Source organism: Zootermopsis nevadensis, unplaced genomic scaffold (genome assembly GCF_977971745.1).
Source record: "Zootermopsis nevadensis isolate Lab colony 2312 unplaced genomic scaffold, Znev_1.0 Znev_ptg000006l, whole genome shotgun sequence".
NCBI classification, from domain to species: domain Eukaryota; kingdom Metazoa; phylum Arthropoda; class Insecta; order Blattodea; family Termopsidae; genus Zootermopsis; species Zootermopsis nevadensis.
Genome location: NW_028259138.1, coordinates 2,051,855 through 2,308,759, shown reverse-complemented (window position 1 = coordinate 2,308,759; position 256,905 = coordinate 2,051,855). Strand labels below are relative to the sequence as shown.

At 36.7% G+C, this 256,905-nt stretch overlaps 10 protein-coding genes and 2 long non-coding RNA genes across 34 annotated transcripts; 6 read left to right on the top strand and 6 right to left on the bottom strand.

Annotated features, from left to right (window-relative positions):
• Positions 1-974: 974 nt before the first annotated feature.
• LOC110832346 (neuralized-like protein 2) lies at positions 975-3,374 on the top strand. Its single transcript, XM_022069260.2, has 2 exons — positions 975-2,283; positions 2,601-3,374. The coding sequence occupies exons 1-2, from the start codon at positions 1,587-1,589 to the stop codon at positions 2,714-2,716; spliced, it is 813 nt and encodes a 270-aa protein (XP_021924952.1). The 5' UTR covers positions 975-1,586; the 3' UTR covers positions 2,717-3,374.
• Positions 3,375-3,928: 554 nt separating this feature from the next.
• On the bottom strand, positions 3,929-14,101 carry LOC110832347 (uncharacterized). 2 transcript variants are annotated; one of them, XR_002543897.2, is made up of 3 exons: positions 13,065-14,101; positions 5,535-5,588; positions 3,929-4,337 (listed from the first exon to the last, which is right to left on the bottom strand). It is a non-coding gene; the product is annotated as an uncharacterized LOC110832347 (long non-coding RNA). The 2 variants fall into 2 exon arrangements; XR_015533794.1 differs by having other exon boundaries at positions 3,929-4,332.
• LOC110832344 (zinc finger TRAF-type-containing protein 1 homolog) lies at positions 6,302-17,290 on the top strand. The gene is made up of 6 exons (XM_022069257.2): positions 6,302-7,034; positions 11,217-11,455; positions 11,795-12,006; positions 12,907-13,067; positions 14,100-14,302; positions 15,937-17,290. The coding sequence occupies exons 1-6, from the start codon at positions 6,828-6,830 to the stop codon at positions 15,962-15,964; spliced, it is 1,050 nt and encodes a 349-aa protein (XP_021924949.1). The 5' UTR covers positions 6,302-6,827; the 3' UTR covers positions 15,965-17,290.
• LOC110832345 (WD repeat-containing protein 89) lies at positions 15,840-31,519 on the bottom strand. 2 transcript variants are annotated; one of them, XM_087343541.1, is made up of 13 exons: positions 31,350-31,519; positions 29,142-29,217; positions 26,967-27,123; positions 26,212-26,331; positions 25,324-25,427; positions 24,103-24,284; positions 22,906-23,037; positions 21,701-21,844; positions 20,465-20,559; positions 20,020-20,122; positions 18,681-18,773; positions 17,452-17,516; positions 15,840-16,135 (listed from the first exon to the last, which is right to left on the bottom strand). In XM_087343541.1, exons 2-12 carry the CDS (start codon positions 29,203-29,205, stop codon positions 17,478-17,480), a joined length of 1,233 nt encoding a protein of 410 aa, XP_087199667.1. In that variant the 5' UTR covers positions 29,206-29,217; positions 31,350-31,519; the 3' UTR covers positions 15,840-16,135; positions 17,452-17,477. The 2 variants fall into 2 exon arrangements, with proteins under 2 accessions (XP_087199667.1, XP_021924951.1); XM_022069259.2 differs by having other exon boundaries at positions 17,452-17,519; positions 31,350-31,518.
• A 2,180-nt stretch (positions 31,520-33,699) lies between these two features.
• Positions 33,700-38,884, bottom strand: LOC110832373 (uncharacterized). Of its 8 annotated transcripts, none has more exons than XM_022069310.2 (3): positions 38,244-38,881; positions 36,221-36,421; positions 33,700-35,433 (listed from the first exon to the last, which is right to left on the bottom strand). In XM_022069310.2, exon 3 carries the CDS (start codon positions 35,427-35,429, stop codon positions 34,347-34,349), a length of 1,083 nt encoding a protein of 360 aa, XP_021925002.1. In that variant the 5' UTR covers positions 35,430-35,433; positions 36,221-36,421; positions 38,244-38,881; the 3' UTR covers positions 33,700-34,346. The 8 variants fall into 8 exon arrangements, with proteins under 8 accessions (XP_021925002.1, XP_021924999.1, XP_021925000.1 ...); XM_022069307.2 differs by having other exon boundaries at positions 38,263-38,881; XM_022069308.2 differs by having other exon boundaries at positions 38,422-38,881.
• Positions 38,885-41,441: 2,557 nt separating this feature from the next.
• Positions 41,442-83,275, bottom strand: LOC110832360 (E3 ubiquitin-protein ligase AMFR). The gene is made up of 9 exons (XM_022069275.2): positions 82,711-83,275; positions 58,614-58,871; positions 57,289-57,441; positions 52,182-52,504; positions 51,109-51,219; positions 49,618-49,805; positions 46,944-47,062; positions 46,030-46,262; positions 41,442-43,485 (listed from the first exon to the last, which is right to left on the bottom strand). The coding sequence occupies exons 1-9, from the start codon at positions 82,990-82,992 to the stop codon at positions 43,284-43,286; spliced, it is 1,869 nt and encodes a 622-aa protein (XP_021924967.1). The 5' UTR covers positions 82,993-83,275; the 3' UTR covers positions 41,442-43,283.
• A 10,886-nt stretch (positions 83,276-94,161) lies between these two features.
• On the bottom strand, positions 94,162-215,321 carry Psf3 (DNA replication complex GINS protein Psf3). Of its 5 annotated transcripts, XR_015533792.1 has the most exons (8): positions 215,084-215,321; positions 213,625-213,769; positions 211,706-211,835; positions 209,904-210,137; positions 182,374-182,614; positions 170,481-170,679; positions 94,779-94,932; positions 94,162-94,462 (listed from the first exon to the last, which is right to left on the bottom strand). XR_015533792.1 is itself a non-coding variant. In XM_022069271.2 (5 exons), exons 1-4 carry the CDS (start codon positions 215,181-215,183, stop codon positions 209,910-209,912), a joined length of 603 nt encoding a protein of 200 aa, XP_021924963.1. In that variant the 5' UTR covers positions 215,184-215,321; the 3' UTR covers positions 183,556-183,973; positions 209,904-209,909. The 5 variants fall into 5 exon arrangements, 3 of the variants coding, with proteins under 3 accessions (XP_021924963.1, XP_021924962.1, XP_021924960.1); XR_015533793.1 differs by lacking the exons at positions 94,162-94,462; positions 94,779-94,932 and adding an exon at positions 167,100-168,390; XM_022069271.2 differs by lacking the exons at positions 94,162-94,462; positions 94,779-94,932; positions 170,481-170,679; positions 182,374-182,614 and adding an exon at positions 183,556-183,973.
• Hnf4 (Hepatocyte nuclear factor 4) lies at positions 94,221-207,229 on the top strand. 7 transcript variants are annotated; one of them, XM_087343530.1, is made up of 10 exons: positions 94,221-94,362; positions 182,395-182,587; positions 184,670-184,764; positions 188,351-188,484; positions 189,337-189,486; positions 190,062-190,182; positions 190,491-190,628; positions 192,471-192,707; positions 193,733-193,932; positions 196,507-207,229. In XM_087343530.1, the coding sequence occupies exons 1-10, from the start codon at positions 94,254-94,256 to the stop codon at positions 196,633-196,635; spliced, it is 1,506 nt and encodes a 501-aa protein (XP_087199656.1). In that variant the 5' UTR covers positions 94,221-94,253; the 3' UTR covers positions 196,636-207,229. The 7 variants fall into 7 exon arrangements, with proteins under 7 accessions (XP_087199656.1, XP_087199657.1, XP_087199662.1 ...); XM_087343531.1 differs by having other exon boundaries at positions 94,222-94,362; positions 182,398-182,587; XM_087343536.1 differs by lacking the exon at positions 94,221-94,362 and adding an exon at positions 137,570-138,250 and having other exon boundaries at positions 182,398-182,587.
• LOC110832357 (uncharacterized) lies at positions 116,690-120,005 on the top strand. Its single transcript, XR_002543901.2, has 2 exons — positions 116,690-117,830; positions 119,818-120,005. It is a non-coding gene; the product is annotated as an uncharacterized LOC110832357 (long non-coding RNA).
• Positions 157,434-161,397, top strand: LOC147874708 (uncharacterized). Its single transcript, XM_087343540.1, has 2 exons — positions 157,434-160,289; positions 161,116-161,397. The coding sequence occupies exon 1, from the start codon at positions 158,884-158,886 to the stop codon at positions 159,421-159,423; it is 540 nt and encodes a 179-aa protein (XP_087199666.1). The 5' UTR covers positions 157,434-158,883; the 3' UTR covers positions 159,424-160,289; positions 161,116-161,397.
• Positions 215,322-215,730: 409 nt separating the features above from the next.
• On the top strand, positions 215,731-223,084 carry LOC110832352 (deoxyribonuclease TATDN1). 2 transcript variants are annotated; one of them, XM_022069266.2, is made up of 6 exons: positions 215,731-215,946; positions 216,756-216,935; positions 218,765-218,954; positions 221,380-221,583; positions 222,611-222,814; positions 222,892-223,084. In XM_022069266.2, exons 1-6 carry the CDS (start codon positions 215,922-215,924, stop codon positions 222,995-222,997), a joined length of 909 nt encoding a protein of 302 aa, XP_021924958.2. In that variant the 5' UTR covers positions 215,731-215,921; the 3' UTR covers positions 222,998-223,084. The 2 variants fall into 2 exon arrangements, with proteins under 2 accessions (XP_021924958.2, XP_087199664.1); XM_087343538.1 differs by lacking the exon at positions 216,756-216,935.
• Positions 223,085-223,862: 778 nt separating this feature from the next.
• Tmem214 (Transmembrane protein 214) lies at positions 223,863-256,531 on the bottom strand. 3 transcript variants are annotated; one of them, XM_022069264.2, is made up of 13 exons: positions 256,176-256,531; positions 255,314-255,504; positions 253,922-254,198; positions 252,886-253,077; positions 251,767-251,978; positions 251,289-251,390; positions 249,411-249,522; positions 245,864-246,006; positions 232,937-233,057; positions 225,947-226,043; positions 225,196-225,364; positions 224,541-224,692; positions 223,863-224,300 (listed from the first exon to the last, which is right to left on the bottom strand). In XM_022069264.2, exons 1-13 carry the CDS (start codon positions 256,246-256,248, stop codon positions 224,174-224,176), a joined length of 1,968 nt encoding a protein of 655 aa, XP_021924956.1. In that variant the 5' UTR covers positions 256,249-256,531; the 3' UTR covers positions 223,863-224,173. The 3 variants fall into 3 exon arrangements, with proteins under 3 accessions (XP_021924956.1, XP_021924955.1, XP_021924957.1); XM_022069263.2 differs by having other exon boundaries at positions 256,225-256,530; XM_022069265.2 differs by lacking the exon at positions 256,176-256,531 and adding an exon at positions 255,673-255,700.
• Positions 256,532-256,905: the final 374 nt, after the last annotated feature.

Sequence of the window (256,905 nt, the reverse complement as noted above, 5' to 3'; positions counted from 1 at the left end):
AGTGCACATAGCTCTTTTTCCAGAAATCGCTTACTCACAGCACTTTTGCTACAAATCGCGAGGGGGTATCGTACTGTATTTGTGCTATGACACATTCTACATCTTTGCCTTGAGCCATTTAAGGATCTATGGAATGTAAACATATTTTATTGTATTCTATCGATATGGAAATCTTGTCATTTCAATATCCCGTCATTCGGAGATTAGTCTTTGTACGTAGCAGTTTAAACAAAGAGACCAATATTACACCTCCGACTGCAAGTGGTAGATATCCTCTTTTTTAGTACATGGATTAAAACCACCATCATCCCAGACTGCTAAAATAGAGCACATCCGCTGAAGAGGACATTGAATACGGAATTTACACACGAGTGTGCTTTTCACCAGTTACATATATACCAATGTTCCATCACATAATGAACAGACACAGTTCGCTTCTGGGGTGTGAAGGTATCCTTTCTTGTAGGGTAGTTCCTCGGAGCTGGGAACTATCCACTCCTTCACTAGTCAGCGAAATCTTGTTCTCTTTATTGTAATTTGTAGTGGATAACACAGAACAGTTTCAAAAAACTTGGATACCCACAATATAAGTACAAGATATAGATATAACTTTCATATGCCAAACATTAAACCCAGTAAATATTGAAAAGGAGTTTACTATACTGGAGTTGTTATTCCGTAATCTCACCCACTAAAAAAATTCTGAATCCCGATAAAAGGAAGTTAATGCCTAAACTAAAAGAGTGTTTCTTATCTCTTTCCTTCTTCTCCATTAAAAAATTTACCTGAACAAAATAATCTCAGCTATGTATGTGTGCTGGTGATACTTTCTTGTATAATTATTTTTGAATTCCAAGCAGGTATTGTATTTGTGCCATGACATGTTCTACATCGTTGGTTTAAGCCTATGAAGGATCAACGGAACGTAAATTTCTCTTAATTTCTTCAGTGACTTGTGCCAGAAGAAATGAGCCGTAAGAGAGTAAGCACAACTTTGATCTCGTTTACCAGAGAGCCAAGACATCGGAACTAAATGATGAATGATACCTGGCCGTTCAGTGGAACATATAGATCGTGAAGTAATTTTATTCAAGTGCTAGTCGCAGCTAACTGTCTGCTGTCTTGGGGACATGTGCAACGTATCACATCTTGTGAACTTACCGAATTATGTCGATTATAATTTGTTTCCACAGAGTTACATTCCTGATAGTGTCTGAACAGGACACTCTGTGGAAAGCGTCTACCATCGTCCGATAATCCGTGACCAGAAGGATGTAACATAGATGATAAAAATATACTTTAGCAAAGGCAATAAAAGTCTATCGTACAGCTGTTAGGTGGTTATTGGTTAGAAACCCCAATGCTGTTTTGCGGAGTATGGTTGTTGGTGTATGCCTGTGCTAATGTATGCTGCGATATTTAGGAATTTCTTGGATAGAATATGATGTTCCCATACTTAATAGAGAAGAAAATGTTGACATGTACTTGACTGAAATATTGTTCAAAGTACTGATGGACGAAGTGTCTGTGTAAACAGGCCTAATTACTGGAAGTGTTATTTCCATTGTAGACAGGAAGCTTTCACAATGGGCGAGAAAACTGTTCGTAAAATGATAACGCGATTCCATCCTTATCATGGTGGGAACATAATTTTGTACGACGATAATACAGTAGCGTATCGGAAAGCAAGTTTTGCTAATGCTCTTACTTTTAGTGAGAAGCCTTTGCTTCCAGGAGAGATTTTTCTGTTGGAAATTGAAAAGAATGAAAGGGGTTGGAGTGGACATATGCGTTTGGGTTTGACTCAGATAGATCCTCAGGCAGCTGCTGCTGGTATGCGTGGTTTACCTCAGTATGCATTACCAGACCTTGCTAACATGGGTACATCATGGATCTTTGCTATCACAAAGTCTCATAATAATGTCTGTGAATGCAGAGCTATAACAGAAAGCTCAAGGAATGAAGAGGCATATCGGAGGGTCCTGGGTGATGGTCATAATGTGCGTACTTCACGGGGCTCCATACCCCGCAGTCTTCTACGTCCTTCACCATCTAGCCCTGCTGAAGACATTCTTCCAACAGATGTTGGTAGTCGAATAGGTGTTGTTTATGTTCCAAGCTCTAATCATGGTGAAGGAGACTATGCTGAAATGCACTTTATCATTAATGGTGAGGATCAGGGGCCTTGCACCAAGGATATACCTTATAAGGAAGGTCCTTTACATGCAGTAATTGATGTGTATGGCACAACAAAGCAAGTGAGAATAGTGCAGCTTTATGGAGGTAATTTATTTCAGTTTGCAACATAAACTTCCCTTTGAATATATGATATAGTTAGACTGAATGCTGTTAGATTTCCTTTGAACATGACTGCCAGATTGCTGTTGGATGTAACATAAATTTTAAATTGTTGGTCAGTGAAGTCATGCAAAATGAAATTAGTTAATGTTTTTATCATCTGGAATTATTTATTCAGAACTGTACTCTTTGAATGTTATTCCAAAAATGTTTGTTTCCGAATCATTGGTAACCTACCTATATCTTTCATGCATATAAATACTGTTGTTTGGAATTTTATATTATTTCATGTTTAATTTCAGTGGCAACATTACAGAGTGCTTGTCGTGATGCTATCCTGCAACATATCACCAAGACAGCTGTTTCATCTCTGCCCCTACCCAAGATGCTCAAGGAATATCTTTTGTACCAGTCTTGAATTGTAGAATTTCACCTTGCTTTGTGTGAATCAAGTTAATTTGTGTACAAAGTGAATTCTGTTCTTTGCATTTCATTTTTCACCTTGCAAAAAGACATGTAAAAGGAAGTGAAACTAGTCATTGGACAGTTAGATTGGCAGTGATAAGGCCTAAATGGAAGATAGTAGACTGGCTGAAAGCTAGTGTTATTGCTTGTTTTGAAGTCATGAAATAATACTCATCTTGTGACATGCATTATCTCAAAATGTTGAGCATGGCAGAATTCAGAATTACAAAATGTGAATTTATATGAGTCTCTACATTTCTGTTGGGAGTTCCATCACATGATTCCATAATTATTTAAATACAAGTATTGCCCAATACAACATTTTTGGTGATAAAATAGCAAAATCATGAACTTTGTTATACTAAGAACTGATGTGAATGGAAGTGTGTATTGCCCGCAGTAAGAATTTCTGCAGGATTTTCAATTTAAACCCTAATCCAATTTTTTTTCATTACAGTGTGTGTATGTTACCTACACACATTCTCCTTCAGTCTTGTTACCATACAAAATTGTTTCCTTTTTTCAGTGTTTAGAGTTGGGTGACTTTCCTGATTGTGATCAGTGATTTGTATCACCAATTTTCACTAGTAAACTTTGTGTTGAAAATATAATGACTGAAGTTGTAAATTTATTTTGTGAATTTAAAAGGAATAATGCTGGTGACACAGTTACTCTAAAAAATGGCATGTTCCAGATTTAGCTGTGTTGTGACACAACACTGGAACCAAATTCTGTAAGTATTCCTTACTCATCACTGCTCAAATTACCACTTGTCTTTGTTGAACTAGTGTATGGCATAGTTAAAAGGGCTGAATATAAAGTAATGATATATCCACATTCAGGGTGTACAAAATAATTATAATGTTAAAGCAAACTCTAAATCTGAACCAATATTAATAATATAGTTCAGCTATTTTATTTAATTTTTAATTATGACACCCGACAGGAACAATTTCTTGAAGAACTGTGTGAGCTGTTTCTTACTGACTGAAGTACTGTTTCGTGTTACTGAAGGAAAAATATATCAATTCAGCAAATATACATAGTGTTTTACAACCAATCTGCCATATATGGGGGTAATTTTGAGTACAATAATGTTAATTGGTCCTATTTCTAGCCATTATGATGCCGTGGTGGTTTGAACATGTGTACAAGGAAAAATAAATGAGTATTAGATTAATTTATTGCTATATTTTATGAGACAGCTTATAGTTCAGAATGTCTTCTACAGTTATTGATTGACAGTCTTTCTCATTTACTTATGATTGAATGTGTTTTTGTATGTAAGCAGCAGCATCCATAATCCAATGCAGGAGTTCCTATCTTGTGTGTATTTTGGTCCTGGAGGTTATATCTTTCATTAGGCCCCATAAAAATAAATCAAGTACAGTTAAGTCTGGAGATATGGTCAGCCAAGGTATTGGGCCAGGATGACCAATCCAACGATTTTTGTAATTCTCACGTAATCCATAATTTGGTGACCAAAAGGTGCCCCATCATGCTGAAAGAAGATGCTGACTCTTGCCTCCAGTGGCACTTAGGCCTTTCATCATGATTGGTCCAATCACACTGTACTGAAAATCCAGAGTATCAGAATTAAAATGTTATTTCAGCAGTACCATGAGGATTATCATCAGAACATTAGTGGGAATTTTCTGGCACATGTTAAGCAGTTTTGTCTCAAAATCTTTTTGTCCCAGCCAAGTTCACTCCATGATTTCTAACATGTGGTTTTTGACTTGTTTGAATGTACAGAAACTTATTAAAAAATATATATAACCACTGAAGAAACATGGGCCTATGGTTATGACTTGAAAACTTTGTAGCATGTGTTACAATGAAAATCTGCTTCCTTACCACAGCAAAACCAAAAAGGATGTTCAGGATTTTTATTGTTTTCAGTTACAAGCATTATTTGCAACATAACTATACTTCACAAAGTCAGACTATTAATCAACAATTGTATTTATAAATGTTGAGACATTTCCACAATTGGAGTACATCAAAAACAGTGCCGAGGTCAAGAAAGAGAGGAGCTACACCTCCACTCACCCCAAGTGACTGTATGGCACATAGCCGGACAAACTTACTTACTTATTTAATGTACATAAGCAGTAGTTTATCACCTGCACAAATATTGTGTCGCTACTGGACTTTAGCAAGTAAGGAGGCATAAACTGCATTCTGAAAACATCCTCAGCCTAATGAATGTTAGCACACAAACCAATACTATTCTTATGATAAATAGTTGAAGTTTGTGCAGAATTTGTATTTTCCTTCTGGTCTCTAATTTCCCTTTCTCTCATTTTAATGGTCATCACCTGCAGGTGTATGACAATTCTACTTAAAATCCCATTTGTGTGAGACCAGCAGGCAATATGTTTATTATAAAATTATGGGTTAACATTTTTTTGTGTTTATGTGTACTTGAGGAAAAACTAACTTAAAAACGTGTGTGGCTTATACATGCACACAGCTTATAATCATGTAGATACAATATATTAAAAATACTTGTCAATGAAATATCATATTCTTAATATACTTGTGAAAATTGTTAGCAAGAATTTTGCTTATCCCAGTCTGTTTTTGCAATAGCAAATAATCTACAATTAGAAATAAAAACTTTTGCTTCCCGTGCGCTTAGATCAGAAGCCAGCACAAACAATTTGCCAAATATAATATGCACTTTCTATGACAATGTCTGAAGGAGGATGCATTATAATTTGTAAAGATATTATTTTTGGACTCTGTCCATCTTCTAAATTACTCACAGCTAGGGTTTCTGTCCTTTCATGTTCATCAAAAGATGGAAGAAGATCCAGCTTCTGAAATATTAAGTGATGACAAAAATGAAGTTTGGGTTGGAAAAATGTGCCACAACTTCTTTAAAAAATTGCACTGTTCATGAAAAACAGCACATAGAAACAATAGAAAATGAAATTATAGAAATTACAGAACTGATGAAAACATAAGTATCTAGGTATAGAAGAGAACCATAATAGAGAACATAAAAATGAGAAAGAAGAGTTGAAGGACTAAGGAGACTGATACTAAACACAGAGCTGTGTAAAAAAGTAATAATAAGAAATAAAATATAACCAAATGCAACATTGGTAGTACCAATACTAAGATATGCCTTTAGCATTCTGTACCGGCATAAAAAAACAAACAAACAAACCCACCACCAACAACAAAAAAAACAAACAAACAACACACACACACACACACACACACACACACACACACACACACACTATAGATGCACAGCATCACAGAGCTGACAGTAATAGCTTATATAGTAACAGAAAACAATGAGGAAGAAGACTGATGCAAGTGAAAGGAAACTACATCACAGAAACCATTTAATTGTGGCTCCAGTGACCATCACTATGATGCAAATTCGCTGAATTAGAAATTCAGTGAATGTGACACTGAAACTGTAAAAAATTAAGAACTGAAAACAATACCAGTAAAGTATCCAAGATATTCTCTAAAAGACCTGCCGTAATAGAAACATCAAATGTTAGTGCTACAATGAGAAAACTGAGGCCTGAGTGGTGTTCAAGGGGCAAAAGTACAAGGAAAGAACTGTGTAATAAGTTTTATCTGACAATAAAATCGCAACATCTTAACCACGCCAATTAAAACTACTGTTGTCGGTACTTAAAAATGCAGACACCTGCGATGAATAATGAAACATTACAGCAAGAAAATCACGCAGTTTTCGATCCACAGCAGCTAAAACTGACTGAAGATCGTGTACATTGGGTTCTAAATTATTCCATGAGCGAGTACATCGGGGGAAGAAGAAGAAAAAAGAAGAGAAAGAAAGAGAGAGAGGAAGAAGAAGTCAGTCAAAATGTAACAGCAATGGGCATACGCCCTAACTTTCATAAATCCATTAATGTCCCGCAAACATCCAACGTGCTTAAAAGTCCACAGGCACAACTATTATTGGACTTCTCAGCTGTTCTACACGTGTACTCCCTCACACCCTAGGAAACATTTTGTATCACGTGATTTCGCTTTGTCTGGAAACTGCGCAGCAAACCATAATAAACAAGATGGCCGACCCTGAGGCTGCGTCGTCGAGTGGAGAACAAACAGATATTCAAGAAAATGAGAAAGCTGAAGAGTTTATTGAACCTGAAAAAAAGCGACAAAAATTTTGCAAAATAACTGATGTAAAATCGGATAAACTTGAACAAAGGTTGGGTGGAATATTGTGTTGCGCTGTGTGTTTGGATCTTCCCAGGGCTGCAGTCTATCAGGTTCGTTCTTTCAGTCAGCTGATTGAAACAGTTACTATGATTGACAGACGTGATTTAACAATTAATACACATCTATTGAACTTACTACCTGCTAAAATTTATTATTGGCTGTCTGTTCGTATCTTATGAAATAACTTCCTACTAGTACTTAGTTTTTCTTGAACTCTTCTTTTTCTTCAGAGAAAGCGTTATCTTTTTCATTCCTGAGAGTTTTCTTACACGTGCTTAAATTTTGCCCTGCTTTTGGATAACATAAAAAATCTGAACTGCTTAATACAATGCAGTTAAATTTTTATATATAGTTGATATTAGAACACACTTGTATTCTTGGTGTTGTTTCATAATTGTTATTAACTCAGTGTTAAACACTCAGAGCATATTTATGGGTGTTGTGTGATTTTCAGAGTCATAAATAATTATCTCTTTAAGTAACATTAACCAGTTGGATTTTGTGTTGTAGGTGCATTTTCGTTTATTTAAAATGGGAACTGAATTTAAGTATTATTTAGATGACAAAGGGTTAATGCAGCAAAAAATATTTGACATTCAAAAGAAAACCATCAGAATAATGGCAGGCAGTAAAAGGAGAGCCTCAAGTAGGGAATTGTTTAAAAAAAAATTAACATTCTCCCACAAGCCTGTGAAATCTTGCTATCATTATCATCATTTGTAGTGCACAACATAGAATAATTTCAAACAAACTTGGATATCCACAATATAAATACAAGATACAGATATAACCTTCATATGCCAAACACTAAACTCAGTAAATATCAAAAAGGAGTTTATTATACTGGAATTAAGCTATTCTGTAACCTTCCCCCACTATAAAAAGTCTGAATCCTGATATAAAGAAGTACTAAAAGAGTGCCTCTTCTCTCCTACTCTGTTGAAGAATTTACCCAAGCCAAAAATTATCAGCTATTATAAATATATGTACAGTTGAAATCATTTATAATGAGCACAGTTATAATGAGATCTCAGCTATTGTGAGCAAACAAAGAAGAGTCGGTTGGAAATGATGTATTTTGTGAGCAACATTTTGCGGTTAAAGCGATTACAGTAGTTGAGAGCTTCATGGGTATAACGAGCAAATCTTTAAGTGGTGAGTGTCTAGTTAACATAGTGTCGAGCGCAGAGGCACAGACTGCTTTAAAAACTCTGAATTATGAAACCAATGACATCGATCTCAAATTTTGATTTTATCTCAGTAAAATGAAAGATATTGCTCATAAATTTCACGTTAAAAGAAATTTGAAATTAACGACATTGGAAGACTTTTTAAAAAATACAAATAATGCATTCTATCAAGGCTTTGTGCTAAGACATGTTCTACGTTCTTGGCTTAAGGCCATGAAGGATCTGTGGAATGTAAATAAATTCTATTCTTTTGTATTCTGAGGACACAATTTGTCAGAATCATTAATTTCTGTCATGGCACACTACTGCTTCTTTGTGTATATGCATCAGCTGGTTTGTAAGTTTCTCTTACTGTTATAGAAAAAAATGAATGTAGAATGTGTCATATGCCCATTCATTAAGAATATTATTTTACACTTCATATAAATATTCAGTAGGGACAACATTAGTATTTATTCAAGCTTGCATACTAACAATTCAGTTTTAACTGATAAGTGGAAACATTAGTTTGGCATATTTTTGATCTATCGTGAAACTAATGCCCATGGAGTGGAGTACATTATAAAAAACTGATAATCTCACAAGTAGTCAAGAAATTCCCAATTTTCATAGAACCCAAGTGTTCATCACTGTATTCATAATTGCCTGGTACCAATCCCTATCTTCAAACAGATGAATCCAGTCCATGCCTTATTTTCCTAAGATCCATTAGTATTATCTTCCCATCTATACCCAGGTCTTCCAAGTGGTATCTTCCCTTCAGGCTTTCCAACTGAGGTTCTGTACACATTTTTTACCTCCCTTTGTACATGCTATATGCCCTGTCCATCTTAACCTTGATTTGAGTATCCTAACAATATTTTGTGAAGAGTATAAATTATGTAGGTTATTTTTCCTCTAGCTTCTGCATCCAGACCAGTTCTGGGGCCCACCCAACCCCCTATCCAATGGGTACTGGGGCCCTTTCCCGGGGGTAAAGCATGGCCGGGGCGTGATGCTGACCACTCACCCCATCTGGTGCTGAGGTCAAGAATGAGTAGGAGCTATACCGGTTCTTCCCCCAAGCGCCAACATGGCGTATAGTGGGACAGATTTTTTTTTATTGTTATGCAGTTTTCTCCAGCCTGCTATCACTACATCCTTACAAGATCCAATATTCTCCTAAGCACCCAGTTCTCAAATATCCTAAACCTGTGTTATATCCTCAACATTAGAGACCAAGTTTCAACCCTATACAGAAATGAAGCAAAGTATAATTCTACCTGTGTTATATCCTCAACGTTAGAGACCAAGTTTCAATCCTATACAGAAATGAAGCAAAGTATAATTCTGGTTATTCTAATCTTCAGAGTTCTAGATAGCATACAGCAAGGCAAAATACTGAATTATTAATACAGTGATAAAATTCTGAAAAGAATGTTAAGAACCACTGAACCAACAAATCCTTACATTTAGACTTAACAGAACATTGGAAGATTATGATACAATTCAGACATAATTCAACTACTTTCATCTCCTCTTGGTTTGTAATCCTTTAACAATGAAAAAGCACTTGCATGTTTTTAATTTGTATTTTGTTGTGTAAATAATAAAGGTAAATTCAGAAGTGATCAGTTTTTGCCTGGTATACAAGCTGAGAGATGGTGACAGCCACATAATTACACTTCAGCACACTCCACATACTCCCCACTGAGTTAATACACCACTACCATCTTTCTGATGGATGCAGCAAACAGGCTTTCAGGATAGTACACACTGACTTGGAGACACCATTCTGAAAGTTGTTGTCATTAGGGAACCAGCTGCTGCGCAATGGATTTTTCATCTTGTCCTACAGAGGAAGCCACTCCATCATCAGAAGAATTCCCTCTGCGTATCAGAAGACTGACCATCTGCTTACTAGCAAGCAGGTGGCCAGTCATCTGGGACATGGTGGGCATTCTTCTGATGATGGAGTGGCTTTCTCTGTTTGACAAGATGAAGGATCCACTGTGCTGTAGCCAGTTACCTACAGTGAAAACTTTCACAAGTGTCTGTGAGTCAGTGCATAACTATCCTGAAAAACTTTGTTGCATCCATAAAGTAGTTACCATAGAGATAGCAATGGTCCACTGACATCAGGAGGGAGTATGTGGAATGTTCTGAAGTGTGATTGTGGTGCTGTCACCATCTCTTCTCAGCCTGTTTCAGGTGTGTCCCAATAATTTCTGAATGACCTTCATACAAATGGACCCTACCACACAACCCCTGGTCTTTGATCCCACTGGTATTTGAACCATAACCCATAGACAGTCTCTTTATTAACAAAGCTCCCAAACATAACTGAACACTTGCAGGTAAAAGTGATATTTGATGTTTTTATCCTCATTTCATTGCATAATTTATTTTCTATAATGTTTGAGAACTTTATGTTGATTGAAGCTGTTGGAAGGCCCAAAGTTAGCAGATTCTCACATAACCCATGTACAAGCGCTCATCCCACTGCATGGCAAGTCATACTCAGTTTGTCAAAATCATTAAAAAAAACTTTCTTTTGAAATGGAAGGTGATGGTGGACTCATCAAGTTCAGTAAATTCTGCCTGTCTGGAGAGTAGCTTATGATATGTATTTAAATTCAGATTTACACAGGATGAGATTTAAGTGTAATTATATAAAATGAAAAAAGGCAAACACTATATTTATGTTTTAATTTCCATTACAAGGTATATAATAAAGTACTACAGTCTGCTGTAGTTTTGTGAAGTGTAGTATTATAGGTGATTACCTACCTACATGACGGTATGGTGTGGCATAGTGTCACAAACTAGACTAAAACTGACAATTACAAATTTATTTACTTGTGTTAGTGTAGCAGTTATCAAAGAACTCTCTGAGTATAATTTTTAATTTATTCTAAATGAAATTCCCGATAAAAGAAATACCTATATGACAGTCTATTGATTTTTAACCTATTTCATATCTGCTGAACCTGCCAGCTGCTGAAAAGAGTAAAGTCTCAGACTTCTAGTTTATGCATGTAGCAAATTAAATTTGTGTTGCAGTGCACCAATGGGCACCTGATGTGTGCTGGATGCTTTACTCATGTACTGGCGGATGCAAGATTGAGAGATGAGATTGCTACATGTCCAAACTGCAGAATTGAAATTAGCAAAACATCTGCATCTCGGAACTTGGCTGTAGAAAAAGCTGTGAATGAATTGCCTTCAGAGTGCCAGTTCTGTGGGAAAGATTTTCCACGGATTACTTTAGAGAGACATGAGGAGATGCTCTGTGATGAGAGGTGAGGAATGTCAGCTAGATGTGAGACAATACAATTAGGAAGATGTAAGTGGGAATATGGAAGGAGGGCAGGGTAGGTTTTAAGTTATAATAAAGTCGATGTAGAAACAGAAGTGCCACTAGAGATAGTTATATTACGGCTCTGGTTTGTAAAAGCCTGTTGTTGGACAGACTTCTGTGTAGATAACTCAACTCAGTGAATGTATGATTGAATAAATGGCTTTGTTGGAATGATAAATGTTCCCTATAAAAATCTCCACCAGAAATTCATCACAGTTATTTGAAGGTTATCTTAAAGTACCCTTTTTTAATTCTGTAATGATTTTGCTGTACTTTATAGGATTACAAATTGCAAATATAGTCGTATTGGATGCCCATGGCGTGGACCATTTCATGAGGCAACAGAACATGAATATGTATGTGTTCATCCCCACCGCTCTGGAGCAGATGTGATGGAAGCTTTGCAGGTCATTGACCTTAAGTGTGAAGAAGAGAAGAGGTTATATAACTGTATATTTGACTTGTTGTCATATGAGAAGATAACATTCAATGGTATGTCACACCATTACCTTATTTCAAGACATTAAGTTTAACTTGTATGTCACTTGATTATGCTTAACCAACTGAAAAAGTTAAGCTATACCACATACTGAAAATATTGATGTCCTAGATTTGAAATTATGGGAGGGATTATGGCCAATATTACAGTAACATCTTGGCATTCACTTTGAAGGATTTGTAAAAGGTTAGATAATATTGAGCTTGGTTGTATAGTCGTTCTATCAGCTATTGGATTATGTAGCTTGGCTGTTATTGATCTTTCTGCACATCTACTTCCCTAGGCTTATATGCTATAGCTGACTACCTACCAGAGTTACTTAGGATGGACCAGTCTTGATATGCAACAAAGTTATGCCTGAATGGTACCATACCTTTATGCTTGTTGTTCCCTCTAATAGCTTTTGAAATATTATTTGCATTTTCAAGGAACTTGGTATCTACATCACTACTTTTGTACATGTGTTTTAGTTTTATACCAGAAAGATAGTTGTGTCAACTTCTGATGGAGGAGGAACACTATTGCAACTTATGCAGGGTCTTGAAATTTTGAGCAATAAAAGATCGTCAAAAAGAAAATTAAAGTCTTAATTTTTTTTTTTTTGTAAAATCTAAAACAAATGGTGGTTGGGAAGAAATCCACATTTAGCTTCCAACTAATGGACTTCTGGAGAGACAAGCACATGAAACTTTATATTGATAGAGTTAAAAACATGGTGTCATGCCATAACATAAGATCTGTACTAGTGAAAACTAGGCACAGAAATGGATTATATAATATAATTATTATAGCGTTCATTATCTTCACAGTGCAGATTGAAATATTTTAAGGAAAGTAACAGTCTTGTAATTTTTTCTCATAACTTCTTTTAACAGTATAATTTTTCTTTTTAGATTTGCAGATAAAGCCGTATCGCACAGATGAGTTTGTGCACAAGCTCTTCTATGAGACGAGCCGATTCACCGCTTTCAACAATCAGTGGGTGATGAAGGCGCGCATTAACGATAGCCAGAGAGATCCAACACAGAGCTCCGAGCGGAACATGACTTACCAGGTAAAGTGGAAGTAGGGCTGCAACATAGCGCAGCATCAGACTTCATGACTCGAGGTAAGTCTGGGGGTTTAAAGTGTCCTTAATCCGATGTCCTTGCACCCCTCAATCCCACAGTTAGGTTCAGCATCACAGAAGATAGTGCTGCACATCATCCAGATTGGTGTCGTTCGTCAAACAAACACTTCTGTAGTGTTTGGAAGAAGTGGAACAGCTGCAGTGGTCATGGCTGACAGATTGCTGCAAATGTTACCACTCATTATTCCATTCCAGGGTTAAATTTTTCTTTCCTGACAGCTTAATACAGGTTAAGAAGAAACAGACATTACATGCTGAATAAAGATCAAGAATATTGAAAGAAGAATATAGACTGACAAAATGAAGATAGAGAGTTAGAGGTAGAGAGCTGGTGATAAAAGAAGACATAAGACTAGAGTGAGACTACATACTCTTACTGGGCAGTTGATTCTTGCCTCTCAGCTCCACCTGTTCCGTTAATGAACACGGGGTACATAATGACAACTGCGGGTATGTATATGTGAAGAATAAGTAAATGTAAATTTTAAAACAAGTGAAAGGGGACAGCCTGCACACGTGCATACTTGTTGAGAAGATGGCAGAAACATGGGGAATTTGTGCACAGAATTGAGCAAGTTGGTGTTGACTTCCCCGTGTTTTCTGCCAGCTTTACAATGGGTAAGTTCTTGCTGGCATCCCTCAAGAATTTTGGTCTCTCATTCAACCATTTACAACTTTTGTTTTATTTTTGCTTTCTGAGAGGAACTGCTTGATTACTGAATTTCAGTTGTATGAACCTAGTCATGTATAACACACGGTAAATACATTGTATTTTAAATTTAATATGAACTTTACATTTTCTTTAACCCAAGTAAATTGCCATAAACTTATATGGTTTCAATTTGAACATTTTTAAGTGTGTTAATGTCATTTGTTTCCATTTGTATAATGACAGTGCAGTTACCTATCCACCGCCCTCTTTCTCTTTTATGGGTCTTATATATTGTTAAACTGCAGTTGATCCTGAAAACCAAGACAACGTACCCTCTGGCACTCCACTACTTGATATTACGTGGTCCTTTTGGGGATATGAAGGTCAACGCAAAGATTCACAAGTTTGAGTTTACGGACCAAGAGAACGAGAGTCCTTATGTGCACCTCCCTCTTCTTGATACAGATGAATGTAATCGCCTACTGGCAGCGAAAGTCATCAACTTCCGGTACGTTGATTCTTAGTAGTAATTTGGCACTTTTATAATTTCACATAGTTTTCAACAGTGATTTCATATGTTGTCTTCACCACTTATGAATATCCATTTCCTTTCAACTTCCATAGGCATGCCTTCAGCATTAATTTACATTTTATTTCTTTAAGCTTGTATTTTTACATTTTGCCTTGTATTATGTTTTGATAAGCTAGTTTTACTGGTGAGGAAATGGTATACAGTAGAAAGACTAAAGTTTTAAATGTTTTATAGAAAAGTAATTATGATAAAATCTCACAATGTATTTTCGTGAGGGACACTAGACTGAGGATATGTGAGCCATACACCAGCTTTTTGGATGATTCTTATTTTTCCAATTAAAGTCAGTCATTCAAAAGAATTAATGTGTAATAAAGAAATCTTGTAGAGTAATAACTTTACCCCTATCTTATTGCTGTCAAAATTATTGTTTAGAATACAAAATAAATCACTTTTCCAACAATTTATGTCCACTAGCACTGATTTTCATTCAGTGTTTCAGCCAGGTCTGAATAATTCATACTCAAAATACAGATCACATATGTGGAAGCTAACATTTCTTGATGCTCATTTTGTCACATCAAACTTAACTTCATGAGCTTGGGTTTCATCATCATATTCAGTAATAACGTGGCCAGTAATTTCTGATGTTTCACTGTGAACAGTTCTTGAAATAAAACTCACCACAGAAATTAAAACTGGAATAAATGTAAACAAGAGACAACAGATAAGTACACACTGGCTGACAAAATATATCCCCTGAATAACTCAAACTCATGTATACTGAAGTTCATTGTGTTCCTGAATGTACAGTATAATAGTAAAGTTTGGCAATTTTTTCTCACTTGCCTCACCTTTTCATGAGAGAAAAGCAGTGTATTTGCCTGGATATAATGTGAGCATTTTCCCCCCCAAATAACTCCTGAAGCAGAATACTTCATGTGAAGCAAAGTCGCTCAGTCAAGAAATTCGCTGCCTTTCATGGAACCCAAAGGTTCATTACCTTGTTCACAAGGGTGCACTATTGGACACTATCCTGAGCTACACAAATCCCATCCACACTCCGAAAGTCTATTTAAGATTGATTTTATACTATCCTCCCATTTTCACCTAGTTCTCTTGAGTTGTCTTTTTCCCTTCTCGTTTTCCAGCCCATATCCTTTATGCATTTCTCATCTCTTCCATACATGTTACATATTGTACCTATATCGGTGCCATTAATTTGATTACCTTTATTATAATTGGTGAAGAGTACAAATTATGAAGGTGCTCTGCAGTTTTCTCTAGCCTCCTGTTACTTCGTATCTCAGGTCCAGATATTCTCAGCACCATTCTCAATCACCCTCAGTCCATGTTCTTCCCTTTTGGTGAGAGATAATGTTTTTCACATATACAAAACAATGGGTAATTTCCTGCAATTACAACCTAAAATTTTTTTGTGCACTGTTTGGTATGAAGCACAATCAATCCATTCTTGGAGGTAATCGGAAGGGAAAATTATATCAGCCTAATGTAGTATTAAGTTGTATATGCTGTAAAGGGTAATTTTTATTTTTGCTAGCATTTTTAAATTAACTATGTTTGACAGAATTTTCTTTCATTTTTTTCAGGCTTATCATGTTTCTGTCATCAAAGTAGATGACAACATGCCATCTATAAATTGCTTGTGACCAGAAGGGATTGTAGTAGTTTTCTTGCTTAGACTGTGTGGCTTTAAGTAGTTGTAAATACTTAACTGTAGACAAATAATAGTTCTTAGTACAAATAAATTTGTTTCAGAAGCTTTAAAGAAATCCCAGTTCATGTTCTCTGTAAACAAACAAACAAACCATGATAAAACAAATTATACTTCTGAATCTCTCAAGTTTTCTAGACAAATAAAAGTGACATTTTATTAACAATTACCTAAAAAATAAACCTTCCAATAGTTTAATTAAAAACATGTCTTTATTTAACCATCAGCTTTGGCAGACTAAGTTATAAGTATGTCTGGCTGATTTAAAGTACAGATGTGGATAGTGTCTAAGTGTTATGTCAATGTATTATGTGGTTATATACCTACATGTTTTTCTTTGAACATGATTATGTATAATCTTGAATAAGTTGTGTTTTTAAGCCGGACTTAGAGAAAATGCCTTATGATGGAAATAGTTGTTCTTTATTTACATCTGTTATATCACAGTAAAAGATATATATTTATTTATACACATTTAAGAAGTTACTCAATTTGAGTAAGCATAAAAGCTACATTATATCTCTGTTTCCTACTATGAAATAGTTATATTGCACTACTATATATTTAAGAATTAATACTGTACTAGTAAGTAATTTTGTAATACTGTAATTATAATAATTTTGACTATAGTATTTTTGTTTTGTATGATCAGTAAAGCTTGATTCTACCTTCTTTTGAGATTAACTATAATCTCCAAGTGATATACTGTTTCTGTGAAAGCTAATAATACATGCCTTAGAGTCCATTATTTTTTTATTTATTAGTATTGTTATTACCCCCCTCTTTTTTCATTTGCCATACTGATAGCACAACATATTACTCACATCCTAAACCAACATCTTGTTGCCTGAGGCCATAAGATTTTGTTTATGACATGTTGCTTATGACACCTTAAGTATGGTGATTTTGTAACTCATTTGTAATATTTATTTCACCTCAAACTGATGCACAATATCAATATAGCAATGGTAAATACATGTTATTACATGCATGGTGAACATTATGACCAAAAATTCCTCTGAAATATCAGTAGTACTTTGATCAACCTGAATTTATGTGCTGTAAAAACTCTTATCTTGTGATAGGATTTTTATTTATATAAAATTATATATGGAGATTTGTAAATAAAATCTGCCAACCAGATCTGAAGTAAGCATTTCACTAGTTCAGAATTGTTACTGTATAATTGTCATCAAAGTAATTTAATAAATACACTGGTGTGTTGGGCACACTGTAATTTAATTTATGCCTATTACACCACTCTTTTCTCATTATATTTTAAGTGTAAAAAACATCGCATATAGAAGTGACACCTGTTGACATTCTGTAGAATTTATGGCTATTTAAATTGTAAAAAAAATGCCAGTAATACTTATTTGCAGATTCTTACTGTGGTCAAAGGAAGTCCAGTTCTATTTAATATGGTTTCTTTTGGTGCTGCTTTAACTTCTGCTGCTTCTGGAATAAAAAAGAGTCTTATTTATGAAGTAATTTTCATAAAATGTTGGTGCAAACATATAGTACAGTCATATCCTTTGAAATAGGAGCATTAATTTAAACAGTACTACAAGCTATGCAAATAATTTTGATGTTGGGGATGGAGAGGGATTGCAGCAACACTATATTCAGGAAGACTGAATTTTATATCCTGAAGTCATTCAATTTCAGAATGAACTCAGAAAATATTAAAATTAAACAACTAATAATAATTACACTATCTGGTAGCAGCAGTGAAACACTCAACACTACCAAAGTCTGTTACTTGACATGACCAAGAGCAAATTTTATCTACCTCCCAGTCATCTATCTAAATTTCTGAATTTTCCTGGTCTTCCAAGTGGCCATGTTCTTGGGTTTTTTTTACTGAAATTCTATCTTCCAAGCTAACCCACAAAGGATGTGAATTAAAAATTGCATTGTTTCATGTGATATAAACTGCCTTCAAATTTTCTTCACCACTTCCTTGATTTTCAGATCTTACGTCAAGGTAAATGACCATGTTTCACAACTACACAAAATAAATGGAAATATTATTAAAAACTGTGCTAGTAGAACATAAACATTAACTAACTCCCAGATAGCAGAATCTGCAGGGCCAACATCAGTCTGCCACTGGACATCCCACATTCCTAAGATCCATCTTGATATTATCTTCCAGTCTCCTCCTTGGTCTGCCCAGTGGTTGTTTTCCATGATTTACCAAAACATTTGGTATACAACCCTTGCCTTCACTATGTATGGTTTCTATAATTTAATGTACTCTATATATTGAACCAAATATGTGGATGCGTATCCACTGATGAAGTTGAAAAATGTTCAGCAGGTACAGAAATAAAGAGCCAATATAAATGTGGTTAAAGTGGTTGGTTTATTTAACTTTTGTATTATACTACTACACAAGATGAAGGGTTTAAAGGTAATTATCACCTATGCTTTTGATAATCAACAGTGCCAATGTAACACTGGAACTTCACAAAATGTTTATCAATGACTTTTATACAAGAATGTTGAATGCAATCCAGAATGTTCGGACTCATCAGTGCAGTTACTTGTCAGATCTCATGTAGGGGCTTTGGAGATGAACACTAATTATAAAGTCAGAATTTTATGGCATGTTACCTTCAAATGTGTATCAAAGTCAGTCTCAGATTCAGTTCTGGGTTTCCACAGGGATAATAGTCCACCCTCACCTCCAGTCAAAAGTAATTCACTCTGTAAATTAATGCAGTGCAATTTAAATCAATATTATTTTCCATACATTTACTTCTCAAGAAGTTGTAAATAGTCTGCTGCTAATGACTAAAACATTTCACTAGTGCTCTTATCACTACTAAGTACTATCACTATCAAAGCAGTTATTTGTATCCAGACAAAAATCACTATCTACAAGCAAGTCCTAATTTAATTTGAAAATGCACAAGCAAACTTGTTTTTCTACCATCTTTTTGGTGATATTTGGCATGCTCTAAATTTAATTCTGTGATCTTACATACCATCTAATGGGAAATTTTGGCACTATTGAAGTCCATGGCATATACAACTGATACAGTAGGATTATTTTTTTATAAAATAAAGCAAAGAAAAAATTAAACATACAGAAGAAGTACTTCTGTGACAGTGATCTCAAGGGAAAGATAATGAGGATATTTTTATTCAGTGATGACACCTGAAGTATTAACAAATACAAATCTAGTTCCCTTTGTGGGTAAATGTGCTGAAATAAAAGCCTTCAGAACACAACCAAATCATTAACAGTAATCAACTAATCAATTTTCACATTACGGAGAGTCGCTTACTGTTCCATATAACAGAATACAATAATGTGCATAACAAAATAATACAAAGTAAAGAAATGACACTAAACATAAATCAGGCAATCTTGAATCATCATAATCATAATTGTAAACTCAGCTGGATACAATTAACATTAAATGTACACAATTTCATGACACGAATCTAATAAAAACAATGAGCCCAATTAATTAAAGTTGGTCTCTTAAAATATTACGATGAGTACAATTTGGATTTTCAAGATACTGGCAATGAATCAGGTGTAAAGAACTCAATTGAAACTAGTAGAAATAAATTTTTGGAGGCATTTAAGTCATGAGGCAAAGTCAGGTGAAAAATCAGAGAGTTGGAAAAAGGATGTAAAAGAAAACCATGAAAATAAGATGTTGCAGTAGCAATGAGATATAGAAAGAATGGAAGGAGACAGACAACCAAAATAATTAGTTCATTGGACAGGAACATGGGAAAAACAAACACAAAGTGGTTAAAATAAACTGATAAACCAAAAGAAAGAAACAATTCAACAAAAGGGGGCTGGGATGAGTTTATAAAATAAGGAATTGGGAAATACATGAAAATTCAAAGAAAAATAGGTGAGGAGGAGGAAGAAGGAAAGGAGCAGAAGACACTAAAAGATGAAATCAACAATAATACCAACAAGACTTACATTCCTGTCATAGCAACTTGCCCGGACAATCTGCTTATTACCAGCAAGATTTGACTGTGGTTTCAGCTTCTGCTTATGCACTGTAAGTGTCCTCAGACACTCTCTGAAACAGAATATTCATATACAAATATTTATGCACTATTATCATTTCCTATTGACCTCAAAGATACCATTTTACATTACTTGCTCATATAAACTATGCAATGCACACAATAATCTGTAACTATTTTATTTAGCATCAAGATATTCTAACACTGGCTTGCTTTGCTATCTTTGGTTCTTTTGTGATTCATGCAGACTGGGATTGAGAAATATTAGGGATATTTTAATGATGAGATATAGTCCTAATGATTCAAACCAGATACCTCTCTAACACCCATGAGTTTTAAATTCTATGATACAACTTTTAGTTCCACCTAAAAGATAAATGTGCAGTAGAACATACCCTCGTCCAGCTGTTGAGGAAGTCAGCAGCAATATCTCTCCAGGTTTATTAGTCTGATGTGCATCAACTATGAAGCAGCTTTCAACACATTTCCGCTGGAAAAGAACAGTACTTAACTATGCTAAATATTTATTTATTCATTCTTAGGTTATTTAATGCCATTATTTGAACTATACAGATTATACAGAATGCAGGAAATGTGGCAGTACTAAACCTCAAAACAAAATGAAAATGTAAAAGTAAGAATTCTCTAGAAGAAATTTTTTACATAACCATAAAATGGGTTAAGCACATTGATCAAGCTGTGGGAGGACCACAGGATGTAATGTACAGCACACAGTTAGGAGTTTTACTGTTGTACTAAGCAGTTGTTATGTGGAAGTAACACATGAGTAAGATGGGAATGAATTTCGTGTTGCATGAATAATTTGATATGTATTTCAACTTTGGTGTTTGTGGTAACCAGGCCTACATTACAGCTATGGCTTATGGGGGAAGAAAAAGAGAAAGAAAGAAAAAACAGCATGCTGCCATCCACACAGTAATGTGTTTTGCCAGCTGGACAAGAGAATGAGGGAGATTGTCAATGTCCTACCTACACCATCACTTGTTAGGGATTAACTGTGCACACACTGAATGCCAGCACTCAGAGAGATGGTTCTGGATATGGTGGCACAGAATCTATGAGGAAATGTGGTATCAAATATCCTGTCCATTTAATCCTCTAGGATGAAGACCTGCATGCATACCTCTACAGATTCAAGGTCTCTTCTCCTATAATTATGACTTTTATGGGAACATGAACGTGATACAAATTTTAAGGAGCACATCTTATGGTCAGACAATGCAGCATTCACATGTGAAGGTGTCTTAAAGATGGCTGTCTTAACCTCAAATTCTGTATGTCTTAGAGAATCACAACAGCCATTTGCAGACACATCATAATCTGCATGTGACATGCAAGTGGGGCCATCAAGATTGCTGGAACATTAATGTGTAGGCTGGTATCATTGGCAACTGTGTGGTTAGGTAATATCTACTAACCAACAGCCTCAATGGCCCTGCTTATTGTATGTTCCTGCAGAAACACACAAAGTGCTGAAACGTGTGACATGTTTTTGATAGGTGTGCCACCTGGTACAGAATTCATGAGTTACGTATTTAAAAAATACCAGCAACTGTCTCTAAACTACTTTTGATATTGAGGGACAGGATTAATTTCAATGGTAATGTTACCTGCATTGCATGACATATCTTATCCCTGGAAAATTGAAGGAATGGATATGCCCCATCACTTGTCCACAGCTGCAGATTTTCAGTATGTGTTATACAAGACAACATGTCACTACTGTTTTCCTGAACAAACCAACCAATTTTTTCCTGAAAGAAAAAAGACAACAAAGCTAATACTGTACCTAGAAAATTAATATAGTTTACACTACTTATAAACACATGAATACTTTTCAAATTACATCTTTAAGACAACTTAAACACTATGCTCAATGTCAGAATATTTCCAACTGTCAAAAGATCTGGTGTCTAGTTATGTAATAATCACATACTTTAAGCTGATTTTTCAGTGTAAAGATGTAGAAGTGCCTATCATAAGTACATTTCAAGATTGTGTTTTAGAAGTCGTGCATATTTCATATATGCTCCAATAAATTTGATAGCTTCCTATTTGTCAGCACAAAATTTCACACTTACAGAATATAACTTGATGAAGACCATTAAAAACCATTTAAATTACTCATGCAATAAAGAAATGTTGCATTTAAATTCAACACTCATAACATAATTATGAGACAAGAATTTCATATAAATAATGGAGTTAATGTGCTGGATAACATTCTAATAGCAATCTTCTTTCTAAGATATTTCTACTTTATGTGGGTACTATGTGATAACAATAATATTCTTCAATAATTACTAGGAAGTTTATCACATTTTTATAAATAGGTACACCTGTGTAACAAAAACCAAGTGCTTGAAATGTTCTAAGTCCCAAACCAGAAGTGATTTTTGTTAGACAGAGTGTACAATAATAGATTGCTTCCAGGGATGTAGGAATACTTCCTTATTCCAAGTAAAATTAACAACTTTGTGATTTTCAGAACATAATACATTATCTCCTGTTTGGATAATTCTGCTGGAATTAAGCAATTCATACCTTTTCAACATTACAAAGGCAATTTGAACGTCAAAAGGATCATGCTCATGTAGTGATGGCTCCACTGTATTTCTATTTGCATCATTGACCCAATGCACATTCAATAGGAAACAGAAGTAGTTCTTCCCTCAAAAGTCAACATAAAAATATATATGGTTTCAGTTTTATTTAATTAAAGTCCAGTAGGTAAAGACCAAAATCACAGTTTAATTAATTTAATGTCACCATCATATGATAATTAGAAAAGTACAGTACAAATCTGAAAACTTACCACTGAAGATTCTGTATTCAGACTTTGCTGAAGGGCATCTTCTTCATGTGATTTACTGAGATCAAAAATGTTGATCAAACCATCTGTTGATCCTGAAGCAAGCATGTCTTGTTTTGTTGGATGAAAACACACCTGGACTCATAAACATTACTAAACACTATCACACTAATACCAAGACAGAGAATACATATAAAATGTATAAATAGAAATGGAAATTCAACAAAGCAATATCTCTTAAGTTCAATATTCAAATGAAGAAAAATGTAATTTATCAGTTTGTGCAACCATTCACATTACATGAACACTCACATTTGACCAATGTAATGACATTATCACATTTCAAACACCATTCATATTCTACCTTCTACATATCAAGATGTTACTGTACAAGAAGGATAACTCATATGAGATCAGTTTCACAATTAAATAAAGCAATAAGAAGTTTCTTATAAAAAAGCATACCAATAATATCCAATAAATGTATATGAGCAATCAATCAATCCATCGTACTAACTGTCTCTCTGACGAAGGTCCAACATTGCTAATGCTGAAGCCCAACACTAGATGCAGTCCTGAGCCAGTTCAACCCACCTCTCATCCTCACAGTCCATTTCATGAAGATCAACATAATGTTCCTTAAAGTAGCTGCTTTACAAGCAATTTCCTCACCAAAATTCTGCAAAATTTCTTCCTACCTCTTCCAAGCTTAATGCCCAGTCTGTCACGACCTCCTATACTTCACAACCAACAAACTCTGAGCTGAAGATAATATTAGTATCATTAAAAAATAATCTTATATGCAGGAACAGGTGCTAACCTCAATAATGTTATGCGAATAGCTGTGATAAGCCAATGCATCCAAGTAAGCCTATTGCATACTTGGCTGAAGTTGGGTGGCTCCAAGATGTGGTAATTGAAAGATAACTTTAGACCAATTGCACTTTCTGTGCAGTCTGACTGAACTAGTGAGCAATTTTAAGCTACAGCATGGTGCAGGAAGGATAATCAATTAATGAACAGAATGGGATGCAGTATGAAAGTACAATGGCAAGAAGGTTAAGAGTGCTGAAAATCTGCTAAAAATTCCCCAAGGTCGACCCTGAAAGTTATTTAATGATTTACAATGTTGGATAACTTTACCAACCGCAAAAAATGTATCTCACAATAAATAGATGCCATACAGTGTAAATCACCAACCTGTGTAATGTCATCAGTATGGGACTCCCAATATCCACCAAGAAGAGTTGTTGAACGTAGATCCCAGAAGAGAAGAAATGCATCATCATCTATGAGCTCTGTTCCACCACATATAAAATGGCTGTTGGAAGCAACATCAAAATCTGACAGTGGTTTCAAATTTTCAGAACCCTCTGTATCATCTGAAATCATTAATATAATATTTGAATAATTATCAAACAGGACATAAAAAACAGTAATATTATACAGGTAGCCCGATTCAGAATAACGCCGATTTTGAAACCAGCAAGTCAAAAAGTGAAAAAAATATATTTTACTATTATTTATAACGTTTTACAATGTGTCTCGCACTGATTCTTATACTAAATCGTAATTCTTACATCACTAATTTTAAATAAAAATTATAAATACAGTCATCTCTGAAATTACGTATGTTTCGTTAACTCGAACTTGCTCCAATGAGATCGATGAATCAGTAAAATCTGTTTGTGAAATGCAAACTTTTGCATATGCAAGTTTGCTCTTATGCAATTTCATTCCTGGCGCTTTAAACTTTCAAAGGACTAATTTAATCTCTGCGGAGGTAACGGTTATTTTTACTACGCGATTTTCTATAGGTTGGCATCTTACATGAATGAAAACTATCGCATAACAGCAGAGATGACTGCACACATCAATCACATGAAAGAATCGCAGTCAATCGCGGGGACCAACGAATTGCCGATTGTAAGTGTATAAAGTATATTTTATAAATTCCCTTCATTTTATTTATGTTATTTCAGAGCTTTAAATGTAATACCATTATATTACTCGTCAATGTTTGAGTGCTGGGAACGCATGTCATTGACTTCCCATTGATTTACATTATAAAAGAGTTTCTATTTACGCCGATTCTGTTTACGCCGGTTTGTCCAGGAACGCATCCCCAGCGTAAATCGAGGGCTACCTGAATTTTCATATAACAGCTTCGACTTTCACCAAGTGTGTATGTACCTAATTTCCAATACAGAAAATCAGAGAAAGACAAACTTATACAACAGAAAAGGTAAGAAGCAAAATAAAAGAGGCAAAGATAGGGTAATAGACACATGGAACAGGTACTGACATATGACAAACCTGACATACGTTAAAAGGTAAAAAGATGATAATTATGAAGACAAAACTACAAATGATGTACCACTTTCTTTGACATTAGTAAATCATATAAAATAATAACGGTACCTTTGAATTCTTTAACAGTTTGATTTCCTATCCTCAAATCCCACAATTTGATTGTGCCATCAGCAGAAGCAGAATATACCAAATGTACATCATTTGGACTGAATCTGAAACATTAATTCTAATGTAAGAATATGTTGAAACAAAGAATTACATTTTACTATTTTGTAATAGACAGGAGTTTATAATATTAACACATCTATGCCTCTGCCCTCACCCCAGTAATGTTAGAACTGACAGACATATTTTCATGACTTCATATGAACACTGTACCATTAGAAAGCAACCCGTCTTTACAATAACAATTTCCTAGCACAATTTAATGCCAAGTCCTAAAATCTGGCATGGAAAATTATCTTTGAAAAATATGTAACCTTTGTTAATTACAATAAAGAATGTAAAACATGGCAGCCAAGCCAATTTCCATATTTAAGATTCAGTTTGATAATAATAATAATAATTAATTGATCATTATGCAAGATTTTATATTATGATAAATCAAGAACATGCCTACCAATTTTTTTGTAACATTCTTGTAAATTTAAAATTACAAACACAGCAAACACTTGATGACACTCCTATGAAAACTGTAATTATATAATATAAATTTGTAGAATGAATTATCTACTGTATGCAATGGGTGGATTTCTTTGTTACATTTCAGTACTTTACTCTTTACAACAGTATGAATTGGTGGGCATCTACCAGACTACACAGCACAACTTAGAAGACAGCAATCTCCAGTATGAATTGTAGTTGAAAATATGTAATTAATTATCTCATTGTCTCTCAGGCCCAGTTCTTCCCAAGAACACTCATACTGGGAATCAAATTAATCAGAAAGCCTTGACCTGAACTGCTATAATTTCTTCTTGTCCTTACAATACTTACTTGATGTTCACTACTGGCCCCTTGTGTCCACATAATGATTCCACTTTGGTCAACTGATTAACATCATAAATGACACTTGACTGATCTGATAGTGCAACAGCCACTCTTGGATTTGACGTTCTGAGGAGAGAAAACAAAATTGAAACAACTGTAAAAAAATCTCCATGTAGTACACAGAACAGCAAGGGAAACCTAACTGAAAACAATGGTTAGCACTAAATTAACTATAAATTGTTACATTTAGACATTTGCCTAATTTTATCTAAGGATGAGTCTGTATGAAATGAACAAAAAGAGTATGGCTAACAAAGAAGCAAACCCAAAATATATGTTGTAGACTATATAAACTACAGGAAACAAGCAGACTTGGAACACCACTCTATGACTTACTTAAGAAAGGAATGGAAAGGTATACTCCAGTAAGTTAACATATTTACCAGTGTTCTTTGAAATTATGCTTTCCTAAGTTGTTTTATGCTAATTATTGCAGATAAAAATAAATTTCATTATTTTTGTCTTATCCATCAAATGCTGAATTCTTGTTGCTAAAATATAACTGACACAAACTACGAATTTTTAAATTTCCTACCTTTAAAATAATGAAAACATTTTATTTCATTCATGAAGCAAGCAACATAAAAAGTCAATTTTCATTTCTTATTTTGTTTTTCAATAAAAATGTCCTGAAATGACTATTGTTGCATACCACCAGAAAAATAACTAATTAAAATAATTATAAATTAAATGTTACTCACAAGCTCACATTCATATGCAGGATGTAGATTTTGTGTGTGGCTACAGCAACTTCATTATGAAAACTATATGGAACCACAAACTGCTCATGAAGTTCATCAGCATCACTCACATCTCCATCATCATCACTTTCAATTTCTAATTCATACATTCTAGATCCTGAAATAACACGTAATCCGGGCAACTGAAGAAACAAATAATACACATTACACATTTTGCTAGCAAATCTCAAATTGTATTATCATTGCTGTGATTTAGTATTATTTATTTTATTTAGAATTATTAAATTGAATTATATTACTTAGGTATCATATTTAGTCCATTTATTTGTAAAATATGATTCAATAAGTGAATCAAATTATTATTATTATTATTAATATGGTACATTTATATATTTAGTTTCATTTGTTTGTTTTACTTTTATTATTATTGAAATAAATTAATTACTTATTATATTTTATCCTGTACTCTGGTTTAGTGAGCTGGGATAGCTCAGCCAGTATAGTGACTAGCTACGAGCTGGACGACCGGGGTTCGATCCCCGACGGGGGCAGAGGATTTTTCCTCTAGCCTCTGTGTCCAGACCGGCTCTGGGGCCCACCCAGCCTCCTCTACAATGGGTACCGGGGTCCTTTCCTGGGGGTAAAGTCGGCCGGGGGCGTGATGCTGACCACTCACCCCCATCTAGTGCCGAGGTCAAGGAAGAGAGGAGCTATACCTCCACTCACCCCAAACACCTACATGACGTATAGTGGGACAAACTTTACTTTACTCTGGTTTAGTGCTTGGCTGTTATTGGCCTTTTTGGCTGTTGTCAAGCACTTAAATAAATTAATTGAATTTTATACAGTTAAACAGCCATCTTTCACTGCACAATACATAATTCAGTTTCAGTCCTCATTCACCCAATGCCTAATCTGACAGACATGAGACATCCCTTGTCTGGGTGAAAATCGAAGTGTGTTACCTATTACCTGATAATACTTTTCTTTTCTGGAACATAAATTTATTCCTTAGGCTACATAATCATTCATTTTACTGCCTGCAACATCCTTCAGCTACTTTCCATGTAATCACTGCCATACAGCACTGTGATATTACTTTTTTTAAAATGCTCTTTATTCCTACTACTGGTTATAAGTGAATGTGTACTTATATTTATTCATTATTTATGAACATATGTTTTAAAGTAACACCTATATGATTTTTGAAGCACTGATTTCATTATAAATCTCTCTTCTACATGTCATATCAACTAGTATATTCCTGATCCTACCTTTCAATCTCTTAATACTGGTCTAAATCATGCAGATGCAAAAATGTTACTGGAACAAATTCTTCCCTTACTTCAATGTAAAACCAATTTTCTGAAGCATCCGTAATCTATTTCGACCCAGTCATCCACACAGTCTTTTACATTAACCTTTTATTATACTTTCCAAAGTGGAACATACTGAAAGCAAATATCCTCTGCCTTGTGTTATGTACTAATCTGTAGTGTATACAGTGAATATATTAACTGACCTCATTATGTTATGATATTGTGATTTCAAATTGTGCAGAAAAGGATTAGTTGTATCACACTGGTCTTATCAAGGGATCCACTAATGGCCCTTCCCTCTATCGACAATTTTGGATACTGACATTCTCCTACACCTTTTACATTATTTTCCTGACCTGGTCATGAGAAGAGAAAACATGTTTGTTCTCAACCACTTCTGCCAGTAATATCAGTATTTTATTTCTAAAACATGTAGTGTGCATTTAAACTAATGTATACAATTATTCTTATTCATTTATCCATAATATAGTGTTCAATAAATATAAAATTCCTGAACAACTTAGAACCCAATTATTTCTAACAGATATTTTAAACATTTTCCTAACAGTATAAGGTTTAAATATCAAGAAGGTTTATAGTTTCAGAAAACTTTGAATAAAATGTGAATATAGTATGAAAAAGCTGCAGAAGTAATATCAAAATATGGCTGAAGAGATACACACTACAAGTTTAAGTAGAATAATAGATGGTTTGATAATACTTTAAACTTACAGACCAAAAGAGTAAGCCTGAACTTAAATAACTGCAAGATCCACACGAATGCAAATGTGTACCATAACCCAAAATATGAAAATAATATATGGTCATAAAATAGTAAAGCAGACTGAAATCCTACCAGTATCAAATATCTGATCTCCAGAAATGATGGCCATCTTCATGTCTGCTCCATCATCCTTCATATTGGCTGTTTTCTTTAAAATAAATTTTAAATGCATTGCAATGTATTGTGTACCATTCTGAGACTACTCTGTGTCTAAGAGTAAAATAAAATGTGAACAATAATCTGTATTTGTAAAATTCAGTATGTGTACCTGCTTTGAAGCATGGTTTTTTTATACTCACATTGGCCTAAAAGTTCTCTGTAATGACACTAGATGACAAAATGTTCTATTTAAAAGTACTGCTACACTAGAAAAATTTTTGAACAAAAATCTGTGGCAAAATTCATATGGGTAAATATTTATTTGACTAATTTTCCATCAAGAATGGTCTAAAACAATGAAATGCTTTGCCTCAGAATACGCCATCAGGAAAGTCCAAGATAGGCAGGGCGGTTTGCAACTGAATGGGACACATCAGCTATAGGCACATGCTGATGATGTTAATTTATTGGGTAACGATATAAATACAATAAAGAAGAACACAAGTTTTACTAGAGGCTAGCAGACAGGTGGGGCTAGAAGTAAATTCAGAAAAAACCAAGTACATATTATTATCCCATCAGCAGACAGGAGGGCAAAATCATAATAGGGTGGCTAATAAATCCTTCAAAAATGTGACAAAGTTAAAATATTTGGGAACAACAATAACAAATCAAAATTATATTCACGAGGAAATTGGGAGACTAAATTCCAGAAATGCTTGCTACTTCTCAGTTCAAACTATTCTGTCTTACCATCTGATTTCTAAGAACTTACAAGATTAAAATAATAGTTTTGCCCGTTGTTTCATATGGGTGTGAAACACTGTCTCTCACTCTCAGGGAAGAACACAGATTACAGGTGTTTGAGAATAGGGTGTTAAGGAGGATATTTGGGCCTAGGAGAGAGGAGGATGGGGTATGGAGAAAAGTGCATAATGATGAGCTTAACAATTTATACTCCTCACCAAATATTGTCATGGTGATGAGGTCAAGAAGTATGAGAAGGCTAGGGCATGTGGCGCACACAGATGGGGCAAGAGGTGTGCACCAGGTATTTGTCAGGAAGCATGACTGGAAGAGACCTAGAAGTAGATGGGAGGATAATATCGAGCAGGTTCTATGGGAGATAGGGGTTGAAGGCGACTGAATTTTGCTGGCGCAGGACTGGACCAGTGGATGGGTTTTGTAAATTCTGTGATGAACCTTTGGGTTCCCTAAGCCATCTAGTTAGGTATTTCCCAAAGTATAGTATGTGTACCACCAGTGGTATATGAAGGGATTTCAAGGAATAAGAGGCAAAAATAAATTATTAAAAATTGTTCCAGAGTTCTATCTGCTGTCAAAAAAACTTATAAAGAACATTAAACAAATTTGTTACTTAGGATTTGAGGTTTTCATGGTGGTGAGTCTGAAGATGGCCGTGTAGTCTGGATGCTGATAAACTCATAAGTTTTTTAGCATACCCCACAGATGTTTTCTTTTAGTTAATACCTAAAGTTTTATCATAGTGTGGTTCCACCACTTACAAGTTAACTGATTATGATATAATTGGGAGAGGGGGTTCAGAGATAAGGCCATGATTCTGAAAGGATTCGCAAATATTTCTGAAGTTTGTAAAGCTTTTTTAGAAGTACTAATAATACAGGCTAAGAATTAGAACAGTGTAGTATGAAGCATAGCTGATATTTTCCATTGTTATTCTAAGTTGAAAGACATTGAAAGAAATGTAGAAGAAAGGAGGGCCAATGGCATGAAACGAACAGAACAAAATGGGGGGGAGGGGGTAAAGTTTGAAAAAATAATTCTCCATTGGAAGTAAGCAGTAATGGTAAATGTTTAAAATATATAATATACAGACAAGGAGTGCCGATAGCCTAAATATGGCTGAACAGTTACATTCTCGAAAAAGTCTTTAAATGCACTGTCTTTCAGTTTTTATACCAGAAGTTCAACGTACAACTTCGAGACTTTGGGGGGAAAGCCTCATCTAATGTTGAAAGTCGTCCAAAGTTACAGCAAACATCGCAGTTGCTACCTTCTAGGTGACAATGTATTGGCAAACGGTTTTGGAGACTTGTATTGCAAGCAGTAGCCGAAATTGTGCGTTTTAAGGAAGTATCACATACATCGTTGGTGAACAAAAAGTCACCAATCATAATGTATGACAACTGCTGTTCTTACCACAAAGTTAAGATCGGTTGACCAATATTGCACTTCAGAATGTACGTTCAAGTATATCCACACATACACAACCTCAAACCTCCTTTTACCACGCTGCTTCACAAATTCGGCGCACAATGTATTTGGCCTTATGCAAGTGTTAAAAGCGGGCAGAGGGGAAAGGGGAAGAAGAAAACAGACAGAGAGAGAGAGAAAGAGTTATGTGTTCGCGACATCTATCCGCGATGGACAAGAGTTACTTAAATAAAGACTACGCTAATCACAGACGATTTCGCTAGGTACCGCGTACCTGGCTTGTCGAAACAAATATATGATCAGGACGCAGGATGGTTTTTTCAATGGTCTTCTTCCTTTATCAGTTTCAAAAGCGACATGTCCTTTAGAATCAGCTGACAGGTCCCATAGTCTATCCCAACAATGTCGCACAAGTCGTTGATGGTACGACGTCGATCTTCGTGAATGGCCTGCCGAATCTTCGTAACATTTTCGGGCGTTGTGCTCGAAGATGGTCGTCCAGAACGCTCGTCATCTTCGACAGAGGTTCGGCCATTTTTAAAACGTCAATGCCACACAAAAGTTTGTGCACGACCCATTGCGGACTCCCCAAATGCTTGCTTTAGCATTTCATAGGTTTCCGTAGCCCTTTTGGCGAGTCTTTGGCAAAATTTGATTTGTTCATGAAAATCCGCCATTCCGAAATCGCAGGAGGGTCGGTGTAATGCACTACCAAAACGCCCGTAACTAAGAAACAAATGCTAATTCGATGATGCCGGCTGGCACACTGATTCACTATGAATGTAGGCCGCACCCCCTAGCGGCAGAAGCTCGTACTACATCCGGTTCGCCCTCTATTGACACAGTCTTGAAACTTTCCGATCGCACCTCGTATATGTCCTTCGCCGAGATCGCGGACGACTTTGTACTGGGACTAGATGTCTTGCGGGCCTATGATACGCCGGTGGACTTGGAGCACCACATGCTACGACTGGGAAGAGAAGAAGTGGAGACACCGTGCACAGCCGCGATCATCGAGGTTCACTCTGGCCAGTGACGAGATGATTCCTGCTAGATGTGAGACAGCGCGGTTAGAGAATCACTCGGAGGCGACGAATAGCCTCGTGGAACCCGAACTGAGGACTTAAAAAAATGGACTGCACATGGCCAGGACACTGGTTCGAGTTCGACAGATAAAACCAGTCCGTCTTATGATATGAGCGATAAAGGCCAACATCGCCAAAACAGCTTACCCAACTCATTGAAGACAAGTGGAATTACATTGGTCCGCGGATGCAGACGCCGTTTAGTGAGCCCTAAAGAAGGTTCAATGTGTGGCACCTATCCCAGAGTATCCGCGGTACATGAAGGCCAAGACTCTCCAAGACTGAGAGGAATTACTGAGTCACTCAGAGGGAGTTACTGAATATTTTGAAGATAGTGGAACATCTCCATAAATACCTCTACGGCGAAGGGTTCCATCTGCCCACCGACTGCTACCTAGCTCCTGAGTTTCAAGAATATGGAAGGACAAACATCCCGCATGGCTCATCGTCTCCAAGATTACAATTTTACATCGCCAGGGGCGCAAGCACACCAAAACGGATGAACTCTCAAGGAGACCATGCCAGAAGATAGAACGTCTGGCAGATAGTCTTAGAGTGCAAGCCATTTCTGCTAACGCTGCGAGTAGTTGGGACCACATCACCGTAAGGAGGGAGCATCTAAACCACCACGACGCGAGGCAGATCCTACAGGAGGTGGAGGCTGGGCAACGTCCTGAATGGAAATACATTGCTAACTGGAGCCCAATCCAAAAAAGCCACTGCGCTCAGTAGAAATCTCTGGTCGTGAGAGACGGCGTGCTAGAGCGTCACTGGGAGTTGACGGATGGAAGAACGAATACAGCACAAATAGTCCTTAATTCGAGTAAAGTGAAGGAGATGAGGCGGAACTCCACGGAGGACCTTCGGGCGACACCTTGGAGTTAACAATACACTTGACTATGTAAGACGGCGGTACTGCTGGCTGCACTCGAGAAGCACAGCAGACTGACATACCAGATCAAGGAGCCGGGGCATGAGGCACCAACACATCATCAGCACCTTTCGAAAGGATCACCATCCACATCACAGGACCCATCGCGGAGGGTGGGAGAGGGAACAAATACCTCCTGATTGCTATGGCTTCATGCGTTGTCTATTTTAGCTCAACCATTTGGAGGCTGGACAGCCCCTAGAGGTGATCTGGATGTGGCAGTGGGGGGGGGGGGGGGGGGGGGGGCAGAGAGAGAGAGAGTGTATGCTGGAAATTAAACTTATATTGAAATATTTGGTATATAAAATGCAATAAATAATTCCATTTCTTTAAAATATAATCCACAAAATAGTAACAAACACTGTCCTTTTAAAATATGTATGAATTCTTTAATAAAGTGGGACATATAACAGTGTGCAAAATCAATAAGACTCCACCACAAGCTTTAAAAACTTTCACAAACTATCAGTACACATATACAGGAAAAAAATTAATAAGAAATTCTAAATTTATCCATAAAAATATATATGTATAGACATCATATTAACCATTTTTAAGAACATTATATAATAAAGAAACCTCTTCTTACATCCATACAATTTGTGACCTTACATCTGACAGTGTGACTTAATCTAAATGCAAAAAAAGAGTATTACGATTCTTATAACTTGAGCTACTATATTTCTTTAAAGACCTGTATCACTTCATTGTTTATCAATTCAGCCAAAATGATGGACGTCAGATATACTTCCTGTTCTGTATAAAATCCCTGATTATTTTCCTTCTTTTTCCATAGTTCCAAGCTTTAAAAATTTCTAACATTCACAAAATATCAGAGTATATATATATATATGAAGTACCAACTCCAATTTATATGTAAACCTATCATATTAGCTGCTTCTTAGAATATTATAATAAGAGGAATCTCCTATTACAATCATACAATGTGTGACCTTAGATTCAACCTTAGCTTGATTTCACCCAGTTATACAAAACAGTACTCAAGTTGTTATATATTGAGCTGTTATATTTTTTGAAAGGGCCTGTGTCACTGCTGTTGTTTTTCAGTTTAGTCAACATAATGTCAGATATACTCCAAATTTTGTCTGAAGTATAAAATCCTTTAAAATTTTCCTTTTGTTTCCAAAGTTCTTGTTTTTGATATATATGAAGTGCAGCATAAACGGCAGCAGCAGCCAGCAAGGAGGGGCATTTTGTAGAAAAATTAATATCCGCGTACACAATATCAAGCAAGTAATTACATGTATAGTACACCTTATCACTTTTAACTGACAGTATGTTAAGATAATATGACACAAAAGTCAGCGGATTGACAATATGGAGATTGAAATCTGAAGTAATCAACAAGGTTATCTCCATATCATACATATCAAACTTACAGAAACTAAATTCAGAAAGACTGCAGAAACTAGAAACGCTTGGAACCTTATTTTTCTGATTGCACTTTGCTGCAATCCATAATGCAGTACAAGCAATCAGCTGCAGTTCATGTGACTGGATGTCCTTCACATAAATGGCTCTATCCAATAAATTCACTGCAGTGTGTAACGTCCATCCCGGCAGAGCAAGTCTGTGCTGAACACGGGTCAGCCAGTTTACTACAATAACGTGATTTGCGGAATACTTACTTCGTATACTTTGAGGAATATGCTTTTCTTTTTCTAATTTTTGCAGGTATTCAATTATGTCACTGCTGTATTCAGAAACATATAGAAACTCCTCAGGCAATGTCTCAGTTTCTGTTTTAGATGTAACAATGCCAGATATACTTGCTTTACTCTTTTTAAAATTTCCTGCTTTATTTTTTACATTTAAATTCTTCAATAACGATCCTTTGTAGCGTGAAACATGTTCAGTGGCCCGGTTTTCCTTCCCACATGCCGTTGATGCATAACTCTGTTTTGCACATATTGGTATGTTCTTGTCCCGAATTGCAAGTCTGGATTCAGTTTCGTGTGGTTGTAACATACATTTCACTGATACGCTTTGGCCAGTATCCTTGCAGAAAGAGGCCTTAAGCTGCTCCATATTTCTGTGGGTGAAAATGAGACTACATATTAAAACAAAAGAAAATCACATCACTACCTGTAATGTGGTAATGTCCAATTTAATGTTTGTGAAGGCTGCTACGGCAAACTTTTGCTTGAGCACTGCTGCCTTGATTCATATTATACCTTTCAGATCACTGAAATCTCCATATATTATAGACCAAATAACCACACCCACAACTCTGGTAAATTATTTTCTACACTAACCAGCTCTTCCCTTTACTTCTACTATCCAATGTCACAAAACATGTTACACAGGTTCAAAAGCCCATACCTACACAACCACAATTTAAAATTACCATAGTACAAATGTATCAAATACTTACATATCAATAATTAGCGATACGTTATACAACACTGAACGAGAGAATGATTATAAATTAAGCAGAAGAAAATGGTTATGGTCTAAAGTAAGATTCTACACCAGAATGTTTAGGTATAACTGAGAAAAACTATGCAAAACCTGTCAGAATAGGTCTCTAAGACAAGAATAAAATTCAGGAGTAGAAAAAATCCTAAATTCAGGAGTGCGCACAACTTCTTGCACCTGTATATACAGATGTGGAAGAAAATGGTTACATGGAAGATCATTCAAAAACAGCAGACAGGATATGTCAGCTTATGGAAGTAAGAAGCAAGCAGAATGATCTGCACTGCATGAAACATATCAACTACGAGGTTAAACTTGCAGACATGTAATTTTGCGATTGTGACAGAAATATATTTCCTTGAAGGATAAGATTTCTGTTGACAACATATAGAAGCTTTTACCTGCATTAAACATAATTTGTCCTGTACCATGTCGCAAGATATGCGTCTGTTTTTCAAGTTCTGCCAGCTTGTAGGCAGTGTCGTTATATTTTTAAGTGGTGTCCATGGTTTCTTTTTAGATGCAGATTGCAGAAGATGACATTAGTTTACTCTTATTTTTAGATCCTGGATCTTAGGCTGAATGTAAGATTGATAAGTAATCTAAAAGATAAAATAAGATTAAGAAGAGATTTTTAAATTTATTTACACAGGTAAGGCATTTTATACTAACAAAAATTACACATTTAAAGAAGAAGAAAGGTATAAAAATATGATCATCAAAAGTTATTTATAAGCAATTTTGTTTAAAATTTGTGGAGAAAATGAAGGATAATTTGTAAACATATTGGCAATCTTGTCTAAGCTTTCACACACAGTATTTCTAGAAAATGCTCGTACAGCATCTTAAAGCAGACCAAGACATATTTGCGACTAAAATCTATGTAGTTGACACTATTATAAAATAAAATGAAAAAACAAGTCTGCTTGAAACCTGCAATAGTAAGTCACATATTTTAGCACTCCATCTTGATCTTTTCTTTAGTATTTCATGAAATACAAACCACTGTAGACAATATTTTTTGTTGTCTTCGATCTTCACCTCGAAGATTCATTTTACCAATTTATAATTACACACATACATGACAACTTTAGAATATGGTAACTGTAAATGAAACAGAACAGATATCTAGTATCTAGTAACAGAGAACTTCCCCTTCCTCCCACCTCAATCTTTCTACTTGCTTTGAATGTTCCTTTTCCATTTTCCATTCCTTTTTGTGTTCTGTCTTTGTAGCTTAATTTCTTAAATCCTTCCATTTTAAAAAAATCTTGATAACTCCTTCCAGCTGAAGTGATATGTATCTTTGCCAAATATTACACTAAATGATGCTATATGTTACCACAGGTCAAAATGTGAAAATGTAAGTTAAAACAAAATTGAAAAAATGAAATGACAATGAAAGAACTGCATAAAACATTACAACACTCAAAACCATCATGCATTTACAACCCATGAAAATAAAACTACACAACCATCATAATCACATTATGCCAGCAGTACAAATATTCTGTGTTAAAATGCAATGATAATTATTATTTCAGAATCATCTTCAACCACAACTACCACAAGATGCAACAAAGAACGAACTATATTAAAATACTTATATAACACAAAAATTTGACTATTATGCTCATAAAACTATCTGATATTACAAAGGTGACAAACATTTGAACTATATGCTGGTACTTTATTGTGCGAACACACAGTACCTGCTGCGACAATTTACTGTGTAGGCCTAAATAGTTCAATTTGCAAATTTTTGTATAAATGTTGTATTTTAAAATATTTTTGCCTTGGTCATGTTACACATTTCAATGTCTTCATTAAAATATTTCACGCCAAACCTCTTTTTTTTGGTTCATATGATGTAACTGGCTAAATATCTAGTAAAGTCCATCAAACAGACAAAAATGGCTTCACTGGCATAGTTTGCACTCATTTCTGAACTTCTTTGGAATAAAAAGTATATTTAATATATACATAAACACCAGAAATGTCATCTAAGTATCAAATTAAAAACTGATATGATGATAAGAATCACAGAGCAATATAAAAGAATTAAATAATCCTAAAAAAGACTGTCAGTAATTACTGGAAAAATTCAAGTATCTGGGTACAGCAAGGTTCATGGTTAAATTATGAACAAAATTATGGGAATGCTTGTTACTACTCAGTTCAAAATGTTACTGCCCTGTCTGCTTGTCAAATGTTAAAGAAGCCACATGAAACAATAATTATGTCAGAAAATTTGAATGGCTGTACAAAGTGGTATCTTAATTTTGAGGAAGAATACAAATTGCAAGAGTATGAAACCAAAGACGTTAAGAGAACATAAAGCAAAGAGGATTAAAATAAATGGTCAACTTAGTGCAATGATGATCTGGACATGTAATTTTGATGACACAAGCATGCTGTACATACATAATTTTGATGGCAATACCTCTTCAAAGATTGAAGAAATGTTTAGAGGATAACAGCTGAGATATCTTAGGGAGATGACTTGTGAGATTGAAGGGTGATGGAACTGCTTCAGTGTTGTGTCCCATAGCAGCATTTTTTTTACTACGCACACTTACATATAAACTAAAAATGTACTTACAAAGGCGGTAGCACAAAACTATATAACTTAATATTTTGAAATAAGAAAAACGTTAAAATGACTCGGAATGGCTGGTTCCTCATGCTTCGTTACTCACTTGATGCAACGTAACCTTCATAACTGACACATTCATACTGATAAATGTGAAACTGTAATTCACGCTAAAAATTCACCGACAAAATTAGGAGCAAAACAGACAGTAAGAATACGCAACTTGCACAGGTTCTGCAACACAAAATGACCTTTAGTGAGAAACCTTCACTCTGAGATTGATATCATTTGTGGAAAATTAATCTTTCACGGACAAAACGCGATAATTAATACTTCATTAACCGAAACAGAAATTTAGGAAACATGATCCCATCTAACCAGCCACTGATGCCATAATGATGGCCTATAACGCTTAGTAAGTTTCTCATCAACAAACTGTTATCATGAATTAACGCCAGGGGTCCTCTTTGTATAAATAGTAAGCTGTATTTATAAAAGAAACAGGAGTCACGTGATTAACTCGGGCATAGATTTTAGGTGTAGTCTTTTGAGTGACACGCCGCCTCTGTCACCACATTACGGTATCTGTTATCTGTTATATATATATAAAATGGGGCAGTGCTCACTGAACTAACATACGTAATTCAAAGTTACACTTATCAACCGGAAGTTCTGTCATGCCATAAATATGAATGGAACAGGCAAACGAATATATGTCATTTCTATTCCAGTTGGTTTTATCCGCTTCCGCGGGCATTATACTTACAGCAAAATGATTCAACAATGAAGGGTGACCCCGAATTCAACATGTTTTGTGTGTCTCCTTGTAAAACATGTTTGTACAACCATACTAGTAATGCGCATAGTAATATAATCTTTTGAGAATTCGACATAAACTACTTTATGGATCACAGTCCTTCATTAGAAGTTAACAGTATACTCTGTCAACAAATTACCTTCTTATATAGAACCCAAAGTTTCATTACTGTGTTCGCAACAGTCCACCACCAGTCAATATCCTTAACCACATTAATCCAATCCATGCCCTCGATTTCCCGAAGACCAATTTTAACCATTAAATCCGAGGCTCTCATAAATATTATTTAATAATTAAGTCAGTAGCACAAAGAAAACAGCACACTTCATTACAAATATCAATTTGTTAATGCTATTTGAGGAAATCATCCCTGTTTATGCTGACAATCATCAGAAATACAAATGCAGACTTATTGATTGTTATGGCAGTTGGAGTATACAGTTATCACTAGGCCTTAAGGGATTAACATTAATTTCCCAACTTTGTAATGGCCCATTTCCTTTAGGTTTTCCAACCAAAATTTGTACTCATTTATCTCCCCATGCATGCTTCATGCCCCAACCACATCATCATCTGATTTTGTCATCCTAATAGAAAAAAGGTGAAAAGTACAAATGGTGCATCACATCACAGCCAGATAAAATGTCATGTTATACTTGTCACAAAGATATCTCTGAGCTTTGTTGACTGTTATAAATACATGAGCTAATCACTCAACAGTGACATGTGGTATCATGTTACCCAATTCTTGTACCCTTATATTTACTAATTGTGGTTTTCTGAGTTGACATAAAGATGAAGGTGGTATGTTCCTCCAAATTGCTGGTAACTACCTACAAGTCTACATGGCATCACAACACAAAATATCAGAATTAAGAACTTCACTGCTGTGAGAACCTCAAATCTTGCATTTGCTTGATATTAATGAGTGACTGAACATTTATGTAGTAACAATGATCAAAGACCTGTATCAAGCAGGTACCTACACTCAATCTTAGTTAAGTTACTGGTTATGTACCAATTCTTAATGGTTTTCCAATGTGTATGTATACGCTGCCTATTTTATGTTGGGACCTGCGGCACACCTTGCCCCAGGACCGGTCTAGACACAGAGAGTAGAGTAAAAATTCTTTGCCCTTCTGGGATCGAACCCTGGTTGTCCAGTCCATAGTCAGTCACTATACTGACTGAACTATCTGGTATCACATTCCCACCTCAATTTTTGCTATATACCATCTGCAGGTAGGACAGAGTCATTAAACAATCTAAGAATCAGTCAGCATGGTGGATGGCTGAACCAAATTTCATTCAAATAGAATACACAACTTTAACTTCAGTTCAACATAAGCAAATGACCTCCTGCATAAAGTGCTAGTCCTTCCTGCAGCACACTTCTACAGAAATTACAATTGCATAATTCATCATCAAAACACAAGCCATTGAACCAGTGTGTCCACAATGAAATACTGTTGGCCTCTCCACCTCATTTTAATTCCTCCCATGTTTTTTAGTTCTTGGTAATCATCTAAATATCCCCAATGGTTCTAGCTAAAGTCTTGTACTGAACCTGTTTTGCCACTTTCCTTAAAACTTTGTGTTGAGGATAACATACAGAAAAGTTTATTTCTGAGAGAACATGAATAGCAGGAAAGAAATGACCACACAATCCCACTTCTGAGCATGATTTTTTTGCATAGTTTTTCCAATATCAACCTCAACAATGTTTAAATAAGTGACAGAAATGCTTCGTGTCTCGAACTACTCCTACAAGAGCTTTAATTCTCATAATCCATGGCACAGAGACCCGTTTTAATTATAAAACTGTCTGATAAACAAAATCTTTACGTAAATAATACTCGAGTTAATTCATGGACATTTGTATACATCTCATCTCCCTTTCATTATGCACTGACAAATTCTTTTCGGTGCTAAGGCCTGATTTAAGCCTCAGTCTCCTCTATAAGACAGGCTTCCAAAACTTACAATAAAACTAGCGGTATGATTCCTTGTAGAGAGGATCAGATCACAACACAAAAACACATACAAACCTTAGTGCTCCAAGGCAGATTCAAACCTGCATCTCAGTGTTCAAGTGGCCTCAGAATGTGAACACTTTGGAGTCTATTGTCACTGAGATAACTTGGGAAAGGTAAATATTCCATGTAATGTATAAGCCTATCAAAGGAAATCTGAAATAAATCGAACACTGATGCCCAATGCTTTACGACACCTTTATTAAATGCAATTTCCACTCTGAACTATTCAATCTCACATTATCGATACAAAATTCAATTTCTTTGCACTAACAATAACAACAACAAAATTTACTTCATATCATAATAATGAAGATTTAATTCACTTTTCTCAGTGCTCTGAAAGCCTCATTAAGAATTAACCTTTTCAAGGGTTAAAAAGGGAAATATCAACTTAGTTCTTTTCTGTATGTGAAATATGCACTGGAATAAAAAAAAGCAATGAACACCAATGTGAATTTACATACATATGGTACATTTTTCATCACATAAAGGATGCAGCTATTTGAAGGATATTTCATAAGCAGTAAACCAATCTCTGTGGTCGGAATGTACTTCCTTGCAACTGTTTAAGCTCTTGCATTGAACTGACTTAAACTACTTAGAAAATGATATTTACAATACTACATCTACAGTCAGATGGGAGATCTGTTATATGATTCCAGTGACAAAAATGTTTATGTGTCGCACCTTGGATTTAAACCAAACTAATTCTAGTTGGTTAGTATTCCTTAAGCTTCCCCTATGAAAACAGTGCAAAATTTCAACTTCCTACACTCCTATGTGCTTTGAGATCTGGAGTTGTTAAAAATCAACACCAAAGTTTGACAGTAAAATATGAAATACCCATTTCATTTTTCATCAGCACATAACAGCACTCGGACATTAATTTGTATGTCTCATAACTTTCTTCAGAATCTAAATTTTGAATTTACTGATTTATATCCTTGCCTGCATGTATCTTACAACACAAGAAGCTGTATTACTTTTAATTCACTGCTGAGAGGATTCAGTCTTATTTAAACATAATCTAAGCAAATATGTTAAATATTATTTTCTGTAAGTTCTAGGAATATAGATACATATTTACATCACATTTTGAGGCGTATTCTCTGCCAATGCTAGTATGTAATAGTTATTTCTGGCAAGTGCAATCTGATTAAGTTGTATTTCCTAACTACAGACATGTAACTGTAGCTGGAACATACTACTATGATGTTCATCTGGCAGCTATTATGATTTACAAGCTAAACATATGCATCTGCTGCACTGCTGCTACATTCAAGCTATAGATATATCTGTTCATTCAGGAAGACCACACTATCTATCATGTGCAAGTTTTATGTCCCATCATTCATTATACTACAACATATATGACTTTGGTAGCAGGAGTATGACCAATGATTAGCAAATGTATGTCTAATGCAATGAAGAGAAACCCTTCATTGACTCATTTCAACATGAAGACATAAAATTAACTATGTACTACAGTAAAAGAAATTCATGGGACTTGACCTAGCCACAACCACTACCAAAGTACTCTCCTTGAGTTGTATATAAAATATTGCCCAGAGTGGCCATGTCTAAGCTGAGTCCAGAATTTTTTGTTACTGTACTACGTATAAAACACATCACAGGTAAAACTACAGCAATTTCAACAATTATTAATACAGAAAAAAGTTAAATATTAAAATAACTGGTGTTGGTAGGGCAGAGACAACCACATCAGCAAAAATGTAAATATTTTCATCTCAGAATGTTTGGCATCCACCAACTTTTTTAAAGGTTAAAAATTATTTTTCACTTCAGATTTCAAAAGAGGGTTGCAACTTTCTAATGGACATGTCATAAACATACTGACACAAAATACGTGCCACTTCTCATTGAAACTTGGCAACTAATTTCCTACATTTGGTACCAATGACCATGTATGAAACATGGTGGATGGAAGGAGTGGCCACCTTACCAATTGATACAACACTGGCATACTGACAAGCCGACAAGTTACCTATGCTGATCATTCAACTGTCAGCATGCCTGTGTCTGACTCTGGTTGTCCCATGCTTATGTGTTACGTCTCTTTGTGCAACCCCTGATTTGTGGCGTTCCATGTACCGCCGTCTTGCTAACATAAGCAGCTGCTCCTTGCGCAGTTGTAAGATACGCTCTCGTTCTGTTGAAGACTTTGAAAATCGGCAACCAAGATTTATGGAGGCTTCATTACTAAAACACGATAACATTGACATAATTCATTAGTAATACAGTGAAGAGTAACATTTTGAAGTTTCAAACAATGAGTTTTATACAGTGGAATTTAAGATACACTTTGAAAATATATTGTGTATGAATTATAACTACTTACTTTGTCTTCTCAACTGCATACACATTTTAAATCAAGTTCCAAGAAGGTACATATTATGAAATTTTTAACAGTTATGTAAGCAGATTAAATCTAAACAATATTAAATGTTTCCTGGACATTCTCCTCTGTTCCAGTCTTTATATTATTTGTGTATGTGGTGTAGTTTACAAATAAAGATTAATTTTTCTAAATTGTTGTTTAACTTAAAAGTAGCAAGGAGGCAAGATGTGGGACGGACAAAAAACTAGCTGCTCCTCATGTTAAGTTGGTACAACAAATTTTTTTTAACTACTGTGAGAATTCTTCCATATTCTAAACAAAAAACATATATCTATACACTGAATGTAAATGTTCTATTTACAATGAACTAAATTTTATGTTCTCATAAATTAGTTTAACTACATCAAATGTTATAACATGTGGATGAAAATGGAACAGTGAACAGGGGCACATGAAAATTGATTCTTGGTTTATTTAATAATGGTTTTCAAATGTAACTGTGTATACAGGGTGAGTCAGAAGTATGTTTACAAACTTTGTGTGCATGTTCCAGGATAAAAAAAAATGTTCCTATGAACACGGGGTCCCAAATGTTTCAATTTCAATATAATAGCCAAAAATAATGTTCAATGTATGCCTTTATTGCCAAGTATAAAGACAGGGATGTTTCTTTATAACAGATGCTCAAAGGTTGTTCCTCCATTCTCCACACATGCAAGAGTACGACGTACACAAGACTGACGAATTCGTTCGTACACATCAGGGTTTCCTCGAATCATCTGGCATGCTTTCTGCACACATTCCCATAGATCGTCATCATTGTTTATGGGTGTTGCATAAACAACAGACTTCAAGTGACCCCATAGATAAAAGTCCAATGGAGTCAGGTCCGGTGACCTCGGTGGCCATGCTACTGGGCCACCACGCCCAATCCATCGCTGAGGATACTGTTCATTGAGATGATATCTGACGCGATGGGAGAAGTGTGCCGGGACTCTGTCATGCATAAACCACATTTGTCTTCTTGTATTCAGTGGTAAATCTTCAAGGAGACGTGGCAAGTGTCTCCTTAAGGATCACCAATATGAAGGTCCTCTTAGACTCGATGGAAGCATGTGTGGACCAATAAGCACGTCGCCAACAATTCCTGCCCAAACGTTAATTGAAAATCTTTGCTGGAAGCTGGATTCACTTCGATAAAGTGAATTCATTGAAACTTATTTTTGGCTATTATTTGAAAAATGAAACATTTGCGACCCCCATGTTCATAGGAACATATTTTCTTATTTTTGATCCTGGAACACACACAGGAAGCTTGTAAACATACTTCTGACTCACCCTGTATATGTAGTACTGAATAATAGGATGATTCATGAATACTGAATTTGAAAGAACATGAAAGGAAATACTCATACCCTAATTTAATGTGCTATCTTGGCATGTGCGTGGAAGGTCTGTCAAGATTTGAATCAAGGACCTACAGAGTATGAAGCAGGAACCCTAAGAATCTGTTCAAATCTTTGTGCTGACTGCAAATTCATAACTCCCCCAAAATATTCACATACCTCCAAATTAATATCAAAGATATTACTGGACATTTATTATTAGGGCTGTAGCATTTCTCAAATGAAAATATTCAAGATTCAATTACAGAGAGAATCTGCAGAGCCAGAAAATTGTTCCAGATGTTAGAAGATATAATCTGAAGCTGAAAAATTTAAGAGAAAATGAGGCCATGGTCATACGTAAATAATTTTACACTTGAACAAATTTAAACAGCATATTTCTTGGATTATAAGTGTACACTGCCTGCAACATCACAATGTGAGAGAACTTACTCACAGATAAGCAATGGTGAGATACTCATTTCTGACATTTGTTAAAACTTTATCTCTTTTCTCAAGTACTCTTCAACAAGGAAGCTCAACTCCTTCCTTGATTATCCTGAGACATCTCAAGTTGGTGTTTTTTTTACATGGGCTGGGCCAGATGGTAGTGAAAGTTAATTTGGGTTGTGAAGAAAATACATGTCAGTAAATGATAAACTGCTGTATTTTCATAAGCTAGATTTCATACTTCTGTAGCACGTGTCACAAGATCCTGTGAAACCGCGACATTATAAATCATCTGAATAGTATAAAGAAAGCTGGCAATAATCAGGGAATGTGTGCCATGCATGGATGACAATAACATTCTCTTGAAAGCATCAAAAACAGAATATATTAATAAATGACTACTGGAGAGCCCAAGGAAAGCCATACAAATTGCAGTATGGAGAGAACAAACACACATATAAGAAAGCATTTATGGGAGACATACGAAAATAGTAACATTTACCACAAAGCAACTTATCTTGGTGAAAAAAATCAATGGATAATAATGATAATACTGGTTTGTATACCGACCTGTCAGCGTCATGATTTTCTGAAAGATCTTCCCAGTTTGGTGCTGGTATGTCAACTAGTCCTGAAGAATACTCCAGTTCTGGAAGTGGAGGTTCTGTATCCCTCTGAAACATGGGAGGAGGCGCCACTACTTGGCCATCCAGTACATTTTCTATTGTAAGTTCCATAGAGCGAGTAACTCGTAGATCTTCTACCACAGTTGCCACAGTCAGATGAGGAAACAGCTGTTGTATCTGTGTGGTATTACAAACATAACTTAGAATTGCTATTGTATTTATTATGTAGTCAGCAAGTAAGTTTACAAGATCTTTGCTATGGAAATTACACCATTATATTATACTTGAGTTTTCTATCCCTTGTCAACAAAATCCAGTGTCCTGTTAAATTGCAAAAAGGAAATGTCAATCTCAGAAGTTACAGTTGTTAACCAAGAAACAAAGAAAAACTTCCTATGATTATGACCCTGTTCCCTGCACCCCTTCCAATTATAACTTCTATAAATCTCCAATTTAAGTCCATTAATTAACCAGCAGAAGCATTTTTCATAAATTCCAATATAGGGAATATAAATTATATTTATTTAATGCAAGTTTTTTATTTAATGCCAACACATCTGTACATTTAAATATATCTCTTCCATCTTAATGACATGCTATTTAACATATAAATAACAAAGATCTTAATCACCAAACTGACCTACCAATTAAAAAGTCTATACAGGAAAACAATCCTCATTTTTAACTCAGGGCCTGTGGGAAAGTTTTTGATTTATACATTTTTTTTGTTATGTGGTAAATTACATTAATGCAACTACACTGCACATGAGGATACATCAATAATCTGAAATAAAAAGTTTTCCTTATACTTCATTCTCAGATCATGTGAGCACATAAATATGGAAAAATCTTGCTAACCTGTCTAGCCATTGCATCCAGCTGTGACGTTTGGGCTGACTGAGGTTGATCAGAACGCAGTAACTGTGTATGAGTCACTTCAACTGAAAAGCTTGGGAGCCATGACACATAGCGAGAACCTGAAATTAAAAAATACAGTTAAAATCGTACATCACAGAGCACAAATTTATTTCCAGCAAAAGACCACATATTAAATTATAAAGTTTTTTAAACATGTAAAGTGTCATAATGATATTAAAAAGGTCTATAATAATTTATACTGTTATATATGAGCCGGGACAGCTCAGTCAGTATAGTGACTAGCTATGGGTTGGACGACCGGGGTTCGATCCCCGACGGGGGCAGAGGATTTTTCCTCTAGCCTCTGTGTCCAGACTGGCTCTGGAGCCCACCCAGCCTCCTCTACACTGGGTACTGGGGGTCCTTTCCCGGGAGTAAAGCCGGCCGGGGCGTGATGTTGACCACTCACCCCCATGTAGTGCTGAGGTCAAGAAAGAGAGGAGCTATACCTCCACTCACCCCAAGCGCCTGTATGGCACGTAGCAGGACAAACTTTATTTTACTTATGCTCTGATATTTTTCCAAGTTATTGTCATTACATTACCAATATAAGGTATTTCATCAGATTTTTATCATCTGGTATTTCACACATTAATTCAATACATAACTATTAATTGATCATGTTTTCTGTTAAATGTGCTGGATTTTAATGTCAATAAAACTGTTTTTATTCTCTCTCGTCATTTTTTTCACTATACAGTACATGTTATACTTGTCAATTTCTTCTTAGAGAACTCATAGCACTTATATTTTACTGTTACCTAAGGTCTTAGCCTGTACACTGCAGTTAGAACATATCATACTAAAAGTGGGAGCTGAAAACACTTGAAAAGAAGAACTCTCAAGGACGATCATGCCATTGTCACTGAGGTATTATAGTCTTCTGGTTTAGCTTTCCATAGTTTTGTTATCTGAAGTTTAGTTTGTAGACTATAATAAACAGAAATACTATGAATTCCCAGTGGAGAAATTAACACTGCAATTGATATATAAGGAAGGCAATGCCTTTAAAGTCACTTTTATAGGCAGATAATTTTATAGGTATGTAAACATAGAAGGGGAAATTAAAACTTTTCACTCAGAAATAAACCCAGTCACCTTCATCATCTCTATTTATTCTTGCTCTTTCCTATCCAGCAGCTAACTGAAGAGTGTGCATCAATTTCACATAATAAATTAATTAGCAATTTTTACATTACAAAATGAAATTATGCCAAGTGTACAACTTATAACAACTGCTATATCAAATCACATTATCACAATTACTATGAAATGGGGATGCTGGACTATCATGGCACTGTCAGCTTTGACATCTAAGGTTGGCAGGCTAGCTGATTCTTTCCAGGGAAATAGCCATTCATCCATACATCTCACTGGCTTAGACCAATGCAGTCATTCTTGAAACAATAGATATGTCTATGCATGTTGTAAAGCAGTGCTTCCCAAACCTGGGTAAATTACCCAAAAGTTGGTAAAAGTGGTTTTTCTTTGGGTAACAACACACCCATTTCTGTGTGACTTGACTGAAATCCCCGATAGTGTTAATGGTTTTGCAGAGCAAATGATGGAGCTTAGGTCAAGCAGTCAGTGCTCGTTAGCTGGGACATGGGTCATGAAATATTCATGGTGAATAATTACCAAATTTTTTGTGGCTACTAAAATGTTTAAAATAAAGACATTGCATCAAACATTGTTTGCTTTCTATTTTTTACCGATCTCTCTTCACTTGTCATATGTTTTCTGTGCAGTTAGTGTTTTACCTACATTGGGTAAAAAGGACTTTCTGATAAGCAGTTTTGGGTAATGAAGGAAAAAGTTTGGACAGCAGAGTTGTAAAGTAACATGAAATACAACCTTGAACAAATACTATACTTTTTAAAGCATGTTTACAAGGAAACGTAAAGAAAAGTTTCACAGAAAATTCCCTTAAAGTGTAATGCCTTCAAAAGCAAAAATTTACAGAATAGTGGCAAAGTTTCATGGAACAGCTAATAATTGTATAAATGCGTTAGCTGACGTTTTTGGAGAATAAGTCAAGGATTGTGACCTGCCTGTTAATATGGTATGTTATTAAATCCTTGTGACATTTATTTATAGGGCAATCTAAAGGGTAGGGTATGTGCATAATTCTCATTCACTATGAGAATTGAAAGAAAATAATCAGCAGGAGTTTTCCATTACTCCAAGACAACAATTTTGCAGTGTGTCTAGAAACATTTTTTTCAAGATGTGAAGTCAGCATACAGGCAGAAGGTAGGCACTTTGAGATATTACTCTGAAATAATGTAGGGCATAAATTAGGGTAAAAATGGGCAACAATCAACTTCTCCTACTATGCCATATAGGAACCTTTTCACAGCCCTGTACGGGACCTGGACTCTGACAAAGTAAACAGATAGTAAGAAATGGAATTTCAACAGAAAGATGTTGCTGTGCAACCTGTTTATTAGCCAGAGGCTCCAGGACGTCCACAGGATAGATAACCAGTCGTCACTTTCATATTATAATAAAGGTTTTAAAACAATCACTTTCATACCAACAATTGACCAATTCCTACTATAAAATACAAACAGTTAAAATAGGGCAAGGTTGAATGTTCTGCTATAAAACTTACCATCAAAATGGAAAAAATGATTAAGTGGTCTACGGTTCGTTGCCTGATTGTTAACCTGGTTCTCTCCAGCCAGAAGATTACGCTCTAGATGATTTGCAGCCAAAAAACCTGCTGGACTTCGAACACTTAAAACCATTCTACAAGTGGGACATGATGTGTCTTGCTCCAACCAGGACTGCAAACATGAACTGGAAGAATAATTATCACCATTAATAGACCTAAAACATAAAAATATACTCTGTAATTCTGCCTGTTGTTTTGGGCATGAATGGAAGAGGAGAGATTAAGGTGTCTGTAAACAAAATACTTCAGAAGAGATCTAAGCTTTTGAGAGAATTACACAATAAAGACCTAAAAATATTAAACTTTGTCTATTAGTATAATTATTTTTAAAAAATCTGACTTGTGATGGGTTAGAAATTGGCGCTGGTGTGATAGTAGGCATTTGGTTTATTCCCATAAGCATCTGGATTCCAAGAAAACAGAAGTTAAAAATATCACCATCTTCCCAGCAGAAAAAACAAAATTTTATATTAGTTCATTCTTTTGTGTGTCAGTTTCATAGTGCACTGATTTGTTTAGGAAATTAATACTTTTCATAAATACTTGCTGTCTCCATTATCAGGGTGGCAAAAAGCATATTTAAAATTATGGCAAACTTATACCACACCAGACTACATTGCACATCCCAGATGACAGTCATACTCCCCATCATAAAATCCTGAAATATCACCTATAGAAATATAGTTTAAAAGCTTCCAATGCACTTTATGGGACCAGTGCTTTTGAGAAGCTGAATGTTGGTAGGCCTGTAAGAACTGTCAACATTTTGTAATGCCAGTCACACTGTCCTCCCAACCTTGGCCTCCCTGCTCTTCAGCACACTTCAGTTTCCTCAAGGTCTAAATTTATCACAGTAGAAACATCAGAATAACAAGCATCTACCTCATTACCACTGTCACAATTACGTACTTGCCACTAGATTATTTCAAACTATCTATTTTCATATAATGTAATGCACTACGCAGTGCTAAGATTTTCAAAAATGTCACAAAATGAACAGAGTATTTTTCCTTTATTATAATTTTTAATTCCAGCAGAATCAGAGATTACAACTGACTGTAATTTTAATTCCAAAACACAATGAATTATGTACTGGGGAAGAGTATTACATCACAGCTGTAACTAATTTTGTTGCTAGGCAGGCTAAGTACACATTGTCCTATATTTCAACTCTCTCCCAGGTTGGATGAAAGGCGACACTCTTAGTCAAGAACCACTACAGTTCCATTTCCTGTCACAAACTTCTTTCCCTTTGGAAACCCTTATACCTGTTAAACTAGAGTTCTGAAACCCAACTATTTTTTCAAATTCACAGGCAGGTTACAAGTATGCATATGAAATATTACAAAATGTTACCTAAATTATAATTAAAATCATGAAAAATTTATATAAAAAGGGGCTGAGTTTGCACCAAGCTTTATTACATACTTGTGAAATAGATGATTACATGGCAATTTTCTAGCTGTTTCCATCTTCTCCCAACAGATGGCACAGTTGTCAGAATTTTTTGAAAGTTCTTCAGCAGAAGCCATTGGATAACTGAAATACAAAATGCATTTCTTGAATATTTTTGCTAATATTTCTGGTCATATTTGGCATGGGTAGCAAAAGGAATCACCGACCTTTCTTGTATAAAGAATATAACACAAGGGAAATTTGGATAGATAACTGGAAGGTAGATACAAGAGCCAAATCAAAGATAAAAAATGGAAATAACACAATTGCAAAATCACTGCAGACTTTTTATGTAAGAACTAACATTAGGCATATCATAAGGAAAATGTATCTGCTTTAATTTGGACTTGGAATGGCATATGGTAAGTAAAATGAAAACAGAAGAACATACTCTCTTCAGATGCAAGAGTGAAATAAAGATTGCCAGAATATACACTGAAAGTAGTTTTAAAATGTACGTGTGATTCAATTACTGAAACATGCCTGTCAAACTGCTGGTAACGTCACCACTCTAAACAGGAATCAATTAAATCTAGCATGAAGTGGAAAAATTCAGTCACCATGACATAAAAAAAACTTCAAGGCCAAACACTTGACAGGAAATTAATGCTTACTTTCTTCTTCAATCATTTGGGATTCCTACTTGTGTGATAGTCACATCTCTAGGTCTCTGGAAAAGGTGCTTAAAGAATGAAGAGAATCTAGTTTAATGCTGAAGTGCTGCAGACTTGCGCAATTGTTTCTACCAGCGGTATACATAACTCTATGAGAAAGTCATTCAGTGTTTGCCGATTTGTGGGATATTATATATGTCTCAATGCTTTCAGTAGCAAACCAGATCTCTGAAAATTATCCTCTAGTAAGTTGCTATTGAATCACCTTTACAAAATAATTAATAAAACTGGCCCAACTAATTCACTGAAGACAACATGCCAATGGCGCCATATATTGGATATATTCAGGCTGGAGGAAGGTGGTAAGTCTATGTGTTTACCCAGTTCCAATAGTTTGGTAAACAGGAGATTTTCTTAAACCAAAAAACTTACTTTTGCTCCATATGGTTGACAACCCAGAGGTATGTGCGATGCTTCTTGATTCGTCGCTGAATCTCATGGAATAGAAATCTGAGTTGCATGCAAATTACTAAGGATGCCATAGAAAGGAATATATTGCTCCACAAAAGCATATGTAGATGGTGGATCAGGTCAATGAGAAGTGCTGCCAACTCAAAAGTCAGCTCTGTATAGTAGGCAACTGGTCCTCTCTTCTCCCACACTCGGCTTCCACTCCCACCACCATGTCGCATATCATACAAGTGCAGTGCGTAACGAAGGATCACATGAAGCGTCTGCACACTCAGCTGTATGCACTGTAACAATAGCACATTGTTAGCTTCTCATTCCTCAAGTGTTGCATATCTGGAATGCTTGTTTAAACATCACATTTTCCATCAAGCACTAATTCCACCAATCACTGAGGAGAACTTACTGATGCAGGGTCTTTCTTGAAAAGTTCAAATTCCCTTAAAAATTGCTTTATCAAAACCAAAGATAATTGCCATGTTAATATAATCCGACTACTGACCCAAATTCTAAGCCATTTCAACCCAGTCCACTTGTTCACACACACTTTATCAGAGATCCACTACTTGAAAGATCTGGGATAAATGGGAAGAAAACATTAAAATGGATCTCACAGATACAGATTGGGAATGTGAGGACTGAATTAATGTGGCTCAGGATTAGGGACTAGTGGGCTCCAATTAACCTGTTGTAATGAACCTTCATGTTCCATAAACGGCAGTGTATTTGACTAGCTGTGTAATTACTAGCTTCTCAAGGACTTTACATAGTATTAGTTTTTTCTCTAAGACTCAGTTCAATATTTTCCTTTCATCTATACCTATGTCCTCTTGAGTGATTTCTTCTCTTGAGATTTTTTTTACCTGTCTCATCATGCCCTGCCCACCTCATCCTCCTTCAAATTGATCACCTTAATAATATATCAAAAGTATTAAGATGATTACAACTGGCTACATTTAATGCACCAGAGCAGTTACAACAAAGAAGTAACTTGGTACAAGTACAAAAACACTTGAAGTTTTGTTTACATGTGTTCAGTATGTGCCACAAGTTTCAAGACAAATGTCTAGGCCAGGGATGTGGAAACTACAGCCTGCAGGTCAAATGCGGCCAGCGTGTCCAATCTGGCATGCAAACGTTTATTGGGGGGATATATATATAAAGTAAAGCAAAGCAGTCCCACTACATGCCATGTAGGTCGCTTGGTGGGAAAGATGGTATAGCTCCTACCCATTCTTGAGCACAGCACTAGATGGGGGTGAGTGGTCAGCATCACACCTCGGCCATGCTTTACCCCCAGGAAAGGCCCCGGTACTCACTGGATAGAAAGCTGGGTGGGCCCCAGAGCTGGTCTAGATGCAGAGGCTACAGAAAAAATCCTCAAGATGAAACCCCAGTCATCCAGCCCGTAGCTAGTCACTATACCGACTGAGCTATGCCAGCTGTCTGTCTGTCTGTCTCTGTCCCTCACACACACATGCAAATTTATTTATTTATACTTAAACCTCAGAACCATTTTAAAAAAAACGTGAAGATAATTTACATGCCAGTTTCCAGTCTAATAGGTTTGATTCTGGAAAGCAGAATTACAGTCCAAATTTGACCAATATCACTTTATAAAAACAACTAGTAGAGTGACTGCAGTGTTAAAGCAGGGAAATAAGACAAATGCTTACAGATGCTTAACGTCATTCTTTGTTACCAAGCTACAGAAAACATCTTCACCACAGATCAACCCCAGGATAGATTTCGTGGTTGTTTCCTTTCTCGTAAACTCTGTTCTTGTACACTCCCCACTAAACACAACTTCAGTTTTGGCACCAGTCTTCTATCATGGCTAGTTTCCAAACTACAGAAGCCACCTTCACTGGCACTCGAGCCCAAGAACAATTCCAAAGTTTTTGTGAGTTTCTTAAATTCTTACTGGGACAGAACGCTTAAATAGGCAACGACAGTTCCCTGCCATATCTTTACCTAATCGCCACTCACGATAATTTGTCTGTCTCGTTCGACACAAAAGAAACTAAGGAACTTCCAACAGTAATCGATAAGAAATACGTGGGCCATGACAAGTGTTGACTAGAACCAATAGTAAGGTCATTAATGCATATCATAAGCCGGAGAATCCCTAACAGCGTTACCACGTCAACGGTTATAATTATTTACGTACAACTGTAACGAAAAGCTGCTATTAATATGAGTATACATAATCTCATTCGTTTACAGTTCACTGCTGAAAACGATCGCTAAAAGTATAGGAATAACAAATAGGCTAAAAGGTCAACAGAACATTATAAAAACAAAGTAGTAATCAGAAAGCATTTGCAAAAGGAGGTCATTTTGTGGCTTACAAAAATGCAAAATCTAACAGAGAATTATTCGTCGATGAGTTCAATGTATGATATTCTTTGTCCCGACAAAAAAGGGGTCTTTGAAGCCATAAGTTTATCTTGTTAAACTATCACATCTTGAATTAAAAGTATCAACAATTACTAAACAACTCAGCTGACACAAAGAACTGTAAAATTAAAATTCTTCTCGATAAAATGGCCGAAAGCAAGGCCATAAATGATACGGCTCAGTTACTTATACTCGTGAATAACGATTTCAACACCACCGAAGAACCGGCTTGTTCACGCCCTATGAATGGAACTACAAGTGAAGATTTATTTTCTGGCTTCAGGCATCAATAAATTTAACTATCACTAAACTGTGCAACTTTACACCTGACATATCTTCAAATAAGGCTGGGTTTCTACCATTGCGTAATTCACCAAAACATGAAACATGCACTGGACATGGCTGTAAAGCTTGAGAACATGCTCGTATCTTGCGCTACACAGGCAATTCTAGCACTCCATTCGGTCTGTGAAAGCTTGTGCTTCATAAAACGAAAGTAAGATGGTCGAGTACCGGAATATTTTCTAACATGTCTGGTAATTGTATAAGAAAAGTAATCGAGTTTATCCGCGATTTTGGGAAAAATTTGAAGAATTTGAATATGCAAGTAAGAATAAATTCTTTGATGACCTTGGAGGCATCTGAAGGCATGCAAGATAAAACTATCTTTATTTTCGAATTAGATACCAAAAAGCAATTTTTCATATTTTACAAAAGTGCCTCAAGGGAAATTTCAACCATACAAAAGCCAATTAAAGAAGATGCAAGAAGAATTTGAAAGGTGGTTTCAGTATTTCAAGAATGTTGAGACTGACTTAAACATTCTTGCTACATTCTTCAACATGAAGTGCAAAGAAATTAATCCGAACTAACCGAATTCCAGTGTAATTCACAACTGAAGAATTCTTTTAATGTCTCCAAATTATAATTTTACAAAGCTCTTAATAAAATCGGAATTTCCTAATTTAACTGTTCATGTCCAGAAAATTGTGGCTATGCTCAGATCCTCATATTTGTGCAAACAAATTTTCTCAAAACGAAGTTTAGGAAAAATTGCCTTTGAAACAGAATGATGGATGAGCATCTACAATCATTTCTGCGGATATCTTCTTCCAGAAATGAACTAGATTTCAAAACTCTTCTTGACCAGCAGTCCCAGTTTCACTTACCTTCAAGCACCAAGTAACAGGTAAGACATCAGCAATGATCAACAATTTGTTTATCAACTATATGGTGTTATGCATCAACTAACCAAGTACCTATTTTTAAATTCGGCATCATCTGGTAGCTGAGTGTATAAACTTGCTATAAAGACACCAGCCTCGTTCAGTTTGACAGGAAGCTGATTTGTAGCAAGCCAATGGATGGACTTCGCCTGAGCTGGTCATGGAAGTCCCCCATTCACTCTCTCCGAGGGCTCCGGAAGAATCCCAGAGAGCATTGCTTGTCCCACCTGGGCCACTAACCACTACTCTGCCCTTTTCTGGCCGTGGTCAGTGCCCCTTCCACTCTCCTGCGTTCCCCCACATTTTAACTGCCCAACTTCCATATGTCCAGTGTCCCACCTGAAGGACTCCCTAAGGCCCTCAAAAGGGCTGTTTCTCGGACCTCTCACACACATGCTATGACATGCCCACACACTCCTACTGGTTCCCACCCCCTCACCTCATTCTCACACTAGTTCCCACTGGTTACTATCCAGCCCCATAACTCTAGTGCTTTCCGCTCACATGGCTTATTAATCACCCTGATGATGGAGGCAACATGGACCCCTCAAACGTTGGTGGACATCTGCCTGACTACACGGAACAACAATCCAGAAGACAGCAATCTTCATACACAGAATTACTGTGAACATTTTCCTCACAGGACGTGTCTCTGCATACAAAATTTATTTTAAACATTACACGTACCCTCGATTTGCGCCGATTCAGAATAATGCCTATTTTGAAACCAGCAAGTCAAACAGTGAAAAACATATATTCTACTATTATTTACAACGTTTTACAATGTATCTCGTACTGATCCTTATACTAAATCGCAATTCTTACATCGCTGATTTTGAATAAATATTAAAAATACAGTCACCTCTGCAATAACGTGTGTTTCGTTAATGCGAATTTGCTCCAATGAGATCGATGAATCGGTAAAAGCTGTTTGTGAAATGCAAACTTTTGCATATGCGAGTTTGCTCTCATGCAATTTCATTCCTGGCGCTTTAAACTCTCAAAGGACTAATTTAATCTCTGCGGAGGTACCGGGGTTATTTTTAATACGCGATTAGCTATAGGTCGGCGTCTTACATGAATGCAACTATCGCATAACAGCAGAGATGACTGTACACATTAATCACATGAAAGAATCGCAGTCAATCGCGGGGACCAACGAATTGTCGATTGTAAGTGTACAAAACATATTTTTTAAATTCCATTTATTTTATTTACGTTACTTCAGAGCTTTAAATGTAATGTCATTATATTACTCGTCAATGTTTGGGTGCTGGGAACGCATGTCATTGACTTCCCTTTGATTTACATTATAAAAGAGTTTCAATTTACGCTCGTTTGTCCAGGAACGCATCCGTAAATCGAGGGCTACCTGTAAATGGACTTCATGAAATATGCACTGTATTTTACAAACCTTATTCATGATTGAAATATAAAGAACGTACCTCAGCAACCATAAAGGCAAATGTATTGAGGCCTCCAAAGAAGCCAACAGCAACACAGATGAGGAACATGAAGCCTGAGAGCATTAGGATGCTGGCCAGGAGACCCAACAATCGAATGTGGCTCCATCCAGGGGTGGTGGGTGAGAATGACAACTATTAAGACACACGAAAATTGCGAAAAATTAAGTGTGACATTTAATTTCCTTCACAGGTCAGAAGCTGATATCACTACCGGAGTTTCAAATTTCATACACTATTACAAATCTAACATGGATCACAGATGAGTCCTAATAAAAAAGTATGAAGACAGAAAATTAATATATCGTACTCACAACAATAAGAGTTTATTATTTCCCGCAGAGCAGGCTTCTTCAGTATGTATTCACTTGTTTCACTGTTTCTGCATGTACTGGAAACAACTCTCAAAAACTGAATTTTTGTGATGGCTAAAAACTGTTTTTTGTCGTTTCAACATCATCAACACTTTTTATTTAAAAGCTTTTATTTTTAAAGTTCAGGAAACAATAAAGTTGCAATGAGCAATATCAGGTAGTAGTGATACTACCTCACTCCTGGAATACTGTGTTTAGCTTCAACAAACTTGGCTAAGTTAGCAGGTGAATTTGTCACTTACTGGGTTCCTTCTTTTGCACCTGTTTACAATGCACTGCATCATTAACAGATTAACAGAAATTAATCAACATTTGTATAAACAAAAATGCTGATTAATAATTTGAACTAGGAATATAGTAATGGAGCACCACACCCTCATCAGCGAAGATAAAAACAATCAGCATTACTTTTGGTTTTGCCGTGCGATGTAGGTCACAGCAAGGAACAGGATTTCCATGGTGATGATTTATGCTAAATTTTACAGTCATAATTGTACATGCATGTTTCATCACTTATCATGATACACATTAAGAAGTTTTCACTGACTTATGCACACTTACATGAAACAAGTATGCATGACAATTAAATTTGCTTGACAACTTTTAGTGTAAAAGAGTAATAAAGCAATAATATAAATCTGATTATGTTCATATGAAAGCAGGGGCACTACAAAAACTAGTTTGCCTGACATTAGACAGTTTTTCTTTTCATTTTTCTGAGGTTCTGCAGAACACAGTTTAAGAAACACTGATCTAAAGGAATAAATTACGTTATAACTGAGGCAATTTAAAACATGTCTAAATATGTGCACTATTGATTGCTTTAACTGTCTTATAAAATGTATGTTACATTACAATGCAGTGGTGGAAAACAGTAACAGCCCATATGTCAACACAAGCTATTGTTAACGCTGATTGCACCATATTACTCACGTATTCAAAGCGATCCTTGCAGAGTTGGGCTAGAAGGTGAAGAAACCCCAGTACTGAGAACCACGAACACCACAACACCACTTCGTCCATGTACTGCACATTTATGACTCCAAACACAAAGATGAACTTGTAAAAGACAAAGTTCCAAAACTTGTCTTTGATGTGCTGCTGTTCAGACACTCTGAGTTCCCCAAACACAAGCCTCTGGATGAACTTGCCAAGCAGGATGAGACAGCAGTACGCCATATTGATCAGAGTCTAAAAACAACAAACCACAGCTGCTTTTATCCATTGCAGGGTTGTTATGATGAAACCAAAGCAGGTGGGATGGACATACTTGGAAGAGATAACTATGTTCCAAACTTTAGTCAGAAAGCCTTGAGGGAAGACACTATTTAGAAGGGGAATATTAAAATATATCTTAAACAAATACAGTATGCACTAGATTCAAAATGGTTTAGGACAGGGTCAACTGGTAGGTTCCACACTTTTCACAAAAGCAGGGCATTTCACGATCATCTCGGCAACTATTAACTTTCTTACAAAGACTACACCATGAAATTTGTTCGTTAGTTAGCACATAAATTTTGTCAATTTAAGCATGGAGTGGGCAAATTGCTGCCATCAAACAATTCTATCTGATATTACTAACAATATGTGCTTTACTAAATTTTAATGTAATGTGATGGCAAAAATAAGTACAGTACAATGGATCTGAGATTTTGGAACAAATGAAAGTTCTTGGTCTCCCTAACACATATACTTGTCATTTTTATTTACCGCATCTATATCAGGGTACAATAAAGATGAGCAGCACTCTCTACATATTTGGTATAATTATTGTGTATCATAATGTCTTCAAAACATCAAACACAGTTTCAGGTATCATGCTATAACATTAATTATAACGTAATATCTAAGTCTTTGCTATGTTTTCATAAAATATGTTCAGTCAGTGCGAATAATTTAAAGCTGTTCAGTAATTATTGAACTACAGATTATGTCTCACAAGGCTTTCTGGTCAGCAATCAGTCAAAATATCTCCATCAAGCACCTGCGTTAATGCAGTTCTTATCCTGCTTTAAACATAACACAAATTTATTTGTACATTTATATAATTACATACATATGCACATAAAACTTCAGTCAAAGACATGTACTGAAGAACCCCCTTAAGGGACCTACACAAGGATGGTAGGGCAATAATAATATTGTGAGTTTGAGGTTCTCACAGCTACATATCAGTATATTTTCCCCTAGTCTGCCCTTCGCCTGACTACATACAAACTCTCCACTTCTCAGTACTACAACCACTTGAGTCCTGAAGATGGAGACAATATGTTTCTCCAAAATGCTGGTATCTACCTACAAATCTACATACCATCATAACCCAGTAACATCATCAATATTAAGATTGATTTTATGTATAGTATAAGAGGTTGTGGCCTACATTCAGATTGCTCAGGTAGGACATTACAGTGGCCTCTTGGAAATATGGCAATAAATCTTTGGATTCTATAAAAGACATTTCTTAAGCAGCAAAGCAACTATTACCTTTTGAATGACTCTGCTCTATGGAGTTAGCTAGCCAGTAATCCACATACTTAAAAAAAAGGCTGTCCTGCTATAAGCTATGTGGGTATTTGGGGGGGGGGGGGGGAGGTACAGCTCCTACTCATGCTTAAACCTCTGCACTAGATGGGGTGAGTGGTCAGTGTCACACCCTGGCAGCACTTTACCCCCAGGGAAAGGATGCTGGTACCCACTGGAGAGGAGGATGGGTGGGCCCCAGGGCCAATCTAGACGCAGAGGCTAGAAAAAAGTCCTCAGCCACATGAGTTAAGTCCAGGAAATTACAGAGATCAAAGCAAATTAAGAACATGCAAAAAAGTATTCTGAAGCCAACATCATAAACTGGTGGCTGTGCTAGAGTTCAGGTGGCTGGATGCTAGCTTCTCACAATGGAAACCAGAGTTTAATCCCAGGTGACTTCAGGCAAGATTCATAAGTGGCACTAGAGCAAGTTTTTCTCCGAGTTAATTACCATTTGACCATTGCTCCATTCTCATCTACAAGTATTATCACCACCCCACAAGGTGTGTAATAGCCCTGACAAAGCTACAAAATATCATGCCCTCAGTCATTCTGACCTGGCAATTGGTTGGTCTTGGAGTAAAGGCACATTTCTTTTCAGGAATTACAATAGATCATGCTGTTTCTCTGGAATGGTCTGGTTCCCTAAATTAAACAATACACTTGTCTTTGTCATTAGATGATTTATTTATATATTAAATTACACTTCAATAGCTGTAATTATATAATGCCAAGTTAGATGTGAATTGAATTTTTCGAGGATTAAAGAATGAAAAAAAGGTCATTCCGTAATGTGCCGTTTTTCTTGCCTACTATACCTACACCCATACACACCTATCTGATCTGACTACGCCAATCAGAGGAGTATATCGTGCCCTTTCATACGTATATTTTGACCTTCCTTCAATATAACGTGTTTGCCCCCCAAAAATTAGTTGCCATGACTTTTGAAGTAACCCTCGTATACACCATGAAAGAAAACAAATAATCATGTTAAACGCTAGTAACGAAACTGGCCTTGAAGTAAACATGGAGAAGCTCCCCTATCATTAGTCATAATTTATAAACGCCCTGTATACAGGGTGAGTCAGAAGTATGATAACATACTTCGTGTGTGAATGTGTTCCAGGTTCAAAAATAGGAAAAAATGTTCCTATGAACATGGGGTCGCAAATGTTTCATTTTCGAAATAATAGTCAAAAATAAGTTTCAGTGAATTCACTTTATATCAAAGTGAATCCAGCTTCCAGCAAAGAGTTTCAATTAACGTTTGGGCAGGAACTGTTGGCGACATGCTTATTGGTCCACACATGCTTCCATCGCGTCTAACAGGACCTTCGTATTGGTGATTCTTAAGGAGACACTTGCCACGTCTCCTTGAAGATACACCACTGAATACAAGAAGACAAATGTGGTTTATGCATGACAGAGCCCCAGCACACTTCTCCCATCGCGTCAGATACCATCTCAATGAACGGTACCCTCAGCGATGGATTGGGCGTGGTGGCCCAGTAGCATGGCCACCGAGGTCACCGGACCTGACTCCATTGGACTTTTATCTGTGGGGTCCGTCGTTTATGCAACACCCATAAACAATGATGACGACCTATGGGAATGTGTGCAGAAAGCATGCCAGATGATTCGAGGAAACCCTGGTGTGTACCAACGAATTCGTCGTACTCGTGCATGTGTGGAGAATGGAGGAACAACCTTTGAGCATGTTATAAAGAAACATCCCTATCCTTATACTTGTCAATAAAGGCATACATCCTGTATGATAATAGAAACCTTTGTCCAACGTGTAAATTTACCAGCAGTGGTTCCACACTTAGTTTGTCACCACTGTCGATTAAAATTTGTGTCCACAAGTTCTGGATAGCTCTAATTAAGTGTAGTGGTAAACCAATTTTGTACAAAATATTCCAAAGTGTGTTTCTGTTTACTTTATCAAAGGCTTTTAAATAATAAATAATGGCTGCACATTAGGATAAGATATTCCTTTCTTTTCTAAAAGAAATGCATCGTTGCAAAAATACAATTACTACTGAGATTTCTGTAAAACATGCTCAGTTAATGTAATAATACCATTAGTTACAATCTTAGCCTAAATTCAGCAACACTTATTCAATAGATCTTGTCCACGTTTTTATAAACAGATATGGGAAAATGCACAAGAATATGCATAATGTTATGTATATAATAAGCTATTTTATCTATATTTACATGTTTGTGTCACATCCCTTAAATAACGTTATTACAACTAATAATTTTCATTCTTTAAATATGCCGTCTTCCAACACATACATGACTAATAAACGAGCATGTGATATAGTAGGTGTACATTCAACTTTTAAACTGACCCAAGAGAATTTTTACTTTTAAATTGCTTTAATACAGTCAAGTATCCCTGTACTGTTATTTAATTAACATTTTCATAATTGTTAGCTAAGTATAAATCTTATTCTTCCTCAGTGGTCCAGACATTTAAATAAGTGTTCGCATTCTCATGCGGAGAACAGGTTAATTACTACTTTATTATATTTATTACAATGTAGACTTTATCTTGTTTGCTTTGAAAGTACTGTTCTAATTCCACTACATATCACATGGCTGTCAACTAAACTTCCTTCCTTCCGTCTTTACACGTGCACAATTATAATCCAATCAATTTATAATAGTTCTCGTATTTAAACATCAAGTATATGCCTGTTTATTTAATTTTCATCATTTCATAGTCTTAATTTGTTACCTTTATGTTTCTTTTCATATATTTCTTGCTGTTATCTCTGATTCTTTAATAATTTATTTTAGTACACCCATTCTTCACCAACCTCTCTATTCATTGATACTCTTACTTATTTAATCATGTTTTGCAAATGCACGCAGTGCTTATCTGGCAAGATATGCATTTTTTTAGTTATTTCCAATTTTCTCCATCTCGCAGGCTATTCCATAAAATTATCCAAATCCACATTGCTCCTCGACAGATCCGTTGTATCTTGCTCTACGATACAATTTTCTTATTAGTAAAATGTGTGTGTGTGGATGTTACAGCACACTCTGAGCATTGGCCTTTCTGAAGAAAATTTCTCCCATACCGACAAACCTTCTTTTCGACATTTTGCAGGACTCCTCAAAGTTTGGCATCGTCGCCCCCAAGATCACAACGTAACTTTTACAGGAAGGTCATTTGGCAACTGTGACGCTAGGACTAGGAAACACAGCAACCAAGACGCAGTGACAGGGCATAGAGAAAAAAGACCGGACGTGCCGCCAAATATCCTTCCTGTACAAACATGTTCCATACAAAATCTGTGGACATGTGTTTATGGTTTATCTAAGTAAGGTTTCGAACTCCTGCCTTAAACAGTTTATTAATCTTCGCCATCAAACTCAAAGCTAAATACAGATTTCCTGCGGAACTCGTACTGTTCTTTTTTACATTCCACGTAAAAAGTTTCACAAAAGTTGCACATTTTTAAGTACTTCAGAATCTTATTTTAAATGACAACGGTGTCATTGGTGATAGGTAATTAAAAACTGGTCAAAACGTTAGTTACCTTGAAAAGAAAAGCCTGGCGGACATCATAAAAATAGTCAAGCCCGCCTTTTGTTATAAAATAATGAAAGTAAATTAAAATAAATAAACTGGACTTCGCAATAAATTTCGCACAAGCAAGCAAATGATCTGTCGTTAGTGAGTTTTCGAAGGCTTGGTTTTAGTCAGGCGAAAGACGAAGCTGCCGGCCCCTGTGTCTGGCCAGCAATCAACAAGCTATTTTAATGATCTACGCATCCAAATATATCTTAAATTTGTTGTATGTTGGTGGCTTGGAATAGAGAAGGTTCGTGACGCTTTTTATAGCACAGTAGGTCGACTGGTGGTGATGCCATAGCTATTAGATGTAAGCTGCATTATAAGTCACTACTGCTGAGGCCATGGCCCATTCCGTTAAGGGGGCGAGACGTTTCACTTTCTAGATCCTAGTGCCAAGATTAACCACGATAAAAAGAGCGCAAGTTGGTTACTTTGTAACGCTATACCAACAACAGCTGAGGTTATTATTTCACATTCAAACCACCTAACTGCGCAAATCTGATGTAGGGGCACAGCTTCGGCACGATCCGGCCCAGTGAATGAGTAACAAAAGAAGAAACTAGGAAAATCAGAAGGTCTCTCGGCCAAGACCTGTCAATACTAAAACTACAGTCAAGACATGCTCTGCTTAAGGCCGTTAGTTCTCAGCCTTCCAGCTCAGTTAAAAAAAACACGCACACAGGCCTGGTCACATTATATCCGACTCGTTCTCAAGAACACGGTTAAAAATGGAGAAAATAAAATGATTTTGTTCTGACCGACCTTGTGTGGTTTTCCAAATCACACTAAATTGATTCGATACGTATTTTTAAGATTTGTTAATAAAAATATTTCCAAAACAGAATTGATAATTATCGTTTTGGTGGCGGTAATGTAACCACGAACGTCTGACGACTCAATTAAATCGCAGATGTACTAAAGCTCCATCGGCCGTGCATTAATACACAACCAATCTAATGGTACTACGCTACATTCGGTAATACGGGTAGCATCATCACCCAATTTGCATCCTTCTACATGTGAGTTTACGTTATCTTAATTCTTCTGAACATCCATTAACTTAGGAGTCCCTACATACACGAGGTGCCTTACCAGAAAAGGAGGAGGACGATGCTAATTACAACAAAAACTCTCTTAAATTCAAAAATTTGCTTACAGCTGCAGGCCAGTAATTAGAAGATAATTTTTTTCCCGTTTTCTTAATTTCACCCTTGGTTTTAGTCTGATTTATGTACTGTTTGGCAAAAACTAATTGAATTCTACGTCATCCAATTAAAACTGTATAACTCTTCAACCTCCTAATGATCATCAGTGGCTTCAGTGGCGCGTACTGAAAGGCTTTTATAACCAATAAATACAATTTCTAATACAAACTCGATATTTATTGCAAAGTTTAATATAGTATGTTTGAAAGGATTTAGGTTTGCTGACTAAAATTTTGCAAGCATTCGACTTCTCTCCCATGCTACGTACGTGTCCTGCCCTTCACGTCCTACGGGCAAATACTTTTATGAACATGCTCGGATTAACACCTACATGACAGAGGTCACCAAAAGCTTGCCTGCCCAGATGTCGACATCAGTCAGACTGCGAAGTGTCGTGTTGCAAAACACAAGTCTCCCCCTCCCCACTGCATTTGGTCACAGGCATGCGTTTTTTATAGGTAAGGTCAAACCGCGTTCCTATCGAACGTATGATCCACTCGAACACTGCCAATCTTTGTATTCAAACCTAGTTACAGCGTGGATTTACGAGGAGTGAAATAAACTGGTTCAGAACCGTGTGCATTTCTTAAGCTAAGTACTATCTATTCAAGAAAGTGCATAAACCATGGTTAGGATTTTGCAGATTCAATCTGACGGTAGCGAATAATTAATGTCGATTACAAACTAATTAATGAATAACACACGGTATCCCCTTAAAATACGACGTGGAAAATAATTACGTTCAACCCTGGTTATAACTCGGGATAGGATCCCCGTATCTATGGAAACAGCCGTGTAACACACTGTCCTATGGGTCAGAACGTCAGAAGAACGGCAACGACACCTAAATCCGAGTCGCAAATCAATAAGTGCCTAAGTGAAATTTTGCAATACAGCATATTCCGGTTAATTGGGCCATTGGTTAATCGGGGGAGTTGTTTATTTGGGACAAATCTTAAAGAACAAAACTTTTTAACTCTTTACGTGGAACTTGGCATAATTGAGGCAGCCGCTTAATTGGGCCAAAATGTTCTAGTCCCGATGTGCCCACTGTACGCTCCGTCAAATATGTTTAATTGATGAACGAACGAGGGGCGCCCCATTAACACTGCGACCACAACCATCTTCGATCTACTGTGCAAGCCGTTCTGTGTTCTAGTCCTCTTGCAGTCCTGACCTCAGGCTCAAGTGCAGCATTTTGCATAGTGGGACCTTTGACAGGCACTTGGTTTCATAAAACGTAGGCCTCTTCTGAAGACGGTTTCTGCGTGCCAGTCGGCTGCACATCACACGAAGGCCTACTAAATACATTCACAGCTCGGATGTCCTTTAGGACACTGTGATCCAACTGGAGGAACGCAGATCACATTCGGCCAGAGTCATCTTGAAACCAGACCCGCGAAATTATTTTCTGATTTGTTACTGGTTACTTTCAGTTCATTTATTTCCTTTACTTTGAAGGACATGAAAATATCGTTACTCTTATCTCGTCTGCTGCTACATGTACAAGTGCCACACATGCTACTGACTTTAAAACCTACTATTAAACAAGTTTTCCCAGCAAAACTTGTGTCAGATACAAGCTGTTGCAGCAGAAATTTTAAACAATATTACTATTGTAATACGTGCACATTTAAATTTGAGTAAGCCTGTATGCTACGAAATGTCGTAATTTCTGAATAACTATTGTCAAAAATAACGAAAATTGGCAATTAGTTTTCAAAAATAGTGCCAAGAGGAGTATCTCGGCCTTTGGGTCCAACGGGCAAACTATTCTTGGTCCGAGGAGAGAAAAAAGTTAGACAACCCTGTTCTAGAGTAACGACACCACAGAGGCAGCTGCTGGAACACAATGGGATCGCGGGCTCAAATCCCACTAGAAGTATGGATGTTTTCACGTGTCATGCGATGTGTCCTGCGACCAAATGTTTAAAAATGTTCTAAAAGCTGGTAGAAAATTCTCCACAAAGGCCAAGGTTCATAGGGAGTTACAGTGCATATGCAGTAGCGTAACTTATTAACTAGATGAAGAAGATTGTCTTCTGAGATGTTATGCCGTGTAGTCAGTAAACGCATATAAAACGTCGACCAGTTTCTTTCTACGAGACTATACGGCCCAAATTCCCATCTTCATAACCGCTTTCGTGAGAACCTGAAACATCGCCTATTAACTATATAACTAACCAACTAATTCCATTGTGCAGTGTCTTCCAAAAAATTGTGAAACTCAAAGGTTCATCACCGGGTTCACAAAACCCACCATTCAATCCTGTGCTAAGACACTTAAATCCAGTTTATGCATGCCCTATTTCTTAAAGACGCAATAACATTGTATTCCCGTCTGTGCTAATATCTTGCCAATGGCTTCTTTCCATAAAGGTATGGGCTAAATTTAATACGTAATTCGCTCTTCCCTCCATGTGCACTACACGTGGGCTACTTGCTATACTTCTCGCAGCATCCTCCTAGAATTTATTGTCCCAGCAATATCTAGTCGGAGAAAAAATTATGAAGCTCTTCGTTATTCAATTTCTCGTAACGTGGTACTTCCTTGATAAATCACTTCCGTTGTATTCTTTAAAAACAAATTGCTAAGACAGGAATTCAAGTAGCCGCTTGACCTAAGACGTGTTCGCTCCTATCCACACTGGAATCGTGGGTCCCAACCCCATGGAGGCATCTGTACCTTGCACTTTACTGTGTAGGTAAAGGAACGCAATGGGCTGAGTCTACATCCAAAGAGTCCTACTAAATGTCAAAGGAATTAATATTTATGATTTGAGGTTTTCACAGCGGTGAGTATGAAGATTTCTGTCTTCTCGGTTGTTGCGCTTTGTAATCTGGTAAATGTTTACCAACGTTTCAGAGGTCATATTGCCTCCTGATGACGGAGGCAGTATGGCCTCTGAAACGTTGGTAAACATCTACCAGACTACACAGCGCAACAACCCAGAAGACAGAAATCTTCGAATTAATATTTTCATCGTTAATCCTGGACCGGAACAAAGCAGATGACTTACAATAGAAATTGTAGGTCCATAATTATATCTTCCTACTCTCCCTTCCTAGAAGCCCATCAAGTCTACAAGCCTGTGCTTTCTTTTTCAAGGGAAAAGTACCGCATCTCAGTCAACGAAGACTGTAGGTGAATGACCCTTAAATGAACTTCGAGAGTGGAAGAGAACCAGTTAAAGCTCAAACACAACCAACGACAAGCATCAAGACAGAAGGTAAATAGTCAACAACGTAAACGTCACTCCGCCATACGCAAGACAGATTCGCTTTTCCTACAGCAAACAGAATAGAAACTTTAATACAATTACGACCTGTCTGTTCTCTATTTGTATACCGTTAATGTAACGTTAAAGGAGATGTAATGTAGTAACTGTGAAGCTATGAAGAAGTAAAGGGGGAGGCAGGTTAAGTTAGTTAAGAATGATGGACTGAGCTCAGGACCCATCCCGGGAATAAGACAAAATCCTGATCCTACCGATATCAAACCTCGGTCGTCCAGCTCGTAGCTCGTTGGCCCACGGTTGATACACAGTGCGTTTATCTCCATACTATATTTTAACTTCCCATGTGGTCCCAACGGTTAATTAATTATCGCCATCAAATTGTAAAGTGAATGTGAAGTGAAGATGGCTGTCTTCTGAGTTGATGCGCCGTGTAGTCTGGTGGATGTTTACCGACGTTTCAGATATATTTGTTACCTCCATCATGAGGGCGATGAGTCGGTAAACTTATACCAGTCTACATAATGCAACAACCCAGACGGCATCCATCTTCATACGAACCGCCGTGAGAACCTCAAATATCAACGTCCGTCAATTTGTTCAGATGTTATTAGAGCCATCTATCTATCTATCTATCTATCTATCTATCATTCCTTGTACAAAAAAAGGCGAAAACATAAAATGTAACGGAGAAATATTTCTGAATTGTGCAAACAACCTCACAGTACGACATTTCGAGATTTTAAATAAATCCCTTGATTTACGAACGTAATTCGTTACATGATAACTGTTCGCAAAGTGAAAATTCGTAAATTTAAAATGAAATTCCCATCCATTCCAACGTAAAAAATTCTGACTGGTTCTCTACACCTAGAAAATCATCCAATGTTTTCCCCGGATATGTTAGAATGCTATACAGTCATAAAAATAACAGCAGCATTAATGTTTTATTATATTTACTAGCTACTGTACAGCAGTCATTGTAGTTGCAGTACAAACATCAGAACTTACGTAAACAAAGAAGAAGCAGTCTTCTTTATCACAGCCTTAATCACTGAACGCATAATAAGGGAAGTGAGTCCGCGTCGCGTTTTTCATGCGCTACGTAGCGCCGTGTTCCTTAACATTCGTTAATTTCGAAGCGGATGCCCGGCCCTCGGACAAAGGCTGGTTTTTCATTTAGTGAAAATGTTCGTAAATCGACAAATAGGTAGCATATATATTTACATGGTTCGTTGTAGCAAAAATTCGTAAATAGGGTGAGAAGTGTAAAAACAAACACTTTCAGTAAGGCAACTAAAGTAAACGACTGCAAACCGCATACCAACCTTCCGAATGCTGTTTTACTGACAAACTTACGTACTCCCTGAAGCAGAGTCCTACCTGAGAAGCCAACAGTCGCTCAGCCACTCAAGAAATTCCCAACATTTTATGGAACCCGAAGGTTTATTGCCGTATTCACAAGAGCCAGCCACCGGTCCCCGTCCTGAGCCAATCCAGTCCATACCACCCCATCCTATTTCTTTAAGATCCATTTTAATATTATCCTCCCAACTACAACTAGGTCTTCCCAGTGGCCTCTTTCCATCTAGTTTGCCCGCCAAAACTCTGTATGCATTCCCCTTCTCTCCCATGCCATACCCATCTCACCCTCCTTGACTTTATCAAATTATATTTGGCGAGCAGTACACTTACTAAGCTCATCACGCAACTTTCTCCAGCCTCCTAGTAATTCATCCCTTTTAGGTCCAAATATTCTCCTCAACACCCTGTTCTCAAACACCCTGTCTACGTTCCTCCCTTAGTGTCAGAGAGAAAGTTTCACACCTATACAAAATTACAGGCAAAATTACAGTTTTGTATATTTTAATCTTTACGTTTTTAGACAGCAGGCGAAAAGACAAAAGGTTCTGAACAGAACGGTAGTAAGCATTACCCGAATTTCATCTGCTCATAATTTCTTCATGTATCAAATCTTGATCTGTTACTGTCACTCCCAAATATCTTAACTTTGTCAATTTTCAAAGAATTAGCCACATTTATGTTAACGTTTGGCCCGCATTCTGGTGACCAACCTCATTCCTAGCGTCAACTGGGGCTTCTGTATTTCTCTTTATGGTATTTATATTATCCCCCAATAAATTTACATCATCAGCATAGACCACTACAAACAATAAAAACGACTCACGCAGGATTCGATCGCACAACGGTCTACATCGGAGTCCAGGCACAAGCTAAACGGCATTTCAACGCTGGATTAAATTTACGTCACCTAAACATGGCATCAATAACATGATTGGCAAGACTGCAATAGAAAAGTAGGTTTTAATGAGTTATACCCGGAAATCCTTGTTTTATTATTTGGTGAGTTTTAATGCCATACAGAGGTCATCACACAAGGATGTCACAGAGACGTTAGACATTGCTCACACAGGTTCAAAGCAAACATTTGTTTCAAATATTATCCTGCAGTATTGCAAGCTTCATTTGGTATGTTACAAGCATTACTTGCTCAACGAGAAAAGAAGAGTAGATATTTTTTATCCTCTCTTTATTTACCTTCCTTCCTCTCCCCACTTTTTTCCTTATTTACTTCCCTCCCCGATTCTTTCTCCCTGACATCCTTTCTATTTGCAAGAACAATTAAATTTCGTTAAGATTTACTGCGTTACATCTAAAACAAAAATGATTATCAGCCACAGAAACAAAAGTAGCCAAATTTGGTAAAAGACCGGTATTGTCAACGCCCACATTTATTAGCAATGCAAAAAACTGTAGCAACGCTTTAAATTTCCTTCCGAGTCCCTGTGACACACTTTCATTAATGTGAAATGATCTGGTTACATGTCAGTCTTCCAGATTAACTGCCGTGTCCTGCCTCATTAACACACAATCCATTTAGTATTTTATTTAAACTAGATCTACACGCGTACGAATATGCCCAGGCACAGCGTGGTTTCATACAGGCTCTTCGAAAAGTCATGCAACCCAAGTTAAAATATTTAAATATGGTTGCAAGTCAATATAAATCGACTGGATTAACAAACACAATATCACTGTGACTATATAAGGACCACACAATTTAACCTGATCGTAATAGTCTGTTAGCTGCTTTCAAATTGTCGAAGTGAAATAATTCCGCACCCCCCTCCCCAAAGTGCAACGAGTGTTCTTTGTCGAACACTACCAGCCATCTTGTTTTTGTCAGAATTAGTTTGGGGATACACTTCCCGGTTCTCCTGTGCCAAACAAATCTAAAGTATCTCAAATGATGAAACGTGTCTGTGATACAAAAAGAGTACAGGATATTTCCAACATTTCACATGACTTTTTTTTTTTTTTTTTTTTTTTTGGTTTCAATGTAACTTATTTCTGATTTTATATTAATGACAAACAGAACGTGTGACAAGAATGGGTTTCGTGACTTTCCGAACAACCTGTACAACGGTGCATTAATGTATGGCGTTACGTAACACAGAACGGTATAGACTAACGGGATATCATTAGCTGGGAAGAATCTGGAAATAAGTGGACTAAACCTATTTTAACCGGTCTCTGGATTTTTGCTAACATACTCCAGCTTTGCCATCATTCAGACGACACAAGAACGTGGCATTATGATTAATTAGGAACAGAAGATGGCTGTCTTCTGGGTTGTTGCGCCGTGTAGTCTGGTAGAAGTTTACCGACGTTTCAGAGGTCCTTGTTGCCTTCATCATCAGGCCGTGAAAACCTCAAATCCTACCAATTAGAAACAGACTGAGACGAACACAGCAGAGTTGTAACATTACGCTTTTACAATGCATTATTATTAGTTACAATTTAGGAAGTCACACTTCCTGGAATGTTAGCTGCTTACAATGTTCATCATGAAAAACTCAGCGTAAAGAACCGGCATTTATGAACAACACACTGATGGTAAGGTTTTTCGAAAAAAAAAGTCGTTCCACAGTCTCACACATATGCCCACAAACCTACGACCCCTACCCATTTTTAGTTATAACATATCTTTGCTTTTTGAACTTTTCTGACACGTGTGGAAAGATAAACTCTAAACAGGGCACACGAATTTCCCAAATGCGTGTTTGCGAATTTTACGTACCTCACTGGCCACTGTTTAGTTCCCACACACATCTTGTTTTCGGAACAACAACAAATATCTCCATATCATAAGAATCAATTTTCTTTTTATTCCCTTTTCTTTACTATATAACGCATCCATCCATACAACTTATTTAAATAGTGAATTAATACTGCGTACATATTACTTCGTATCATATTTTAGTATTAGTTTAATGTTTGCTTTGATCTTTGTTTGGCTGCCCTCACAGAGGCCAAAACGTTCTCAGTAATGACGCTAGATGGAAAAATATTATATTCTACAAGTGTTGCTGTTACCATTAGGCAGCCTTCATAAGTACTTCCAATGTGGGCGACAAGTACGTTGAGACGTGTTTTATGGTTGTTCGAAGCTGAAAGGGGTGGAAAATATGGGAAAAAGGAATAAGATAAAACTACGAAAGGGAAGAAGGAAAGAGAGAAATGAGGAAAGAGATTAAGACACGAAGAAAATCATTTCCAGTTCAATTTCAACACGTTTTCCCCACTTACTTACTTCAATTATCAATTACCAGTAATTCATGACACAGCTATCATAATCTACTTGTAACTATTTCTCCGACAACAAACAAAGGAACGCAGTAGTTTGTTCTGTTAGGTAACAGAAACGAATATATTATTGCAATACCATTCATAATACAATGAAACTACATTCTTCTGTATTTAGTTCAACATTCACTGCACAGAGAAAAAGGTTTCGAAACAAAATTGTGGATTTAAACGGTATCTATACATCTCACAAATTATTTGTACGATGAGTCGTTTAGAAAACAATAAAATTGCGATGTAAATGGCAACTTTTGAAGCAGATTCAAATACCAAATTTAAGATAAATCCGTTAAATAGTTTTGAGACTGACAGGCACATTCCAGTATGTGTTCATTCCGTGTACTGTGTGAAAAGAACGTATAAAAATCAATTACACAAAAGATAGTTCTTTTGGAAACTAGATATTGTATATGAATGATTCCCTATGTATGTACAAATGCATACAGCATATGTTATGAGATCTAAATACAAATGCAGGAACACAGGATACATATGCCTTCGTATTTTCCAAATACAACTAACTGTCCTTATGGACATTTATTGTATATTCAAATCTACTGTTGTGAAGCTACTGCACTTAAGATATCACACTATACAGAAGTCAGATATTATTTCCCCTTGCCAATAATTAAATATTCAATACAATAATGTTTCAGATAAAAGGTTATAGATGTCATCTATGCACAATCTTTATACTACGGGTATTTTTTATAAAACTAAATAAATTAAATTTGAGCTTAGTGTAAAGCACGAGTTACACCAATTGATAAAAGTAAAGTAAAGCTGTCCCACTATACACCATGTAGGCGCTTGGGGGGAGTGGAGGTATAGCTCCTACTCATTCTTGACCTCGGCACTAGATGGGGGTGAGTGGTCAGCATCACGCCCCCGGCCAACTTTACCCCCGGGAAAGGACCCCGGTACCCATTGTAGAGGAGGCTGGGTGGGCCCCAGAGCCGGTCTGGACGCAGAGGCTAGAGGAAAAATCCTCTGCCCCCGTCGGGGATCGGACCCCGGTCGTCCAGCCCGTAGCCAGTCACTATACCGACTGAGCTACGCCGGCTCTCCCACCAATTGATACAATCCAAAATTAAATTTTCCTAACCAACTTTTCTCACAAACACTCTACACCAAACTTCAGAACCCATTTAGTGGGTTTGGAGATGAAACACACAAGATAGATAAATATACACAACCTCATATTAAGCATTCACTTCATATTCATGCAAATAAGGCATAGTAAATATTATAAGCATTATATGAGAGACATTTCATCTAAACCAAGACAAAGTGACAAAGTAACAAAGCACAGGACTTTTCATCCCCCAACAGATAATTTTAATGGGCAGTAATAAAGAAGGTAGTTACCAATGTAATGAATGTCTTCACATCAGATGCACAAAACACTAATAAAATTAACAAAGTTATTTTTCATCCATTATTATTTCTTTTGTTACTTTTCAGCACCACAAAAAAGAGTCAGTATAATAATTACACTATGGGCCAGATGACTGAGGTCTGAGCCCCGGCAATCAGGTATTCTTTTCTTCATCGCCATCCCCAGACTGATTACTTGGACCACCAAGGTGAAAATCCAATGGCCAGAAGGGGATCCACAGTGTTGTTGTTAAGAATATGTGGAGATGTACTTCCACTTCCCCATACATTGTTATGGCATGGTGCTTAAATAAGTAGCAGGAATGTTACCTTTCACTATATTATAAATGCATTAATGTCAAGATGGGCATGGCATGGAAGAGATGAGAAATGCATACAATGGTCAGAAAACTTAAAGCAAAGAAACCACATGCAAATCTAGGCAGAGTGGATGACAGAATTAATATGCCTCATAAAAAGAAAGGATGGAAGGTCACAAACTTGATTTATTGACTGTGAATAAGGATAAGTGGTGGTCTCTTATGAATACAGAAACAAACTTTTGGATTACATAAAAATGACTAGCAGCTTCTTACGGAAGACTCTGCTCTACAGAGTCATTTGCTATATTACCATATAAAAGTTGTAGCAATTACATAACTTTAATCTTAAGAACAATTGGTCAAAACTGTTATTATTACTCAAAACAGGTTTACAGGATCCTATCCAATGGACACTAAGGTCTCTGTCCTTCATAGTGAAACAGCAGAGCTCAACGCTGACCACTCTCCTACAGGCCAGTGCCAAAATTAAGAATATACCTTCATAAAGCAGTTCTTACTGAGCTTTACCTTCACAGAAAGTACCACATATTTCTTGAAACTTGTATTCGGCTACTATTGATATTATACAAACATTTGTTTCTTAGTGCTACAATAGTAAAATCCTTCATGCTACAGTCTTTGCCCAACTCAGTTCAATATACTTTCTAGATCATTTAAAACAGACTACAGAGTGAACATAAACATGTGCCAAGCTGGTAGTATCAACATTTTGGTCTCCTATTGGCCATGAAGCAAAGAAATTCCTGAAAACTGGTTCAAACTCTGTTTCCGTTGTTTCTTGAAGCAGAAACACAAACTAAGGAAAGCAATTAAATAATTAAGTATAGAGTACAGTAATAAATGTTAATATATTTTAGTGGCGGTTACTTATAAAACATGAGTTCAGAAATTCGTCAATCTCTGCTACAAATGTCAGCTCATTGTGAACCAGGCTTTCCACTTTGTGTGTGTATGTGTGCGTGCACGTGCACACACACACACAATGCTTCTTCTGTGTTTATACCAACCCCATGTAAATACATCCACATCATAAGCACCGAAAAGTGGTTCAAATTAGCTCTAGCTTTCCACCACTTCTACACATGACGACAGCGTGTGACACTAAGGTTCACGAAAATTATACTATGAATATAGAAAATGCAAGTTTTATAATCTTGTTTTCAATTAATCACTACAATAAGTAGTTTCACAGTACAAGAGTCAATGATCACTTTATAAGAAATATTCCCAACAAATATAACATTCTGACAAACCATCAGGAAGAAGGAACATTGGACGACCGAAAAATGTTGGAAAGACCAGCTGTGATTCACCCGAGATGCAACAGGCCCAACAGCCTAATCTGTAAAGTTATTGATAATGATGATTATGATGATGATTTTATTCTGATAACATTGGTGCACAGACAAAACATAAAGCATACAAAAGAACACTTCTTGAGAAGCTCAGCTAGTCAAGAAATTCTCTACTTTTCATGAAAACTGAAGATTCATTACACCATTCACAAGAGCTCACAACCAGTTCCTGTTCTGAGTCAGATGAATTGATTCTACACATCACACCCAACCACTCTCATTAATTTTAATGTCAATATTATGCTCCCATCTATACCTAGGTCTTCCAAGTAGTCAATTCCTTTCAAGCTTCTGAACCAAAAATTTGTAGTAACTTATCATCTCCCCATGCATGTTGGGAGTTCCATAAAGTTTTAAGTTAAAATGTGACAATCAAATATAACTTTGTTTAAGACAAAGATTTTCACTACTACAACTTGTACACATATTTTAAAACATTTTAATTTATATGGTAATGAAATTACATGACTCCAGTAATGGAATGACAATAGTTCATTGGTTTCTAGAGATGTTGTCCTACACTTTCAGGAACACAAAACCAATTAAATGTGTGTTGGCTATCCTAGTATACAAGAAAGGAGGGAAAATGCATTATTCATTGTTCACAGTCATCTGAAATGTTAAGCACTGAATTTTCATAAGAGAGAAAGCAAAGAGTAAAAACTAATTTAATTCATTGTAATAAAACAGTGATTTCAAACCAATTAAATGTGTGTGTTGGCAAAACTAGTATAAAAGAAAGGAGGGAAAAGTAACTACTCATTGTATATCAGGGCACTAGACAGTTTGCAGCCATCTGAAATATCAAGCATTGAAGGAAAATTTACATTCAGTTTTCAAATAAGGAATAAGGCAAAAAATAAAAAATAATTTTATTTATTAGTTTGACACTGAAAGTACAGCCTGCAGTGGAATGTGGAAAGAAAGCATCACCCCTTCATAGCAGATGATGATGAATCTCACTTTTTATTTCCAGTTGTTTCTATCTTAGTTAGGAAGCAACAAAGCAGCTGCAATTCTGAAAAAGACTTATATTGAAAGGTTCGTCTGAGGAAATATCAAAGAAGACAAGGAGAGGAAGAACAAGAAGATTCAGAGTTTCAGGCTCAAAAAGAAAAAATGAATCAGAGATATTGTACAAACATGTCAAGAACCATATATGAAAATCATAAAATACAAAACCTAGTTTTAAGAAAACAAACCACCCTTACAAATCACCAACCATATTAAAGAAAGCAGTTAAATGGGTGGCAACTCATCTCCCTAAAAGCACAAGAAAATGTTGCAAATTTGTCACAAAATTTGTCATTGCTCATTGAATTTCAGTCCAGAGTGCACCAAATAATGAAAGCAAAGCATCATGTAAGATGAAATATAGAGGAACCTGTTATTGAGAGGATAACTCGTGGCAAGCTCCTAGTCTGAAAAGTTTTGTGACTGTAGGGCACTACATGCTTCATGGCCATAATTTGTGCACAGTGTCCAATAAACACCACACAATGTATGCCTTTGTCATTGTCATGAGAATGTGAAGCTACTTCTGAAGGTAATAAACATGCATGTTCCAGAAGCAAGTACATTTCTTGACTTTAATCACTCTACTGTGTGTGATCTGGAAAGGGAAAACTGTATGTTACCAAAATGCAAAAATTGTGGAAATGTGTATTTGAGGGAAAAGTACTCTGAATGATGTGATGTGCTGTGGAAAATAAGGATGACATGGAAGCAGTGACATACAGAGAACTAACAAGTTGTTCTTTAAGCAGTTGATAGAATTGTAGGAGTCTTGACACTCTTTCTAAATTGCCGCATGAATTATTAAACTATACATTCACCAGATCAAAACAAACAAACAAATTCTTTTAAGAGAAAAATAAATCAGCTAATCCTAAGAACATTATTGTGCTAGTAGGCTTTGCTAAAAATTGTACAATCCAGCTACAGAATGAAGCTCAAAGTGCACACTGGTCCAAGTCACAAATCACTGTCTACACAGCTTTCATCTGGAATGGAGAAAACAAAGGATATTCTCGTGCAGTTATTAGTGATGAACTTGATCACAAGAAATGTTCTGTGCACACATTTCTTGACAAACTTATATGAGATATTATCTTTGTAAATCCAGCAGTGATTGTGCTACCAGTTGATTAAAATGTTTTCTAACTGCAAATTCAATGTTTTTCAAGGAGCACTATAAAGTAGCAATTTCATGACACTTCCTTGCCACATAACATGGTGAAGGTGTTGATGATTTGGTGGAACTATCAAAAGAGAAAAATGGACAACTTGCAAAGCGAATCAACATGCACTGAGTAATGCTGAAGTATTTGCAAGAACTGAATAAGGACCATGCCAAGCACTCCTGAGCATTTCACTAATCTTCTATCACTGGCTATTGGTCAGTAGAATCATGAGGTCCTCTCATGGGATACTGGGATGCATTTAACGTGACACATTCTTGGTAAAGTTACTTATAAAAGAACCTTATTGAAATCTTTAGTAATACACATCAGCACTGAAATGTGACTGCTCTTGATCAGGAATTGACCGTTAATGATGCCAACAGTTTATGACGTGCGGCGGGGCAAACCAAAACACCTTCAACGGAAATCCCCACTAAGCTGAGCAGCCAGCACATTGTTCTTTGAAAAATTCAAGTTTTTAAACTAACTTCCTTTAAAAAATGTCTGGCTACACACGGCATAAAAGTTTTCTACATTTCTGCCTTTCAAATAGCAAAACATCTGGAAGTACTGGACCAAATATGGAATGGAATAGTTTCAGTAGCAGAGACCAACAGCATTCTTGGCATTATGCCTATTGGTCCATTTATTACTGATTACCAGTATTACTCATTTTTAGCGCGTGTGCACGCACACACACACAAAAGAAAAAAGTGCATACATTTAAAAAGAAAACTAATAAAAGGCAAAGTTCATAGAAACGTGAAAACTGTTCTAACTTACTACAGGGTGATTTTGCCTTGGTGTACAATGCTTTAAAAAGTAGTAACAGTTTCTTTGTGAGCCAGGTAAATGATGTTCATGTAATATGTTATGAAAAAACATTCCTGAGAAAGTGATGCATTACCCTTAAAGAAGATAAATAATGGGTAGAAGAAGACAGACTACAGAGCAATTACGAGTACCTACTACCGATTAAAGGAACAAGTACCACGTCTGTGATCTTACCATAAAGGCAGAATGATTTTGTTGTGGACTGCAAAACACTAGTGAAATCAGACAGTCATTCCATTACCTAAATATGTCATTCCGTTACTTTAAAATGATAATATTTTTAAACTATTCATATTAATTAAAACATTAAATTATATATCATATAGATTCTCATAATTTTGTACTCATAAATTATATGTAGATAAGCTGAACCATTCCTTCAATGTATATGAGAATAAACAGCTTGTCCAAATGTCAATGCATTAACAGTTCCTATTTTTACATACAACTGTATTAATACTGTACAAAATAAATTATGAAAGTTATAAAAACACAGTTAATTTGGTTCTGACACAAATACAAAAGGAAATGTTGCCCATACACTTACTGTCATTCCATTATTCATGGAATTTGTCCACTACATGTCAACATCATAATAAATTATTCTCAGGCTACCAACTGTGTCAGGTGGTTGATCAGTGAAAACACCAACGTTTCGAGAACCATCTTCGTCCTCAGGGTACTGATGGTACTTCACCTGACATGTTGGCAGCCTGAGAAAAATTAATTATACTTAGTCACTGTGAAATCTTCAGATCTTACATGTCAACATTATCTCATAACACATTACATACTGTTATAGGTACTTTAAACAGTGAGCAAAAATAGCTTTGTTGCAATTATTAAGTCTACATGGCCTAAAAATTATTACAATAGCTGAAATATGTATAGTGTAAAACAAGACATAACAGCGCATTAAGTGTGACAACACTATTATCAATCTTAGTGATTCCTGCTCATAATAATTATTAAAACAAGCTTGCATTTTTAACAGCTTTATTGAGTTACCCTCTAGAATAAAGTATGGTGAAAGAATGCTTTAAATTCATAAAATACAGAATACAATGCAACGGGTGTAGCTTTCAAACAAATAAAGGAAGTGTAAAACAAAAAATAAAATCTTGTTGAATGAAATTAAAAAAATATTTAAATTATATGGAAAATTAGATGGAAACAAGTAGTAAAAAGAAAAAGATATATGAGATTTGGGTAAAGATCTAAATAAATCAAAGCATATTTTTATTGGATACACTTTGTGATGGATGAAACTAATCTACTTGTGGATTCCCAGGGTATTCTGGACAGACAGAAAAATTATTTTAGTGAGCCACAAAACATCCACAATGCTGCTGATGATGTAGTTAACCTGAAATACATACTGCTGAACCACTAGTCCCAGAACCAAGTATGGATGAAGTTTGAACTACCACTGATAAAACTGAAACACAAGCCTTTAGATATCCATTTAGTTCTAAATGAATAAACTGCTGCTGCTGCTGCTGCTGCTGGCAAGTCACTTCATTAAAAGTTTTGTAACTTACAGTTTATATTACGAATAAGAATTATGACAGCAATTATGAGCCAAGGTAGCTTAGCAGAATGACTGGTTATCAGACAGATGGCCAGAGTTTGACTCTTAGCACAGGCAGGGATTTTTCTGTCGCTATGTCCAATGGGTATCTGGGATTCATTCCCTCATGGGAAAACCAGTCACAATGTGAAGATGAGCACTCATCACCATCTAGTGTCAAGGTTAAAAATGCATAAAGCTGTACATCCATGTTTCCTTCATTAGTAGTGTATAAGCACAAGAAAACTTTAACTTACAATATCATGACAAAGAAAAAAATTTTAATGTCGTAAATACTAATAAAAGTGGAGACAGAACTGACTGACTGCTGAGGAGTTTATTTTTTCTTAATTTCAGATAAAATATTACCAGTATCTCTTATGGCTTGGTATTGTCATTTGCGAATAAAATTACTGGCAAACTTCAATGTAAACTCCAAAGTAATAAATTGTTGATTTTTTTCAATGCGAGTAATTTGTAGATTTCTGACAAGACATGAATCCAAAGAACAAAGCACTTGTTTCATGGATGCAATAAAATTAAAAATTTCTGTCTACTTTCATTTAAATATCAATCAGTGAAGCTAGAAGGACTTCTACAACTGGTTTCATACATCCTGACATTGTCAATAATGTTCAGTTATGTAAGGATATTATATGTTACTTTAGTTCACATCCAGTAATGTGAATAACCAACAGCCTAGTCTAACATAAATTAATGATTATATAATTCAGTGGCTCATCTTCATGCAAAATCTTTGCTAATGTTGGTTTCCAATATCTGAAAGCTGTCAGATATAACTTTAAAGATATGAACCATAAACATAAACAAGCTCCAGATGCACAACTTATATTTACTATGTAACTTACTTCATAAAATGCAGCTACTCACAGAACTGCTCATGTGAATAATTTTATAAGTGATATTTAATAACTCACCTTAAATGTTTCACACTAAGATTGGGGACAAAAGTAATTCACACTTTTCCCTGTTTTCCATAACTTGCACACATAATACATAACTTCAATAGACCTTTTAATACAGTTAAGATTGAGGCAAAAATGTTCTTGTCACCAGCCTCTGTTACGGCGTCTCTAGAAAGTAGAACGCTTATATTTGGAGCCATGATATAGATGTTTGTAACTTTACCATATAAGAAAATTATAAAAAAAACATTTGTTGATATGTTTTTCAACTCAACACACCAAATTTCATATGCCTATCTACAATGGTTTTCAAAAGGAAAAGCAGAAACATATTTCACAAGAACCATGTTATTCATCATCATCATCATCACGGGTTCTACAGCCTATTACAGGCCTTGACCGCCCCAGAACCATGTTATTACATTTGCATATAAAACTTGTTACTATGTATTCTACATAAACAAAATTTCTAGACATCATAGTCAAGATACTAATGTCTCTCTCCGTACAGAACTTTTTCTGACCACCATATTTGTACTGTTAGTAAAATAGAATTAAAAAAATATGAAATGAGTGGTTTCCAATTCCTTTTGCCTATGCTAAATTTAATGAGAATTCTTCAAAATATGCCAAATCATGGAGTAAAAGGGGTTATGGACATGGTGATTACACACAAGCTGATGAAATGCTAAAGAGATTGATACAGAAGTGTCTGTGTGAGTATCCAAGAAAACTTTTAAAATTGTTATTTATGAAACAGCTGTTGCACTTTTCAGAATTAGAGGACAATTTCAGATAATCTCTAACTATAAATGAGAAACAGCATGCTCCTAATTCTGGTCTTGCATCACAATGCAAGTAAAAAAAGTTTATAATTGTTTGACTAAACAAGCTAATGAAGTCAACATTTCAGAAAATGTCAAAGACATACAAAAGAAGTTGTAGTCTATGTGTGATTGAATTACTTACAAAAAAAAGTGTTAACAGTGAATGTTTACAATACAGTAACAACTGTATTAAGTCAGAATGGTTGTGTACTAAAAATTTAACTTAAAAAATTCAACTGGCAGTTTAATTGGATTGGGTACGTCTGAATAATTCTCGAGAAGCAAAAAACACCTCAAATTCAGAAAGAGATATACATGGTCACTATATTGCAAGGCCTTTTTGTATCACCTACATACACAAGCAGATTTACAAGAACTTACCCATATACAAAGTGGTTCTTGAATCACAAATGTCACCAACTGACTGAAGTGATGACCCAAAGATTTATGTTGGAAATTGGCTCCAGTTGATGATACACTTTCATCCGACTTATTTTCATTCGTGTTCAAATTTGGTCCTGACGCAGTTGAATTCACTTTCCAATTTGGATCACTGGTTATTTGTACAGCATAATAAACTGAACATGACAGCAACACTACACTAATGACGGTGTATGCCCGTAAACTCGGCAATGGTAATCTATCAAGAAGAATGACTGGCATGTTGATCTGTTTGTTACTACCAGAATACAAAAAAGAGGTATCGTTTCATATCAATGTTATAACATACAGCACGCAATTGCGAAAAATTAGTACCGTCCACCGGTAATTCTATTCCTAATACGACCTCTCAGAAAACTTGACATGTCCTCCGATTCGAACATGGTTACCAACATCTACAACAAATACTACCAAGTTACCGCGCCAATGTTTTCCCAGATGTGAAATTTAAAACAATGTGCTAAATGCATATGTCAAAAGAATATGATTCACTTTTAAAACATGGGCTTTACATTAAACACCGAGAACTCAACATGCCTAAACAATGTGTTTATTGTTAAAACTAAAATAGCTTATAGTTGACAATGATATATGATTTGTTTCGGAAAATGGTTCATATAATACACAAATTCAAGAATAACTGCGATACTAAGAAAAATTAAGATTATTAAAATAATTTAAATAATATTGGACGCAAACATAACTACTTCGTCACTTAACACGTTAACGTTAACATAATATAAATATTTATTACGCCATCTGACGGTCACATGCACAATTGTTTTACGAGGATAGCGCACAATTATCCACGGTCTTAATTGTAGTCAATCAAAGATCATTCTATATTCGCAGACTAGGAGGCAATTTATTTACCGGTGTCAATCATATGCTCCCACAAAAGTGATGTAATCAACAGGCACATTCATATCCTGGGAAATAAAAATTTCCAGTGTTGCAGAGCTTGTCATGCCAAGCACTGTAAATCTTGTGACAGTGTGTCGTCGCTCGTAATTTACATCTGTGCAGTTTTGTGTGTCTAGTCGTATAAATTCCCTACTTTCCCTCAAAGATGTCGCATTTGGGCTACTATACTGTTACAAGGCTCAGTAGATGGCAGCAGGGGGTTATTCTCTGTGTACTCCCTGCACTAGGATGCATCTCCATGACGTAACTCAGACGCAGTGCATTGTATTTCGAAATTATACCTAGGGGCCAGTAAATATAGAAATATTAGTTAAAACATTTTTCGCTTACGCAATGAAGGGTAGCCGCGTAACACAAATAAGCATCTTTTTAGTTTATTTTCGTATTGTTTAACGTAATTTTGAAAAAGTAGTGCAATGTAATCAATTTGGATTGTCTCCCAAGTGGTATGTTGCGAATGAAATGAAGTGGACGTAACATGTGTTGCGACAGAAGTTTTTGGACTGGCGTAAAAAATAATGACAACCAACAGGGAGATAAAGCCTATAACGTTTAAAGGACATTCAAATCTTCGCATCTTTTTTACATGCTAACTCTACATTGTCAATTGTAATTACATAAGGCAATTTCATCTACATGTACTCTCATATTCTTTCTGGTTCCAATTTGATGGAAGTCACAGAATAACACGTAGGCATATTCGGTTGGCTTTGCATCATCATCATATCTGGTTCCTTTGAAATTCAAGTCAATTGAAATGTTTCACTTTTGAGTTAAATTAATATTACCATGTAACAAAGTTTATTACTGGACACACTAACGTAGTTAAAATTGGCAGAAATAAAACGTTATTGTGCTGAAGAGTAATACAGTTAATTGCAGTACTATCTTTGCATATCACATAGAAAGTACGAAATTTGTAAAATTCCTTTTTGCTTCAAAAAGGAATTTTATAAATTTAAATAACGTGAAAACATCTTCTCGGTGACTGACTACAGATTCTACGAAACACTCCAACATAAAACCGACCGCCTGACTCCAGATTCACGCCAAATTCAAACGCTGCCAGATTCCACCATAGGCACCATCATAACCTCATTTGCATTTCTTGCTTCCAGAGTCGCCACCATCAAAATTTAATTTCAAATTTATCCGCATCACACAAACGACTCACTAGTCAAGCGTGTCAGACATTGGCTGCTACATATGGAATAGATTCTATTGATATAAAGTATTATGCATAAGAATCCAAATCCAAACACTAACCACAAAACAGCATGACATAATTGTTATAAACAACCAAAGTAAACCAAATTCACTCAACAAAACATTTTCCTTGCAAACAACATAAATTTCTAATTAATTATCTTACTTCATGGAGCAGAGTCCTCAACTAGTCATGAAATTCTCCGTCTTTATTGAACCAGAAGGTTCATCACATCAATGGACATGTATTTAATAAGTCGGCCCAAATAATTGCCTTTGCAGATGATGTAGACATAGTAGCCAGATCAAAAGCAGCTTCAATAGAAGTCTTTGCAGCACTTGAAAAATCAGCCAAGAAAATGGGGTCAGAAAATTAATCAGGAGAAGACAATATTTATGCTAGTAACCCCCAAAAACCGAGGAAGGAAAGCACCAGCTCTCCACCTCCAAAGGTTGGAGAATATCTGTTCGAACAAGTAGTCTTTCACATACCTTGGAACAACAGTAAACACCTGGAAAACCTTTAGGGAGGAGATAAAAACTAGAATTATGGGTGCAAATAGGAGTTATTTTGGCTCGCAAAAGCACCTTCTAATCTCAGTTATTATCAAGAACAACAAAAGTTCAACTATATAAAATCCTTATTAGACCAGTTATCATGTACAGGTCAGAGTGCTGGACACTCCCAATGTGACCAGCAAATGCTGGATGGGTTTGAGAGGAAGGTCCTACGAAGAATTTATGGCCCAGTGCAGGGCAAAGGCTCCTGGAGAAATAGGTGTAATGATGAATTATAAATGTTTTTAAAAGAACCAGGGTTGACAACAGCCATAAGACTAGCAAGACTCCGCTGGGCTGGTCACGTATAACAGTGGTATTCAACCTTTTTTGTTCGCGTACCCCAGATATAATTTCTCTTCAACTTTGTACCCCCAAAGTTTTTGGTGTATAATTAAAGTTATACATAGTATATAATCTACATCTAAAATAAAGTAAATAAATTACATTACTGATTATTCGGTGTTTATCATAAAATAATATATATATTTTTAAATTTCACGTACCCCCGGGGGTACACGTAATCCAGGTTGAATACCACTGACGTATAACGTATGGGATATGATCAGATGCCCAAGCGACTCCTGTATATAAAGGTAGGAGGAAAAAGGTATATTGGAAGACCAAGGGCAAGGTGGCTCGATGAAGTCAGTGACGCCAGGAAGATAGGGATTAGAAGGTGATGGGCTAGAGCTCTGGATAGAGAAGAGTGACGGAAGCTCTTAAAGGAAGCCAAGACTCTTAAGAGAGTTTTAGCGCTATTGACGATGATGATGATGATGATGACGAGGAGATTCATCACAGTTTTAATAAAAAATCCGCCACCAGTCCCTATCTTCAACAATATAACTCCAATCCACACCCACCAAATCAATGTCCCGAAGATCCATTTTAATATTATCCTGAAATAATATATCCATTAAAATTCAGCTTCAGCATACAAGACGGAGACTTGGCCAGTTGGGTTGCATTTAAAATCCTATACTTCAAGCAGTTTCTAAGAATGCTTATCAAATATTATTGTGACCACTATAAAAACATCTAAATGCTTGAAAAAGGAAATACTCCAACTGTTGGTCAATTACTTTATAAATCGCCTTCAAATGTTCACAGACTCCTGTGCGTACCAAACAATATTAGCTACAACGCGGCGCAGCAAATTCTGAGCTGCTACTGTGTAGATCATTCCGCTGCGTATTTTTCATTGCATTATAACACTGAAGTGAATGTGAAGGTCTCTTAAAAAAATTTAGTGTTCATTTCTGGCACAAGAACGTGCCAAAAGTTGGAGGTCAGAAACAAATTAATAAGTAAACAAACAAAGAGACAAAAATATACACCAATTTTGTTTCATCGTCATATTTTTACCTCATAGAAAATCGTCGCGATCTAAAATGTTACTTGTTCCCGATTACTTCGTCCTGCACTTATTACTAAATACTCATAACAGAACAAATAACCGTATGGTCAAAAATATAAGCCTATGACTCAAAATAACAATTAGATTAAATATAAAATATACTTATCATGCAATTGCTGAGTTCAATTTAACAAAGCTGCCGATGTATTTCCTTTGACAGTTGCAATCGAGTTAGTCCCAGAACAGAGGTTTTCAACTTCCCAAAATCTGGAGCCACATTTCCCTTTCTTATCGACTCGTGGGCCGCCGGGTTAAAAATAATGGCAGTTTATTGAAACGTCTTGGCAATTCATTACAAATGCCACTAACCTGCGACTGAAAACATTTTCACAGCGGCGGGTCTGAAGATTGCTGTCTTCTGGGTTGTTGTGCGATTCATCGCCCTGATGACGGAGGCATCGAGGGTCTCTGAAACGTTGGTGGACATCTACCAGACTACACGGCACAACAACCCAGAAGACAGTAATCTTCAGACCCGCCGCTGTGGAAACCTAAAATCATACATTACCCAGTTCTTCTCTCCAACAAAACTAGTCATTAATGAAATACCTGGAAACTTTTGTTGCTTTATCAGTTTTCAACATTGATACAGTTTATGCACTTCGATACGTAGTTAGCCCTGAACGTGTATAGCAATTAGGCACGTTCTAGTCTTTGATATTCCTAATGAAGTTCAGTTGTTGCTCACGCTGGTAGGTCCCGATCTATCAAATACTGATGGCATCAACTAAACGCGTGTTCTTGTATCAGATAACTATTTTTCACCATACTGGGAGAAAAATATTACATAAACACAAACAGCACAACCCGAGTCACAGAAGATTCTGAAGTTTTTGTTGCGCAGGCGTAAAGCCTCTGTTCTTTGTACAAAGTACGTAAAACAAACGCATGAGGAAAGGCTATGTCTGTCTACAGATTCAATTTCCGAAAGTAGCTATTGAACCGATTTTTTTTAAACTGGTAGGCTAGTGACACTCAAAGTATCAGATTGTCAGGCAAATTTGATTTTGATCCTTACCGGTGCACCACGTCCAGACCGGCTCTGTGGACCATTCGCCGCATATCCAATGGGTCCCGGCTTTTTCTTCACGGGGGTAAAGCGGTCGAAGCGTGGATCTGACGACAGAGCTTAAGAATGCGTAGAGCTAAACCTCTAATCCCCCACAAGTCTTCATGTCGTGGTGCTTAATTAAGCATCAAGGACAAATTCATCCTTACATTATCTGTTCAGTACAATCTCCAATTTATACTAAGCCTAAATCCATCTGATTAACTTCATAAGATACTAATCAATGTGTAGAAACATAGATCTCAATGACGCATATAACGATTATTTAAGATTATTTGGATGTAGTGTTTTTATCTTGATATGTGTGTGCGCGCATAAATTTTAGCATTTAAACCACCAATATAAGCGGCTGTTCAATTCATTGGTTACTCCACGCGGTCTGGAGCGTGGGTCTTGCACAATTAAATACTATGGTCGCGTGTTCGAAAACAGTTCAGTGCAGGGATGTTTGTTGCCGTCTTTTTGTGCTGCGCTTTCCTGTGTGGGCAGAGGCCTTGCTAACGGGATGATCACTCGTCGGAGTACTGCCAAATGTCTAAACTGATTTATAATTTCAGAACTGATTCTGAATTAGAACAGGCCACAAGGCTTAATCCGCAACAGTTGGTCATGGTTATGTATTTATGTTTCAGTATACAAATTATAATTATAAATTACGTAACAACAGAAATGTTCCTGACACACTGACAGCTAATTTTATTTATCGAGACGTAAACCGCTGTTCCGTTTCCTATTTTCTACATATCGTGAATATGGATACCCCTACCAACGTAAGTGGAGGCTGTAACTAAATACGAGGCCCGTATCGTCAAATAAAATAACAAAGCTGCCTTTTGATCATGGTGATCTTTTGGGAGAACATGCTGTCTCCATCTTCAGCCCTGAAGATGATATCGATATTTATTTTTATTTAAGAAACCGTCACTTCCCAAAAATTTGTGTTGCTGATTCGTTGGATCTCAGAGGGGTAACGAAGCGTTTGCCACTCAATAAATTAGGCCCTACTTCAAACAGATGAAGAAAGGTATGAAACAAACAATATTTACTTTTTGTTGTGTCATACAGCGATTGATCATTTTTATCTCGACTACTTTCATTTACTTAACATATATCTCCTTCGGATGTATGTATGACCTGAGTAAAATCAATAAATGCTGATGTGTAAGTTTCGTGAGTAAACTGGAGTCACAATCACGTTCTTATTTATTCCGCTTTTATTTATAAGAAATAAGCTATTTTTAAGTTTAACTTATTCGTATGGCAGTGTAAGACATTATTACTGAAGGACATAAAACGGTCAATGAGTTTTTACGGGATGACAACAAAAACACATTTTTAATTATCTATCTACTACATGACAAATATTAATTACATTCCTCATAAATCAGAACAGTCGTTTGAGCACACAACAAAACAACGAACATTTTTCGTGAAAATATTTTACCAGACTGCAAATGTTACTCTTGTTCAGCGTAAATTTCGAGTAACATTTCTATGCAGGAAAGTTGCAAATAGCAAGAAGCCGAAAAGTCAAGTCTGAAGCGACTGTGACAGTGGTAGACAACGTTAAATGAGCACAGTCGCAACTCCATAAGATCTTACACACGTTTGAAAATAGTCACACAGAACCCGAAAATTGTCTTTCTCAGCAACTTGATTCCTCGAAAACCACCAGCAGGCAGAATTATTCAAAAAGTCGTGAAATATTTTTCGCATAAAATTCAAACGCAGCATCATTTAGTGATGGCGATAAAGACGAGAATTTTGTGGTTCATTTTTGCGGCTCCAGAGAAAACCTCTGCAGCTGATTTACAGACGAGGTTTACTTTCATCTGAATGGACACGTAAACAAGCAGGACATGCATTAATGGGCCACAGAAACCCGCGTAAAATACACCTCCTAAAATGAACTTGTGCGGTGCGCTGTTTAGGGTCCTGATATTTTTTTATGGGTCAGTTCCTCACGAAGAAACGGTGAATGCTGACCGTTATCTACAAGTCCTCGAAGATTAATTTCTCACGTTCCTTCAAGATACTAGTGTCAACTTCGAGGAAAAAGTTGTCAGTGGAACCACGGTTCCGGAGAATTTGACGTAAATACGTCTATACGGAAAGGAAGTTTATATATTGGCTTTATTGTAAATATTTCCTTTATACATGCTTTACAATTGAGTAAAGTTTGATTAAGATATTGCTTATTTAACTTGAATTAGCAAGGCTTCAGATGGGTCTGTGGTAGATGAATGTAATGTAAGGTAAGGTAATGTAATGTAATGTAAGGTAAGGTAAGGTAAGGTAAGGTAAGGTAAGGTAAGGTAAGGTAATATAATGTAAGGTAAGGTAATGTAATGTAAGGTAAGGTAATGTAATGTAATGTAATGTAAGGTAAGGTAAGGTAATATAATGTAAGGTAAGGTAATGTAATGTAAGGTAAGGTAAGATAAGGTAATGTAAGGTAAGGTAATATAATGTAAGGTAAGGTAATTTAAGGTAAGGTAAGGTAATGTAAGGTAAGGTAAGGTAATGTAATGTAAGGTAAGGTAAGGTAAGGTAAGGTAAGGTAAGGTAAGGTAAGGTAAGGTAAGGTAAGGTAAGGTAAGGTAAGGTAAGGTAAGGTAATGTAATGAAATGTAAGGTAAGGTAAGGTAATGTAATGTAAGGTAAGGTAAGGTAAGGTAAGGTAAGGTAAGGTAAGGTAAGGTAACTATGTAGGTAACCATTGTTGTTTATTTGTTGATACACAGATGACGTTTCCAAGGTAACATAACAATGAAGTTACACTTTTTCGTTTCCCAGGTAACATAACAATGAAGTTTGACGTTTCCTAGGTAACATAACAATGAAGTTACACTTTTTCGTTTCCCTTTTTCGTATCACTATTTCGTAACACTTTTTCGTTACATTTTTGCCGAATGACACTGACCCTAACATATAGACGTATTTACGTCAAAACTATTTCAGCAGGACGGGACTCGACCGCATGCCGGAAATGCAGTGCTGGATGTTCCCAACCAATATTTTCACGAGGGAGTTTTGTCTGATTAATTTCCTGCACGTTTCGATAAGTTCTTGAAAGTAATTGTATAGAGGATTTTATATCGTGAAAGTACTATGTAGTTTTGTTAGAATTTCCAGTTTGACTTATCCTAACTCCTATGTGAACATTATAAATAAAGAAAAAGTATATGCCGATATTTGCAGCACGTATTTTCAAAAGCCTATTTGGATATCTGTGCTGGTTCACTTGAAACATTAATAAATTACGTCTTTGCGAAATTCACAAATTTCCATCGATTAACAGACATTTAGAATCGTATGCATTCTTTTTCTTGCTTGTTCTGCAAGAACAGTTACCAGACACACACTCGTGTTAATTCATGTGATACAGTTCAAAATGCAGGACCAAGATTACAGGAAAATGGCTTCTATTTCGTAGAACACAGTCTCGCCGTATCTTAGTTTTTCAGCAGCTGATTATCAGTTGCTGACAGGATGTCTCTTTGATGGAAAGAACTGTGAGAAGAATTGCAATGAAGATGGCTGTCTTGTGGGTTGTAGCACCGTGTAGTATGGTAGAAGTTTACGGTAAATCTTCAGACTCACCACCGTAAGAACCTCAAATCCTACAAGAATTACAATATAATACAATGGCCGATGTCAGTCATACTTGTTTCTACTGTTACTATCAGTTTTCTTCGATCTTATGGTACAATGATTACAGGATTATAAGCGTCTGTTATACTGTTTCCATTGTAATTTTGTTAAGGAATTCTCGATCTTATGCAAATGTTCTGTAAGAAAATTATTTCCATGCCGTGTGAATCACTAACAGGTTATCTGATGCCAGATACATATTTATGGCCATATACTGGTTCGTAATCCCTTTTTGTGAGGAGAAATTTTGTGGTGTGCCGTCGTGTTTCTGACAAATTTGAATGTACCACGCGTGAAGAAAATTTGCAGAACAATAACCTAGTTGTAGTGTTAATACTATCCTGATTAAGGTTTTGCATAATTTCCTTCAGTTTCTCCAGTTGTATACTGGAAGAGCATATTAAGAAAAGCCTCAACCGCCTCCTTTCAAATGCTTACCCATATGCAATTCATAATCTTATTCGCATCTTTTACTCTAAACAGGTCTAACATTTGCATCTGGAAGAGGACCTCCGTCTAACCAGTCTTACCAAATATCTAAAGAGTTTCGAAAAGCTGGCAGGAAATGTTCCATAAATCCCAAGCTCAGTGTAGGTGACAGTACGATAATAGTAAAATATGGGGTAAAGGGATGGAAAGAGTGGAGTTGGGAGGAACTGGTTAGTAACTTCTGTTTTTGACCTGTATTGGGAAGACAAAAGCTGTTCGAGCCCCAGGCCGATTACCTACTAACCTGAGAAATTTGCGGTTTTCCTTAGCCTTTTCAAGCACATTCCTGAGCATTGTTTTCAAAGAAACCAGGAGCTGTTTCCAAATCCTTATCTACTCATCATCCATTAAGTAAAGTAAAGTTTTTCCCACTATACGCCATGTAGGCGCTTGGGGGTGAGAGGAGGTATAGCTCCTCTCTTTCTTGACCTCGGTACTAGATGGGGATGAGTGGTCAGCATCACGCCCCGGCCGGCTTTACCCCCGGTACCCATTGTAGAGGAGGCTGGGTAGGCCCCAGAGCCGGTCTGGACACAGAGGCTAGAGGAAAAATCCTCTGCCCCGTCGGGGATCGAACCCCGGTCGTCCAGTCCGTAGCTAGTCACTATACTGACTGAGCTATCCCGGCTCATACTCATCATCCATTACCATCTTCATATTCATTAGGGGTACATGACATTCTGTTGAAACACTGTCGTAAAATAACTTCAAAACGAATAAATTAATTAAAAGTGTAAAACACCCAACCCAGCATCCGCGAGGCTTAAGCTGTGCACTTATGTTGAATGAGCCCTTTGATTGCGTGTTCGGATCCCGCGCATGGTATCGAGGTTCGTGTGGTACTTTCTTTACCACAATTCGTCCGAATTGAAATTCTGATGAATTCTAAGACGTGATTATTGGTATTCAAAGAATCTGAGAAGTATAAAAGGACCCCTGATTCTTAACCTATGGGGCGCGAAACAATTCTAATCACAATTGGTAGGAAGTGCTAGTGGCCAAGCGTTAGCATAAAAAGCAGTGACAATTATCATATTAACAATGTAAAACCGAACGTCGTGGTCCAGTGGTTAACACTCCTACTTCGTATTCGGGAGGTCTCGGGTTCAAATTTCGGCCCGGGCACCGGCTATCCTGACTGGGGTTTTTCGTGGATTTCCTCAGTCCTTCTACGCAAATTCCGGGATAGTGACTTAATTTAGGACAGGACCACTTCCTTCCACATCCTTTCCCTCCTCATTCACCGCTATATAATCTGAGCTACCGAAAAAGCGTCGTTAAATAAACCACAAATAAATATTAACAATGTAAAATTATAATTTAAAAATTGTTACGTTTTAGTTCTTAATAATTGATGTTAAGAATACTCATTGCCTCAAGAGTGTCAATTTTCTCATTTTCCTATTTGTGTAATAGTGTATTTAATGACATTGTGAATCATTAGTATTTGTATATTTGAATAAAATGTTGTATCTTTTCCTGTTTATCGTACAGCTCAAGTGAATCGCGTTTAATGTAAACATTTAGTACTGACCTCGTTTAAATAAATAAACATTTTTTTAAAAAATGTGAAAACGTGGGGTCGTGAGGATTATAGTAGATCCGAAAGTAATATCAAGACAGAAAATAAGAAACGCTGACACAGACACTCATTTCGCAGAGGATGATATGCATATCAGAGCCACGTGTGCACACACTAATGGAAGCACCAGGACTTCCTTTTTTTCATTAAAGATTGCTAACAAACACTCTCGCTGCTTTTATTTGACAAGTGACTTGCAAAATTTGAACTTACGAAGAGGTTTTACTTCCACACATCAGGACTCAGGCAAAAGTGGCTGTTTCCATCAGACGCGTTCTCATATTCGCATTCATATCTATGCACCATCGAAGAAAAATCGACATTGTTACACTGAATACGAAATAATAACATTCAAAACAGAAGATGTTTTGTGGTTATCTTACCCGTCTCAATTCTAAGTGATTCCTGATAAGAGAGTGCGCGCGCATAAGACGCTAGTAATACGATAATAAGCTAGGTGTCTCCTCCGTCGAGACAGTATTCTTGCTCTTTGTCCGAGCAATTGGTTGGATGAGGCAAGCGACGAACTGCATGTGGCGGCAAGGTTTGGAAGAGGCAACTAGCAGGTGACCTTTGACCTGATGAATGAGCAAGAGCAGGTGATGCTGTCTAGTGTAGTGGTGTCTCCTGGGCAACTGCAGGGAGCATCGGTCATCGTTCAGAATGCAGCAGCAGCAGTTACGGTGCAAGGTAAGACTGCAACAATCAGTTGTTACATGGAATCTTCGCGCAGTCACTATGGCGTCTCGCGACACGACTTCTTCAACTATCATATCAATCCCAAGACTAGCTGAAATGTTGAAACGAAACAGATACAACAAAGAGGCGATTTTATGCGTTAAACAAATGTCAAAAACATAAAGCGACTATTTAATATTTATAAATTACCACAATTTTATGAAACATCAACAAGACTATTACATGTACAATTTATTACACATCATTTTCTGTGATTTAATTTCATTAATGAAAACCATATTTATATATGTTCACATTACAAGTGTTCATATTATTGGATTTTGTGGTACATTTAGTATAATATATATGCATTCCACAGATCTGAATATTTTCTTAAGAAGTTTATTTGGCATTGTTATCAAACGTACCATCTCTTGTTAACATTTGCTGGGATAAAGGAATGTCAACCCTCCGAACATGTCGAGTGACACTGAAACCTCATCGCTACTCTTGCACTAGTCTCTCCTTTGCCACATACAAGAACAAACAGCTGCATGTATATCGTAAGTGCAATCACCGACTCTGGAAATTGAAGCACACGTGATTATGTGACACAAGAAACACAGATGCAGAATTTTAATGAGCATCAATACCATGTAAAGCGGAAAAAATAGTTTTATGCACGTAGTTAATGAAAAAAATTCCCTGTTGCCTTCGAGCGAAGCCAGAATAGAGAAACGAGATTTCTCACAACGCAGTACTACACTTTTGATAAACGTGGACACGTGATGGACGGATGATGCAGAAATAAGTCGACTTTTAAACAAGAATGGAAAGGCGTTCTCTTATGGCATATGTATACTGAACGCGTTCTTCTGACTTTATTGCTAGCCTTCATATTAATTTATTGTAGATATAAACCTATTGTTGCAAAACAAATCACGTTACAAATATTACAGTAAAGAGCCAGTAATTCTTTGCCTTGCACTTTGTTAAATATTCACCGTACAGAAAAATGCCTTAGATAAAAATTGTATGAATATATTTCATTGAAGTCTGTCTTGTGTCTTTATAATGATGGTGTTGGTTGCTTTCATCGTGATAATTTTTTAATCGGTATTTGACTGTAGGGAGTGTAAAAACACAAGCGATTCTATTCAGCCTAAGATTTATTCATTCACTCTTACCTGCCTGTTCTTATTAACAAAACAAGTATAATGTACATACTTTCCCCAAGTTTAGCCGAAATACATTATTTTCTTTTTTCTATGTTGATTCAAATGTTTATCAGAAACTGACTGTTGACAGAACAACATAGATTCCGAGGGCCTTGACTTTGTATTACAAACTGATAAAGTAATGCACCGTACAGCCTACGATATGTGCTGAAATATGTGTTAAATCTTCGGAAATAATTTCTTAAAATCAGTATTTGCACTACATTAAATCGTATTATATTATTTAATTAATGATTTTAATTTTTACATGCTGCTTTTTAGACTCAACAAAAATGTCTTTTAAGTACTATTTATATTTTCCTGTCATCTTGACGGGTAATTTTCTAGTATTTTATGTTACGTAACAGGCTGTAATCCAGTGAATTCAGATTTGAGTTTTGCATTAAGAGGATGTTATATTGGGTCTGTTCGAACCAAGACAAAATTTGTCCGATAAATTTTAATGTAGACTGCCAATACTAAATGTAGTCGAAATCCGTTCATAAGATTCATAGACGAAACGTAAGAGCGGAGAGACAGACAGACACGACTCTCCAATTTTAGTCACTTTTGTGTGCACTACGTGCAAATGACGCTTATAGCTGATAGTATAATACAGGACGATCTTCAGAAGTTACTTGTTTTATGCAATGAAGATTTGACGAATAATTATCATTATATGACAGTGGTTGCAAGGTGTTTCTCCCAACCCATATTTCTGAATGCCCCATTCCTGAGTTCTTTAGCGAGTGATTGCTGGATTTTAGTCGATTACAATATACTCATTGCAGTTTACATGTTAAAAAACTAAACAAACATATTTACTTAAATTCCGAATTTCCTTGACATTTCTTCTGTAACTTTGTCAACAGCTGTTCTAAGCATATTATATTATAGTAGTTGCGCCCTAAACTTTTATTCGGGAGCTACCCGGTTTGAATATCGTTGTGTTTCCAACAATCTCACTTCTCCCCCAACACTGTCAGGGTGATTAAGTCAAGAAAAATGAGATGGCCGGGGCATGTAGCGCGCATGGATGGGACAAGAGGTGTGCGCCGGTTATTGGTTGGGAAGCCTGAGGGGAAGAGACCGCTGGGGAGACCTAGACGTAGATGGGAGGATAATGTCAGGTGGGATCTATGGGAGATGGGATTTGAAGGAGACTGGATTTTGTTGGCCCAGGACAGGGTCCGGTGGAGGGCCTTTGTTAATTCGGTGATGAACCTTCGGGTTCGGTAAGCCATCTAGTTAGTTAGTTCCAACTATCTCAATCGAGATTTTTCTATTTTCCCCAGACACTTCATGAATAACAGTCTCCTTTCAAATTTTGACCTACTACGCATTTACGACCATTTTACAATCTTATTAAACCGTATAAAACCCGTGCAGTTGAAACAGTTTCGTCAAGTATCCTAAGCATCAATCAGTCTGTCACTGTTTCTTTTCTGCTTTTATTTTCCTTTATGTCTTTAGCTGGTCTACACACTGATAAGGTCGGAAACCCCCAAAAGGGCAACAAGTTCACTGCCTACGTGGTGGATAGCGCGCAGCCGAAACTGCTTTTCAGATGTTTCTGTTGGTTATGTTGTCGTAAATGCCAGAAAGATGCCATGGTGCCCTCTAACGTCTATGAGTAAAGTAGAGGCTACTTCAGCCGTCGACACAATGACCAAGATGAACAAATTACATCACACAGTATTCTAAAACCATATATGAAAACTACATTTCTTTCAAAGAATCTTCAAGTTACCAGCCAACTAAGTAAGTGACTTGCTGGCTATCTGACTGATTGGCTACCTGTTCCTGGCTGAGGATGATTGTCTTCTGGAATATTGCGCCGTACAGTGAGGTGGAAACTACTTCGTTCAGTGTTCTTCCTCCATTACTGCAAACTCTTTAACCTAAAACACCGAAATTTATACCTTCGTATAGATATCTTTAAGGTACATGATTATGTCGTAATGTCATCCACCAATCTATGCGCCAGTAGTGCCATTTTAGCGGCTTCGAAAGGTAAACACTTCCAGGCATTGGATTAAACCGGCACTAGGACGGTAAATAACACGAATATTGGTCAATAACGCTGACATAATAAATAAGACATAACTTTGGTCATTATAGTTTATTTTAAGATAAAAATTTAGCGAGAACTATCACTTTCGCTAGTACTATTGTAAAAACAATTTAAATTTGTCACTTGAAATTTGTCACATTTTCAGAGAATTTAGTAACTACAATTTTATTATGCATTGTTACGTATAATGCACGACTGTTTCGAATCTAAGACACAGTTGCTGTATTCGAATTCTATTCTATGTTATTAAACATGGTCATGCCTTCTTATGTCAACACTCCAACAGGTTTAGGCGTGGGTTACTCGAAGAAAGAACTCCTAAGACATAATAAAATACCGGAAACATTCATCTGTTAATGCAGTAGATCGATGTAGGCTACTGGTCTCCGATATGAGAACCGTCGAAGGCGCTGTAGAGACTTCCGAATGCCTTTCTCTTGTCACTTGTAGCAAAGCAAACAGTGAATGTTTTCGTTTCCAACACGTTTCGGATGTCAAGTTGAGCCGTAGGTTCACTCTGCTGGCCATCACCTTTGTTGTCACTATAATCACAGATTAACCTAAATATGACCTTACTCAAGAAGTAGAGTTAAAAAAGAGAAACATACATTAGAGTTGTTAAACACATGCACTGGCTTATGCATACAACAATTCACTGGTGTAGTTATTTTCAAAGATATTTTACATTTCGAAATGGTTTTAATTTGCACGCCTTTTTGTACAAATGCGTGAAATTGGGGTGTTAAACATCATGTTTTACTTCCCAAAGTACTTGATGTATTTTTAAGAGGACTGCATAAAATAACTACATAGATAGATTGATTCTTAAGTTATTTAGCCTGTCTTTCAACTGCAGAGATTGTATAGCGTTATACAAAATGGTAGCGTGATCATAAAAATTCTGAAATAGTCAGTCATGTCCTATTGGAAGTACTATTTATATTTTCGTGAAGAGACTGGGGAAACCCACGTAATAAAACACAATTCCCAACCAAGATCGAAATACTGTATGTCTCTAATACTAGTCTATAGCATAGCCGCTACTCTACTGTAATCTGTAGTAAATAATTATTTCAATTTAATCAAAAAACAGATTGAAGTATAGGTGCCTCATGTTAAGTTTTTTATTTGATTCATGTTCATGCTAACAGTCCTCACAATATTGGTCTACAATATGAGAACCATACAGAAGACATTAACTGTTTTGAACTAAAGGTTATATAACTTAGCTGTGTATCTAAAAACTACACCTGATAATACAGACTCCAAATACCAATACTTCTTATTTTGTAAACAGTCTGAAAAGCCTGCGACATTGCGAAATGTTCGTAATTTTCAAGACACACAGTTAGTTCCGTATAACATTTCTAGACGTGTTAATAACCTTTCTAAGTAAATCTCAGGTAATAGAACCAGAAGGTTTAACATCACCAATGCCAAAGCCCGACACTGGACACGATCCTCAGTCAGACCCAGCCACTGGGTTAGTACACTATACCAGATCCATCCAGTAGACCTACATAATAACATGCACCTACATTATCAAAACCTACTTATATAAGATACCTTTTAATATTACTCTTACATTTCTTCGGTTTTCCAAGTAGCCATTTCCAAGATTTTTCCATACAGAAAAATGTGCATTGTTTTCGTAATGTTCTGTCACCTTACACTATTTTATAGACCCTGTTACAGTAATTGTTTTATCCCCAGTAGCAATGATTATATGTGTCCGAATGGAAGAATGATTGATGTGTATGATGAATCGAAAAGGATGTGAAAGGAAAAGGTCGTGGCCACTTGCCTAACTCGTTTCTCAGTTTCGGTTATGGTTATGAACATGGAGAAGAAATTATATTTCGTTCTACTGCAATGTTGGTATTTTTAATTTTTAACTGCAATAACGTACAATATAATGAATTTAAGATATTTTAGAATGCATCACTGGAATACACATATATGTTTTTGGTAATCTGCTTGCATTATTAGGCTTGATGTTCATTTATTGCAGATAAAATCTCACTGCCGCAAAGATAATCACAATGTATAGAGCCATAAAATATTTTCCCCTTCTACCTCGTTAAATATTCGCCATGTGTTAAAGGTTCTGAATGAAGTTTTCTCCGATAAGATCAGTATTCTATATTACGCTTCGATTATTTGTGTAAGTAATTTATGAGAAAATGTTTAAATTTTTATTTGAGATTCATGCCAAGGAAAGGCTACATTGAACAAACACGAATCAAAATTACGAAACCTCTGGTAACATTTGTTATATGCGGACGAACATACAGACAAGTTCTCTGCAATGTCCGTTTACTAAATGAACTTCGTGCAAAAGACGTCTATATAAATATGGCCCGAGGGCGAAGTATTTTCCTCTTACCCACTGCCTAAATCATCCAGTTGATGGAAACTTTATTAAGCCATGATACCATAATGATGAAAAACTTATTTCCAGTTCACCGTATACTATCACCTTATCCTCATTTTAAACTAAACCTCTATAATTGATACGGCGTTGTTAAAAACGTAAGAATCAGAAAGATAAGTACACTAAGTGTAATATATCTTGTGTACAGTGCTATAATATTTTAATGCACGATGCTTAATAAAATCTGAAATGGATTTCCCTAAAATGTTCTTAACTGATTTTGCTTTATGACAGTTTACTTTCTTATTGTAACATGTCAGTCGCTGTAGATTAATTCTGTATATAACTAATCGTAAAATCTTGTGTTTATTATCAAGTAGACGTAGAGACCACAATCTTCCCACACGGACAGCTTACAGGCAAGGTCTCTGGTGTCAGAGGAGTGACTCGAATGGAGATGTTTAATCAGCATTTATCAAAACGTGCCTCATGTGCGTATGAAGATGTCTTCCTTAATACCTGGTGAAGGACAAGAACCCAAAACCATCTGCACGTGTTATTTCAAAATGCGATGTGTTTCCACAAATTGCGGTTGACATAGAAATGCAAATTTTTTTGGACAAACCAGTAGAGGCTACATAGCTATTTAGAAAATTACAGGTTATATCATCATCATAATACAGCTTGGTGTGATAGAGGTTCTCACAGCGGCGAGTATGTAGATGAATGTCTTCTGGGGTGTTGCTCTGTGTAGTCTGGTTTACCGACGTTTCAGAGGTGCTCGCTGCCTCACCATCACACGAGCCGTACAGATGAGTGAAAGTTTTGCTAATTCCATTAAATATGAACACGCCTTTTTTTTCTCTTTTTTACTTCTCTCCTATTACTTTCTTTTCTCCTTCCTGGCTTCCTTCATTTTATATTAGTTTCTTTTTCTATTTCCATCTCTATGTATTCATTTTATTTTATTCCTTCTCGTCTATTTCTAATGGTATCTTTGTGTCTTAATTTATCTTAGTACCCACCCAGCCTCCTCTACAATGGGTACCGGGATCCTTTCCCGGGGGTAAAGCCGGCCGGGGCGTGATGCTGACCACTCACCCCCCCCCCCATCTAGTGCTGAGGTCAAGGAAGAGAGGAGCTATACCTCCACTCACCCCAAACGCCTACATGGCGTATAGTGGGACAAACTTTACCTTTTTTACTCAATAAAATGGGTTATGTACATGACAGGCAACTGTCTTTTGGGATGTTGCGCCGAGTACTTTGATACACGTTTACCGACGTTTCAGAGGTGCTTGCTGCCTCCATAATCGCCGTATAAATAATGGAGTTAAAGGTTTTTCAGGACGGTTTGATACAACGTCTATAATTATTCTGTTTAACTTTAGGTATAGTCTAAGTGTTGTTTTTAAACTAAACTACGAATTCGCGAAGTTGGTTCTACCTCCTTCTTCAGGTGGGCGGACTGAGGAACGAAATCGACTCTGGACCAACAGGATAGGTTTTTGTCCCTCACTCCGTTCACCTGAAAACGGAAGTAGAACCAACTTCCGAAACGTTAGATGATGAATAAAGTCCAAGTTACACATAGGGTCTGTAAAGATCCAATTTTTTTTATAATTTAATTTACTGTCATAACTGTCAAGATTTTTACGCAATTAGTATCGACGTGCAATGTCCGAGCACACTGACGTTCTCAGTAGTAACCTATCCGATTCATGTTTTAATATTGCATAGTACGAACAAATCTAATTATCGCACTTGTTTGTAAGTCTCAAAGCTAATGTGTCCAATGGATGTGATAACCCCAAGATCAGTAACACTCGAAATACTGCTAATTTTTTACCTGTTTCAACACTTGACTAATATAATTACTATTTTATAAAAGTGTTGAAAGGTGTACTCCATATTGGATTACAGATATTTATCAGATGCGTTCTCTGCAATATTGTAGAACTCGTTGACTCTGATATTAATTTATTATTGAAACAAATATTAGGCCAATAACATACAAGAATACTGTATTGCATTTTATCATATCTCTGGGGTCCACCCAGACTCCTATCCAATGGGTACCGAGGTCCTTTCTAGGCGGTAAAGCGTGGCCGGGGCGTGATTTTGACCACCACTCCCCCATCTAGTGCCAAGGTCAAAAATTAGTAGGAGCTATACCTCCTCTACCCCCAAGCGACCTACATGGCGTGTAGCTGGACTGCTTTATTTTACTTTATTTTATCATATAAGTTACACTTACATTGAATTGGCATGATAGTTTTTAGTGTTCGTGGGTGCTGGTATTGCGGGTGATAATGCCCTGTGGAATTATAGGTAGATATTAACATTTAAAGTAAACTTAATCTATCACCATCTTCAGGACCATTGTAACTTAGTTTCAGACGGTGAGGGGTTGTTAGCCTCACGCGTAAAAACCAAGCCTCGGGCCACCCGTTGTCAGATATTCGCGACCGCTTATACTCCAGCTGCTCTCCACACATGGAGATCGACTCCTTCATCAACAAAGTGAGGATGAGCCAATTTGTATATTTTATATGTAATTTATTTAACGACGTGTCAGTATCTCAGAGTTTTTTTGCGTCGAGTGATATGGCGATTAATGAATAATATATAGGAAAGGATATTGAAGGAAGCGTTCGTGGCCTAGTTTGAGGTACTATCCCAAATCCCAAGAGAATGTTAGTTGGGATAGCCGACAAGTCCACACGGAGTTAGGCGTTATAACCCTGAAAAACAACATGAACACCGGCACCAATGTGAGGGCCACAAGATCTCACATGCACAGAAAATGGACAATTATAAATTATTATACAATTCTAGCAATGCCATTCATTTAGAAATATAAATATTTGAAGCGGAACGAAACAATTCTGATCAGTATGCCGTAAAGCTGATGGTGAAATGTAATTGTCGATACCGGCCATCAGCACAGTAGGATAGACCTTTAGTAGGCCTATTTGAATTCCACTTCGGGCATTGCTTTCCTGTGTTGTCCTGTTAAGATAGAGAGGCGTTATGATAGGCTAATCCTGCATCGGAGTGCTGCAGTCTACGTAAACAGGTTTTGGATAAGAGTGGAAAGCCATAATCCAGTGGGAAAATTGAGACGATGTATCTTATTGGCTTTGATGTTCATGTACTGCAAACATAGATATGTGTAACTTATTACTGCAAAGCTAATCGCACTGCCGATACACTGCACAGAACCAGCAACTACATTTTTCTTTGTATTTCTTAAATCCTCAACATATCGAAAACTATAATATTGCAGATCGTAATTATATTTAGATAGGGCTACAAACTTCCTGGAAGATTTGCCGTTTCTAAGGACAATCGATAACTTCAATTTGAGCATCGGAAAAGTGCAACTTATATTGGACCAAAACGAACCATTATTCATCTCACTCGACAATTTCTGTTGTAAGTCCCCAGTACCAAACTTAAAGGAAATCTGTTCAGTAGTTTCGAAGATATCACTAATACTAGGGGTGCATGTAGTGTATGAATAAATCCATTAGATACTGAAGTCCAGTAGTGTACTTTTGATGGGTAGTTGAACCTGACACGTCAAGATATTCGTTTCAGAATGACATTCGATCATGACGCTTACTCCATTCTATAAGCATGTTAGAGTCTGGAACTGAATTACAATTTATGTGCCTAATCAGAACTCTGCTTGTACAGTACAAGAAACGTTTCTGTAGACAATTTGTAGAGTAGGTGTTTCTAGATGCTTGCCTGTTATTATAATTAGGCAAAAAATATCACGACGTTTTTTCAGAAACTTAAACCAGTACGTATAAATTCTGTGATGTCATAATTGGTATGGGAATATTTTTATTTTCAGTGCTTACGAACCATAAATAAACCTCAGTAAGCAATAAATCCGTTATAGGAAATTTGCATATTACGAGTGGAAAAACTATGTTCTGTGTCATTTGATACTGTTGTCTTCATTATATTCATTAAGTGGCCTTGTTACAAACTCATAAAAATGTGCCCACGACTGATTCTATCAGTGTGAGCAAAACATACTTACAGTCTTATTACATACTCCTTGAAAAGGCCCTAGGCATTTCGTTTTTTGTATCGTGCATTACTTTCAGTTGACTGTGGCCATGGAGCTGCTATTTTCCTTTCCTGCTTATTTATTCTTTAGATGTAACCTACGTCTAAAAGATGCCTAATGGTAACAGAACATGTAAAGTAAAACTCACTGCCATCTAGTCTCACTACTGATAATTTGGACAGTAATGTATAACACACAACATAAACAGTATCATGTTACACCAGGATGGATCCAGGTGATATATTACCTCGATCAGTGATGGGTAAAGAATTGTGTGTTTGGTAGAATAAGTGGCAGAATAAATTAATTAATTATAAGAAAATATAAACAAAGCAGCTTTTTGTATCAGGTATACATAGGAACGATTAATATGGAGGACATGTCTGTCCGTCTTCTTTTTCGTCCGTAATTCTAAGCATTTAATCTCTGAAACTGGGTGACAATTGAGAAAAAATTGGTAATATAAGTATGTACTGTGATTTGTTTGGTGATTTTAAGCTTGGTGCTACTGGTCAGTTATAGCCCCACTTTCCATGAAATCCAGATTTATCTTTATGACACATTTCTCAAAAACAATTTTATGTAAAATAAGCGGTGCCCGACATAGGATTGAGATTTAAAACTTATATACGAAGCGTTTAAGCTTATACCAAATATTTATTGAAACACAAAGAATGGGATACCTGTATTAAAATTATATTTTCAGCAATGGGTATGTATCTGCAAATATGTGAACATTAAATGCAGCACAGCAAAAAAAGCTTTTATAAAGTACGTGAACTCCATGGCAGAATACCTCTTCACTTTTCATCTCAAATCTATCTTCACACACTCTCAATTGTTGCATGGTATAAGAGACAGGTGATTTCTCTCTCCTTGTTCCTCATTAATTTCTTAGCAGAACCAAATTTCTTTTACGTTTAACAACAAAAATGAACTACAATAAAGAAATAATCGCATACACAAATAAACATGGAACAGTAACAAAAAGGAAATCTGAAAACTTATAATGAATATTCTAACAGCTGTGCAGTGTAAGTTCTTTCTAGAAAAGTTTATATATACTTAGCCTGTTATTTGATTCCTCATTTTTATGGAGCGCGAAGAGTTTTTACGGTGTTCAAAAAAGCTCCCCATTGCATTCTATTCTGAGTCAGATTAATCCCGTCAACACCCTTAGTCTATTTCCCATATAATGCTCCCGTCTACGCCTAGGTCTTACAAATTGTACCTTCCCTTGAGGTTTTCCAACAACAATTTTGCATGTATTTAGGTTCTCGTCTTCCTCAGCCATGCTACATGTCTGACCCATAGTCTCTATTTTATCATCATAACAAAATTAGGCGAAGAGTTCAAATTATTAAGCTCCTTATTATGTAATTGTCTCCGTCATGTTTCTCCTCCTTCTTAGTTCTAAACAATCTCCTCAGCACTTTCTGAGCACCATCAATCTATGTACTATCTTAGAGTGAAGGACGAAGTTTTACACCAATCATAATGCATAATAAATGCACGACTTTCAGTCTGAAGTGTTTACGAAACACCAATTAAAACAAATATTTATCATACTTAAAGTAGGTAGGTGTTATATTACACCATGGTTTATAAGTATCAATGAAACGAGCCCTGCAGGAATGCAGTCCCTTTCGATGGTACATTATTAAATATGATGCCCTCTAAAGACCTTCCTTTATTTATCACGCATTCATGTTAACACAGTTCAGACTGTAGTTGGTAGAGGGCACGCATGTGGAGTCAAGGCTTGACCTGTTAATGTCATAACCATCCATCCTCTTTCTGTAATCATACGAACATATCACATTGGTAGCCATTTTTGTTTTAGAGGACAGAAGATCAGAATATATCTCCAGAGAATGATTTTAAAACTGATTCCATTCCTAATTAGGATGAGCTTCAAACAACTTCAGTCTATATTATGTAACTCGCTGATTGGACTGATATATTCTTATGATGAATGCATATCATTTTTTTCGCTATCCTTTAAATAATTTATTTCATTTGAAATATGGGGAGAGAAATATCGGGTTCTCACGTGAATAGGAAGATAGCTGTCTTCTGGGTTGTTGCTTCATGTAGTCTGGTAGATGGAGGATGTCTGATGATGGAGTCAGCAAGTACCTCTGAAAAATCAGCAAAATCCTGCCAGATTACACGGCGTAACAACCCAGAAGACAGCCATCTTCATGAGACAAGAAAACTGGCTGACCAGTCGTTTGTGTGTGTGTATGCATGCGCGCACGCACATACATGCACTTGGTGACTGATGAACGCACCACAGAAAGCATACATCACCGTCAGCGAAGCCGGACTGTCGCTGTTACAATCGCGATAACGCTATTCGTGAAGGTACCCGGTTCGAAACTTGGTCGTGGTACTTCCTATTGTCACTGAAGTTTTCATAGCTTACTTAAGCGAATATAGTATCTCTAATGCCGTCTCCTTTCATATCCTTACTTATTTACCACTGATGATCACTTCCTCACGTCATCCGACTCTTAACACCTACAGTTGAAACAACGTCGCTGTAGAATCTAAGGATATATAAACAACTTTTTTGTACAAAAAATAAACTTAAACGAATTTTTCGAGTAATATATAGGGATATTTAAAGACACGAAGAGTGTTTGATGTTTTGGCTGTTGTTTTTAACGATACCCTGTCAACTAATTATGTGATATGGCGTTAAACAGAAATTATACGATGGTTACAACTGTTAATTTTGGAACGATTTAGGAAGAGGTGCTCGTAATCCCTTCACAGTTCATTACCACATAGACGTAGAAGTGTATGTGTTACCACTTTTTAGCATTATACTCCGGCCCGCGAATACACTGAAGCTGAAAGAAGATGAAACAAACATTTTTATGCGTTAATTGTTCAGGAAACAACAATTATCTAAGAGTCTACTTATTACTTGGGTCAAACAAAATAAAGATACGTTCCCGTAGGTTGCCTTGTGGGACTGAGAAATACTATGAAAACATTCAAAAGTCACTAAATGCATATTCGAACCCCAAACTCCTATAAAATGATGCAGGAGTAGCAACAACTAACTACATCACGACATTCGGTTTGTGATGAAGATTTTGCCCCACTGCTTCATTAGTCAGTAACTGGCTGTTAAGATGATACAACAAATTCAGACAGAAAACTTTGACTTTGTGTTTACCTACCTAGAAAATATTCAATAAATAAAATATATACAACACTAGACAATTTCCGGCCAAGAATAACGGGGAATCTATAGTAGTGCTTACAAAAAAGTTACATTAAAAAAATTATTATTGTTACTGTAATTTATTTTGGGGTATAGTTTATTACCTAAGTACAATTCCTGTCCAGGTTGAAATTACGGTGGACTTAACCTCAAAGATCCGTACCGTCGCCGTGCGTAAATTGTTAACTTATACACCATATATTTATAAAAATTTGTAGGTATGTCCATACCAAACTTCGCAAGCGTAGATACAATGGTTCATTAGTTATCGCCATCCAATCGAAAGATAAATATAGATTTCATGCAGCCGTTATGATGTTCTTGGATTTGTTATCACACAACATTTCAGAATCCTATATTAAGAAGCGGTGGTATCACTCCGACCTCATAAGTCGTGCTGTTATTGCCGGTTATAGAAATCTGTAAAACCGAAGCTGGTGTGGCGTCCAGTTCACAGGCCTATAGTCGGCGCAGTAGTTTTTGGCCGGTGGAATTTTCAAGGGGAAGGCTAGGAGCGAGTCATTTGTGCGATGACTGCACCGAGGAGCTTATCGGACTGAACGCCCAAACAAAAGAAATACACTGATCGTACCACCTCAGATACACAGAGTAGGCCCGTCCGCCAGCTCCGCTAGCTTCTCCACCGGCCAAAAACTACTGCGCCGACTATACCAATTTTCGTCAATTTGTTAGACAGTTGGGGTGAAGCGGAGCACAGGCACAGACAGCATGAAGATCTCGTACACCTACTGTTTATAGGTGTTCTTCACGCTTTGGCCTGAGTGAAGTCCGTCCATGTCGGCCTCTCGTGTCTCTCTTAAGATCTTGGCAACCAGCATGACCCGGGTCAGTTGTTGGAAAACATTGTTTCAACAGTGGGAACCGAGGCTATTTTTGGAACACATTGTTGCGTTTCGCTGTTACGTTACGACAGAATAAGTAGGTGTAGGCCCGGCATAAGGTAAAATAAGAACATGGTGGCCGCGCGAAATCTATTTAACTCTCGGATTCACTCTTACTAAATTTATAATAATAGTGTGTATTTGTAAGAAACAGTAGACCGTAAAATCAGGTGTTAAACGGTGATCTGTCTTACGCCAGCTTTATTTATAAATAAACCAAACTCGGATAAATTGAACTGAATTGTGTGGTAATAAACCCACTACAGCTAAGCATGTGTAATTTTGTAAACATGAATATGAATTCTTTACGACATTTTGTGTGTGTGGAACACGGTAACGAATCATAGAGTTTCATAAAAGAATGGCATTTCTTGACAAATTGAGCGACTATGCGTTTCTTTTACCAGCTAGCCTCAGCATTCGAAGGAAAGCCGGCATTACGTGTTCCTCCCAGACCCCCCAGACTTACTCGATGCTATTCGAGACAGCTACGCCACGATTTCCAGTTTCCAGTTGAAACCACTGATGACTTCTGCAATGACGAGTGAGACGAGGACAGATGACACAATGTGGTGTCCCCTCCCCAGATAAGAATTCGACCCGGGGGCACACACTGCTTCCCTTCGACACTTTTTATCTTTGCAGTGTTACTCATACAGCAGCCACTTGTTATCGCTCGCTGTCTGCTACAGAAGTGAGCAGCAGAACGAACACCTGAGGATCGGAAGCGGTCCTCGAGAAAAAATAAAACCGATGATCATTTGTTACCAATAAGAACTCTTTTTAGCGTTTACATTCCCGTACGTAATGGAGACAAACTTTTGCACAACAGTGACGAAGCGTTCATGTTAACCCGGCTAAAGCTTTGCAAAATTAAAAGGAAAAAACCCTGATTTACTTTTGTGGTTCAGTGATCCTCCGTACACTGAAATACAGCAGAAAAGATCAAATAAAATGCATCGTTAGCCAGCTAGTTGAGGCTTATGATTGACGTGAGCGGGTGACCGTAGCTGGATAACGACGCATTTTATCTGATCTTTTCTGCTGTATTTCAGTGTATGGAGGATCACTGAACCACAAAAGTAAGACAAAAAACTTTTTATTTTCCGTTTTTCAAAGTGTTAGCTGGGTTAACGCAGTTAACATGAACGCTTCCGTAAGATTTTAGGTTTTCACAGCGGTGAGTATGAATATTTATCTCTTGTTGCGTTGTGTAGTATGGTAAATGTTTACCAACGTTTCGGAGGTCATACAACCTCCGTCGTCAGGGCGATGAATCGTATGACCTCAGAAACGTTGGTAAACATCTACCATAATACACGGTGCAACAACCCAGAAGACAGAAATCTTCATGAATGCTTCCTTTTGTACAATAACGCATACGTAATTGTTGTGATTTTGATGGAAACAGGAGAGCGTACACGCATGTGTTTGATATTCAACACTTTCAATTTATTATCTTAAATACAGAGGTCTCTTTTTCAAGTGTTATTTCACGTGTATATAATTTTTACACAAAGCGCTTAAATAAGATACCATGCTTGTGGGCCTACATCTCCCGAAACTAATGAAAGACGTATAATGAAATTTGGCGAAGAAATGTATTCTAATAAGCTTACTAAAAGTTATTACCCGAATTTAATTTTTTGTTCGTATCCGTTGGATATAGCCCTTACTTTACACGAATCACAAATTAAACGTTATAAATGTTCTTAAGAACAGCTCGTCGATGTCATAATATTGTTACACAACAAAATATAGGCTTATATATTCCATCGAGAATTACAATTTTTATTTTAAACATTATTCAAGGCCGTAAGCTTTTTAAGGACATTTAATTTCCGGCTGTATGTAACGTAACAAAGCATGCCTGTACTATGATTAACTTTGCATCAATGGGTTTATATCTGCAATATATAAGTAGCAATAAGTATTAAAAGGGTCGCTTCATGAAAGAACGTAAATAAAAGTCTATGAGAATATTTTGCATCCCTTGGCCAAAGTCGATGTACGATATTTCGGTTATAATTTAAAGTTCTTTTCACTCTGCCAAGTATTCTAGTAAGAGAAAATGTTTTCAATAACAGAAGCAGGCTTTAATACAAAACATAACTTGCCTATTCCGTATTTATAGAAACTTAGCTAAAGTATCCGTTTTTCGCCGGAATTTGTTAAAATTATTTGCACTGAAATAATTAAATCATTTACTTCTTATAACACATCTGTAATAAATTCTTGTTTAATGCTTCCAACTATGCGTATAATGGATTAATCTTACATGTTAATTTTAATATGTTTCATAAACGATGAAGACAGAACTGGGACACTTAACATCTTATCTGACATATGAATGTTAGTGCACAGAAAGAAAAATTGAGTTATTCTTATTTATTCTTAAAGCACGTTATAAAAATAAAAGGATATGAATCGACACATCTTTACAACGTGACAGATCGCGTTAGGCAATAATACGTTAGTCTTTACCCAGCAGCAAAACATGTAGCACGCATGGGAAAGATGAGAAAGGATTATAAATCTTTGTTCGCAAAACCGAAAAGGAAAAGATCTCTTGAAAAAATTAAGGTAATTTTAGAGGCATACGGTGGAAGAGTGTGATCTTGGTCCATCTGACTCAGGGTAGGGATGTGACGAGCTTTTGTAAACACGAGAATGAACATTCGGGCTCCATAAGAAACGACTATTAACTTCTCAAGACGGATTCAGATCTATGGCCGCTCACTGTGGATATAAATAATTGTATGCAGTGTACCATATATAACGCCCCAGAAACAGACGGAAGGAAAACGGAACAATTTTATATTACATATGTTCATAACTTTAACGGATATTTCTAGACTTATTTTAATTTGGTTCTAAGTTTAGGACGGCATTTGGAGAAGAAAATATACGCACTGTGTTTGTCGTTCTGATATATTTTTCTAACTATATTCCACGTGGAAATGTATGAGAAATACTAACAAAGCAATGTCTGGACAGACCAAGTGTCACCTTGAAGTGTGAGATGGGCCCTTTTTCCTGCAAACCCGTGCGGCTGCATCATGTTCGCAGCAAAACATCAAACTGCCGCTGACTTGCATACAATATGTTGGATGCGTCGGTGTTTCAGTGCTTCAGGGCCTTTAATGACTTGACTGAAAGTGTGTGTACATTGTCTACTGAAACTTTCTTTGCTTTTCGAGAGAGCTTTAAAATCTATTAGCACTGTGATATCAAAAGGATTAGGATAAAACGACATACCAGGAAACATTAATTGTATTTAATAATATCATTAATATCTGACTGTGAATTATTCTACAATTTTATTGACATGAATGATGATTGTATGCATTCGTAAAATGCAAACAATGAATGATAAATGTTTTGCTTTGCACGTGTTTCTAATATGAGTACAGTCAATTGTGAAGTTGTTCTTGTGCCTTGGAACTGTCTTATCTGGAATGGGTCGCGAATATATGTATGCATAGTGCTTACATTATACATTCTGTACCTGCCATGTTGCAACACTACATTTTACGACATATCTAGGGTTTAGTTTTGCTAGGGTTTAAGGTCCTTAAAATTAACTAACAAAAGTTGAACTGTATAGAATATAGGCCTATTCACAAAAACCAGCCATGTTCTGTATCAGAAATGTCGGATCTATCATTACTACAGTAAAGGGTGCATTCCATTCGCATAATTTATTTGATTTACAGATAGAATATATGTTAGGTATCGTCATATATCTGTGTGTATTCGTCTATTCCAGTGCATATTTTTAATCAGTTCACAGATTTGTCATTAAATTTGCTATTAATATCAATATGGTTTTAAATTCCGTTCTTTAAACAATACAAACATGGCGTCTATGCAGACTTTTGTGTTGAAAACGATTCTAACACTTTTTATGGGGTACTAAATTCTGAATAGTAATATCTTAAAATAGATACAGAACTTTTGTTGCGGAAATATTTTTCAGATTCTAAAATAATGATAATGTCAGCTGCTAAATTCTGTTTCAATTTAAATTTTATAGCAACAAGTAATGAAACATTTCGTATGGAGATAGCAAACAAACCTACAAATTCTTCATAAACATTTCACAGTATGCTAAACATAAAAAGGTAAGAATTCAAGTTCTCACGACGGCGAGTAAAAATATGACTGTCTTCTGGCGCCGTTTATTCTCGTAGAAATTGACCGACATTTCAAAAGGTGCTTACTGTATCCATCAACTTGGCGACCTGATGAAGGCATTTCTGAAACTCCAGACAGTTTCTACGAGGCTACATGGCGCAGCATCCCAAAAGACAGTCATCTTAATTGTAAACATGGCTACGCATGAGAAGTTCAAATTAACAGGAATCGGTATTAATATAAATTATACGTAGACAGAACATTTCACTAACATGTCAGTCGCATTTTTACAGATTTTTAATTCCTTAGCTTCCCAGTGTACGTAGGGACTCATTTGAAGAAAAGTAGGAATTAATATTTATTTAGGGAAATCTTTGTGCAACTAAATGATGTTACAAAAAGGTTCTTTGTGGTGGTATTATAGACATTCCAGATTATGTAGTGAGTTGAACCACACTATAAATACGTCCTTAATCCTTTAAAGCCCACTCGTAACTGTTAAGTATTTGTATTTATGTGCGGTATGAACTGAATTCTTATATATTGTTTAGACGAATTTCGACTTCAGAGAGTTAATACATAAACTGAATTATATTATAGAAAGAGTATAGTGAAGTAGGATGTTGATTAAATTTTAACGAAGCAGACGGTGTCCCACAAATGCACGTATCTTAGTCTTCTGGGAAATATTTGTTCTTCCCGTGTTCTGTCCACAGCCCAAATCCTTTCTCCGTATCACATGTTCTATTAAAACTTAATTATGGGCTACTAAAATTTAGTACAATATGATTGATTCGAAAATGTAATGTTTTCCAAAGATCAAAAGAAACTGCCAGCTAATAAGCAGTTCAAAGTCATCCACACTTAAAACTAATTACAGTGTTTATATAAACAAATTTGCCTTGCCACGAGATTTATAAAGATGGACAATTATAAATTTGTAACATTGCTACAGTAACTGTGATTAGGATTGCCAACTCTCCTGTTTTGAGCCCAACTCCGCTTGGACTTGTTCATCGTTGGAATCTCTGAAATAACGGCGAACTTCTACCAGACTTAAATATTTAAATATTTAAAAATAACCGTCAATCACAATAAAATTAAAAGATTAAAAGATTAAAATATCATATTATGTTCCCTATCGACTACTCGATTTACATATGAAACTTACACAACATGTTTCGGCTATATGTAGCCATCATCTGGTGTATTATATATAAACTTTTCACTGAAACATGTTGTGTAAGTTCCATATGTAAATCGAGTACTCGATAGGGAACATAATATGATATTTTAATCTTTTAATCTTTTAATTTTATTGTGATTGACGGTTATTTTTAAATATTTAAATATTTTAATACTATTAATTCACAATATGACGCATCTACAATACCTTCTACCAGACTATAAGGCGCAATAACCCAGAAGACAGCCATCTTCATCATCCGTCTGCTTTTCAACAAATTTGGTCCTGCGTTGCATAAGTATGTGTATGCCTTCAGAGAAAAATATTTTCGGTCGCGTGGCAAGCCTGGTATGAACTACCTCCATCAAGACATGGACGCTGACAGAAAGATGGCCTCTTACGACCTGCAGGATGGAACACACGGCCTACATACATACAAGTAGCTGCAAATATACTGAATAAACTGTCGCGGAAAGCCGATAAGGGATGGTCCTCCACATGGGGGTCAGGCGGGGAGCAATACTTCCGTACTGTAAAAGAAAGGATGCACAGGACCTGTAGACGTCTTTTGAAATGCCAAAGGAAGTCAGGGAAGATGATATGTATAGCGTATGTAGCATGAAGGGGATATGTAAGAGTTCAGCAAAATATTGCTCACAGAAACTGAAAGGAAGAGCTCATTTGAAAGAACTACGCATGGAAGGAAGAATACTATTAAAACGGATCTCTAGGAAACGAGGGTTGACCAGACTTAGAATAAGGAGCACTGGAGAGCTTTTATGAACAGGATATGAACATTCAAGTTCAAGAAGAGCTGTGATGCATGGAGTTAGCTAGATAAGCAAGATTATAAAACACAAACGTTTAAGTACGTGAGAGAAGTCGATAATACAACAACATGCGTACAAGAAGAACTGAAAAGTCCATGCAGACAGAAAACAGGTACTTGAATCTAACGCGGAATTGTACGCATAAAATAAGAGGCGAAAAATAAGAGGAAGACTAGTGACTGGAAAGAGGATTCTGAAGCCGTTACAGGCATTAAGTTGCCTAATTAGTAAAGACAAGAAGAATATATAAAGTGTACTTGCTGTGTCACGTGTTAGGGACAAGCAAGGTCTGTCATTAAGAGTACTTGCTTTTAAAATGTTTGCTGTGCTGTTAGCGAAGTTTCGGCCATCTATCTATATGTAAGCGGCAGTGATACGACAAAACAAGTGGACTCACTCTTACGAGATTGTGACAAATAACTTATTAAGTTTTAAAATTCAGTCCCTCGTGAAGAGAGACTTTGTGCAACAAAGGACAAACGGGTGGGTAGGAACCATAATGTGCCGATTTGTGGGGCAGAATTTAATGGTAGGTGTGCAATACATTTCTCAGCTAACCGATTACGTAATTATACTTTGTTCACGATGGCATGGAATAAATGTAAACACACGCTGGACAAGTAACTATAAATAGCTGTTCCTTTACCGTACGCTTTTTGGGTAACCTCTTTTTTGGTGTACCAAGTGGCTATTTTCCAAAATTTTGACGTCCTTTGGCTCCCCCCACCACCCAGTCTGCCTCGCAGTCTCTTTTTCGTTATCCCAGTATTATTAATTGACATTATTGTGCAGAATCCTAAACTTCCTAAATTATTTAATCTCCCTTAGGCTTCTGTGACGCTTCGGTACAAATCAGAACACAAGTAACATTGGTACACTTTGCAAACTGGAATTCCCCCTTTTCGAAAATTCTACGTATGGAATATAAAATGATATGAACCTTTGTTTAATATATTTGTGCAATCTCTAGCAGAATTTATCAGTTTGTCAAACACATTTCTTTAGATTTTATACAAAGCTGATAAGAATCCGTATCAGGTCTTACAGCGATTTCTACACATAGAATGGAAGGTTGATATTTTATAGCCTTCAAAAACTATTACCACGTGACATCATCATCATCAGCTGCTAGCAGCGTCATGTGTGTGCAGCCCGAGTTACGCCATTTGTCTAAATAGGTTCAATACTACAGATAAACAAAACTGGTTTAGTTCGTAGGGTGGCTTTATCATTCATGTTAGAGGCAAATAAAATTGACTGTATTAAGTAACATTTTCCTGTTTTGACACTTCTCAACAAAACGACACCGGGCTGTAGGTTTTCGCAACGTAAGTGCATACACCCTAAGAAGCAATAGGGGACAAGCATTGTCACAAAAGTATCTATCACGGTACTTAAATGTGGAGTTAAATTTCTCATGTCGCCTGAATGAGATGACCTCAAGAATACTGATGTAGTAATGAAAATCAGACAAACTGTAAAATCAGTAATAATTATTGTCCTAAGGTTTTCGCGGCTAGAGTTCGATGTAAATTTTCGACTTTTTGTGATCATTCACGTCGAATGTCGAAAATTATCCAACGTTTAAGCAAACTGCAGTTGTACCTTTGGGGTTGAATATGTTGGTTGGGCGTTTTTTGGAAGCCTTATAGGTATATATCAGGCAGTAGGCAGCCGCCATCACAGTCACCATGAAGATGGCAACTGCAGTGTCTACCGAAACGTTGTATAACTTTCAATATTCGACTCGTCTCGTCCCCGAAAGCCAAAGTTTTACACATCAGTAAGATAAATCCTGCACATCTTGGTACATAATAAAAATTATAATTTAAGAAATTGCTTCTTGCCATACATAATGTAATTCTGCTGGATACAGGAAATATCACAAGAGCTCCAATGCATTTTTGACAAAGTTATAAACACACGTAGGATCTATAGTAAAAGCCAGTTTAGATCTGACATGATGAAAAAACTAATACCAACAATACCAAAACATTGCTGGGGCTAAATACATACATATGACAATAGCAAAATAAATATTTCATGAACTGGCCTACATATGGGTCAGTTATAGGACTACGAACCACTCTACAAATATTTGCCACATACTTTAATGGAACATAGAAATTATGAATCACTGAAACTAAAGTAATTAATTAATTAATGTTGATAATAAACAAAACAACACTAATTTCATAGAGCAGAATCCTCCACGAAAAGCTTAGCGTTTCTCATCTGGTCAAGAAATTCATCACCTCTTATGGAACACGGAGATCCATTACCATGTTCACAATGACGCACCACTGGACTCTATTCCGAGCCAGTGGACGCCTGTCCAAACATATTTTCTCTTCCCTTCGGTTTTCCAGACAAGAACTTTATACGCATTCTCATACCCCGTGTATGCTACATGTTCCGCCATTTCTCATCTTGATCTAATCATCCTAACCGTGTTATATGAAGAGTACAGATAACGATGTTCCTCATTTCTCCACCTGTTACTTTCCCATTCTTACATCCAAATATTCTCTTCAACTCATGAAGGAGAGAGTAACCTCCTCCGAAAAATCGGTAAATATTTATCAGAATACACGACCCAACATTTTCGAAGACATCCATATTAGTGTTCTTAATGTCATAAATAATATAATTGTGATCAGTTACCTCTGTTTTTAAATATATTAATAGCAAACGCAAGTACTAAAATTGTGAAACATAAGAATATTTATAGATGGTGGCTGTCTTCAGAGTTGTTGCGCCGTGTAGTCTGGTAGAAGTTTACCGACGTTTCAGAGGTCCTTGCTGCCTCCATCATCAGGGCTCCCTTCATCATCAGGGCCATCTTCAGACTCACCGCCGTGAAAACTTCAAATTCTACAGAGAAAATTTATAGTTAACACTTTCCTTCTCCACTTGTACCACAGTTGTCTCTTTATCAGTACTCATATCCCTTATCACACTCAATAAACAGAAGCCTAAAGCTGAGACGAAATGTAGCCATTATCTTCTGTTAGACACATTCCAAGCTGTTTTCGCTGATAATTTGCCATAACGGTTCAACTTCTTCGTTCATGTACAGCCAGAGAAAATCTAAGAGCACGAGAGAAAACTCAGACTCTTTTCGCCTGACGTCAAGCAATCATCACAATATGATATATAAGCCATTATTTATGCATTCTGTTCACAAGTGTGGAGCAGCGTGATCAAACTGGCGGCCCGCGGGACACATCCGGCCTTAGACATCTTGTAACCAGCACCGCGAAATAATTGTTTAATTTGTTACTAGTTACTACAGGCTAATTTACTAAAAAAGCCTCCAAAATTAAAAAATCATTATTCGTATCTTGTCTGCTGCTTGTCGGACATAAGGCACACATGGTACCGACTTCAAACCCCTACCGTAAAACGCAAGCTTTCCAGGCAGAAATGTGTCAGGTACAAGTTGTTGCAGGAGCACACTTAAAATATGTTACTCTACACTATTTTGTGCACATTTAAATAATATTTATATTTGAATATATACTGTGATAATTTACCATTTCTGAATAAGCATTGTTAATGATATTGAAAGTTGGCTATTTTTTTTTTTTTCAAAAGTAGTGCCGAAAGGAGTTTATGTAGCATTTGGGTCCAACGGGAAAACTGTTCTTGGCCTTGAGGTAATTAAAACGTCGGATCACCCTGGTGTAGACTAACGAAATGTGCTGGGAAGAACTAATGACGCTGTTATAATTCTTCAGTGTAAGCCTGTATGTTGTGGGTTACAGTAATAATCGATTAATAATTACAACATTTGGTAGTCCAATTCTGTATAATATTTTTAATGATAATACTGAAAATTCCGATATGTCAAATCTTCTATATACAACTTCACGGTTTCGCATCGTTGCCATATTTTTAATTTATAACTAGCTTATGGCGCAGAATTCTTATCTGAGTAGCCGATAATTACTCAGATGGTCAAGAAATTCTCAATTTTATATGGAACGCGAATGTCAATTACCGTGTTGAAAGGAGACGGCCACTGAACCCTACCCTGAGCCAGATGAACTTCGTCCGCAACTTCAGACTACACGTTTCAAAGATCCACTTCGCTATTAAAGTCGCATCTGCGGCTAGATCTCTCAACTGACTCCTTACTTTCAGGTTTTCACAAACAATGCGAAAATTGTGTGTGTGTGTGTATGTATGCGTTCACATTTACATGTTCGTACTCAAAATACTCAACGGATTTGATTAGATTTGGTATTATGATTCAGCAGTAAGACGTAAGGCGAATATAATTTTGGTCCGTATAGGCCTAGTAAAACCCCTATTTCATATGAAGGTGAAACACAATTTAATTTTTCAAAAATTGTTCATATAAAATATATGCATATATTACAGCAGATAATCACTGAACATCAAGAGTTTTGATTGGTTAAATAGTTATCAATTGTCTGCAAGGACTAAACATACTTAATAATTTTACCAGACGATATGTATAACATCATTAATTGGGATACAATGTCTGAAATTCTATTTGTTGTTCTCAGAGTGATGGGGCATGCATTAAACCGAATGTAAAGTTTGCCTCTTCTGATCTACTCGTATGATACTCATTTGTAGGTACAGCAAATACCGGGTCTACAATTTATGAGGCTGCGGTCGTGCTTGCATTGCGTGGTCGGCCGGCACTCTGTTGAAGTGGGAGGGAGTTGTGCGCGTTCTTCCGGTGGGTGACCGGTGAATTAGTTTCAGTGCCGCTAGTAACAGTGAACTACGAATATTTCTCGTGACTAATACATGTTATTACATTAATTGTTCTTACTTTAAATCGCAAAATATGTTCAAAGTGACTTACTTGTGCTTGCAGACAACTTCACATCTCGTTAACATGTTTCTAAATACTCGACGAAGCTCTTCTTGGGAAATTGCCGAATATTTTCTTTAAGTGCTTCTGCAGTGTGCGGATTGTTTACATAAACTTTGTTTTTCAGCATGCCCCACAGGAAAAATCGCACGGGTTTAAGTCTGGGGAACGCGGAGGCCACTGATCGATAACTTGTTCACCAAGCACTTCTCAATGCTAACATCGACCGGTCAGCTGTGTGAGCCTTAGCATTGTCTTGCATGAAGAAACTGTAAGTCTTTTCTTCATCGGTCATTTCTTGGGAAAAGAGTCTAACTATTAAATTTACGTAACGTTCACAATTTATCCGCACACTGCAGAAGCACTTAAAGAAAATATTCGGCAATTTCCCAAGAAGAGCTTCTTCGAGTATTTCGATTAACGAGATGTAAAGCTTGCCTGCAAGCACAAGGAAGTCACTTAGAACATATTTTGTGATTTAAGGTAAGAATAATTACTGTAATAACATGTATTAGTGACGAGTAATATTCGTAGTTCGCTGTTACTAGCGGCACTGAAACTCATTCGCAGGTCACCCACCGGAAGAACGCGCACAACTCCCGCCCACATCAACAGAGTGCCGGCCGACCACGCAATGCAAGCACGACCGCAGCCTCATAAAATGCAGACCCGGTACTTATACTTGGAGCAATGATTTATTTTGTATTAAATGACTCTGTATATGATGTGTACGCGAAAATAAAATGGATTAAACTCTGTATTAGTAATTATGAACAAATATTGACGTAAGCAGTTTCATACCCGCGGACTTGACTGAAAGCGATTTTCTCAGAAGTGATCTTTCCAAATTTTATATGGCGGGCCCGCTTCATCTTTGGTTTTCACTAATCTTATCTAAGGAATTTTATTTTGCCGTATTTCTCTTTCACAGGATGTAGCCTGAGAAGTTTGGCCGACTGTCATTAAGTACGATGGCAAATAGCCGTTTAATTATTTTACATTATTTCATTTATATAACGAGACAGTCCTCAGAAACCTCATTTTAGTTGTTGTTTCAGCGTTATTATGTTGCTGTTCAGTTAACAGTCGAGCTATCATCATCAGAAGACGAGTTACGCTATCGATAGCTCAAATATAAAAAAGAAAACGCGGATTTCTACTAAGATCCGTCTCCTACCTTCAACATGTAGACCTATATATGAACTAACGAAACAGCAAAATACCGAACAAAACAACTGAGTTGGTTAACATTCCTAGTTGGTAATTGGGAAGCCATGGTTTCTAATTTCGTTCAGCAAACTGGCTATCTAACATAACATTATTGTGTTCTTTTCAGTATGTTCATGTAGATGATCAGATATTAAGCTAAGAATATGCCGCAATCTACTCGACGCTGCATTAACCATACATCATAAAACGCGTCTTAGAGTAGCCCAAGAATCATATAATGTGCATGATTTGAGGTTTTCACAGCGGTGAGTATGAAGATTTCTGTCTTCTGGGTTGTTGCGCTGTGTAGTATGGTAGATGTTTACCAACGTTTCAGAAGACAGAAATCTTCTTAATCATTTAATACTGGGCGATCGCTAGCGTCAGTTTTGAGCGGCCCATCTCCTGAGAAGATTTTGTAACCCAAGGATCAAGCAATGAAAAGCGAAACACGTTTCAAACGACGCCTGGATGGGACCTGCTGGTTAGCTCTTCCCATGGCCACCGCCTTCTCACGGATCTCGACACAGTAACCAGAACACCTGAATATGAAACAGCGTGAAAAGGACACCTAATTATTAACGATAGGAGTGGAGTGAGGCTTAGTCCATTTGTACCACATACCTCAACACTGAATATCTGGGACTGAACTCATGTCTTCGCGGTATGAAGCTGGTGACTAACCTCATGAGCTATAACACGGCCCAAGATCGCACATGTGACTCTCAGGCTGAAACCAGATCACAGTCCCCAATGGCAATGCAGTGGCGGAATAGTGCCCCGGACGCATCTGAATACAGAATACAGATGCGGGCACCGAGTTCTTGCGTGCCAGCCGCATGCCAGACTGACCTCTCGCGGGTCAGATCGTCCAGGCGATTCTGGCGTGATCTTATCGACTTGGCAGAAATACAAACGTTATGCACTTTTTTCTCGTTTTAGAATATAAATTGACATGATCACACTCTTCAAGAATATTTTGTTTTATCATAAGTTGTAATATACAAGCGTGAGCTTTGTTGTATAATCTGTTCCACTGGTTTTAACTGGATAAAATTAACAATTTTGTAGACTTGAAATGGAATGACGGAATTATTCCTATAAATGTAATGAGTTGTTTAAAAAACATTGAGCAACAACGCGTGTTGACAAACATATCATGAAGGACAGGAGACATGCCACTTCCCTACATGACAAACTTCAGAATTATTATAATTTCATCTAAACCGATACTAATTCCATAACGACAATTATTAGTGCAGACCTAGCAAACTTCACCGAAACTCGGTTAACATTTTTGAGATAAAATATGTGAACAGACAGCAAGAATAGATACCACCTCCTTATTACGGCCTGGAATGTATTTATTTATTTGTAGTTTCATTGTCGACGCTGTCAGTAGCTTAGAGTGCCCATGAGTAGGACGCTGGGTCTGGGTGAGTCCCAGAGTTGGTCTGGACAAAGTCCTTGTTCCTGCAATGAATCAAACCTAAGTCCTCCCATCCGTAGCCACTCACTTTGCTGTCGTATTTCGGCCCCAAAATGCAAGGACCCCTGATGTCAGGGTCGCTTCTGCCTCAGAGGTTCTCACAGTCGCCATGTTATTAGTGACGGTAAGGAGTTTAAAAGTTCGAAGTTAAGGCGTATTTTAGTGAGTTATGTTCACACAGAGATTCATAAAAATTTGTAAACTGGAAACAAATTTATTATAATTACCGCAATAGAGAATGCAGGAGTCAAAGATCATCGTGTATGCATGTAGTTGCCATGCCATGACCATCGTGTTCAGAATGAGCGAAGGTCACAAATGCCAAGCTTTCCCAATCTATTGTAAAGCTCGGATAAACCCACAAATACATGATAAGTATCAAGAGATTACATTTAGGTATAAGTATCTTCAGCTTCCCTTCCCAAGTTGACTCATTCTTGCTGCTCTTATCTAATTCGAGCTCAGTGGACCGCGGACGTCTGACACACCATCAGTTTGTGCCGGACCCTGGCAACACGGGAATATACTGCATCTTTTCCTTACTCCAGGTCTGAATGGTCCAGAAACAATTCTGTTATTTGACGTTTTGAACCGGACCACGGCATCAGACAAATGGAAATAGACTATCCCAAGGACGGAATTCATGTAAACCGCGTTATGAATGATGTGATTAACTGTGATTGGTGTAATTAACTTACATCAGTTACTTATTTATTTAACTTAAATTTTAATACAATTCAGTTAATACTAGCAATAAAATCGAGGCAGATAGGTCAAGGGTCTATGCATAATAATTTTATAACTTTATTCGAAATTATAATAATGATGTATGAAAAAATTATTGCAGTTTTCAGAAAGTCTGTCAACACTTTTATATTACAATATGGCTGCCAAATGAGACAGCATCGCTAGCCGCACGTTTTACAGTTCTGCTCATCCACCACCCCCGAAACACTGGATTATAAATCAAACAGATCAGACCACCACTTCAAATTTCTGAACTCATCGCCGTTTATGATTAGGCCTACCTTATTTGATGCTACAAAACTTTTCTAGTTTTCAGAGCGTCGGTATTTATCTTAAGATTCTGTTGCAATTCACTTCACTCCTAGCAACAAGGTATTTTTTTTTAAAATGTCAGTCGGTTAGCTGGTCAAGAAATTCCCCGTTTTATGGAAACCGAATATTCGTCATTGTGCTCAATTGCACCTTAACCTGAGCCACTTGAATACAGTCCCGACCGTCACACCGCATTTCTCTAAAATCGGTCCAGCTCCGTTGCCTCTTGTCACATGTTAATTTCTATGCTTGGGGTGGTCAACCCCACGCGCAACCCCAAAGCTGCATGACCACTCCTTGAATGCTGACTGCCACTTAATTCGACAGACAGCATGCCCCAAAAAGATGTATTCACACAATTAACGAATGACTCAATCGACCCTCCGCCATTTTGCGTATCTGAATCATGGACAAAGATATTGCGGTGCCATCTGTTATGTGTAGACCACACTAGGTTCCCCTTGTAAACACAGCACAAGGATATCGATAGCAAGGTTAATATTGTGTATGTGCATACATCTTTTTGGGACATTCTGCATTCGCAGACATCCTTCATAATTGAAAGCTGTGTCCTCTATCGGAATCACGCAAATTTTACAAAATACTCAAACACAGACCAAATATTAGAACAACCCTGGAAAAGATGCATCACCCATGCAGATCCATTAAAACCTAAAAGACATCATCTTGAAGGATCAAGTTAACAATTCTGTATTCATCATCAAAAAGAGGGTCTTTTTCGATTTGTTTCCATGCTCTAATTGGAGCATGCAGATAGTGATTAGTATCAAGCTGACAGATTTTAAATTATTGGTTATAATCTAAGTTGCGTGCTTGATTTATCTCTATCAAATATCAATATGTTGATTGCTGTGGCTTTCTATCGCAGTTTCTCAACTTTCTCCACGTGACGGCACAATAAAATGCTCGCCTCATACCAATCATACATAATACTATAAGGCGTGAAGACGACTATCTTTTGGGATATTCCGCCGCGTAATCTGGTAAACATGTACCAACATTTTAGAGGCAGCAAACACATCTGAATCGTCGGTAAATTTCTACCTAACTACACGGCGCAATATCCCAGAAGACAGTCCATGTGCATATTCGCTCTAAGAACCTGAAATCGCTGTAATGTGTATTCATGTCTGAATATAAAAAGCATACATAAAGTATAATCATAGTTGATCTTCATACTTATTTATATATTATTCTGTTTATATAGTTCGTTTCAAAGAGTATCACAGTTCATACAAGTGAAACAAATTAACATTTTAGAAATTACAGTGCTTACTTAATGACATGATATGACACGAGTAACAGAAAGATAAAATAAATAGATAAAAATGGTTAATGTGGAAAAGGGATAAAGTATAAACGCAGCAAGAAATTAACAGACAACACAAACCGATGATATGAACCAGATCTTACTCCTATCACTATTATTAAATGTATACAAAAAGTTATCTGAATTCAGCCCGACAAAAACACTTGAGATGCTATGGGAGGTTATTATCAAAACTGGCAGCAGAACCATTCAAATGAAGACTGTTGTCGCGATTCAAATGATAAGGGAAGCTAATTGCAAATACAAAGCGTGTTACCTCTGTAAACATATCCTTATAAACACCTCAAGACAGACACAGCTCCATCTAGGAGTGGCTCCGAGATTGTGGATCGCTGACCTTTCTGCGTTACATTAAGTTATTTAACAATTTTTGTTCAAAATACAAAGCGCTAAACCAAATGAGTACATAAAAGTAGGCGTGTCCACGCATTGTTAACCTCGGCACGAGATGAAGGTGACTCTACTTCACGCCCCGGTCGGTTTACTTTAGAGGACAACCCTTTCTAGCCACTGCACAGCCGGTCAGGAAATGGAGGTACATGTAACGAATCGACAGTCCGATTTTACAAGCAAATTAATACTGCATAATGCAATGATATTCGCCATATTTTTCTGTTTGTTTTGCAGTTTTTTTTCAGTCTGATAACTGATATGTTCTTTTTAGTTTTCTTTCGATGTCTGTTACAATTCGAAAACATTTTAGGTCTGAGGATTATGGACCAGGAAAAGAGAATAATACGAAGGAGACAGAAAGTAAAGTCAAGGACAAATTGTCAGGTAAAATAGATTTCACAACATGTATTGCGTATTATGACTTGTTAAGAAAGGATTTCATGGCAAAGAAAACACACATTAAAGTAGACTGACACTCTCCTCGTTGAGTAATTTCCTCGAATCCGTTGATCCTTCATCTTTCTTACGTTCAAATATCTTTCTCAGCCGCAGAGAAAGTGTACAGAACCCTCGACGTTACTCTGATTTAACTTCACTTGTCTTCTACCCACCTGTGGAATCGCCTGAAGGACTCGGTATACGGTACAAAACCAGCAACACTCCAAGAACTACAACATGAAACTGAACCATGTTACGCAGCCGTCCCAGCAGAAATCTTAGTGAACGTGTGTCAATCAGCTGTTCGGTGCTTTTAACAGTGCCTAGAACTTACCTGTAGCCAATCTCAACGTCCGCGATAGTTCCCCACGTGCCTAGACCATTACTTCTGCACATACCAAACAATGCATAACGAGGAGCTGCGTGTATTGTACGGGTCACCTAGCACAGTGAGGATAATGAAATCTAGGGGACTCCGATGCGCTGGACATGTAGCACGCATGGGGGCGGCGGCAAGGGGTGCATACAGGATTTTTGTAGGGAATCCTTCTGGAAAACGACCACTGGGTAGACCAAGAAGGAGATGGGAGGATAACATCAAGATGGATCTAGGGAGGTGGGATGGAGTTGGCTCAGGATCGTGGCCGCAGGCGGGCTTTGGTTTTGTCGGTGTTGAACCTGCGGGTTCTGCTACCATGGAGTTAGTTATATGTATGATCTGAGGTTTTCACAGCTGTGAGTATGAAGCTTTCTTTCTTCTGGGTTGTTGCGCTGTGTAATATGGTAGATGTTTACCACACTACACAGCGCAACAACCCAGAAGACAGAAATCTGCGAGTTAGTTATAGATTTTTAAGCAGCCTGTATAACTACAGCGAAGGATTTGTGGTTTTAAACCACATTCTAATTTTAAAAAATAGACTTTAAATTAAGAAATGTTATATTTACAACAGACCCAATAATAGTACTCACCAGAACTGTTTCTGAATATTTACAAATGGGCTGATATCTACGCCAATAAGTAATGGCAACAAACATCCGTGAAGGGGAGCAAGATGTCTTGCTTCCGGAATGTTCCGTGTGAGGTGCGGGGAGCGGAGCAACATGCCAAAAATGTAATTCTGAGCTAGTTGAACTAATCTGCCTGGATTCATTGGAAATTTTATGTTGTCCCGTGAACAAAACATAAAAATTAACGTAGAGGTACCGCTAATAAACGGAAAGTTTTCACACTGATTCCGATAAGACAATGTTTTAACGAAAAATAGTTTATAATTACGTATTTATTGCTTTGTTGACGTGATTTTGTTCCGACCTGGACTTATGTGAGAATGAACATTCCTGTAAAATATGTGAATGAATTAAACTCGACCTTCGAGAAATATAAGTTATGCACAATAAACTTTACTATTCGAAAAAGTGAAATTAACAACGGGAGAAAGGAAAAAGTTGCCCCACTATACGCCATGTAGGTTACTTGGGGGGAGAGAGGTATAGCTCCTACTCATTCTTGACCTCGGCACCAGATGGGGGTGAGTGGTCAGCATCAGGCCCCAGCCGCGATTTACCCCCGGGAAAGGACTCCGGTATCCATTGGATAGGAGGCTGGGAGGGCCCCAGAATCGGTCTGGACGCAGAGGCTAGAGGGAAAATCCTCTGCCCCCGTCAGGGATCGAATCCCGGTCGTCCAGTCCGTAGCCAATCACCATATTGACTGAGCTACGCAAGTTCACACGGGAGAAAGGGAAGTGGGATAGACAAAACGTTGTACTGTTCAGTAACAATGCATATGCAACATCATTTTGTGAATTTGATAAATTACACCGGTTCTACCGTACAATGACATTTTATTCAAAGTCTTTACTGTAGATTCCGTTATAAGAGCATTTTCAGGTTCTCTTACTGGCGAGTATGTCTGCCTTATGGGTTGTTGCGCCGTGTAGTCTGGTAGAAGTTTACTTACGTGTCAGAGGTACTTTCTGCCTCATCATCCTCGTGATGGGGGCAGAACGTACCTCTAAACAATCGGTAAACTTCTACCAGACTACACGGTGCTACAATCCAGAAGACAGACATCCCCGTCATAAGTACGTTTAAGTACATTATGATTTTATTTTGCTTCCAGAAACTAGCCTTGGCCAATATGCACAAATGATTAGAAGAATATTACTTTCTCTGAGGTGAATTAGAAGTTCCAAGCACAGTAGGTCGACATTAAGTCCGTATCTAATTTCCTGTTTGTTCCTTTTCCAGGATAAAGGTTGTGTGTTCTGTAAAGACGTATTTTGGTGATAGATATTAGTTGGCTATGATGACGGTTCCCCTCCCGGTCAACGGTCAGTCCTTAGCGAATACAAATATTGCATCAACTTCAACCATTACAATGGATATAATAGCTGTCGAAATGTCGCCAGGTACTTGGTGACCTCATCTCTCAGCCCCCTAGAAGCCTCGCGGGCAATGCAAACAGAATGCGTCACGCGTCCTTGTGAACACGGCCTTCTGCATGCGTTGAAAAAAAGATGAATATCCATTTGTAACCTATTGACATTATTTTTTGTATTTATTAATATGAATTACACTGCTGTATAACCCGAAGGCTCAGATCGTTAATTTAAGCCAACAGAAATTATTCCGAGCCGGTTACATCCTCACAACCCACAGCACGAACATTTAACTTAATGTTTTCCACCAACCTTCCAACTAAACTAAAAGCACTGTTTGTTGTGAAAATTCAAAGGGAGAGAATGTTAAATTGTATTTAGTCTTAAATGAAAGCTTGCTGCGCCTTTTTCATACAGAAAACTCATGCCATAATTCATATCTCTGACGAAACAAAGAAAAATCAACTAAGATGGCTGTCTTCTGGTATGTTGCGCCGTGTGGTCTGGTAGAAGTTTACCGACGTTTCACAATCAAATCCTGTTTTCAACAGTCGTTTCGCCGTCTGTGAGAGCCAAGAGAGGTTTTTGCACCTTCATAATGTGGGGGCACACCAAAATACAATTCAGTATCTCATGACACATGACACAACAATCGAGGCATTATTGAAAATTTGTATGCAACAAAAAGAAGCAGCACATGCCAGTAAGATGAATTGCACCGAAAAAGATTAAGAAACTGCAAAAACCAATTTGAATTCAAAATGTCACGGAATATTAGTTGAAAAACTTTGTAGCGGAACTTATTTTTTCCTTTTCATTAATTTTGGAGATCGTACCTTTATCCCCTTGTCTTATACCTACAAAAAATATCAATCCTTTCTTTGAGGAGTCATGCATGGCAAAAACAAATTCAACCAAATCACGTCAGCGTTCAAAGCTTAAAATTCACGGTTTGTGAAAAGAAAATCGCCCGACCTGAGCAATGAAATAAAAGTCGATTGTTTTCCTATTCCTTATCTTTACGCAAAAGGCAGCTACCTGTACCGGTTTTGACGATCAATTCCAGCGTCTTTTCTTTTATAACTGCAGGCTCTTTACTCTGTCTACATCAGTCGTCCCCAACTTTTTCTGATGCAAGGACCACTAAACAAGACTGGGTTTTCCGAGAATCCTATTCTGTCCCACATTGTACAGTATAAACATCACAGGCCTACTTACTAATACCTTAGAGCAGTGGTATTGAACCTTTTTTGTTCACGTACCCCCAGGTATAATTTCTCTTCAACTTTGTACCCCCAAAGTTGTTGGTGTATAATTCAAGTTGTACATAGTATATAATCTACATCTAAAATAAATTAAATAAATTACATTACTGATTATTCAGTGTATATCATAATTTTTTTTTTTTTTTTAAATATCACGTACCCCCTAAGATGTCTTCGCGTACCCCCGGGGCTACGCGTACCCCAGGTTGAATACCACTGCCATAGAGCAGATTCCTATTTTACAAGCAACAGTTGCTCATCTAGTCAAAAAATTACCGTAAGTTCATCACCAAGGTCACAACAGTCTGCCGACGGCCCTATCCTTAGTCAAATGAATCCAGTCCACACCCTTATGCCGTTTCCTTAGGGTTCATTCATATTATTGTCCCGTCTTCGCCCATGTCTTCCAATAGGTCTCTTACATTCTGGCTTTACAACAATTTTGAACGATTTTCTCATTTCCACATCCGTACTACATTCTGCGCCCATCTTATCCTCATTGATTTGATTATCTATTAATATTTGGATATGAATACAAATTGTTACCTTGAACCTACTGTCCCTTCACTGTCAGCTTACAGTCTAAGACAATCACTCAACAAATGTGCGTGACAGAATCTGTGAAGTACCGGCACCTGGTAACAGTGATTGTGTAACCAGGGCTACAAGAGCCTGTTGAAGATTTCTACTTGCTAGGTACAGTGCAAATATTCTATGCAGACCGATTCATTTTGTCTGCGCAGGAAAATTTGTCGAGTCAGCACTGAAGAAAACTCATCTCTTATGGGATATGTAGTTATGTACGCTGCTGGTAGCTGAGTACGAGAATTTTGTATGACAGTTAAACGTGGTGATACAAACGAGCGTAATGCTATGTTTACACGGCGAGAGTTGAGAGCGGCAGTCGGTCCAAGTTCAGGTATATGGAGAGAGGTATCGGAGGGTGTTTAGACGTTGAGAGAATGTTGTTACTGTCGGCCTGAGAGGTTCTCTCAATTGAGCGAAATATATCTCTAAATGTCGCGCTTCTCTCACGACAGTTTACACGGCGAGGCACTGAGAGTGGCTATAGTGAGACATAGCAGAACACTACGTGGAGATGACAATGAACTGAGAGCCGCCACAGGTCAGTGTGTTCGGAATGGCAGACGAACAACGTGTTGCGGCAGCTGCAGTAATTTTAATTTAATTCCATTTTTATAACCTTGTCTCTGTACGAATTTTCAAAAGCATTCCATGGACACGTTGCCGATTCGTACTCCTCAATCAAACGTTTCGTTTCTTCGGCAGTCCACATCTTCGTTCTCCTTGCGTCCTCCATTTCTGCTCTTGCGAGAGTGAATAAAAGTTCAGCTGTGTTGAAGAGTTTAGTGTGGTCACTGGCTCAATCGCTGTATGGTTTACACGACGACAGCTGACTTCAGCTAGCTCCCCTTTCTTTTCTTTTGTTTAAACTTTAGACTAAGGAAAATACCTGCTCTCCGGACCGTTTACATGCAGTTACTTGTCCATAATCCCTAACGGTATTCTATAAACCCTCGCCGTGTAAACGTAGCATTAAAAGGAAATTTGGTCGAATCCATTGCCAGAAAATTATCTCTCTGGGACTCTGTGGGACAATTTTCTAATAGATGAGTATGAGACAGGTCGAGTATAAAGAATATGGGTGATTTTAAATTGTATCTTATCAAACAGAGTGTTTTATTATGTTGGGATTTTCCAGGGGTCCGCAGTGGCCGTGCGGTCTGAGGCGTGGACCTTGTGCCGCTTGGTCGCTGGGACCGTGGGTTTGAATCCCACTCAAGCCATGGATGTCTGTCCGCGTTTTTCTGTGTTGTGCTGTCCTGTGTACAGGTAGAGGCCTTGCGACGGGCCGATCCCTCGACCAAGGAGTCCTACCAAAATGTCCATAGATCAAGCTAATGAAAAGTTGGGACCCGCAGTGCTCAGGCACTTGAAGAACGGGTCATTCCCAGTATCCCCAGAGATTTTACAACCAAGATTTTGTATCCGTTTCTTGTTACTTCGATGCATGTTACACGCATCACGCTTGTTGATTCTATCAGACATAATCGGCAATGAAAATAAAATCGATATTACAATGAAAATTTGTAGTCTACCGTCACACTGTCACGGGATAAATTAACTAATTTAAGACTTTTTGTTTCAGGTAAGTGTAGTCCACTATGTAGCGATCATTTCGGCAGTATCAGTCATGGGAACGTAAGTACACATCTCGGAATTTTATCTTCAGTTTTTGTTTTATATTTTTATATGTTTTCTTTTATGCTGTAACTCCTTCCTCCCTTCCTTTGCGCATTTTCAAAGACACTAACAGATAATTCACAAGCAGCTGAACAACAAGACCAAAGATATTCCGAGCAAAGCCAGTGCTTTTAAATCGTATTTCGTTCTTGTCACAAACAAGTTAAGAAATGTACGCATTACGTAGCAACTCTGTCGTATTCGCCAGCTTTACCTTACCCTCTTCAAACTGAGCCAGTGACGTCAGATTTGTCTGGGTTGCTGGGAATTCCGCAGGTAACTGTGGTAACCAAAGTAAGCTCAGTGCACATAGCAACAGTGATAACCAAGGTAACTATAGTAACCAAGTTAATCACGGCAAACAGAGTAAAGATACTAACAAAGCTAACTTTACAATTTTTCACCCACTTACTCGCGAGCGCAGAAACGCATGTAGGTCTTCATGTAAAGTGCCCGTTATCGTATGAGTTTAATAAAAATTATAAAGGACCGATACATTTTGGTAAACCTCCCCAATATCAAATTCCATTAAAATCCGTTTATGCGTTCGCGAGTTTGTGCATGCGAATAGACGGGCCAACACCTGGTGAATAAATCAGCACAACTTTTCACACGCCTGAAAAGGGTTTGATACTGAACAAACTGATATGAGATTTCTTCAGTATGCAATGTTTAATTTCAGAATGATTACTGATACTGTATGGAGGAGGAACAGTTCCGACCTATTTGAAGATAGGATTCTTTCATTTACTCACAATTTTGTCAGTACCATATAGCCGACATTTGGAGCAGCAAAGGCAGCGTGTTTGCGCACACATTCCAGCAGAATTGAGGTGAACGTATGTCACTCAGTAGTTCGCTGTTGTCGACTGTGACTAGAAATTAATGGTGGTCATTTTAAACATCTGCAACAGTTCCCCATGTGCCAAAAACCATTGCTTCTGCACACACGAAATATCGATCTGTATTGAATTATGTAATGGACAGTCTTCTTTATTAAAATGTATATTTATTTTTTGAGACATTCTGTGCATCTGTAGGGAGGCAATTCCACTACCACGTTTCACAAGACCGAGTTATTGCGTCATATCTCTTACATCAGGAGTCGAGAAGACTGCACTACCAAAAATTAGGATATGTTAATATAATTTTAATTTTTGACTTTACCTAAATAACCAATATAATTAAATCGAATACAAATTCCTTATCAACGTTCGTCAGTACTTTGAAGGACTGTGTTTGTGACAAACCTTCACCTCTCTTAGGTACTTTCTTTATCGGGCATTGGACCAGTTTTTATCTGCAGAGTGATATGTTTTAAAGAACAAAAGAACAATTTCTGATAGTCTATCCTCCGCCCACTTGCAGTCGGTTTGAATAATTAAAATGTAGCAGTGTGTTCTGTGGCACAAATCACCGTAGTGTTATCGAAATAAATGTGAGACTGCTTCTCCTTTCACGCAACTAAAGTCAGAAGGAACGATTCTTTGTGTCCTTTGCACAAAGCAGGCCTACATGAAATCAGGGTGTACTGTGATATTGCATGTTTCTTCTCAGAAATATTATTCCTTGAAATTCGGTATTGGAATTCTACACTAACATTTGTTGGGTGAAATTAATATTGGTTCATGATGGTCAAATTTAAATCCCTACTTAACATGATGCTTAAATTGACCATTACCAGGGTTCTACGAAAATGGAAAACCGTATGAAGAAATTAGTACATGACCTAAAATAATGTATGGAACTCATTATTGCCAAAATCGGGAATGTCAGACTCGGCCCGACCCATTTCTCGAATTGTACGCGGTATGTGGTCCAAAATGTCACAATTTTAATAAATTTAAAGTTTCAAATTCATGTCAAATAGTTACTATGTACCGCTCTTTTGTAATTTAAGTTAAAAGTATAAGTATGTTGAATTAGAATTCACATTTCTGTGTGCATGTGAAAGATGTAGAAATGAAAACTTTAGCTTGGAATTAGTAAAAACAGGCGGTAATGACTTTCCCCGCCCAAGTGATGACCCCCGAAACAAACATCTTTTTAAGCGGCCCTTTAGGAGATACCGAACTTGGCATTAGTGGTCCACAGTTTCCCTTTGATATTTTTTCTACATCGCGAATAAGAATATTTGAAAAAACATAATAGAAGTAATTTATGAATCTGTGCAATGTTATAAGCTTTGCAACACTAAATTTATATCTGTAATAGATTACGATCAATGCTAATGATGTTTTACATTTGTTATGAACGAGCTACTGGGAGCTAAGAAAATTGCGTAAAGTTTTTAATCGAGAAATATGAAGGCAAGAGACGACTTAGACATAAGCATAGATGAAAAGTTAATATCATAAAGTAATCTTGTGCGGAGTGGATCAAACTGGCTCACAATCGGATTCAATGGCATGTTCTTGTGATAATGATAATGAAAAGCTTGTTATGAATATATAAGATTTTATGTTTTCACGGCGGTGAGGACAATCTTCTGGGATTCGGCGCCGTGTAGACTTGTTGGTAGGTGTCAACGTTTCGGATAAACTTGCTGTATCCATCTTCAGGGCTTCGGCAGGTTTCTCCGAAACGTTGGTATCTATCGACGAATCTACACAGCGCTAAACCCCAGAATAGCAGAATAAAATTACAAGTAACCCAGATTAAAAACTACAATGTCTACTATTTCGAAACATATCGGGGGTCGTTTATATCTTAATGTTAAGAAAATATCATTAAAATAATTTGACCGATTCCCTGAACTCAAAAGTAGGTTATGTCCAAATGATTGATGACAGTGAATATAAGTAGCTAGTGTGTAAATAATCATATCTCATAAAGTCAGGCACTAAAAGAGTGATAAATAATAATGTCAGCAACTTCTTGATACCTTACACATGAAGTTATGTGACAACATGACGTAGACACACTGAGAAAAACAGCCTAATTTATAAGCAGCAACACAAACCTACCATTGGCTTTTAACATCATTTTGTAGGAAGTTTCTCTGTAAAGTTTATATAAGTACCTTACCATGACATCTGCAATTTATCACCCTGATGATGGAGGCAGCAAGGGCCTCTGAAACGTTCGTAAACTTCTATCACATTATACGGTGCAACAACCCAGAAGACAGCCATCTTCGGATTCATCGCCGTGAAAACCTCAAATCCTACTAATTGCAATTTAAGTCTAAAAAATTTAAGAGTTTTTGAGAAATGCATACAAAGTTCTGGTCGGAAAGCCTGCATACCTTTCACACCGCATCGTGGAATGTAACCGTAACACAACTTTCCAACCACCTTTATCACTAACTAGCATTTAGCCAGGAGCTTTTCAGCCCCAGGATAATACATTGTAAAGGAATGCTAGTTACTGATAAAAGTGTTTTGAAAGTTGTGTTATTGTTAACCAGAGAAGGCAGCTTGGGATATCTAGGTGCCCATCGGACATAATACTGAAATTGATCTTAAGACAAGATGCGAATGGCAAGGCAGGATTAAACTGCCCGAGGATAGGGTCTAATAGCAGGTACTTATGGCCACAGTAACAGATCTTTAGGACCCATACAGGCCGGGCATTGTTGACCAACTGAAAAACCAAAGGCTTATAGAGAAATTTCATACTTCATGAAGTTCACGAATTCCTTTCTTTGAACATCACTCTTAATTTGGGTCTACTAATCCTTACCAGTAGTTTAATAATAGCTCTTCAACCAAAGATTTTTATCTATAAAGGCACACATTTCAATCTTTTTTCTCCACTTCCTCTCGTTATTAAAACTGTCACTTATGCAGCGAATGAATCAAGAAGGAAAATAATTTCATGTATTAAATAATACAAAGAGCCATTAGTCATAACATATGTCTGGACATTTTTGCAGTCATTTCACAACGGTACAGTTGACTCTTTTCTTCTGACGAACTGTAAACAATATAATATATACAAAAGTGTTTACACAATGAATGCCACTAATGCCAAAAGCGTTTCGACCTCAAGAGGTCATCATCAGTGGTAAAAAATAGAAGTTAATCATATAATATAAATCAAAATATTGTGTTTTTTAACAGAGCATAAAGGCAAGTTCTTTACAAAACCATATTTAGTAGGTTTTAAGAATATTGAATGTATGTGAATTTTCAGGGATGACTCATACAGCAACTATTGTAATATAAGTAAACTAGTTGTACAGTTTGTATGGAGTGATACGTGACTCATCGGAAAAATCATCTGGCGTTTGGCGGTGAGTCAGTGCAGTTTCTGCCGGGAAGCTGAAAGTGAAAGCTGCGTTTAACTTTGTTAGTAGCCGCACTGTAGTAGCCTGTTGTTTATTCTCTTTGAGTGTAATGTAGCCGCCGATCGCATTTATTGTTCAGTTCTAGCCGCAGGTGTTGCAATGTTACCTGTCGATAGTCGCGCAGTATGTCTCGTGCTTGCGAATAGTAGAATGAATATTGGAATTTTGCTTATTTTATGAGTAATTTTTGTTCAATGATAAATATATTATTTACCGATTAATACGGATAAGTGGCTGTTAGGTGGTGTTAAAACAAATAATGCCGATAAAGTAGAAACATGTGTGGACAGACAAAGTTCAACACATCCTTCGCCGGCAAGCATGTTTCAAGTGCTGATCTCAAATAGATAAATCCAAAATGTAGAAATAATGGAGGCGCATGTAAGATATCAGGCTATCACGGCTGCGAGTATGAAGACGGATGTTTTCTGGGTTGTTTTGCCGTGTAGTTTGATAGATACTATTTACCGAAGTTCCATTGGTGTTTGCTGCCTCTGAAATGTTGGTAAGTATCTATCAGACTACATGGCAAAACATCCCAGTTGACAGCCATCTTCAATGGAGGCGTTTACAAGCATGTGCGTCCCTAATAATTTTGAACTAATGGCGAATTTTGCAACTAGAGGCCAGCCCATCTCTGTACTTACAATTTACGATTTACCATCAACAGACCTAATATCAGTATGATGGTCGTGGAATTTCTGAGGTGGAAGAAAAACTAGCTTGACTTAATATAGGCCCTGATATGTTTTTGTACTAATATATCTATGGGCAAAATATGCAATATTCGTGAGAAATGTTTTTCTTACAGTATGAAAGAACAAGATGACGGACGTTCGGGAAATATATTTAACTTCCGGTTTTGTGGGGCCAACGAGCATATGAAATGTTGTATGGAGATGAATCACAAACATTTTTATATATAAACAACAACAAATATGACGACAGTGCAAAACGTGAACAGACTGAACATTGAATTAAAATGTGTCTGTAAATTGTATAATAATTATTTTATACCTCCCACTGGCCTCGCATTATAGACAGAAATATTTTAATATAAAGTAGGCTCGTAAGACCTCCACAGAACTTGCTTTCAATATTATTTTCTCTTAACTGCCTTTTCAGTAAGATTTCCAGGAATCTTGCTTTAATGTTAACAAATCACATAGTTTAATTGTAAAGGCTAAAAAACTATAGTTATTAAAGGTTATCTAAACCCTTAAATAACAGGTTCTCGAACCCAGGTCTGCTTGTAAAGAGTGTATACGTTATCTACTAGCACACAAGCACTTCAGCTAAGCCCCATGTTGTCCTATTACATGTGTTATTGAGTACAGTTTGAAATCCTAGCAAGTTGTGTAAGTATTGTTATCACAATGACTACCTCATGTCATGCTAGCGTGGTCTGGACTGATAAAAGTAAGAAGACTCAAATCAAATCCATCAAAATTAATCTCACAATAACCCTCACACGTCATTAAGTTAAAGGAGAGGAACACAGCTTCCTCCAAGGACAAGTGTTGATTAGCTCGAAAATTTGGCAACCAAAACACAGAATCACCCTATCAGGATATCCTATCACGCATGATAAATAAATTGCGTAACATACAGTACTTACAGGAAAAGGTCAATTTGTTTTTACGCGTTCTCTGATGAAATATACACAAGTAACGAAAAACGAGGTCGTGTTTATCGGCCTGCATGTTACTTTCTCAAACTGCCTGACAGATTTTTACGTAATTTTGTATTGGAGGCTCCGTAGAAGTTGTCGGGCGATTCAAACCTCGTATTCAATGTGTAGTACAGTAACTCATTTCTCCGGGTTAAAGAGGTCAAAGCGTGAAGCTGACTACCAATTCCAGTATACTGACGAGGTCAAAATACGTGAGCTGTACCGGCATTCCTTCATACCTCTACATGGAGTGTTGCTTAAGCAAACCGATAACTGTATCTAATATCTATAGATGAAGCCCAAATTATACTTTATGAGTTTCCTCTTGTATGGATGATAAAAATTAGTAGATGGGATAAGGTAGAGAATTCATAAACAACTGTATTTTTATATGAAACATTTCACAATGTGAAATTTAACAAAGTACAGAGTTTTGCGGTTTAGCGTGATACCTGCAGTGCGATTTGATTTGCAACAGTGACGTATATGCAATGGATATTTAACGGCGTTCATCAACTTGATCGATTTTATAGTGTTGAATTATAGGATGACTGAGAATAATGAATAAGTACTATTCCAGTAGTTTGGCTAAATAGACTGAGGAACACCGCGAAAATCACAGTCTGGAGAATCTGTCTTCGGGCCAAGGCTCAAATCTCCAGAATATAGAACAATATAGAACTACCTTGAGTATGAACCATGGAAAATTTAAAAAAAAAAACGGAAAACATCAACCGCGTGGGTCACATTACTGAAAACACAGCGGTTTACTGCAGTGGTGACGACGCTTTAAAACTGGTTTTGGACGCTGTAACAGCCCCGAGAAAAATACGCGTCTCTTGGTAAGGACAATGTCGATTTTTTCTGTAACATCACACACAGTGCCTCGAAAGATAGCAATTGACGAGGAATTGCTATAGCTATCACATTTCGGATCAGGCCACACGTTTCCACTCTTTTGTTGTGCTGCGCGAGGACGCTGTGTTTCTCCCGCCTCCTGCAGATGCCACCCACCACAGAGGCTAGCTGCTGTGTTCGCGCTAGTTGAGACAGACACACTCAACGGCTCAGTTCGCCCAAGTCCTGCCGTGCAATAACCTGTGCTGTCAGCTCCAGAACTTCAAACCTTATCACTTTCATCGGGACTAAAATGAAACTAATGGAGGAAACATTCATGCAGCTGTTCGGTGAGTGTTAATACAATATTAGTAGTACGTCATCGCTACTAGACTTTTCTACTTTTTTCGTACTATACCATTTTTATGTGTATATAATTTCCATCAATATCTCTTCATTACAATGTTCTGAAAATATCGAAAGCACAAAATACTTTCCTAAATTTAGAAAAGGGAGTTTCAAGAAGTAATCAAACTGAACAGCCTGACCACAAATTCTGATCAGCATTAATATCGTGCTGTATATTTTAACACAACTAAAAATATTAAAACTGTACCACTAAATTTTTTTTATAACCACATCATTTGTGTCGTGCTCAATTTTTTGTAATTTCGAATCTTAAATACTGTGTAATTATTACGTCCCTTCAATTTAAACAGAAGATAGACGTATTATGTGCATAAGTTCAGACATCTGGATGTACTAATAATAACTTTATTAACTTTCTAACAATTATTTGCGCTGTACAGTGTAAAGTACGTAAGATGTAGATCAGTAAATCAGAAAAGGTCGAGAACATGTTTTTACGCCACAATGAAGATAACAGGTTTTTGAGATTTGAACCTGGGGCCTCCAAACTAAAAATCAGGAGTTATAATCACTCAACCGCTACACTCGGCAAGTTTTATTCACATTGTCGTGTATACGTTTCAATGTAACCCTGACTGATATTTCGAAATTTTATTAGACACGGGCCTCAGACAGTTTCATTGTGAGAACCTGAAATCTACTACGCCTACACATGTTTTCCACTTTAATTTTTCAGGAATTTGTGTGCCTCATAGGTCTTGATCTACATTTATTGCAGGCAGAAACCCATGATTGCGAAACTGATCACACTGCTTACAGTGGTTATTCCTTGTGTCTCATTAAATATTCTCTGTGTCGAGAAACGTTTTAAACAGTAATTGTAGATTTTAATAAGATATATGAGCCCTATAATAATGTTTTGTGTGATATGCCTTTGTTATAAATTTCATAACGTTCAATTTTAGTATCTTGTAAAGCAACAAAATAAATTAAACCGACGTTTGATACAGACCCCTCTTAATATTAAATTTAATTAAAAGCCGTTGACTAGTCTCTGACAAACAGCCGTATGTGACATCCCCATTGCATGTTCACATCCTGTTATGTCATTGAAAGGACGCAAAACTATTAAATTACATCACAGAAGAAAAGTTGTGGTCAGCCATTAACAGGATTTGAAACCAGTGGACTTGCGTGAGTGTGTCGGATTCTCTATCGGGTCACAGCGCTTGGTGAGGTATTTTCTTCAGTTTTTCTGTCGTCTCCATTTGCCCCTAAAGTACTATAGACGACAGCTTTTACGTATTTTCTTGGTACATTCTTGGATTTCTGAACTGCATTGTCTATATAGCATCTAATGGAATGACGGATTTGAAGTTGTGGACGGAAGCGATTAAGTTTCTATTCCGACATTTTCTTTGAGGGGCTAAGAAAGAACCATGAAAAACCTAACTATACTGTTTTTCGGTGGAAATGGTTGCTGAAGCGTTCGCCAATCACATCAGGGAAAAGGACGGGGGGGGGGGGGACGAAAATACAGTGGTGCCAACTGTAGCATTATGAACAATGGTATTCAGTGAATGGGGATTCTTATGTTAAATGTATTTGTGTGCAAATAATCAAGAACTTGTGAATACTCTGCATTAATTCCCGACCTAGGCTACACAAATCCACGCCTCTCCATTAGAAAACAAGGTTATAACACTACATAAGAAACAAGTGGGAACTTGCAACAACGCAGTTCAGCTGCCGATACTTGTGACGAGACAAGAGCTGCTTTGCGCTGACTGGTCACTCCGAAAGAGCAGAACTGACTCAGCCGCCAATTCTACTCAAATAAAAACACTATAGGAATGCCACAATACAGAACTTATCACGACCAAAATTTGATTTCGGGACCTTCCGATATAAAAGCCACAATTTATAAATCACTACAACTCGACGTTCGGTTCCAAGCCTTCCATTTCATCGTACACAATCATTCTCGCAATTCACTAGGTGACAAATAACGTCCCACAAAGAGTGGCCATCCAGATAGGAGGCTATGGGGGATTAACAGCTCCATGACGTGAAAAGTAGTTTGTTACGAAGGACTAGGAAGGATTCACTGAGGACGAGATATAAAAATTGTGAAGATTGGAGAGTCTCTGTAGGACAGGTTAATTAAAATCAGTTGCAGTCTGTTTCAGATTCACTTGGAATTGTTTGCACTTCTCTGTGGAAGATGAACTATAGGCATTACTTAGGGATGGTATCTTTATTTTTCGAACAAGGATATATGTCACTAGGTAAAATGGTATAATTATTTAGTGATAAAACGACATATGTAACAGAAAGAGGTCGTTTGCATTATATTATTTTAACCTGCTACTATTCAGTTCATATGTTTTTCTAATTTTTCTTTGGCTGATTGTGAAAACTCGCAACTTTACATGGATTAGGCTCAATGCAGTTGATTAGTTGATATAGCATCGTTAAATAACCCCGAAATCAACAAGAAATCCACTGCGTAACGATCGGTCTTGTAGCCCCGTTATTGCTAGTCGCATGATAAACTTTCGTAAGAAAGCTATACATTATGCCATGTACAGTAGCGTTTCGATTATCCGCGCCCCAATTAACCGCGGGGTGGATAATCCGTGGTCTCAGACTGTCTCTAATGTCTAATTAAATTTTTCCTCGTAGTACATCTGTCTTGTATTGGAAGTTGCAAAGAAGCACTCACAGCTTCTGATACATCACTTTATTTCATGGAAAATCAAGATGACGTTGATTATGTTGACCTTTTACAAATTCGTTGGTACATAAAAAATTGGCCTACAGAAAAATCAAACAAATTATGTGCTTTCTAATATAATTACTTTAAGAAAGAATGTTCAATACTTTTCCGTGTTTTGCATTGTGAATAAGTGTTTCAATGAATGAATGAATGAATTTATTTATTTGCTTGAGTTCTCCATACAGTGAGCTGTGGTCGCCTAACATCGGGTTTTCGCGGCCACAATCCTTAAATAGCTATCTCAATTAACACTGCTTATTTGCTATACGTTTTCCTTATTACTACTGTACCTTCTATACCAATTCCAATTCTAAATTCCTAACTTTACTCAGGCATTTACATCTTATTTTATACACGAAATTCCCTACATTCCTGACACCCATATCTTTAGTACAACTTATTATCATCTTGAAGGCTAACTCAACCCCACTTTAACTAATTCTTCTTTCACCCTCTTTGCCCCACCCTCAAAATTTAAAATTACTTTTCTGCCAGTCTAACATCCTCTTACTAATTCATACTTACCCATTTGTAAAATCCTTAAACAAAATTTTGTAACCAACCCCAAAACCTTGCCCCTCCTGCTGTCTCTACTCAATTCCACATCTGCTACCCCATTCGCTGCAACCCTTGGTATCCCTAGGACTTTCTTGCAGAATCTCCCGTGGATTACATCAATTTCATTCCATCCCTCCTCTAAGCCCCATACATCAGTTTCGATTCAGATATCACCTCGAATACATTTTTTTAAATTTTTATTCTCATATCAGGTATTCTTGCTAGGCACTTATCTATACCTACCAAGGCCTGCTTCCCTTTTGTCACCAGTTTAGCCTTATGTTTATTCCACCCTCCTGTGCTTTCCAGGGTCACTCCCAAATAACATATTTCATTTACTGTTTCTACCCTTTCACCATACATAAACCACCTCATTCTTTTTTAACTCCCCTCCCCTCTTGCACACCAAAAATTTCGTCTTCTTCAAGTTACGTTATATTTCAAAGTACAAAAATGTATGCGTTCCTATTTTGCTTACACTAATGACGATAATTCTAATAAAATGTAATTTGCGGTAGCCGCGTTCTTCGATTATCCAGGCCCCTGCTTCCCCCAATTATCACAGATAATCGGCCCTCTACTTTACTTTTATTTTTGCGATACACTAAGTGACGTATATTCGTTATGACGCCTTCTGTCTTTTGCGTCAATTCCTGCTATTCCATGATACTTGTAACGTCCACATAATATTCTTTACCTACCAAAACTGACTTATATTAATTAATGAACGTACATCAAATGAAAACCGTGTTAAGTGAAGGACTGTTAAAATGCAACATATTCACCAAGACAAAAGTCTTGAAAATAAAAACCAGACCGTTATTAGAATGAGTATGGAGCAATAATGTCCAGAAGCACACACTGAAGTGAGGTGGAACATTGTTTAAAATAACATCAAGTTGACAAACTAACTCACTGAACAGGACCTACTTTCAGATCATGGTTATTAATTAAATGTATCAAGATTTTCCCTGCTGTTATGGAAAGCAAAGAACCATAACCGTCATCGTACGAATCACATTTAATCCAGTTTATATCTTCAAAACGTATTTCACTAAGTTCATTTTTAATATTATCCCTCCTCCTATGCCTACCGGCAATTCAATTAAAATTTTACACGTAATGCTTGTTTCCTAATGCGTGCTAGATGTCTTCTTCATTTATTCACCCTAACGACATCATGTGAACGATCTTCTTGACATCCTGCGAAGCTGATAGTCGCTCGGCTAGCCAATAAATTGTCAGAATTTTATATAATTGTTACAGTGTCCACAAGACATCGCGTCTGGATCTTTGTCCGTCGAATTCAGTCCACATCCTCGGACCCTGCTTCTTTACAATATATTTTAATATTATCCTTCCATCTATGCCTAGATCTCCTAAGTGGACTCTTCACTTTTTCGACTACAATTTTGTATGAATTTCTCATCTATCTCTGCGTGCTATATGCTCAATCGATACCACCCTCCTGACTTGATTACTCGAATTAAATTTTAAATTACGATTCCCCATCTGCAAAGACTGACGGTCAAAGTAGTTTGATACACATATAAAATAACAAGAAAAATTATGCTTCTATATATTCTAATTTTCAGTTCTTGGAAGAAAATTTTGAGACGAAAGATTCTGAAGTGAAATGAATTTTCTTACCCGTCGTTTCAAAATACGTTTATAAACATCTATAATATTGTCATTGTATCACGATCTGCCAGAAGAAGCTTCCTTTCAAGTTTCCGAATAATGAGTTTATGCATTTCTTGTTTCTATCATGCCTAGAATATGCTTATGCTTCACCCACCTTGCCCTCCTTAAATAAACAAATAAATAAATGTATTGTAAAAGCTAGTGAGAAAAGCAAAGAGAATAAGGCATGACTAGATCTTCATAACAACAATTTAATATCTAAACCTGCAAAGTTAAATAACCCAGAAGGAGATAAATAGGTCCAATGGATTTTTGTTAATATCTAAATGAAATACCGTAATATTGTATCAGAACTCGAAAGGCTTGAACACTGCTACTGCCACAGCCCCACATTGGATATGATCCTCAGCGACTTGAATCCATCTTCTATTATATTTCTCTAAGATCCGTCTTGATATAACACCCAACCATCTGCATCCATTCCTTGTTTCCCCCATCTGAACTACACCCACAGCCAGTCATATCCTCCTGGGTTTCACTACCCGCACTTTATTAGGTGACCAGAATAAATCACGAAGTTCATCGTATTTAAATTGCTCACTTAGTTCAGCACTAAACAGACACCTGGAATTTGTGTTCCTACCTCAAAGTAAGACTAATTGCCACACCCATCAGAACTGCCAGAAATATTGCTTTGTGTATGGTGACGTCCCAGTTAATGACGCTGCCCTAGTAATCGGAAGTTGATCACGTATAAGTGTATTAGCTGAGGAGACTTTAAGCAAACGCAAAAAATAATTCTAACATATCCAAAATATTAATGGAAAGTGTTCATAAGTTTCAGCATTTATATTGACTTCATTCATACGTATATAATGTGAAACATCGATAAACTATATGACATTCAATTCGCATTGAATTCTTAATGCTGAGAATATTACTGTCTACATTACTCTTGACAGATTTTCTGCAGAAACATTGTTATTTCTTATATCTTATGACTTTTCAATTCTTAAAATTAGGAACAGTACAAAAGTGCTAAAAATCAAGATGATTAGTAATTTATTTTTATTTTCTGTGTTGTTACTTTTGCCCAGGACAGGGTCCAGTGGAGGGCTTTGGTTAGTTCGGTGATGAACCTTCGAGTTTCGTAAGCCATCTAGTTAGTTAGTGTTGTTACTTTTAGCAATTTAGGAATGACGTGTTATTAATAAATATATGTACTGCCTAGGAGACAATGTATTAACAAAATGTTACAGCTGTTAAAAGTTTGTAATTAAAATAATTTTGTGGGCCTATAATTCATGTTAATTTTAATGTAAAAGTAAACAGTTCCATGCCTTTAATTAATTTATTTTTGAAAATCGTCCTACAAAAATACTGCAGTTCGATTTTATTTACTATACAGATTAGACACAAGCCAAAAAGTATTGTTTCCACTCTGTCCTTTGTGAAACAGCTCGTCGTCAGTGCTACACTACACCTGGTTTTGTATGTGTTAATCTCAAGTGCATTATATACATACAAACACACACACACACACACACACACACACACACACACACATATATATATATATATATATATTAAATGTCTGCCAGGTATTTCTTTTCCTATCTAAAATGTGATTATGCAGCTAATAGTCCAAAAGTTCTCATTTCTGCTATTATTCTAACCGTTATTCTACTTAATTCTGAATATGCGTTGCTGGATATTTACCATACTTTCTGTAAATTTTTCCACTCATCCTTATAACTATTTGCCTTTTAACTTCCAAATTTCTGTATTTGTGAACATGCTACATTTTGTTATTCTTGTGGGTTTGTGTCGTGCAGACTCAACGGTAGAGGCCAACGTTCTGGAGAAACAGACCGTCTTTAACTTCACAACCGATAATGGAGACAGTATGTTTCTCCAAAATGAGATAAGTCTGCACAGCACTAAAACACAGAAGGACATTATCCTCAATGCCACCGAAACCTCAGTCTCTCAATCCTTGACTTAACACGGTTCTCATCCATATGACCTTGAGGCCCGCGAATCAGTAGGTAATGTTACGTGGACATTGGTGTAGAAAAGGCGGAAAACCTATTTTAAAGTGCAAATAAATCAACTACGACCGATCCCAGGGACCTAAGGCTGTACAGTGAGGTTCGAACCAAGCTCAAATCCCACGTGTTTCTATTTTACCCCTTATTTCATTATGCTTTCTTAGCACAAAATGAACGCGTAACGGGAGGTAGCGTCTGTCCGCCATCTTGATATATATTAAATAAAACAAGGGAGAGGCTACATCCCTCTTTAACTACCCCAGGTGCTTTTCTGGTTTTAGAGGTCTTTAAAGCCTCCTCTAGGTCTTTTAAAGTTAATAAATCAACTGTTCTTTCTTTCTTTCTTCTTTTTCTTCTTCTTCATCCTCCAATTGCAAAGTTTCAAGGTTTTCGTCATTCCATAAGTGTTCATAATGTTCAATCCACTCTTTTTCTTTTATTTAGGATATCCTACCTACATCTCTGTTGAATTTAAATGCTTCATAACTTTCCAAGCTATGTCTTGTCTTCCATAAACATCATCTTGTATTATTGCTATAAATCTACCCCATGATTCCTGGTGCATTTTTTGTTTCTCTTCCACAATATTACATTTTGTTACATAATTTTTCTTGGTTTCTTCATTTTGGCATTGTAAAAATTGTTTATATGTTTATAGTTTATTCTTTACGGCCTCTTCAATATCTTGGGCCTCGTTTTCTTTTGTATTTTCCATATTTCCCAATATTTCTGTTGCAGTTTCACAGATAGCAGTTTTTAATTTTCTCCTAAATTCTTCTATGTCATCTCCCGTCGTCTTTGGTGTAGTTCTCTTTTGCTTTTTCTTCTTGTATTAAATATGTTTTAAAACATTTCATTTCTGATGGTCTGTTTTTGTTTTGATTCTTTTCCATCTTGCCATTTAATCTATTTCAGATATGATCAGAAAATTGTCTATATACGAATAATTTACTACCTGTACATACTGTGTCTTTCACTAGATTTAGCAACTCTTCATTTACTATTATACAGTAACTATAGACGCTGTTACTGCTCTTTGACTGCATTTAATCAAAAAATTTCGCGTATGTAGGGGATTGGCCTTCAGTGGAGGAGCTGCCTCTGTGTGGCTCCCATGCTGGCCCTTCTGCTGCTTCAGAGACCCAAATATTCTTGGTCTCTTACGCCTTGATATCCATTTGCGTTGCAGCAGATTTCCCTCCTCCTTTCTCATACATGCCTGGGACTGGCAACGACTAACTTTCCCTCTTCAGGGGCATGCACTCTTACTATCATAATTTTTACTCTCTTTGGTTTTAGACGTAACATTCGAATCATTCCCTAATGAAAGTAGAGATTTATATTTTATTCTTCCACTTCCTATCAGCCCAAATGGCCACCTCTTTAGCTGCTCTTGTAGCCCGCTATACAGCGGAATATATTATTGTGTAGTTATTTATTTCTAACGTACCTTTCAACTTTCTTTGCTTCTTAACCCTTTGATATTCCACGTTAAAATCATCAATTTAACTTTTATTCCAAATCTGTGGTCTTTAGTTTTTTTGCCTGTGTCGTCCATTTATTCCGTCCGGCTCGCTTATTTTGAGAAACTTGCGAATAAATGTAATTTTCCGTGAAGGGGTTACCAGCCCCTCGCACAACGCCTAACCTGGGGGACCAGGGTTTCGTGTCTGGGTTTCCCTCCCTTAGATGGGCTGCTTTGTCCACGACTGTGGAGACCTATCTGTCCCATGGTGTTCTTACTTAGCTTCGTCCCTCTCCTCCGACAGGCTGGCAAACTAAGCTTTCTCAGTACAGTCTTGTGGGTCATTCGAGGTTACTGAGCCCTTCCACCGACAAGGTGACACCTTTATCATTCAGTTATAATCCTCGTCGCTTATTCACTTGAGAAAGCGCCTTTAATGAAAGAAGAAACAAAGAAACTTATTCAGCAGAGACTTTGTAAACTTGATCAGTTTAGAAGGCTATTTTCGTCATAGATCGTTTAAAATTTTATAGACTACTTGTATATTTCTGATAGGTCTAAATCTTGTTTTAAATTTGATTAATCTTTAATAACGTTCAGATGTTACGTTCAGCCAGTACCAATGCGACGTTTACAGAGGAAAGTATTAATAAATACGCAGACATCGGGATCTGTTTAATCATTAGAGAACGACATCTTGTTCAAATAGATCTCAAGTTGTTTACTCTCGACTATGATATGCGGGACTGAAGTTATCAGTGGCAAATGGCAGCCACCATACTGCGTAGTTTCCCGAGCTGCAATTCTACATTTCCATTGCTGAGCTCGTTTCTAGTTGACTGTTACACTACCTAACTACTAACTCTCGTGTTCAGAAGAGGCTTCTACCAGACCCTATTCCGAACCAGATGAATCCCTTCTATAACCCAGAACCTTTTCCCACCAAGATCCATTTTAATATTATCCTCCCATCTACGCCTAGGTCTTCTGAGTGGCCTCATCCCTCAGGCTTTCCAACCACGATTTTTAAAGCATTTCTCATCTCCCCCTTGCGCTCAACATGCACCGCCCATCTCATCCTTCTTGATTTGACCACCCTAATAATATCTGATAAGGAGTACAGACTACTGATTACCTCATTACGCAGTTTTCCCCAGCCTCCCGTCACTTCATCACTCTGAGGTCCTGATATTCTCCTAAGCACCCTGTTCTAAAACGCACACAGTCTGTGCTCTTCCTTCGAGGTTAGAGACCACGTTTCACAACCATGCAAAACTACAGGTAAAATTACAGTTTTGAATATTTTAAATGTTACGTTCTTAGATATCAGATGGGAAGAAATAAGATTATGAACTCCACGGTAGCAAGCATTTCCTAGATCTTTTCTGATCCTAATTATTCTGATTTGTTAACGTCGTTCCTAGATATCTGAACTACGTTTATGTAATGATTTAGTCCTGTAGTCTGGTGACAAGACATGAACTCGGTTTTTTCCTCTTTACTTTTAGGCCGGAAGTGGGTCAATTTAAACCTCAAAAGAGCTAGGTTCCAGTACTGATGACTCAGCTGTATGTATTTCAGTCGGTCTAACATCATTTACCCTATGTACATTCAATAGCTGGCAAAAGTAATTCTTCCATTTATTCAAAATGTGGAAATCTGCAAGCACATGACCATTCTCATATATTATAAAGTTATTTCTAGGACGGTAACCCTTCTTACCATCATTTATGCCTCTGCATAGGTCTCTGATATTTTTATATTGTTTGTCTCAAGCTCATCATTTTAGGCTTTCACATACTGCCTTCCTTTGGTCCTGAAAGTTATACCAGCTTGACGTGCTGCATTCTCCATATTATATCTGTTCATCCGGCTTTGGTTATGCAACCACTGCAATTTAGCCTGCTTCCTTCTATCTAATACGTTTTAACATTCTTCGTCAAGTCATGGTTTATACTACTTTCACTCATTACGGCATAGACTGGCTGAAATGTTGGTATTCTCACTAGTATTTTCCCAAGCCCTACTGATGTCCAGATTACCATCCAAGTTTTCCAAAGTTGCAAACCTGTTTTTCATTTTGACTTGATTCTGTTCCTTAACTGTTGCATCGTTCAGACCTCTGCATATCAAAGATTTGAGCTATTCGTTTTCTTATCGACAGCCTGACCCTACGTTTTTCAACCACCTAATAGAGGTATCAGTCAGCCCTTCAAGACAACATCTATCTATCACAACGTTATTGTGCGTTTTTACACAGAAGTTCAGGTGTATTAATGACTTTTTAGATGTGGGAACATTGTACTCTTCACAACTAGATTTACTGATGTGGCAAAATTTACTACTCTAACAGCATTATCATTTCTAGTTTCCTGTAAACCCTTATCCACAATTATCGTTTCGAATATAAGATATCTTTCCTCCACCCTTCACCTTCGCACTGAAATCCCTTAACAACCTTTTCATGTGGCGATGTGGTACTCCTGATACGACCCCCTTATGTACAAAAATGCCTATTCCTAAGTAATGATAAACATTCCATTTCCATAGAGGAATGGAAATCGACTTCTGGCACAGTGCCACCATCTGATAGTTTGTACTCCCACTAAATGTTAACTTACATTTTGTTAATTCTCCAAAACTGATGTGCATTTTCTGTTGCTTATGTCGATCAAAAACATTTGTCCGAGTCTGAGGCTTTTTGGAACATTTGTAACACGCTGATTCTATGAGGTGGGGAGTTGCTAGCCCACGTCCAACTACCAAATAAGAGGACCACTCCTTGTCGGCTCACCGAGCCAGCTTATTCAGTATAGTCGCAGCTACCCTGCAAATCTGGAGGCTTCTTCTTCAATACTCAACCTCAGACGCACACACATTAAGCATTTGTCCTTTCCGTCTTTAAGCAAACATTGAGCGGGCTGTCACGAAGATGATACTTCTGATTCGCTTTTGGGGGGTATCCAGTTCTAATCATGGCAGGGTTCTCTTGTTTTACTTACACACTTCAGACGACCACCTAATCCCTTAAAGCAGTCAATGCGTTATTACGCACACATTGTTCACAGTTGATTCGAATTTACATTGCGTCATTTTATTTGATAGAGCTTGGCAAAGTAGGTTAATAAATAAACAACGTCGTGACGCCTGTTTCGTATTCGGGAGGATATGGGTTCAGATCTAGGCAGAAAGACAAGCTGGAATATTCCTTAGTCACTCCAGGAAAATACAGGGCTATAACATGTCAATACCCCACGACCGCTTCCTTCCTATTCATTATTGATTAGTCATCCTAGTATACGCTGCTGACGGCGTCATTAAATAACCAGAAAAAAACATGCACCCTACTCGCTAACGATTTGCTACATAACGAATCTGTGGCTTACAGTTTGACTGGCCGTCTCACTAACTTCTTTCTTAACTTCGGAAACTTATCGGCCGACCACTTTACTTTTAAAACTGAAGCAATAGTTCAAAGTCCTGCTCACCTGGTGTATGTATATAAGCAATGCAGGCATATAATCCAGTTTGGCGTGTTAATGATTTCCAAATGCGTTCTCTGCTATTCTTACACATCATCACCCTTTTTGTTTATTGCAGATATAAATCTACTGCTTGAATTAAAATACAACACATGTGTATCACACTCCACGTAAAACAAGGGTTAATGGTCTCATGTACAGATACGAACAAAAATTACATTCGCTCGACAACAATGAGTGTGGAGATTACTGAGATTTATATTACTGAAGCTGCAAATCAAAACTTTCATTTTACAGTATGTTCATTCACATACATTACAGGCATTTGGAGAATCGCCACTGATGATGAATGGTATCAAAAGACAAGATAAACTGACCAAAACATATCCTACCTTCAATGCTTAAATTTATTTTGTTACCTGATCTTAATAACTGTTAACAATCTTCTATGTCCTGGGGGGGGGGGGGGGCGACATTTATTCCGTATGTGTGACAACCAGGATGCTGAGATTAATAGGTGGAACTAGAGTAATGAAGTAACAAAAGGACGAAGACAATTATACAACGAATATCTTCGAAATTTATATCACAGTTTTCTGGTTATATAGACCTGCCAATGTTCCTCCGACGTTGGTATAAAACAGAAGACTGCATTCTAATAACCCACACAGCCGTGAAAACCTCAAATAATGAATGCATTATCGTATATTAGGATTATGAAAATGAGTATAAACGATATAGGGTGAGTTTATGTGGGCTGAATTTAACTGTCTCCAATTAGTGACTCGAAACTTTCAGATATTAGACACCCCTGCAACTCAGTTGTGACTTTGCACCCTTGATGTCAGATTTCCTGGAAACCCAACGATTTTCACATTTACAATAGAAATAATACGACAACGATATATATGTAAACAAATGAAGACAATCTATCCATTACAACAGAGATATTTCAAACAGTTGATTTCATTTGTTTAATGTGTGTGCTCTGAGATTACTGAACGATCAACTCCTCTTGGTGCACTACTCAGAAAATTGTACGATGAGGAACTTCCTGGTTTATATATTATTAGGGAAATAAAACACAGAATTATGCGAAGGGTTGGGCATGTAGCCAGGATGGGGGGGATAAGGAATGCAGACAATTTTGGAGGCGAACCCTCTTGGAAAACGACTACTTGTAAGACAAAGATCATAGGATAATATTAAAAATGATTTTAAGAGCTATGTTATGAAAAAAACTTGTCGTGTGTTCTAACTGTGCGAGTATTTAACAGATCAAAAGAATAATAGAGGTAAAATAATAAAAAAACAGATTTTCCTTACAGAAAGAATGTCTGACGTGGTGAGGTTAAAAAATTCACCTACTTTACATGTTTTTAAATTTTTTTATTATTATGGAAAATAAGACTACTATCCCTGCATTTGACTAGAAAGACTTAGGAAAACCACGGAAGACCTCAGGATGTTCGGTTCTCGGGCCGAGAGGTGAGCAGTTAGCTTCGTATTCCTTCAGCGTTAATCCTAGTAGATAAACTCAGATGTGTGTGGGCCCTAGAATCGGTCTGGACGCGGTGTAAAAGAGAAAATTCCTCAAGCACAAAAATATTTTATCATTCATATAGGAGTTTGTGGATCTGCATTTATACACAATAAGGAGTTTCTCAAACAGTTGCTCAGCACGTAAAGAAAATCCCCGTAAATTAAATTTTAAGTTGCTGAGCCTTATCGCCCTGATGATGGAGGCAGCTAGGATCTGAAACGTCGGTAGACTTCTACTAGACAACACGGCGCTATAACACAGATGACAGCCATCTTCGAACTCACCGCCGTTAAAACCTCAAATCCTACTTGCTGAATCTAATTCAAACCTTCGTACCACAGGTCTCCTCAGGCGGTTTCCTGTCTCTGTGTTCTCCAGCCGAAACTGTATATGCATTTCTAATCTCTCCCATGAGCGCTACATACTCCGCCTATCCTCCACTTGATGACCCCAACAATATTATTCAAAGATTTCACTTATGAAGTTCCTGACATGAAATTTTCGTCTCCTTCCTATTGCTTCCTCTTCTTAAGTTCAAATAGTCTGCTCAGAAGTTTGCTCTCAAATACCCTGAGCTTCTGTCTAATACTTAACATATTATGTAATATGCCTCTGAGCCTTCTTAAATAAGACGCAGGTGCCATGATATCATCTTAACAAATATTTTTATTACTTGTTTGTCGTCACTCAGCTTCAATGTCTTCGTTCTGCAGTTTAGACACCGTTCGTTACCATCTTCAGTTAATAGTCTGATTTCATTCCGAGGAATCGGAGCTCCTTTTTTAGACTAGAATAATTGTACTGCTAATTCCAACGCTATGACGACAACCACTTAGATGAAGATGACCGTCTTCTGGGATGCTGCGACGTGTAGCCTGGTAGAAAATGAACAATTGTTCACAGGTGCTTACTGCCTCCTTCATCAGAGCAACCATCACACTTACGTACACTCTTTAGTATTAATTACGTAAAGAGGTTCAGTCAATAAATAATTCTGGAGACGCAACGAAGGGGCTCTGTCTTCAACACAGATCATTCGCACGAAGAAGGTTTCGTATTTGTGATTGAAACTATGGTAATAGGGCCTATACGTTACAGTACTACATAGTAAGAATGGAGATAGGCAATAGGAACCGAGAGGTAGACCTAAATAAAGACGGTTGAAGTAAAGGAGTTCAGATTATTTAAGATGTGACCTACAAGCGGGATTATATGTTTAGTAGTATGAAAAAGATGTACATTTTAATTGCCCCGCTACAGCATAAATGAGGTACTTAAAATCACAAAGAAGGCATTTGTAAAACATGTTCACTCAAATCTGGAACATACGTCTCTAACCTCGTGTGTAATTTAAAACGAAATCACCTATATTATTACACCGCACAAAAATTCTTCCTATTATGTTACAAGAATCTCATTTTTATCCACCTTAAAACAGCAACACGCAGTCGCCATCTTAATGTTGAAGATTTCTGTCTTCTGGGTTGTTGCGCTGTGTAGTCTGGTAGATGTTTACCAACGTTTCAGAGGTCATACTGCCTCCGTCATCAGGGCATATTCATCGCCCTGATGACGGAGGCAGTATGACCTCTGAAACGTTGGTAAACATCTACCATACTACACAGCGAAACAACCCAGAAGGCAGAAATCTTCATACTCACCGCTGTGAAAACCTCAATTCATACATCTTAATGTTGTTTGTGGCAGAGATTTAACGAGTTCTACAAAATGTTCATTCCGAGTTTCATCGGAATCACTCGAATTGCTTTACGGGGCAAGCAGCTTGCACGGACCCTTGACAATTTATTATTATTATTTAGAGAATCAGTCTAGAATGGTAAAAAATGTGCAAATTACCGGTTATGGAACACATTGACACCTTGACGGCTTTGCGACTTATCACTTTGTTCTGAGTTGCAATCAGAAACAGGTGCGTTAATTGTAACTTATAGCTTATGCTTCTACAAATAAAACTTGGTTGTCCAGAAGTACTGACCCATCATGACACGGATAACCTTAAGATTATCAGTTGGCAATCCAACGCATCCAGTTCTAACTGCTTTCTTCGCGTCTAGTACCGTTCATATACGCGTATAGTCAGTTACATAAATGTTGGGTAAAGGACTGAATTATAAATTCACCAGCAGATTTTATATAACACTACAGAATAAATCGAATTTTTTTTGGAAAGCCTGAAGGGACGAGTTCACTCATAACACCTAGGCGTAGGTGGGAGGATAATATTAAAGTAAAATATTAAGGAAATCGGATTTGGAGGCATGGACTGAATTAATCTGGCTCAGAATATGGAGGGGTGGTGGGATTTTGTGAGTAATGAACCCTTGGGTGTCTTAAAGTTCGCGTAATTTCTTGTTTAGCTTAGCGACTATTAGCTGCTGAAGACGGACTCTCCTCCATGAAGTTAGTCACATAGTTACAGTTACAGAATAAACCGAAAATGACATGAAGAACGAAATCTGATGCAATTAAAATAAAAGTATCAACCCCGAGCAATAAACACATACGAGGAAGTCTAAAGACTGAGAGGACAGGTGTAACGCTAATGTTTAACTATAGTATTCCGGGAGGTAACCGGTTCGAATCTTGGCCAGCTTACTGAATACCTCGGCCGAGGTTCTCGTGGATTTCCAGGACAGAATCTTCAAACAGGTCAGGGCCACCGCAGCCCACGTATTTAGGCTTACTTAATTACCATTCATTGTCATAATCCAACGCCATCTAGCTCAAGTAGTTGAAACAGAATAGTCAGTCTAAGAACAGATATGTGAGTCAGTCAATAAATAAAATAACCTCAAGAGCATGGAAATATTTTCTGTTTAACCCATAAAGACGACGACGATACGGAGAATCGTCCAAAAACAGTCCATTACATCTGTACATCACACAAATGAACCTGTAGCAGTTACAAGATCGCGTCCAACGTCATGTCATGTAAACAAACAGGTTGTTTTATCACTAATATTTTTTGATAAATGAGTACTACCCTTAACGTGATGCACAACCCTTTACATAATAAGATGCTTACATCATTTCTTTATTTATGGAATCTTCTTTGTAAATATCCTGTTTGCGCTAATAAAATGTCCCAATGCTGTGGATCACAAATATAAGCAAACGGTTATCAATAGGCCAAAGCCTATAGCCAACAGTACGTCAAAGCCTACGATTGCAAAATGTCTTCAAGACATTTCTTAGTTTACTCCTTTATAAACCTTGAATGCCGAAAACAATGTGTCTTTATTAGAGTTCCGAAATTGTTATTCATATGTTTCCCGTTTTACGCGTTTTAAATATACGTCACGACTAGTAGGAACGCAACTCTCGTGTTTAACTAGTCACTTGTACACAGAGCACTCACAACACAGTGACAGAGATAAGAACAAAACTTCCTTACAGTGAGATGTACTTTTTTATACTAGAAGTTTTTCAAACTTGGGAATTAAATGGGAGGAAAAACACGTGTTGACGTGGTGATAAGGTGAAGCAAATGGTAAACAAGCAAAGGACCGCTTTTACGCGTGGTATCTCGCTAACAGAATCGCTTATATTGATGGCGTGCGTACAAATACTGGCTTCCTGAATCACTTAACAACCACTGCCTGCCCTATATACGGCTGCAAAAAACGCCCAATTATTACATACTCACCCCAAAGATTGTGAATGCAATGTTTGCCGAAACGGGTAGTTTTCAACGATCGGCGCGGTTCATCGTCGACAACCGAAGTTGTATATTTAACTCCAGCCATGGAAAACAAAGGACAAGAATCCCTCATCACTGTTTATAACTCCTGTCGCGACAGGGCAAAATCTAGCGAATACATATTACACAATTTCCGTGATAGTAACAGTTTACAACTTACGTTTAATCAGCATTTGCATTAACTTGTGCACTACCGGAGCTTTGAAAGGTGCAGTAATTTAAATTCGTATTTAATTACAACGATAAACATATTTAAGAAAACGTCCTTGATGTCACATGTTCCAGTTAAAAGCTCAATGCCAGTACCCGACGACTGTATGAGTCATAGTATCTCAGTAAGCCTGTCCGGCCTATCAGGCAATTATCTGATAGTCTACCATTATGCAGACTTCCTATTTAAATAGCCGACGTTCAGGTATAGTTGTACCCAGTCTTTTATTTTAGACTTTGGTTTTAATGGAACATTTGTTGTGCATTTATTTCCTTTCTTTAGTACTGACCTAAGAAAGGTCTTATAAGGGTGCATTTGAGGGAAAGACAATACCCAATTATCACATCAAGAGGCAGAAAAACATGTTTGTGATTTCTTGACTCAGCGATTCAAACTTACAGAAATATGAGGGTTGGCTGTTTTTACCGAGGGAGTAGCCCTTAGTAGCCTCTTAGCAGAGTTGTTACAAATTAAATTCATACGTAAATGAGTCATGGTTTATGAGCATTTCAAATGTGAGTGATATAGAACAGCTGGTGAAAGATTTTATATGTGTCTGACATGCTCTGCGGTTGACTAATACCTTCTGAATCCAGCAGTTTGCAGAGTTTCCTATGTTAGTCATTCGCGTTTGTAGTCAGCGCTTTTCAGTCGACGCATTTATGTGCCTGTCCATCCTTTATTGACAGTCTAAGAATATCTGCAGACGGAGCGCGTGATCAAGACACACACACGGCCTTCAGGATGGTGCTTATACTAGGTAAGGCTTTGTTAGCACGTTGTATTTCTTCGCAAGCGCTCATCTGAAGACTTACAGCAAATGTTCGATTAAATGCCTAAGCTAGAATTTGTCCGCGTAGTGGCAAAGACATTATACATGGTAGCCGCATCTCTTAAACGAGCAGAGTACTATTATAGATTGTAGAGTCTGAATATCGTTTTTACAGTAACTGGGTACTGGAAAAGAATTGTAAATAACATCTGCAGCATCCGGGTACTGGCACAGAAATTGTAAATAGTGGTTGGATCTCTTATAGTAGCCGAATACAGGCACAATAATTGTACAAATGGTTGAACAGTTGCTATTGATTATTCATGTAATGATTTTGATGGCACCAGTATTTGAAGAGACAGAACACATTTTCTTAAACTGGTTGGCCTATATTTCAGTTTCTTTTGAACTAATATATTAGAATAAAATTGTTATATTTAAATTAATAAATATTTACAAATTCAAATATTAATTCTATAAATATTTGATTAAACACCGGGATTTAAATCGTATCCTAGGTTCGAATTATAGCCCGAACAGAAACCGAATATAATACTGGGTCTCAAATAATAGCTGGGAATCATCATATAAATGTAAGTGATGGAAACATACGCTGGCGGCGATTCAGATAAAGATTCTGATAGTATCAGTATTTGACAGAACAAGACAATTTTAATATATCGTGTTTCAGTGTTTCTTTCATAATAAACTATAAGCAGATATTCTTGTCACATTAATTAAAATGTGAGAAGCAGATATCTATTTAAAGCAATAACTTACATTTGGCACTATACAATAAGTAGTGAAAGTACGGCTAAGCTCGCACGCGTTTTAATAAGAATTCCATGTTTTTCATATTTTGAAAATTTTTAGTTAATCTTATATAGTTAATCTGATCATACAATATAAAGTAGTAAGCAAATAACAAAAATGTTTCATTTAACCTATTCTGTATAACAAATCAAAATGACGTTCATGAGGAAATTAGGAGGAGACTAAATTTCGGAAATCTTTGCTACTTTTCAGTTGAAAATATTTTGTCTTCCCGTCTGATTTCTAAAAACCTGAAGATTAAAATACACAAAACAATAATTTTACCTGTTGATTTATATGGGTGCAAGACATAGTCTCTCACTCAGAGGGAGGAACATAGATTGCAGGTGTTTGAGAACAGGGTGTTGAGGAGGATATTTGGGCCTAAGAGGGAAGACGATGGGGCGTGGAGAAAACTGCATAATGATGAGCTTAACAATCTGTACTCCTCCCCCATTATTGTCAGGGTGATTAAGTCGAGATTAATGAGATGGGCAGGGAATGTAGCGCGCATGGATGGGGCAAGAGTTGTGCACCAGGTATTGGTTGGGAAGCCCGAGGGGAAGAGACCGCTGGGGAGACCTAGACGTAGATGGGAGGATAATGTCAGGCGGGATCTATGGGAGATAGGAGTTGAAGGAGACTGGATTTTGTTGGCCCAGGACAGGGTCCTGTGGGGGGCTTTGGTTAATTCGGTGATGAACCTTCGGGTTCCGTAAACCATCTATTTAGTTAACCTATTCTGAACGAGACAGCATATGTTCAGTATAAAATGTCCATACAGCTTTCTAGAATTAAATATCAAATACGATTCATCATAGAAAACATGCAAATATCATAAGCTATACACAGGTCTCATTAATGTCCAGATTAGCGACTGGAATTTTTTTCTGTGGCGTGTCACTTGCTATTAAATTAAATAAATTAACCATTCTATGCATGACAACATTGGTCTCCTCAAATTTGTACCACTTCATATGTAGCAGTCCGGTGTATGCGATAACATTTGAAGAATATTTCCGCACATTTTAATATTATCACATACATATTTTAGTATTTGTCAAATATTTTTGTCTCAGATGGGGCAAAAAGCATTATAACATTGCAAATTAAAAATATACTCACTTTCTACCATCCGCTAGCAGACAAAGTATATTCTCTAATGACAGAGGCAGTAGGTACCAATGAAACATCGGTAGACTTCTACCAGACTAGTCGGCGCAACTTCTCCCAAGACAGCCATCTTCATCTACATCTTCCAGGTTGCACATCGATCTGATGACGGAGGCAGTATGACCTCTGAAACGTTGGTTAATATCGACCATACTACACAGCGCAATAACCCAGAAGACAGAAATCTTCACACTCACCGCTGTGAAAACCTCAAATCTTACATAGTAATACCAGGTGATTCAAAAAGGACTTTACAACTTTGAAAGTGTATAGAAATTTAATCAGAAAGCTTATAGAATCGGTTGAGGTGTCATTTTGTAGCAAACCAAATCAAGTTTGACTCACGTTGTGCTGTAGTACCGAATTCCGTCACCGCGAGCGCAAGCGGCAGTGCATTTGAAAATGGCTACTTTCACAGGTGCGGAGCGCGCTCGCTGTGTGCTGTGGTTTGAAGAAACAAAATCTGCGACAATGGTTCAACGAAATTTTCGCACCCAGTATGACAAGGATCCTCCCAGTAGACCTACAATTTACTCTTGGCACAAGAATTTTGTTGAGACTGGTTCTGTTCGCCATGAAAAATCTCCAGGTCGCCCGCGTGTTTCTATTGCTCTTGTGGAACACGTTCGTGACAGCCCAAAGGTGAATGTGTTTTGTGCCCTTAGCAAAGTTAAAGTGTACGGCCCGTTCTTTTTCCATGAGAGAACCATCAACGGTATCGTGTATCTGGATATGCTCGAAAATTTTCTCATACCACAGTTAGACGAAGATGACCAAAAAGGACGCATTCACTTCCAGCAAGACGGCGCACCAACTCACTATCTCACAGAAGTCCGGGATTTCCTCAATAACCGTTTCAGAGGTCGGTGGATTGGTCGAACAGGGTCGATAGCATGGCCACCTCGTTCTCCAGATTTGACACCTCACCGGCGAGTGGCGTAAAATTACGTCCGGCATTTAAATTCTCCAGGTTGCGGCCTGGCGTAATATTACGTCCGGCTTTAAGCCTAATTTCTTCCGCTCATAACTTTGTAACGAATAATGCCAGCGCAATGAGGTTTGTAGTACTCTGTTGTGGAAAGTTTTCTGTGTGTGAAGATCCGGCAACCCTGTTGAATATTCCTTCAGCGACTACCTGTGAGTCTAAAAATAAACGACTGGCCTCAGTGTTGCAATGGAGAACCCTTCCAGCAGTCGTGTGTTATTTGATGCTGAACAAAGGGCACTTCTAGACGAATTATTGGAAGTGACAATTATAGTAACTCGGACACTGAGAGTGTAGACTTTGACTATACACAGTTGGTGACACCGGGAACGTTAGCGATTAGTGATAATGAGAGTGACAATGGTGGTGGCGAAAGCCAGGAAGAAATTGTAGAAGCAAATTCAGGTATTGTTTCCGGCAAGTATATGTGGGAAAATATAGAATCATTTACTGCTTCAAGAGAAGCATTTTGTAATGTATATGGTCCTCGGTTCGACACGGCTAGACTAGATGTCGTGAGTTCATTCGAAAACATTTTCGATACAGCTCTTGTGCAGCTCATTGTAGATGAAACCAACAGATATGCTAAGCAAGAAATTTCTAAAAGTGCCCATCCTCTCACATTTCGATCTAGGATTAGGAAGTGGCAAGATGTCACAGTAGACGAAATTTACGTGGTTTTGGCTCTATTTATGTTGATGGGCATTGTAGTGAGTGTGAGGCAGGGTTGTGTATGGATGGCTGTTTCAAGGACTACCACACAAAACTCAACTTCTGATCCACTTGCTCCCATTGGTCACACACAGAGTGCTCATCTTATAAGGTGAGATTACAAAACCATCTTTTTACCCTCAGACGTGTTTCTACGTGTATACACGCGGGCATTTAAACTTAACTGCCTCCCGTTCCACGTGCATATACGCAAGACTCTAAGTCTAATTTCTACAACCCATAAGTATGGTATGAATAACGACTGCTTTATGAACTTTGGACTGGTCTGCTGTGAAAGGAATCCTCCTTCTGATGATGTGGCAACAGTGTGTGTATTTCTTTTAACTGTGCTGGCCATTCGTAAGTATAAATGCCTGACCTACAAGTTTTCAAGGCTACCCCTCATACATGTGGTGTTTGTTGTGACTGGAATTTAGGGTCTCAAAAAGGTTAAAATGACAGCCATAAATCCTGGAAATAAAGAGAGGGGAACAGAGTGGAAAGACAGAGGAAAAAAGGTCATATCTGAAGCAGACAAAAGGTTCCTCAAGTTAGGAATACAAGTGGAATCGGCATGTATGTGTATTTCAGAAATAACAAAATTTGAACACCCCTATACTCAGAAATCTATAATTAGAAGCCTTGTTAGAAAGAGACGGTTATAACTCTTATGATGATGTATATAGTAGGGGCTACAGTTGGGAGCCAACTGATAGTCACGTGGAGGGGGGACATTTCGTGGCTCGTATTTCTGAAAAAGTAAACAAGTGAAGGCCTCAGATACATTGTGTGGAGTGCCAGAAACGCAGGAAAAGGATAGAATCTATTTATTGGTGTAGTGTAGTGTTTTTATGTCTGTTTCAAGAACTAAAAATACAAAACTCAACTTCTAATCCACTTTCTTCCATTGATCACACACATGGTGCTCATCTTGTAAGGTAAGATTACAAAACCATCTTTTAAGAGGATTTCAGTGAAAAATTCATAATTATATCTCATATAGTTCAAAAGTTATGGAAAAAACGTATTTTACAGCAAAATTTAAATGGACATTTAAAAAAAACTACCGCCATCACAGCACAACAGCGGTATATGCTGGGTATTTAAACTTTCCGCGTCACCAGGTTAAAGATCGCGTGTATGTTCCACCCTTACCTGCCAATCTCACTGAGCTCAAAGCTCGAATCACCGCCGCAGTTGCAGAAGTGACACCGGATATGCTGTATATGTAAGAAATTGATTTCAGGTGGGATGTCTGCAGTATCACCAATGGCAATCACATCGAACCAAAATGACTATTTGAGGTAAAACTTGATTTGTTGTGCTACAAAATGACACCTCAACCGATTCTGCAAGCCTTCTGAATAAATTTCTATACACTTTCAAAGTTGTAAAGTCCTTTTTGAATCACCCTGTATATTTCCTTGAAATATATCTCATAATCGTATGTCACAAGGGAGTCATCGTGATCGGTTATATTCTGCAGAAGTAGTTTGACCAATCATCAAAAGATAGCGATCCACTATTCATTTCATTTAAATGTTCAATAAGACGGAGGGAAAAAAATGGTGATACATATTTCAACATGTGAAAGAGGTATGGTCCTTGATATTCCTGTCAAAGACCGTCTTCAGTTATCCCTAATTATTATGCGTTCTTTGCACTAAGTGCATAGCGAGAACGAATTATGGGCGGGTCGTGTCCATCCGTCCGTCCGTTTGTTGAGTCGATTCAACTAGAGAACCATTGGACGGATTCTGATGAAATTTGATATGGAGGTCTGCACGGGTCTAAATTTTAGAATTCGCCCGGCTCAGTCCGAGGAGCATTTGGTACGAGCTCAAAGCTTATCTTCATTTATGCTACCCGTACCCCACCTAAGCCCGACTTCCTTTTGTTCCAACCCTAATGGAACCCGATCTGTAATGGCTATCGTAACATTAATACATTTTTCTTTTGATGTATAAATGCCAATAATCCTTGAATGAACTATTAACGACGCTCTAAGAGCATCTGAGGCTATTTTGGCGTTTGAGAAACGGTATAAAGATACCGGATGTCAGGTCGGCAAGTTGTTATGTCCAACTACATGTTAGAGGGAGCTACGGAAATCCCCGAGAAAATCAAGCCGATGGGATTTGTTTCCGGAGCCCGACAGTATCATGAACAAAAGATGAGCCCAACTAGGAGAAAATGTTTCTTTGCGGAAAAAAGTGGCACAAGAAAGCTTGAAAGGTTCTATTTATGTTTTATTGCGCTTATTTGAACCGATCCAGGACCCGAACATTATCTGTGCTACCAGCCCCAGGCCTACTTACCCCTCTTCTTCCCACTTTGATGATCAGAGCCAATGTATCATCATGAAAGCGTCAGTTGCTGACAGAGAGTTGTTAATAAGACACAAACTTTAAATAAGTCAGCAAGTGCGTGTAGCTGTCACGGTCATACCGTGACATTGTTTTCCGTTGTTTGTATAACGCAATTATCATTCTTACAGATTAAATATTGGAGGAATGTTTAAAACAAATTTAATCTTGTCCATAATTGACTTCTACATCCACAGAGCAAAGTCCTTATTCAGAAACTGATAGTCGCTCAGTTAGTAAAAGAAATCGAGTAATTTGTGGAAAAGAAGGTTCCTTGTCGTATTCTTAAGATTTTATTATGAACCAGTTCTATTTTAATATTGTGCTCATTTATGCTTACGTTTTCGAACCGATCTTTCGGCTTCTGATAATTCGACTAAAATTCTGTATGCATTTCTGATCTCCCCATTCATGTTACACGTTCTGACCATACTTTCCCTGATTTGCTCACTCTATAATATTATGCGGAAGCAGGCAAACACATTACGAAGCTCCTCATAGAATTTTATCTTTCTCCTGTCTCATCTTCTATCTCAGATCCAAATATTCCCCTCAGATTCCTGGAACGGTAGGACTGTTCTATTCGACCAGACCGGCTATGGGGCCCATCCAGCCGGGTATCGGGAGATTCTTTTATCGGAGGTCAAGCGATTGAGGTATGAATCTGAATGCTCACCTCCTTTCAGTGCCGCCGAATGCGTGGAGCTATACCTCCACTAGTCCACACGTCTGCATGACGTGGTGCTTAGTTAACCACTGTGGACGGCATTTTTACCTTTGTGAGACTTGAGGTTCTGACGGCGGTGAATATGAAGATTACTCTCTTCTGGGTTGTTGTGTAGTCTAATAGAAGTTCTTCGAATTTTTTCATGTTTACCCTTTTCTCAAATATGATCTACAGTACCTGTCCTTCCCTTAGGATGACAAGCCAAATTTGACACCCATACAAACCTTAAACTACGGTAACAGCAAAAGGTAAAGTCGTCTCTTTGCCTAAGCACCACGCCAGAAAGACAGAGGAGGATCAGGGGCAAAGCTCCGCGCATTATTAGCTTCGACACTTCATGGAAGTGGTCAGCTTCACGCTCCGCTTCTTTGCCTCCAGAGAAATGCCAACAGATCCGGAGTGGCCAAAGAGAAAATTATTTTCCTTATCGGAAATTAAACCTCGCCAGTTCAGTCACGCCGGTCATAGGTGGTCGGGTATTATGGGCAAATCGCTACAGTTGGGCCACTTACGAATAGGCCTATGTAGCTGTATTTTCTCGGATTATGATTTCTTTCAGCTGTTATTCATGGCCATATGTTTAAAACAGGAAGCCAGCTGGCGAATAATATTGATTAACCTGATCAAATTGATAGCTGGTTGACGCTGTTTGAGGAAATTATTCCTGTTTACAGCGACAATCATACGAAACCTGTTTCCAAAACATGGGAGAACCCATACAGTTATGGCAAGGTCGGATATTTAGTTTGGCGCGAGACGCCCATCACAATCAAACGTCATCATCAGTGAGCGTGCAGGCTCTGACGATGAGACAGGCAAGCAGACAACTAGCCGCAGCGGATATCTGGTAAATCCAAGGAGGATATCCACATTACAATGACATAGCATGCATGATACAGCCGAGCCTGGAAAGAAGTACGAAGTCCACGGATGACGTCAGATCATTTGACTCATGTGACGTACACTCCAGCGTGCATCACTGACAGAAAGTGTTTAGCAAATCAAAGTTCTGAAAATAAAATGCTGAATCTTACATGAATCTGACAGCCCAATGGAAAAATTCTGTATTTAGCTTCACTCGGTCATGGATTTGTAAACTGTTTCTAAATAAGCAATCAGATAGATAACAGTAAGAATGACAGTTACGTTGTAAAAGTACAATGTAAGCAGGAACACAATGGACTTCGTACATACCTTATTCGATTTGTTACGGTTTCAGTAGAAGTCTATTCAGTAGCAGAATTCTAAACTTTGGAATTATATATACACTTGGAGGTGGTAAATCATAACACTGAATACGATCGATTATACTATATGAAACAAAATATCCCGATCACGAGACGTAGTCTTTAATTCAAACACAGGTACTCATTCTCTGCTATTTAAATACTCTTATACTGAATACTTCTTGTCTTTCATCCTCCTCCTCCTCTAGAATCCTCTAATCCTCCTACGCACTAACTTGAGTAAGAAATTAAAGGCATATTGGGTTTGAGACTTTCGCGGCGAGTACAATAAATAAAATCTTCTCGAGCAATCAGCCGCGTTTACTGGTTACCGTAGTAAACCGACGTTTCGGGAACCAACTCTGTCCCCATCATCGGGGTTCTGATGTGACTGGATACCTCGGAAGTCGCCTGTGTCCCGAAACGTCGGTTTACTACGGTAACCAGTTAACGCGGCTGATTGCCCGAAAAGATTTTATTGGATTAAATTAAACACATATTTATCATAAGTTACGTTTTAGCAAAAGTCGTATTTTAATTTTCGGTGTATCGCCCTGTCTTGCAATTCATTTGGACCAACTTAATGTTTTCGGTTGGTATTTAAACCATTGTCGCGCCACTACTTTCCATAACATGCTCATTCCAAAACGCAGTTTCATTAATGTTGAGTGCTTGGTCGTCCCGGATGCGTTGATCGACTTGCCCCTTCACCTAAAGACTTGTTACAGTCGATGGCCACCCAGAACAAACACCATCAAAACTTGTCCGTCCTCTACTGAGTCTTTTCACACATTCGTAAATTTTAAACCGCATCTTCCAGTTAAAGCCACACTGAAACTGTATTCTTCTTTAATCACAAAAGTCGGAGAGATAGTTGTTTTTCTTTGGTAGATTCTATCAATGGAGCTATAGTGCAAAGCATGTCATAATATAAACACCGCTCAAATAGTTAAGTATAAATGAGAGAAGATCCAGCCAGGTCATAGACCTAATGGTTAACAATCTATTCCAGTACCACCAATATCACATTTAGATCATGAGATTTCAGGTTCTCACAGCGGCAAGTTTGAAGATTGGTGTCTTATGGGACGTTGCACCGTGTAGTCTCGTTGAAATTTACCCACGTTTCAGATATGCTTACTGTCCCATCATCATATCGCCCTGATGGAGACAGTATGCACCTGAAACGTCGGTCAATTTCTGTGAGACTTCACGGCGCAACATCCCACAAGACAATTAATTTTCACTTTCGAATCAACTAAAATTACCTTTGTTTTCCATCTTTGGCTTAGAACCTCTTTGTTATTTTAGGAGTCCTGCCTTCCCGCAGTCTGTCTGGAGTCTAACCGATAGCTTTGTATGTTATCATTTACGCTTGCAGTCTTCCTTATTTCGATGCGTAATCTAGTATTTTTTTAGTCGTCTCTGGTCAATACCTGACCGTCGTGACCCCTTTCGGGGCGCTTATACGAAAGTACCACGGTGGGTTCGCACTTCCTTCCGTGGCCAGTCTTTACTTACCAGACTGGAAGAGGAGACGCGGACAATCATCCATGCCTTGAGTGGGACTCGAACCCACGGTCGCAGCGGCCAGGCGCACGAGGACTATGCCTCAGACCGCGTGGCTACTGCGTCCGGCTAATCTAGTATATCGTGAACTAAAAATCTACAAAATCTCGTCATTTTTTTATTTCCAAAACACAAACTCCAATTGGATGTAGCGGGCCAATTGTGTAGCCTCAGTTAAACATCTCACCTTCACCTAAAATTTGGTCAGAAAATCACAAGGAAATAACTTATTTCGGAGAAGATAATATTAAAATGGATCTTACGGACAGACTTTGAATATATTAAATGTATTAAAATGGCTCGGAGCAGAGTCTTATGTTGGGCGATAAAGGAGGCAGTAAGAACCTCTAAAATTTTAAGTTTCTACCAGACTACACGGCGGAACATCCTTGATAAGTTTAGACCTTGGGGTCCCATAACAGTGATTTTTCTTTTTTGATTAGCGTAATAACCATCAACTACTCAAACAGAACACTTTAGGCAGTTACCTAGTTATACCTAACATTTAAAGGGTTTGACTTTCACATTCAAAGAGGCCAATTGAAGGTCAAATAAAAAAATCACTTGTTTGAAGTGCGTTTCGTAACTATGCGTTAGTGAGTATTTGTATCTGCCTCGCCAGAAACGCGTGGAAAGAAAGTTATGGATAAACAGATCTTGGCGAAATTGGTTGCTGTGAAACTTTATAAAAATTAAACTGAACTTAAACAGGATAACACCTAAGTTACACGCTTGCCTAAATATATTTGTATTATCCATAAATATTGTGTATGTCAAAGAACGTTTAGATTAAAGTTGTAACTCTTAAGAGAACATGTCAAATAAGCAACCATTTTGCATGTCGAAAAATAGGGCTTAGTGAGGCCCTCACATCGAAGTAGGCCTCCGGAAAATTAAAAGATTTCTTTAAAATACAGGTGAGTCAGAAGTATGTTTACAAACTTCGTGTGCGTGTTCCAGGATCAAAAATAGGAAAAAATGTTCCTATGAACACGGGGTCACAAATGTTTCATTTTCGAAATAATAGCCAAACATAATTTTCAAGGTATGCCTTTATTGCCAAGTATAAGGACAGGGATATTTTCTTTATAACATGCTCAAAGGTTGTTCCTCCATTCTCCACACATGCACGAGTACGACGAATTCGTTGGTACACACCAGGGTTTCCTCGAATCATCTGGCATGCTTTCTGCACACGTTCCCATAGGTCGTCATCATTGTTTATGGGTGTTCCATAAACGACGGACCCCACAGATAAAAGTCCAATGGAGTCAGGTCCGGTGACCTCGGTGGCCATGCTACTGGGCCACCACGCCCAATCCATCGCTGAGGGTACCGTTCATTGAGATGATATCTGACGCGATGGGAGAAGTGTGCTGGGGCTCTGTCATGCATAAACCACATTTGTCTTCTTGTATTCAGTGGTGCATCTTCAAGGAGACGTGGCAAGTGTCTCCTTAAGAATCACCAATACGAAGGTCCTGTTAGACGCGATGGTGTGGACCAATAAGCATGTCGCCAACAATTCCTGCCCAAACGTTAATTGAAAATCTTTGCTGGAAGCTGGATTCACTTTGATATAAAGTCAATTCACTGAAACTTATTTTTGACTATTATTTCGAAAATGAAACATTTGCGACCCCATGTTCATAGGAATATTTTTTATTATTTTTGATCCTGGAACACGCACAAGAAGTTTGTAAACATACTTCTGACTCACCCTGTATATTGAAATAATACAATTTCTATGCAAGTCTATTTCTTTTTTTATAAGAATGCAAAGTTAATTTAAGTTGTGATGTAAAATTATGCTTAAAATTAATTAAAGTGGATAAAAACACATTCTAATACAAATGTAACAAAAATGTGAAAATCTATTTATGAGCTCAAAGATGTAGACGAAGTAAAAGTTTAGCTTAGCCCAAAAGTAAACTGCAAGCCTATCACATCGTGCCATTTGATAAGTCTCATTCGGGCAGGCTGGTGTAGCGGTAACTCCGTAGATTTGTATTCAGAAAGCATATGGTCTAAATTTCAGTCACGTTATCGGCAATCCAGATATTGTGGTTTTCCCAGTGTCTCCGGACAAATGCCGAAAAAGTGTCCTGAAACTTGCTTTCTGACAAATGCTGAGATGGTACGTTTAAAGAAGTCAAGACTGTTTCCTTCACAGTTCATTAAGTCATTCCTCCAACCAATGCAGCTTAAAATTGGTGATGATCTTCTACTGGGTTTTGGCGAAGTGTAGACTTGTCGGTTTCAGCCCCGAAGATGGAGACAGGATGTTCCTCCTAAACGCTGGCATCCTCCGATGAGTCAACACAGCTTAAAAACCCAGAAGAACAGCGTCATTATCCTCAGGGCCGTGAAAACTTCAAATCTCACACAGTTTGGAATTGTCTTTAATAAACTGGAAAAAAACAACCAAACCTCTCGGGTTCGCATTTCATCTCTTATGACTATTGGTTTCCTCTGCTTCTTCAGGATAATGCTAACTTTGTTCTAAATAGGCCACGACCGCCGAAGTTCTCATCCCAGGCAAGTCCCTTCCAATACACGCTGCCCTCATTAACACAATATAATCGTTCAAGACCGAAGAAAATAGGAAAAGGCAAATGCGTTGGAAGTGATTTCTTAAACAACAAGAATCTGGTAGCGACATAAATTTGTTAAAGTTATTCTCTCGTTTTCCTTTTTCACCTTCCCAAGCCTGTGGTATACACTTGTGGCCAAAATGCAATTAAAATACTGATGAGAAATATGCAACGATGTGACTCGTAAAATTGTGAATTCTAGTCTGAAAGGAATAAGATTTTAAACTGTAACAGCATAGAACAGACTTATTAGTCGGTCTAAATCCTGTCACTTGATCTCGTATCTATGACCTGGTGAATCCCGAAGCACTCATCTTTTTTTCTGAATAATGATGCAACGGCTATAAATGTCGGAAGAATCTCGTATCGATTGAGGAGAAGAGGTGATGTTGCATCAATCACAAATTGATTTGTTTCCACTTCCACAACTGTGTTCGAACACGGGATCATGGCCTCTATGGAGTTTGGACTCGACTCACGACCCTAGCTCGTGATATATCCTCAATACTGCCATCTTTTTCTACTCCGGGCAAGTATTCCTACCATCCGGGTCAACTTGATAAGTCTAATCTCAAAACGTAATGGCCACGTGAAGAGTTACAAGCAGTCTTAGCTTCGTGTTAATCGTCAGACACTGACTGACTGTTTTAATGTTGATCGGGAATCTTCATCTGTTCCTCGTGAGTAGGCCGATTACGTCCATGTAAGCGATTCATATCCAGTCCCGGATTGAGATTAGAACCCGGGACTTCCCGAATACGAAGCAACAGTCATAAAATATTCGAGTGTGAATTTCGGTTTAACTACAGAAACATCGAATGAATTTGCATGTACCATATTTCAGACTGCAACGTTGATTTTCATCCTGATAACGCAGACTCATTGCAAAATAAGAATTTAAAGCGAATGATACTTCCGCCATACGATAACAGTTGCTGGGCTGTTTATTTCCAGGTAGTTGCTATGTGTAAGGAGACGCTCCTACAAGCTAAACGTGCTCTGTAGCATAAAACCGGCAATAACTACTGTTCTTTGTGGGTGAGTACTCCGTATCCTGAAAGTGTCTTTCCGTATGTCACAACAACGTGTTCTAAAATTCCTGAACTCCTAAGATGACTGTCTTCTGGGCTGTAGCGCCGTGTAGACTACGCTACAATATAGAAGACAGCCATTTTCGTATTCACCGCCATGAGAATCTCAAATGCTCCCTAAACTCTTGTGCTATTTTTCGCCCCACGCGAAGACAGTTGCTGTTTATGCTGTATCTGAGCAAAATTAGCATAATAAATATATAATGTCGTCTCCATATGTCCACATGTTTCACTTCCAGAACTATTGAACGGATTTTGACGAAGCTACATGTTTGGTGGTTTACGGTAAACATGCTAAAATTTACGTACAGGTGACGAACTGAATTGTATTCTCGGGTTTCTCCTTCATTCACAGTCGAGATGGAGATGAGCGTAGTTTATAGACGTGAAAGGTTGAAAATACTCGTACACCAAAGCTTTACACATTTTCAGATTATGATAAAGTATGCTGTGAAGCTAATAATATGACGTGAAATTTTCTGCAAATCAGTTCAATTTGCATTCTCGGTCGAAGAAAAATCTGCAAAATGCGAGTGCAGCAAGCAAGCATTAGTTAGATATTTGTGGCGTCGCAAATCTTTGTGTTTTCGGAAACTGTTGACAGATCGAGAGGTGCAGTTATTGGTGTTACAAAATACCAAATATATTCATACCAGAGAGATCGCCGTTTTCAGGCGAGATATTTCGTGTATAGCAAGGAAAGGTTTAAAAGTAACAGTGGTTCACTTACCAGGATTACTTTGAAAATCATCAGGTCCTCGACATGCAGACAGATGTAAGATGGAAATCTGACACATCAAATACATTTCAGATGGAAAACGGTCGTGGTGTTACTGTTCGCGGTATTTAAAATTTGACGAGATGTTCTCAGTTGTCGACAGCTTCTACTTGTAGCACTTCTCGTCTTGAACACTTGCCCCTTAGTATACCTGAAAGAACATAAATGGAAATATGCATTCTTTAAGTAGAATTTAAAAACGTGCTGTCGTTTACGCATAGTGCCTGTACGTATGTGCAACGTGTTGTAAAACGAGCCGATATGAACTACATGGTAGGGCGGCAGGAGGAGGTTGGTCAATGCTTTGGATGGAGAAAATATAAGTGTTTTTATTGTTAGTCTGTAAAATAGTCCATAAATTTATTAAAGATGAATGAAACATGCGTAAATATGCGTATAATATAATTTCCATAAAAATGTGTCAGACGCCTCTGAATAAATCAATTAGGTGTTTAGGTGAAGCGACACTTAAATTTAATCAAAGTGAAAAGGATTTTCTCATTCAATTACTGTGCATCAAGCTTTCTCAAAGCCTGTAAAACTACTCACATACACAAACAGTCTAAATGGTCATTTGTGACCTAAAGTAAAGAGACCCTTAAAATTATGGTTTTCGAAAACATTCTTCGATACGCACCAAAACCAAATACTTATAAAACATTAACAACAAACGAAGAAAAAACCCGCAGAAAACACTACAAATAGACAACGTAAGGGACTTTACTGACTGCAGGTTGGGACGCGTTGTAATACTTCGTCAAGCGCTAGAGGGGAGGTAATTCAACATCCCTCTCTTTCATTTCAACAGCTGTAGCCAATGCAGCGACCTACGACCTGTTTATATGATGTTTCACAAATACCGTCCAGTTTAAGAACAAACTACAAGTTATAAGACGATAATCAACTAAAATGAAATAATGGAATCAGGGGAAAACAATAAAAGACAACTCTAATTGTGAAAATTTGCCTTAAAACAACATAAAGACACAAAGAAATTCGCAAGACATGCAGTACATGTGGGAAAATAGAAAGGCGTTCAAAATGTTATTCCGAAAACATCAAGGGAAGAGAAGTCTTGAAATAGATGTCGTTGTGATGGCAAAATCAAACCGATGAATTCGACTGCCTCATGATAGAAATATAATGACAGTTCTATGTATACGGTGATTAACGTTGAAGAACAGCGAATTGTGCGTGCCACGTAGCCGAATGACCGACAAAATGGCAGTAACTACAGCGTCAGTTGATAAATACATACGGGAGGCAGGGCATGAAGATTCCTTTAAAAATTGTTAATAAGTCTCATATATTTCCCTAGAATGTAAACAAAATGTATGCCTGTACAGGTCTATATGTTCGTGTGTACACACACACACATACAAACCGGTTTATGTAAATACACTTGACAAGGCCAAATTTCAATTCAAGCAGACTTAGTGATAACAATCATAAGTTGCACTGAACTCCATTATCTATTCATTAAGAAAGAGAACTATTAATGATAAACAATAAACCACTTTCATATTCGTCTTCTGGGTTGTAGTGCCGCGTAGTCTGGTAGAAGTTTACCGACGATTCAAAGGTGCTTGCTGCCTCCATCAGCAGGGCACCCTAATAATGGAGGCAGCAAGACCCTCTGAATCGTCGGTAAACTTCTACCAGACTATACGGCAGTACAACCCAGAAGACAGCCATCTTCGTACTCACCGCTGTGAGAACTTCAAATAATACAAGAAGACAGCCACCTTCATCATTAAAGACATCATCATCATCATCATTATCATCTTCATCATAAACTTTAAACACAGAAGGTCCGTCAGGAGTTAATAAGGAGGGTAGTCTACGCATCGATGCAGTGAGAGCCAGGTAACTTATATGTTCATGTCTCGTCACTAGAATGCAGGGAACATCACATTTAGACACGATCTGTGGGCAGCTAGCCTCCTACACAACGGATAAAGGGTTTTTCCTCCGATCAGAGCGTGAAGCTGACCACCACATTCATGTGGAATCGAGGTTCCCCTAAACCTCTACATGGCACGGTGTTTGATTAAGTACACGGACAATTTTACCTCTAGCTTATATTCAGATGGAGGTAGCAGGAAACCTCGTTCTTCCTCTTCGCTGAAAGGACCATCAGGTTGACTCGACTCCAAGTCCCTGACTTCAATTTTAATCTTCATTAACATGAACAGTGTTTTTCGTTGCTTTTGCCCAGTTATTCTCAGATGAATATCGGAATAATACATTGGATTAGATAACTGGTCCATCGTTTCTAGTTCGCTATTCATAATCACTCTTTCATCTCATCCTAATAAATTATACTAATACAGTACACAGGCTGGCTGCGAGGTCGATGACCAGGGTACCATTCAAGACACGGGCAGGTAATTTTTTTCATAACTCAGTCCACTCACTACCAGATAAGAGGTACAGAATTCTTGGAACTTGTCTACCTCGTCTGATTATCCTGTTCTGAATTTCCTCCGTAATTGATATGTTGTTAATTCACGGAGATCATTTACCATGTTGAGGGATGGACAAAGGGTCCGTTAGAGGCCCACTTTCACAGAGACAGTCTCACCCCATCGCCACAATACCAGAAACACAGAGCAAGTAATGTCTTAAGACATCGCATACGAGTGTAGGGGGGAGAGACTTTACTTCGTTTTCGACTGAAGACGTCCAAGGGTCAGAAAGATAAAACACGTTGATAACTCGTAACAGACAACAAATCAGACTGCATTTTAAAATAAGACTAGTGTCTTATTATGAGACCAGACAGAAACTTCTGTTTCTATCTCGTTTTCTGTATTATGACGTAGTCTGGAGCCGGGCATAAACACAGCGACATCAAGTCCGTGTACACTTTACCAGCCACAAGGACACGCATACGTAATTATAAATTTATTAAGTAACTTTACGGGATTGCGTTTGCAAGAATGACGTAGTTATCTGGTGTGAAGTTGGATGAGGATGGTGACGATGCTGATGCTGTTGCTGGACGCGGTAGACTTTAGACGCAACGAGAGTTTGACGCAGAGCGCAACCTACCGACACACTGCGGAAGCATCTCTGGAGTACAACCGCCTTTTGTGGTCTAAATTAGAAGCCATAAACCCAGTAAACTACTGGCGCGCCCTTCTGAAACCGAAACTAGGATTCAGGGCGAGAAACAATAACTTACGGTGGTAAATAAAAACGGATTAATAAAGGCTCGCAGTAGGCTTACCGGAGGAAATAGTGCCGAAATGCAACCTGACGCAACAGCCATGATGGTCCGCAGTTCTGCTACAGGGAAGACAATATGTGAAAGCATTCAGCATTGCAGCTTAGAAGGTAAATCACAACTACTAACTCCATTGTACATAGTCTTCCTTGAAATATTTATAGTTGTTGATCAGCTAGTCAAGAAATTCCATGCGTTACAAAATCCCACCATTAGGTCGTAAAAAGAACCAGTTAAATCTAGTCAACATCTTCGCATACTATTTACAGTGAGATCTGTTTTAATATTATCCTCCCAACTACTCGTAGTAGGTCTTCTACGTGGTCTCTTCTATTGAGGTTTCCAGACTAGAACACTTTTGAAACTCTTCTCTTCCATACGTGATACATGTCCTGCGACTTCATTCCCTACAATTGAAATCACATGTCAACCGATCTAGTCCTGCTGACACTTTGAAAAACTAACACTAAAAATCTTTTATCACACTTTCGTGGTTCAGTGGTATTTCCTACACTAAAACACACCAGAACTGATCAGATAATATGTATCGTTAGTCAGCACAGATGATAGCTCCATATAGCCAAGCGTTGTTAGCCAGCTAGTTGAGGCTTACGCACGCCGCGAAAGGGCTGACTGTAGCTGACTAACGATACATTTTATCTGTTTGGTTCTGCTGTGTTCCAGTGGCTATCGAGTACCACTGAACCACGAAAATAAGACAAGACTTTTTAATTCTTCATTTTTCAAAGTGTTAGCCGGGCTAACACAGTTAACATAAATGCTCCGACCCTGATAAGTAAGAGTAGGGGAGAAACTATAAAATTCTTCACTCTGTAATTTTCTCTTCTATTCTGATACTTCACCTGTCTCTTAGCACCAGGTATTTTCCTCAACACGTTGTTCCTAAACACACTGTGTATTCTTACCTTAGAATGAGGGTCGAAATTTCAGTCACACAACAGACAAAAATATTACTATGCATATTTGAATCTTGCGTTTAGACAGAAAACGATGAGCCAAAAGATTCTGACCTGAATTACGGCAAGAACTTCCCAAACTGAAACGTCTCGTGATATAATCGTGAACTTCAATTTAATTTGTCACTATTCACCACAATTGGGCATTAATTGAAATTTAAATGTAAACAAGAATACTGGTAATCTTTGTTTTTCACAGATACCAAGTTATCTTGAATTATCTTATCTAATCTTAATTGTAAAAATAAGAGATTAGCATAGTTACATTGTCCAGTTTTTCAATATCAACGTTTTAAACATGGAGAAGTCTCTATGAACTATGCAGAAGTACTTGAGGTTTTAACGAACGAAACAGTGAATAACTTGTGTGAACTTACTAAAGATATAGCTAGTAAGTTTGAGATGTAAGGGTAAAATGGAGACATATACAGTTTACCATATATTAATGACTAATAATTGTATCAGTAATCATTTATGATATGCGAGGTGCGATCGGAAAGTTTCAAGACTGTGTCAATAGAGGGCGAACCGGATGTAGTACGGACTTCTGCCGCTAGGGGGTGCGGCCTACATTCATAGTGAATCAGTGTGCCAGCCGGCATCATCGAATTAGCATTTGTTTCTTAGTTAAGGGCGTTTTGGTAGTGCATTACACCGACCCTCCTGCGATTTCGGAATGGCGTGTGCATCAAATTTTGCCAAAGACTCGCCAAAACGGCTACGGAAACCTATGAAATGCTAAAGCAAGCATTTGGGGAGTCCGCAATGGGTCGTGCACAAACTTTTGTGTGGCATTCACGTTTTAAAAATGGCCGAACCTCTGTCGATGATGATGTTACGAAGATTCGGCAGGCCATTCACGAAGATCGACGTCGTACCATCAACGACTTGTGCGACATTGTTGGGATAGGTTATGGGACCTGTCAGCTGATTCTAAAGGAAGAACTCCACATGCGACGCATCATGACAACGCGCCAGCGCACACCGCCCTCAAAGTTCGGCAGTTTTTGGCCTCAAACACCATGGCCGTCATCCCGCACCCTCCTTATTCGCCGTGTGACTTCTTCCTCTTCCCAAAGATGAAAATTCAGCTAAAGGGAAGGAGATTTGAGACGATAGAAGAGATTCAGGCAGAATCGCAGATGGTGCTTGACAGGCTGACAAAGAAAGATTTCCAGGGATGCTTCCAGGCTTGGCAGCGGCGCTGGGATCGTTGTGTTCACTCCCAGGGGAACTACTTCGAGGGTGATGGATGAATTTAATACCTGAGATAAGTGTACGGGTTTTTATAGGCGCAGTCTTGAAACTTTCCGATCGCACCTCGTATGCTACTTTTCGTTTTACGAAATGGAAGTTATTAGTTAAACGAATATGAATTTCTATAATGAAAGTTTATAAATAGAGATCCGTTGACTGCACACGGTACATACTTTTATAAATAATAGTACTGGGAAGTATAAATATGTAACATAATATATTTTTTGTAAAATAAATTATAATTACAGTGAACGAGGGCTTGAAATTTAAATGAAGGGGAAAATATGTTTAGACGAGACTTAAACTGAGAGTTCGTCAAATGAGGAGTTTGTGTGTATTAGAAGTAGGTTTACTTGTGAACATATACAAGCGGAGACCGGCATTGGCCATTAGGTTTGATATCTCAATGGGATTCAAACACAGGATTCTAAACTCTGTGTCATGATATAATTATGCTTAGTCTCGAAAAATGTTTAAGGAATTATCAAGTTACAGGATTTGAGACTTTCGCGGCGAATACATTCAATAAAATCTTCTCGGGCAATTAGCCGCGTTTGTGTGTGGAAAGAAAAGGTGTTTTCCAAAAACAGAACAATCACTGCCGCGTTCATGGAGGCAAACTTAGATATACAAAAATGTATTTTCCACACTATCTAATAACTAGATTCTAGTTAAGAAGTCATTTTCCACACAGCAGTAAAGTTAAAACAGCCATTTCGGTACTAAAAGGCGGTTTCAAGAGATTCGACAACTACTGACTGTACTTATTTAAGGTTCTGGTACTTGCGCTCAGACGTTGGTAATAAGCTAATCAAACACTTCTTCGCAGAGTCCAGACGTCAACAAGTATGTTTTAATTGACTTTGCAGCGATTACGTATGTCCCTTCCTTTCAGTTTTGACCAACTAACAGAACTTCTCCTTTCTCAAGGTGTGCGGCCATCAAAAACCAAGGTCAAACTTACATAAGGCCGCAGCAACTGATCTTTCTTTTTGTTCAACTTGTCTAATAGTGCAGCCAGAACGAATGACATGGAATTTAATGGCGTTCTTTAAATTCAAACAATATGGTATGAAAAGTGAGTATATGGTCCATGATGATATTATGGTTGTAACGCCGCGGAAACTTGTGCATGTAGACAGTATGTTCGTCCTACGTCGTACTGAACTACATTTCCACAAGACATCATAACCCAAAGACATTTTCACGCCGTGAGAACCTCAAATTTCGTACGGCTTGGACAAATATGTCTGTGATTTATTGGAAGGTCTCAGTATTTGTCACGGCAGGCCCAGAAAATAACACATGAAGACCTCAGGGCATCTGTAACCCGACCAAGATTCGAATCTGAACGGCATCTAGCTTTTACCTATAGACATCTTATGGGATACAGTAACACGAAGGGAAATATGGGTCGACGAGACTGAGTGTGAGAGGGATAGGGAAGGAATATGGATAAATTAGGGAGGGAGACAAAGATATGACATGAATAAAGTAAAGGAAGACAAGATGAGAATTGAAGATACGAACGAAATCGTCTCCCGTCGAATTTCAACGGGCTTCTTACACTAGTGATTTAATATTTACTCCAAAGTAAATACTGTTTGCCAAAAAGACGATGTAACATCTGTCCTTAGACTCAGCTGCATAGCTGAGTGCAGGATCTGCTCACTCCATTAACAGCTCCGAACCATAACATCGCGGTACAATGAAGACTCCTCCTTCGAATAGGGAAGGTACGTGGGTTGAATTTCAGCCCAGGAGACAACAATCATGACTAAGGCTGTTCGTGGTTTTCGTAAGTTCTTAAACCGCGTAGTTTTAATACACAAAGTAATCGAGACCACTCCGGCCCGGACGCCATGATGCTACACTCGACAAGTTAAATATTACAGACATAATTTATTTTTCATCCTCTATCGAACATGACTTAGCCCAATTATAAGAACAAATGCCAATCACTGACCTCTGGACTGCAAACGCAATGGCTTGAATCCATGTTGTTATGGATCAAAGTCGAAAATAATGCCCGGCGGGAAGACATTGTCGAGGTAATCACTTATGAGTTATATTGACTAAGTACTCGTGGGCTGCATGTTTGTGGAATAGTAGACGGATAGCCCCGTCCGTTGCTTTCAAGTTCCTTGGTCTGAAGTGTACGTTTCGCAGTAGAAGATACAATCACTTCCATTCTTAGTGCTTCTCGTATATGCAAGTGCGTTAAAAAGATTTTCAAATGTGATTACCAGGTATTTTAACGAACACAAAAGACCAGAAGTAACCGGGTTTAATGTGTTAATATTGGATAAACTATAATGAAAAGGAGCATTCCAATGGGGTACGTAAGTTGGCCGGCTCAGGGGCCCACCCAGCCTCCTATCCAATGGGTACCGGGGTCCTTTCCCGGGTGTAAAGCCGGCCGGGGCGTGCTGCTGACCACTTATCCCATCTAGTACCGAGGTCAAGAAAAAGTAGGAGCTATACCTCCACTCCCCCAATGCGCCTACATGGCGTTAGTGGGATGCTTTACTTAATATAAATTTACTGCAAACACAAGAGTGCACTATTACTGAAATGCTAATGCTACACACTGTATTAGATCAGACATTATTTTTCCTTGTACGTCGGTAAATACGCTATGCAGAAACATATTTGAAATTAAAGTTACATATCTTAATATAAGTTTCTTGTCTTGCACCAATTTTATAAAATGAGCTATTTCTTAAGAGAACTGACGGCGAAGGCGATGTTGTTCACCTGGGGCCGAAGATGGAAGCACAAAACGTTGGTATCCGCCTAAGAGTTTACACGGCGTCACAACCCAAAAGAACATGGTAGGGGAAAGAGGGGGAAAGGCGGTCAACGGGCAGTGAGAACCACTATCTAATTACGAGCACCGATAAGTTAAAATTATTTGAAAGGCGCTGTCCTCTGTAGCTACATATTGACTCAGAAACACCCTGGCTCAGTTACCAGAGTCTCATTTATAAAGAAACGGGCGCACTAGGTTAAGATGAGCATCCTCTCCCTTCCTGGCACAGTTCTAATATACAAAAGTGGCTGTCTCCCATTATGGGGCATTATGTTCGTAAATGTAACAGGATCGACCAGTTTCAGTTATCGAGATACTTAGCCCTACATCGATCTACAGCTAGACTTGTACAACGACCAGTAATGAGCGTTCTGTTTGAATAAAGTACATCATGTTCATGAAAAACGGCATTATTTCTCACCGAGGCAATCGAACGAAACCGGAATCTCCGTCGGTTCAAATCCCAGAAAACAAAATATATCGACTCTACACCAGAAGTTCGTTGAATTGTTGAATTGTCCTTCCACGTGTATAACCTCTTCCCCATTTAGACTGATTCACTGCCCTTAATGCAGGCTAACATCAGAAAAGTGCGCGAAACAGATGAAAGAAACTGACGTTAAAATCCTTCAGCACAATATTTAGGCTATACTGAGTGATAGAATTTCGACATCGGCGTAATAATGATTTGTCGTGTTTCCGAATAATAAGGAATATTTTCCGTGCTTAAGATTTTGACATTACACAGATTGACAAAATCAGTCCAACTGTTTATTTCACTATACATCATTTAAATAAACAGGGGATCACAACACCGCTACACACACAATTTAATTAATCGCCATTTCATTACTTCAAACCTTTAAAGCCGGGTGGTAACCGATGTACCACCAGCCGTAATAATCAGGAACTCTGAATTTTGCCTACAGATTGTATTTACAGGTTTCATGACTTCCAGACCAAACCGCGGTTACTTCCATAAGCAGTTTCAACCAACTGGTCATTGCAATGGAAACATTTTTTTAGTAATGGACTGAATATTTATACAGAATACTTGTAAATTGTGCCATAAATGATCGGGGTGCTTCAGAGCGTCAGTATGAGTTAAAAATGTCCAACGGACATGGGTCCAGAAATGCTTCTGTAAGATGTTACAAAAGATAACATTTCAAGAGCATTTTAGGTTGGAAGCTGGTTCAGTGAGCATGACGCGCGAAACTGTTAAACGCTGGGCCAGAATCTTAGGAGATCATCTCACTGGTCAGTTTATTTTACCGGTGAAACTTACTGGTTCACGGTACCTGTGATTCCTCCGTATGACATCTGCCTCAGTTCTTGGACGATGTTTCGTTTCGAACACGACAACGGATTTGGTTCTTGCACGACAGTGCACCTGCCCATCAAGGACATTTCGAGCATCTTTTGAACTTGTGTAACAAGTAACTCCTCCCAGAATCAAGCACCTCGCATTTCGAAGCTGCTGGAACATTGCACCCTTGAACTTCGACCCTCTGTAAATATTTACATAAACGTTTTCGAGCATATCAACTTTGGATTTTCTTGACTCATACTGACGACCAACAGCTCCCCATCATTTATGCCACATAATTTAGAAACACTCTGTACATTATTTAGCCGATTTTTGGCTTCAAAGGGGTAAATGTCCCTGGACTATATGATTCTATTTTCCCAGCCATATTCAGAGTGACTACATGGCGTTAGTTGTAACTGATATGAGCAAGCAGTGATAGTCCCATTATATGTCCTATTGATTTCAACAGGTTGTTCCCTTGTACACGTGAATCTCCAATCAAACTTTATATATTCACATTGGCTCATTATTAAAAACAATTTCTAGACAGTGTACTTTATACTCTTAAGCTATATATTTATTGAAATACAGGAAAAACTAATATGTGATTGAATAGTGTAGAAGGCCTACTTGTGATTTGACAGCTTTTATTATTATTTATTTGCCATAAACACACATCATGTCCTGCAAACTGTACAAAATTGCAAAGAACTCATCTGAAACACTTATTCAACTCCTAACAAAATAAGTGTTATAAAAACTATATGTTTATGGAACATCAAGATTTCTGTCTTCTGAGTTGTGTGCTGTGTAGTATGGTAGATGTTTACCATTCATCGCCCTGATGACGGAGGCAGTATGACCTCTGAAACGTTGGTTAACATCTACCAGACTACACAGCGCAACAACCCAGAAGACAGAAATCTTCATACTCACCGCTGTGAAAACCTCAAATCATACATTTATGGAACATATTTCTATAGGATGGAGATATAACATTGTTTATCTTACACAATCCACTTTAATCTCATTACGTTATGTAGACTACATATGACAGGAGAGTTACAAGAAAAGAAACTGTCACGTAATGACGAATTAGTGCAGTGATCATTTTCTTAGACAATATGTTCGCATATTATCTATCTGGGTGAAAATGACAATCATTCATGTCATCTGTATTTTGATAAATATTCACCATATGGTAAAATATTTCAATATGACATAGTTAAATATTTTGTGGCATGTACATGTGGGAAAAAAAATAAAGTAATTTAATTAAGTAAGGTTTAAACTGGTCTGGTACATACTACAATTAAATTTGCTGTAGCTTTCAGCATGGGCCATTAATATTATCTTAAATTAAACCCATTTTGTAGTTCCAGAGACAGAAGATAGAAACAGTGAGATAAAAGTACACATTTCGTGCAAGGGATGAATAAAATGCTTAAACTAGCTTCATCAAATTCTTTGATTTTCTTATTATCTCTTGTCTTTCGATGGACATGAGATATAGGAATTTTCCATTTTTAAACTTTCCATGTTAAAAATTCTCACATTCTTAGAATAAATTTCTTTCATATGTCTGTATGACACTTGTGATAAAGTAGTTAGTATCCAGCAGCTAGTTAGAAAACACCTGTTACATCTATTCTGACATTTTGGCTTCTCGTTAATGGCCAGCATACAAGACTTGGTTTTATGATTACTTTTCACAACTTATGCAGAGGTTTATTCTGCAGGCTCCAAAGCATGAAATATGGCATGTAAATTTGTTTACATTAGAGGCAGATAAAATCTGGGCGAATTACTGTCTCCATTATGTTAACTTGACCTTGACCCTTGTAAGCTAACTAGCACATTTCTGAAAATCTTTGAAATGATTATATCCAATTGAGATCAACCAGTTTTCTGCACAACAATAACATCCAAATGGGATCAACATTTTTGTATACACACATTTCAGTCTTTAAACTTCATTTGCATATTCAAGTATATTGGTGACCCTGTTTTGCTGACACAATTTATGGATTGATAAAATGTGCTTATAGTCAACTCAACTGCATTTGTTTTTTACTAGTTAGTATATAAAACCATGCAAATAAAACTTTAAACTAAACATAAAAATACCTGTATTCCATCATTCCATTAGATGCAAAGGTCATAATGCCTTGAGTCAATCACAAAGGCTCGTTGATGAAAACAGGATTCATCACATGAAGGCAAGCTTGGAAGTAAGATATGCATGATCAAGCACTTACCAAATTATGGTTTATGTCCAGCAGACACAGAGCTGCAGATGGCAGGGAACTCATCTCTCCACGCCAGTCTGCAGACAGGCTCGGGTGTCATCAGCCAACAGTGTGCCATATGTGGTGACCGTGCAACTGGCAAGCATTATGGTGCAGCCTCTTGTGATGGTTGCAAGGGCTTCTTCAGGCGCTCAGTCCGCAAGAACCATTTATACACATGCAGGTGAGCAGAAACAAATGTATTCATATCCTATAACAGGAAATGGAAACGGGTAACATTAGCATGTCTCACTTCTGTTCAAGGTCTGATAACTAGACATAATGTAACATTTCCATAAGTAACTAACTAACTGCATAGTGTACAGTCTTTCATGAAAAGTTTATAATTGTTCAGATGAACAAGAAATTTTCCACTTTCAAGGATCGGAGGGTTCGTTACTGCGTTCACAGAAGTCCATAGCTGATCCTGAACCAGTTGAATGCAATCCATATCTAAAACCCAATCTTTTAAGATCCATTTTAAAATTATCCTCCCATTTATGTCTAGGTTTCTCAAGTGGTCTCTTTCCCTTAAGGCTCTTTGATCAAACTATGTATGCATTTCTCATTTATGCCACATGCTTGATCCCTGGTTATCCTCCATGATTTAATCACCCTAACATCAGGTGGAGAGTATATATTATAACTCACCTCATTACGACTTTCTCCTGCTGTTACTTCCCCTCTCTTAAGTCAGAAATTTCCTCAGTGCTTTGTTTTCAAAAACCCTATAAATAACCTCGTGTCCCACCACTGTAATGTGCAGGTGTCACACTGAGAGATATCTATACCACACAGACCTACAGTATTTTAAAATCAGTTAACTGAATTGTACTTTATTAAAGATACAAGCATAAATAAACAATGTTCCTATACAGATGATCACCCTTTCATAAATGAACTTCCTCTTCTAGTTATAGTTCCTTCAGAGAAACCCCAAATAATTAATACAAATTAATAAGAATTACTGTAATAAAAAATAGCATTTATTGCACGCATATAATCGTATAGTTATTGTGGAAACAGATGATGAATTACAAATAAATCATTATTTAGTAAAATTATTAATGGAACAATATGATGTACATATACAAGGAAAGAATAAGTAAGATGTAAGACTGTACTAGATAATAAACCAATAGAACATATATATAAATTCAAATATTTACTACATTTAATAAACCCAGATGTTGAGACAGATTTACAAAATAAAATGAAAACTTCAATAAGTACAACTGTAATAATTCACTGTTCCACAACCTTTTCTCACCTGCAGCACACCCTAATTTGTCAAAGACACATGATGGCACACCATAGAGTTTCACATGATGAAACTATGCATGGCCATAATATGTATCTAGATATAAATCCTTGCTCTTTTAGAATGCAGGCATATCAAAACATAACAACACATGCTGAATAAAACTATCGATAAACCTCTGTGTGTGTGCATGCGCAAACGTATTATAAATTATAATTATGGAAAATAAGATTTTTTTCTAATTATAACATTCAAATATACAATTCCTCATAAACATTTGTAGCCCACCTGACACCTTGTGACAGCACACTGAAACAATTTACAGAAACAGAAGTCAAACACATACAAGGAGTGATAGAAACAAAATAAAAATATGTAGGATTTGAGATTTTCACAGCAATCTTCAAAATAAGAATAGATGCACCAAAATGAGGATTACAGCCTTATCTGGATATACACACAGAGAGATAGAAATTACTGATATAAGTGAGAAACTGAAAACCTGTAACATAGTTAAAAAGATTAGTGTATATGAAAACAGAAGGAAATACTATGCAGACACATTGTGTGAAGACAGCACAGAATTACAGAATAAAAATAATTTCCTTACACTGTCAGAGATATTTTAGAAATGGAGTTTAAAATTGCAAAACTACCCTGTAAATTTGGCTTCAAGCAATATCAAACAATTCCAACTGCAATGATTCCACCAGCCTCCATTTTGTATTAATAATCATCACAGTCAAAACTAAGTAACTTGATACTATTTATGTATTATTCAATAAAGTACACTCATTGTTTCATGGGTTGAATATATAGTCTGTTAAACCAAAATACAGGTACTGGATAGTGACAAACTGTAAATGAAAGAGGACTACATGTAATAGGTTCTCACATGTTATCAAATTTTATTTTATCTCAAACATTTTATTTTTCAGAATATAAGCCACACAGTTTATCAGTCATCATTGCTTATAATGTAAAGATATTGTTGTTTGTTTGCAGATTCAGCAGGAGCTGTATTGTAGATAAGGACAAAAGAAATCAATGCCGTTACTGTAGATTACGTAAATGCTTCAAGGCTGGAATGAAGAAGGAAGGTAAGATATGTGTATATATATATATATATATATATATATATATATATATATACACACACATGCATACATACATACACACACACACACACACACACACACACACACGCACTTAAGTTACAAACTCAGTACTTATGTGAGTCTATGTCTGCCATGAATCAATGCAGATGTATTCTACACATTTAACAACAGTTCATAACATGTGGCAATTAACAGTAAGATCTTGTTCAGCCCTGTACCATCACATCACAAGTCTGTGCTGTTGTTTCTTTGTTAAATGGCTACTGCCTCAATATTTTTTAATCCTTCATTCTTATTATATATATTATTTTGTCACAGTAACCAATTGTTATCATAATCTTTCATTTGTTTGTAACCTGTCACTTATTACTGCTACCTAAAATGTTGTTGATCTAAGAAGTTTTTATCCAATTGTACTATTACATATAGGGTCAGTTCAAGGCCAATGAACTTCTGAAAAGGAATATTGTGCAAATAAAAATCCAGCACTTTTCATTTCACATTAAGAAAAGATGTCAGCCAGTGTAGCTCAGTCAGTATAGCGACTGGCTACAGACTAGATGACCGGAGTTCGATCCCTGACAGGGGAACAAGATTTTTCCTCTTGCCTCTGCGTCCAGACTGGTTCTGGGGCCCACCCAGCCTCCTATTTAATGGGTACCGGTGTCCTTTCCTGGGGGTAAAGCACAGCTGGGGCATGATGCTGACCACTCACCCCCATCCAGTGCCAAGGTCAAGAATGAGTAGGAGCTATACCTCCTCTTCCCCCCCCCCCCCCAAGCGCCTACATGGCATATAGTGGGACAGCTTTACTTTTTTATTTAGTTTACATAATAAAGAATAATAATATGATACTGTTACTGAATGAGCATTGTCATTGTTCTACACTTCACAAAAGATATGTATAAAAAATACCCAACAGAACTTAGAACCTCTAAACAGAACAAGTACAAATTATTGAACAGAAGCAAAACAGAACCTGTTAACACAAGATTCGTCATACAACTGATGATTAACAAGCCAGTCTGTTTGTCAGAAAATGTGCTGAATGGTGCATATGCACACAAACACACACAAAATTAATTTTTTCATGTTAAGATGAATAACCCAAGAAACAGAATCAGAACAAAGACCAGGAATCGTAATTTAAATGGGAATGTCTTTTAACATTTAGACTGGAAGGGGGCCATTCACTGACATTCACACAAGACTTACATTAAATAAATATAATTCAGTATCTACTATTTTGATAGTTTCTATTGGATCATATCTTTGGCACAGTTTAAGTAACATTATTTTACATGGTGAGCTTCTTATACAACCCTTCACCAAAGTGAATAAGGATGTTGGTGGTTTCCTCAGTCCTTCCATTCTGGAGCCAAAATAGTGCCTTAAAAGATGTTCTGACTGCTTTCCACCACATCCTTCCCTATTCATAATTCACACTTAGAATTTAAACACTGACCATGAATAACTGAAGCAATGGATTTGCTGTAAAGAAGCCCTGATATGCAGTAAAATGTCAGAATACATTACTGCATCTGCATGATATATGAATTCAATCTTGATACTTGTTGATCAGACCTTGTATTTCATTTGATGCTGCATAACCACAGCAGTTGATACATGATTCTCAGCAGGGACAGGGATTTTTCCTTTAATAGTCTTGCCTACAGTAGCTGTGAGGCCCACCCACCCAGTGAATACCTGGTGCTCTTTCATCAGTGACCATAGGATGAACCTCTCACCTGTATCTAGTTGGTGCTAACCACTTGAATGCACAAAACTATCTGTATGCCCTGTGTATACCTTTATGGCATGGTGCCTAAACATATGAGTAACTCTACTACTACCTCTGACCATTAATGTAATGTAGTCTGCTAGATACAATATTGTTTGCTGTAAAGAAGTGACAGTTATGAGAGATTTTATTGTAATTAGCTGTGTGCACATTCAGTAAATAAATTAATATGGCAGTGGCTGAGGTAGTATTAAAGTTAGGGGAGATAAGATAATGAAGCACTTCAGTGGCTGATAATAACAACTGTGGCCTCAAATTAGTGTAGAAAAATACAAGGAGAACAAATGTTATACAGTTAAATCCATAGCATTACTATTGATTGATTAGTAAAACTATTATCTGTAACTACACTCCTGCACTGAAGAATATAAACAATATATTATTATATAGCAAATGTTAGTGAAAGGATATCGTATTTAATACTTTGGGTTCAATGATATTGTAGACAAGAAATGTATACAGCTAGGTAGGCGGTAACTTGGAAGATTAAGAAGATATTAAGATGGATCATAGAGAAAGAGGTTGTGGGGATGGGAGGTGGATGAAAATGGCTCAGAATTGAGTTAAATGGCTGGTTCTGGTATTAGTGGCACTGAACCTTTGCAGTCTACTGCAAGAGAATGAATTAGTTAATATTTTATAATATGAAACAAATGCATACAGAAGTTTGATTTCCCACTATAACCTTTGTTTATGCAGTGAATCAAAATTCTCATTTTAGAGATATTTTGGATTGAGTTTTGCAATAAAATAATAACCCGAGTTAATATGGAACAATCTTTTCTTCCATCCCATTAACTGATTTAATTCAGGTCATAAAGGCAATACATATATACGACTCTATACATCAGTAAATGACAGATTGCTGTACTTTCATAAGTCATTTGCATCAAAATATTTTTATGCTAGATCACATACAAATAGAAAGGACATTTATACTTCTGTAGCACATATCATTAAGTTCCTGCTCCAGCTGCAGTTATCATTTGTGTGCTATGATTGTAAAGAAGTTAAATTTTACAAACAATAGAAAGTGATATAAACAAAACATGGCCAAAATGAAATCAGGATAATAATCATTAGAATTAAAAACATTTTGTACAATATAATTAATATTTGTCATCAAAACACATATCAATTTCATTTGTATGGGTATATTCCATATGAGAAAAAAAAGTTTTTTGTATCATTAAAAAAATTAATTATGGAAGGGGTTAATAGATTCAGCTAAGTTCACACCTTTCTGCTTTATAGGCAAGTCAGCAGCCTATCAGAAATTTCAATTCCACTTTTAGTAGCTAACACACTTAACTAAAAAATTCTCAACCTGATTACATTCACTGTAACAGCAAAGAAATGCTTGGATTATTTTTTAACCCACTGCTCATATTCATTCATTAATTTAAATTATATCCAGCTTCAAAGAAGCCAATTATTGATTTGAGTACTGTAACAATAACAAGACCCTTGTTATGTATTAATTATATCCTCCATTTGTCAGTTTGTACATTTTTTCAAAATGTTTCACATACACAACACTCTAAATTAACTATTTCTTACAGTTATCTATTCTCACTCCTGAGAAAGCAAAACGAGATATAAGATAATGTTCATAACAATGAAAATAAAGATATAATAATACAATTCTGAATATGTCAAGTTTGTTAGATGTAACTTCAGACTTTTACACCACTGCCATGTTTATAATTTAATGTGTATATTATGATTATATGATCTACTGTCATAGAATTTTCCTGTTACTTTCAGCGGTACAAAATGAGCGAGATCGTATCAGTTCTCGGAGGCCAAGTTACGAGGAACAAGCATCAGGAAATGGTCTATCATGTGCATCCTTGCTAAATGCAGAGATGCTTTCACGTCAGGTTGGTGCAGCACTTGAGGTATGTAAAATATGTGGGGTACAGATGTGCCACATCAGTGTGGTGTAACACAAACAATTTTAATGTGTTACCAGTTCTTCATATTCTATGGAAAAGGTGCTAGTACTGTGTATCAGTGCATAAAAAACTGGTAACATGATATCTAATTTCCTTTGCACTATAATGGCTATAGCAAGTGACTAATTTTTGTTGTTTTACAATATTTTACATCATAATTCACAAGACTGTGTAGGTACAGCACTCAAATTCTTTGCTGTGAAATAATAATTTTGTCACCAGATAGAGTGGTAGCAGCAAGTATTCAGAGCAATGGAGTAGAAGAAACTGTGATAACAATTGTTAGACCTCATGTCATGTGATCTATTGTATGACCCTGCAGTTATGTGAATGGGATAGACAAGATACTATGCCATGCCACAGAAACACCGTTAGTTTATAGTTTAAATGGCGTGAGGGGAGAAAAGTGCCAGCTTTTGTTGCCAGTTGACTTCACATAAGAGTCTACTCAGTTTTTCAGAAAAAATGTTTGCTTATGTAATGCTTTTATAAAGAAGTCAAGAAGTAGAGAGTGGTACTTTCCTTGACAGACCATTTTCATAAATCATTACATGTAAGCTGTCAAAAATTAAATTTTAGAAAGACTGTGAGAAAACTGTAGGTGCACCTCCATACTCCATCACTAGTACACAAATAAACACATTTTAAAATTGGAAGCACAGAAATAAATAAGTCTAATGATACTTGCAAACTGTTGCTCCAGTTTTAATATAATTCATGTGGTGTAGGAATGTGCATAGGTAAATGTACAACAAGAATGAACTTAAGTTCTCAGACAGTATTCCTTTGTTGCAGATGAATTCTCCAGATAGTGAATACAATTTATCAAACAAACAGATTGCCAACATCAACGATGTATGTGACTCAATGAAACAGCAGTTATTGATTCTTGTAGAGTGGGCCAAATACATCCCAGCTTTCACAGAACTACCACTGGATGATCAGGTACACACCACTTGAAAAGTCTAAAACTGTGAGCACAAGAAAGGACCAATTTCTGCATCAGTGAACTGTGACATTTTGAATTAACAAATATATTCCTACACACTGAACAATAGTTCACAATGTATGGTAGTAACAAGGAGATTTTGTTCAACCTCATTTTGTCATCTCATCTTTTGCATTGTTTTTTAAATTGTTGCTGCCTCAATATTGATACTTTTGAGAAAGTTCTCTCTTACGTTTTATAATTACACATTGGAGTGTTTATTATTCATATTTCTTTATTTAAAACTGTAATTACTCAGAATATTAATTTTTAATCACAATATTTGATGTATCAGTGGCTCCTGAAATGTTACTTATCTGTTTCTGTTACGATTTTCTATCAATTGTAATGTATATCACAGAAATTAAACAAGTTTTCATTAATCTGATTCTAATATAATGAATGCAAAACTTCCCTACCAGCCTAGTTAAGGTCTGAATCACATATACCAATGATATTCAGAGAAGGCATACTAACATTCGAAGTGGACTAGTATATGGCAAACTGATTTTCACTACCATGTTGGTTCCAGGTGGCCTTGTTACGAGCACATGCAGGAGAACACCTCCTGCTTGGATTGGCACGTCGCTCCATGCACCTCAAAGATGTCCTGCTGCTAGGGAACAACTGTATCATTGGCCGACACAGTCCAGGTAAACATGCTTCATTAACTGCCTATACTCTACAATAGTATTAGACTACAAAAACTATGTAGGAAGCACAGGATTTCAGTTTTGTGGTTGCCAAATAAGTTTCTTCTTAATGCTAGAAGTAAAGATGTCCAGTGTCTGTAGTCCTGATTAAATGAGGCTTGTGCATAAATGTTTACACATGTATTCTCATATATACACAGAAAGTAATTATTATAACTGGTTTATTACAACTGGTACAAGTTACCAGTCATGAATATTGTCCTGATGGTCCCATTTTCATTTCTAAAATAAGAGAAGATACATTTCAGATTCTGGGTTGTCACCAGACTTAGACATCAGTCGTGTTGGGACCCGTGTCATGGACGAGCTAGTCAAACCAATGACAGAAGTGCAGATAGATGACACAGAATTTGCCTGCCTCAAGGCCATTGTCTTCTTCGACCCAAGTAAGTAACAAGGAATATAGGAACTGTCTGGTGTCCATGCACAATTACAAGATGAAGTAATTAACATATATTTTTTAACACAATAGTTTTATCTCATATGTAATCTGCAAGCCATTTCAAACACTTCTTAACACATTCACTGTACCAGGCATTCAAATGCAGATTTAAGTATTCTGCACCAAATATGTTTTTTATTTTAAAATGCTTATATCAAATATATGTTCAAGATCAATACATATTTTAACTTCTGATAGACAGCATTATTATACGTGAACTTTATATTCTCCAGACCACTATACTGTTGACAATTAATTTATGCATTTGATGTTCTAAAACCTTAGTTTATTCTTTTCACCCTACATCCTTCATCTGTCCCTTAGACATCTTCACAGATCCATGCAATAAAGAACTTTCTAATTGAAGGTCCATTATTTTAAAACATCTCTTATTTCTATGATTATTTATGCACACTAAAATCTTAATCAAAACACTTTTCAACTGTCATTAAATTAGTCCACATACTAATTTTCATTTTTACAGATTTGTTCGTGTTGTTTATTTAGTCTTCCTGACTGCTTCATATGTATATACTGCCCTGTTTCTCTTGTTATTGGTCACTATTTCTTCTTTACACTCCTAGCCACTTTTGTATTTCATGCTTTTATCTGTGCATATTTCATGTCTTATCTCTTGCCATTTTAGTTATGTGCATCATATATTCTACTAGGTGATGCTACACATGTTCAACAGCAGTATTTGTGTACTTTGCACTTGGTCTGTTTTGTATTTAATTTTAAATACTGTGTACTGACAGTAAACAGCTGGAAAGGTAAAAGCAATTGTACAGGTGGAAAATAATTACTTCCCTCTCCACTGAAGTTTAGAGTCATTCTCTTCAGATGAATTATACCTAGCAATTAACATGTATTACTTCCACAAAGAAAGACCTTGTATTCTGAATAGGTAAGAACATTATGATTGAAAATATACTGGGATGATTATGAAATCATGCATGTATGTATTTTGCTGTAAGAATGACATGAAGACTTTTAAAATTTAAAATCTTTGCCTAAAATTTAGGTTTACAGAATCATGAGTTCTGACATTTATAGCACATATAGCATAACTGGCAAACCAATATATACCAAATTAGTCTGAAAATCCTCATGTAAAGAGGCTTAATAGACAGACCAAGACCTAGATCAGAATCAATACTTTACAATTAACAAAGAAATGAGTCAAAACATTTATTTTGTAAAGTTGTCATGCTGGTATTAATGGTGCAATTTATATAATATGGTATAAAATTGAGCTCTTGCACTATACTCTGCAAATTGATTTTCAATTCTGGTTTATAAGTTAAGAACCAAATGAACTCATAGGAGACAATAATACCAATACCAATAAATATATAGAAGGTAAAATTAAAGTTGCCTGTGTCTACGTACCATACCACAAAGACAGAGAAGCAGAACTCCACACATTTTAGACCTCAGCAATAGGTGGAGGTGAGTGGTTAAATTCACAACTTCACATTCCAGGCACTTTGCCTCTAGGAACAAATTCCTTGATTCCCACTGAATAAGAGGCTGGGTGAACCCTAGAGCTGGTATGGTTCTGGTGAAGGAGTAAATTACTGTTCCTACTAGGTATCAAGTCTCCGCTGTCCAGCTCGTAGTCTATCCTGATTTACTTACTGAAAACTATATAAAATTTACATCCTGAGATCAGCTGGCAATGTTGCTTTACAATAAAAATGAAAATTCTTCACATTTACATGACAGAAGTTCTATCATAGACATACAGGTAATAATTCATTTAATTGTTCTATTTAACTTTCAGATGCAAAAGGTTTGAGTGATTCAAACAGAATTAAGGGTCTGCGTTATCAGATCCAGATAAATTTAGAAGATTATATCAGTGACCGACAATATGACTCAAGAGGCCGATTTGGAGAAATCCTCCTCACACTGCCTGCCCTGCAATCCATCACATGGCAGATGATTGAACAGATCCAGTTTGCCAAGTTGTTTGGTGTGGCACGCATTGATAGTCTGCTACAAGAAATGCTGTTGGGTGGTAAGTTTCAAGTCAGTTTTTATAGAAAGCTATGACAGGTTTGTCTCAGATACATTTTTCTTTAAGTTTTGAAGGTTCTTCCTTCTATTCTTAGACATTACATGGGACTTTCTTTGTTTTTGCTTCTGTTTCTTGCCTTTTGTTTGATTTTAAACTGAGGATTTTCATCCACAAAACTACGTAATTTGGAGCTTTCTTCTTTTAAGCCACTTCTCATCAGTGTCCCTGAAACGTCGGTTTGTTCTTTTAACCAATTGTCGTGGCTCATCACCCGAGAAGATTTTATGGAGAATGTTAAGTTTTTTAAATTTATTTCTAGGTGATTTTTTTATGTAATCCTAACATTAATCTTATTACCCTCTTTTATCAAATAAATGCTGTTATGCTTTCTGATGATAGTTTCTTAGATTAGGTAATGACCCTGATCATCCTGCCATTCAATGCTATATGCTCTGAGCTGCTGATAGTGTCATTAAATAAGAATATTTTCTCTAACTTGGTCTTTGCACCTACTCCTTTACCTCCTAAATGGTTATTCATTCAACATCTTCACTTCAAATGCTCTGACAAAATCTCAGTGTCAACTACTGTATCCTTAATTTCACCAGTTTCTCTTGCAGCATTTTGACTTTCCAGTCCTGTCTGTTTTTGTTTCCTTTTATTCCTTATCATTTCTTAATATCTAGTAAAACTTTGTCACTAGGATACTGCTTTTAATCTGCATCTCTTTAGGCAGTCTGTATGTCAAAACAGGCAAGTAACATGTTTCATATAACATTACTTTAATATTTTCTGACATTTAAAAATTCCAGATGCTATCTCCAATTCTGATTAAATTTCCCAGCTATACAGATTCTCTCTGTAATTCTTGTTGGATTCTTCCAGTTGATGAAATTGTACTGCCCATGTAAACAAAAAAAAAAGTTTAAATTTCCTTCAGAGTTATTACACTTCATAGCTTGCTTATTCATACCTTCTGGGCAAGTTCTTATGACTACATTTGCTGTTTCTAAATGTATTCACAGGTGCCACCGCAGATGGCACCATTCAACAGAACAACACCTCAAATACTACAGGCAGTTATCAAGGTAGTTCTGGAGGGTCACCAGGGAGCCCATCGGGTTCAACACAGTGCAACAGTCCACCACAACATATGCAGCTCACCAATGGGCACCTAGGTAGCCCACAGATGAGCAATGGAACTACACCTGGCCAACCACCCGTGGTAATTCTCCGTAGTGACATGCACTTATCTGAGCAAGAGCACCCGTTTAGGATTGCCTTTAAACAAGAACCTGAATCCACATATTAAACCTTAGAAAACAGTGCCATAGCAAACAAAACCTTGCTTCCTAATTTTTATAATTTTGCAGGGTAAATCACAGATATCTTTGTGAGTAAATAGTTACCACATTGCTACTTTCTGACTCACAAAAGATTTTGTACAAAATTTATAAATGCACCAACAATCTATTATGAAGCCAACCATCATGTTCTTTGAATTACTGTAACATCACCACCTTCTTGTCAACTTTCAACATGATGCCAATACTGGCCTAGAAATTCTATCTCAAGGTCTGTAATTTAAGTCTGTGATTCTAAACCAGGGATACTTGTACCCTCAGGGAGTATGCGAAGCTCCATTGGGGGGTACATAAAATATATTTAATATACTGTCAATCATGCAATACATTAAGTTTGTTTAAAATTAAAAAATATTCTTTGAACATCTTGTCATTTTAAAGTACACAATTATACACCATTTGACATAAACATTAAGATTCCCAATGATTACAGAACAGAAACCTTGCTGAGGCCAGGGTTATGTCAAGTAGAAAAGGCTAAAAATGCTGGTCCAAGTCATCATAATAAGTATAAAATCTAATTCCAAAATTATGTGCAATCATCTCTCTTTTTATAAATGCATGCACACACAAACTTCATTCAGAATTTGAGACACAATTTCCATGCCAAATTTAATCTTGCTATCTGCAGCAGTACACAGTTTATCATCAAATGGGTGTAATATGAAATCAACATCAGCAACAATGGCAGAACATAATTATAAGTAACATATCATTTGAAAAAGTTTCAAAATTTAAGTATCTGGGAGCAACAATAACATAGAAATGAGGTCCATAATAATATTATGAGCAGAATACGTTCAGGAAAAATATTGTTTTTATTCAATTAAAAAATTATCATCCCATTTGCTATCCAAAACACTGAAAACCATGATATATAAAAAAATTCACCAGTTGTCTTCTGTGGTTGTGAAACATGGTCTCTTACCTTGAAGAAAGAATGTAGATTATAAGTGTTTGAAAACAAGGTGCTCAGGAAGATATTTGGACCTAGCAAGGATGAAAAGTGTGGAATTTAGAATATTAAATAATGAGGAGCTGCATGAATTGTACAGGTCACCTAACATAGTGAGGACAGTGAAATCTATGAGATTCCGATGGGCTAGACATGTAGCACGCATTGGGGGAAATTTTGGTGGGAAATACTTCTGGAAAACGACCACTGGGCATACCAAGAATGAGATGGGAGGATAATATCAAGGATCTTAGGAAGGTGGGATGTGAGGATGGAAAATAGATGGAGTTAGCTCAGGATCGTGTCTAGTGGTGGGCTCTGGTGTTGTTGGCGTTGGACCAGGCAGTTATGTTCAGTTAGTATGAATAACAGACAGCTATTTAACAGTTTTTATAACTACATTATTTTTTTCATGAATATTCTGGCCCACAGTCAGTTGAACAAAACAAATAAAAGACATGTGCACTAGGCAGAGACAACTACAGTGAGAAATTCTGTGGTATAAATATTGTTCACTAAATCACCAAAGGTTAAAATACCCCCCACAATGCATGAAAGCACATGCCCCACTGTAGGAATAGCTCCACCACTCTTAACAATCATATTACCAAGGAGTATTTTTCCTGTCCAATAAGATATCTCTACATATTCCTTATGAACAAAACATCTCTACCTTTGCACTGTTCATGATGACAGGTACATACTTCAAATATAGTATACACTGCTCAATGATATGTCAGCATAATCATCTACAGCATTATGTTGTTCTAAGGTGATTTAATTAGATATTTATTACAGTGACATCCCCATTTAAGTTTTTAACAGAGGAATATGTATTTGAACAATTGACTAGGAGAAACTTTCATGGACGAAATTTAACTCTGAAGGAATATGGACTTTGATCATGTAAATTTTAAACCTGAAGTTAAGAAACAATTATAAAAATTCCAGCAACTCTTTCAAATAATGTCAAGCATTTGTTTATTAAACTTACTTTAAAAATTACCAAGTTTATCTTTAAAATTTCAAACTCATTCGACAGATCAGGATTAAAACACTAATTCATGAATCAAAATTAAAACATAGAATAAGGGTCATTTTGTTTCATGGTGGTGAAGGAATCACACAACTGGTGCATTACAGTTATCCATCTATAGCTTATAAGTAGGTCCTGCTGTCACAGAATATAACAAAGCATGAATTATACTTCACAATACCCACATATTTCCATTAATTTACTAGTCTGCTATGGCACTGCAGGAAGTTGAATTGATTAAGTGTTACATAACAAAGACAGTGATGTATTAGTTAGTCTTCAACATACAATTCATCTGAGGTAAATTCACATTACTACTGTAATTAGTCCTTAGTAATGTTAATTTATAAACTGGTCTTATTTCAAATGGTTACCATTTAATGTTATTTGCTTCGTGCCTTTGTATTCTCTTTGCCCTCAACATTGTTATTACAAATATTGCAGGGACCACCTACACTTCATATATATGAGGTAGAATTGTTAACTGCCCCACTCGACCACACGAATAGGCAGAACAACTATGAGTTTGCGTCTCCGAGTATCATGAATATTTCACAGGAAAAAGCCTGGTAAGGTTAAATAAATATCAGATAAAATGAGAAAAAGAAAGCTTACTCTGGTGCCCATTGGAAGGATAATACCAGATACACTGCAGATGTTGTTAATACGCAGAGAATAACTGAATGTATCTGTCATTCTCCTCCCATTACTTTTTGCAAAGACCCTTGGTAGAGTTGGTGCTCTTTTTCTTGCTTTATTTAATATTCCAGTAATTGCATAATAATTCCTACCTGTAAGTTGCATCTTTAAAGCATGAAACTTAGTAAAAAAACATGAATAAGCTTGCCACCTTACTAGAACTGGTTTCATTCTGAAGCTGTAGTTTCCCACAATAAACATTTAAAAGCAGTATATAAAATAATCTAATAAATATCAAGTGACACTCAAAATCACTTCTGGTCTTCACGTAAAGCTGGCCCTTATGATCCAAAATTACCACTTTCTGTTGCACTTTTATTTATGATTTCTAACACTGAATTGTGAGTAGACAGAAATGTTTAAAAACACAATTTTCCAAATGTAAGGTATCACGTAAATTGATAATCCATACTTACCTTTGTGAAGCAATATTATTTTCTTAAATAAAGTTTGGTAAGAGATGTCAATACTTCCTAAAATCTAGCCTGGGTGGAGTTTCCTCATGTGTGTATGGTCAGACAGTAACCATGGGCTTTTCTTTGTACAAAATCAAATATACATTAACAAACTTCTTAAGATTCAGACTGTTCACACATCCCTACTAATATAATTTAAGTTCTTGTAAAAATTAAAACAGTGAACATTTGCATCTGTATAAATCACATGGCAACTTAGAAACTCCTGCCAGTCTTATAGAGGCAGCAAGCTTAATTACATATTATGTGTTATTCACTGGTATTATACAATTACACTTTTACTTTCAGGTATGAATTTATATGCAACACAGTAGAATCATGAGTAAATTAAGATCTCATACCAGTCATTTCTAAAATACATTTGTAGTTTATAACTTATTGCTCTGTAATTTTCAATGTTGGAGATGAGTGGAAAATTAATGATAGATTAGATCAAATGCCATTTCAATGCAAGAGATAAACCATGTCTATACACTGGTGTGCAAAGCAAATATACACAAAGATTATTAATGCAGTTTTTCTGAGGGAAGCTTATGAGAAGTATCATCACTTCATCTGTTTATTACAAATTTATCTGCAGTGCATGAGACGGTGTAATAGTGGTGGTGATGGTATTGTGGCACTTACAGTTATGACCAGTGTTTCTCAACCTGTGGTCCATGACTTAACTTCTGCAGTCTGCGAATTCTTCTTACTGTTACAATATATATGTATACATACCTATATTACGTAAGATAATTATGACCACTTTCTTCTCAGTATATGCTGCCCTGATAATATGAGAGATTTGTGAGAAATTATTTCATGTCATATTGCACAATTTCAATTATAAATGTTCAATGTGGGAGATTAATATGGCCATTTCATTTTAATAACATATAAAGATCTTTTTAACTAATTTCTAAGATAATTCCAATTTATGTAGGATGTAAACATGTTTACATGTGCTAGTAATAACCAGATTTTGAATTTATTATTTATACTGTACAATGTGATACAGATTATTAGTCCTTGGTAAACCTACGGCTGTTTCACTGGTCTTTGAATAAGAAAAGGCTGAGAACCACTGGTTATGATGACATGGTGGATCTTAACATTAAAAATGTATGAACAGGAGAACATACCATTTTGATATACAGGATGGAATGTAAAACAAAACGCTAAAGAGTGGATAACAAGAAAAATTGGTTAAGTAAATCCACATAATAATCTGAGAAAGGGAAGGACACTTACTGACATTCTGGTGGTTATGGCTTTTCAAATCATAGATCAATCTTAGCATATTCAGCAATAGTTTCCTTTCCATTCTTTCCTATATACATTCAAAACACTTGATATAAAATTTTAAAATCAACACAGATTAGATTGTTTTGAAATGGAAAATATAATTAGGCAGGTAAGAGTAAGCAAGGCAAAAACTACTGGCTGGATAACCAAGATTTGATCGTCAGTCAGTCAATCAATCAATCATTTATTAGTTCAGATCTGCATATTGAGGCTGTGTTAACTTAACCCTGAATTTTTGCAGTCCACAGCTATAATATAACAATAACTAAGAGTCCCATTCTCTAACTATATATATTCAGTCTTACTGTTATAGTTCTATTCCCTCCTTCAATTCCAATTACAAATTCCTATATTTGTTCCCTAATTTATATATAATCATATCAAAGTATTTCATAATTCTACAACATTAGTACAGTTTATTTCTTGTATGCTAATTCTTCACTGACAGTAAGCCATTTTCTACACAAAAGCTGTTCCCTCCATATCATTGTTTCCAAACATTTTAATAGTATATGTACAGCATCTTCATCCTTACTACAAAGGGGACATCTTCCTTCAACTCCACTCTTCATCCCTTTCAGTTTCCAAACACCATTCTTAAGCCATGGTACCCCACCTCCCACCTTCCTTTAACAATACAGACTGTATTTTTCCCTAGCACATTCCAGTTTCATCAAACAATAGTGTATTAGTGACCTCCTTTCTCTCATATATGCAAACTGATTATGCTGCACTATTATCACTGCATCTTTCTTTAATTACTTTGCATATTCCACCCACACTCTTTTCCTTTGGGTCTAGGCAAATACATCCCAGCCCTATTTTACTTAATTCTTCCCTCACTCTCTATTCCCAGCTTCCAAATTTTAAATTATGTGCCATTCATAACACACCCATACTAATTTGTCCTTGTTCATCTGTAATATTTTTAATCAATATTTCACAATCATACACAATACTTTATGCCTCCTACTGTCTCTTCCCAACTCGACTTCAGTGACCCCATTCACCGTGTATCTAAGTATCCCAAGGATTTTTTTACAAAATCTCATGTGAATTGTAACAATCATCTATTACCCCTCTTCTAATCCCTATTTCTCTGATCCATATATTACTCTTGACTCACACACACTATCATACACATATTCTAAACGCTTCATTTTTATATCAGGTGTTATTAATAAACACTTGTCAATTGCTATTAAGGACTGATTTCCTTTTACCATTTGCTTAAATTTATGCTTATTCCAACCTCCTGTGCTAAGTAATTTCATTCAACTTCTATTGATTGGTAATACATAAACCATCTCTCACACTTCTTGAACTTACCCCCTTCTTACAAACTAACATTTCGATCTCCTTCAAATTACAGTCTCTGCAGTATTTCACCATTTGCTCGATCCCTTTCTGTAACCCATTATCCATAAATTAACCAATTCTGATATAGTCCACAAACAGCAATCCTGGGATTGACATCCTTTCTGTTACTGAAGCATGTATGTTACCTCCATTAATATAATCACTAACATTGTTGATAACAATATTAAACAGATTGAAACTCAGAATACAACCATATTCTTTGTCTAACAAAATATGTCACTTTATCACCTCCACACTTAACACAAAATTAGATATTGTTGTTCATATTCTTAATACTCTCACTCTCTCTCTTTTTGCTGAACATTCCAATACAAATCCAATGTTGCCGCATTTCCCATCTCTTGTTGAGTAATTTTCTGTCATCCCTCGAGCCTGTTGCCCACAGCCCTGCTTCCTTATTCTATCTGAATGTTCTTTAACAAGTAATCCATATATAAGCCCACCAATTCACTACCAGCTTGTCCTTCTTCAGAAAAGCTGTGCCCTAATCTCTTAGCATTCTTTAAAAATGGGATCACCCCCTAATTTTCTTTGTTTCTAATGAAGTCTTCATCAAGCCTTCTAAAACTTTTGGTATTCCTAAACACCTCCACTTTTGTTGCAAATGTAGTCAGTTTCACTCGTATTGGTTACTCTCCTCTTCTTCTCCCCAGCCTAATCACATAGTCAGTACTTCTATTCTGTGCCTCAAGATACACTGTCCCACTCAAAAACACTGTCACAACTCTTAATGTGTCAAAGTAACCCTTGTCTCTTCTCTCCTCCAATCTATGTCCTCCTTCCAGCTCTCTGTCTTTTCTTCTTCTTTTTTTGTAATCACTGATCACTTCAATTACTAACTCACTCAGTTTCTCAAAATTCATGTCACTAATTTCACTGTTGTGGGTTTCTAATAATCTTTTAATCACTTTGAACTCCTTCACCTGATTTTTCACACACATTAGGATCTAGATCAACTTGTCTTGTTCCCCTGGCAGACCTGGATTTAGCTCAACTCCTCCAATCAACAGCAGCATTATTAAAATAACTCCCAAAATCAAATCTGCCTTCTAGTTGTCTCCTCCTTACAACTTCCCATCATAATATTCCTTCTATACTTCACATCAAAAATGCCAGTTTTGGCACAGAATGACTCAACTTCCACCCCATACTTGCACTGTGAAAACACATTTGTACTGCACCACAGCTAGAAATCAACCAAGATTTGATTCATGACAGATACAAATACATTTCTCTTTGTCAACACATTCGGCCTATATTCAATTGATACCAGAGGCTCTTTCCTGAGGGTAGGGCTAACCATTCACCTTCATCCAATGCTAAGGTTAATGAGTGGAACTTAACCTCCATGCCTCTTTTATGTCTTCATAGCAGGGTGTTTAGGCAAAGACAATTTTATTTCCTCTTTTAATATTTATAGAACAAAACAGTAAATAAGAACATGTGACAAAATAATGAAATCTTATTCATAATGAAGCTGCCAAATGATCTTTGTTCTGCTGTTTGATAGTAAAGTTTATTTCAGTATTGCAACCATCTTTTTAATAATAACATTTAAGTACTCAATGATCAGTGTGGTAATGCACAGTATTTTTCAATGGTTAAGATCCATCAACACTTGTGCTAAAATCTCTTGAACTAAACAATATAGCAAAGTAGAGCTTTATATTGTGATAATATCAAAATGTTATTTAACATTTCTCATTTTACATATTTTAATCTTCATGTATGGGACAGAAAATTTAGGAATTTTTTAAAACTTCCAGCATTTTCCTGGAAAAACAACTTTTGTTGCTCTTAAATCTATTGTTTCTGCAATGAAAGAAACCAGAGTCTGATATTCTATCATCAGTGATTTTCCTTCTTTCACCTTACATAATTTACATATAACTTACATATATGCCACTTAAAAAGCTGAAAGTGTACATTGTACTGTATATGAGAATTAAGTATCTGTGAAATATGCAGCCCATGAAGTCATGTGATACATTATTAGCACACCAAAATTTGGCACGCTGTTTCTAATTTGATGCAAACTTTACTGTTAATATTTTATAACAATGGAACTATTATAAAATTCAATTCAGTTCTTTATTATTAGTGTGCTGCATCAAAATCCTGAAGGCAAATTACAGATAGAGCACAAGAAAAGAGCACAATAATACATATAGCAAAATAACAACAAAAAGATTTTCAAGAAATTATGTGAGTGTAGATAAAGTTAATACACAAAAGAAAATTGCTACTAAATATATCAATATCTTTATAATAATAATTTAATTTAATTAAGTTGATTAGGTTAAAAGGGGAAGAAAATATGCAAAATAAATATAAACAAACATGATACTAACTCAGGGAATTTATATAATTAGGGCAATAACACATTATGTAGTCAGTGCTATGTGGACAAGGTGAGAAAGGGGGAAAGATGTATGTAAATTTACAATGAATGTAATTAACATCTAATTATGTACAGTACCACAGTTATTATAAAATATGATTAAGGAAAAAAATAATAATAACACAACAAATAAATGAATAACAATAATAATAAAATGAACAGTGGAGTAACAGAAAGCAACAAAGATGTGTGACAAATATTTTTGTACTAGAGATTAATGTTCGGTACTCAGGAATAGGGGGTTACATAAGCAAGTCATCTGCCTACTGGGTTGCCTATGTCACAAGCATTTACTTAACTCTCACATACAATGCTTATAATTAATTTACCTTATGCATCTCACTGCATTTATTTCTTAAGTATGACCTGTTTGCATTTATTTCTGGTAGGTAACCAGACTCACCAGGCTTTTTACCTATGAATTTCAGATACCTATATGTATTATGTAAAATAACCTTAACAATGATCAGCACAACAACACTGGTCCAGAGGCCGGCAGAGGCAATATATTTACTTAATATAAGACTGCATAAGTTAACTCACTTGAACTAGGGTAGCTTTTGCTGATGTTCAAGCAACTGATATGCTCACATTGCATTCCAGAAATATGCTCAGTATCTCATCAAACTGGAAGCTGTATTGATACTGCAATTTGTATGTTCAACAAGTTCAGACTATTTATGGGAAGCCATTTGTTACAACTAAACTTAATCCTATGCTGCACCCAATACAGCAAACTGTACTAAAAACCAAATGCCCTGCCATTTTTTATATACTGAAGGTCATAAATAAAGGGCATTTAAATTAATTGATGGACACTCATTTACAACTTGGCTTAACCCTTTGCAGCATCTAACACACCAGATCACAGTGCAACTACTGCAGGAACCAGATTCCTTGCAAGTTATTGGCATGAGGTGAAGAACAAGGTGATAAGCACTGCACACACACCTCCACACTTTTCTGTTTTAAAACATTGCTTTGTTTCAAAAATTGCAGTTCACCAGTGAAAATGTAATCTAAATGTTAACTGTATGTTGCAGACATTCCTAGTACAATATATTAATTTTTCACTTTTGTAAATAAATAGAAATATTTATAAAAGGAAAAACTATCCAGTCACATTCCTGTCATAATACTTCCATGATAAGTATGTTTACTACCAAATATTTACCCATAGTTTTTCCCATCCCCACCCAAAATTCTCTTTATGGTGTACAGTAATTTGGTTCCTACAGTAAATGCATGATCTGGTATGACACCTTATTTATTCACATTATGATAAGTTTTTAAGTTTGAAGTTGAATTTGAGCTTCATCCAATGTTTGGATGATATTCACCAAAATTAAATTTGCCCAGTAATTCTTAGCATAGACCTCAGTACCAAATCAATGAGAACGCCCCAGTAGTTTCAGAGGTATAACATACAGACACGAACATGCCTCTCTCTTCTCCCCCCCCCCCCCCCCCCCAAATCATACATGAATCATATATGTCCATTTCATAAAAAAAAGGCTTCCTCTTCACTTTCTGAATGAGATTCTGACAGCAACATTGAAAGCTTTACAGTAAATAACCAGGTACAAGTCAATAATACATGAAGATAGCATAACTGTCATCTTAAAGGTTAAATAAATTACTGAATTAGTCATGTAAGATTTAAAACTTTCACAATGAATGAATGCTATAAAACCCTCTCGGGCAATCGGGCATGTCAATGCTGAACTAAAAACCAAAACTTCATACATTTGCTCAGTCTCCATCATCAAGGGTGGCCACTTTACCATTCCACACTGCACCACACAAGACTGGCAGATTACTGAGAAAGTTCAACATAAAAGTCTACATTCTGGATAAGATGACTTCACAAATGTTAAGATCAGTAAAAGATGACAGGATTAAACGTTTCTGGGGTCTACAGCATACCACATTAATGTGGAAAAGTATATGTAGGACAAACAGGCTAAACCACTGAGACTATATATAAGAACATCTGCATCCATCTAAACTGGACAAATCAGCAGTAGCAGAGCACAACTCAAAACTGAGCCACAAAATCAAGTTCAAGGACAATGAGGTATATGGACCAACTAGTTAAAGAGGCATTAGAAATATAACTGCACCCAAATAACATCAATAGAAAAGAAGGATTCAAACTTAGCCAAGCATGAAACCCACCATCAAAATATTACAAACCAATGCCACAGACAGTTCTAATAATATCAAATGGCAGGCTGAGGTGGCTGGAAAATTCAATGGCAAGCAAAGACTCATCAACAGACAGAGGATCAAGCTCCAAGTTAAGCAACACAGTATCAAACCTAAAGTGCGAGAGGGGGACCACATAAGTTGACTCCACCCTCTGGTTGCACAGTGTGCCAACAGGGATGAGGCATCACTGACTTCTGGTCATTCCTCACACCGACTGTGAAATAGTTTCTGAAACGTTGATTTTTAACTTAGCATTGACACCACTGATCACCCAAGAAGATCTTATAAAATTAAGTAGTTACTCTCAAATCAGAACAGGCCAAAAGACATAATACATGATGACTGGAAATCCTAAATTGCATAGTAATTAATGTAGAACAGTATGAATGCTGGCAGTTTCAATATAGCTTCTACTTCTGTAGTGAATTATTATTGTTGGGTTGTGAAGTCAGAATATATTTTTGTGTGTGCAACAATTACAAAAACTGATTATTCAGTTTTATGAATTCTTGATTATTATTATTATTTTGATTCCTTTAATGAAAGTTGTTGCAGCTACAGTGCAGTGTAAAATATTTTAACTTGTTAGCTCAAATGTTTATACATATCTTAAGACTACATAGTGTTTATGTGATAAGGGCAATGACCCATGTTGTTTACCAGAGAAAGTAATTTATTTGTATAAATTTGCAAATATTGTTGTCCAAAAGACTTTAAGAGTTGCGCCAAATAGTAAAACTTATTCTTAGTCATTTTCAGTGCCAAAGACAACTTATCAAGAATGCAATGCCAGACAGTAAAAATTTGAGAGTTGTTTACATGTTTCCAAGGAAAGAGTGCAAACTGCATATCATTCAGATAAATGAACTGTGACCACTGTCTTTTTATAGGTCAACAAATCCTTGAATAGTTGCATCATACGGGAGACTGAAATGTTTTTCTTGTCACATTCTGTCTTGTATGTTTGGATTCCATTGGCCTTTGTGATGTATAATGTGCAAAGTTTATTTTTGATTATTTTTCTATTTTAAAAAATGTAGTGTTTATATAATAATAAGTGCCTTATATATTAGTTTGTAGGTTTCTCCATGTAACTTTAGCATTTATGAAACTGTTACACTCCACTGAAACATAACTTTCACTTGGAATAAGTCTTTATAGTTATTTTTAAAGTATGTCATGTCTTGTCTATGTGCTTTTTCTGGGCCTTTTAAATTTTACTACTTGTGGCTAAATGTTCAGAGGATTAAAATATGAGAAAAAATATTCCCACCCAGAGGGTACATGTTTATATGATTCTTCTGTCATGTTCACTGAAATTGAAAAGGCTGTGTAAGTACCTGTGCTACCATGAAATTGGAGCAGCATTTTCCAACCAGTGTCTTCTTAAAGCTACTTTTTCTTCAGGTGAGGAACATCTACACTAAAATGGTAAATTTTCTTGTAACTGAATGGTAATACCAAAATTTCTTACATAAAAAGGGCAGTAAAATAAACAGTGGTCCTTACGTATTATTAATTGGTGACCTAAGTTGTCTGCCATGTTGGTGTGCATGCAGTCAATCTGTATCTTATCTCCAACAAGAAATCTGTGTCACGTCCTACCTTAGATTAGGTGGGCTTTGGATATGCAATGCTTTCAATGATAATGCTGTCACTTCCCAGCAGGAACTGCTACAGATAAGTTGATTTTGTTGTTTTTATGGACTGATACTAGACTCATCTCAGGAGAACCTTGCATCCTTTGGCAGTGAGTTATGCGGCTCCAGCCAGAAGCTGGAAGTGACAATAGTGTTCAACTTTACCAGTAAACACACTGTATTAGTTACGCCTAACCAAAGCTAGCCCAACGTAAGGCAGAATGTTCTTCCCAGTGCCACTGGCTGCTGGAAATTTGGGTCACCTATTAATATGAAAATACCTAAACAAAACAATACATTACAAGTGTGCATTTACTGTATTACAATACCTGATGTGCAGTTCAACACTCATTAGAGCTTAGACACACTAGCAATCAGCAAACTTGTGAATTATATTTTAGAGACAGAACAGCTGACTCTTAAGAGTAATTAAGAGCACTGTTTCACTACCACAAGTTTATATAGTATTGAATTGGAAGGGACGATACAAATTATGAGTGGATAAGGATTTGAAAAGACATGGTCAAGGCCAATTCAGTTAGCTTCGAAAGACTTTGAATACATGTCTAGAATGCTGCTGTTATACAAACCCTAAGGTAGGGCAGGAAAGTTTTCCTAGTGAAAGCAAATTAAATTCATCTTTAATGGGTTAAATTCACAGATACAGTCAAAAGCCTTAGTCCATAACTCTAACACATAACACCTCTTGGGAAATATTTCCTGAGACCTACTAAATGTTGTTAGATTCTGTTGTCTGGATGATCAAATCCAAGAAGGAATAAAACCTACTTGTGCCATACATTATGAAACATCTGAATGTTCATAAAAGAACTCTGTTTGTCTCACATCTACATTGTACCTTTGTTAACATAGTTCAACTCATGCACCTGGATTCCAACTTGGGTGATCCAAATGTAAAATAACTAACTTCTAGTGAGGGAGTATATATGGGTGGTTTGTTAACATGTAAATTACTGTACATACAGGATAATTTGTCTACCTCTGGTATGCCTGTGTTCATTGTTCTTAACTGTTAACATGCAATAATAAACAGTGTATTATATATAAACTGACAGATACAAACCACGTTTCTTATTCTCCTATGCTAAAGCAGTGAGTAAATGATATGCTGCTATATCATACAATAAAAATTATAGAAATATACATATTACATTAATATAACATTGTCCAATTTCTTGCGGTTCCAGCACAAGAGAAATTACATATTTAAAAAAAACAGTATTTGACACGGTGTAACATGTGTGATTCCCTTGGAAGCATATAAAGAATTAATCGGAAGAATAAATTACCAACGAGTAATGCAGATACTAAGTGATGGAACGTACACAAAACACAGAATGGAGAGTAAACACAGAAGAGAAATATGTACACGTAAAGACAGCATGGATAAAGCTCTATCTTAACAGGAGTCAAGCTGATGTAAATATCAGTGAACAATAACATGTGCAGATGTGCAATAAATTTCTTTAAATGTTATTTATTACTTAGTCAAACGAGCTGAGGTTGCCCTCGGTGGACTAGTGGTTAGCGTGCTCACCACTAGATCCAAGGTTCACGGGTTCAAACCAAACCGAGGTCAAAGGATTTTTAAGGGTGATAAAAATCCATAGCACAACTTCCTTCTTTGTAGGGGAAGTAAAGTAGATTTACAGCATGTAAAAGAACCTTACAAGCATGAACGAGATCTTTCGTAACCAAAATTCAGCGGTCATTTCTCACCCAAGTCTCCTGATTCACCGCTAGATGGCTCTGGCAGTCAGATCAGGACTGAGTAGAAATTGTGCAGAGTCAGTGGACTGGTCACTCACTACTCACAAATGCACACTTCAAAGACTAGGAAACCTCCAAATAGGAGGCGGCAAAGACCCACAAATGGGTTGTAGAGCCAAGAAACAACAACAACAAATGAGCTGAGATAGTTCAACCAGTAAAATGGCTGGCTACAGGCTGTACAACCAGAGGGCTTGATTTTTCTCTTTGGTTCTCTGTTCTTACCTACTGCTGGAGACATCCCAAACTCACATGGGTATTTAGCATTACTTTACAATAACAGTATTTTTGGAAATTATGTTCAAGATTTAATGTTCAGTGATGAAGACAATGACCACTATCACTAAATACAAAATTTGTGTGGTTATTTGACATTTGAGATCCTTGAAAAATGAAGAGAATTTAATTTACCAACATTTATCCTTTTTGTTGATTATGAATAACCATACAACTTAAACCGGGAAACGCTATGGTAGATTTTAATGGAGGAGAACACACCAACACAACTTTTAAAAGCAATACAGGGTTTGTACAAAAATATATGCGTAAAATATAGTGAAGGACAAATCTGAGAACCAATCAACACCATAGAGTAAGACAAGTATGTGGATTATTGCCAGACTTGTTTAACATTTACACTAATAAAGCTATAAAAGAATGGAAAAAAACAGCTAAAATAGCATCCAATTGACCTCTGGGAAAAGAACTGAAACAATACTGAATGTGGATAATCAAGTTATAATATCAAAATCTGAGGACGAGCTACAAAAGGCAGTAAATGAACTACATAAAAATCATTAAATAATATAACATGAAGATATCCTCTTTCAAAAGCTCATGAGAAGGGCCAAAACAGAAATTAAAGGAAAAATTATAGAACAAGTTTCTAATTTTAATTACTTAGGGTATGTAATATAAAATGATGATAAGAATATCAATATAAAGCTACAAAGGTATAATAAAAGGTCACTCTGGGAAACGCATGATAACAGACAAAATTACGAATACATAACATTACTTCTGAAGCTGCTTGTGCTATGGCAGTGAAAACTGAATTATAAACAAGACATGCCCAAAACTGTAAGGCACACAAATGAGGTTCCTGAGACCATTATTAGGCCCTACAAAATTGGACCACCAGAGACATCATGACATTTGTAATAGGTTCAAAGTGAACTACCTAAGAAGACACAAAATTATATCAAAAGAGCTGCTTAGACTACCTGGAAAGAACAGACAGAAGCCATTTACCCACACTAGCTTTTCAATATCAACCCCAGTTTTTGTCGGGGTAATTTTTCTTTTAAGCCTGTAAAACAACATAGCAATTGCATGAAACCTGTAACTTATTTAGCTTTCAATTTGACAGCAAAAATAAATGAACCATTGTAACTAGGTAATCATATGAAATTTAGCAAGGAGATAAATTATAAACTTACCTACAAATTCTGTATGGAATATTGTTTAAATAACAAAATGTTCCCGAAATACTACTTCAATCCATAGCCACATAAAAAATTCATCTGCCCCAACATCCAGACCTAGGCTAAAAGAGGTATTCAAAGTCTCCAAAATCAATCCATGTTAAGTGGGTGACCTCAGACTTGATTATTACATGTGCTACTGTCATATTAGGGTTCTTCTGAGATGTGGTTCATAGCTTGTCACAAGACCTCATTATAATGAGATCCTCAAGTGAGAAGCCAATAACTACATTATGGGATTATGACAAATGCATGCTGCAGTTGAGGCCAAGTGAATCAATTTCAATTTTGTTGTCACCAGTTTTACAACTATCTCATCATGCCTGAAAAGTGCAATTTCCAAGTTACTTGTATTAAGATTCTCAATGAACACAATGCAACTGTTTGAATAGAAAAGTCTTGTCTATAACATTTTATGAACTCTTATGCATGTAATTGTATCACACAGTAAAACATAATTATAGTATGTTACCAGTTTTCAGAAGTCGTCAAGAACCGCAAGTTTGCGTTTCTTATGATTAACAACCATTTCAGCTGCAGTGATAAGACCTGTTCCTGCATTAAGCCAGGCATCTAGTTGTGCTCGAGTCTGATGTCCTTCTCGAAACAATGCCTTTTCCAAAGAATCCAAGCGCTGGATTATTGCTGGGTCTGTTCCAGAATTATGAGCCCAGTCCATTACTTGACGAAATCTCTCCTTGAATGTCTACGATAAAAAGCATGCTTTAACACAGCATCACAATTTTCCTACATTCCTCAACAATTACTCTTTGTATTTTAAATTCACAATGCAATTATTACTTATTCAGCTGGTCAGAAACATATCTGCTTTTATGCAACTTAAGGATTCCTCATCATGTGAATACACAATATGAACAGAAATACAGCTTCTGAATTAATTTATTTTAATAAAAAACAGAAACTACACCAAAAACAATAAGGCAAAATCTGAACTTCCATTTTATCAGATTTTAAATCATTCTCCCACATTTTTCAGTTTCATAAAATCATCCAGTCACTATCCAATTCTCCTGATAGAATACAAATCCATAATTACAGCAGTCAGTGAATGAAATATACAAGATACAAATACTCGTTCATTTGTTGAAGTGTGTGTCAACTGCTTTGTGGATACCTACTACTTTCAAGTAAAATTAACCAGAATATGAAACCCAAACACACAGCTCAATAAAGGTAATCAGATATGCATCATACAAAAGTCAGAATTTTGTATCATTACGATGTTTGCAACTTTTAACATATAAAACATCTTCATACAGAGTGTTCATAATCAGTTCCCATTTAAACTTCACATTCCTAACTTCAAGGTTTCAACAGTTATCACCATCAAATTGAAAGCAAAATATAGACTTCACAGGACTATCAAGTTGTCTACACTCCACAAAAATTGCTTGAACATGTGGTGAATTTTGTGAAGATATATTACCACACATCATTTCAGAACCTTATATGTAAGTGGTGCTATTGTTGGTTCCACCTCTGAAATCTACACAACCCCAATGTTGAAAGAATAAGAAAATTATGAAGAACAGAACATCTAATTCACAAATGTACAGCATATAGCCCAAGGGCTGTGGCTCACAGATCTTTTTTTTACCCACATACACATACTAGTTTCCCTTACAACAGGCTCATGTCAAAACATAATACAGTGCACTTTCCTACTATAAATGAGAGCTAGATCTGTATCTTTCAACGCAGCAAAATATGCAACTGAAGTTAATCACCAATTTTGTTACAATATTAAGGTGTTTTCTCTTAGAGAGTCAAAGTCAAAAGTACATTATTTTGGCCTAAACTTGGTTACAGTATAAAAAACTGGGGTTGGTTGCATACAAGTAACACAGAACTTAATCATCAATCTCAGGCTAAATTGGGTAAGTATTTCAAATCTTGGCCCATACAGATCTGTATGTCAAGCTACATCTATAAAAGTGTTTCATTTGGCCATCATGCTCTTTTCTCGTTTTCGGACGATTTGAGCCAATAAAAATTATCATACAAAAACCTGCAATCCAACCTTTAATGGCAGCAGTGTCATTCAAATCTCTTCATAGATGCTCTACTGACACTGTTGATGCCAGGTCTAAAAGTAACAAGCTGGATAGGTATTCAACAGCATGCTGTTTACATAAAGTTTCATAAAAAAGATCAGTTAATTAGTGTCTATAATATTACTTACAAATCTGAAACAGGACAAATTGATAAATAGTTAAAGCAGCTAATTAACAGAGTTCTGAAGACAAAACTTACCTGTACAAGTACAGATCCAATTACTGCTGAATCTCGATGTTCAAGCCGAGAAAGGTAAGTGCCAAATTCATAAAAGAATAAACCGAACTTGTGAAGATCAACAACACATGCATCCGCTTTCAAAATTTCTCTGCAAACATTAAGAAAAATGTTAGCTTATGTTATTCATGCTGAAAGAAATAAAGCAAAAGAAATTCCATTTTCATAACATCTGATATGGAAGTAGTATAAATAATTTGTTATGATTTACCCTACTCAATTCATGCTTAATGAATCACTATATATGTAGACCACTCATTCCCAATGTGCAAGTTGCAACATCTTTGAAAAGTGACTTAAAAATTTCCAAATACATAATCTGTATACTTATGTAGTTGGATACTGTGCCATGACTAAAAGAAAAAAATTTGCAAACCTCTGGTTTTGCAACAAAATTATGATTCTGACCACTACCTTTAATTTAAGGCTTCCATGTGGATAGAGCATTTGCAAACACAACCTCTAATGTCTGTGTCATCACCATACTGGTATTTTCCAAGAATAAAGTACCACACAAAATTTGGAGTAAAATTATAGTCTTATATATTTCAATTTTCAGGGTTTCAGAAAGATGTGAAGATTAAATATTCCGAACCGAATAAATGAATGTCCATTTCCCACAAACAACCAGCTTCTAACTTCATCATGAAAATCACTTTTATTTTTCCTGTTGTTCCCAAATAGTAGAACTGGACTTATTTTATGAAAGATTAGCTTCCTTCTTGCTTTACAACTTCATAAAACATAACCTCACATATAAAATGGATATTGTCTTAGTTTCTAATAGTTTATGTAAATGTTGCATTGCCTGAAACCAAGATTAGAACCAAATATTGCAGTTTAGTGGTTGGCATTATTGGTTTACATTTGAGAGGACCACATTCAAATTTTATTGAGAAGACTAGTGATCCATTTTGGTTGTTTCACTAAGTCTATCCTCAAAAAATGCTAGACCAGCACATCAAAATAGGGCACACACACTTCCTTCCACATTCTTTCCACATTATCCAATGCTATAAAACCCATGCAGTTGAAAAAGCACCATTAAATAGCAAAGGAATAAGTCAATACAGAACTAGTAAAAGACAATATAAAGAAGACAAGGAATATACAGAATGATACAAATTCTTAACAAAATAAACTCAAATTATAATGTTTATCAGCAAACAGATTTTCAAAAATGTAAATATGTTCTACATTCATTACAACACACATTAAATTGAAAATATGTCATAAAATTCTGCCTTCAGTATAAAAAAGTCTTCCCTCCAATATGCCAGATTCTTCAAATGATAAATTACATTGAATTTTGTAAGTTCTTTAAAAATACTACAAACAAACATATCTTTTAAAAACACATATCCCCATGAATGTAACATTTATCACTGCTATCATGTGGACGTTAAACTTCAATCAGGAATGAAAAATGTCTGGAATGAACCAAAATTACATTTTTAAATATTATGAAGGAATTATACAAAATTTAAAATATGAAGATTTATATTGAGGAAAATGAACATTTATGCCATAAATGAAAACTAAATGATCACAAACAAAAACAGTTAACCATCTCTACAGAAATGAATAACAATGTTCTCTTCAGAACAAACCAAAAGTACACAAGTATAAAAATACCATTCTGAACATGACTATAAAGTCAGAACTAACTTACACCTAATCTGTCAATATAAAATATATATTAATATAATACTTCTACTTTGCCATGGTTTCACAACTAGAGTCTTCCCTTCATGTTATGTAGCAAAACTTTTGATTAATTTCTCATTTTCCTTATGCATCTACACATCTCACCCAACCAACCTTCTTCAGCTAAATACCAATAATATACCTGATATGCTCTGGCATGTTGTACTACTGACCTATAAGCTTCTTTATATATTTTTGGTATCTCAACTGTAACTATGTTGCGCCTTTGAGAGCACAGTGTTTGTGCAAGCCAGAAAGGAAGTTCAATACTAGTTCCTACTGCAATGTCTTCACTTTCAGAAGATGGATCCAGGAAACCTGAAAACAGAGAAGAAATAGAAATTAATCATAAGCACTCAACATGATATTGTAGCATGTGGTATAAACTTGGATTTGGAAGGTGTCTGGCTTTAATGTAACTGTGTTATGGTTATTCATGATCCTCCTCTGTATAGCTAGACAAATGCAAGATGGTACCCTAAAACAGGACATAACTGCCTACTTTAACACTTATTCTTGTTTACCATTCATGATCATCTGTCTTCCATTCTCATCTACTGCAAAATAACCTCTACAGTTAAATTACCCAAAAATCATTTATCACAGGAAGAACTTGTAGGAAACATTTTATCAGAATTAAGTGTGACTTCCTAATTGAAGCAGTGTGTGCAAGGTTTCTAGGCTCACATATTTATGATTACTCTTCGGGTGCCATCCACTCACCTTCTGGTGTCCAAAAGTTACCTGTCAGTTGATGTCTAAGCTGATTTTAAAAATGGATTTACACTGAAGTAAATTATCTATATCCATCATAAGTCTAAATCTTTGTGCAATATGCAGTGTGGATGTGCAGTCAACTGTGCCCTGTAAAGTCTGAACATGCAACAAATGTCTGACTTGAGAGACCAGGGATTGGTTTATTATTATATGTAGTGAAAAGTCACATCAATCCAAAAACAACACAAACATATCCTTTCACTCATCAAAAGCTATAATTCAAACCATCATCAAAAAAAGGAATTACTGAAAGTATACCTACAATTAAATTTTTATGACCATAAATTATCACTAACAGCACAGTTTTCATAACAAGTTGTAACCTAGTGATACCCAGTGGATGAAACAAATTCAGCGCTGAAAGGAAGTCCTATCTTTCTATTTGGAACAGACAAGTAAATGTCCACATGCACATGTGAATACAGATACATACATGAAAGGATGTTTCAGGAGTGGTGTAGAACAGAGGTATTAGTATTAAATTACAATTTGATATCAACTGATCATTTCCCACGTCCCTTAAGAGAAAGAGACAAGAGATAAGGGTCCAAAGTATCTGGGAATACTGGGATTATACTTTATACTTGCTGACTGCATATTAAATACACAAATGTTTAGGGCAGGTCAGATTTGGATAAAGATTTGTGCAACATATTATACACGTAAGGTGCAAATAATATTTTGACGCGTTTATCTTTGGTGCATCCATTCTCTTAAGCCTATCACACACGTTAAAAAGTGCTCAGTTTCCTCACTCTTGAATAATGATAGCAACGTCCAAATAATGACTACGAAAAAGAGGCCTTTTAAACAACCTCACAATCGTACAACAGCATGTTATACACACATCTTTACCTAGACGATGTACAGGAACCACAAACTTGCACGGCAGCCGTTCTTGTGTGGCAAATATGTCTTCAATAGAGAAATAATGAGGAGATAAGCTACGAAACATTACTATATTATTAATTAAAATATGATTATTTTATACGTGCAATTACAACCAAACTACACATTTACACAAACCCACAACGACAGAGATTATAATTATCACAGATGACAAAGAGTAACATTAATGGCTTTCTCATAACAATTGCATTTGCAGGGCAGCTAATAGTGATTATTAAATTGCGCATAATGTGAATATTTTTCTATTTCTTGGGAGTCTCATTGAAGTTCGTTTTCTTAATGTCCTTAGATGTGTTTAGGTTGTCACATATCCTGACATAGTTGTATGGTCGGATAAGCCTAATTGCGGTTGTTGCGCGGTGTCTGATGTAGGAAGTCAGTTCCAGTAAGATCGTCCAAATGTCTCATCAGTATCTACAAAGTGCAAGAATGACGCAATGCCAAAGCATCAATTTAAACTTCTTGGCTCAGCAATGTTTTACGTGCTAGTTTCAGTATTTTATACTCAATGTTATCTATAGTTCTGAGAATACAATCCCCGAGTAACTCCGATGTCCAGCCCTTAGAAATTCAAAGGAGAGAAGGCAAACTCAATCAGAGCCATTTACATCTATATTATATCGGAACAATGCACTCTGGTGGTGCAAACTCGAAGTGAAAAGAGGTTTCAAAAGTGGCCGCAGTTAGAGCGCAGCATGTAAATTATTAACCCATACTTAAGATATGTTTACCGGAAAGTAGTTATAGTGATTATACAGACTGCCTGTGTTGAATATTATTCATTATGACTGCCGTTCGTAAATTCATAGGTATGACCAAGTAATGTATTTTGCGCATACGTCTTTTCAGAGTCATTCGTATCTGAAACATGCTTCATACTGTACAGCCTTGGCTTAGGCCTATGAAGGATCAGTGGAATGAAAATAAATTCCACTCTATTCTAATTAAGAGATTTAATTTCCTCTGTCAGTGTTGATGTTCTGGGTTATAATGCCATGTGGACATGTAGGAAAATAGGGTTTTACAGATACCTGCCAACTCTGTCTCTCATATAAATTTCTAAATTATGATCCTAACTCAAATTGAAAGTGATACTGGAATAATTTCTTAATAAAGTACTAATACCTTTTTCATGGAATCTGAATATGAGTGAATAAAATACTCTCATAGTGAGTGAAACTGTATCTTACAAAGAACACATTTATAATTTTGTATTTGAATGATTGAAGTTAAATATTTCAAATTATGCCTAGCATTTCTTGAGTCCATGTCAAGTATTTTCATTTGTTTAAACATGAATACATCTTGTAGCACTGAAATTTTTCAATGAATTAGATTTACCAATAAATATGCAAATTATTTTAAATGGGGGTTTGAGTAAAATAATAATTTAATGTTTTATTTTATTTCATTATGTTCTGTTTTAACACTAACCAATAGCATAGAATTGTCACTTTATGAACAGAATTCAAGTCCAAAAAGCTGAGTCCAATCGACAAGTAATACTGATAAGACCATTTAAAAGTGGTTTGCGTAAATGTGATGTATGATTTTCTTTCTGCTATTGTAAACAAAGGTTGTACAGACTTAGAGCACTTCCTGTTCGTATGTCATTTAGATATTGGAGTAAATCTGACAGACTCCATGTACAAAGGAATTTATCATGGATCAAAGAAACATGAAGCTGACCTCAAAGCTGTACTTCAAAGAGCATGGGATTCTGGCATGCAGAAAATGATCATCACAGGAGGCAGTTTGGAAGAAAGCAGAGAAGCTCTTCAGCTTGCAAATTCCCATGGTTTATAATTCAGTTAAAATAATATTATCTTATCCCAGTGTTCTGATTGTTATCATCACTTAAGTAACTAATTAAGTGCAACTGATTTCATAGTACAGAGTTTTCTTAATCAGTTTATAGATGACGATGGTTGTCTTCTGGGTTATATCACTGTGTAATCTAGTAGAAGTGTCAAATTTCAGAGGTGTTTACTGCCTTCATCACCATCGGTCATGACATTCTGTGCTCATAGAACCTGAAGGTTCAACACTGTGTTCAAAAATGTGCGCTTCTGGACCCTATTCCATACCAGTTCAACCAAGTCCACTATATAACCCCCCTTTTCCTCCATCTGTTTAAATATCTCTAATCTTTGCTTTGGTCACCCAAGTGATTCTTTCCCAACAAAGTTTTGTGTGCATTTCTCATTTCACCCATTCCATCCTTCTTGATTTTATCACCCCATTAAGTGAAAAGTACAGACTATGTACCTTCTCATTATATAATTTTCCAAAGTCCTTTGTTATTTCATCTCTGTTGGGTCCATATATTTTCCTTGTCCTTTTTGTTCTCAGACATCCACATTCTACCCTCTTCATATGAAGTGACCAAATTTAACACCTATATACATCATCATATTATCATCAGTTTGAGCATGAAATGTAAGTTAGAGAGATCAAATAAATAACTGCCTTAGCTGGGGTTTGATTCCCGGGAGGGTTTTTCTCTTTATCACACCCAATTTGACAGTGCCCACTCAGTGTTCTATGCAGTGTTGGCTCTTTCCCCATTAGTATGAACGTGGCCACTCATCTCCATCTTTAGGCTAATGTACCTCTGTGCCTTACATGTGGTGTGGTTCTGGGGCAAAGTGGTAATTTTACCCTCCTGTCTCCATCTGAGGTTTGTGATGGTAATTGGTATGCTATACCATGCATTTTTTTAATATTACAAACATCACCCTTAGTACACTTTTTTTTCTTATTTACAGCAAGACCCAACATATCAGTCATGGGAACCAAAATTACTTTCACATACCAAAATACTTTGAGGGCTGTGGGGTTTCCACCTCCTCAGGTGGTATTTACTTTTGGCAGCTATGAAATGTCACCAAATGGAGGTCCAAGTTGTTTACATAATGGACAACAGAACTGCAGTTGTGTGCATCTATTTTAAAATACTTTAAATAATTTTATATAGATATTCTGAGTTGACAAAATCAAATAGCAGCCAGTTTAGGAAATGCTTCAGTTCAGAATTTTTTGCTTATATAAAAATTGTAATTAATATCTATTATTTTGTATGGGTGTCGAACTTGATCTCTCATTTGAACAGAAGAGCATAGATTGAGGGTGAGTGTAAATAAAGTGCTGAGGAGAATATTTGTATGCTGAGAGGACAGAGATTATACAATGAAGAGCCTCATAATTTTTACTCACTGTATAAATTTATTAGGGTCATTAAAACAAGGAAGAGTAGATGGGATGGGCATGTACTGTAAATGGGGAAGAAATGCATAGAAACGTTTGGTGGTGAAACATACAGGAAAGAGACCATGTGAAAGATGCAGGTGTGAATGGAAGGATTTAAAAATTAATATTAGAGAGATAGGGTATGAAAGCTTGTAAGTGGACTGAACTGGTAATGAACTTATTGAGTTCCATGGAAGCAGGAATTTGTTGTTTGTCTGATCAGTTGTTAGCTTATCAAGATGAGCAATTTTCAAAGGGAGGCCTTTCCCATGAATTTACTTAGTAACTTAATAGTCAAAACTGTTCTCTACTGTTCACTTCATTCAGGATATTAAAGTATTTATTAGGACTAAATTTTGTAAACACTTTGCATTTTAGAAAAACTATACAGTACTGTGGGCTGTCATCCAACCAGATGTGGTGAGTTTGAGAAATCAGGAGACCCAACATCATACCTTCAGTCTCTCCAAGATCTAGCACACGAAGGCCAGCATAAAGTGGTAGCAATTGGAGAATGTGGACTAGATTATGATCGACTGGAATTCTGCCCCAAAGAAACACAGATAAAGTATGAAAATACTGGTACTGTAAAGTCAATTTGCTACAGGGATTTGAACTAATACAATAAAACTTTGCTAATCCAGATCCCTTTACAAACATAATCATCAGTCCTAGCTCAGTCAGTACTGCTTTTTGAAGTCTGCCTCTCTTCCATGGTCTGCTGAAGGAAGTGGCTTGACATTTTGGAAACAAGTTCTTCAAGTGTGTCAAGTGAAAGCAAAATATCTTCTGAACCACGCTCATAAATAATGGGAAATGAATGTTAAATGTTCAGGTACAGTGGTTTCAGTAATATATTATGATTATTGGTACTTTTTAGTAAGAGTTTACTAATCCAGATAACCCCTATCCCATCATATATTCCAGATTAGCAAGGTTTTACTGTGCTTACAAACTAAACTTGTATGAAATAATACCATTTGTACACGAAATTTCATGTTTTGATAGGGAAAGTGGAGATTAGAGATAGATAGATATATAGTTCCTGTAACTAAATGGAGCATAGGGCCTCCTTACGGAAGTTTATGGTCTTTAAAGCGTGCATTTTAAGAGTGGTGAGTGACTAGCCCGCTGACTCTGCACTAATTCTACTCACTCCTGATTTGACTGCCAGAGGCATCTAGCAGTGAAGCAGTCTATCAGGAGAGACTTGGGTGAGAAATGGCCGCTGAATTTTGCTTACACATCTCGTATCATGCTCGCAAGTTTCTTTGACATGCCATAAATCTACAACATGGGACCGCTGGCTTTACTTCCCTTCCTAAGGAAGTTGTGCTACAGATTTTTATCACCCTTAAAAATCCATTGACCTCGGCCAGGATTGAACCCGCGAACCTTGGGTCCAGTGGCGAGCACGCTAACCACTAGTCCACCGAGGGCGACAAAGTGGAGAGTACAGTATTCAATTTTCAAAAATTAATAATTGTTATTGTAGAAGTGTTCTTATGATCAGCAGTTAGTTTCCTTAACAAACTTTCTTCCTATTGACAGAACCCTAGTCACTGCTAACATAAAAACCTGCAATTCCATAATCCTGGAACAGTTCTACTCACCTCCCATCTTCATATATTCCTAAGCACTAGCTTAATGACATTGCCCCCAAGTCATTCTTGGTCTTGCAAGTGGCCATTTTCCAAGAGGAATGCTCACCAATAGTAGTGATCTCTGTATGGCATTTAGTTCCTCATTATTAATGTCATAAATTGCAGGTGTTTGACAAAGTCTGTGGAGTAAGAACTGAAGGTTTAACACTATTAGATACAATCCTGAACCAGTTCTACCCACCTCCTCTCCATACAACATATTCCCTAATATTCATCGGATATTATCCTACCATATCCTTTACTGTCATCCTCATGGTCATTTTCCAAATGATTTCTCCATCTGCAGCCTGTTCTGTGTCTTCTGTGGCCCAAGTATACATTTGTAATGTGTCATGCTATCTGATGAAAAACTTTTACTTCATATCAGAATACACATCATGTTGAAGTAGTATACAGCAGTAATTATCACTACGAGCAACTGTTTAGCTTAATGAAGAATGTAAAATCAAGAACAAGGGTGTCACACCGATGAACATTTGGAGGGATGCACATGCATTGCAGTGACAGAAACTGAACAAGATATTGTAATATTACTCAAACAAAAGCAATGTCAAACTGAAAGATAGTTGAGTTAATATGTGAACCCATTTTCAATATTAGGCCTAATTTAATAGCATTTTTAAGAACAGCCTGCAGGTCAATAAGAAAGGGTAAATGTGGCTGCAGGTTTGCAAAAGGTTCATAACACCTAAATTAGAATTTTGGAAACTAGACTGGAAGTTAACAGTTCCTTTTTCAATGCCAGGATCTGGAATGCAGGGAACTATCTTCTCCAGCTTCATAATGTAAGGCTTAGACAAAGGGGTAATTTTATCATACTCATACTTGCATCAACAACCTGATTTTCGATTTTTTAAATTATTATTACATTTTCAAATTATTGTCCATTATCTGTATTATTGAAGATGGTTGTAGCACCATGTAGTCTACCAGACTGCATGGCGCTACAACCCAGAGAACAGCCATCTTCAAACTCACCACTGAAAACCTCAAATCTGGTGCCTTGAAGGACCTCTGTCTACTCTCATATGGGAGATTTCTGAATCTGTTCAGACATTTGGTAGGACTCCTTATACAAATGATCAGCCCATTGCAAGGCTTATTATACCTATTCAGGACAGCATAACATAAAGATGCAGACAAACATCCATGTCTTGAGTGGGATTCTGACCCACAGTCCTGGTGTCTGAGCGATGAAGGCTCACCCCAGAATGCACAGCCACTGTGACCTGTTATTATTTTCTCCATTTTATTTCAACAGTCTTATTTTGCTGATGAGCATTCTGTGATAAGAAACTGCCTTTATGCTAATACTATAACATCTTACAGGTATTTTGAACATCAGCTCACACTGTATGAGACCTTGAAGCTGCCTCTGTTCCTGCATTGTCGCAATGCTGCCTCAGATCTGGTGAATATTCTGTCCAGGAACAGGGACCTACTGAATGGAGGGGTAGTGCATTCTTTTGATGGTTCTGAAGAAGACATGAAATCCCTACTGGGATTAGGTTACTATATTGGTATCAATGGTTGGTAAGTACTGGAACAAATTAATATGACAATATTTGGTTCTATCACTGCAATGAACACAATGGATTATAGGTAAGGATTTGGAAGGAGGATGCCATTCAAGGATAGTGCTCTTCCAGATTGACAGTGAATACTCTTCTACGTTATGACCAACATTGAGGAGAAATGTTGGTAACCACCTACAATATTACACCAAAAACAAAGAAAATAAGAGTGGACAATGTCACCACTATGAGAACCTCAGGTCTCATATGGAATACACATATTCTTTAAATAGGCTTTGATGTTCATATGCTACATATAATTTATTCTTGCAAAGCTAATTATACTTTCTACAGAAACTATTTTTGTATTTTAATTCCTATTATGTCCACACCATTGTATCAAGTTGTATAATATATTTCATTATCCATCAGATAAAAACTCAAATTTTACACGCACATCATATGAGTTGATGTTTTAAAAATTATGGGAACATATTACCCAAAACATGTTTTGGCATTACTCCCATCATCAGGGGTAGCATCACTCTATTACTGACCATACTGAATGTTTCAAATAAAATTTTAGAACTTTATTATATGTAGTGAGCTGTTTCTGAGAAAACTGAAGTCTGATTTCAGGTTCATGCAAAGTATTGTTCATATTAAATTGACATGACACATAATTAAATTAACTGGTCACTTTTTATTACGAACCCCCAACACCAAATTTCATTAATATTGTTTTCATTAGTCTTGGATATGAAACAGGCAGATGGATGGTCATGGCATCCTTATATGCTTACCCTTTGTGTACTTTGTGCAAAGAATAAATAAACCCAATCTTCCAAGAATACCATGCATTTTTCTTGCAAGTTGCTGATCTGTAGTGAGTAATATAATTTTCATCACCTGCCAACATTGGTCTCATTTTATGAAATTCACATCCTTGTTAGCAATATTTGACTGACATATGTATTGTTACAAAATTAACAGACCACAAAAAAGTGTGGTAGTTGACAGACTGATATTGTCATTTTTTCTAACAGTTCACTGAAAACTTCAGATAATCTTCAAGTCGTTGCAAAGATTCCAAATGATCGTCTGATGCTCGAGACAGACTGTCCCTGGTGTGAAGTGCGCCCCACACATGCTGGTGCCAAATTAATTAAAACAACATTTCGAACTGTCAGGAAAGAAAAGTGGCAAGCAGGCAGCATGGTGAAGGGAAGAAATGAACCAGCAAATATAGTGTAAGTTTTAGGGACAATATTATTGAGAGATTAGAAGTGTTCACAAGATTAACAAATATTATGTTTGTTACTTGCAGACATATACTGGAGATAGTGGCTGGTGTGAAAGAAGAAGATATGGAAGAGTTATGCAACACAGTGTACCAAAATACCATGAAATTATTTTTTCCAGATTGTCATTAAGGTAATAGATGCTGTTCATCATCTGGAAATGAACCAACAATTTTGTTATGTAACATTTAAAAAGCCTAATTAAATAAATTAAGAATCTATCAGTTTTCTTCTATTATCTTTACCTTTTCCAGAATGTTTTGCCTGTTATACATATCCCTAATAATCTTGATTTCTAAACTTCTTTCATTGTGGTCAATTAGCAGCTTGTACATCTCACATGAAATACCTTTGGTTTTTGTCCTACATCCATTTGACTTTGAGCCATTTAAAATTTTCACCATCCTGTCACTGGGTATGCTAGTGGTGGAGCTACTGTGTAAATGCCTCCAAATGTTTGATTTATTTCTCCAGGGTTGTCTCCATTACCTTTTAACGCCATCACACTGTACCTTGCAAGATGAAGTTACTCTGCCCATGTTCAAGCAGTCTGGCCTGTGCATCAACACATATCAGGGCTATGATCTTAGTGGAAATAAACTCTATAAGAGATCACAGTTAACAAGGTATCCTCTATGACAGGGGTACTCACCATTCTTTGCTGGCATACCACTAACCAAATGCATTCAGGGAAAACTTATTTATGTGAATATCATCTTTTTATTTTCTCACTTAGTTCGTGTACCACTCTACAATTGCTTGAGAAACGCTGCTCTAGGATATACAATTTAACATATCAGTATTCCAAAAAGGCAATGAACTGTATATATGAACAGAATTTCTTGACTTCCCAAGAGAATAAACTGTTCCACTTACCTTCCAAATTGATATAAATAGCATAAAAAACAGTGTTTATAAGGAAAAACTTTCATTAGAAAACTCAGAATACAATATTAAAAAGTAGTATAAACAAAAATATAATTTAATTAATTCAATATAATTATGTAACTCTGAGTTAATTTATTATTTTTTACATGTACATAAAATGATACACTTAAATGACAAAACTGTATGCAGCACAGTTACAATAATATTTAATTACATACACCTTGTTTTAGTTCCTAACATACAGCACAACCTACATGTTCCCAACAAATTTATCACTTTAAAATCATGCAAACAAAAGACATACAAAATCAAAACTATATCTATCCAAATATATTTTATTCTTACAACCTGTTTTAAATTTCAGAAATAAGACTGAAGACCACTAAATTTTTAACAATCAAACAGTCCCACCTCACTCACTCACTGAACTTTTGATAATGTCTGCACTTTCTGACACACCCAATCATATGTCCATACAGCATAAACCTGTGTGGTGTTCAGCGCTTCCATCGAGTATTTCTGAAGATTCTCTGGAGACAAGTTACCACTGCAATATAGATGAAAATTACAGGTATTTATTCTTTCACATTCCAATATGTATCAATTACTATTACAGTACAATAATTCAAATTGCACAACCGACAAAACTTCAATGTGACAGAAAGTAATTTTGAGCTTACATACAACATAACACAAAGTGCCACAGTTGTATAAAATGAGAAGAGGAATTAAACAAAGTGGCTCCAGTAATTACTGCATATTTCTCAATGAATTAATTTACACTTACACAAAGACATTAGTTTTGAACCACTCTAGTCCTATGTATGAGTACCGAAGAAAAAACTGCCTCAGGATTAAAGCGCTCTGCTTGGCTAATTCCCAGGCTTCAATGGAATGTACCTTCACTTTATCCAATAACCCTGGGGCATAGTGGTTGATCTGGAAGAAAAAGAAATGAAAGAATACATTACATCAATACCTGAATAGATATTTGTATAGTAAGTAAAATGTTTTATAAATAGTGGTAACAAAGCCTGAGAGTTCATTGTTGCTAATACTAAAATTTTCCACTCCTTCCAGTTCACAACATATTACTCAAATGTCCTTCCATCTCGGTCTTTGAAGTGGCTACCTTCCAAAAGGTTTCTATACATATTTGTTTTACATGTCAAACAAAAGTTATGCATCCAATCCATTGTAACTACTTAGATTTAGGAACCTTAACAAATGAGTGGTATAAATCATGAAAATTCCTCCTTTGAGTCATCAATGTGCACTATAATAATTGATATGTGCATATAAAGAGAAATGGGAAAAGAACTAAAAGAAAATGCATGAGTACCCATACAAAATAAACATTCAAGATTAATTATCCACAGAAACACTGAAATTCAGTAAGGCAATACATATGCAGTGGCTAGGAATAAATTCAAGTGACTTACAAATTTGATAACTGCAGGAGTCTTTTCCTCAACATACGCATGAACATTTTCGTACATGGTGTGTAACTGATGACCTACCACCAAGCAAACATCCCATGCCAATTCCAGATATGGCCTGGCATGGTCACCAGCTATCTTGCAATAAAGTGGAATATTTGCTTCAGCCCAACTGTAAAGACAGAAATTTATGTTCACTCACAAAATGTTACACTGCAGAGTGTAAAATCAGGGCTTCATTGTATAACACCAGCATGGCAGTGATCAATTTGTGATTTATACCTGCATCATCATCACCTTCACTTCAGTTAAAATTTGAACACTAATCCTTTTAAACCTACCAGTAACTATAGGTATCACCTGCTTTGATAACAAATCAATAACTCTGAATTTTGACTATATTATATATTTATGGTTTTCAAGACACTCAGAATACACAGCAGTTATTATATATATATATATATATATATATATATATATATATATATATATATATATGTGTGTGTGTGTGTGTGTGTGTGTGTGTGTGTGTGTGTATGTATGTTACAAATTTTCAAGTTAAATAAATCAGTAAATTTGTTTTGCACAAACAGGTATGAACTAACTGTAACTTGTAGAAAATAAAACAAAAATATCAGTATTACATAAAGAATGTATAATATGACTACATTAAACAGATTTTCTCGAAAGAACATGTAAATTCTGAAATCCGTACATCAAATCCTCTTAATTCAGAATGGACTTTTACACTTACCGGAAAGATTTATCTGAATAAAATTTTGTTTTTGCCCATGCATGTTCACCATACTGGAGAGCACCAATGTCATTCAGAAAGCGACCTGAACTTGATGCTGGAACAAAAAAAAAAGTTGTCAGTGGAACCACGGTTCCGGAGAATTTGACGTAAATACGTCTATACGGAAAGGAAGTTTATATATTGGCTTTATTCTAAATATTTCCTTTATACATGCTTTACAATTGAGATAAGTTTGATTACGACATTGATTATTCAACTTCAATTAGTTAAGCTTAAAATGGGTCTGTGGTAGATGAATGTAAGGTTATTATTATTATTGTGTTCTGTCTTACGACAGGTCCATTGCTCTGCCCAAAAAGAGCTCTCCAGTTGTCCCTATTCTCGGCTTCTCGCTTTAATTCCTGGAACGTCATCTTCTTTCCTTGTTTAAGGTCGTCGGTTAGCTGTATCAGTCTTCTTCCCAGTCCTTGCTTTCCTTCAACCTGGCCTTCGATGATATCACTCAGTAACCCATTCCTTCTCATAATATGTCCCAGCCAGTTAGCTTTCCTTCGTGTAATCGCCTGCAGAATGTTTCTTTGCTCGTTGACTCTCCTCAATACTTCTTCGTTGGTCACTCGATCCATCCACCTGATCTCTATTCTTCTCCAACACCACATTTCAAAACTCTCCAGGTATTTCTGTTCCTTCTTCCTGAGTGTCCAAGTCTCTGCTCCATACAGCGCGACACTCCATACGTAACACTTCACTAGTTTCTTCTTCATCTCCAAGCCCAACTTGCTAGTGAGAAGTATCCTCTTCTTGACGAAAGCTGCCTTGGCCATGGCTATCCTTGCTTTTACTTCCTTGGTGCATAGGGCGTCCGTCGTGACTATGCTTCCCAAGTACTTGAAATGCTCCACATTCTCCATCTGTTGGTTTCCAATTACAACGTTCAATGGTTCTGCTCTCGGTGCTATCCTCATTACCTTTGATTTTTCAATGTTGATTTCCATTCCATACTCTCTACCTGTTTCCACTAACTTGTCCATCATGTTCTGTAATTCCTCCTCTTCCTTCGCCAATACTACTAAGTCGTCTGCATACTTTACAGTCTTTATCACTCTTCCTCCAATTTTGAAGTCTCCTGTTCCCTCCAGAGCTTCCTTGGCAAGCCATTCACCGTACAGGTTAAAAATAATTGGTGATAAGCAGCATCCCTGTCTTACACCTCTACCTATCTCAACGCTGTTGGTGTCTCCTGAGTCCAGTCTCACTTTGACTTTTTGCTGCATGTACAGGTTTTTGATTAGTCTTCTATCTCTCCAATCAATTCCAATTCTCTGTAGGATGCTCATTAATTTCTTCCATTTTACTCGATCGAAAGCCTTCTTCCAGTCGATGAAGCAGGCACATACTTCTTCTTTGACATCGAGAAATCTCTCTGAAATTATTCTCATAACTCCGATGGCATCTCTGGTTCCTCTTCCTCTCCTGAATCCAAATTGGTCGTCTCCCATCACTTCCTCTATCTTCTTTTCTAGTCTTTTAGTCAGTATTCTAGTCATTATCTTCGCCGCATGTGAGATTAGGCTGATGGTCCTGTAATCGCCGCACTTCTTGGAATTCTTTTTCTTCTGTAATGGAATCATTGTTACTTCCAGAAAGTCCTTGGGCCACTCACCGGAGGTGTATATCTTGTTAGCGAGTCTAGTAAGAACCTTCACTCCTTTCTCTCCAAGTTCTTTCAATAAGTCTGATGGGATTTCATCATCTCCCATAGCTTTTCTTCTTCTCATATCCTTTATGGCCCTCTCTACCTCGCTCTTCAGTATCTCTGGACCTTTGTCGACCTCCTCTACTTCTTCTTCTGGCTCCAATTCCATCTCCTTCTCATCCAGTCGATTGGCCTTGTCATAGAGCTCTTCAATATAATTTTCCCACACAGCTTTAACTTCATTCTGGTCACTGACTATCTTTCCTGATGGGTCTTCTATTTCCTGTGTTCAAATTCCTTTGTTCTCTTTCCATCCTAGTTCTTTCGCCTTTGCATACATCAAATCGTATCTTCCAATTCTCTGGAGTGTCATTATCTCATCACATACTTCGTTGATGTAATCTTCTCTTGCCTTGTCTGTTTCTCTTCTCAGTTCGTTGTTCAGTCTTCGATATTTCTGTCTTCCAATGTAAGGTAAAGTAATGTAATGTAATCAAATGTAAGGTAATGTAATGTAATGTAAGGTAATGTTTTATAAAGATTTCCGTCTTCTGGGTTGTTGCGCTGTGTAGTCTACACAGCGCAACAACCCAGAAGACGGAAATCTTCATACTCACCGCTGTGAGAACCTCAAGTCTTACATAATGTTTTATAGGTAATAACAATGCTAAGTAAACAGATGACGTTTCTTAGGTAACAATAATGCCGAGTAAACAGATTACGTTTCCTAGGTAACATAACAATGAAGTTACACTTTTTCGTTTCCCTTTTTCGTAACACATTTTTGACGAATGACCCTTCCTTATAGACGTATTTACGTCAAAAGTGAGACCTATATGCAAATTATTTGCATATGTTAATATCACTGACTTCAATAAAGACATCTGCTACGAAATGTATCACTTGTGGCCACAGCAATTACCTTAAAACACAAAAGTCCAATATTTACTATGTTTTCCAGCCACTGTACATTCTTATTCTACCCTTCCAGGCAAAAATCATGAAGTCTAATTCTTATTTCATACAGTTCAGTCACATAAATCTCATGCTGCTAATGTTACATTTAGGAAATGTAAATTTACAATCCAATAACATGCAATTTAGTTCATGGGTTAATATGCTGAGCTTGTGTATAGTTATAGGAGTTAACACTACAAGCCAGAACTTTACTGCATAAAACATTTGTAACTTTCTGAAACAGATCCCAACAATCCATTGGAAAAATCTGAGTCTAACTTTATTTATGTCCTTGTCGTGGTGGTGGGGCTTGAGTACCTCAGTGACCCCAAGAGCTACGCTGGCGGTAGCATTGCTACTGGTAGGGCCTCCCTAGCCAGATTGGTCGAGGGGGAGAGGTCAGACTAAGACAGGTACCCTGGTCCTCCAGGTTGGGGGTTGGTCGCAAGGCTAACAACCTTGCATCATAAAAAAGAATAAAGTTGAGAATAATTTGATGAATGAAGCCGGACTGTCCTCATGAAGACGAACATTAGCTAGGAACAAGGATAAAAATTTGGTACTACATATTGGAACATGGAATGTGCGCACTCTGCTACAAGTAGGAGCGATGAATGGTATGGCTGATGAAATTATAAAATATAGAATGGAAATTGTCGCTATACAAGAAATTAGATGGAAAAATAAGGGAGTAATAAATAAGGCAAAATTCTCCATATATTATTCTGGGAAAGACAATAGGCAAGGAGAATGTGGAGTAGGATTTATTGTTACCCGACAAATGCGTAAGGCTGTGCTGGCCTTTACGCCAGTAAGTGAAAGAATATGTACACTTAGAGTAAAAGGGAAACTCCATAATATAACACTTGTTAATGTCTATGCACCAACCGAGGGGACAGAAGAGGTGGCAGTAGATGGTTTCTATGATGAATTGCAGTCTGTATGTGATAAAATTTCGAAACATGACATGATAATAGTACTTGGTGATTATAATGCAAAGCTTGGGAAAGAAGAAGTCTATGTCAAACTATTTGGAAGGAACAGTCTACATGAAGAAACTAATAATAATGGCCTAAGGGTAGCACAATTTGCAGCTGCAAATAATTTAAGGGTCATGAGCACATACTTCCCAAGGAAAGGTATTCATAAGGGTACTTGGAAAATTCTTGGAACAAATAATTTTAATCAAATAGATCATATATTGGTATCTAGGGGATGGACGAAAGATGTGGAAAATATGCGCACATTCCGAGGGGCAAATTCTAACTCGGACCATTATTTAGTTGGGTTTAGAATGAAGCAAAAAATATCTATGGTTATGAAAGGGAAAATGGAAAGAATTAAAAGATGGAATGTAGACAAATTAGAAGATAGGGGTACAGTACAGGAGTATCAATGTAATTTAAACTTAGAATTACAAAAGATAGAAAAAGGGCCTAATATTGAAGATGAATGGAACTGCATAAAGAATGCAATTTTAAATACAGCACATATAACTGTTGGAGAGACAAGAAGATCAAGAAATGAAGATTGGTATGATGATGAATGTAGATCGGTCGTGGAACAGAAGAAGCAAGCTAGAATGAAATGTTTACACCGAAATACGAGAGCTAATAGAAATCTTTATAATGAAAAACGGATATTGGCCACCAGAATATGTAGAAAGAAGAAAAGAGAAATGTTAGGAAGAAAGATCGACAGTATGCTAGAACACCATCGTAGAAATGAAAGTAGAAAATTTCATAAGGAGCTTAAAGAAGTAACACAAGAATACAGACCGAAAGCTGTAGCATGTAAAGATAGTCAAGGAAATCTATTGACAGAGAACTGTGATATTGTTAATAGATGGAAAGAGTATTTTAGTGGTATCCTGACCGGAAATATAATTGCGACAGAGCAGCCAACATATTATACTGTGGATAATTACATTGAAGATCCTACGTTTGAAGAAGTGCAAAAAGTAATCAAATGTCTGAAAAATGGTAAAGCACCCGGAAGTGATGGGATTACTGCTGAACTACTAAAAAAAGGGGGAGTCAAGTTATGGGAGAGAATACATTATCTGATATTGTTGATCTGGAAAGAAGAAAAGATTCCAGAGGAATGGACCCTAGGAGTAATACAACCTATACATAAAAAAGGAGATAAAATGGAGTGTACCAATAATAGAGGAATTACACTTCTGAATGTAATATATAAAATCTTGTCAAGTACTCTATATAATAGATTGGTTGTATATGTAGAAGAGATGTTAGGAGAGTATCAGTGTGGCTTTAGAGCAGATAGATCAACGATAGACCAGATATTTGTATTGAGACAGATTCAAGAGAAAGCCTATGAATATAATATTGACTTAAATCATTTATATGTGGACTTCAGACAAGCATTTGATAGTCTCAATAGGGACCAAATGTTAAATGATATTCTCCTATTAGGGATACCATCTAAATATGTCAGGCTCATCAGAGCGACGTTGAAAGACTCCAAGGCTGTAGTAAGAGTAGATGGTGAGCTAACTAAACCATTTAATGTCAATATGGGAGTTAGACAAGGAGATGCTCTCTCAACAATGCTCTTTAACTTGACGCTGGAAGCATCTATTCGGAAACTTGAGATCTCAGGACATATAGGCATGAAATCAACACACATGAGTGCATATGCAGATGATATAGCTATTATTAGCAGGAATAAAGCTGCACTGGAAGAAACAGTATTAAAATTGATAGAAGAAACAGAATTAAGGGGGCTAAAAATAAATGAATCGAAAACAAAATATATGAAAGTTACAAGAGCAGCAAGAAATGTCACAAATAAATTGAGAATAGGACATTATAATTTTGAACAGGTGCAGAATTTTAATTACCTGGGTTCACAGATTAATACTATAAATTCAGTAACTAATGAAATTAAAGCACGTATTGTGAATGGTAATAGATGTTATTATGCCTATCAGAATTTAATGAAGTCTATAATACTGGGGAGGGAACTTAAACTGAGAATCTATAAAGTTCTGATCAGACCAGTAGTCACATATGGATGTGAAGCCTGGACATTAACTAGCTTTGATGAGCAACAACTTAGAATATTTGAACGCAAAATATTACGAAAAATCTATGGTCCAATACAGAATAGTGATGGCTCCTGGAGAATTAGGATGAATCATGAACTAGATTGTATCATACAGGGAGCAGATATCGTGAGGCTAATCAAAAGCAAAAGGTTAGCCTGGCTTGGCCATGTTGCAAGAATGGAAGGAAACAGGGTAACTAGAAGAGTGATGGAATGGAGACCACGGAAACGATGGATAGACGACGTGGGGGAGGATGTGAGGACGATGGGAGTAAGGGGATGGAGAAGAATTGTGAATGATAGGACAGAATGGAAAAAATTCATCGAACAAGCTAAGCCCCACACAGGGTTATAACGCTATAAGAAGAAGAAGAAGAACTTTATTTATGTTACCACTTAGTTACAGTTAATTTGGATTAAAATGTAGTCAACTCCCAACCAGTTTAAAACTTGATGTGTAAATCTGAAGTCCCAGATTTCAACTCAAATTCAGCAATCTTTTCTCATAATTTACATACAAATTTCAGTTTCTAAGGGTGTAAAACATCATCTCTCATTCTAAGGGAATTGTTAACCAAGGGTGTTTTAAAATAGAGCATTGAGGAGAATAAATGTACTTAAGAGGAGGTGAAAGGAAGATTGATAAATTGTATAATAAGCGAAGACTTTAATTTCTTCTCTTCTCCAAATAATATTATGAGGTCCAAATCAAAAGAAAAGGACAGACATGACCACGTATAGGAGATAAAAAATGCATACAAAATTTGTCACAAAATATGAATGGTAGAGACCTCTTAGTATAGGTACTGATTAGAAAACGATATTAAAATGGACATTAAATAGGATGCAAGGGTGTGGACTATATTAAACTGCATCAAGAAATGGTTTAATGGTAGGTACTTGTCAGCACGGCAATGAATAAACCTTCAAATGTCATACAGGGCAGACCATTTCTCAATAACCTGAATGCCTACCAGCTTCCCAAGTAATCCTCTGCTCTAGAGTCAACGTGTAATTCATGCATTAATTCAGTTTCCTTGTTTGTGTCAATAATTCTAATAGTAAGACAAAAATCGTATTCATAAATAACACAACAGGATATATAGAAATATGACTAATGCAGAAATAATAGCATATTCAATGGCACATACAAGATGAACGTAGTGATTTACTTGTACTTTCTGAGTAACTGACGTTGCAGTCTGTAAAGACCTAGACCTTACACCAATGTTGTTTGCAACTGATTTAGATCAACCAAGACTTACAATGGAATGATCCATGTTTCCTGATGTCATATGAAAGGAGTCCAGCAATTGCTAACAGCAACAGGAAACTTCCAAGTTTCCATGGGAATGTTCTTGATACAGTCATCTTCTTCAGAAGTTCCTACAACAAAAAAGTTGACAGTGGAACCACGGTTCCGGAGAATCTGACGTAAATACGTCTCTGTAATGTAATGAAATGTAATGTAATAATTCCAGCACAAAATTATCTAGTCTACGACGCACTTCTTCTACAAGCGATTCACAGCTCAGCTCTTTCCGCAATAATGAAAGCGGATTGTTGACGGCAGTAATGTAACACAACAATTCTGAGTAAACAGATGATGTAACAATTAGGTAACATAACAATACACGCAGGAGTTCATATAAAAGCTGACCACTGTTGTTGACAGCAGTAATGTAACACAACAATGCTGAGTAAACAGATTTAACAATTAGTTTCTTAGGTAACATAACCATTGTTGTCGGTCCATATTTACACATTGTTGATATAGATCTTACACATCTTCGTTACGCTTTTTTGCTGAATGACCCTTCCGTATAGACATATTTACATCAAAAAATGTTACCTTCCAGAATAATTAATACTGCAATTTAAAAACCAGCTCAACTCTGAAGAATTCCACCATGCATGATAGTAATGTTGTCACAGCCAGTAAAATAGAGCATATTATTTTATACCCTAAGCATGATATTAATATTACAGAAAGCAGCAAATGGCCAGCTCTTCAAGAATTAAGGTACTAAGTTTACCATTGCTTTCTCCTTATAAAGAAATGGACCAGCATTCATACAGCAAAGACAAGAGCAGAAACTTCAGAATAACAACCAAAATTTATATTCAAGATGAAATGAAGGGCTGATTAAATTTAAAAAAATTCTTGCCACCATTAAGTTCACAATCTTAAATCTTCCTGTATCCTACCTAGAAATCTAAAATTAAAATATGCAAGACTATAATTTTTACCTGTTACTTAATATGGCTGCAAATACTAGTGTCTCACTCCGAGTGAATAATAAAAATTGAGGGTGTTTGATAAAAAACACCAAGAATATTATGATCTACAAACACGAAGTAACAAGGGACTGTGGGGAGATAGAAGTTAGATGGCTCATAATGTGTATTCTTCACCTAATAGTTTAATGTTACAATTCAAGAAGGAAAAGAAGGGCAAGACATGCAGTATATATATGGGAGATACGAGAAATCCATATGAAATTTTAGTTGGAAAACCACAACTGAAGGGTCTGCTTAGGAGACATAGATTAAACAGGAGAATATTTATTCTATGAAATGATGCTTGCAACTGCACATTTATTTAGAATTAAATGATAGGATTAGGGAACGATAAATTGAAAAGAAGCAGTTATGGCTCAGTTTGAGACACTGTTCTGATATCTGTTGGGAGGGGCTCAAGAAAACTACCAAAAACTCAAGCCAGCAAGCCACCAGATTTAGAATGAAGTCAGAACTTCCTGAATATGAAACAGGCACATCTAGTGGTAAAGATGTCCCACCAACCATACCATGAAGGCTTATGAAGGACTGGAGTTCAAATGGATCAGAGTTTGTTTCTGAATGCAGTAATGATTCTTTCTGCTCCATTAGACCAATGAATTTCTTAAAACAGTTCAGAAAAAGCTTTTCAAGGATGACCATATACCATGGATGTAGTATGAAGTAAAACAAATTGGAACAGTCCTAAATTTTCCGCAGTGAACACTTCTAATTGTAAAATTCTAATAATTATTTTACCTCATCTGCCTTTACTTCAGGCAAGGCTTTCATCTTAGGCTTTATTGCACTAGTTGATACTCCAGAGTTAAAGCAAGCTTCTATCTTCTGTGCTGATGTACTTATTGGTGATGACAATTCTGCCCTCTGAGTCTTAATTCTTTTGTGGACAATTTTGAAATTGATATCTTCTGCTGCCAAGGGATCTCCTGTACAATTATCTGTTCCACTCTTAGATGAAGACTTGATAAACTTTGATAATGAAAGGGGATTATTTGGCTTCATAAACGAACATGCCTCATTTTGTTTCAAACATTCAGTTAAAATACATTTAACCATCTCATTTTCAGTTCTTAACACATTCAGGTCTGCTGAGATTTTCTCCATCTTATTTACAATCTCCTTTAGATGATGTAACATAGAATCACCATTTTCTTTTAAAATATTTAGTTTGTCAACTACCAAACATTCAAAATTATTCTCAATACATTTATTTTGACCAGGTAACAGACTGATTTCAGTTGCTTTAACTTTCTGGCAACTTGCAATAGGTGTTACACAAACATCATTATTTCCTCGTCTGGTACAATTATGACATTTATAAACAGAAACTCCATCAACAATGAAGAATTCACGTTCACTGGTATCAATTTTCGCGCAGCTCAAATGATAATATGCTGCACAAGGTCCTATACATTCAACAGACTGTTTCTCATCACACATGTGATGACAAGCACCACATACACCAGCAGGCATTCTAATAGGACAAAAATATATTAGGTTTTTTTGTACACCAAAGCTTACTAAAACAATAAGAACCTCAATTACAGCCTGAGAATTCAAACAATGAAGTGTTTAGTGTATAAATTATGTACAAGCATGCACCAAAATAAGAATTCCTGACAGTTGCTAACAGATGGACACTACTCTGTATAACTATTGGGATGACACAACAAAAGAATGAAACTTTTTTTTTCAGTGCACCAACATTTCTTCTCTAAAACCAGTACTATGTTTACAAAATATTAAGTTTTATCCTTCTCCCAATATATCAGATCAATTAATGACATCACTAGATTCTAGTTTTGATATATAGAAGTCAAAAATAAAAGTGACTTCAATTCGCTTCAACAGTTAGGATGGCAACACTGAATAATGATGTTATAAACAATGTGAACCTGCAACATTTGAACCTAGCTGTATAGAGATAACACTGCAACACATTTAATCTACCTGCTACATTCATAGGACATGAACAATAATATTTATGGAAGAATGACAATTCAATATGATAATAACTATAGGACCCACAGGAAAGTTTACAAATAGATGAAAAGATTTAAAGGTTGGCAGATGATGTTGACTCTCATATTATGTGCAACAACTGACTGTAATATGTGCTGAGTTTCATAAGCAGAATAATCAACCTGTTTGGGACAACTGAAAAGTCAGTACTTATAAAAATGTGCATCTGAAATGGGCATCAGTCACAAAAAGAAGTGAAAATAGGGTAACACTGCTATGAGATTATTATTAGAATTTACAGTAAAACTGCTTAATTTTTTAATTGCCTTTATAATAGTAAAATTACTGGTTTCAGTGGGTACATTAAAATTTATTTGTTCATGTGCCAGTAGCAAAGTAATAAGTTTAAAATATAATGTTCCTTGTAACTAAATTCCAAGACATTCTAATATAACGAAACTTAAACTGTTGCAAGAAAATACTAAATCTGGAATTGAATTAGTTCAGAAAAACTTTTGCTGTTCACTTCAGAAACTTTTAACTGAACTTTCCAGAAAAGTAAGCACGAAAATAATTAAAACTATAATTTTACTCATAATAACGTTTACTGTTTAAGGTATCTCTCTTACTTCTTGAGTAGTAATAACAATTTATCTCCCCCTATAAAAGGCAGAGATATATAAACTTGGAAATTCTGTCACCGAGACAACTGTTACATACATTACTTCCTGGAAAGCAAAAGAACTTCAATTATCCTGACAACGCAAGACATCAAAAAGTTTAAAAGTCTGCCAGCAGAAACAAAACTATGGTCGTAGAATAAAACAAGCAAAAAATTTAAGACAATTCATAAATGGATTGAACATTTCACCATACACGGCATGAAGCAGTAGAAACTGTCTATTCTCCACTATGTCACACACAATGTAGTAATATTGATGCCACCCAAAACAATTATCACAGAATTCAAAGCATTTTATAAACATGCCCCAAAGCTGTAACAGACAAATATGTATGGCTACATTTGAAGGGCGGAGGGAAGGGGGACATTTAAGGAGGTAAGCATCATTACACCATTTCCTTTTCACATGAAAATAAGGTGAAAATCAATCAAACACTATGCAACAGGGTGGACAATGCCATTGGCATTAGTGTCCTTCAAAGTGTAAACAGTTTTGCTTATATGCATTTTTTTATATTCTTTACTGATGCTTCTTTGTAACTATAATCATGCATAAGCTTAGGGAATATAAGTAAAAGAAAAAGGAAAAGCAGGCTCTAGTGAATACCACTAATAAACTCTGATTCTATAAAAGACAGAGGATTTCTCAACTAGCTAAGTATTCTCATGGTCAAGAAGGAGATGGTCAGGGCATGTGGCGCACATGAATGGGGCAAGATGTGTGCACTAGGTATTGATCAGGAAACCTGAAGGGAAGAGACTGCTGGGGAGACCTAGATGAAAATGGTAGAACAATATCAAGCAGGATCTATGGGAAATATGACATGAAGGTGATTGGATTTTGCTGGCCCAAGGCAGGGACCAGTGGAGGGTTTTGGTTAATTCAGTGGTAAACCTTTAGGTTCCCTAAGCCATCTAGTCAGTTATACTGGAATTAAGCTATTTGATAATCTTCCACCCGCTATAAAATTCGGAATCATGATGTAAAGCTAGCACTAAAAAGTATCTACCTCACTTCTACTCCATAGAAGAATTAATCTTAACCAAAAATTCTCAGCTATTATAAGTGCTTGTTAGCAATAGTAGGTATACTTTCTTGTGTAATTACTTTTGTAGTAATATTGTAGTTGACTTTGAATTATTGTCATAAATATGTAATTTATGTATGAAGTATATAATTTATATTTGTATTCGAAACAAGTATTGTATTTGTGCTATGACATGTTCTGCATACATGGGCTATGAAGGATCTATAGAATGTAAATACAATTCTATTTCACTACATACTACTAACAACAGAACACGTATGTGAAACCTTTCTAACCTCAATCAGAGACAAATGGTTCAACTTATTCTGAAATGGATATCCGAGCGATATGCGAATAAACTCTGCTCTTAATAACGCAAATCATTTCTGTATACGATTATAACACAACACAGTTTAACAACACTATTAATCATTGTGTACGGTCTACCATGTATTTTTGAAAATCTTATTAAACAAAACCGGGTATATGTGTGAAGTAATTTCCGGCTACTGCAATCGAGTACAATTGAGCAAACGAATCCATCCCTTAATTTTAATCTGAAGCCTGAACAATGGAACATGAAATTATTTTATATATAGAGAGAGAGAGAGAACTATTCGCGCAATGTTGAACCTCATTATGAATTTATAATCAAACTAATAAAAGGCATTGTCACTATTGCGAGTTCTACAAATGCTGGTTTATTCAAATGTGTATACAAACGAGGTAGGAACAGGCAATAAAATGTCTCAATAAATACAGAGACCAAGTTAATAATTGTATGCTTACTTTGTTGTTGTACAAATTCTTTGCATTCACACCACAAAATTCATTTCTACGTATTAATCTTGCATTTTTAGTTCGTTACAAAGTCACTGTCAACAACGATGCAAATGAATCAGTACCGTAACGAACATGTACTACATACACAAAACGCTCTAATACTGCAGTATGCCTATGCAGGAGAGCTGCTTTGCCAATAACCACCACCTTGCAGCTACTACTACACGACCTTCCCTGTCACACTCTGTATGGTATATGCCCGAAGCGATCAATACATCCGCCACGAGGAATGGTTACCCTTACGCAATAGCAAATATCTGCCACAAATATGTGAACTGTAATACACAACACTTATTAAATAGTGTTTAAGGTGTGAATAATCCTTAAAATTCCCTCCACAAAATGTCTTTAATGCGACATTAGTAATATTTATTATATCTATTTTGAGCGCGCAATCAAAAGGTTCACTATGATGCGCTTTCTGTACCAACTAAATTAAATTAACATATAACGGACTTGATGCAATCATACGAATAAACTACGGATACATCCATTTTCCTGAACATTAAACGGTGACAATGAATATACCTTAGGTTTTCACAGGTATGAATATTTATCTCCTGGGTTATCACACTGAATAGTAATGTACGTGATTACAAAAGTTTCTGAAGAACCTATCGCATCCATCTTCACTGTAGAAAATATAAACCAACGCCAAAATCAAAGTAACCTATTTAAGTTTTAAGGGCTTCATATTAACTCCAAATGATGGTGGCAGAGACAGCATTTGAAATGCTGGATAGTCTCCATTGCCACATGGCTGGTCACCCCAGATGACTTCATTGCAACCTAACCTACTCAACTGGCAAACTCCACCCTCAACAACTCTGAGCTACTCTCTCAACACCCTTGCTAAACAACCTTCTACAATAAAGTCAACACAAACTTAACATAGCGTACCATACAAAAAAAAAATTAACCTAACCAAGAAGTCTGGACAAGCATGGGTGTTGTGCAGCTAGATGTTTAGATACATGCACCAACACAAACCAACCTAACCACACACAATCGAATCAAACTTCTATATTGTTATGCACATATTCTGTATAAATAGTACATCACATAATCACTGATCTGTACCAGTTACCTTACCATAGTTAATATTCTATGCACTGTCAAAATTCTGATAATCAGGCAACTGATCCTAAAGAAAGCAGTCAGTTTCCTTATCTTCCTCAGTTTTTTGTCAGCTCATAGAACCTTTTGTGAAAATTTCAATGAACCAGAATTATATATTAATAAACACTAAATAAAGGTAAGTTTAATTTTTGTTAGTCAATCTAATATTCTGATGGTAGTAGGTAATCACATATTATCCATCTTTTTTATTATTATTTTGATACCAAGTAATTTATACCTTTTTTGTGCATATATTTCCCCATATAATTTAACTGAATATGGGTTGCATGACAGATTTTCACTCAGCCATCACATCCAGACCAGCTCTGGGTCCTGACCAGCATCCTATCAAACTGTCAACATGGCCCCTCATATAGAGATAAAGCAACCAGCATGTTCAGCTGACCACTCAACTCTGTATGGAGCTAAGATTAAATTATTTAATTTATTCTTGGTTAATTAACAACAGTTTCAATATCTCAGACCACACAACACTAAACAATAGGATAATTTAGTTAATAATGAAATGGAAACAATATGCAAGGAAATGATCATTGCCTAATTTTGGCATTTGCCTGGAGGAACTGAGGAAAAATTTCAACCAAGATAGGAAGTTTCCAAGCCAAAATTTGAAGCTCAGATCTCCCAAATATGAAGCAGAAGTGCTAATCTCTCAACTGCAGAATATTGGGAACTGTAAAAGTAGGATTGGCTACTAGTGGCATGATATAAGCTTCACATTTTTTTAGCATCCTGTTACATGCCTATGCAGGCACTTTGGGGGGGGGGGGGGGGGGGGCAGAGGTATAGCTCCTACTCTTTCTTGACCTCGGCACCAGATGGGGTTGAATGGTCAGCATCACGCACCGGCCATGCTTTACCCCCGGGAAAGTACTGACTGAGCTATCCCGGCTCCTTAAGCTTCACATAAATCTGTCAAATTGTCCAAAATATTTTGTGGGCACAGGTAATTTTTAATTTACTGTAAAAGCAGTGTACTGTAGTATTAGCCTACATGCACATAAAGGAGGGAGTCTCTACCCCCCTTCTCATTCCCAGATGGTGGTCAGCCCTGAAGTGCATGCAATGTGTAGGCCATGGATTTTTCTCAAGCACCCTTCTGGCTGGCTGGTGGAAATATCTGAAAATATCTCAATGGGTAGGAAAACACTAAAAAACTTTCACATAATTACCAGAACTATAAAACATTGATGAGGCCACAAGGGAGGAAGGTTTCTACACAGATACAACTAGTGGTGAGCAGTCAAACAAGAAATACTGAGCAATTTATTGGTTATTGATTTTAAAGTTTGCCACATACAGTTAAGCTGTAAATCAGCAAGCAACAAGGTGTTGTTCCATGTCAGTGAACAAGCTATGTGTTAGACAGATGGAGAACAACACTGTTTGTGAATACGCTGGCATGAAGACAAGAACACCTTCTTTTGAGTGTAATTGGAGACAAAAGCATTGCTATGCATATGAGTGGAGGGGTAGAAAAGAGTGCAAGTGTGATTTAGAGACAAACAAACTGAATGACAAAAAGGATAACTAATAGAGAACAATTATTTCAGTCATTTCAAATGCAGTAACAAAGCACAATTAATTGTCACAGTGAGTACAGAATAAACTCAAATTCAACAAGAATCCACATGAAATTACGGATCCCATTACAGTACTGTAATTTTGAGGTCTTTACCAGACTTAAAATATAGGACCAAAACAACCTACAGTAATATATTAATGCAAGGGTGATAATGCTGTAACAATATTTATCTTCATTACACAGTCCATTATTCACATTTCTTTGCAACCAGCTGCAACACTACCAAATCCTCTGCAACTTCACACACATCCCATACCACAGCATGCATCTGCACATCTGCAGCCAGTCCCACAGGATTACCACTTCTGTGCTGTGCAGTGCAGTTGGTCCTGATCCCATACAATGATGGTGTCTTCAGACTTCCCTATGTCACTAGCACAATCTTTGTCCGGCCTGTCATACAAGTACAGAAAACTGCTGCTTGTTTTGTCAGGTTTTGGTTCCTGTGAGTAGTTCTTTTGTGCATCATGTGGTCACACACTTCTTCGCACAGTAAATTTTGCAGGGGCCACCTGAGCTTCATCTCTCTTGATCAGGGCTGAATTGACAATGCCAACCACCAACCAAAAAGGTAACTAAGGGCAGAGTCCTGTGCAAGCACAAAACATCGTCGCTTGCTAGGTAACACCATTTCTGTGTATGGAATGCATTGCTGGAAATGGTAAACAGAGCCTTATGACTAAAACGGGAATATGCTTATGCTAACAGGGGTTTTGTCATGGCGGGAGCCTTGACTATTCAAACTGGGGTCTGTTGCTGCTGATGAGAGGTTATCCCATCAGGCAACATGTCCTTTGAGCAAAGGATTTTGGTTGGTTGGTTCTTTGGGGTTTGAACCCAGAGAGAGTGGGGCTGCTTTGGCTGAAAGCCTCTGCGACTTGGGGGGGATCACTTTAGCTGAAAGCCTCCATGATTGGGGATAGTGGGCTAGCATTTGCCTTACAACTGAGAAAGAGCATGGAAAACCTCAGTGAGGGTAGCCAAGTGGTCAGACCACTCGTGAAGTGACAATGTTGGAATCAGGGGGATTATATAGTATGGCAGGGAGGGAAGTCTGAATGAATATGCCAATCAGGATAGAAAGAGGTGGAGAATGAGCTAGGTCAATGGCAAGACTCTAACCATCAGAGAAGAAGGGGTGGATAAAGGGGGAGGGTAGGAGAAAAGAAGTTAGCCCTTACCAGGGACACCAGAGGATGGGTTAGATTGCTTGGTGAGACAATATCTCTGTTCCTTCAGGTCACAAATAATAGGCTTTCATGCTCAACTTAGGTAGAAGCCATCTTCCCTGTTCATTTGATCTCTGTCACTCCCCTTATGATACAGTCCATCTGTCTTGACTTCTTGGCCAGAACAATGGCATTCTGCAGCTGTACAGCTTCCCTTCCTGCCACACTATATAATTCCTCTGATTCCCAGTATTGTCACTTCAGCCCTGAAGATGGAGACAGTATGCTTCTCTGAAACGTTGGCATCTACCTGCCAGTTCATATGGTGCCAGACCCCCCCCCATAAAAACAAAAACATCTTCAACATCATCACCATGAAAACTTCAAATCTCAAATTCAAAATATTAAAAGAAATTTAAATAAGAGTTGTACAGATGGACAGACACAAGCTCTGAATGTGCTTCACTTCATGCAAAAAACCACAGCATACAGTGCAACCACAGCTACGTTTAAAACAAGTTTACTGGTGATATAGTCAAAAGTGAAAGATATATTGCAAGATCCAAAGTAATGGCCATACATATCAAGTACAACAGTCACCTCTGCTCAGTTTGGAGTTAACCTTTTATCATTATTTAAATATTATGCAACAAATGTGCCCAAGACATGCAGGATATAAATTTAAATAATTAAGTATGTAAACCCAATCAGGATATCTCAGTTTGTAAACTGGGGTCAATTTCTGGTAGGAGTGGGATCTTTTTCTTCACCACCATGTCAAGACCAGCTCTATGGCCCACTTACCCTCCTAGTCAATGGGTTCTGAGGGTAAAGTAGGTGAAGAGTGAAGCAGACCACTCACCTTCATCAATTACTGAGGTTAAGAATGTGTGAAACTTCACTCCCACTCTCGCAAACACCCTCATCAAAACATGACTCAGTCACATGATAAATTTATCTTTTTAATTACAAGAATAATATATGGCAATATCAACATTACTAAGCAAACATTCCAGTAAAAATTTTGTAAGAAATTTCATTTTGTAAAATTCCCAAGAAAAGTATACAATTATGGCAGGTTGACAGCATCAGCATGTGCAACTGAACAGGTTAAGTTATGATCTGTAATGTACTTTGGTAACCTCCATAATCCCACTGTGTATCATACATATGGGCAGTAGCTTTATCTTGAGTTTCAACAGGTTAAAGGAAATAGTTCAGTGATATTACCTGTTGTAATAAAAGATTATAATTTTTCTCTGCAACCAGAAAGTATTACAGATCAATTTCCCACATGCCCTAAGATGCTGTACATATTTTGACACAATCCCTATTCCTTCTTAAAAGCAGACAAATTTACCTGTACTGTATAATCACCTTGAAACTTTTGCAAATACTAATACTGTGTGAATAATTTCATAGCCAAGCCTTGTGACTGACAGATGACATGAAGTGTCATGTGTAGACTTGAATTCAACTATCTATGCTTTTGAATGGTACCAAATATTCTTTGTTATGGCAGCAGAGGTAGAAAAAATAATGTTCACAAAATTCTATCACTGTTAGTTGTAAACATGGCAGGTTTTGTTAGAGGTAGTTTGGTTGTGGGAAAAACTACAACAGCATATTCTCTGTGGTTTCTTAGACTAATGTGCATTCATTTTGTCCACAATTGACTTATGTACTGATGTTTGGGGCATATAATTTAAAATGTAAATATTCAAAATGTTGTTTTCTTGAAAACTGAAGGATCTCCCTGTTACAACCCCCCCCCCCCCCCCCCAAATAAAACTAGCTTAAAAATATCATAAATTTTTCTCTGCTGAACTGAATTTGTACATAGAATAACCTGGCAATATTAGTGGGTAGGTTCAGGTAATAACTTGGTACTGAGAAGGTTAAGCACATTCCACACATAAACACATTCTGAAACATGCCTCTCTAATTTTAGTCATTGTGGGGTGGTAGATATAGTCTCATGTGTGAAGAACTGGAAATACATATGTGGAATTTACTGCACAGACCTTAGCATTAAACACATTCAAAACAATTAGTCATTCCTTGCTTCTAAACAACTGTTCACTTTACAAAACCAACATTAGCCATTCCCCAGCAAGACAATTCATATCAAAACAATAATACAGGAAAACTAAAACTGGTGAGAATCTTTCTGAGCACTCTAGACTAACCAAGAAGTCTGCACAGCAAACAATGCTGTTGTGTTATCAAGCAAGGCAATGATAATCTGAAAAAATCTCATATACCATTATTAAAGAAAATTTAATATGTAAATTATGAACTGTTTTCACTACAATCTTATATAAATAATTACATTACAGCCCAGAATGAGGAAACAGACATTGAAAATATGACTGCTTATGGCTGGCACTGCTGGAAGTAGAAGTGTACAAGAAGTGAATCACTTTTAAAGCTAGATGCATTATAGCCCAGGGTTCTTTCTGATGTTTATAAGGAACTTCTAATCATTATGAATAGGATAAGGTTAATTAACTGAATTATTCTAACATATTAACAGGCACTGAAGGTCTGTCCACACTTACAGAGCCAATGGCTACCCTATTCTTTAGGTCATTCAATTCAGAACCAGGTTATGTTTCATAACTATGAGTATGTTCAGCCACATTTCCTGGTAGAAAATAAAGTCCACATTTTCCAAATATGTGCTTGCAATGGCTACAGACTTAACATCCATTTAAAGCAGTTACAGATCAATTTAAACTCTTTCATCTCATCAATATTGCACTAAACTCTTTTGGCAGAAATGAGTCCTAAAACTGTGTAATGTACAGAAACAAAAAGTAGAAACCAGATTCTGGAATTATTAATTGTTTCTCCACCTGCACTGGTTATGCAACATCAAACAGTAGAATGACTAGTGAGTCATTCTACCTATTCTATCATGAATTTTAAGAAAATAATTATGTCCTATTTTAAGGTACTGTCCAGCATTTCCCTTGAGGGATTGAGGAAATCATGTCAAATATCAAATAAGGTAGCTGGTCTCTAGACCAGTCTTTGAATCCAGTACCATAACCAACTACATATGAAGCAACAGTACTGACCATTCAACTGCAATGTCCAGTCAGACTAACATACAAACCAATGAAGAATATGTTATCTATCAACAGCATTGTATTAAACATTTTTGGGAAGAATGATTTTATAATTTGAAAATTATGTAAACACATTAACATTTTCTCCTCCATTTTAACTACACCTTGCAGTAAAAATAAGCACTAAAAGTTGCTAATGTAAAGTAACTTGTCTATTGTTGAAACATATGTTAATTTTTCTATTTATAAGAAATATATAAATATTTTTTACAATAAGCAGTTTTTAAGAATATTTATGAAGATTGATACAACATACATGTATATGTGAAATGCTGCTACACAGAGAAATAGAAAAATCCCCTACAAATTCTGCAATTTTTCATGCAATGGTAATTTTAAAACACTTACCCCACAGGAATGTTGGCAAAGTGTTAAATGTTGTTCATCTTTATGTTTGTCCTTTCTCAGCTCTTCATTGGTTACTTGGAATGTAGAAAGCGTCTCACTAAGCATTTTCACCACATGTTCCTTAATAGCACCCCAGTGACTGTCTGAAAAATTTCAAAACATTTTAGTCTACTTCTACAATTATAAATAACAATTATTAGCATTATTTGTCCAAATTAAACAATACAATATAAAGAATATGAAGGAAGAAACAACCAAAGGAACAAATGAAATCTTTAACTGTCCTGGCTGATTCAACCTTACTATATGATTCAGAAGCATGGATTATGATGAAGAAAGATGAATGCAGAATAAAATGTCTTTAGCCAGTGTAAGGATGTATATATGACAAGACCAAATAACATATCAAGAAATAATACGAGCTGCTGACACATTCAATACATGAGAAAGAAACATATAATCAGGGCTGGATACAACATTTAGATAGAATTGAATTGCAATAATTACCAAAACAGATATTAAATTATAGGCCAGAAGGGAGAAGATATGTCAGCAGCCAACCCAAAGATGGAACTGAAGTTGGGAACAGGATGATGGACCTAATCCTCGAACACAGAAAATGATAATGAAATAACTAACTCCACAAAGGTGAGACCTTCCTAAGAAGCCAACAGTCACTCAGCCATTCAAGAAATTCCAAACATTTTATGGAACCTGAAGGTTCATTACCATGTTCACAAGAGCCCGCCACTGGTCCATGTCCTGAGCCAGTTGAACCCAGTCCATACCACAGAATCCTATTTTTCTAAGATCAATTTTAATATTTTGCTTTTTCTCTTGCAACTGTTCCCAGTGAACCTGCCTCTATAGATTCCTTAAGGTGGCCACACACGCTACAGCTTGCTGGAAGGCTTACGTCTGTGAAGGTCAACCTTCCGGCAAACCGAAGCGTGTGTTGAATTTGGCCAGAAACCGAGCCTCCAATAAATCTGAAGTCGCTTGATTTTTTACCTCAAGGTTTAGTGGATGTTTACAAGTTGTAACATGTGTGGGAAGAGAAGAGGGTAGAGGCAAGGCTTGTAGCATTTAGTCATCTCAATCAGTCACCACAGCACTATACAGCCCTGTTTGTTTCATCAGTTTTTACATCACCATTATTGAAGTGATGGCTGACATGAGATCCTGGCCTCATGAATTCATCTTCAAATTCATTGAGTTGTACAGGTCTCTGCCTTGTTTGTATATATGACATGAAGAGCAAGCAGTCTTCCAACAAACACTTGAGAAACTCTGCGTATTTGAAGTTTGTTGAAAAAATGCAAGAAGTGGATGGTACTGCAACAAAGGATACCATAGTAAAGAGGATCAACAATATGCGCAGTTCATACAGAAAAGAGTTGAAGAAAGTGTCACAATGTAAAAGAAGCAGCGCGAGTGGAGAAGTATACGATCCATCTCTAAGGTATTTCCACATGTTGGATTTTCTGTAAGACCAGGTAGTTATGGCAGTCCGTCGGCTCTAACCGAATTTCATTCAACAAATTTATGCGAGAATGTTTTGGTCTACCTAACCAACTTTGACCCACTTGGAATGGTTTAGCTTTCTTTTGTTTTTTAGACATTAAAGAAACAGCAAGACCAATTACAATCGCATCGACTTCACTGAACATGTTGTAGCATCAACTCAAGAATGAAAGACTGAGCACAAACCTGCTACAAAGTCTTTACATGAGTGGACTCTTAGAGATTTGAGGATTACCTTCCGATTTTAATCTTGGAAGGCAGGCCTTCCGGTAAGTCATAGCGTGTAGCCACCCTTACATTGAATGTGCCAAATCTCATGTCTATTTTCCTTCATTTACAAAGAATCTGTCCTAGTCTGAGGCCCTATGTAACATTTCATAAAATATTATTTTTTTATAGTGAGGAGTTGCTAGCCCCATGTGCAACCCCCAAACTGGAGGACTACCCCTTATCAACTGTCCATGACTTCTTATTCAATATATTTGCAGCTACCCTCCATAGGTTAGCCACGGTGGTCTAGCGGTTAGAACGCTGGCCTTGTAATCCTAGGGTCTCGGGTTCGATTCCCGGCGGTGCCCGAATTTATAACTTGTGTTGGGCAAGGCCATGGTCTGGGCAACACGGAGTTTTCCTCCGGGGGCTACCCCAGTTTCTCCGTGGCATCCCAACAATTACTCCATTCACACACAGAAGAAGGCAACGGCAAACCACTTCTGGATCATCTGCCAAGAACGTATATGAACAGGTCCCAGTCCGAGAAAAGGATGGAAGGATCCTGTTCATATGGACCTGTCGTCAGACAGAACACTAAATAATACCCTCCATAGTTGGAGGCTGTCTCTTCCATAACCTGAATGAAGCCACACCATGCAATGGTAACAAGGGTCCCACTTAACATGGTGATAATTTTATTGATAAAATTTATACAAAGGCATAGATATGTTGTGCACACGCAAACAACAAAAGCAACAAAATTAATATGTTGGAAAGATCAAAGACAAGGTGGAGTGACAAAGTGAGTGAACATAAAAAAGGAGAATGGAGAATGTGAACACACACAGAAAATGAATGATTTTGTCATTCCAACATAACCCCTATTTTATATAAAGTTAATATCATATTATTTTTTCAAAATGTATGTAAATAAAAGACTAGTACATAATGTAAACTAAAGATCTTGTTTTGTTCTATAACTTTTATTTAAAAAACTTTCAAATATGGATATATTTGTTGACCACACACTGTGGTTTACACCCAGTTCAACTGGTTGTATGTCATACCAATACACTGCTAAACTGCTAATTGTGTCTTTAAACTGATGCATATTACTGAAATTATTCTCTGTCTCTAAGTTTATGGGTTTTTGAACTTGTAGATGAAAGGAAAATTTTGATAATATGCCACACCTTAATGACACACCTTTGTCAAATACTTTTAGCCTATCCTACAGTTAAAGTCTGGCCAGAAGCCCATAATTTGAAGGTTTACATTCTCTATTCTCATACAAAAATGGTTAAAACAATAAAGAATACATTTTTATACTGCTGTATATCAGAAATAAATGAACCTGAAGGCTAATAGGGCAAGCAAAAAGGCAAACTTAGAGCTCCTGAATATGTCCCATAAGGCTAAAACATGTAGGATGCTAAAACAGCAATACAAAGTGCAGCTAGCAAAAGTTGTATCTGATGGTTGATTTAACAGACAAGTGTAATCACAATCACATTTCTTCCTGTTATATACCAAACTAATAATGCAGAGAATATTTCTCATAGCTTAACTATTTCATATGCACCAATGCATAACTTTTCTTTAATATGGACGATTATGATGCTTCTTCAATTTTAATGTCAATTATATTATAAATAAATACGTTTAGACATGCCAGTAGTAATTAGATCTGCAAAATACTGTTTGTATTTTACAATGTACAACAGATAATGAACTAATCCTCAGAAAGTTCACTGCTCTTTTACCATTTCATGATTAAGAGAAAACTGAGAATCACTGACAGGTTACATACCAATATGGGCAAGTAAAATTGCTGACTGAGGGAGGTGTTTAGTGTACAGCTGCCTCCAGGTACTGTAACAATGTTGATCACTATTTAGACACATCACCAAACACATCAACAGCTGAAACAAAGAATGACAAACATGACATACTGAATTTGGAAACAAAGATCTTAGCAGAATATTAGGATAAGGCAGGATGTAACAGAGACTGAGAAAGTCAAATTATGAGGAGCATCATAATTTACCACCCTCTTCATCAAATGTTAATGGGGTATCAAATCAAGAAGGCTGAGATTGGCAGGACATGTAGCACACGCGGAGTTGATAAATGCATACAAAATGTTAGTACAGATTAGTTTCAACTGGCTCAGGATAGTGTTCAATGGAAAGCTCCTGTGAACACAGAAATGAACCCTTGGCTTACTGCTGTGTACCACACATGGGAAAACCATACAAAGTACCTTTGTGGGTTTAATATGTTGGTCAAGCAGATTTTGATGGTTGGTTATCTGTCACCTGTTGGAGTAATTACTGCTAGAGAGCAGACTGGTACAAGAGATTTATTAGTAATATGTAGTAATAAGTACAACAGGTTGCTGCTTATGGCTGTAGCAGTGGCCAACCTCTGACTGAATGGAGTAACGTCATCAAGACCAAACTTATTACACATCAAAGTGTTTTGTGATGCTCTTGCTGCTATATATACTGGTCAGCAAGGGCAAAACCTTCTGGGAACAATATTGTGTGCTCCTTATGGTGATAGATAAAAAGCTTCTAGAACATGTAGGATTTGAGGTTTCCACAGCAGTGAGTCTGAAGATTGTTGTCTTCTGGGTTATTGCGCCATGTAGTCTGGTAGATTTCCACCAACATTTCAGAGGTCATACTGCCAATGTCATCACAGTTCTTAGTTTCTCTTAAAACATTCACAGCAGGAAGGCAGGTTCCCACTTTTATTAGCCATTCAGATCATGGCAAACTGAATATGTGTCATACTAAATTTGAAAAAAATGTAGTTAATTTATCTCTTGATAGATTCCTATAGCAAACAACTATTGATGGGTAATGTATTATGCATTGCTACATATTACTTCAAAACGTTGCACAGGAACAGATGAAATTTAAAAAAGGGAAAACATGATTTGTCTCTATGAGAATTAAAGCAGTAGGAGAGCAGGTTTCCCTCCACAAAGTAGAGTGTTTCACAGAATAAGCACTGGCAATTTGTACAACCACATGAAACTTCACATTTATTTATATAACATGGACTGCAGTGTTTACTGCTGCAAAGTGACTTCCTGCTGCAGGCACAAAGAAAGAAATATAAAATTTTTGTTAATTTGGCTCTGAAATGAATAAATATATATTCCTCATTTTTCCTTCATGTACCACATTTTCAGATTTACTGGGATTGCTAAATGACACACATCATTTCTAGGCTGATTCAGCTACAAATGTTTTGTCTGCATTGAAGGAAGGTGGCAAGAGGGAGGGAGGGAGGGAGGAAAGGGGGCTAGCTTATATCAGAACCTCAGAATCAGAGACATTAAATACAATTAAGTAAAGCTTGGCATTACATGGAAATGAGAGGTCAGCATTGATTAAATTTCATTCAACTCCATTTCTGAAAAGCATATTTATTTATTAACCAACATGTTTAGACTAAAACTGCAGCCCACCCAGAATTCCATCCAGTGGGTATGGGGACTAATTTCTTTAAAGTTAAGCAGCCAGAGTGTGAAGTTGACCACCCGCATCAATCAATCAATGTAGAAAGCACCTCCACACACATTATACACATCTATCATGTGGTGCTTAAGCCCAGAGGGAAATTTGATTTTCACCTATCTCCTACAGCAACACACAATAATTAATAAACCTGATACCTCTTCTTTGAGTGTTCCTGATGCAGATGGCTCCAGTCTCAGGAGAAGTGGCTCAAAGAAATTACGTAATCTCTTCTCAGGGTCTGCTTTTATTGCCCGAACCTGTAATAATATAATTTAAACGTCTCCTAATTTGTAACAAATAAAATTTCCAATAATTTATTCAAATTATGTTTTAAAACTACAAAAAGGAAATAAATAGTCACAATGTTAAAATATTTATAATTCAACAAAAAATTTTATCAGAATCAATGTTGAATATTATCACCAGTTTCTCAAACCATCTTTTCCATTGGATGTTACCTTGTCATATGAAGGGCCACATATTTACAATCTGTTGCAGTAAATCCTGGGACTGAAATTAATCTCTCTTGCGTTTGTAAACTAATGGTTTAAATGTGGTACTTCAGAATGCTACTCTTCTTTCTAGCAGAAACATAGATTCATCACTTTAAACAGAAATTAAAAATATACAAACCCTAAGGGAAGGAATGAGAGAAAGCAATTTCTGTCGAATATCATTGGGCAGATTGCTTGTTGGTGAGTGGATAACATCAAGCACAGCAAAAAACTGCTCATGGTTCACTGGCCTGCCTTGTGGGCTATGGGTGAGGATGTCTTTAAGATAGTTGACAACAAAACTGGTATAGTTCCTCATGTCCATCACTGGTACCATAACATCCAACCACACTAAAATGAAAGAAAAAATCACAATCATTAGTTTTCTGTCATTAGTTAGAACCATGTACAATCAAGTATCCTACCAAAGGGAATAGTTACCTGGAAAATCATCCCAATTCTTGACACTACTGTAAAAAACACTCATACTGAATGGACTTAACATTTAAGTAATCCCTTCCCAATTTTTATACACACTAATAATGCCTTGCCTCAGTTCACTATGTGTATTCTCACTAATGTAAGCCAAAACTTTTGAGCAAACAATTATTATTATTATTATCACGGATATTTAAAACCACCTATCTTTAATTTTTACCAATAAAAGTTTCCATATTTGACTTCTCCTTTTCAACAGAATGAACAATAATACAAAAAAATAAACATACCAAACATTTATAAAACATTCTTACAAAAAATTTATAATCTACACATAATTTCATAAAAATAAGCAAAGCAAAGAATGTTTCATTATGTGAGCAGAGAAAGAAATGTTGTGTTCTTTCATTGGTATTACAGAGTTTCCAGTATTAAAACTCCAAACAAATAAATACTACAGATCATTTACATGAAGATATAAGCTATTCTTAAGTGATAAATACTTTGTTTGTATAAATACATAACTGTAGAATCTTTGTTTTACAGCTGAGACGTGCCATTCTAGGAGTCCGGTGTACATAAATTATTCAATAATTTATTTTCTCTGTCTAATAAATATCATTAGCATTAAGATGGTGGTAGCAGTTATGGATTCATATCTGCACATCTAAACCCAGCACACCTCCACATATTGTACCTGTTATCTGTCTTTTCATTTTCTTTATAAATGTGTCTCTGTTCACTATACAAAATTTCCTTTCAACCCTTCTCAAAATTCAAAAGAAAGTTTTCAATTCAAATTTAAGATTAAAATACAAACCTTTCAAACCAATCTGTATATCTTTCGTTCCTCCTTGACCCAATGCCCACAAGATTGCAAGTCCAATTGGCTGACGGTTTTGGTAAGAATTGCGAAGTGCTGTCACTTTTTGAATGTTTGAGACTGTAATGCTTGGATTCTGGTACGCTAATAGTTGCAGCATTATTTTATATCCATATATCAATGAACTACCTGGAAGTATATTAGTAATATTTGTTACAGGATATCACACACAAATTATCTAAATGCTTTAAATGTTGTTATAACTGATAATGGTAGCAAAATGAAAGCTACAACAATTTCGGGTTAACTTAATTTCTTAGAAACAGATTAGTATATAATTCAGAAAAGAGTGAATATGGTTTGAGCTTCATGTAAAGCAGTGTTCTACCACTGTTGTACAGCAAATGTATATAAGAAATTGTCGATTTTATGTTATAGCTAGAAAAAGGCATAATGTTAAATCAAATTAGTAAACCTTAAATATTTAGTACTTCTTATGGTTTGTGCCTTTTACATTTTTGTAGTAACTGAATTTTACTGATATGCATACAATTAACATACTGGGTTCCACATTTATGGCAATGCCTATCTGTTTAAAGTACACCCCATTGCCAACCAGAATCCAGCACTGTTTACCAACAGTAGGTCTTGTGTGAGGGTCTATAATTATTTGCAACAAAATGAAATGCAGTTCACAGGGTGGCTGTCTTTTATATTTGCTCATTTGAGCCAATCCTACACACTCTTGACATCAACCATAATAGAATAGTTTCTGAAGATATTCTAATTACAGTAGTAAAATAAATGTCAAGATGTGACAAATAAGTGCAGAGTGCATACATTAACAAATACTGTTGTGTGGAGATGATTACTTAATAATAATATAATTATAATATGTTACAATGACCCTGTAATAGCTAACTAACTAAAAGCTTTCTTCTGAAAAAACATAAAAAATGTTCAATAAGGTATTACTAGATTCTTGTTTTATTATATTATCATTCAATACAAAAAAATCTGATAGATCTCAAACCTCTGATCATGTCATCAGCCATGGCAGTAAGACATATATGGAAAAAGTGCTGGACAGCTGCTTCCCCGGCATCCTTGAATGCTCGTCTGAGGACATCCCGAATCTCACCAGACAGCACACACAGCGGATAGTCAATAGCTTTGGGATTAAGCACAGGATTACTGTGCTCTAGTTTAACATTCAGATATTCAGCCAATCCTTTCAGCCACATCAGTGGTGCATCCTGGAAACGAGCCTGGCCAATCTCCAGTTCATTTGCTAGTTCATCCACATCAATCTGAAACAAAAAATTTTATTACTGCAACACTTTCATTGTTATAGGACTGATTCTTGAGTTGTTTAATGATGCTTTAAGAAACAAAAGTTTATATAGCATCAAATATACCAACAACAAACCCTCAATTTAATGGAATAACAGGTGGAAAGGGGTCTCCAGTAATGCTGATTGTTAAATTGCACAGTTGTTATTATGTTGTCAGTAAGGCATCCTTAAATCACAACATCCATTAAGAACACCATTAAACACATTAGTAATACAAACTGAAAATGTCCATTAATGCCTCAAATTCAAAAAAGAATTTGGCAATACCACATTGTGTCCATTAAATTCAAAATCCATTAATTAATGGTTTACTGTAATTATGAATTAGGAAGGATGTGAAGGGAACTAATTGTGACCTCATTAATGCAGTATTAAAGAAAGCATTTTCCTGGAAAACCGAGTAAAACAACAAAACTCCTGAGCAAGGACAACCAGTCTCCAGGTTAAAATTCAAACCTCAGACCTTCTTCAAGAAATTATGTTTAGATACAAACTCATTTTGAAGGCAAATAAATAATATACTTATAGTATGACAAAATATTTAGTTAATATTTACATTCTGACAATCATATAAACATATAGTTAACTTATAATAAATTCTTCTCACGCTACCAGCCATGTACTTCAATACCCAAAGGACGAGGACAAAGATGGTTCTCAAAACGTTGTTTTTTTCACCTTTCAATCAACTGACATGGCAGGTAGCCTAAGAAGAATTTATTATATTTAGTCACCATAAAGGTTCAGATCATACATATAGTTGACTTACATACCAATATACCAGTGCACTTATCTTCACAGAAAATAATGCAATTACAAGAACAAACATTTTTTCTTCTGTGAACTCTGATAAAAACATATGTTACACTCCAATGTATGTATTTTTCAATGATAAGCCTTGTCAATGTTAGCTTTCTAATTGTTATTTAGAATTAAAATAAACCAGGAATAAATCAACTCAATTTGTTCACTCACCAATTGTTGTAACTATGGCACATCCAGGATAAATCCACTCTTTTCTACATTAAATATGGTAAATGGAGGATCAGCCACTTATAAAAATATCTTACCAATCTTACTGCCATTTCCAATGACTTTGGAGTTGGTGGTTTTTCTTTTACTTCCTTTTTTTTCACCGGCTGTTTCTTTTGTGCTTTCTTCGCCTCATTTTCTCTAAGGTTAGTTTCTTTACCTGAGGGTTTATGATTTTCTTTGTCATTATCCAGTGTGGTATATAGGGTTTTGACTTCGGCTAATGGCACTGTAACAGAAATGATTATTTATTAATGTATTATAAATGCCTTCAACTGTTAACTACTCTTATACTAGGAAATCCAACAAATCAAAACTTTCAGTGTTCTGTGATATATGTGGTTAGGTTACAATTAATGATTCCAATCTAAACAAATATTATTTCGAACTTTACTACCATTCTGAACCATGTAATGGATGCACTTATTTCTGTAATTCAAGTTTTAATTCCAAATAAAAGTAGGCATATGTTAATCAAAAGCTATCCACCATGTAACACTAGTAGGTTATATCCGAACCATTTGTAATTCACTAAAAAGTTTGGTATTAAAATGACAAAATGAGGAAGACCTAAAGTGCAAGGAGTCCCCCCACACAAGTGGAGGTTGTCAAGGATTATACAATAATCTGCAATTCTACGACATTACACAGGCTCAAACCACTTTTTATTTTCCCTCAGTATATATAATGGTGCATAGTATTCTGATTAGCTTTCATATTAATATTAAATGGTATGCTGAATTGGAAAGTTATTCAGATTTGTCGTATACTGTTACAATGACAGAATAAACTATTTTTAGTTATATATATGATAATATACAAACGTTACTGAATATGGCACGTCTTAGTAGTTATTACTTGGAAATAATGTCGTGGTGTTAAGAGAAAACATGTACATACTGTATTCCTTAACGTTACGCTTTAGTCGAAGAGAGACGTAACAACTTACATATATCTTCCACTTTCGGTGCATTTTCAACAAACTTCTTTCTTTCACTTTTAGACAATCTTTTCAAAGTTTGCCCACTTTGTTTCTGTTTGTTTTTGCCAACTACTTCCCACTGCCCGGACATTATACAAACTTTGGAAATACACCCGTTTTAATTGCGAATTAACTGTAAATGAAACACACTTGTTGACATCGAACATCCACTTCGCTACGCTGTCACATACACTCACAGATTATTGCCAACAACATACTACCCGCTACCCGGATGTTTCGTGGCATGTTCCGTTTTGCGGAATGAACATGCTGCATGTTGGCATTAAAATTCCAGTAACAGTTGAGAAAATAATTTCCCTCTCCGCTTGTTGAATAGAAGGAATTCATCTCCCACAGCTCAAAGAATTCCGTGTGGGTGCAGGTGCATCAGAGAACTATTTTAGAAATTTCCGAGTGACTTCATACTGTTCATTACTATGTTTTGTTATGGACAACGTGTAGAAGAGAGCCATCTTTGCCCACAACCTCAAAATTGTACTTTACATGAAGAAGTTCTTAACAAACTCTTGACATACACAGGATACCTAAACATATGGTTTGAAACTAACAAATTGGCACTAACTTATGACAAAACAAACTACATAAAATTTGCTGCTAAGAACGACATGTCCAAATTTAAATATAGGT

What these genes read in the sequence shown, in the direction of transcription:
- LOC110832346 (XM_022069260.2), top strand. Translation starts at nt 1,587, where the DNA reads ATGGGCGAGAAAACTGTTCGTAAAATGATAACGCGATTCCATCCTTAT. An exon ending in AATAGTGCAGCTTTATGGAG is followed by an intron (nt 2,284 to 2,600) that starts GTAATTTATTTC and finishes GTTTAATTTCAG; the next exon opens with TGGCAACATTACAGAGTGCT.
- LOC110832344 (XM_022069257.2), top strand. Translation starts at nt 6,828, where the DNA reads ATGGCCGACCCTGAGGCTGCGTCGTCGAGTGGAGAACAAACAGATATT. An exon ending in GAGATGCTCTGTGATGAGAG is followed by an intron (nt 11,456 to 11,794) that starts GTGAGGAATGTC and finishes TGTACTTTATAG; the next exon opens with GATTACAAATTGCAAATATA. An exon ending in AGCGGAACATGACTTACCAG is followed by an intron (nt 13,068 to 14,099) that starts GTAAAGTGGAAG and finishes GTTAAACTGCAG; the next exon opens with TTGATCCTGAAAACCAAGAC.
- LOC110832345 (XM_022069259.2), bottom strand. Translation starts at nt 29,205, where the DNA reads ATGAAGGATGATGGAGCAGACATGAAGATGGCCATCATTTCTGGAGAT. An exon ending in CTGCATATGAATGTGAGCTT is followed by an intron (nt 26,332 to 26,966) that starts GTGAGTAACATT and finishes TTCTCTCCTCAG; the next exon opens with AACGTCAAATCCAAGAGTGG. An exon ending in CAAGTTGCTATGACAGGAAT is followed by an intron (nt 18,774 to 20,019) that starts GTAAGTCTTGTT and finishes ATTAATTTACAG; the next exon opens with AGTGAATTACTTTTGACTGG.
- LOC110832373 (XM_022069305.2), bottom strand. Translation starts at nt 38,504, where the DNA reads ATGAGGAACCAGCCATTCCGAGTCATTTTAACGTTTTTCTTATTTCAA. An exon ending in AGTTTTGTGCTACCGCCTTT is followed by an intron (nt 35,434 to 38,421) that starts GTAAGTACATTT and finishes TTTCACCCACAG; the next exon opens with AAATATGGAGCAGCTTAAGG.
- LOC110832360 (XM_022069275.2), bottom strand. Translation starts at nt 82,992, where the DNA reads ATGCCAGTCATTCTTCTTGATAGATTACCATTGCCGAGTTTACGGGCA. An exon ending in GCAAGGATCGCTTTGAATAC is followed by an intron (nt 57,442 to 58,613) that starts GTGAGTAATATG and finishes GTGTCTTAATAG; the next exon opens with TTGTCATTCTCACCCACCAC. An exon ending in TGGATGCAATGGCTAGACAG is followed by an intron (nt 46,263 to 46,943) that starts GTTAGCAAGATT and finishes AATACCACACAG; the next exon opens with ATACAACAGCTGTTTCCTCA.
- Hnf4 (XM_087343530.1), top strand. Translation starts at nt 94,254, where the DNA reads ATGAATGAGCAAGAGCAGGTGATGCTGTCTAGTGTAGTGGTGTCTCCT. An exon ending in AACTACCACTGGATGATCAG is followed by an intron (nt 189,487 to 190,061) that starts GTACACACCACT and finishes TGTTGGTTCCAG; the next exon opens with GTGGCCTTGTTACGAGCACA. An exon ending in CACCTGGCCAACCACCCGTG is followed by an intron (nt 193,933 to 196,506) that starts GTAATTCTCCGT and finishes CAAATATTGCAG; the next exon opens with GGACCACCTACACTTCATAT.
- LOC147874708 (XM_087343540.1), top strand. Translation starts at nt 158,884, where the DNA reads ATGGCTACTTTCACAGGTGCGGAGCGCGCTCGCTGTGTGCTGTGGTTT.
- Psf3 (XM_022069271.2), bottom strand. Translation starts at nt 215,183, where the DNA reads ATGTTTCGTAGCTTATCTCCTCATTATTTCTCTATTGAAGACATATTT. An exon ending in GGTTCCTGTACATCGTCTAG is followed by an intron (nt 213,770 to 215,083) that starts GTAAAGATGTGT and finishes CTCTGTTTTCAG; the next exon opens with GTTTCCTGGATCCATCTTCT. An exon ending in TTGGATCTGTACTTGTACAG is followed by an intron (nt 210,138 to 211,705) that starts GTAAGTTTTGTC and finishes TTTTTATCGTAG; the next exon opens with ACATTCAAGGAGAGATTTCG.
- LOC110832352 (XM_022069266.2), top strand. Translation starts at nt 215,922, where the DNA reads ATGACTGCCGTTCGTAAATTCATAG. An exon ending in TCAGCTTGCAAATTCCCATG is followed by an intron (nt 216,936 to 218,764) that starts GTTTATAATTCA and finishes TTTGCATTTTAG; the next exon opens with AAAAACTATACAGTACTGTG. An exon ending in AATGAACCAGCAAATATAGT is followed by an intron (nt 222,815 to 222,891) that starts GTAAGTTTTAGG and finishes TGTTACTTGCAG; the next exon opens with ACATATACTGGAGATAGTGG.
- Tmem214 (XM_022069263.2), bottom strand. Translation starts at nt 256,348, where the DNA reads ATGTCCGGGCAGTGGGAAGTAGTTGGCAAAAACAAACAGAAACAAAGT. An exon ending in AATTTTACTTGCCCATATTG is followed by an intron (nt 246,007 to 249,410) that starts GTATGTAACCTG and finishes GAAATTTTTCAG; the next exon opens with ACAGTCACTGGGGTGCTATT. An exon ending in TTCAAAACTAATGTCTTTGT is followed by an intron (nt 224,301 to 224,540) that starts GTAAGTGTAAAT and finishes TCTATATTGCAG; the next exon opens with TGGTAACTTGTCTCCAGAGA.